The sequence below is a fragment of the Lutjanus erythropterus genome, chromosome 24 (assembly GCF_056507025.1).
Source record: "Lutjanus erythropterus isolate fLutEry1 chromosome 24, fLutEry1.hap2, whole genome shotgun sequence".
NCBI classification, from domain to species: Eukaryota; Metazoa; Chordata; class Actinopteri; order Lutjaniformes; family Lutjanidae; genus Lutjanus; species Lutjanus erythropterus.
In genome coordinates, this window is record NC_139340.1 from 4,081,037 (window position 1) to 4,334,857 (window position 253,821).

The 253,821-nt window shown below is 38.8% G+C and overlaps 4 protein-coding genes across 5 annotated transcripts; 3 read left to right on the forward strand and 1 right to left on the reverse strand.

The window, feature by feature from the left end:
- Nucleotides 1–102,123: 102,123 nt before the first annotated feature.
- On the forward strand, nt 102,124–161,336 carry LOC146304526 (activin receptor type-2A). The gene is made up of 11 exons (XM_084713294.1): nt 102,124–103,051; nt 133,192–133,399; nt 134,727–134,860; nt 138,984–139,138; nt 153,439–153,582; nt 154,385–154,528; nt 157,346–157,491; nt 157,609–157,723; nt 158,726–158,864; nt 158,960–159,090; nt 159,773–161,336. The coding sequence occupies exons 1-11, from the start codon at nt 102,997–102,999 to the stop codon at nt 159,965–159,967; spliced, it is 1,566 nt and encodes a 521-aa protein (XP_084569420.1). The 5' UTR covers nt 102,124–102,996; the 3' UTR covers nt 159,968–161,336.
- Nucleotides 161,337–171,230: 9,894 nt separating this feature from the next.
- On the reverse strand, nt 171,231–176,783 carry orc4 (origin recognition complex, subunit 4). Its single transcript, XM_084713660.1, has 14 exons — nt 176,671–176,783; nt 175,790–175,863; nt 175,606–175,682; nt 174,730–174,820; nt 174,499–174,574; nt 173,597–173,682; nt 173,459–173,507; nt 173,224–173,375; nt 172,872–173,045; nt 172,652–172,738; nt 172,414–172,522; nt 172,222–172,317; nt 171,899–171,966; nt 171,231–171,510 (listed from the first exon to the last, which is right to left on the reverse strand). The coding sequence occupies exons 2-14, from the start codon at nt 175,844–175,846 to the stop codon at nt 171,328–171,330; spliced, it is 1,305 nt and encodes a 434-aa protein (XP_084569786.1). The 5' UTR covers nt 175,847–175,863; nt 176,671–176,783; the 3' UTR covers nt 171,231–171,327.
- A 4,328-nt stretch (nt 176,784–181,111) lies between these two features.
- Nucleotides 181,112–215,887, forward strand: mbd5 (methyl-CpG binding domain protein 5). Of its 2 annotated transcripts, none has more exons than XM_084713838.1 (10): nt 181,112–181,159; nt 190,109–190,741; nt 195,566–195,668; nt 200,249–200,420; nt 201,035–203,428; nt 209,879–210,099; nt 210,709–211,836; nt 213,763–213,836; nt 214,242–214,317; nt 214,412–215,887. In XM_084713838.1, the coding sequence occupies exons 2-10, from the start codon at nt 190,629–190,631 to the stop codon at nt 214,472–214,474; spliced, it is 4,344 nt and encodes a 1,447-aa protein (XP_084569964.1). In that variant the 5' UTR covers nt 181,112–181,159; nt 190,109–190,628; the 3' UTR covers nt 214,475–215,887. The 2 variants fall into 2 exon arrangements, with proteins under 2 accessions (XP_084569964.1, XP_084569963.1); XM_084713837.1 differs by having other exon boundaries at nt 181,120–181,257.
- A 6,910-nt stretch (nt 215,888–222,797) lies between these two features.
- On the forward strand, nt 222,798–252,707 carry LOC146304529 (kinesin heavy chain-like). Its single transcript, XM_084713468.1, is given in 25 exon segments — nt 222,798–223,497; nt 227,858–227,945; nt 228,208–228,281; nt 229,380–229,484; nt 230,324–230,372; nt 230,509–230,564; nt 231,052–231,139; nt 231,488–231,612; nt 231,705–231,809; nt 231,888–232,036; nt 233,927–234,075; nt 236,619–236,800; nt 237,006–237,074; nt 237,193–237,399; nt 237,777–237,929; nt 238,017–238,214; nt 238,403–238,678; nt 238,771–238,880; nt 240,023–240,124; nt 240,215–240,275; nt 250,973–251,044; nt 251,135–251,239; nt 251,382–251,598; nt 251,689–251,797; nt 251,888–252,707. Coding segments are annotated over 24 exon segments (2,952 nt in total). The 5' UTR covers nt 222,798–223,371; the 3' UTR covers nt 251,775–251,797; nt 251,888–252,707.
- The last annotated feature ends 1,114 nt before the right edge of the window (nt 252,708–253,821 follow it).

Below are 253,821 nucleotides of genomic sequence, written 5' to 3' on the forward strand. Positions count from 1 at the left end.
GCACAGAGTGAGCTCTTCTCTGGCTTTTCAAACACACTCTGCTCCGTGTAAGTAACAAAATGTACATAAAAATACATATTCAGTGCCTTTCTATTGGGTCTCAACATTGTATTTACGTGCATATTGTCAAAAAATAGACATCTAACTAAATGCTTCAGGTCGTGTTTAAACCTGTGAGATGAAGCTCAGACTTGAGATGAACTGAACTGGTGCAGAAAAAAACTATACAGATTATACAGTTTGTTGACTAACCAAACCTGGTCAACTGAGACTCTTCTCATCGACTCATGTTTGGATGATTATTATGTTGTAGCCCTAGATTAAACAAATAATCAGCAGATTACTCAGTGAAACAGCAAACTGGTTGTGAACATCAAAACAAGAAGCGGGACGCCAAGAAGCTAAATGTTTGCAAGCATAAACAAACATCAGTGTCAGATTTTCTAAGTACGATGCACAGAGGAGCTGAAAACAGCTCATCAAGATGACTCACAAGTGCTGGGCGGGTCTAATCGTTCACTTCCTGATTAAAATTGCTTCATTGCATGACCATCAAAACTAAATATTGTGCTTTCCAAAGAACAGAATGTCATGTGCATCCATCTCATCCAACAGCAAAGATGTTCTCCTGTTTGAACCAACAGCATGTGCATGTATGTACGTGTGTGTGTGCTTCCAAACGGCTGTGGCCACGCAGGATGGGAGCTGAATCAGGGTGGGGGCGGGGTTAAGAGGTGCGTTAATATAGCTGCAGGGTCCCAACATCTGCAGAGCCTCGGAGCATCCAGCCTGCTCGACCAGCCAGCAGCTGTGGTCGCCTCTGCACGGCCTTTGGGCACTTGTGCATGGGCTTTGGCTTTTTATTTTTTCCTTGTTGTTCTTGCAGCTCCATGTTTCTCCTTCTTAGTATAACTTTGGATGTTCCTGTGTGTGTTTGATTGTGTGTGTTTTTGTCGGGGAAAAGAATAAATAACCAGGGCTCTGCGTCTCGGCTGTGCGATTACGTCTCAGTGCACCGCAGACTGGATGGAAAATCCAAAATAGTCACAAACCTGCGTTCTCACACGAAGTACAGCTGGGGTGTGTCAAAGCCCACAGCACCACTAATGTGATGTTTGACTGCCAAACAATACTGAGCCTACACACACACACACACACACACACACACACACACACACACACACACACACACACACACACACTTCCACACAGGGAATATTGAGTCTCATCTCTCCAAGGAAGGATGATATCACCCACCCTGCTTTTCCACCTTTTCACACACAATTACCAAACAGCAACGGACTCTCTTCGCCTCTTTCTCTGAACTGGAATACGAAAGTCTATAATTATAGCAATCAGCACTTTACAACACCCCAACACACGTTTGCTCACACACTGTGGACATCGATTCACACCCTGAGCCAGGTCGCCTCGGCGTGGAAGATAGGGACTGTCGTGATGGATGGGCGTACGCTTTCCAGGCCGCTGGTCATCATCAGCTTGGCGCTGAGGAACCCCCCATTTCCTGCTTCACACTGACCCCTTCCTGCCCCCATCAGCCACGGGACAAGTCCAGGCATTCAGTCACATGGACGGGGGGGAGGACGGGGTAGGAGGCCAGATCACAGCTCACACACACAGCAGAGTGCAGCAGATTAATGTGTGTAAACACTCCAGGAATTGTCACTTTTCCTGAGGTTACTTAAGCGCAAAGTAAATAAGAATAGTCACAATAATAATACATTTTTATTGGTACAGCAGTTTTTTCACAGCGGAGATAAAGTGCTTAGACAAGCCTAATAATAAATAAGCCCAGACACAAATTAATAACAGGGCTACAGAACAAAAAAGGCTCAGGGTAGGTAAACACTACAGGATGTCTTTGCATTTCCTTGACATAAGCAAACAAAGCCGGCGTTTAAAACATTTATGAGGAACTTACCAAACAAAAAGCCCACAAGGTGTCTGGTACTCAGAGCTGAATATTCATGATATGGAAAAACTGCAGTGAGAAAAATCATGATGCATTCGGATTACCCTACAAAAATCAGAAGAAGGGTATGGCCAGAAATCATGGTGGTATTACAGTGGAAACCGCTTATATCGATCATGGTTACAGTGATAAACAGCTTATAAGGATAATAAAGTTTGGAAAAGAATCATTTTTTTGTACTTCACTCCCATAATACTTTGCCAAATGATCACCTATCTGCTTCTGTCCAGCTACCTGAGGCTGTGGCTGCATGCACAGTGAAATCATGACAGGAAAAACGCACAAGTACATATGACGTTTTTGTTGGTTTGATTACATTTTTTCAATTAAAACACAGTTTTTAGCACCAACTGTTATGCCATTGTTCAACTATAGAGTATTAATTTGTGAAGATATATGCTATCGTATCATGTGTGATACAACGGCCGATAAGCTACTGTGTCATCTCACTGGATAACGCAAGCAGGTGGGAATGGAGGGTAAAAAAAACTACTGGGAGAAATATCATTCTGCCTTTGATGTTCATTCGTATCTTGAAATCGAGGAGCCCCAAATGGAAAACGTCTTCCCATCAAACCTTATGACAAACTGCCAAAAATGAGATGCAGCAACAAAACTACCAGGGCCAGGGGGAAAGAAATCAATTCTCTTATACATGATAAATAACTGGCATTTAGTTTGCTAGCTTGATGCCAACACATAACGGGAATTCCCATTAATGTGCTAAGAAAAATTATCATTGTGATCATAGTAATATTGTGTTAACAAACTATCCATTTTGCGTCACATGCTTCACATAAAACAACGTGCCCATAGTTTTAGGCAAATATAGAATTTCCTTTGCTCCGTGTTAACAAACTAATAGTTTCGGACTTTAAATTGCTAACTTAGTCTGCTACACTCCTGTTTCAACACTCCACACTGACCAACTGTAGCAACCTCAAAGGGTCACAACTCACACTAAAAGTTCCCAAAACTCTAATCTGGCACTAACTTGCTGAGCAGGAACAGCTGAATGTAGCCATTTACTTCAAAAAGTATCTTATTTACTACTGTACTTTGCAGGGTAGCAATGATGTTGCTGAATTAAAGCTGAGAAAGACTGACTGACATGTGATTGGCATTGTTTTTGTTAATATACATCCTCTAGAAGTGTATGATTCGACTTTTCCCAATTGTCGAGTGTTAAAAAAAGCAAAAACCATCTCAGAAAAATCATAAAACCGCATCACATACTTGCAGCAATATTTGTCAAATCTTCACCCAAGTATCATGATAGTATAGTATCAAACCAGGAGATAAGTAAATCGTCCCAGCCCTACAAACTACAGTAAGGTATATTTCATATAGAGCACTACACTGCATTATACAGTAGTGTATTTGAATTATACACAGTACAGTAAATCAGTATCACTAAATAAAGAAGCTGTCTGTTTTGTTACTTTATATTCATAAATATACAAATGTTTTAATTTGGTTGTATTAATTTCACCTGGACAGATGTGAAGATTATAAGAGGTGTCCACTGAGATAACACATGTGTAATATGTGTTAAAAGATTTAAATGTGACTTGATGTTGATTTTTTCTTAAATATTTCTGTTGGATCGGTTATCCTGGCTGTTATTTCCCCCCAGAGATCTTAGCACCACAACACCGGTGTGGCATTTATTACTAATACCCCTGTTATTACTACAGCGTGAACACTATGTGAGTCTCACTCTTATTTGTCTGGTTTTTGAGGGCAGACAAGAAAAATACCATGAGAGAAAAATTATGATATTCATTTCAATTAGGACAATTCTTCCTCGCTGTAATCTATCATAGTCACCGTTCGTTTCCTCTGTAAGATGAAACATGAGCTCTTAACTTCATGTTGTATAATCTTGTGCGGCCTCCAGATGAACCCTGCCCGAAGATAGTAAAAAATGGATGTGAACAGAAAAAGAAAAAAAAAAAACAGAATGAAAGAGGGTCTTAAAAAAGAAGAAAATAAGCTCATTTGGAGCTCATAATCTTTCAAAGTGGATCTTACAGCCACAGATCTACGTAAAGTGAGAAAAAAAAAATATCTGACCACTATTATTTTTTTTTTACTGGGAACTACACTCTTCCATCCTCCCCATCCTTCCATCCAGCCCTCTGCTCAGTGCGAGACATGTAATTTGTGTACATGGCCTCTGGTGTTGTTTTAGGCCGCGCTCCAAAGCCACTCTAAAAAGGTATGTGGCTTTGGCGGGGAGAATAAACAGCCACCTCATTTCATTCTCCCACGTCTCGGACGGTCGTCTCTGCTCCTCTCGACCCTGCCAGCTACGCGATTCCAAAGAAAAGCACACATAAAACACGGCACTTTGGGGAAATCAAGAGGCAGGAGAGGGAGGGAAGGGCTGAATGGCTAAAAAAGGTTACAGCACAGATCCCAGAGTGGCTTAAACAGACCACAACACTGACAAAAAAATGTAGATACATGCCTGCCTGGACGTTTGTTTTCTAAAATGTCTCAGATATGGGCCTAAAACATTTATTCTGCTGTTATTTTGTAGTCATTATCTCAGTCAACAACCTTACAACTCCAACCAGACTAAAAGCACAAAGTGATGCTGCATCGTTCCCATGAGATGCTGCAGATTCACCCTGTTTGCCAGCATTATTTTCTCAAGTCGAGTAACAATTTAAAGAGTGCAATCCAAACAGCAAAATATGCGACCTCCATCCGTAATAAACTTACTTGGCTGCTGTTAGTACAAAGCGTCACAGAGCAGCTGTAATGGTAAACATTACCAAGCTGTATGCAGTTTGCTCAAGTCACTACGATATCTATGTCCTCAAGTTAACAGTTTAAGAGACCTCTTACAGCTGTGAGGGTTTGCAATTGGAGCTCCATGACACAAAGGTGGATTTGCAGATTAATCAGAGCCTGACCTTTGTTGTATTTTTGAGACCCTAACCCTACAAAGAGTATAGAATGTAAATGTTCAAACACATGACAAATATATTGAACAGAGGTAGGTAAGGGAGGGCAATATATCAATATTATATCGATATCTTCATAAGAGACTAGATGCCATCTTCTCAGCTTTATTTTGGTTATCGTTATATCATCATTTGGAATAACTTTTGTCTCTTCCTGGTTTTAAAAGCTGCATGTAATTTTTTAATGATGTAATTTTCTGAACTTCTGGAACAGACTTTTTTTAATGGCTTATTTGTCTTTTTCAGAGCTGCGAATTTTGTACATTTTTTAACTGATAGTTAAAAATGCTAACAATCTATGAATCATTAATAATCAATAAAATATAACAGTCCAGTTACTGTCATGGGTGGCAGACAAAAGCAGCAAATTCTTGCATTTAAGAAGCTGCAATGATGAATTTGGCTGCAGTCTGAGGTGATCTACTGCACAAATTCCATACCTTTTCGTACTCAAAATATGTAAAAAAAAATAAATAAATAAAAAAAAAATTAGGGTCTAGTTTACAGTAAATCGTGAATAGGGCTGCAAATAATGTCCATAAAATGTAAAAAAAAAAAAAAAAAAAAATGCTCATCACAGTTTCCCAAAGTGACGTCTTCAAATTACTTCTTTTGTTCAACCAAGAAATCCAAAACCCGAAGACTCTTTATTTACTGTAATAAATGACATAGAAGAGCAGCAAATCCTTACATTTAAGAAGCTAAAACCTGAAAAATGACTCATTTTCCTGATTAACCAATTAGCTATTGGTCAATAAATTGTCTAGAAAACCACAGAAACCAGAAAATATTCACATTTTAGAAGCTGATACCAGAGATTTTTTTTAATCAAAATAGTTGGCACTTCATTTAATAGCTGACAACTAATCAATGAATTGACTACTCCTTGCAGCTCTAAAGTGCAGGTAACTGAAGCAAAAATTAACTGAGTGGAAAACTGAACAACCCTTAAGATATATTACCTAAAAAGCTATAAAACTGTGCCTCTGAAAATGAGCCTACATGAGCTACTGCTCCACCATCCTGGGCTGTTTTCATTCTGAAGGTGATCCACCTCGACAACAATAAATTAACTCTTGTAGTGACTACCTCTTGTTTGGACAGCGCAGTGGAGACAAGTGACTGTCTGACTAAGTGCAGACTTCAACGAAACTGCAGCTATACCTCTGTTGGCGCCTGAGAGGTGATGAGTGAAGGCCTGACAAATCAGCGCTGACAGGTCCACCTCTACCTGGCCCCTGCCCGCTCCCATCAACGTCGGCGGCGTCTCAGACCTGACGGGTAACGGCCCACGGCGCTGCAGCGAGGTCCGAGATTTCACAGCGAAAATGCCAAACACGATCGACGTGAACGCACAAAGCCCTTCTCCTGTCATGAAGAGGATGTAGAGGTTGCGAGGGGAGGTCGTCCGTGTCTCACCTGGTTAAGAGACGCTTAAGACAGTTGGCAGGCTTGTTGGCGAGACGTTTGTGCACGCGGCGGCAAGTGGAGGAGGTGATACAGCCTGCAGGTTGATGCTGACCTCAGAGGACAAAGATGAGACAGACAAGGATGGGCCTTTTTACCTCAAACAAGAGAGAATCGAGCTGACCCTGGGGCAATAAGTAATGGATATTAGGGTGAAATATTTTAGCTCTTAAATTAAAAATAAGACATCTGAAAGTCATCATTTGATAATATGAGGAACATTATTTCTGGACCACCGCTACAAAAAATACTGTAATGATATTTTAGAAGTGGAACACAACATGTGAAAGCTGAAGATTAATTTGATACGCAGGTCAGCACTTGTTTTCTTTAGGCTGTGATTCAAATTTTAAAAGAGCTTACAACATTATGACTAAAGGATATTATGGCCATTCCCCTGCTCTGCACTCTTAGAAATAAAGGTCCTAACTAGCATGTCACCATAGGAGAACTATTTTAGGGTCCTGGTGAAACCTTTTATAAAGATTCAACTTGAAACCCTTTCAGAGAGTTCTACCTGAAACAAATATTTTATCTTGAGCCATCTGTGAAAGGTTTCACCCAGAACCCCTAATGAGAGGTTGTCCCCTTGTCCCGGGGGGTTCTACTGAGAACCCTTGTATATTCAAAGGGTTTCATTGAGAACACACCCTGGGGCTTCTACCAGGAACCTTTTTCTATTACAAGGATTTTCTCAAGAACTCACCAAGAAGGGTTGCAAAGAGAAGCTTTTTTATATTCCAGGAGTTTTCTTTGGAAAGCACCTCAGGGGGTTCTACTGAGAACCATTTTATATTCCAACTGTTTAGAAGACAGAGTCTTAAAAAGATCCTTTCCTCAAAAAGAGAGTTCTTCAGAAGCAAATGGTTCTTTGTAGAGCCTCAGACCTCCAGGAAGAACTTTTCTGGAACCCTTATTTCTAAGAGTGTTGAAGCATGTTTTAGGTTGACAACATTTAATAAACCAATTTCATGCAAAATGATTTTCTCTTAAAGGATGATTTGGGGAAAGTAAATCTTAATTTTAAAAACCTCACAGAGCAGATAAAACTAAAAATGTATTTATCTGAGTTTCAAGAGAGTTTTGTTGCCACATAATATCATAAAACACCCATAAATTTCAGATTTTCTCTGAAAAAAATATTTTGTTAAAGTAAATCTTCATTTTAAAAGCCTTGAAGGGCAGCTAAATCTAAAAAAAAATATGTATTCATCAGGGTTTTAGAGTTTTGTTGCCATATAATATTGTAACACACCTATAAATTTCTCACACAGGCTTATAAAAGCCTACTGCTCGTCTTAGTCGACAACCATTTTCCCTGGTTTTTCCCTGGTCCCTGATGTATCGTTGACTATACATCATGTGACAGTGAGTCTATTTGTGTCACAGCAGGTTGGGGAAAATGTCAGAAACGAACATGTCTTCAGCTCCTCCACACATCTGCTAAACAAGAGGCAGGAAGCTCCCCTCTCCACAGTGCTGATGACGAGATTCATGCACACAGATTGTACTGAAAGAAATCACATTTTCTCATCAAGATGTTGAAGCTTAAAGTTGGTTTGTTGTCAGTAAAGAAAAGGTTTGCAAGTTGTTTCAAAGCTATTTTAAATTAAATTAATTGTAAACTATTTTGATCATCAATTTATCATTTTGAGTCTTTTTTTTCAGGTTTCTTTACTCCTCTCTGACAGTAAACTGAATATATTTGGGTTGTGGATAAAACAAAACATATGAGGACGTCACCTTGGGCTTGGACTCAACATTTTATGGAATTTTATGCACCAAATAACAAAAACATTAATTGAGAAAATGATTGCCAGTTTGATTGATAATAATTGATTGATAATCATTAGTTCCAGCCCTAGATTGGTTTACTGCACCTTAAGGTGGATTCATACTTGCAAAAAGGACCAGGTGTGTGTCCCTCAGGGCCCCAAAGTAACCTAAGAAGTACTGGAACCTATTGTATCTCTACTTTTTAATAAATTTGTAACAATTTGTCTAGATAGTAGATGTGAGAAGCACTTAATTCCCACATCGTGAGTTGTGTGTCCTCTCTTGAAGCTGCCAGCCACACCGTAAATCAAGAACGCCTCGGGCTGTTCAAACATCAGAAACCACAGTCAAGCACTTTTCTGATAATCAATTAATCCTTTTGAGTCATTTTTTAACATTTCAGCTTCTCAAATGTGAACATTTTCTGGTTTATTTTGTCCTCTGTGACAGTAAACTGAATATCTTGGAGGTTGTGGCCAAACAAGACATTTGTGGACATCACCTGAGGCTTTGAGAGACAGTGAGCATGACTTTTTACCATTTTCTTGCATTTTATGGATCAAATACCCAAAATGATTAATGAAGACAATGATTGTCAGATTAACTGATAACAAAAATAATTTTTAGTTGCAGCCCTAGATTATTTTACTGCACGTTAAGATATGGATTCACACTTGCAAAATATCCCAGGTGTATGTCAGTTTGGGCCCTACAGTAACCTAAGAAGTATTAGCATGACTTACGCTGTTCAAAGAACAGAAACCACACTAAAACACTGTTCTGCGAACTGATTAATTGCTTTGAGTTATTTTTTAAGAAACAAAATTTTCAGGCTTTTTATGGACCAAATAACTAATCAATTAATCAAGAAAATGATCAACACATTAATTGATATTGAAAATAACTATTAGTTGCAGCTATAGATTATTTCACTGCACATTCAGACGTGGATTCATACTTCAGCACTGGTCATTGATAACTGCACTGAAACGGTGCAACATAGATGCGAAAAGGCCCAGGTGTAAGATAGTTAGGTAACCTAAAAGTCATTAGTACCTTTTCTATCACTGTTTGCAACAGAAGTATTATAAATATGTAAGAATTTGTCTAGATAGTAGATGTGAGAAGCACTTAATTCCCATCTTGTGAGTCATGTGTCTTCTCTTGAAGCTGCCAGCCACACCGTAAATCAAGCACGCCTCGTGCTGTTCAAACATCAGAAACCACACTCAAACACGTTTTTTCACCCCGACGTTCGTTATCCAGCCGCGGCAGTAGGAAACAAGGTGTGCAGCCTAATATGAAGATGCAAAGCAATCATGCAACGGCATATGGAAGGAGACGGAAACACTAAAAGCCTTTTATAAACCCCTAACAGATTCAACTCATTGTTCTCCAGATGCCAGTTAACGGAGCCAATTGAGATTTTAAGCATTTCTGAACAACACGAGGTATTTAACACCAGCTTTACACACACACACACACACACACACACACACACACACACACACACACACACACACACCGCTTCACTTATTGTTTTTCCTTTGATGGAATTTTCTTCAAAGCACGCCTCTTAACGTTGGCGGATCATCCGGCTCGGCCCCCTTATTTTCAGATCCCTCTTTTTTTTTTTCAGCTGAACTCCTCATTTGCTTGCCGAGGTGCTTTACCTTTAGGAAAAGAAATATCAGGGTTTATTAACGACGAGATAAAAAAAAAAAAAAAAACAGGAGGATCTCTTAGACTCTCTCTCAGAGTATTCCTCTCCCCGGGAGACTAAACAGAACAAGAAATAACATGAGCGGTATGTATTAATGTATGCCCTTTGATGTCTGGCTTGCAGAGTCCTGTAGCACCATTAACAATTTAACTGAAACATCACATTTGTCAAAACTAAATTGCGCATCTAAGACTGGAGGTTGAGAGAAGACGTACGTGTGTTTCGCAGAGTTGGAGGAGAGCAAAAAGGCCCAATTAGAATTGTTTTTTGAACTGGAGCAGAAAAACCAAAGTGTGTGTGTTGACGTATGTGTGAAAGAGAGAGTGTGTGCTCTGGAAGGCTCACATCATACATTAGCTTAGCTCCCTCTAGTGTACAATTACAGCACTGATGCATTTTCTAAATCAAACCATACAACCACAAACTACAAATGAAAATGCATGTGTATTTATGCATAATGCATCTATAGTAAAACATGTTTTAATTTATATTAAGAAATAAGACAAATGTAGACATGTTTTATTGGTTAGAGACGATTCATGATTACTTTAAACTATTTATATAATATGTTGTTTATACAATTAATAGTATCGAATGTAACAGACTTAAAGATCCATAATACTGCAATAGTGTCTAAAATAAGCAGAATAATGCATGAACTTGAGCATGCCATGTCCATTTTTCATTAATCATGTATCATTAGGAATAGTTCACATACCTTCAGTGATGTGATCTGTGATTTATTTTCTTTGAATTTAAAGTTTATCTACTTCTAATTTATCCTTAGCACTCCACCATATAGTTGTATATTTCTTCAACCAATTCAATCCAATCAATCAACAAGGGAACTACATCATAATCTCATTTTACAACCTTCCTGTAAATGCTAAGTAAATCACCTTGTATCTGTTTATACAGGTGTGCCACTTTGCTGGTTAAAAAAAAGGGCTAGAGAAATCTGAACTCTATTCTCTGTAGATAGTGGTTGAAAAATTCATGTTTTCTGACTGAATTTTAAATTAGGGGTCCACCGATTATCGGACTGTATTGGACCCCATATTCATCATTTTAACTACTGTTGGAATCATTATCTTTTTTTTAACCAGTTCCTGATCAAATAAATTGATTGTTTATGCTCTTTACTGATTAATGTGCAGGTAGTAATAGTGGAACGTATTTCAAATGATTTATAAATGACAAATTTTCTGCTGGGTACCTTTACAGCTGCATAAATCAGTTGTCATCTATTAAATTCATTATAAACTATTTTGATAATCGAATGATCGTTTTGAGATATTTGTTAAAGACAACATGTTGAAATTATCTGATTTCAGTTTGTCAGTGTGAATATTTTTTACTCCTCTACGACAGTGATCAAAATCTTTCACCATTTTGTGACATTTTATAGACCAGAGAAGTTACAGACTGTTACTTAGTTACAGTCTTAACTACCTTTATCTATAATAATGCATCATAATAATGAATGCATTTATATTTTGCATTAATAATCTGAATCTGCAAAGTAATGAAATTGATCTAATACATGTAGTGGAGTAAAAGGTTTATTATTGCATGCAGTAGAAAAAGTACCTCCAAAATTTAGTGGAGTGGAAGTGTAAAGTAGGATTAAATTGAAATACTGGAATACACGAACATGTATATAAAGACTGTACTTTAATATAGTGCTTGAGTAAATGTATTTAGTTGTTTTCCACCACTGAATATTAAAAATTTTTGCACAAAGGTTTTAATGTTTACCATAATTGTTTATTTATTACAAATATCGGATTTTGTATCAGCTCTGAAAAAGCCATATCAGTCAACCCCTATTCTAAATATCTCACTGATGATTAATGCCAGTATTACAGAGCTTTTTTGTTAGATGAAACCCTTAACGAATGTGTTTTCTGTTGCGTGAGAACAAATGTCATCAAACTAGAGGGGGAAACTGTGACTTACATCATTTGTAGCTAGAAATTAAAACCCTTGATGTTAAGGACTGAAGAAAAAGTAAAACTGTCTTAATGGATCAGTTTCTCCAATTGAATTCACAGAAGACACCAAATGTCCAGCCATTAAGCTACTGACTAATGTCTTCTTTAACACAAAACAAAACTGCATTACAACTAGACCAGAAATTTAAACTAAATGACCTCAAATCACAAACCATATCTGAAAATGTGGATCTATGTAAATAAAGAGAGAAAATATTGTCAAAACACAAAGCTGCTTCAAGATTTCAGTCCAGAACATGAAAATATTATCAGGTCTTCATCTTAAATATCAAAAACTGTCAAAATGTACACAGAGGCATGCCAGTAAACATTAAACAAATCTATTCAGCCCTTTCTGCAAACAAAACCCAAAACGCAATCATTAACCAATCACGCTCAAAGGCAAAGTAGCACTTGAATGGGAACACAGGCCGTGTTCAGTGGGTAATATCTGGCAATTAATCACTTGATTAATATGCCCTTAAACACACAAAGTGACAGTGACAAATTCTGTTCGCACGTTTGCGATCCCGAAAACGATAATTGTCCAATGAAAGTCTCATTTGTCAAACGGAGAGAGAGGCAGAGTTTCTAGTTCAGTCCATAATATAACAGTTGTTTTTTTATTTGTAAAACCATTTTGTTTCTTTTTTTGAAAGCAGCTTAAGAGGTATTTTCAGAAGGAAGGAAGGTCAGGTCATAAATGTTTAGTCCGGGGTTGAAACCTCAAGTCAGAGGCATAAGCTGTGTTAGTATACTGAGGGAGCACATAAGAAGGAGGAAATCCTGAGCATCAAGTACTTCGTTTACCCCTGTTGTTTGGTGATTTTTTTAATGCACCAATTTGTTCCTTTCCTCCATCAGTTCAAAGTGGGAATGTTTTCATTCATGCAAAGGAAAACACAGAATTCAGGTGCCAAAATATAGCCTAATGAAATATAATTCAGGACGACCCTCATGCAAGTGATTTGTCAAAATAAAGGTTGAACCTGTCATCCCAATCTCCCTGGAATCTACATGGATGCCTAAGGATAGAGCTGGGCGGCATGGCTTATTTAATAACATCTCCATATTCTCAGGCTATTAAGCAATACATAATATATATCTTGATATACACATTTTCTAAATAAGAACATACTGTAAATCTTCAAATAGTTCAAACAAATCATATGTTACAGGCTATGAGGAATTGCTGAAGAATAAACTAAGCAACAGTATATAAAGTTGTTAAAATTAGCACAACCTTAAACATCTACAGCAGTAAAACGCAACATACACAATAATACAGCAGTAATATTAAACCAAAAACATCAGATATAATAGTAAAACACTGACTGTAGAGCTGGGCAACATGAAGAAAATGAAATGTCGCAACATTTTTGATGAAATTTTTTGATATACAGTGAGAAAGTTTTTGATAAATAATCATTAGTAATGTGGATGTAATGACTAAGTGGGTAAAGACAAACAACAGAACAGTTAGAACCGGAAAATTCAATCACTTTACTGTAATGTGGCCTTAAAGACCAAGAAAAGAAAACACTTCTGTCATATCATAATATAACGATATCCAAAATCTAAGACAATAACTTGTTTGATTTTACAATATTAATAAAACATCAAGATATATTGCCCTGCCTGACCTCACGAGCTGTAATTCCTTGAGAAACCTTACGGTTCATTAATGAAAACGAAGTTGATTTCACAGGGTGACATCTCTAATTTTGGTTTTAGGTAAAATTTAGTTTTGTTAAATTAGGTCTAGAGCAGAATGTTTTTGAAAATCACTTGGTCACTGTTTTCTCACCTGTGTTCATGCAATTTTTGATTGCATCCATGTATCAGGACAATATATGATCTGATCAATAACATTGTCTATTTTTTAGTATAGTGTTTCTTTTCATGATACCTTTACGATGAATGATTTAAAAGACTGCTTGCTACAGATAAAACTACAATTTTCTTTCTCTCTTTAAATAGTGCTATAGCAAGTGAGCACGATTTTAGCCTCAAATGTCCACAAACAGCTCACAACTGGACAACTCAAAAACATAAAGCAGATAAAAACCTGAATAAGAAACACTATTAATAATAGTCTTTGTTGAGCTCATGAATATCCAAATGCAGCACAGTTTCATCATGTTTGTCACAGCCAATGGCATCGCATGACATCACAAAATGTGACAACAGCGACGATCTGTACTAGGCACTGGCTCATGAGATAGACAAGAAAGCAACAGAGAGATGGGTGACTGATATCAGTTTAAAGCGATATTTATTCTGTGCTGCATTGCTCCTTTAAAATATTAACATGTGAACAGGCTGAATTTGTCTGCTGCACGTTTCTGTTCATTATTTTTTCTTCTCATGTCTTTAGCCAACACTGTGGTGACCCACTTCCCTCAAATCCCTTTGTTGTAACATTTACAAAATATTAACATTTAAATGATAAAAAAAATAACCACAAACATCAGCAGCTTAGACTTCTGTTGCAGCAGCAGAAACTGGACACCTCAGTTGGACCTGATGGTGACGTTCAATAAAATCTTAAACAACTTGTTTAATACGAATTGAAAGGAAGGATTTTGGAGCCAGGTGGCAAAAAAAAAAGGCTCTTGAAAAATGAAAACTTCCACTAACTTTCACTAACTTCAAATATTTAAGTTCCTCCAAGTCTACTAATAGATTAATAGGCATTAGAGCTGCAATGTATCTATTATTCAATTAGTTGTCAACCATTAAACAAATCGCCACATATTCTGATATTTTGAGTCATTTTAGAAGAAAAACAATCTCTGATTTCAGCTTCTCAACTGTGAATACTTCCTGGTTTCTTTACACAAAAACACTGATCAACATTTTCAGACAAACAACCAATCCATCGAGATAATAATTGACAGATTAATCAAAAAGGAAAATAACACATTTGGCTTTGGAAGCCAGTGATTAACATTTTTCAACATTTTTGGACATTTTATGAACCAAACAACTAATCAATTACTCGAGAAAATGGCTGAGCTTAATTAAGATTGATTAATTGCCATATTAAAATTGATGGGCAACTATTTTAATATTCGATTAATCGGTTTGAGTCATTTTTAAAGAAAAAGAAGTAAAAATTCTTTGATGTCTGCTTGTTAAATGTGAATATTTTCTGGATTCCTTACTTGTCTGGACTGTGGACAAAACAGGACATTTGAGGATGTCACCTAGGGTTTGTGAAACTAGCTGATCAATAGAGAAAATGTTTTTTATAGATTTATCGATAATGAAAATAATTGTTGGTTTCAGCCCTAACAGATAAATGAAAATAATATATAGTTGGTGCCCTGATACAGATTGTTTCAATATTAAAAACACCTTGCTCATTGCTCAAAAATTCCCTAAGATTAGATTTTTCCTCTGCATAAAAAACAGGCAGAATCTGCACTACAAACAAGCCTGACGCTGGTGTGAAGTGCACCCGTCACCCAGCATATGACAGCATATTGCCACTGTGCTGTGCACAAGCCTTCAGTGTGATGTGTGCAGATGAAGGGCTGCGGCTGAGGGCTCGGCCAGGCGGCGCGGCGGCCCAGAGAGGAGCACTGGGAGCTGGGGGTTGCAGCAGCCGAGCTCCCCTGGTACTCCCCTAATGAGCTCCACTACTGCTTCCAACATGAGCCCTCGCTCCTCCACAACATCACACACTCGCAGACGGAGCAAGCGAGGGAGCAAACACACACACACTCTCTCTGCACAGCTGCAGCATGGAGCAGCAAGGACATTACACACTCAGAGAAAAACATTATGCATGTTAAAACATACAGACACAGGCTGAGGCTAACAAGTATACACACAGTTGTATGTACAGGGATGCAAAAATAGTCTCTCCACTCACACACACACACACACACACCTCACAGCTGTTGCATAGCCCACTCCAATAGAGAGAGAGACAGTAAGTGAGAGCTGCAATATGCATGCATAAACACACTGATAAGTGACACACACACACACACACACACTTGCTACAGTAGCAGCATGGACTGTGAGGGACGGTAACTTAAAGCAGAGGTTCTCAATTTTTTTCTCAGCTAAGGACCCCTTACAAGATAGAAAATATACCATGGACTCCAGCATGTGTGTCCCCTGGAATAGCCTGTTTTTCTACACTTCTACTGAGCTATGTTAGAGCAACACAAGAAAAATGTATTAGAAAGATGTACAGAGAGCCAGTTTACACAATTAATGGGCAAGGCATGCTTGAGTGACGGGACGACTTATATCTATATTTGTCAAGAGTTAAAGATAAACTATGAACTATTTTAGATTTAAAATTAAAATAGTATCTATTGAACTAACTACTTTTGTACAAAAAATATTTTTGAAAAAAAATTAGGACAATTTTAACAAATGAATCTGGAAACTTTTCATTGGCCCCCTGGCAAAGTGCCAGGCCACAGACCATACCTGAGAACCACTGACTTCAAAATTAAAACATTACACACGTCTGAGTGTATAACAGTGTTGTTTTTTTAAACCAAAAATGCCAAAAAAAAATCTACCCTACCAGTTCCACATGCTAAGTGCAGCAGTGCAGTCACCAAGGATGTGGCCAAGTTCAGCAATACAGTGACAACACAGCAAAACATTATCAGCTAATACTATCAGTACCAAGACATGAATACATTTAACTGAAAGAAAATGGTTTACAGCAGCGTAAATCTGCTTAAAATAAAGGTGTTTTCTGCTCTCAATACAGGCCTATTATTTCCTTTTCATATGTGGATTATATGACAAGAACGGAAGAGAGGATATGATATGAGAGAGGATATGATAACTGGAATCAATTATAAAAATGGGATACGAATCACAACTGATACAGCTAAATCACACCCAGTGCACATCTATCTCGTGCATGCGGCTCACCCCACACAGGGCATCTCTAACCATCTCGATGGCCTCCTTATCCACGACAGCGGTGAATAAGACTTCCAACAATTACTAACACTTACAGAGAGATGCCTGATAATGTGTTCCCAAGAAGCAAACAAATTGAATTCGTTTTTATTCCAGTCAAAGAAATCAACTTCCAGTAATTACCCCACGTGGAAAAAAAAACAGAAAGAAAGAAAGAAAGACAGAAAGGAAGAAAGAAAGAGAAAGAAATTTGCAAACTATATCATTTTTTTGCCGACCATTTCAACTAATGATATTGTAATAAGATGCCTCGCAATGGAGAGGGAATGGAAAACGTAATTACATGCATTAGTTTATCTAAGCGCTTGTACCGTCGTAGATCCATCAGTTTTTCAGAGCTCATCTGGAAGCCCATGCATCACTGTCAGGAGCCGTTTGATGGGGGGAAAACGTGTTCATTTGTTAGCCTCGTTTAAAAGATGGCGCCTCAGATTCACTTAGGCCCAGACGGAGCAGAGCGGTTATGACAGCGCCATTACAAAAACACACACAAAAAAGAGAAAAGGTCTGAGACAGACCTCTCTGCGCCTTGGCAACTTCATCAGCTTTTTGCATTAAGGTGATTACAGTCAATGAGAGGAGCCTGAGCAGTGTTGTGTATGTTAATGATGAGATGATGATATGGTAACAGCTGCTTTACCTGGACTGGTGTGCAGCTCAGAGCTGAGAGCAGGAGCTGATACAGCTGCTTTGACTATTGTTTTTTAATAGAGCAGGGTCATAATGTTTCCATCTTTGGCTCGACCTGCTGCTGTTTTTTAGTTTGGAAGTTATGTTCATTGTCTAATATATTAACTTGCTTTGATGTCTTTGTTTATAGACTGCTGCTGCTCATTTTCTTTAGTGTCTTCCTGTGTAGGGCAGCAACTCATCATTATTTTCATCACAGATTAATCTGCCTGATATTTTTTGAATTAACTGATTACTGGTTGGTTTACAAAATGTCAGAAAGTGGTGAAAAAAGCCCAAAATGACATCCTCAAATGTCTTATTTTGTCCATAATCCATAGATATTCAGTTTACTGTCATAGAGGAGTCAAGAAACAAGAAAATATTCACATTGAATGAGGTGAAATCAGAGATTTTGACCATACTCAAACCAATTAATTGATTACCACAATAGTTGGCGATTAATTTAATGATGAATGATTAATAATTGATTATTCAATTAATTGTTGCAGCTCTCCTCCTTCAAACCAAATTTCCTTCTGCTTAAGTCAAGATACCGACACTGCACAAGTTATTATATGGCTTGGGAATTTGGGAAATTTCATTAGTATTTTTAACAATTATCAATTTTTTTTTTCTTCGATACATTAATTGTAAAAAGTGCTACTTTGTCTCTGATGCAGCTGCCTCTGTCTAGCTGTAGTCTTGCTTAATGTCCCGCCCACAGCACTGTCAGACTGTTAATTATGCTACTTTATATACTGCTGGCCTAATTAATAATAATACATAACTAAAGTTATCAAATACATGCAGCTTAGTGGGGTAAATTGTACAATATTTGCCTACAAAATGCAGTGCATTCCAAATTATGACACTAAAAATGTCTTTTTTCCTGAAATGTAAATCAGTTTCAAATATTGAGTACTGGTTGATAATACATTGGTCGATCCCTAGACAGAGTCAGCCAATTGCCACTGACCAAAACAAAACTGTTGGAGAGTACCAGCAACAGGTACGCTGGACCTTTGGCGTCATGTGGTTAACAATGTGAAACAGCTGCAATTTGGTGAGGTTTAGGCACAAAAACTACTTGGTTGGGTTTAGAAAAAGATCATGGTTTGGGTTAGAATAGGTACGTTAAGTTCAGTTATGTATATAACTTCAATTTCTAATTACTAATTTGCCACTGTTTTCTTCTTATACAATCATATTTTACTTTATAGGTTCCTGAAATAAATAATATGCTAATAGTGAAGCACTTGTCAACGTGCATATTTACTATGCACGAGAACTTCCAATCGAAACTATGAAACATAAGACTGTCTATTCCTGCTGTGGCCATTAATGCATGCAGGGGTGCACTCCTAGCACAATACGGACTGCTATGCTGTCCTTCCCATTGAAAGAAAAACATTACAACATTTTCTTTCTTGTCCCAGGCTAAATATTCTATTGTATATATTGAAATATATAGTAATATTAGATTTTTTCAGGCAGCAAGTCATTTTTGACTTTTGGCTTCAGATGTGACACGAACAGCGGTCAACTGAGTGAAAGCCTGGGTGTGGCTGACTCATCCTTCCAGTTTGACCTCCTTCCTACGTATACTTTTTTATACTATGTCACCTGACTTCCTCTTTTACTCCCGTCATAATTACAACAGCCACTAGAGGTCACTGGGTCGAAATAATGCACAGATGACCAATACGAGTTTCGGGTTACGAGCTATCTAATTACTACAGATTTATGCAGAAAATATGAGCTTTCTTGTTATAATCATCATTTTAACCATCACTGGATGTTAAGTGTTTACACTGAAACCGAGAATAATGCAAATAAAAAAGTAGAGTTGCTCTGTTAACATCACTCACAAAATTACCATTAAAAAAACTGTACTTTCACCCCTTCAATATCCGTGGATACCATTTACGCAACTCACCTGACATACAGTAAATGCATGCAAAAGAATATTTATGAACAAAGTGAATGCACTGTTTATTAAATTACATGTGTTGAAGTTCAAAGAATTAGTTGACATTATTAGTAATGTATAAGCTATTACCATGATTTAAAATGTCCAACTATTATTCAATTTAAGAATATTTATAGAGAAAAAAATAGGGGGACATTATGCACTTAATGAGTAATATTTATGTTATGGTCATCGATGGTATTTGATTATGGCTGAAGCTTTAGTGACTGTATTTGATTAATTTAGGTGATGCATCAAAGATGAAGATCCTGTCAGGATTTTCTCCTGTTTTTATAAATTTAAAAAATGCATTCTCAGATGATCTAGCATCAGATCAGAGGTAAGCTGAACTGACTTGATTGTATCAGATTTTTAATAAAAGGTTGATATCAGCCTCACTTTATTAGTCTTAGAACAGTAGTTGAATTCCCTGTGGAGCTCTCTGAACAGAGCAAAGAACTAACACTGTCAAGGTTATGGACTGAATTCCCAAAGGGGCCACTAATACTCAAAAAAGACTCTTTGTACTGTATTAATCATACAATGAAAACCTTGTGTGTATTAAAGCCTGCAGTTGCTTTTGAAAGGTTTTCATCATTCAGAAATGTTCCTCTTTAACAAACACTCATCTAACATTTAAATTTAGAACTTAAATAACATTGCATGAAAGGTTTATGCCCAGCAACAATAAATCTACATAGTATTTTAACTGTAGCACTGTCCACTCATACTACTTCCTCCATGCATGACTCTTGTAGCATTTCTTGTGACCAAAGCAACATGAAAAACTCTCAGAAAACAAAAATTTTGCCATGAGTAATTATGTTTGTGTAATCTTCATAAGAACAGGCTTCCTCATGTTACTGAGTGCTTGAGCCTTAATACTGCCCTTTATGTTTGTCATTTTATTTATGCCTTTTAACATAATACTTTGCATTACTGTACATTTTATTTTATGAATACACATTTTATTACAGTATATTTTATTTTATTGTTATTCTTCATTCTTTTACTATTTCATTTACTGTGCTTTTGGGTTGGAGCATCCCAGCTTAAGTTTTTCACACGATTGTACTTGTATAACCGGGTGACAATAAACAGTCAGTTCAGTTTCAGGCTGCCATCAACACTTTCTTCTCACCTCTAAACTCTTGCACTTGTTCCATACACTTACACATAAATAAACATTAGCAGAATTAGCTTTTTGGTTTTTAAAAGTATCTGATCACCAGTTACCAAGGCCTGAAAGTCCTCTTAAACAGATAAACTTGAATTTTAAACATAGTTTTTTTTTAGCAGTTTGACCCCAAATTACAGTAAACTGCAAATAATTCTGAACAACACTGAATCCTTAGCAAGAAAAGTACAAAATATATGTCATTAGAAATGATTTGCTCTATGCAGCACCGGTCAAGACATCCAGAATGTTCCTCCATGAAAGAAAAATAGTTCAACTACAGGCTACATACTTGAACTTTCCCTCCAGTGTGAGATGCAGGTCACTGGTTTGGCATTTGAAAGGGCATTTTACTCAAATTATCAATCCTACCTACACAATTAGCTTGTTTTTGTGAGCAAAATGCACTTATTTATTAATTGAATAACCCTTAAAAAGCTAAGCGGATGTTCTGTAATTGATGATACAATTAACAAGTCAAGGTTTTCCACTAAATTGTCCTTTTAAAAGTCTGTAACAGACAAAAAAAAAACACCGGCTTATGCTACAGGACACCATTACATTCCTCAGTCACCGTGTCTCAACTCTTAATGGACATTAAACACGGAGCTGAAGAAATACACAAGCACAATTGAGTTAGCGGGCACTTACAGGGGAGAAGCCTTGCCCCATACATTTGCGTAAAAACACATAACTGTCACAAAATTACATGTCATTATTGAGCAGATCGTATGGATTCCACTTATTGTTGCTTAATGGCCTCTTTTTAAAAAAATGTGGTTAGCCCCGGTGTTTAAAGATAATGCCGAGGAGGATACTGCGGTGTCGTCTTGCCCACCCTCCTGTCCTCCCCTCTTTCACTCCCTCCTTTCAGTGAAAGCAAGAATCTGCTTATTCAGTTACATTTCAAACCTCAATTTCCGTTTGCAATCAGCTCGTTAGGGCTGACAGCTTGAAAGGCAGCCATTAATGACACATACACACTGCAGCTCCATGTCCAAGAAAGGCCTGTTTCTACTGCAGCCAGGACAGGATCTGAGTGGAGAGACGACAGCAGCTCAGGAGTAGGGGGAAGACGCCCCCTGCTGGACTTTAGAAGGAAAGCACCAACAGAAAAGAGGATCTTCATCAACAGAAGCTTGGTCTCTCACTGTAACTGAGTAGCTTTTAAGAGTACTCAGTAATTTTGGCATCAGTGTTTATTTATTTCACTACAAGTCATAGAATTTCGACAGAACAGAATTTGTATCTGAGGAAGCAGAGCTTTTAGCAGCAAGCAGTCTGTCACTGAAGAGGAAAACACTGAATCATTTTGTTTACAAAGATTCCACATCAATAAAATCCAGTGTTCTGCACTGTATTGCACTGCATTAGAATCACTTATGACAAACTAATGAAACATCAGTGTTTAAAATAAATTGTGATGCTGAGCAAGAGCATTATGCAGGATTTTCTTTGCCGCTCACAACACTGCGTGAAAAAGATCGGATCAATGTTAATATTTTTACACTATTAGTCAATGTCGAACTTTATGGCTATACCTGGATGTGCTTTTTCTACACTACAGTTTTTAATTTTCCTTCAGGGAACAAATTCTTAAGTAAAAGTCCTTGCAATTATGTAACATGTAATATAAAATGTAACACTTCATTGCTCAGTACTCAAATCAATGATTACTTATTTATTTATTCATTTTATCTTACTTATTCTTACTTATCTCACTCCTTTTTTATGTTAAAGAGTTTGCAGCTGATATGGATTCTTTTTTATCAGTGTCTGAGGTGAGCTTCATCCCCATGCAAAGCCCACAGCACACTATTTCACTGGTTTGTCTTCTCTCGGTTCAGGCTCAGTGTGTTAATTTGATTGAGAGAACAAGAGGCTGCAAATCAATGGGAAAATGTAAAATTATGACAACCTTTGTACATATTAGTTATTTGAAAAGAGTTTTGTACAGAAAGCGAGGAAAAGTCACACATTCTTACATGGTGAAATATTTCAGCAGCAGAGCTGCAACCATCAGTCAATTGGTTGTCAGCTATTAAATTCATCACTTTGAGTCTTTTTTCTTAAATGTCCAAATTCAGCTTTTAAGAGATATTGAGAGAGCATCTGTGGGGGTTTGCTCTTGTTTATAGTAACTACCTCTGATCATCTTGCACTTTGTTTTGTTCTTTGTGTGTGTAACCTTGTGTTTTGAACAGGTCTATTTTGGGACTGTGTCTAAAGACATTATGTTGACCTTTGACCTTTTGATATAAAATGTCATCACCTCATCATTTACTAGACATTTGTGTGAGACTTTGTTAAAATTAGCATATAAATTCTTGAGTTGTGGCCAAAAACATGTTTTGAGAGGTCACAGTGACCTTTGACCTCCAAATTATATTCAGTTCATTTTGCCAAGTTTGAAGAAAACCTGAAAACATGATGCCTCCATCCACAAGTATCATCAGTGCGGCGGCATAAACTCAGTTGCTCAGTTAGTTGCAGCCCTAAAAATCTATTGCAAATGTATTTAATGACATTATCAATCTTTGGGTTTGTGGACAAAACATTTGCAGGTGTCATCTTGGGGGTTGGGAAACAGTAATCAATATGTTAAACAATTTTCTGACATTTTATGGGCCAAACACTAATCAATTAATCAAGAAAATGACAGATCAGATTCATTGATAAAGAAAATAATTGTTAGTTGCAGCCCTGATTATTTTACTGTACCATAAGATGTGGTGTAAGTGATTGAAGTTGATGGCATCTGGTATTTTGTGTGGAAGTTTAGTACCGTTATACTTGACAATTTTCATGCAAATCACAACTACTAGCTGAAATAACACCCCAGCAAAGCCCTTGATAAAGCATTAAGGGCATTGTGAGATAGTAAAACACAGACTAATGAAAATCCTTTAAGGTTAGCAGCTATTTTAATTAGTATAATGGAAACTGTGGGATACATTTTTCCCTGCTTCTAATTATTTTTTTTAGTATTTATCTGCAAAGTACCTGGTGATAAACCTCTCCTTTTGTAAAGACCACATAACGTAAATCTCAACTTAACACACAGGTGATTTTAAAAGCCCATCAGTCTCATAGGAAGAGTGTATATTAACCGAATTTCATCATTTAATTTAAATCCAGTGATTTCAGCCTTCACATTGAGCAACCATATGTGATTGTCCCTTCATCAGAGCAGGTGTAACATTTTATTCCCAAAATGGGAGCTATCTAATTTTGAAATGGAAATCTTTGAGTATTAATTTTTTGGCAGCTTCTGTTGCATGATTCATGAAAGGCCGGTAGAGGGCTAATTGTTCAAATTAATTTGCGTAAACGACTAAGCAAGAGATAACAGAATTACATCTGCACTTCCCTGGCACGGGTTCAACAGTGACGGGCCTCGACAGGCAGCTGCATCAAGACGGCATCCTTGCCAGAAATTAAAAGCCACAAAACATTAATTAATAGACTTTTTGTTACGTTAATCTGCACCAAAAGGTTTAAGGAGAGCAGGGTGGGGGGAGCTGAGTGTTGGGGAACACAGCACAGAAAGTAGGCGGTGTGCATAATTAGAATAAATTAGTTTGATGAAACATTTTGGAAAAAAGGTTTAAAAAAAAAAAAGTGGCTGTGGGTTAAATAAAAATAAAAATCAAGGAGGGAGAGGCACCGGTGTTGGAGTTTTTGACAACTTCATTAATCACCATGTTAATGGAGCCGTTACAGTTAGAGCACATTTGGCCTTCTGTCTGTCTCTGTCTCTTCTCTCTGTCCATGCAAGCAGCCACCGCCGCCTGGCCGACAAACAACCAGGCCGAGCCACGGGACTTCTGGGAGTGCAAAGGCAGAGCCAAAAGGATGTAGGACCATCAATCTCCTGGCCTTCAGCTCCTCCTCCTCCTGTTCGCCCCAAATTGAAGGAGCAGCCCATACTTTGCACTTGTCAATTTGGAGCTTTATCTACATGCTAGAGGCTAATGAGCCATCTCAAACTCTTGATGGCCAGGATGTAAATGATCTTAACTAGCTCTCTGTCTGCTGTCACGAGTTATAGGGCCACGACAGGGAGGAGAAGGGAGGAACTCCATGCGCTGGATCCTCCAACGCTCTTGGATGAGTCACTCTCTTCTGCTAGAAAGGCCATTTTTGAGGGCACAGGAGGAGGAACTGCTTCTCTAATGGTTAGAGGAAAGCCACAAGACTGCCAGGGTATAAAACAGCCAATGCAATGAGTTGTCTTCTACAGTTGTGCATTAAATCAAACAAAAGTCAGCACCACTTTACAGTAAGACTACCCTTATTAACTATTTAAGTGTTTAGAATTAGGTTATTAATTAGGATGTAAACACAGTTTTCATACATTGTTGTGAACTCACTATATAGGTAGATCCAGTAATTGCAACTAATTAATCTTACTCATGAGTTACTAATAGTTATATCTGGCAAAAGTGAGTCTTAGCAGAAAGTATAAAAAGATGCATGCTGAAAATGTTTAGCTATTTGGTGGTCTGAAATCTGCTGATGAGTAAAACATTACAAGGCACTGGTTGCATCCTAACAAATCAATATACTTTATGTTACATTTTCAGGCTTATTTTGTTGGGTTTTTTTGTTTATTTGTGTGGGTTTTTGTTTTCCTTTTTATTTTTTCTTTCTTTTCTTCCTGCAGTCTACAGAAAAGGTTACCTGGTCTCCTAACCATTTTTTTTGTTTTAAAATATACTAACTTACTTACTTACTTACTGAATTCTCTCTCAACATGTTCTAGCCTATACATCCCTCTTTTAGAATGTAAATACTTAGCGTAAAATTTCTAGGATGCATTTTGCTTGAAAAAAGATAATGAGAAGGTTGGAGTGTTATGCCATATAGTCCAGATGTTGCAGACAGCTATTTGTTTCTCTGTAACTGGTGAAACGCTCTCGATTATCCTTTAAATAAAGAATTGAAATATAAGAGAAATAAAATGTCACAGTAAAGAATATTGCCAAAGCCTTACTGTATGAGTCTGGTTCATCAGATGTGCTGAAGCTAACAGGTATAAATGCTGTTGATGGAGAAGACAAAGTAAGCAGTGCCGCTGCGTTTTTATCTAATGTGTTGTAATAGCCTACTAAATTGATTAACTATGAATCATTTATGAAGGTAGCCTTATTGTCGTTCAACATGTTTGGAAAAGTAACATTGCTTAGAGCTGTGCAACATGATATATGTAGTATGTGACAATAGAAAAACAGCGATTTTTTCACATTGCGCTCTCTCGCAGGGGTCCTCAACATTTTTCCAGGCCATTGAACCCTTAGCTTGTACAGAGAGGGAGCAGGGTCCCCCTACTACATATATAGTACTGAGTATTTTTAGTTCTTCTCTCGTTTGTGCTTACGTGTAGCTAAGTCAGGAGTATGGCTAATGTTGGGTGCTAGCATCACCCTCTGCACTGCACTATACTGGACTTTCAATATTTGATACCTTTTTCAATACCAAGGGGAAAACTTGGGCCAGCATTAAGGCTATAACATGACAAAGAGAAACCTTTTAGCAACATTTGGGCCTGTTTTCTCGTTAGATTAGGTATTCAAAATAACTTAATTGTCTAATTAACTAATCTTAGAAGTTAAAAAGTGTCAAATCTGTTGGAGAAAAGACAGAGTATCAAAGTGCAGCTAGTACTGGCATACCACAGAATATGAGTCTTGAAATAATTTAAAATTTTCAGAATTTCTATTTACCCATAAACCAATATTTTTGAGAAGTCTATGTTAGATTACCACATGGGAAGGCCTATTTCTTATTGTTTTTTAAGTATTCTTTGAGTTTACAGAAAATGTGCTTAATGCTGACATTTACCATTATCCAGACATGAATAAACCTATGTGGAGATACGGTTTTGGTCATATTGCACTGCGCTAACATCAATAACTTGTTTTTGTTTGTTTAATCGTGAATTTGAACAACAGAATTCTTTAAATGCAAAAAGGTGCTATATCACTATGAATGAGACTGTTGTCAAGGTCGTTAATTAAGAGGAAAGTGAAAATACTCAGAAACTGGCATCAAGAGCAGCAATGCTGTCAAATAAGTGGGATCTACTGTTATAGAACATTTATTTATAGTTGAAGACATGAGAGGTGTGTACATTCAGGTGACTGTGTGGGCTGCTCACAACAAGATAAACCTACATGTTCCATCACCTCCTATAAGAGCTGAAGGCATGAATCATCATCTACTGCACTTTTAACATCTTGGTCTTTTTCTTTAGCAACATTCCTGCAGTTACACAAGGAGGTAATCTGCAATTTTAAAGCACATTTAAAGAGTACTCTGCAGAGAAAACAAAGTGGTACAGTGACCAAAACTAGCAGCATACCAGCATAAAGTCAGCAATAGAATCAGAGGACAGCAAACAGGAATTCTGAGGATTTGAATTTATTTGAGCAATGCCTCTAATGAAGGCTCAGGCTCACTGAAACTGTGAACAACCTCAGATGAATCAGATGAATCACCTTTTCCAATCAGCCCGAAGAGATACAGTTTCCCCCCTGCAGCGCTTAAAGTCCTGTTTTCTCCCGCCATCATATAGGCAATGTAAACATGCTGCGAGCAGGCCCATTTCTCATCTGCTTCTTTTCCCCCCACCATTTCAAGGGATATTATTACCATAAATTATGGCTGTAACGCGAGGTGGGAGGCAGATAAAAAGTGGATTCTGGGCATCCATTTAGCTCTGGTAAACTTCCCCCGTTGCTGCCAGTTCATGATCACCCATCCAAACGGACTATTTTATGCCCGACTTGTCTGATGCATGAGAAGGAGAGTGCGCCGCCATTTTTTATCCCTTTTCTTCTCTCCTCTCCCTTGAAAGAGAAAATCGATGGGAGGACACGAAGAGGCCATCGGTTATGTTTGCTTTAGCGGGAAACAAGCTTGCGTCTGCACGCAGCACGACTCACCTGGGCCCTGTTCATCTCCGCTCTGCGGAGCCCCTCAGGGCCCTGAATACACCGCCCACACTGGTAGTATCGACTCTACGCCTACACAGAACAGGATCTAACTGTCACAGCAGGTGTGTGTTTTGTAGTATTCTTATTCCTTATCTTTACTGCTGAAATGAGCCATGTGTCCGACAGGCTCACCATCTGTATGCATGAGGCAGGAATCGATAAAAAAACAACACAGGCCCAGCGTCTGTGGACTGACCATGCTAAGATGTTGAGCCATTCTATTCTACTGAGACCTGTAAAACATATTTTTCAACTAGGGATGTTAATGACTAATCATTATTTGCCATTGCTGATTAAAAATGTAATAATCAGTAGTTAATCAATTGTCTAGGAATGGCAGTAATTGTGCCTCATGTTGTTTCATATGGCAGAGCCATTTGTTGAATACGGAAAGTTAAACTTAAAATGAGAAACGAAATGAGAAAAAAAATGAAAATGAGAAAAAGGTGCATCAGTTGTTAGCATTTTCAACTATGAGTTAAGGAAAATGTACAAACATTTGCAATCCTACTATCAGCTGCCATAAGACTTATTTCTATGTTCCAAAATGATCAAAAGGACACACGGCTGACTAGAATAACCAAAATCAAACTTTTTCTTCATATCACTTTTGAAGCTCATCTTTTTAGCCCTAGATTTTATTTGGTGTCTGACATTTTTTTATTTTTCCTCATTTTACTGTCTTGAATTTTACTTCAGCTTTGCTTTTAGCTAAACAGCAGGGCATTTGGGCTCTTATTCCCTCTTTTGTTGCATTTATTATAACATTTTTTATGATTTTATGTATAACACAGTGATTGTCATTCAGTGGGACTTGTACCCCAGAGGGTAACTGTGGCATGTGTTGTACAGTAACTTAACTCATTTCTGTCTATATATCCACTTACTCATCTCAGTCAGCAACACCAGAATACTACAGCTATCAATAAGTCAAGGTCTGTAGATAACAAGTGGCCTTACAGGAAAATGATTGAAAAAGTTAACTTAAAGTAATGACTAAATTGGACTAAAAAGTCCAATGCTCTAATTTCACCTTCTTCGATGTGAATATTTTCTGGTTTAGTCCTCTCTGACTGTAAATTGAATATTGCTGGGCTGTGGACAAAACAAGACAGCTGAAGGCATCTCATTTTCTCACATTTTATAGATCAAATATCCTACTGATTAATTAAGAAAATAATTGATTTATCAACAATGAAAATAATTATTAGTTGCAGCCCTAAACAGAATATTTACAGTTCAAATTGAATTCACACATTAAGAACTTGACAGGTGGAGTCAATGAACCGGTAATTTAGTTGATCTGACAGGGCTCTGGGGGCACATTATAGAAAAATCATTAAGAACCACTTGTATAATACATATTTTTCTTTAAGTTTATGATTAACAATAATCAAATAACACGGCCATCATAATCAGCATCCTGTACAAACAAAAATGTATCTATACATCTTATTTTACCTGCCTTTTTGGAGGTAAGGCCATAAAAACTGTGACTAAATTTCATCACCCATTCTGAACACAGACACCCCACAATTATTGGTGTTTCCAGTTGTTATCTTTGCATAAAGAGCTTCATCTTCTAAAAAAAAGTGTCACTGTCACATCGCTAAGTGAGAACGAAGATGGATTTTATCCATTAAATAGGAAATACTCAAATTTATGAGGCTTTATGATTTTGAATGCAGACTTGAAAGTTTAAATATATAAAATAAAATGTATATGATACTCAAAACTCTGATCAGCTCCTCAAAAACATTAGCTTTGCTCTCTTTAATTTCTTAATCATTTTTTCCTCCGTCTATCCCCCCTCATCACCATTTTTCCACCACTGACATCCAGACAGTTGGTGCTGCCATGTTGCTTACAGCCTCATTTTTCTTCTTCTTCTCTTATTCTGCTAATATATTCAGGCTCTTCTTCTTCTACTGATACATATTCGCTCTTGATTGTGGCTGCCAATTAGCCGGCAAGGCTGTGGCAGTTCATCCATCTGACTTAAAGGTTCCTTGCCACTAATTTTGACGGTCGGGTCAAGTAGCGGAGGGGCCCATTAATTGGAATAATGAAGTCTTCAGTGAGTGATCATCAATGACTTCAGAGTGCTATTAATCCTTTAAAGAAATCATCTCTTTATTTTTAATGTTTAGCTTTATCGTCCAGCCAGCTGCTGCAACATCTCATTTATCCTCAGACTTAATAAACATCATGCATGTATGATTTCTCTTTCTCTCTCTCTGCTTTTTTTTACTCCAGTGTCATTTACTTTAATTTCTCTACTGCATCACTCTCTATACCATTTAATTTGCTCTCATTCCTTGCCTTTTTGCTCTTCTGCCTTTGTTTTTATGCTTTCTTTTTTCCATTTTCTTCTTTATTCCTCTATCCTACTCTTCTCATCTCTCCTTTCTCCAATATCAAAATTTCTCTGCTTCATGATCCTGTCTTTCCTTTCTCTCAACTTTATCCCTCACTCCCTCTTTTTTTTGTCACTCTGCTACAGATGTTAACAGTTAACCACTGAGAATATTTTTGACCAGTTATGCATGTCAGTCTGTAGGTTAATTTGCATACACACAGAGTCCTCAAACAGCTTTTCTTACAGTAGCGAGCAATCTGAGGTTAAAAAATTCAGAAGTTCAGAGAGGAAGCATTTCCTCCAGAGAGACAACAAAGTCAAATGTAACTTGTACAAAGCTACTTTTTTAGTTTTGTAGTGGGACTCACACCAGACTACATTAAAAACAAACACCTCCACAGCCAAAGATCACACTGCTGCTACCTGATACGTGCCAGTCTAAGGCAAAAAAAACCTACTTTAAGCTTTAAGAGAACATTTTGCCAAAAAAAATAAATTCAATGCTTTGACAATCTGTCAAATCAGATATTACTATATAGCCAATAATTATTGGCTAATATATGCCAATAGTGATATAAACAGATCTAGCTGGATAGGCCAAAATTGGCCAATAATTTATCTTCCTTGATATTTATTGTGCATCCTTGTTTAGAAGTCAGTGGATTCAAAGAGCTAGTTAAGTGCCTAACAGAGGTTATGCCACCTAGAGTTAACTTACTGTGACTAAATGTATTAAAAAACATAAAGAAGGAGAAGAATGAGTGGGATGGGTAATGTTAGGATTTTGAAACCGCTACTGCTTGTCAATACCAATACTTGATGATAGTCTTATGGATACTACTTTCCATAATACATAAACTATACTATAAAATGATTCAACAGTCTTCTAACTGGTGTAACTGGGCTTAAGGGCGGTGGTCATCTGAGAACAGTGTGAACTGTGAACAGCTGACCTGGTCAACCTTAAGGGTCAGTCCACCTTAAGTCAGCCTGTGTCAGAGCTAGCTTTCGTATGTTTTACACTTAATGCTGTATAGTCTGTGGCTTTTAAAGCATTATGTAAAATCCACAGCCATCTTTATCCCTCTTTTCCTGCCTCAACCTTTGCTTTTTCTTTCTTTCTCCCCTGCCCTCATCCCTTGTTCCTTCTCTCCTTTTCCACTCCCTCTCTTCTCATCTCCCGCTCCCTGCCATCTTCCCACCTTCCCTCCATATCTCACTCCACTCATGCTGTGCCACTTCAGGTCTATATTTGCTGCTTGACTGGACAGATAGAGGATCTATCTGTGCACAATTTTCCTCCCATTCATCCTGTTGCCAGGCGGCAGACAGCTTTAATAACCAATGTAACAAATAAACTGTGGGGGAATGTGACCAGGTCTTTCGCATGAGCCACAGATGCAACCAAAGAGTCACAGACAATGAGGCAAAACGAACATGCAAGAGTATACAGAGAGGAAGAATATTACAGTAGAGCTGGTCAGCATTAGCTTTTATAAACTTTCCATGGATTTTCTTTTTTTATTCTATATATATTAGGAGTTTTGTCTTATGTTCTACCTGCTGTACAGCACCATCAATGATTAATTCCACTTTGGAAGTTTGTTCAGGTGCTGAGACAAAATCTCTTTTTATACTTAACTAACTGACCTGTGATAAAATTCAACAAATTTGGGGAAACAAATGAAGTTATATTTCCATATTTCCAAGTAATATTTCACAAGAAATTCAATTATTTTTACTTTAATATTTATATTATACTTTTGGATCTGAATTAATCAGAAAAAATCCAGATTTAAGTTTAAAGTTTGTGTTTGTGTAAAACCTGGCATCGCTAGTCTGAAACCTGTTTGTTCATTTTCAATTTCCAAGGAGCTTTATCAACACATGCAGGCCAAAATACCTCTGAACAAAACTGGATAGTCCTACAACCAATCAGAGCATCAAAATGTGCGACACTGCTGTGCTCGGTCCATTTCCAAGCATAGCAAATTATGGCAGCAGCCTTGTCACAAAATTTCTCATTTTGCGGCTTAACAGTACACCGAAATATATTACTGAAAACATTTTAGATGAAAAATGGGACATGTAGTAACACTTTTTGATTCATATTTGATCAGCATTGACTGGCTTTACAATTTTACTGGAGTTTTGAGAGCCTATGTTTGAAAGCATTTCATATCGCTACATGAAGAAAATACCAAATAAAGTAAGACTTATTCACTTGATTTAACTTTTTTTATTCTTTATATAGTTTTTTGACTCCAAAAATGACATATATGACCACTGAAAGTACCAGCAAGTCACATACATGATGTAAGTCAGGTGACACTAAACAGGTGATGAGCCTTATGAAATGTCACAGTTTCATTAGGGTCAGGCACCAAAATTACTCGGTTAAGTTTTGGAAAAGAAAAAGGTTTTGCTTAAAATAAGTACGTTTGTAAGTGATGTCACAGCTGTGGCCTTGAACCTGTAGTCACTTAAAGTTTAAACTGAATAAAAACATATTTATGTGTGCATGCAACATGTTTCTCAGTCTACTGAAGATGCCATGAGCAATTTTAACTCATTCATCCACAAGAGTGACATTTTTACCTTCAACCAAGGTTTGTTTTCTGTTTTCTGTCAGGATGACACAGTGTCTGAAAAACTAATCAATTAATTTGTTTGATTGTGCAACGCCCATGGCATTCATCTCCTTCAAACACAATATTACTTAATCTTTTTGAAGTATCTATTTATTCACCTACAGTATCTATGAATCTTCCCATCAGTCTTTTCATCTATTCATATATCAATCTATGCATGCAGTTATAAGCTGCACTACAGTACGTAGCCATTACTCACAGTGACAGTGAAGAAGTGACTGCCAATAATCCCAACAGTGAATACATGTCAAAGACAACTTACACAGAGCTCACTCTGACACTGCTGGATTTCAGACATGAAAGATGGACTTGATTCACCCCTCTGACAGCAAGTGTAAAGCCTCTGTGCGTTCATGGCGTGGCCCGAGTCAAATTGTTCATTTTACCTCTAATCGTGCCATTTGTCAAAATGCTGCTCAGCCGTGTCAGTAAGTGCAGTTATGCTAACTAGATCCGAGTGAGGTCCCAGAGAGGTCTCACCATCAGTCAGGTTTTGGGTCGATGTTTGACACAGTAGGTACTGATCAAATATTTTCAGTGCCAGTTACAGCTTTAAAAGGTCACAATTTGCATTTACAGAACAAAAATTGTGGTTTGAGGTTCAGTGGTAGACACGCTTTTACCTACAAGACCCTGTAGTTAAAGACAGGAAGTAACCATGGAAACAGGCAGTAAACAAAGAAAACAAGGACGTAACCAAGAAAATATGGAACTTAACAGGGAAACAGGAAGTAAACAAGGAAGTAAACAAGAAAAAGAAGAAGAACTCAAGGAAGGAAAAAAATGAAAGAAAGACATGAGTAAGGAAACAAGGAAGAAAACAAGGAAACAATGACCTAAACAAGGAAACAAGGAAACGAGGAGGGAAACAAGGAAGAAAGAAGGACGTAAACAAACAGGAATGTAATGACAGTAACATTAAAATAATCATTATTGTAGTAACAGTAATGATTATATTAATCAATCTGTTGATCAAAGTCTCCACTAAACCATTAGTTTTTGGTTCATAAAATATCAGAAAATGTTGATCAGTGTTACTCAAACCAATTAATCAATTCTCAAAATAGTAGGCGAGTCATTTAATAACTGATCAATAATCTATTAATTGTGAAAATAATTGGCAGATTAATTGACACTGAAAATAATTGTAAGCAGCAGCCCTAGTGTTTTATAATAAACATTTCTGACAGTTTCCCAAAGTCATCACAGTCTTGCAAAAAAGCACTCCAAGAAACCTGGAGAAACATTTACACTTTTACACAACATCAGGTTTTTGTACCAATCAACAGCTGCTTCTGGTCCCATTTTAACTCAGGTTTCTAAGAAATCATTCACTACAATTCAAAGACGTCACCCAACAGAACTAAGATTTTGATTCAAAACACTGCAGCAGCTGGGTTTTGTGACCATATCCTCCAATCTGGCTTCTTTGAGACAGTACCAACCCACTGCAGGGCACCACAACACAAACACCAGTCAATTTACCCATTTTGCATCCAATTCTCGTGGATGATTATGAGACACATTGCTGCGTTTGATGGAGAGATTAATCTTGCTTTGATAGAAATATGTCAGTTTCTGCAGGCCGTGATGGATGTGATTTATCATTGCGGACAAATCTGTGCCTGAACGTCCCTCCTCCTGACAGCTCTATCGTGGCAAGAATGTCCCAAAATGTCACCTGTTGTACGCCAAGTGACCTTCTAATTTTCTAATTCAATTTCGAGAACTCCCCTCCCCGCGACTCAGCCCATATCATGAACCAGTAATAACAATTACACACCGTGACTGGCTCCAAAACCTGCAATTCCCCCACTTTAAATCAAACCCCAAGTAGTCTTTTATTAGGCTGCCCGGTTAAATCAATCTAAATCTAAGCATAATAACTCTCTAATCAGGTGCTGGGGAGAATAATAGGTTGTCACGCTCGAGGAAAAATAGGCAATCATGGAATGTTTTCTTTAATTAGGCCGGCTAAAGTAGAAGGGCACGGCGGGAGCGCGGGACACATTCATCATAGCCAAGGTGGGAAATTACTTCAATTACTCAGGAAGGGGAGAGTGAACAGAATTACAGAAGTCAGAGAAGCAGAAGAGAGGAGACCGTGATCTGCGAGGAAGTCCAAATGACACCGGGGGCAGAAGAGGCAAGGACGGAGGAGGCAAGGAGTGAAGAAACAAGGGTGGGAGCAGAGAATAAAAGTGGAAAGGAAGCAAAGAAAACTGCCCCATTCCACAGTTCCAGAAGGATGAAAGATCAATTACGTATCTCTTATATTTTGTTTTTATTTATTAGAATCACTGTTCTTTACAATGTCATATTTTATCTTTAATTTGAGGGGGCTTCTGGACTTCACATCAACAAAAAGTCTGGAGTCAATGTCAACTGAGCAAGTGAAAACTTTTTCTGACTTTTCAAAAAGCTTTATTCCTGTGCTGTTTATACAGTACAGCTTCTCAAATGTGACTATTTTCTCTGCTCTTCTTATGACTGGAAACTGAATATCCTTGAATATCTTTATCTTTTTAATAATCTTCTGTCATTTTATGAACTAAATATCTAATTGATCGTTAAAATGATTGACAGAATTAATTAATAATGAAATTATTATTAATAACATTAAAAAAATGTCAGTGAAAGTTTACTGTTTTAGTGTCCTGATGTTATTTTGGACAAGCAATAAAGAGCAAAAAGGGGGAAGATAAAGATTTAAAAGAACAGAAAGACTGAAGTACAGTGCTGTGAAGTGGATAAAAGAGGTGAAGCAAGGCCAAAGGGACTGAAGGAGAGAAATAAGGAAAGAAGGCGAGTGAAACCTCTCAGATTTCCCGATTTGCCAGCTGCCTCTTGCCATGGCTGTAAAACAATCCTCCATCACTCATCCTCAAAATTGGTGCCCTATACCTCGACAACCAACAACTATCCACCACCGCACAGATCCCAGCGTCTGTCAGCTTTCCCAGAATGCAACGAGAGAGTGACTGAGCGAGCCTGGCTGTAATTCCTCCCGAGATGACGAGATAAACGGCCTCTTACTGTAACTGGATCTATTGATTTCGGACGATGCTTTGGCAGGTCGTGGATCCAGTTTGTTCAGTGACTGAAGACACGCCAGCTCGGCTAGCGGCCAGATAAATACAGAGATTATGACTTTTGATAACTGCGACACACGGGCTGGCTGAACGCTCAGCTCAGATGAAGTGGCTGTTGTGATGGTGATGAGGAAAAGCTCTGAGATGGACTGAGGCACTTTCAATCTGCCACTACCCATTTATTAAGTACTTTGACAAATTAACAGCCAAAAGAAATATGTCTCCCTGACTTTTAGAAGGAAGGAAGGAGCTCCAGTACCATTTATAGACAGAAAGTAAGGTGGCTTTTTGTTTTATTGTTTGTTTGTTTTTTTACAAGCCAAAGACAGGCTCTATCAATGGTCTGACTGTAGGGTAAAGGGTCTGTTTATTAAATTTTCCCATTGATAAAAAAGGAAATATTAAAGAATAGAAGCATATGTGAAAAATATTCACAAAAAGATCAAAATCAAACATTTAACTTGCAAAGCAAGGGTATTTTGTTCCACATCTTTTGCTTGCTTTTGTCCACAAATCATTTTAAATGTTTGGAGACATCTCTTGCAGGACCAACAACCAGACACAACAGCTAAATGCATGCTCGTCATGACATACATTGTTACTAAGCTGTGATATATGCATTACTTAAGTAATAGTGACCGCACAACAGAGATAAGTTACAACATATCTAACCACAAAATAGTTGCCTGTCCTTCAGACAACTATTTTAAAATCATTAAATGTCACAGAATTATACTCACTAATGCCACACTGCATCATTTTTTCATTTACTGCAGCCGTTCTGCAACACAATATACCAGCAAAGAGATAATTTACTAATATATTTCAATATTTATCTAGCTTACTGTAATATGCTATGATGCAACGTGGCTCTTGGCAGCCAGAAAGCAAATGCACAGAATCACCTTGGTGCAGAGTCACCTTGGTCACCAACTTCAGAGAGAACTTTGTGACAAACAAGTCACCAACAGTTTGACTGCAACCACAATAAAAAGTAAAATAAAAACAGGAAAAGTTGGAAATTGCTCTGATCATAAAAAGTCTGAATGATGCACACCAGCTATGATATCAAATGTATACCAAATGGTAACCAGTAATTATATAAGTGTCATCAGGTAAGTAATTTACTCCTTTTTATCATCAACCAGCCAAAGAAACAAATTCAGGGTGTGGAGAGCAGGATTGTCATGTTACTTACTTATTCCTCACAAGACTCCGCATACCAGGAGGACTTGACCCATCAGTTCTGTCCATCAACAGCCATGCAGCCCAGTCCTGTGGATGAAAATGTATTACAACAAAGTAAGTTATTCCTGAAGTAAACACTGTTCAATTTATTTATTATTTAGACAAGAGTCTCTATGATCATCTGCCAAAATGGCTGCTACACAATATCTACTCTCACAATGGGATCCACTATTATGTTCAGAACAGATGCTGTATTTTTTACATTTTGATTATTTAATTGACTTTTAAAGAAAAATGTACCCCAAATGACCAACTGACGTTTTTCCAACCCTAAAGATCCAAATTTCCTTCCTTAGTGATCTAACTGTTAGAGGCATTTTTATTCTTTCAAGTAAATCTTATATTTGCAATGTCTTTACTGACTTACTGACTGACTGGATCAAATGTATACAATGAAACAAAAATATTAACGTTGGTTTGGACTTAAACATGCAGCATGTTTTGTTGATGGAGTGGTTAGTGTCTGTTCACATTTTGTCCTGTTGTAGTCTGTGAAAAGCAGATAACGCTGCCAACTCAGTTATTTTCTGATCAGAAACTAGGAAGAAATGCAATGCATTCCCACCAACTACCCACAGTATATAACAATAAAAACAGGCATGAAATAAAAAATGACCACTGTTAAATCTCAGGATGTTTCAGTCCCATCTGTTTAATTTTACAGGTGTTTTATGACCTTTAAAGAAGTCTTTTTCCAGTCCCCAATCATTTCTTTCCATGAATTCTCTGACAGGACTAACATGAGTGAAACCAGTGACTGTTAACGTTGATACCCTTACATTTTCAGTTTATCACCCAGCTTTAACCCCAGACCTCATCCAGAACAGTCCTGGAGGACGAGCTCTGATAGCAGAAGATGGAGAGGCCTCTGTCACTATCACAGCAAGGTGGTAATCAGGCAGGGATCTGTGTTTCACTGAGGCGATCAATACAAGGATTGCAGTGTGTTCACATCTTGCAACTGTGCAGGATTATCAGGTTGGGGCGATCCATCATGACTTGAAAGGTGGTCAATGGCAGAGCAGCCGGAACTAAATAAGTGGAAGAGGTATAATGTAGCTCGTGGCTGAGAAAAGGATCTGGCTACTGGAGAAGTTTGTGTGCCGTTTGTGTGTCACCAGAAAAAAAATACTGGAACAGCCTCTGCAGATTTGGGTTTCTACAGTACTGAGTTTTAACATTGAAAATAAAATAAAAAATAGTGCCATGTATGCAGGACAAGCCAAGCCAAAGAAAATAAAATTATCAGCTTGAAAGTGACATGCAAAAACTCCTTATCAAGTCCTTGAAAGAATGAGGAAAATGCTTTGTATCATTAGAGTGTGGGTACAATATGCACACAAACAATGTTAAACTTCGTACATGTTACCTGCACCCTGACAGTGTTGCCAGATTGGGTGGTTTTCCACCTAATTGGGGGGTTAAAATGGGCTTGGGTGTGTGGACAGGATTTGGGCTGTTTTCTCAATACGTTTTTTAAAAATTACAGTATATGAAAAATACATTCATAAAAAATCAATTGTATTCCTTTGCTATGAAAATAGATACAGAAAAATTATTATTTTTTTTTTTTACAAATGCTGTACACATCAAATTTATTATTTAATGAAGCACAATTTTTTAAGTTGTCATTTGGCGTTGTTTTTTATTATCAAAATAAATATTAATTTTATGCATGCATGCTAGGTTAACTGGTGACTCCAAATTGTCCATAGGTGTGAGTGTGAGTGGTTGTCTGTCTCTTATGTGTCAGCCCTGCGATGAACTGGTGACTTGTCCAGGGTGTACCCCGCCTCTCGCCCCACGTCAACTGGGATAGGCTACAGCCCCCCGTGACCCTTTGGGAATAAGCAGTTACAGAAAATGGACGGATGGATGTTTCCACCACAGCCAATCAGTTCAAGAGAGGGGAGGCTCCTCAACACTCCAAAATCAATGGATGATATGGAAGAAAATTTTAATAGTGTAATGCTAGAATAAAACCTTCAGGGCACTTACAAGGCATAAAATAGTTGCAGAGGAATTACAGTGTATGGAGAAGGAAGAGGCTATCACGAGAGTCAAGCACCACTAGCTGGTGAGGATAGCGGTGCAGAGCTGTCCCCATGCCAGGGACAACTGGTGGGGCTACTGTGGTGAATGTGCACCAAATGAAACATGAGTAGTCCCTGTACTGCAGTGAATTTCAGCAAGGACAATTTCTTTTAGATGAAGATGCTGAATCGATAAAGGAAGGGGCACAAGCATGAGTAACCAAAGCTTTGAGCAACATATGGATAAGAGAGTGCTTGAGACACACTTCAGGATTCTGAATACAAACAGGAAAAAAACAAGTGCAATAGCAATAGTGTTTTCTTAACAACACAGCAATATAAGCGTGAAAATATACAATAAACATTTTTCTATGAGGCCCCTTCAACACTAGATTAGCACATACACTGCCCCAGTTTGTTTCTTGGAAATGCAATCAGAGTTTGCATAATGGGAGTTGGGGAAGTTTAAACTTCAGCCACTCTTCAAATAGGAGCACCCTGAGAGTGGGCCAGCACCAATTTAGAAATATTTGTGTCTCTCTACTGCATAGACAGAGCATCTTTCCAGCAGTGAAATACCCCTGTGAGGACAAAACACCCACACCCATTGTTTTCTGTGTAGGCCCTTATGGCAGCAGTGCTTTGATGCACTTCAACCCACGATGACATGCGTCAGGATGTACCATTATCATATTTCCCAGCCTCGACAGAGTCTCGTCTCTGCAGAAAAACAGCAATTTAAAAGATCAAATCCGTAGCTATCCGTCTTCCTTTCTTGTTCTCTCTCCTTCTCCTTATGCTTCCTTATTTATCTTTCCTGTTGAATCTAAACATTTTTATCCCACCTCCCTCTTCCCTGTCTGTTCCTCACTTCTCTGTCTCCCTCATTCCCTCCCTTCCTTTTTTACCCCCACCATCATCTGTTTTTTTTTAATCTACCTCCCTCTATTCCCTCCCTTGTTTCTGCTTGACTGACCACAGAGCTCCATCATCATTGCAGGGCCAGCCCAATTTTTGTTGTAAAGGCAATAAATCATTTCATCTTTCATCTATTGCTATTGATGAATGACCAATTATTTGTCATCTAATATGCTGAAAAACGATGACCCAGGGAGACGGATCAACTTCTTTTTTTTCCTTCCACCACTGGCTGATGTGACACAGGACAGCAGTGATGGATTGTATCCTTAAACTGTTATTACATGTATAATGTGGCGCTCAAATCTGACATCTCACTTAGTCTCTGTTTCCCCCTTAAACAAACAGATAATGCATCAGTTAAATTATAGAATAACAAAGAGAAGATGATCATTTACAGTCTTGAGATCATGAAATCACTGTAAACAAGGTCATTTCAAGCCCCCTCTATTTCAGTACTCGAGGTTTAATTGCTCCTTTCAGTATTTACAATATTTGTTTAGCAGGATTTAAATCTACAGAAAAACTGTAAGATGCACGGTTTAACCAACACAATACTTGCAGCCTAACGCTGCTTCCTAACCAGAGATGGATTGAATGAGCGGACAACAGATTTAAGGGTGCAAGTAACAATTATTTTCATTTTCGATTTTCCTAGTTGTTTTGTTCATAAAACATTAGTGAAATATTGATCAGCGTCTCCAAAAAAACAAAGATGATGATATTTGAGAAGCTGAAAGGACTGGACTTTTTCTTCTCAAAGAATGACAACAATTAATCAATTATCAAAATAGTTTGCAATTAATTATTAGTTGCAGCTCTCATCAGACTGTTTTGATTTTTCCCAATGAAGATGTCCAAACAGGCGAAGCAATGTGTCACTTTTAAAAAAAAAAAACTGCTTGCCTTGGGTTCCATGTTTGCAGCTCTTTATGCACTTGTTTCACCTCCAACTTCTTTTCATGGTCAAAATCAATACTGACATTTTTAACTTTTCTGGTTCCCCTCCAGTCAGCAGTATACATAGCCAAAAAGAGTCTAGTGGCACGTCATAGTGTGTGTCAATTTATGTTTGCTGATAGTGTCTGGAAGGGAACCCAAGTTTTGTTTAACTCCCATGACATTCTCATGGTTTAATACAGCCTTTAGCTGTGTTTAATAGTCTGTTCTCGTGTCTTTTCATGGCCATGTGACCTGCACAATTATGGTCCCTGTTTGTATCATTAATTTTTGATGCAAATAACTTTCTTTGGTTAAAGGAACACATAGATAATTCTTTCATTACATACATTTGAGAAGAAGTTGTAAATGGTTGACTGTATTTTCAATTTTCCATCAATATGTGTCTGAATTATTGAGGAACTCCTGTGACATTTTGTAATCAACAAAATCACTGTTTTCAGCTCGCGAACTCGGCTGAATAGATCCCACCACCATAATATTTTTTCGACTACAGCTGTGTTTTTCAAGTTTTTGAAGAGTTTGAAATAGAATCCAACAACAGTGACCTTCAGTAACAGACGAAAGTACACTTTTGCAGAGATAGTATGTTAACATTCTTCTGTTTTCATATAGTAGTTAGGTATTTGTTGTGACCATAGCCAAAGCTAGGTAATAATGTAAGCAAGTCTGAGGTTCACCTGATCTTTCTTCTTCTGTGGAGTTGGTTTCTGTGGAGCTGATTGTGCACTGGAGCACGGCCGCAACACATCAGATCTCCACAAGAACAAAACTGCAAAAAGAGAGAGGCAGACACATCAACTTCCATATGAGAAACTCGATCAATTTCCTCCACATCCCATCAATCACTGGACATGTCATGAGTTTTACAGAAAAATATTTCTATTCAGTTTGCAGTTACCATGCAGCTCAAATATCCAACCACTGGAAAATACTACAAAGACAGTACTGTAGAAAATCTTGGCCAACTGAAACAGGGTCACTACATGCAAAAAGCTTTATAAAAGCAAACAGTGTATAGCAGAACAAAAGCCTTCATTTTGTAAAGAAAAAAAATTATATCCAGTTTTTGGCAACAATATCTCTACTTCATTTAAGTGGTGACAAAAAACTGCCATATTTTGTTGATTTGTAAGGTCCTTTTGGACAGAAGCAGCTGTGTTTTCACCGCCATAACCACAAAATATGATGCTTTTCCTATTCTTTATTTTGCTAGTACTTAGATGTACTATTAATTAGTGTTGAATCATGTTAGTATTGCATGCAGAAAACATTTCATTTTTTCTTCCATTTTAATGTTAAAATGACCACAATAATAATAAGATGAATAAGAACAAGAACAAGAATACACAGAGATGTAAATACTTATGAGTGCATTTTTCACTTGCCATTATTATATGTCCATACTTAAACAGCATTTTGCAATTTCAAAACAACAAAATGTGTATGCAGATTGAAACACATTACTTTTACTACAATAACCAACCTTTATAAACGTTTTAGTTGCCTAAACTTCAAGATTACATCACTGTAAATATTATATTGGCTGTTTGTGTGCTTTTTTGGAAATTACGGAAAGGTGCAGACAAGGGAAATAACAAAATATCCAGTAAATATGGACAGCGAGTCCCATGGAAAGGCCAACATACATTAATTTACTTATGTTAACCATATAAACACTCTAGTACAGGTATGGTTTTGCCCTCTCAGATGCTGACAATATGCGGTCTGGTCCATGGTACCTCTGCCATACTTGAGGAAAGTAAGCTAGCGTAGCTAAAATGTAACGGTAGCAAATTTAGGCTATTATCGACTTTGTGTAAAAGTTAAGAACATATTCTGCGTTAAAGTCGTATAAAACTACTCACCAAACTCCAGGTCCTGTTTGTCTCTGACGGCAGGCATCGAGTTAAATTCATGTTTTACTGTAAATAACGCGAATAAATGTTGTCTGTATTATTAGACAGTAGCTAATTGTCCTCTTGGCGCACCTGTGGAGTTTCTGCTACTGCAGTGGTCACGCGACCAACAGGTGGGCTCGCTGCACCGTTTAAAGGGATGGTGCGGATTATTTGATGTGTCGCCACTTAATAAAAAAAAGCCAGCCTTAAAAAATCAAGACAAATTTTTGTAAACGCTATACTAAGAATATTTTCCCTGCTTTAAGTCCATAGGAGAAATCAGTCATTTTACCCTGCAACACACAGGAGTTGCCCTCCCTTGTTCTGTTTGTTTGTTTATTTTGTTTTATGGACTTTGTTGAATCTGGATCTTCCTCTTTCAGAACAGAAAAGACAAACAAGAGCACAAACAAACTAAGAGATCAAGGCAGTAGTACAGATGTTTGGACAGAGTGATATTTGGCTCATAAATAGTTGGTTTCCTGTAAGACAGGGCAAAAGTAGAGCCATGAAAATATAAAAGTGTATGCTATTTTAATATTTTTATTGCTTTACCTTGCTGTCACCCTTTTCTGACAAAAACAGCCAGTATATAAGTCAAATATCTCTCTATCCAAACCAAATACCTGACAAAAGTATAACTATAAATGCACTTAAAGTAGGCTCTCAAAAGTCAAAATACTCTTTCTGCAATAAAATGTTCCTTGTAACTGACAGTGATGGGATGTAAGTGAATTTACTCAAGTACAGCTTCTTAATTTAAACAAATCTGTAATTCTAATTAATTCATGGCTTTGTTAAATACTCAGTTCTGATTGGTCAATAACAGCAATCTAAGGTCTATTACAGCACAGAACAAACCATTGCTATGGATGCAAGTCTGATTGGAGACTCTAGAAGAGCAATAAAAGATCAGGTCATTTTAAAATTAATGTTTTGTGTCAAATTATTGATTTGCTGTAATTGACCAATCAAAACTGAGTATTTAACAAAGTAAAAGTGTAATAGTTTCCTCTGAAATGTAGTAGTAGCAGTATAAAGTAGCAGAAAAAGTAAAGTACCATACTTAGGTACAGTACTTGAGTAAATGTTTCACCACTATAAACAATACTGAGATGGTTGGCTAATCCATCAAAACATAACTAAGTGATTAATTTTTGTCATATAATATTAACTTGAAGCAGACACATATAATTACAAAATTCATAATGATTAAATGTGTTATGTTTTCTTATCTTGTGCCCTGATTTTATCTTTCTTTTTTTTTTAAGTCAGTCTTTTTAAGCTATACTTGAGCACGTTCACCACCAAATTGTTGGTCATATATAATCAGGTCACTAGGTGGCAGTATTTATTAGTATTTATTACCTTACCATTGTTTTGAAATATAGTGTATTTGATGCTATAAGAAAATGTACTCCAGCTGTTATTTTTCCAGAGTTAATCTTAATTGTTGTATCATATTGATGCTACAGTGTCAGTGAGTATTTATTCATTTTCAGTCTCCTTCAGTGTTCTGGTGTAGTTGAACGATTCAGCCACCAGAGGTCAATGTTTAACAAACTATCATATCTCAAATGCAGCACTCCCCTTCACTGAATTATATCAGCTTTGAGATTTTATTACTATTACTAAATACGATGTTTGGGAAAATTAGTAGCTGGAAAACAAGTGCTGTATTAATAAGATTCCTTTTTTTAATTTTAATAAGCCAGTACAACATTCATCCTCTCTTAAGTGTCAAGGTCAACAACAGGCTGTTAAAGTAACTAAATGAGCAGAGGCACATCTGAACAGAAATTAAATGTATTCATTCAGGTTCATATCCAGCCTTCAAGTTTGAACAAAAGAGCGATATTATAAAAAAGGTTCTCAGTAGAACGCCCTGGTTAGGTTCTAGATTAAAAAAAAAAAAAAAAAAAAAAATCCTTTGGAATATAAAAATGTTGTCAGTGGAACTTGGGGTTTCTTGACAATATTTTTGAAATTTAAATTGTGCTCTTGTAAAACACTGGAATATATATATATATATATATATATATATGTATGTATATATATATATATATATGTTCTCTGAAGAACCTCTAATAGCGAGTTCTGGGTGGACCGCTTCACAGATGGTTCTCGGTACAAACCTTTTTAATGGAATCTATTAAAGGAATTAAAGGGGAACCTTTTTAAAGGTTCTGTGAGGAACGATGGGGACAAGCTGAATTACTCTTTTTGGTTCTAGTTAGCATCTTTATTTCTAAGAGTGAAGGATCTTTAAAAAAGCAGAAGCAATGAGTGAAAAGGGTTAAATAAAGAGCTTGTTGGTTACAAATGATCACTAAAAGGTAATAATTTGATGTTCTTGTTGTATCTTGTTCCGATGCTTTGGTCTTTATTGTTCTGAAATGCTGCAGAGTTGCATGTTTCTTCAGACTGTTGCATCTGATGAGAGTCTCACTAACATGGAGATGTAAATGCAGCCTTACAGAGCAGTGCTCTTATTCTCTGAAGTGTTATGAAAAAAAGTGGCTCAGTCCCATTTCATTTGTCAAGGGGCTACTTAAGAATGAAAGATGCCCCCCCGCCCTTTTTTTTTTTTTTTTTTTTTCCCAAGGACGTATGAGCTCATGCTGCCTGGCCGGCTGCCTGGACGAGGAGGAGGAAGAGGAGGAGGAGGAGGAGGAGGAGGAGGAGCCGGATGCATTCATCAGGTACATTACGTCACCACGGGCCAATCCCTTGCTCTGTGACACGAGCTCTCACAGCAGCATGTGTCACACGGTTTAACTTGTGGGAACTGGCTCAGAGTGACACGGGCTGGATCTGACCTCGAGGACAGGGGTCACCGGGTCAAATCGTGTCCGGTTCAAACGTCCAAATGCTCCACTGCGATGTGTGTGACAAGGACAGAGTCTGTCCATGATGTGGAGGTTTGATCTGAACACCATCACTCCTGTCATTACTGTGAGTCTTGTCTTGCCATAGACTGGTAGAAATAAAGGTTCCAAAAGGGTTCTTCCTGAAGGGCTGAGGTTTTACCCAGAACCCTTTGCTACTGACAAACCCTTTGGGTCTGTCAATGGTTCTTTGTAAGGCTAGGGGTTCCATTAAGAACACTTTTCATCCAAAGACCCATTTTTGGAAGAAATAGATGTACAACGCTTTGTCGAAAGTTCTTTGTACCATAACATGAAAAGTTTTTTCTAGAACCCATTGAGTGTGTCCTAGATAAAACCCTTGGAATATGAAAGGTATATTTCTGCGTTGGCAATCTGAATCACTTGCCATCTTACACATGACCCCATGCACGAAAAATGAACATTTTAGGGACAGACCGCATGTGTGAAAGGGGCTTAAGACAAGAAGCATCTTTCCTGTAAAAGTCCAAATTAATTGTACACAAATCAACAAAAACTCACACAGAGGCAGCGTTCCTTCACCATCATCTGTTTTTAAAAGCCATTGAGTATCAAAGTATCTGTTACTGTGGTATTGATCTGCCCAGCAGTGGACACAGAGACTTCTGAGGGTCTGGTGACAGCAGGTGGTGGAAAGCTGATCTGAAAAAATATCACTTTTAAATGTGATTTTCCTCCTCAGGGTGGCAGAACATAGAATCAATAGGGCTGATGGGAAATGTGGTCTTTATTTGAAGAAACAGTGATGACAATATCTAAAAATGATACACAAATCTTGAGGTGACTGGTGCTTCAGGATGCTGTGTGCACACAAGCTGTCAGCCAGAGTGTGTGTGTGTGTGTGTGTGTGTGTGTGTGTGTGTGTGTGTGTGTGTGTGTGTGTGTGTGTGTGTGTGTGTGTGTGTGCACGCGTCCAACATGAACCAAACATTCATCATCGTTCGACCAAGAACCCTTTTTCCAAGGGTTTCATCTTGAACCCTCCCATGCGGTTCTCCCACAAATCCTTTAATACTCCAAGGGTTTCATCTGAAAGTTTTATCAAGAACTCTTTAATATTCCAGAGGTTTAATCGAGAACCCACAAGAACCCTTTTATATTCCAAAGGTTAAATCTAGAACCCACCTAGGGATATCTATTAAAAAAATCTTTTATATTCCAACCATTTGTTCTAGAACCCACTCAGGGGGTTCTACCACAAATCCTACATTTCAGACGTTCCATCTACAAACCACCAAGGGGGATCCAAAAATAGATTTCTTTAAAGGTTTCACCTGCAGCCTTCTAGTCTTCTGAGGGTTCTGCAAGAAAAAGAATCATATTATATTCTACAGGTGAGACAAAAACAAACACAAGAACAAGTAAATAAATTGATTAAGAGGATTTCAGATAAATCTACATATAAAATACCATGTGAAACATGCATAAACACTAACCATGCCTTCAACAATCCTTGAAGAACTCTTTCTTCAAAAAAAAAAAAAAAAAGGTTGTTTGGGAAAGAAGAGTGTCCTTAATGGAACCTTTGACCTGATTTAACGTGACAGAGAGCGTCGATGCTGCTGCACAAACGGCAGCCATGTTGTGTCCTCATTTCACTTCTCCTCCTCTCAGCCAGGAGAAGGTGAACTGGGCATCGCTCACCGCTCATCTGCTACACACACACACACACACACACACACACACACACTGATATGATTAGCATCACTCGCCCTTTAAGAAAGTACATTGTGTTCACGAGAGAGGGAGTCAGAGCCTGGAATTAGAGTCAACCAAATTACTGTCTGTGTGTGTGTGTGTGTGTGTGTGTGTGTGTGCAGTTAAACTGAGCATGTGGCTCAATATCAGCTACAAAACATCTGTATCTGCCCTGTCAAACATTCAGGAATGTGTGAATATCGATGAGATTAAACTTTAATGGTGCCAGAGGAGGATGCAGCAGGGGAATCGAAGGAGGAGGAGGAGCAGAAATCAAGGTTACCTGCAGAGGGAGGCAGTAAAGGTGGAGAAGAATCATAAATACGATGAATAAAAAGGAAAGAGGATAATCCTGCATCCTCAGGTCAATTCTGAGAATAGATTGCAGGATTAGTTGTTGAGTTGATGTATCTCTGTGTGAGACAGTATTGATTGATGAAAGCAATTTATTAAAAATACTATACAGTTGAATTTTATATCTTCACAAGTAATTTGATGAAAACATGATGGCCAAAAGGTGGCGCCCTGTTCTCTGTACCAGTGTTTCTCAACCCTGGTCCTCAGAGCTCACTGCCCTGCATGTTTTAGATGTTTCTCTGCTCCAACACACCTGATTCACATGATCCGGTTGTTATCAGGCTTCTGCAGAGGCTTGATGATCAGCTGTACACACATCCATTTTATTTTTATTCCAGATAACTTAATGCTTTTTCTGCAGCAGAAAGTTTACTTGAACATTGAATTATAGGCCTTTTAAGCTCTTGTTTGGTGCGATTCAAGCACCGAAACACAATATTAGTCACAGCCACACACTCGTAATTAAATATAAAAATCCTGAACACACAGCAGTTTATCTATAAATGTCACAAAAATCTATTTTTATATTCATAAATTTATCTTAATATTAAAATCTAATGACATGCACCTCCTAGAGGGCATTGTGTCTGTTTTTCATCTATAAAACTAAAAATAACTGCAGAGGTCATGTCCGGTGAGATTTTAACAGCTTTTATGGTCTGTAACTACACAAAATTTACACATTGTAGGTTTTGAAGCCTGATTCTGACACATTTTTGCACCAGATATCTTCAAAATTGACAGTTTTAAGCAAAAAAAAAAAGAAAAAAGAAAAAACTAAACTAGAATTAAATCAAAATATATGAGACATTTGGTATTTTTACAACAGTTATTCTTTTTATTCCTGACAGACACTGGTAATGAAAATTTTAAAAAGTCATTTTGGGCACCAAAGTCATCTCCTCTGAGCTTTAACAAACCGGGAAGTTTCCGTTCTACAATGACACTTTTGTTAACACTTTTTGACACTTTTTTGCACTACTTATCTTCAAAATAGAGCATTTAGGCAGACAAATATCCAGTTTAATCAACAATTCATAAAAAATATAACATTTTGGTATTTTTGCAGCATTTTCTGGTAATACATTTAGGCACTTGGGGGTTTTGAAAGCTGAAATCTGATTGTTTTCTGCAGAAAAAAAAATTAAACAAGATATATCATATCTTTGGCATTTTTACAGCAGAACAACATGCTTGCAAGTGTGGATGAGGTTTAAAAAATGTGTTAATAGATATTATGCTTCTTTAATTAAACAAATTAAATATTAAAGGTCATCTTGTAGGTTGAGGCAAAGCCTCTCCAGTGCTACAAAAAAGAGCAAAACAAATATTTAATTGTATAAAAGTGTTACAGATTATTGGATGAAATAATAAAAATCACTGCTGAGCCCTCTGGAGGTGCTGCAGGACTAAATCAATGAAGCATCTGTGATGGGCGGAGCCTAATCGAATAACCCAATGACTTTACATGCCCTCCCCCCACCTCCACCTTCCCTCTGACAGCCGTGCCAGCTTCCTACATAAGACGATCGCTGTGGTTTAATAGCATGAAGCGATACTTAGATCAGATAGCATGTTGGCAGCGGCTCTCTGTGTCTCTCTCTGGCTTTATCAAGCAGCGTGTTTGGAGCGCTGATGACAGCGCTGGCACAGACAGGGAGAGCTGGAAGCTGGCCTCACACCAGCGGTGCTCAGAGTGTGTGTGTGTGTGTGTGTGTGTGTGTGTGTGTGTGTGTGTGTGTGTGTGTGTGTGTGTGTGTGGCGCCTGTGTGGCGTTTGGCTTGAGCTGGAGTTTGAAGCCTGTTGGAATCAGGGAGATATAAGTGCAGATGCCAAATGTGGACATCTAAATGTCCATTTGTGGAGGAACAAAACATGACTGTACCTGAAAGATGCCACCTTTAAATGTTTTCTGCATGCTGTACACTGTAAAACAAAACAAAACAAAACAAAACTCAAGGCAACATACAAATCAAGTTAAAGAGTTAAATGAAAACAATTGCTTTAAGTCAGATGGACACTGTAAAAATAAGAAAGTTAAGAAAACTCAAAATTTCAAGGTATCATTCTGCAATAGATTTAAACTCAATTTAAACTTAAGTTCTGAAAAAGTTTTACCCTGACCTCTGTGAGCTAACTTCAAAAGACATCATCTGTGATAGTATGGTGTTAGTGCCCATGGCATCATGGGTAACAGTCACATCTGTGAAGGCCCCATTAATGCTGAAAGGTACATACAGGATTTGGAGAGACACATGCTGCCATCCCTGCTTATTTCAGCAAGAAAATGCCAAGACACATTGTCCACATGTTCCAACAGTGTGTCTTCATAGTAAAAGAGTTCAGGAAGTAGACTGACCTGCCTGCAGTCCAGACCTGTCTCCTATTGAAATGTGTGGAGCATTATGAAGCACAAAATACAACAACAGAGACCCCGAACTGTTGAGCAACTGAAGTCAAATATCAAGCAAGAATGAGGAAGAATTTCACTTTCCAGACTGCTGATAAAAGAAAAAAAAATATGTACAACAATGGTAAACATGGTCCTGTCCAAACTTTTTTGGAACATGTTGCAGGCAAAGATCTTGAAATTTGTAATTTTTCCCAAGAAAGATTACAAAAGAGCAATTAATTAAAGCTCCTACAATGAACTATCATATTTTGTTGATTTTGTAGGCTCAAAATATAACATCAGAGACAAAATGCCTTAAATAGAAACTGAATAATGTGCTACTTATTGTACATAGCCTGTGAAAATGTGAACATAAAGGCTCATTTTCTTCTTACTTCATAGACAATCTGACCTTGAGCCAGCCATTAAATACATAGAAACAGCCAGTCTTCTCATGGATGGTCTTGTTTTTTTATGTAGGTCATAGAGAGGTATCAGTATTCAATTTAAACTGTTTCATAACTCCATGTAGTAGCTCTAATGTTGCAAAATATTTATGTGCTTGCCCATTTAAGGGTTAATACGACAAATAATTACACTTCCTGCTTTCTTTGACTTTGTCTTTTCAGTCACACTCTGATGTTTTAGGGACATTTTTCACCTCCTGTGGGCGTATCATCAGCACTTGCCAACAACAACCTGAAGGCAGAGGAAGGACAAAGAAGCTGAATGTTCAGGAACATGCTGATCAACAGTCTAAGATTAAATTTAGAGGCTCTAAAGGACATTGGTTACCTCAGAGACATTATCTATGACAGCTCATCAATATGACGGACATGACAGCTGGGGGAGGGAACTGAGAAGGGGGAGGGCGGGACAAACAGCACACTTTTATTACTTATTCAGAAACAAAAAAGGGGCTGCATTCATAAAGCTTCCTCGTACAAAGAGGTGACAAAATTCTAAGAAACTTCTTGTGTAATTATGACATTTTCTAAGAAATTCCCCTTAAAGTTAAGATTAGATCTGGTTAAAAATAGTTATTCATATAATAGTTATTCATTGTGCATGTTAGCCCTTAAGAGCAGTGGAAAAACTAGCAGTTTCTTATCATGTTTTGTCTGCTAGACCTGTGCTTTAGAGGGCATTTTACCACATTTTGTTCTCTAGAAGGGCACTTCAGAGGGCACTTCACCATGTTTTGTCCACTAGAAGGGCTCATTAGGGTGCATTTTATCAGGTTTTGCCCACTAAGGGCACTTCAGAGGGCATTTTACCATGTTTTTTTCTGCTAGAAGTGCACTTTAGAGGGCACTTTATCATGTTTTGTCCACTAGAAGGGCTCTTTAGGAGGCACTATACCACATTTTGCCTACTAAGAGCACTTCAGAGGGCACTTTACCATGTTTTGTCCACTAGAGGGACACTTTAGTGAGCACTTTAGCAAATTTTGCTCCCCAGAAGGTCTCTTTAGAGGGCACTTCACCATGTTTTGTCCACTTGAAGGGCACTTTAGCTTTGTTTTTTCAAGCATGGTCGCCACAGCATAACAACATAACAACACATGAAACCTTGCCTGGGAAAATGTCAACATGGGTTCTTCTGGTCTGACTGCTGTACATCGTTTTACCTGATTTTGAGGCAAATTGATCTTGGGATATGCTGCAAAAACATCCAGTCTTCTCACTCATGGTCACGTTAACTTATATAGGTCATATAGAGGCATTAGTATTAAATTGAGAGTGTTTCATAACCAGTTAAAAACTCCTTGTAGCTGGTTCAAATTAATATGAAGACGAAAATGCAACTCTACACGTAAAGATCTTTCCTTTAATGTGTTTCTTCTGCTGACACAGAAACACTTTAACTGTCTTAAGTCTTTGTCTTTTCTCATATATGCATGTGAAACATGGATTATAAACCCTATTAAGCGTACATGACCATGAATGTCTCCTGGAGCAGTATGGCTGGGGTTATCAGGTTTATGATCACAGATGCAGAAAGAAATGTTTATTTAAGTGCCTGCTGACTGAATATTAGCAGGATTCAGTCTGTTAATGTGTTGCCACTTTGTCAGCCTTTACATATATTATGCAAATTAGCATAATATAGGCTATACTTTGTCTTATGCTGCGTTTTGTATTAGTCAGAGGAACCATTAGAGACAGAGAAAGCTTATTAAATTGATACTTTTTCACGTAATTTATTCATGCAAAACAAAACGGTGCAAAAAGCATAAACCATGCAGAAGACATACAACAATAAATTAACAGCAGTATGCAACCACAGCAAGATAAAAAAAAAAAAAATAATAAAGATAAATGCTAACTTACTAACAAAACACAAAAAAGCACAGCACAAAACAAAACAGCAATATGAATACAATGACCTGAAGAGGAACCAGAAGGAGCACAATAACAAAAAGTCAAAGAGCTAAAACATTATATTTGAATTTTTGTTAAAAAGGTGAAGCCCCACTGAACAGCTGCCATGAAAATAAATTAATATTTGAATTTGGTAAAATATTAGAGTTTTTGTTAAAATGCTGAAACCACTCTGAGTACCTACGCTGACAATAAATCAATATTTGAATTATGTTGAATATTTGAATATTTGTTAGAAAGCTGAAGCCACACTGAATAGCTGCCATGAAAATACAAAAATGTTAGAATAATGTAGAAAATTTGAATGTTTGTTAGAAAGCTGAAAGAAAGAAATCTGAAGAAAGAAAGAATGAAACGTAAAACTGTAACTGCTACAGTTAAAAACTGCATACTGTGAGCGGGAGGACGAAATGCAGAACACAAAGGTGCAAATTTTATTTTTGTGGTGTGAAAAATGAGGCCAGTAGCGTGATGGAAAAAACAGGGATCATCTGCTTTCTTCCAGAAATGGTGGTTCTCGCTTAACGTGGGAGCGAATGGGGCGGCCGTTTGGACTTGTTGTCCTTTTAGATCCTGCTCAGCCCAAACCGTTAGTCCGTTTGCTTTTAAGAGAAAACTTCTAGATGATTTTGAAGACGCTCTCCACTCTGGCGATGACATCACCCACTCCAGCCCTAACAATTCCACGCAATACACACCCATTATAAAGTCTGAGAAGGACTGAAAATTTAATGTTTTTTAAAACTGCTGGTGTAGAAAAACTAAAAGAGATATTGAAAATCTGAATTAGTGACTGAAATTCCATGGCATTGTAAATGTTTGAGAGTTGGAATGGAGTTTCTACGTGAATGTGTGAATTCATGGTGACAGGATGAAGTTGAGTAAGTTTGAAGGATTTTCTCATTGACTTCCATTAAAACCAAGTAAAAAGTAAAAAGTCAGGAAAATGTTGAATATTTTCCAGTTTGAATGGCGTTTCTAGATGAAAGTATGAATCAGTAGTTAACGTTTGAAAAAAGATTTTGATTTTTGAAGATTCCGTAATTCATTTTCAATGGGAAAACTGTCTGGAAAAAAACTGGAATATCTGGGAAAGTATGAATGGTACGGCTTTGAAATGAAATAGCTGGCATGTCCTAATTCATATTAATATTTGGCTTGTATAACATCGATTTCCCATCAGAAAAAGCTGCCTGAAGGCAAGGTAAAGCGGTGGAAATATTCTAAATATAGCACAAACTTGAAAAAATCTGAACAAATCCCTTTAAACTGAACCAAATTCTGACATTAACCGTAAAAACCAAGTCCTTTGAATAGATAAGATTATGACAAATTCCAAAAATGTCCCCATGCTGAAGGTCTAAAACTCTGCATTGGACCTCATAAAGATAGAAGTGCAACATCACACACACAAACACACACATACACACACACACGCACACACTATACCTTTCCCCTGCTGAAGTGTTTTGATCTCAGTAATCAGGTTGGCCAGAGGGAAGGAATCCCACAGCTATATTTATGACCAGCACACACTCACACACACTCACACACACACACACACACACACACTGAGGGCAGCCAGCAGAGTGTGTGTGTAAATAGACTGAGGTATGTGTGTTTCCAAGCAGTTTTCCTCTCACCTTATTTCAACCGCTCACACTGTATCACCGCTCTGCTGCAACGACCTTTGGCCTTTCTGATGAGATTCTCCATGATGGTGTTGTGTGAAGCTAAAAAAAAATCATAAAAAAGAAAAATAACCTGCTCAAAGAGGACAAACAGGCATTCAAAAGCTTATTAAATGGATGTATAAAAGAAAATTGTTATTTCATTCAGTAGAAAAATGTCAAAGTGTGTGTTTACAACTGTCCAGTTCCATGCAGAGATTAACTGCTGGTGTTGTTGTCTTGTGGTCTGTGGGGTGTAATCAGCCCGACCCACTGGCTCGCTGCGAATGCCCCGTGCTTATCGCCATATTTTGCAGTGTATTAAGCCGACCACAGGCGTTTTCACACTGTGGCTTTCCCACGTTTACATGCCCTCACCTGCAGTCTCAGTCTGCCCGTGTCTCCGCTGACATCGGACGGACTTGTTTTGGTCTCAGCTGCTGCTGGAAATTGACTTTCCTTTCCAGTCTAAAAGCATAAGAGGAGTTTATAGAAAATTATGTTTGGATATTTTAGTCCCAAGGTCCAGCTTTAGTCTGAGGTTCTCACTTGGTCTCGACAGCCTTGAGATAGTTCTCATCTTAGTTCCTGGTACAGAAGGTAACAAACATAAATGGTTTCAAAGGAAGCTGACGTCTTTGAAGTTTATGTCCAGTTTGCAGAGTTGAGCACCACAAGACTTGTGCCATTTAGTCCCATTATGCTGAAGAAGAGCAATATCTCCAAAACATATGTAGCTGTGGAAGTCAACCAACCTATTCTGTCAGACATACTGTGCAATTACTGCATAATGCTAAACATAATGTCTTGAAACCACATATGATTGCATGTTAATTTATTCCCTGTAAAATGCAGCTTCACCTCTATTATTAGATTTGAATTATCAGGTGTCATTTCAGGGTCTGAGGACAGAGGGTGTCGTCTGCTGTGCAGATTGTAGAGCTCACTGAGGCCAATTGTGATTTATGATACTGGGCTTTATAAATAAAACTGATCTGACTTGACAGTTTTAGACGACAATGCACACAAGCGAAATTGATATACATGATATATGAATATCTGAAAACCTGTATCTGATATCTCAATTTGATAAATTTACATGTGAGATGTTTTCAGTATTAGGAACTGTATATTTTAGGACAGCAGATTCCATCCTTTTAAACTTGTGTCACCTGAAAATAAAGCAATGTCTACATGTCAGTCATCACAGGTTCAATCAGTCTAAGATAAGATATTCTAATTCTCTGTAAACAAGCAATATAAAGAAGAAAAAATATATTTAAAAAAATAGGATCAAGGGAAATACTGACAATAGGAAATTTAAAAAATAGGAATAGTATAAATTAAAAAAAAAGAAATAATAAGTAAACAAGCACTATATACAGGAGCAAATATATTTAGAAAATAGGATCAGTATAAACAAAAGGATAGGAATAGAATAGGAAATATAAAAAATAGAAATATAATTGAGGAAATATGAAAAAAGAAGAATAAAAGAAACAAAACTAAAGTATAAACAAAAGGAAATATAAATAATAAGAATAATATAAAGAAGAAGAAAATATAAACAATAAGAAATATGTAAAAAACAGGAACAATATAAATAAATGGGACATCTAAACAATAGGAAATATAAAAAAATAGGATCAGATAGCAACATTTGCTTACCCAGTGGCACATTTTTTGCTTCAAACAAGACAATTTGATCATATTATAGAATATTTTCCTTCCTTCTTGTCTGAATGTGTTTGATGGGAAATGTTTTTAATGTATATGAACTCAATAACTTAAAAAATCTTGCTCTTTTACATTCAAACCAGAAAGTATTTACATCCTTGAAAACTTTATTAAGTCTCAATATAGTCTGAACATTTAAAATGAGTTCAACATCCTCTCCCTGTCGCCTCCAACTGTCTGCGATGCCTTGTTTTGTTCGTCAGTACAGGCGCTCACATAATACAGGTCCTCAGGGCAACGCTTCAGGCCGGTTAACAATGTCTCTTTTACTTTTTTAAAACCTGAAGAAGACATCTGCCATAATATTTTCAGCCCCTAACACAATTAGAGCTATATGACTTCGTCTTATACACTGTTGATGTGAATAATCACCTTTATTCTTATGTATTATTCCTCTTGGAGCTCGAACATGAGCACTAAAACATCCAAGGTTATTTCTATCCATCTGTAGGGAGACACTGTTTAAGTTAAATCAACACTGAATGCCCATGTTTTCAATAGAAATACACACAAATTTTTTAAGTTGTCAAAAGATTGAAAGTTATTCAAACAAATAGAGAAGGACAGACAGAAATGAGGTATACTGTAGTGTATAATACTCACAGTGTAAATGTAAGTTACTGTATGAAAAAGCAGATACTTTAAAAGAGTACACATTATTAAGGCAACCCTCCCTGGAGAGATCCATTTAAAAAAAAAAGTATTTAATATTCAAATCTATTTCTTCTTGAAGACAGATTGAGGCCAGCCTGGAGTCTCTGTCATCCTCCGCTCCAAACAAATCATCAGCAGGGGAATAACGATGAGCGCTGTTTCATCTTTGTTATTCTGTTGCCTCTTGCATAATTGACGGATATTAACTTCCCATCAAGCAAGTCTAATTATAATCAATCCTCCAATAAGGCTCACAATTAAGGGAGCAATTTGATTGGTTAAAGTTTAACCCCAGAGCCTAATGAAGACGTGCGCGCAAACAAATTCATCAAGTTGACAATGTGTCAAAGTAAACATCTGGAGACGGAGTTTTGATTCAGGGTTGCTGACAGAGCGGCGTGTTTCTTCATAATGACCTTGACTGCACTCTTCATATTTTACTCATTAACTTCATGCTCTTTGCTGGAGTTTATAATCAGGTTAAAAAATGTATTCCAATACAATTATTGATTACATGTTAAAAAATGTAAGCAACTACCTAATCCAAGTATCACAATATTAAAAGTAATGTAACCTGACGATTATTGTTTATTAATTGTTAGTCCAGATATTAATTCTAATGTTATGCATGAATATCTGGGTAGCTACATTACCAGTTGGCCTGTACTGTATAGCTAAAGTTATTGTTTGGTCTGTGTCACTAACTAGCTGTTGGTCTATGTAGCAAACATTAGAAGCTAATCTGTGTAGCTAACATAAGTGGTTGATCGAGGTTTTTTGTATCCTAATTGTTACATGTAATCCATTACTCCCCAAGCCTGATGTTAAATGTCTTGCTCAAAAGTACCATGGAGGGGCTCCATTAGCAACCTTCCAGACCACTTGCTTTCTGTATTTTCATTCGTAAAGATCGCCCTTTGATGTTTGTAACTATAAATCCTCCTTTCACATTCACTGAGGGACATTTTCTCTCTGACATATATGATAAATAATCCCGCCTTTTGAAGTACATCCTGCATTGTAGCTTGGCAACCCAACGACTGGAGTACCTGTAAATCCTCGCCTCATTGAAACCAGGAGGAATGAAAGACAGTGGCCAGGTTTGATGTCAATGGCTCCCCACTCACTCAATCAATGCCCCGAGCCCAAATGAAAGATGAAAGGCCGGGAGAGAGCGAGAAGCTTTTTTAGCCAACAAAAGGATCCCTGTGCTCTCAGACACTCCAGCAAACATCGATCTGTACCACTGAGCTAACCCCCCCCCCCACCCAACCTCCACAAATGGATCTGATCGAACACACAAACTCAGCTCCGAGCCACATGTTTTATTCATCACTTGGTGCTGATATCCCTCTGTTTGTCACTACTTTAGTTAATGCTTTTATTAGTGGTGGGAAAAAGTTGACTCGTGTTTATGGTGATTGAAGAAATATAAAATCTAAAGCTATTAGCTTTGCTATGATTAAGGCTAATTTTCTCCAATCACTGTAATATATGACACCATAATCTGTGACTTGACTACTAATAATTAATTTGTACAGGGTACAAACACAAAATATTTCATGTTCAAGCTGATTAACTCTATTATTTCAAAAACGTTTGGACAGGAGCAGTCAGTGTTTGGGAATTGAGGACACTATTTACTGAAGTTTTGAACATGAAATTCTTTCTTATTCTTGCTTGATATTCAACTTCAGGTCCTCAACAGTCTGGGGTCTCTGTTGTTGTATTTTGTGCTTCATAATGCACCACACATTTTCAATGGGAGACAGGTCTGGACTGCAGGCAGGTCAGTTTAGTACCTGAACTCTTTTACTACAAAGACATGCTCTTGGAACACATGCACACTGTGTCTTAACATTGTCTCAAAGAAATAAGCTGGGAGGTCTCTGAAAAAGACGTCATCTGGATGGCAGCATATGTGTCTCCAAATCCTGTATATACCTTTCAGCATAATAGGACCTTCACAGATGTGACAGTGACCCACGATGGACTTTTTTGAAAATTGCATGGGCAAACAGTCCAACAGTTAAAGAACGTTTCTCAACATAAAACTGCAGGCTGAAAACCAATACTGAATGACTGTGACTGCATTAAAAACTGCATTAAAGACCCACATGATTGTAAAAAGGATACTACATGGGCTCAGGAACACTTTGGAAAACCGTTGTCAGTAAACACAGTTGGTCTCTGCATCTACAAATGCAAGGTAAGACTCTACCATGCAAAGAGAAAGACATATATCAACAACATCCAGAAACACTGCAGACTTCTCTGAGACCCGAGCTCATCTGAGATGGACTGACGCAAAGTGGAAGAGTGTGCTGTGGTCTGATGAGTCCACATTTCACACTGTTGTCAGAAATCATGGACATCATGTCCTCTGGGATAAAGAGGAAAAGGACCATCCAGATTGTTACCAGCGCTAACTTCATAAGACAGCAGCTGTGATAGTATGGGGGTGTGTTAGTGCCCATGGCATCATGGGTAAATGTCACATCTGTGAAGGCCCCACTAATATAGAAAGGCACATACAGGATTTGGAGCAACATACTGTATGATACCATCCCTGCTTATTTCAGTGAGACAACGCCAAGACACGTTGTGGACGTGTTCCAACAGTGTGTCTTCACAGTTAAAGAGTTCAGGTAGTAGACTGACCTGCCTGCAGTCCAGACCTGTCTCCTATTGAAATGTGTGGTGCATTATGAAGCACAAAATACAACAACAGAGACCCCGAACTGTTGAGGACCTGAAGTTGAATATCAAGCAAGAATAAGAAAGAATTTCATGTTCAAAACTTCACCAAACACTTACTGAGTGTTAATAAAAGAAAAGCTGGTGTATCACAGTGGTAAACATGCTCCTGTACAAACTTGTTTGGAACATGCTGCAGGCATCAAATTCAGAATGAGTGTATATTTACAAAAAACAATAAAGTTAATCAGTTTGAACATTAAATATCTTGTCTTTGTGCTGTGTTTGCAGTCATTGCATTTTCTTGGAACTGGGGTTATAAATTTCCAGAACTAGCAATTTGACAGTCATACCCATTTTAATCTGTGATTGGTTAGCTGTGCAGAGGTAAGAAAAGAGCCAGGGTCTGAGCTTATCTCTCTCTTACATCTGTTTTTCACGCTTTATTTATGTCACTTTTGATGAAATATACAAACTAGTTATTGTAGATGTTGACCACTAGTAGCACCATAGAGCAATGAACAGATCCACACATTGTATCTCATGTTTAACTATCACATGTTATTGCAGACCTAACACACAGACGAGCACAAGAGTGATTCCAGATACAGATAGCAGTAACAGTTATTGGTGGCGGTGTGCCATAAGGTCATAAATAACGTTCAGTCACATCTTAAAATTATTCACTTGTTGTGGAGGAGAGGTCAGGTCCAATATAATTCAGATAGGACTGCCATAAAATCTGTGGCTTTACGTCACTGATGATGTAAGTCATTGGTTGTCAACCTGGGGTCCAGGCCCACCTTAGGGGGGCACCAGAAATCACAGGGGGTCCTCAAGATTTTGTGTGTTCTGAGGTCCACAAAATCAGATTTGCACATGTTGACTGATGTAACTGATCTGATTTTTTAAATAAAGTTCTGTGAGATCAGTGATGATGTCACAGTTCAGATCATGTGACTTACCATATTTGGTTTGCTGGATTCCTATTGGCTGGCTACAAGCTTCTCCTGTGATGTCATGATGATGTCACTGGTCCAGAAGTTTATAAATAGAGGCCAAGAAGATGATATGGACTGAGCTGGTTCTCCAACAGACATGACTGATGTCATCATCTGTGCCCTTCAATAACAGGGCTTTTTTTTTTTTTTTTTTTTTTTTTTGGCATGATCTTAGATTTAAAGGCCTAAAATTTTTAAAAGTCTTAAATACGTAGGGATTTTAGATACAAGCAGTGGAAGACAAAGTACTCAACCCCAGTATCTAAGTCAAAGTACAGATACTCCTGGTCAAATATTACTCAACTACAAGTGAGTAATATTTTGACTAAGTTGCTCAGTCAAAATTTTACTTGAGTTGAAGTAATAGAGTACTTAGTTTTAAAAATACTTAAGTATTCAAAAGTACATGTTTTTAAAAATACTTAAGTATTCAAAAGTACAAATTACAAAGTACATTTTCTAATATCAATACATGCTGTATTGTTTTCATGATGCATTTACAGAAGCTTGTAACTCTCTGAAACCATCTAATGATGCACTGATCTGCTTGTAGAACCACTCTGCTACAGAAAGTCTATAGAAACACCTATAAAAACTTCAGCACAGAAATGCAATAAAAAAAAAAAAGGACAGCTGTTGAAGTAAATGTACTTTGTTACTGTCCACCACTGGCCATAAAAGGTAGAGAAAAAACAAAATAAAAAGATTCCCTGTATGATTAGTGAGGAAGCAAATTTGTCCAACATGTTTGTTAGATTTTAAAGATAAATGCATGTTGGTGCAAAACATTAAATGTCATTAAAATGTGAAGATGAGGTTAAAAAGCCCAAAAAGCTTGTAACTGGACCAAAATGTCTCCAGAAAATTGTAAAAACATCTCAGACTGGCTTACTTTAAAGGTTGGATTTTTCCTTTAATCTTTTTCTGCTCCTGCGTTTCATCATTATTTTTAATGAACTATAAATCTAACAATTGATTCCAAAACAGGTATATAAGTCTGAAGAAGAACTTGGAGCTAAAATGTTTCAGTTTAAAACTGCCATGGACTTAAATTAGATCACTATGAATTCACTATTGACAAGTTCAAGAGTTCAGCTGAGTATCTAAATGCAAATGTGTGACCAGTCCCAAAATTAAAGGTTGAAATGGAAATAAAAAGGGAAACAGAACTGTAATAAACTCGGTGAAATAGGTGAAACAGCCTTGCGGCCCTCCTGTGTCTTCACCAATGAGTACATGGGTGTGCGTGTCGTTGTCCTCCACACCGGCTCGTCAGATAACAAGGTCCTTCCCAGAGGGCAGCGGGACGCGTGGAAATGGAAATGAAAAGTCTGCGGCCGAGAGCTGCAAGGACACACGAGATATGTTTCTCTGCAATGATGCATAACATCCACAGCAGGGACGAAAGAGGAGGCCTGGTTTATAGTCTCCGAGTTTCAGTCTAAATCAACCTATACACTGTAAATACATGGCTTTTAAAGGGACAATATGTAACTTTTTATATAGGTGTTTTTCAGAGTTACAGCAGCATGTTTCACCCTTTCTTGAGAATTGTGACAAATCAAATTTATGGGGTGAAAAAAATGTTTTTAAAAAATTTCTATATGTAATTTAACTTCACGTCTGATTATTAAATCATGTATAATTAAATGAAATTAAGGGAAAGCAAAAACAACGACAGGAAGTAAAACAAAGACACACAAGAAGACATATCAAAATAAAACAGGAAGTGAACTACAAAACCCCAAACCATGACACCTGTAATCATGTTCAGAACATGTAATTTAATATGTGTTATATCTGTCGGCCTCTCTCTCGCTCTGTAAGGGGATGGTACTCCTCTTCCTCACTCAAAACAGAGGAGTGACGGTGAGAGCTGCGTGTAGTCGTCTCACTTCATTCTCCTCCCTTACTATTCCCCTTTATTTATAGTCATTCATCTTCACCAAGTACTCTGAACTTATTATCATATGTTTGTATGTGCTTTTGCTGTATTACTATTGTTTTATAAAGGAAAAACAGCATTTGTACAGTTTTTGAACTGTTGTTAAACTGTATCGGTTGTGTTTTCTGTGTATTTCAGTGTGTTTGGCACCGGTGCTGCACTAACAGAACAGTTTGTTCAGCCGTGGAAACCAACTTATTTATACTCTCCACAAAGTCAGGAATGTCTGTTCAGTATGTGGCTCCTTGCTGCAGCTGTTATCACACAAGAATGATCACGATATCAAAAGGAAGTAAGATGAAGAGTAAAGTGGCTCCTTCAGAAGGAACAAAGAAAGAAAAAAAGGCCAAGAGCTGCAGAAATCAGGCTGAGCTCACCAGGTGTATCGAAGCTCCTGCCCCAATTACCAAAAGTGGATTTCTTGTTTACATGACATTTAAAAAATCAGGTTACTGCAGAAAAATGACAGTGATGAGGTTATTGTAAGCACTGAATGATCCTGAGGATGTATTATTCAGGGGTGTAAGTAACTAATTAGAAATACTCCAAATGCTGTAATTAAGTAGTCTTTTGGGTACTTGTACTTTTACGAGTAGATTGACTGGTCTGCACTTTTATTTGTACTGAAGTATGCATTACTAGATGTAATCTACTTAGTTACTTTTAAAATCACAGTTGAGTACTGAGTACAACTTGAATGAATATCCAGACCTTTCATCTGCATTTTAGTAGCCAATCAGGTGAGCTGAAATGTGGCCAATAAAAACAAAGCTTTGGCAGCACACATTTGGACTAAGGAGGTTAATCATTAATCAATAATTGATTATTTGCCATTACAAATTTAACCAGTTAATGTATGTCTTTGTAATCAATAGACACGGCACTAACTGCACCTCATTTGACACTGTTTTGTCTAAAGTGGCTAAAGTTCCTCTTCAAATGTCAAAAGAAAAAAAAAAAGAAAAGAAAAAATTGAAAATAAGGGGGGAAATGTGTTTTTAAGATAGAAATCTTAGAAGAAGATAAAATATGCAAAAATAAAAATCTAGAATAAAATATAAAAAATAGAAATAAGAGGTGTAAAAATATGTAAACAACAAAAATATACAACGATATATACAGCAGTGGTACATATAATAGTGTAAAACAAGTGTGATAGTCTACCCGTTTTATAATAAGAGTATAGGCTGACTTAAATGCATAGTATAAATCAATAAATGTAGTGGTGATGCCAGTGTAACCTGTGAATTTGCACTGTTGAACTGTTATTATTGCAGTGTCAGAGTATCAAACAGTTGAAATTATTGCACATGTAACCACATTGTTAGGTCAGTATTGCACATATGAAGATAAAAGCCGGAATGCTTCTTCAGCCGCAGGTGTGAGGATTACAAATGGCTGAAATATTCTGTTTCATAGGACTGTGCTTTCAGCTTTGCATGCTACCGCTTTGAATGTCCAGCCACCCACATATTGGTCAAGTTCCCCCTGGCACCAGGAGAGAAGACATCCTGCAGCTATGTGTTGATCTCATAAATCATCCTCTTGGTTCTCTGATTCTCTCGTCTTTGTTCCACGAGGTTGCTCGTTTCAGTCCTGGGATGGTATCAGAAAACTTAAAGTGTGTTTTTTTTTTTTTTTTTTTTACAATCCATCCTGATCTGGAATTAGACCGATGCTGTAAAATGTAAATACAACAGATTCTGTGTTTTTGTGTGTTTGTGTTTGTGTTGTGTTTCTGAGCAGGACAAGGATTAACTGCAGGGCTCATGAGGACATGATTTCCTATCTCATGACAACAAAATTCCCAGTGGGAGAGACATTTTCATCTATTTATGAAGCAAAATCTGTGTTAAAATCAACTATTAACCACTCGCCTCAGTGCAACATGAGAGGAAAACTGCTGCATTGTGCTGTTGTTACTCCGATGATTCACATTATTTGTGCTCACATTTCTAAAATATGACAAGTTACTGCTGTTGCATTTTTTATGAGCTCTATTTGTGTCATTTACTCCCAGGTTTGGAGAGTAATGGATTACATGTAACTGGATTACACCATCTGGAAAAAGAAAAACACTTAGAGCTGTGGTGATTAATCTATTATTAATTGACTGTTGAATTAATCTGTATTTATTTGGTAATCAATTAATCAGTTTGATTCATTTTTTAATTTAAATTCTCTGGTTTCAGCTTCTTAAATTTAAATATTTTCTGGTTTCTTTACTCCTCTCTTGTTTTGTCACGTTGTCCGTCCCAACCCTGCGTACTCCAACAAACTTCCTCAGTCATGACATCACACTTTCATGTGGCCTGAGTCTGGACCTGAGCCTGTGTAACAGCCATTTAGGTGCTTGTTTTCTCTTTGTGTGGCCAAAGTGAAAGCTTACACGGTCTTAAATGCCCTTTAAACCTCATTGTGTGATGTCAAACACATCAACTCTTTAGATGTCAGTGAAAAAAAAGAGACTAGACGCCTTCTGTTCTCCATCGTGTGGAGAAAAAACATCTGCAGATGAGGTGTTATGGCCTCGACAATACCGTTTTGATGTGTTAATCCTATTCTCGGCGGCTCTTTCTCCACAGGCAGCTTATGTACGTTTCCTCGATTAACACCTCCTTCCTATTTTGAGAGCTCAGGGAGTCATTTCATGGTAACCACATTTGCTTAATTACATAAGAGAGACAAAAAGAAGCAGAGAGAGAGAAGTCTGGGCTCACTGCTGCGCCGCTCTTTAGCTCTGAGACGATGCTCCGACTCGGATCCAAACGCAATTAAAGCTGGCCGAGCGCCGAGGGCACTCCAGGCAGATGAGGAGGATTGTTGTGGGGGGCGAAGACGGCGTTCTGGCGCCTGATGGTTCTACCTGCAACCCTCCAACATCCAGACTTTAACATGGAAAATAGGCTGCTAGATCTCATTCATCTGTGGCCTATTTTGTATTGGAGAGCTGCAATTTTCCCGCAACCTGCCTCAACTACCTGTGTTTCAGTTAGTGATTTCCCATGTCTCTCAAAACAAGTGTTTTTTTCTAAAGCTGCATTGGATTTGAGTCTATTTCCTGCTCTTGTGCACAAAGAAATTGACCTCTGTACCTCTTCGTTAACGGATTTCTCCCTGTTGGACTGCTGATTTTATGTGAGGAGTGTAAGAACAACATGTAGTATAGAGTACAGAGTGTCCAGGCTCAAACCTTTTGTAAAAAATCTAAATTTTAAACTTTAAACGGTACTGATAATTTCTAATAAATCTTTTTCAGAATTTGACAACTTTTATCAATGATCTTATGGGAAAACTAGCATGCCATATATATGCATTTTCCACTTTTTGTGTGTCATTTAATGTCTTTAGATCTGATGCATTTTATGACTTTTGGACATGGTGATCTAACAATCGCAGTTTGGTTAGGTTTAGGCACCAAAAAGTTATGTTTAGGATCATGATTTAGGTTAAACTAATAGCCATAGTTTAACATACTAATGTCAGAATGAATCAACGTTGACTTTTGGTTTGACACAAACCACTCTTTATGGGCAAGTACTAGTACTAACAAGTACTATTCATAAAACATGAAAAGCATCAAGAGCATCAAGACAAAATATGAAAGGAACAGAAAGCAATATAAAAAGGAAATCAGACCTGCAGTTTTCTAGGAATTTGTTCCTGGTGGTGCATAAAAACTGAAAGCTGCCTCCATGTTTTGTTTGGAGTAGATCTGTCCCTAAACCTAAACCCTAAAACTGTGTTTATACCATACAAAAAGACTTTCTTTAAAACTTTGCAGGATTGCATCCTGCAGTTGTGGTGGCATTGCAGCAGGTGCTTCACCATCTGTTGCCTGGTGGAGATCCGCACTCTCTTGGGTGACCTCCTCTACTTTTCTCCATGACATTTGCACACACCGACATGCAATCTGCTGTTGCTGAAACATTTTCTGCTCTCAAACTTCACTGGAGATATTCAAAAGTAATGTTACATAATCTACAGTACATTTGGCCACAAAACAAACGTATCCCAACTGGTAAGTGGAGCCAGACATTAAGATTTACCACCACTTGCAATTTTAAAATGATACTGGTGGATTCACAGGGACCTATTAATATTTGTATCCATTTAAAGCACTCTACTTTCATTACATTACTGTTAATATCAGCTTGACAAACACAAAGTTTGACCCTGGTTAACTTTTTCTCTAGACTTATTGTCATCATAAAAATGAAAAATTTAAAGTACTTTTTTGGAGTGTTGGTTCAAGATGGATATTGTTCACAGCAGAACAAAGGTAAAGGTCAAAAAGTGAATCTTTTTGTAGAAGGAACAAGAAAGAAGTTTAAGATTCAAGTCTTTAGGACTTCACAAAGATTTTGTTGCAACCGAGAAGAAGCATCATTAATATTAAAACACATCGAAGGAAGGGTATTCATTTTTAAAACTTTAAAAAAATATATACAAAAACGTCAACAAATAAGAGTAAAAGTACAGAGTTACTGCTACTTCTTCCTCCATCAGTCGGCTCCGTGCTGAGAGCTGCAGCCAGTCAGAAAGACGACTGGATTTCTCAAATACATTATCCTGTCTGCAGGAACACACACACACACACACACACACACACAGTACATACTGCATTCAATTGGTCTTTTACTGGAAGGATTTGCACACACACACATGCACACACATTACACTTAAGTATAATGCATTCACCCTCCCCTTTGACTGGTCTGTGTTGCTCACACACACACGAACACGCTCTTTCTTTTAGACTTGAGATTCAGACACTTTACCTTCCTAAAGTCGACATGGATCAAACTGGATCAAAATTCAGTTCAACTGGCAGTGCTCTGATCAGTAAATTAACTCACATTGTTAAAGAACTTTTGCACAGAGTATGAAATTGGTGAACTTTGCAAAACAAACTCACGCCACGACAGGACGGACAAAACAGAAAGAGCCAGCTTCTCTGGTGAGTGCACACTGTTACAGCCTGGCTCTTGGACTACAACAAAAATAGGGGGCACATGGGTAAACTATATCAAAAGTAATTAATTTACTGTTTAAAAAAGAAGCCCAAAACCATAAAGAAGTAGATGGGAGAGAGTCAGTAATGTAGGGAGTGGGTAAGTGGAGTGTGTGTGGTGTGTCCCATGCTGCTGATAGAGCTTCTCATTAGGTCTGCAGCCCTGAAGAAAAAGCACAACCACAGCTTAGTGAAACAAGCAGAGAAACCAGCAGAGGGGCTGTCACAACACACACACACAACTGATGCATGCTGGATTTAGATTATTTAGCATATTTTCACCGTTTAATGTTGCCATCAGACACTCTTTTCTGATACAAAGCTGAAGTCGAAGAGCAGTGCTCGCAGAGCACTGGAGTTGTTGGTTTACCGCTGCCTCCACCTGTTAGTTTGTTTGTGTTACTGTGTGACTTTGGTGAGTCCAAACTAATGCTTTTAAAAGCCAAAGTCATAAAATGACACAAATTAGGGAACAGATTAAGGCAGCATTAGACCAGCAGCTTCTGTGTTTTGAGAGGTAAAATTACTGATTTTACGAATGGAGTTTGGTTGGTTTTGAAAGAGCAATATTTGGTTTATAAAACATTGGTTTCCCATCAGAAAAGGCTGTCAGACAGCAAGGCAAAGGTGAAAATATTCTAAGTATAGTGTACACTGTGTCTAAAATATGTTTTGCTGCTGACCCTGTCCCATCCTTCACTGGAACTCCTGCTATATCTCCAAACTTCAGCCATGTTGACAGCCATCTACTGTAGGTAATACACTGACTATTGAAAAGTACCTCAAAATAACTTGAACTATGCCTTTAAGGTTAGGGAAAGGTCTTGGTGAGTACAGCTCAGCTTCAACAAACAGAAAGTGACAGGGAGAGAATGAAATTTGCTGCTGCTTATGCACCAAAAAATTGAATTTATTAAACCTGGACTTTTATTTTATGTTTGCTTATTTTAAATCAGATTTTCCCCTCACTTTTAATATTCATGATAAATAAACAGACACATTCCTGAATTATTTAAAATAGGAAATAAACTGCTTACACACATTATAGACTTTATATCCACCCTGCACACACTCTCCTTGTTCTTCTTCTCCTATAAACACACTCACACTTCCCCCGGGTAGTTTCTTCTTGTCTCAGCGGCCGTGTTCATCACTCCTCTGTGCCTGGCTCCAACACACTCTCCACTTCATCACTGTCAGAGCAGAGTCCTTTCTGTATTTGTGTGCTCACCAATGCATATGTGAGCATGCTTTCCTATGTGTTTTCATGTCTGAATATTCCTCTGTTTGTGTTATTTGACCCACAACATCCGCCCAGACACCCAGACACTCCCCTGCCCATTTGATGCAAACATTGACATTAATTTCAATTACCGTTGCCTCCTTTTCGATGTGCCATGTGAGAAATAAATGGAAACAACAACAACAAAAAAACAAAAGCACAGCCGGCGTTTCTTCTTCAAAAGGCCGCTGAGGAAAGCAAATCCCTCCGTACTCGTCCGACGCTCGACTCTTTCTATTTTAGGTCGACTTTAAGTTTTTAATTTGGATTGATTACAGCGGCGTAGGTGTTGCAGCCGCCGAGATAATGAACGCTCTGGGAGAGGGAGAGCTGAAGCATTATTAATGAGACACTTAAAGGTGAAAGAGGGAGAGGAGGAGAGTGGAAAAGAGGCAGATAAATGAAGAGATGGAGAGGGGAGGGGCTTGATATTTGGGGAAAGAGACAGAAAGAAAAACATGGATTTAGCAGCCGAGAAAGAGAAAATCTGAACAGGAGGTGAAAGAGGGAGGAAGGAAAGAAAGAAAGGAGGCCAAAGAGAGGAAGTAGAGGAGTTCAGTGAGGAAATTAAGAGGGTAAGATCAGATGTATGAAGAAAACCAAAAGACAAGAGAAAAAGATGAATACTCTCTACTAAAAGTAAAACTTCCTGACAAAATCCCCCTAGACTTTAATATAAAGTATGTAGTAATGTAAAGAGTGAGTTATTGATTGATGTACAGGTGGCAATGGATGTTGGTCTGTCCACCATTTTGGTCCAGATGACAGTTTAATGCATTTCAAGTTGCATACTTTTTATTTTTACTTTTAGGAGCCTAGATGCTGCAGCTGCTGTTAAAAATTACAGCCCCAATTCCAAAAAAGTTGGGACGTACCTTTTAGCATTAATGAGGCCTTCACAGATGTGTCAATTAGTCAATATTATCGCTGCAAAGTAAAAATGTCGATCTATATCATTATTCTCAAGATATGCCTTTATTTTCAAATTACAAATTACAATTAAAAGAACAATTACAATTAAAAGAAATTTGCAACATATTGCTGGGCGTAGAGGCCTACATGTTCAACACATACACTTGAATATCAGTATTATATTTCAGATCTTCAGTTTTTATAATGTCCTATAGATGCAGGCATCATAACACTAAAAAAACCTTTATTGTCTCTCTGAGTCAGTCATTTAAACAGGGGTTTGTATGGAAACTTGTTGGCATGATTGACTGGAGCCTCGGCCAATCAAACTCTGCTGCTCGCCTCTGTAAAGTCCAGTGAGAGTTTTTGTGGCTGAAGGTTGAAGGAGCTGTGTCACATGAGGTCACAGTCTGAAAGTTAAATCAGAATGAATCCTCCACACGCTGCTGCCTGTTTCACAGTCTGACACCTAATCATCTGTTACTGTATGCTGTTTGACAGGAGAAAGAAAAATGTGACACACAAGTGAGCGTGATGTGACAGAGAAGCCATAATGAATGTAGGACTTTATGTTCTAATGTTCTCTTTACATCTACTGATTTACATACAGAGAACAGAGATGAAAATAGAACATGGCTCAAAGGGTTTACAGTGGTGTGATGGAGGAAGAGACACAAAAACTGAGCACAGGCAGGAAATTAGACAGGGAGCACTTAGAACACTCGAAGAAATAAAGGGGCTAACTAGAACCATAAATGGTTCTTTGGCTTATCCCCATAGGAGAGCTTTTTGGTCCCTGGTAGAACCTTTTATTAAAGTTGCACTTGGAATCATGTCAGACAGCTCTACCTAGAACCCAACATGAAACTATCTGTGAAATGTTTCACCCAGAAAGACCTATGAAAGGTTCTAAAGGAGAACCCATCTGTGGTGTAATGGTTTCACCCAGAACCCTCTCTGGAGGTTCTATCAAGAACATTTTCACATTCTATGGGTGCTAACAAGTAACCACCTATGGAGCTAGCTTTGATATTCCATTATTTTTTAAAATAGAACCCAACAAGAACCTTTTAACATTCCAACTGTATTATCTAGAACCCAACCAAGGTGTTCTACCAAGAACCCTTTCATATTCCAATGGTTCTATCTAGAACTCACCCAGTGGGTTCTACCAAGAACCAAGAACCTTCGTGTTTCAATGGTTTTATCCAGAATGCACCCAGGGTATTCTACTCAGAACCCTTTTATATTCCTGTGGTTTTATAAAGCACCCACCAAGACTTTCTTTAGATTCCAAGGATGTATCTAGAACCCACCCAGGAAGTTCTACAGAGAACTCTTTCAATAATGGTACAAAGAACTCTTGACAAAAGAGTTCCTCAAGGATTTCAGCAATTCTTGAAGAATTCTTTCTTCAAGAAATGGTCACATTTGGATGAAAAGTGTTCTCACTGGAACCCTTATTCTTACAAAGAACCCTCGCTTCAAAAAATGTCAAATGGTTCTGGCCCTCAAGAAGAACCCTTTTGGAACCCTCATTTCAAACAGTGACGAGGAAGAAGAACAGAGACAGAACAGGGACAGAAAGCATATTTGATCATGATATTGATTTGATGAAGTATTTTATTTTTGTGTGAGATAATACTTAACTTTTAGCTTTTTAAGATTGTAATTAAGGATTTGATTTATTTTTTAACAACTGACAGCTTAGATTTTCTTCTTCTTTATCTTTTCCATTATATCAGTGCATTGTTATCAACCTAAAAACAAGGATTGGCTCCTCAAAAGTCGATATTTTGCAGATTAAAGTTTCTCACCCAACAGCGCTGAGAAAAAGAGACTGAAACGGGAGTGGAATGATTTCTGTTGCTGTTTCTAACAACTTTACCTGAGTAAGTTCTGATGCACGGCCAGGCTGTGTGTTCTGGAGAGGCTGCAGACACAGTAGTATTAATAAAAGTGATCCCCACGGTGCTGCAGATGTGTTCCTCATTAGTCTCTGCTCCACTATAGAAAGCCCAAATTGATTATCACTGCAACACCTCCCAAAGTCTGAGGTGTGTGTTTTTGCCGCAGTAGAGAAAAAAAAAAGTCTCCAGACAAAGCCGAAGCAGGAGGCTGAGAATCGATTTTCCCTCTGAGGAGAATCGTACTCGAGGAACCGTTCCCCTCCTCAAGCCAAAAGTCTATCCTCGAGGATGTGAAGAGAGCTTCTGAAGGCTTCAGGGCTTGTTCAAAGGTTCATGGAAGAGCATTGGAGGAGTTCCCCAAGGAACCGTCTTGGGATCCCATCAAGTTCTCACAGTTCTTTGAAGAGCAGCTTTTACTTTTTAGATAAAGTTCAAATCCTGGTTGGGAAAACTGATGAATTTCTAGAAGACATTTCACTGTTAATGCTTGACGATAGCTGAGTTTATGGTTCAGAGAAAAAAATCGAAAAATGAAAACAATTTCATGTTGGTGATGTGTTGGCATACAGACAAAGGCATGGACCAGATTACCAAAAAAATAAAAACCATTACATGTCCATGTAATTTTTTCATAAATTTGTAATGTTAATCTTAGAGTTTTTTCTAGTTTCAAGCAAGCAGTTTAAAAAAATTCAAGCAATTTTAAACAAGAAGAAGAAGAAAAACTGAAAAACTGAGAAAACCCATTTCAGCTGTTTGTATCTGCAATCTCATTCTTTCAGTCATGACCCCCCCTCATGACCACAGACGATTGACTGGTAGATCAAGAGCTTTGCCTTCTGGACTATGTTATGTATTTTCTATGTGGAAAAGAAAACAGTTGTCCATTGCACATGGACATGGACATAATTTCTGGAAACATCCATTGCTTTTTAGTGTTTAAATGTGATCTTTTCACCCTATGAGCACCACAACTATACTGAAACTCACCTTCTTCTGCATTACTGTATTAGTGCATATATATATATATGTGGTAAAAGGTGATTTTTGTGTTCTTGATAATGAAAGTCTAAACTGGAAAATATAAAAGTTATAAACTCTATATTTAAAGTTGCTCATTGCTATTTTCAGTGTAACCCAGTTGAATTTAAGTTATTGCAGCCCGCTGTGAAACTACAGTAACATACGACAGCTGGGATTACCATCGCCAGAGACAGCAAAGAGCAAAAGTGTCTGCGTGTGTGTCAGTGCACCGTGAAAACAGACACACACACATACACACCTGTCAGTGCTTCACCTGATCCTGCAACAAAAACAGCATCTCGAGGGAGCAGCCGCCGTATCCTGAACACCAGCAGCAGCTATATATAAGACCCATCATTTGCATCAGGATACAAGTGTACAACAGCTTCATTCTGGTTGTTTCAGCGCTGACGACAACATCTAGGAACTCAGTAATATTTCTTTTTTTTTTTCCCCCACTTATTTTCGTCACGCCGCTGTCCTTGAAGTCTTCTTTCTCTCCTTTACATCACGTTTCATCAAGTGGACATGCTGCTCCGACACTCTTCACCAACCTGAAAATGAAAAGGTTTTTAAAAAAAAAAAAAAAAAAAAAGCAGCCCCCTTTACATCCCTCTGCATTTTGCCAGCTCCATCCATGACAGGCATTGCATTCAAACCTGACACCCTGGAGGTCTGCGGCCCCCTTGCTATGCACAGCAGGGGTGCCTGACACCTCCGCGAGTGATTGCCGGTGGTCTGTAGTCAGCTGAGGGAGGGTGTCTTATTTCAAAGGCAGAGAAGAGAAAGATTTGTGGAAGCCTTAAAGCCCTAAAGGCAGCCTGGCGCCTCTTATCCTCCATCCTCCAGTCAGAGGAAGCAAAAGCCTCCTGCAGAACCACCCTGCACAGCTATTACTGCACTGGGTGGATGGATGGATGGATTTTCACTAGAACTCCATGGATGCATGGATGGATAGATGGATCAGTGGATGCATAATAGTTAACCAAATGTTGTTGTTGTTGAACAATGCAAATATCTGTGAAAGTTGCCCATAATTATCAGTTGAGTATCTGTCAACAGGTAACCACAATTATCAGTGCTTTCTTCCTTCATCACAGGATCAGTTGTAACAATGTAGTGTTTGGTGGCACTTCCTCCACCTGGAACTGAAATTTTATCACCACCTCCCGAGCTGCGCCGAAGCAGGAAATCACACCCAAAACCAGCGGGAGAGCGGTGTAGACAAAATCAGAACCTGGAGGTAAACAACAGGCAGGTTTGGAAGAGGAGGGCAGGAAGGAGCAGGTTCAGGATAGGACGAGGCAGGAATGGAAGATGTCGCAACACAGACAATCTGGTAACTGACTGGAGCAATTAGGCAGGTATAGGTGCTGATGACTCACAGTCAGGTGACGGGTGAAGGTGAGAAAATATGGCTTTTGTTCAGAATGTAGGCGCATCAGATTCAGCTCTCAGATTGGACCTTTAAGACAGACTTTCTGCATTGTGTTTGCAAGTGGTCAGATCAGATTTCTATGTCCTATCAGCATGGGTTGCTATGGTAATGACAGTGTCAACTTGAATTAGCTTGAGCATTAAATATTTTGTGTTTGCTGTATATTCAATTGAATATAGGTAAAAAAAAAATTAAAGATCATTGCATTTATTTTATTCTATTCATCATTTGGCTCTTCCTCACATTGTAGTTTAACTTCCAGTACCCACAAGTCTCTCTCTTCACCACTTGTAAGCTCGTAGTCACAGTGTTTGTTAATGAATACATCATCTCGCTATTATAAAACACAAAAACTGTCACATTAACTGTGGTTGGACACGCTGTGGAGAAATGTTGATCAGCATGTGTGCTGGCACCTGTCCTGGTGAAATCTGCTCAGATCGGTGCCAGGCAGCATGCTGGAAGTTTTTACACAGTGTTTGTGCTGTCAGGCGCTGAAATCAGCAGCAGAAGCCTTGTAGTATCACACGACTACGCTCACTTGTGCAGGTTTGACTGATTCAGACAAACAGCAGGCCTCTCTCGCATGTTATGTCGCTAACATTTTGGTGCAGGAAAGGAAAGATAGAGATTTCAGCTTTAACTGTAGGCACGGTAAAGTAGATCTAATTAGCAAGAATGTACTCGTACCACCAAGGAAGTCTTGAATTACACAAGCTGATTTTTTGGCAGTGGCTGCTCCACAAGAGAGTCACACATTCTGGGCTCGCTGTGAGCTAAAAGAGACGCTCAAAACTTAATTGTCTGGTGATAATTTCTCTGATTATATAATTCAGGGCTGCATCTTGTGGAATTATTGTCATGCTTTACCCCCACAAAACAGCTCCAGAGTGTGTGGGGCAACCGTGGGAGGAGATATTGATGCAACCACAGAGTTATACACACGCACACACATGCTTTTAACGCTAACAGCGTGCTGGTGAATGTACTGTAGGGTGGTGGGTCAGGCCAGGACAGAGTGTTCCATCTGAGGTGAGATATTATACAACTGATTCACATTCATAAGGCTGAGCAATCCTGCAAGAAAGATGGAGAGGATAGGGCCGGCTTTAGTCTACATTTTTATCACGAAAGGACCAAAACCAACAACAAATGTATCTGTTAAAACGAGTAACAAAGCCTGATATATCTTATTCTTTTGTGCCATGGAGCTCCATTGTTGTCCAAATACCATTAAAAACACATCAGTGAGCCACACTGTTGCACTGAGTGACATGTTCCTTCATCACAACACACCCACACTGTAGTTTATTTTGATTCAATCCAACATACACCATCCTGATGCTGGAAATACTCACTGTAGAGCACCAAACGTGGATTAATCCACCACAGAAAGTAGTCCTCAACTAAAGTACCACTCCATCCTGTGATCATTTATTGATCCCCAGACAGGAAATGTGGGTGTTTTTGACTGACAATAGCTACAAACTACATTTACCACTCTGGATTTAACAATATATCTAATTTTGTGCCTCCATGTAGTTGTTTTATCAATCTTTGTTGTAGTTTTGTGTCTTCTGTTAGTCGTTTTGAGTCTTGTGGTCTATGTGGGGTCGTTTTGTGTCTGCCAGTTGCTGTTTTGCATCTCTTTGTGGTAGTTTTGTGTCTCTCTGTGGTAGTTTTATGTCTCATCGTAGTTGTTTTGCTTCTCTTTGTGGTACATATGAATATCTGCATCATTTTGTGTCTTTGTGGTTCTTTTGTGTCTCTGCATATTTGCTTTGTGTCTCATTGTGTTTTTTTTTGTGTGTCTCTTTGTAACTGTTCTGTATCCCATTATGGTAGTTACTTTTACATCTGTGCTGTTACTTTGTTTGTGGACATTTTGTGTCTGTGTGCTCTGTTTTTGTGTTACTTTGCATTGTAGTTGTCATTTTGTGTCTCATTGTGGTACTTTTGTCTCTCCATATAATCACTATGTTTATCTTTGTCTCTCTAAGTCATTTTGTATTTATTTGTGGTACTTTTGTGTTTCTTTGTAGTCACTAACCAAACCAATTTTGGTAGCTGCTGCACCTCCGATAGTCTGTGTGAAGTGGTCAGCCATGTTGGTCCTGAAAGAAAAAGCTAGAACAACAAGTAAACAGAAGAAATTAGATGAGAAAACAAATAGAAGTAAATAAGGTTTCAAGGGAAGAAAATAAACAGAGAAAGAGTGGAGATAAGAGATAGAAGAGCACATCCACAGAGAGAAAATGAGCCTGAAAGAGGGAAAAATGAGACAGGTTTGCACAGAAAAAGAAATGAGACGGAAGCCTGCATCCATCAACAAAAGAGAAAAATGAGCTTCACAAAGGCAGCAGAAATGTGAGAGAGAGAGACATCCATGAAGAAAGAGCAATAATTAACTGGAAAGAAGAAGAGCAAAGAAAGGGCAGAGAGGTCCTGCATTCATTAAAAAAAGAAAATAGGAAAATAAGATTTAAAGAGCAAAGAGAAAGGAGAGAAAGAGGTCTGCATTTATAAATTATTCACAAAGATGGATATGTGTGGCTGATAGATGGCTTTAAGACACAGGTAAATACTTAAAGAGAGGAAAAAGGAGAAGTTTGCATCCAAAGAAAATGAAAATGGAAAAGAGGAAATGGATTGAAATGGGACTGATGGAGAAATAAGCCACTCTGCACAAGAAAAAAGAGAGGAAAGAGACCTCCTGCATGTAGAATACAGACACTAATAGATTGGTTGTTTCCAGAGAGAAAAAAGAAGACATCGGCATGGAGGATGAAAACAATGGCAAAGTGATTTTTCTGCTCTGTGTTTGCATGTGACCAGTATTATGTTGGGAGTTTACATAAATAATGATTAATCTCCTAATCTCTGTGGAAGGTCAGGACATTATTATGAATCATCTTGATGAAAAGGTCTTAAAACGTTGATGGTAAATGTCAGATTTTGTCCCCCAGATTCAAAGAGCAGCGCTGTGTTTTTGTTTTTAAATGAGAAAATATGAAATTAAACAGTGAAATAAAGCATATCACCATAATGTTCCAGCTTCTGAGAGAATGTCTGGAGGTTGGCAGGAAAATGGTGCTGGAAAAAGACAAATGCATTCGAATTAAAGAAGACTGTTCACAAAACAAGTGCTTCCAAATATCTTTCTGAATACTATTTCATTCAAATGTCGCTGAAAAAAGGTCTAGTGTTGCTAGGTAGGCCTTGAAGAGATCATTTTAAATGTTTTTAATAATTGGTGTTGTGATTATTGGTTGTGTTGTGCACTGAATATGCATGGCCAGAGTCCTGCACAGGTCCAGTTTTGCGGACCACTTTGCACCCACAAAGCTGAGATCTAGAACCAGCCCATTACCCGCAATTATTTCCATGTCAGATCCACACCTGCCTGGAACTGTGAATATAAACCCTGCAACCTGCACACACACACAAACACACACATACAGTCACTCACTTTTGTTCTCAGTTCCTCCTGCAGCTGTCAGTGTGTTTCCATAGTGATGACGCCTACCTTGCGGCTACGAAAAGCTAATATTTTTTAAAACTTTTTGCAAGAAGCAGCCTACTAGCAGTCTCTTAATATATTTAAGACATGAATTAAGGCACAAAAGCCCAAAAAGTTTTTCAAACCATCAAAAGGACAGTGAGAATTACACACAAAAGTATTATTTGGTAATTTATTCCCATGCATGTTTTAATCTTAGTCAGCACTCCTCCGACAACAGCACAGCGTCTTCTCTCGAACTTAGTTTGCTTTGTTCACTCAATGCAAGTGAACCAACCATGTGCATATAAGATAAGATAAGATAAGATAAGATAAGATAAGATAAGATAAGATAAGATAAGCATTATGAGCATGTAGTGAAGTTATCTCATTCTGTTGGATGTTTTATGGCTTCAGTTTTCAGAATTGTGAACAAGTATAGCACAGCATGATTCAAAGAAAGAACAATTTCCAAATGACTGACTGGTTACTGTGCCTCCTGGCTGCCTGTTCTGGTCCTGACTGGCTGGGAGGACCGAGAGTCCAGGGCAGAGCCAGGTCCTGTTGGAGGGATTACACCTCCCAGCTGGCCTGGGAGCAACCGGGTCTCCCTGAGCAGGAGGAGGTAGAAGAAGTGGTTGGGAGGGAAGAGGACATTCGAGCATGAAAACACACTGATGGAACACTTGTTCAGAAATAAACGTGCTAATGACAACCATAAACGGTTTTCTGGCTTGTCTCAGGAGGAGAACCCCTTTTTCGTTTTTGGTTCCCCCTCTGGGGGTTTTATCCAGACTCTTTCCACTTTCTAAAGGTGCTAACAAGAGCCCACCTAGGTGGTTCCACCAAGAACCATTTTATATTCCAAGGGTTTTATTTAGGACTCACTCTGGGGGTTCTACTTAGAACCCTTTTATATTATGGTCCAATGAACCCTCCTTTACATATTCTAAAGGAGCTAACAAGAACCCACCCAGGAAGTTCCACCAAGAACTTTTTAATGTTATCATAAAAAAGAAGCCTGTGGGAACCAGCGAAAGAACCCTTTTGGAACCCTTATTTCTCCGAGTGGAGGATAGATGGAGAGTTTAACAGGTTCAGGTCTTGTTGTAAGGCATGCTGGGAAATATAGGAAATCACTAACTGAATTAAACGTTCAGAAGGTGAAGAAAATAAATGACATCACACACCGATGATAAATCACAAAGGAGATTGTCCTTGATGTTCGTGTTAAATGCGCTTCAAAAGCTTCTTCTCTCGCTTTTTCAGCTGCCTTCATTTTTCAATGCAGGAAGACGGACATCAAACATTTAGACGAAGAAGAAGAATGAAAACAAATGACTTATTATGCTGCTGACAGCTGGATTTTCAGTATTATGAGCAGACACTTTTTCACATGAATGCATGAAGCTTTTATTTCACAAATTAAAAGAAATATACCTACAACTTTACAGATTAGTGGACACTATTAGAGAATAATGATCCATGAAAAGGTCTGAACTGATAACATGAAAGCAGACTTACGTCAGTGTGAAAATGAGCTGCATCAAGAGATGGGAAAGAAAGAAAAGTGCATTGTGTAATATCACCACATATGATTCATGTAGTATTTCTGTCAGCTCTTGGCGTGATGCATCACATCCTCTGCTTTATATTCTGCAGAAGACATCCATCTCATTTCTCAATCCTCAACCTTGAAGGAGGAGGAGAGGATGGATGCCGAGGCCCTCGGCTGCCTGCATGTAGCCGCATCTGAACTGCAAATAAATATAAATCTGTTTATTCAGATTTACAAAACGTTTACTGTTGATTCTGGATTCATAACATGAGCATCATTTTTTATACATCTTTAAAACCTACTTCTGTCAATAGGTGACAGGGGAATAATGATAGTTTATTCTTAACATTCCTGCCAGAGGAATAAAATCCATCAGAGTCATCATTTCCAGGAAATTAATGGTAAATGTTATTGATGTTATGCACTATTACCTGCAAATACCTATTATGTTAATGGTACTTTGTTTTCAGTGTCCTGTCTTGATTGTTTTATTGATTGTTGGAGTCGTCTGCTTTTATAGGGTCGTCGTGCCGTTGGCAGGACAGTGACTACTATGTGATGATGCCAAAAACTCAAAGTACAATAACGCCAACTTGGTGAAAAGTCCATGAAACAATATTTATCGTGATATTCAAAAACAAAGAAAAGTGACAGCTTGAAAAATGGGATTTATTAAATGATAAATCTGGCGTATATGGCATTTTTTTGTTTGGATATAATACATTTTTGGTGGTTCTACTTTCTTTCTTTAATAAGCCAACTAGTTAATGAACACATCCGTTAGCTACTGTTAGTGAACTCAACTGTTAGCCACTGTTAGCGAAAACTGCCATTTTCATCAGCTGCTAATAAGTTAGCTACTACTACAGATGGAAAAGTGAAAGTTAGGACAGCTTCATGGTTATCCTAAAGTTAGGAGAGTTTATAAAAGTTTTGGAAAGTAAGGATGCTTGTGTAATACACATTTCCTGTCTCCAGTTAGGACAACTGTTCATTTGTAATGGCTCTTTTTTCCCTAAATCAGGTCCTAACCCTAATTACCATGGTTACTGAACTGTACATAGCTTTCAAAGTTGGTGTAACTGTTCTTGTCCACAGCATTGACTTCATGCAAATCACGCGTATACTTTGGCACAAGAAATACCTTAAAAAGTTACATTGCAGCAATGGCTAACTACTAAAAATACAAAGAAGTCAGCTAAAAAGTCAGTAACCATTTACATAAGAATTGCATAAGAGTTTCCTTAGGTTCTGTGATTGGCTAAAAGAGTTTGAGCAACTGGTAGATGCAGAATAATAACCCGTTTCAATTAAATAATGGATCTTGGAGGATGGCAGCTCTTCAGGGAACAATCACTCACATGGTAAAGAAGATTACACGTGCAAGCACAGTACAATCACTAATATTTTCAGGGGTATCATGTACCAGAGCTTTCACACCTCCACACAAGATGGCCAGGCTCGTAAGGGAGGACGAGGAGGAGGAAGAGGAAGCTGCACTCTTCCTCCTTTCGGTAGCGCCGAGGCGAGGAGCAGATGGTGCGAGAGATTGGAAACATCGTCTGGAGTCGGACAACCCTGGGCTAATGGCAAGCTGTGCTGGCAGCGCTGCGTGAGTGTGTGAGGGGTTGGAATTGTCTTACTGTGCATTCATTACTGTGTGTCTGTGTGTGCGCACATGTGGGAAGTTCAGACTCAGATTTCACTACGTTTATGTGTGTGTAACACTTAAAAGTTCGTTTGTGGTTGTGACACTAATGAAGACATAAAAAGGGATGCGAGGCAAGAGCGTTTGAGTCATTATTCCTGCAAAAATCATCCTTAAACTGTGTTGAAGCACCAAAAACCTGCATTAATCATAATTTGGTGGATTCAGAACAAGCATTTAAAGTGTCAGCATGTGCGACGGTAAACAAGCCAAAGGAAGTAAACAGGAGTAAACAAGAGGTGGTTTATGTGTCACCATTAAACTCTCCTCCTGTGATGTATCCTCGCAGCCTCTCTCGATGAAGCAAGAAGTAACTTCAATAGAGCCAATTTGTTGCACACGTTCATCCCTCCCCCTCTGCTCCGCCTCGCCTGTTTCTGAGGGAACGCGGATCCCACCGCCGCTGCAACTCTAAAACACACACACAAGTTCAGCTGAGGTTATCACAACAGGGCCGGTAAACACCTGAAGGCTCCCGTCGAAAAAAACCAGTGGGCAGTTTTTAGAGGCGTAAACCTTCACTTTAATCCAGGATTTTCATTATTGTTTTCAGCAGCTTTTAGATCACTATGGAGCCCAGACCAAACCACATGATATTAGCTGGATAATGGCTCTGTGCAGCAGAAAATATAACAAAATATCTTGGTTTTCCAGTGCAACCCAGAATCACAAAAGTTTGTGAAATAGTCATGTTTGCATGATAAGGCTAAACAATTTTAAAGATATTGCAATTGTGATATGATCATTTTTACATCATTCTTCTTATTTTGATTGAAAAACGTGTTAAAATGACTATGGTGTGATTTTTCTGCAGGAATTTGTACCAAATGAAGACGTTTTTAAGTCTGTAGAGTCTGATTTGTAGGACAGGACATCTCTGCCTCATGACATTAAATCATTTAAAGTATTATGACACATATTGCACCTATTGTGAGTTTGATAAAATTTTGATTAATTGTACAGCAGACTGTTTGTACCGTCCCCAAAGTTTGTGACATGTGGCTTAGGTTAAAATAACTACTTCCTTAAAGGAGGGGGCATTTGTTGTCATGGTTACTATAATAAACATGATTAAAAATGGTTAAGGTTAATTAACAATTGTGCTCATGCTTCACTGACTGTTGGCTGGAAACAACTACATCATATTTCTGGTGATCATCCCAACCTCTGTCCAACTTGGACTTTAGCTGCATGTCCACCGAGCAGTTCAGTTCAGTGCAGTTCGATGGTTATTTCGCATTTTCACTGATAAATGATAAATGATTAGATTGTTTTTCTTGACGCCATGACTGTTGACATTCCTGAGCGTGGCAGTCTGTTCTTGGCCACGATTGTCCAATCACCTTTGCACGTTGAGCAAGTTGTGATAAGACAGTAACAACTTGTCTGGCATGTCAGGAATTTAGAGGAAAAAGTACCCGAAAAACAATATCAGGTCATGTTCAAGTGGCAACGCCCTCTAGTGGCCATATAACTCATGACAGGAGCAAAGGACGAACTTGTTCGAGGGTGTAGGTGGATGGATGAGTCAACAAAATACCTGACTTTAACTTCGTTGTTTCCCATGTCCGACTGACTTTGTTCCGTGACCTTAACCAAATGTTTATATTGTAACCATGACAACAAAGGTCCTCCTTAACATAGTAGTGATTTCAACCCAAACTAAACTTAACCACGAGGTTTTTGTGCCTAAGCCAAGCCAAACTGTAACCAAAGCTTTGCCAAGTCATAAAACAATTTTTCCATGCACAAACATGTTATGTTGTTCGGTTTGGAGGACTTGTTGTCATTTTAAGGCACCATGATCACCTTATTTCACATTGCAAATATTTTGAAAAAACATAAATTCATCTCATCTGATCCCATCATTACAGACACGGTTGTTGTTTTAAGTGATGCGCTTCTTTTTGGGATTGTCCTCTGAACAAAATGAAAGCATCTGTGGTCTTATCAAATGCCTTGAAAGACCTTTTTTGACATTTGTTATGATTAATGACCTGTTGCGTAAAGATGCAAATGTAGTGTGACATTGGGATTTCTTTTAATCATAAACATAATTTCCATGATGATCTTTGACCATGACAAAGTAGTTTTAGGTGCCTAACAGACCCAAAGCATAGATGGGGCAGATAAGAAATTGCACATGTAAATCAATGTGTTGTTTCTTCCTCATTTAAGCCCTCGGAGGCGACAACAGTTTGTTGAGCAGCAACTGTTCTGTTGGTGCCAACACAAAGTGAATTGTGAACAGCTGCAAACCTAATACATTATTCCTTTTAAAGGAATTTATGCAGACACAACATCTGAACATGAAGATACATTTTAGAGACAAACAGATGTGTCAGACAGGATGTGCATCAATATGTATGTTTGCTAAGTTGTATATCACCTTCACACTCACATTTAATGGTGGCACTCATTCTCCTTTATCTGACATATCCGAAAAGCATATTTAAGTTTACTGTCATACTGTGTCTCAGGATTGTCACCTTTAAGTGAAGTAGACTGAAGCATCTTAAACGTTTGAGGTTATCTGGTTTAAGGAGGGACAAATTGAATCTGTTGCACTTTGATGCAATTTGATGCCTGCAAAATGCTCCAAAAAAGTTTGGACAGGATCATGTTTGCCTCTGTGATGCATCACCTTTTCTTTTCGTCAGTTTTTACTAAGATGTCACGCTGTTGGAACATGTGTACAATGTTTCTTGGCTTTGTCTTGCTGAAATAAGTAGGGACATCTCTAAAAAAGACATCTGGATTGCAGCATATGTCGCTCCTAAACCTGTATGTACCTTCCAGCATTAATGGGGTCTTCACAAATGTGATAGTTACCCATGATGCTATGGGCACTAACACACCCCAATACCATCACAGATGCTATCTTTTGAAGTTAGCTCTGGTAACTTGTCACAGTCATGCACAAAGCACATTCATACATCATCCATGATTACCTGTAGTTATGAGCTAAACTGTGATGGCAAAATACTAAGCAGAAGTAAAATGAAGAGACTAAAAATACATGCTTCAAAGAAGCTGCAATCATGACTCCAAACGGGAACTACTACGAAGAGAAGTGCAGATCAGGAGGAGATTATTTGAAGCTGCTGTGCTGAAAATGAAGTGGATGACAGTGAACTTGTTCTTGCGCTAGTTGTTACTTATGAAGCAGAAGTGAACTGTCCACAGCACCTGCTACCACCAAGTCACACAAAGGAGAGAACTTGGAGGGCTCAGTATTTTCTGAGGTGGCACACGATATAAAAAGTTTGAGGAGCACTGCTTTATACCACGATGTAGGGTTTTAATGCAGTCATGGTCATTCAGTGTTGGTTTTCAGTCTTGCTTCTTATGTGAGATTTATCTTGAGTCTCTGAGTCTTTTAATGATATTAAGGATTGTAGATGGCGAAATATCTAAATTCCTGCATTTTTGTGTTTAGAAACGTTCTGAAACTCTTTTTGTTTGCAGTTTTGCAGTTCACCTCACACCATCCATGCTTGTGAACATCTGAGTCTTTGATGATGCCCCTTGAATACCCAATCATGGTGCTGTCTGTGTTTTATACAGGTGTTTTTTGAGCTTTCCACAGTTTTCCCAGTCTTTTGTTGCTCCAGTACCAAGTTTTTTGGAACATGTTGCAGGTATCATATTCAGAAAGAGTCTATATTTACAAAAAAAAAAAAGTTTGAACATTAGATATCTTGTCTTTGTACTGTATTCAACTGACTACAAGTCAAAAATGATATGCAAATCATTGCATATGGAATTGGGGTTGTGCTTGTGACTTGGAAAATAACAACTTGGTCCCATCTCTGCTGCATTGTACGGTCTGAATGTATTAATACTGTGTTAAATTTCTATGAGCTTGGCTTTGCTGAACCACTTCAAACCTGCAAAACTGGCTGAACCTAAAGCTATAAAGTAGTCCAAACAGATAGAATAAACAGCAGGTGTTTGAGATAACACGTTTCCACTCCAACACAACAACCTGCACCACGTACACCAGTGGAAATGTGGGACTGAATGAATGAGTGCGGGCAACCACACTCTGAAAACTATGGATCTACTGGCATCTAAAACAAGGTAAACAGCTGATGGTTCTTTGATTAAAAACAGAAATATTTCTGGATGTAAGACATGAATAATTCTGATCATCATTACTGTATATTTTTTATTTCATGAGGCTCAGAAATAAGTGTGTAAGAAAGGATGTTTCCTGAACTGTCTTTGCTAAATCACCTCAAAGGTTCCTTGAATCTTTTTAGCTTAATAGTGTGTGGCCCGTTGCAGGAAATGCCAGGGCAGCTGGGAGATCCTGTGGAGATAAGTGGCGCCAAAGGCTGATGTCATTGCCTACCAAGACCAAGAGAAGCCCTCCCTTTTTCCCTTCACCTACTCCACTCTGACAGAAAAACGGCTGGCGAGGAGTTTGGTTCCAAAACAAGGTGAAGCTGCTCCACCCAAACACAACAAGATCTTTCTGGATATGCAGTCGAGTGAAAGCTGCAGACTTTCACTCACGCACTTTACTTTTTTACACTTGAAATGTTGCTCACTGAGCATTTTAATGCCTCATAAAACAAAGAAAAATAACTGACTCTATGCAAACTACTCCTTTTTCCATTGTCAGCTAATCCCAAGATTCCTTTTCAGATTAATTAATTAATCCTCCAGTCTGTAAATCATTTAAAAATAGTGACATAAATGCATAATAACTGAAGGCAGCCTCTTCAAATTTCTGACCAACAGTCCTAAACCCAAAGGAATTCTATTTAAAATGATGAAAAAGGAGAAATTCTTCGTTAACTTAAAGCTCCAGTGTGTAAGAGGGATTTATTGGCAGAATAAATCAGTAAATTGTCTCCTTTCCTGTTCCCTGTACTTAGGTATACTATGTGCTAGACTTGTAAAGTAAAAAAACAAAAAAGAAAAGAACAAATAGAATAAATATACATCTTTTTTAGTTAAAAAGGGGGGAAGGTTGCTGGTTGACCTGTAAAAGTGACATCACGTAATGTGGTTTTCTTTTCAACATAGACGAGTGTAGCACGTAGCATTTCTAAGTGCAGGAAGCAGGAAAGGAGAAAGTTGACTGATGGTACCGAGTTTGCTCAACTGTTATTGGATCACAGACTGAAAAGGGGTCCATAAAACTCGAAAGGCTTCATCTGGAGCCAGTGATTGGTTTGTCCATTCTCTGCAACTGTAGAAACATGGCAGTGCAACACGATGGACCCCATGGAAGAGGACCCACATCCTCTGTAGACATAAAGGTGTCATTCTAAGGTAACAGAACCACAAAGATTCTTATTTTCAGCTTGTTATACACAAATAAAAATACTTTTGGATAATGTATTCCATTTCTGCCATATTCTTCAACACTAGATCTTAACAAGTATTAACAAAACACTAGCTGCAGTAATTAACTAGCTACTGATTGATTTAGATTAGTAAGCTAGTTAGCAGAGAGGGGCAGTTCTTCAATTAAACGTATTTAAAAATGCATATTTAATTTCTTTTGAGTGTTTTATAATTTTTATTTTGCTTGGCAGAGAAAATTATGCAGCTTATGACAAAGTACTTTAAGAGTTTTTTAATAACTACAAATGTATAATTTGATGTGCTGTTTTATTCTCAAGACAAGTGGGTAGGACTTAGGAAGGATCAATAGTGTGTGTTGTTTGTGTGTGTGTGTGATCTGTATTGCAAATTTATGCATTCCCGTCAGTGTATGATTTTATCTCAAGCTTTTGATGTTCACGTTTGGGTGGGGTTGGTGATGGACTTTAATCTCAGTTCGTCACTGCTGACTTTGCTATTTAGGATCAAAATAAGTGCATAAAAGCATATCATGATGCAGGGTAGATGTTTACTGCTATTTTTCTGTTATTTAACTGACAACAGAATTCAAACAAGTTGTTACTGGTATTCCCAGCATGACAGCATTTCTTATTTTGGGGTGTTTATTGAGAGAAAATTCTGATCTTCCCTTTTGGACTCAGAAACAAACACAGGTCTGTGTAGAGTGTGTTTTTCTTATGATTAACAGTCCACCACTCCAAGGATAGATATGTAAATGTCAGTGTATATAGTAATACAGGTGAGGTGCATGTGTATGCAGGGGCCATGTTATTGCTTGTGTTAACTCCCACATGGGGCCCCAGTGCATTGTGGGAGTGGGGGTGGCAGAGCGCAGCCATCTGCTGCAGGATAACAGCAATGTTTTATCCAGGGAGAGAATGATGGAGGGAGACAGAGATTGAGAAAAAAAAAGGAAAGGAGAGAGACAGAAGATTTTTTGTTGATGCAAAAATTATGCAATAACTGGAATCGAACATGCATCTTTTAAGCAAATATGGAAATTTCAGGCACAAGCAGACAAATAATTCAATTCATTATTATCAGAGTTTAAAACAGCTTTGAAGGGCTTGTATAATAAAGAATAAAACCAAAGAATTTGAGTCCACAGCATGGGCAGCAGAGGGATCTGGCATAAAAACGCATGATCGTCTGGCAACGAAGTTGAATTTGTCATGACTTTTGCTGCAATGCAATGCATCATCTGTCAACTCACTGCACGCTCAGTTTACTGATGACAAGCATTTCAGTTATATCAGAGCAGGAAATTGCACGACACCCAGTTTTCACAGCAGACAAGCTGACGTATAGATTTGGGAAGGATCGTCTGTCTTAACTGACACATACAGCTGAGTATCGTCAGCGTAACAGTGGTTTGATCAGTAACTGTGTATAATTTGGCCAAATGGTGACATGTATAAAGAGAAGAGTATAGGACCAAGGACAGTACCCTGAGGAACACCATATTTCACCTCTGGTAGGACTTAAATCAAGCAAGGTCTCCTAGATCTGGCTGATCTGACAAAATGTGCTGACAAAATCTTGGATCTGGGGGCTTTTTTCAAGCTGGTGACAGTTGTAGCCAGGGGCATTAAGTTCCACACGATATCTCAAGAATGCCTTGAGGGGATTTCTTCCAACTTGGCACGAATGACCACTTGAGCTTAAGGGTGAACTGATTAGATTTAGAAGGACAGAGGTCAAGGTCACAGTGACCTCATATTCATTCCACTCTCATGAATGCAATATCTCAGGAATGCATGGCGGAAATGTCTTGAAAAAGGTTTCTATAAACATCCAGCTGGACTGAAGGAACTAATTAGATTGTGTTGGTCAAAGGTCACTGGGACCTCTCAAAACATATTTTGGCCATAAGTCAAGAATTCATATGCTAATTATGACGAAATCAATCAAAATGTTGGTGATTACAAAAGAGTTACATCCAAATATGCTCTGCACTATTATACTTTGTTTCATGTCTCAGTGGAAAGAGCAAAAGCAACAGAGTGAAGCCAATGCCTTAGATTTTCAGAGCAAACTGCAAAATTATAGCTTTGGGTCTGAGATTTTGCAGAACCATTTGAGTTCAGATGGCTTTTTGACTTCGATAAAAGCACTAAATTCAACATGTCCTCATACCTAATTGCCAGTGATTCCCAAAGTGACGTTTGATCTACGACATAAACACATAGTTAATGGTGTGAAATGGTTGCAGCCACCAAAATTACTTCATTATGTTTAGGAAAAGGTCCTTGTTTGGGTTAAAATATAATATCTTCAGTAACTAAATACTTTAAATAACTAAACTTTGACTTTTGGTTTCTGATGGGACACAAACCCCAAACGAGCTACGCGGCTGTTTTACTGGTGAGGACAGGCCGACCAACATTTCCATTACCCACCAAAAATTCATTTTGGAAAGATCCTTTTCATTTTTAATTCCATGGTTTGCAGACTTCAGAATGTGCTTATAATTTCTAAGATTATAAAAGAAAAAAGGAAAAGAAAAAAGAGACAAACAGAGAGGGACATGGAGACAGACGGACAGAAAAAGAGCAAGAGACATGAAAACAAAACAGAGAGAGTGACAGATGAGGTCCTTGGCAGAGCTTCGTACAGCTGTTGAGGGCCGTCACCCTGTTCAGAAAGGACAGAACTATTATCTACGACTGTACACACACACACATAAACACACACACTTACTGCAGGGATTAAGGCAGCGACGACACTTTGAATAGGCCTCCGTCCCGTCTCATTGGACATAAACAGGAGGCAGTAATTCATCCCCTTTTAGTCGTGTAAACATGTGTCCACTGAGGTTCTCAGGACAAGTGGGTGTGAAGTCCAGGCTGATGACCAACTCCCTGGGACACTACGACTACACAAACACACACACACACACACACACACACACACACACACTGCATGGCCAGAAGTATGTGGACACCCATACATGTCATTCCAAAGACATGGGCATCAATCTGCTGCTATAAAAGCCTCCAGTCTTCTGGTTTCAGTCTCTCCACCAGATTTTGTTGAGATCATTTACTTTCTTTCTTCAGATAAACTTGAATTGTTGAATTTTAGAAACCCCCAAAACATTTGTATTTCAAACCTTATTTGTCATTATTGTTATTATTATTGGGTGCTTGATTTTTTTTTTTATATACATATATAAAACATTATTTGCTGGTGAAACTTTTTGAGTTTTTACAATGTTTTGTACCTGAGCTTTAAGTTTTGAACCCAACTCAAAGTTCTAAAACTTGAACCCTAAAAAGTTTTGTCGATCTTTAATACTGAGTTGAGATAATTAACTTTTTTCTTGGTTGCAGTGAGATATGAACCATATTTGTCATGACTTGAATGTCTGAAAATTAAAGGGTTTTTGCACTTTTGCATCAATTAGTTCACTCACAGATTTTTTTTAAACACAATTTGGATTTCTAAAACTCAAAGATTCAAGTTCAGAGAAAAAAGTAAATTATCTTATGAAGTAAAAGATAGTAGTTGGTAAAACTTTTTTAAAACTTAAGAGTTCCAGTTTGACTCAAAACTCAAAAAAACTATTGCACTAAGTTGTCTTAAATTTTCTTAATTTTTTTTTTTTTTAAATGCATAAAACACTGATGAAACTGGAACTGGTCTTTGTCTCTCACATTTGTCTTAAACAATGAGAAACAAGTACAAAACACTACTGTAAACATGTTGACCACAGAAAGGGGTCTCAAGACAACGCGGTCTCTAATCGTGGCAGCGTCACGTCACATCATCCAGTTTTAGAAAATGCTGCTGTGGCAGAGACCAAAAATAAGCAAACTTTCAGTTGGACCAGACGGGTCATTTATCCTCATCATGATTTCATGGTCTGAACTTGTGTGATCATGTGAACAAGAAAAACATTAGCTAACAACTTTGGCTGTCACAGGAGACTGTACTTCCACGGAAGAGAAATTAAAATGAAATCAAATATTGCTCAGGATGGCAGTCAGTTGGAACATTTTGACACATAATCAGATATTTAATAACTGACATCACTTCGTCTGGGTATGAGGGTTGATTAACATTCGCCACCGGATTCTACGCAGTCATAGTTTTATTTAGATGTTAACATCAACATGCTAACATGCTTGCAATGACAGTGCTGACATACTGATGTGAGGTATAAGGTTGAACAGGGTCAACATCTTACTTTAGCATGCTAGCATGCTAACATATGCAAATGAGCTGTAAAAAAGTGTGAAAAAGTTGAGAAAACTTAAAATGTCAAGGGAATGGACTGCAATACATTTTTCAGTTGTGAGCTCAACTCAAATTCTTAAGTTCTGAAAAAGTTTTACAAATTACTAATTTTTTGTTGAGATAACTTACTTTTCTCCTTTAGATAAACTTAAAAGAAACTCAAAATGTATTAAAAAATGTTGAGTAAATTGTGAAAGTGAAAGTAAATGTTTAACTTTTAACATTTTCAATTAAAACTATGTAATTTTTCAGGCACTAAAAGAGACAAATCAGGTTCACAGCTCACTGTGACCAATTATGTTTTTTTTTTTATTCTTAAACTCAAAGATTCAAGTTTATCTAAAGAAGAAAAGTAAATTGTCTCAACTAAAGATGACTTTAAGGTTTATTTTAAAACTTAGGATTTTGAGTTGGGCTCAAAACTCAAAAGTCTATTGAAGTGTGTTGCCTTGAAATTTTAAGTTGTCTCAACTATTTTTTTACAGTGTAGTCTGAGGCTGATAGGAATGCAGGTATTTGGACATAAATAAAAATATTGGACAAATTCTGACCTAACCAGTGCGGTTACATACATAAAAGAAGTTTGGTCCTTTTAGGTATAAAGATAATCATATAATCTAACTAAAATAAAGTAAAACTTTTTCACAGCACATGTTTTGACTTGTCAAACACAGGTGTACCTAATATCTAACTGCTGCTTTGCTTTGCATTAACGGCTGGAGCAGAGCCACTGTTAATGTCAGCAGTTCCACCTGTGATTCTCCTGCTGTAATAAGTCAACATGGCTGCTGTGAAAAAACGGTTTTCATCTGAGCCTCCAATGGAAAACAGGTGAAAAAGCAGGTGATGCCCTTCAAGGATTGTCAACACAGCAGGTCTATGTCTTATTAATATTATTTCAGAAAAATTAAACTTCTCATTTAATTTATTGTAATTCAGACAGATAACAAAATCTAACACTTAACTTCAGGTCATTTGTTATTGTGACATGGTACTATTGTATTTTTGTCTCTTTGTGGTACTTTTGTATCTTCTCATAGCCAGGTTGTGTCTCTTTGTGGTAGTTTTGTGTTTCCTTGCATTTGTTCTGTGTCTCCTAATGGTTGCTTCGTGTCTCCTCAGAGTCGTTCTTTGTATCTTTGTGGTAATTTTGTGTGTGCTCATAATACTTTTGTACCCCTTAGTGGTAGTTTTGCACCTCTTTGTGGTACTATTGCAGCTCAGTGTGGTTGTTACTGTGTTGTGTACTTTTGTGTCTCTTTGTCATGCTGTTGTGTGTCTTTGTGATAGTTTCATTCTCTTTGTGGTAGTTTTGTGTCTCATTGTGGTACCATTGTGTCTCCTTGAAGCAGTTTCATGTGTCTTTGTGATACTTTTGTGTTTCCTCATAGCCATTTTGTGTGTGTGTGACTGTGTTACATGTCTTTGTGGTCTTTTTGTGTGTCTTTGTAGTTGTTTGATTGACTTTAAATAGATGTTCTGGTCCAGGGGCCCCTGACACCTCAGGCCTGTGCCCAGAAGGCATAAGCATCATTAACAGATCACAAAACCACTGAAAGCAGAGATCACCTTTATTTTAAAAAAATTGAATCATCAGACATTTATCAAATAAATTACACTGAATATCATTTTATTAATTATGCCACTGCCTCTCAAAAAGTCTTGAAGCCTCTTTAATTTTTAAGTGATGTAATTATTTTATGATTGTCTGGATTTCATTTTAATGAAGTGGTCAAACACTGATTCAGTGTCCTCTGCACTCTTTCACTTCAATCAAGAAATCTGCTTAGAATTGCAATTCCACTCTAAAAGGCTGTTTTGGATGCATGCTGCCTGCACAGTTGCCTTCCTAAACGTTGGCAACAACTCGTCTATAAAGGTTTTGGGGTATTGAGTTACATTCCCCAAATATCGCGCTCTCATTGTACGATTGCATAAGACTCACGTCATGCTTGGAGCATGGGCCGCCTCAGCTTTAACGTGGTGTTATTTCCAAACTAGCCAGGTCATGCCGACATGTATTTTTGGGCCGCTGCGTATTAAATTTAGAGCTGTCAGCGCCGTGTCACCCCCAAGAGGAAAATAAAGAGGAGAATTTCAGCAGAGGTGGTTAAGTTCATTGGTGTTGGACTGCCAGGATCCCTAACCTCAAAACATCAAAGTCCAGGGCTGCTGCTGCTGCTGATGACACTGAAACATAATCCAGAAGGAAATTCTGCAAATCTGACTGCAAACAAGTGTTTAGCTGGTAGAAACGGGAGAAAAAACAAGAAGATGTACGGTATTCATCTAACAGCTCGGCAAAGGTCAAGATTTGCATATAAATGCAGCAGCGGCAGGCCTTGATATGAGTGCATCCAGCATTGAGCTCCGAATGGAGTTAATGAAAAGCATTTGATGCCGGAGCTTTAAGCCTCGCAATAAGTTTGTCCTTCGTTGAGTTTATACGATACAATGTGCATCTCTGCAGCGTGCGTCATCATCTGGTCAGATTCAATACGTCCATTTGGGGCAGAAATATTCACTCCGACACAGCATATATTGTTTATCTGACCTTCATTCAAGCACAGAAGGTTGCATGCTCTTTTTTCAATGCCCACCTGCCTCACATACACTCTGAGAAATAAGGGTTCCAAAAGGGTTCTTCTAACTGGCATTATTTGCTTCTGAAGAACCCTCTTTGGGAGATTTTTTTTTCTAAGATGAAGGGTTCTATTAAGTACCCTTTTCATTAAAAGAACCCTTTTTGGGTTCTTCAAGGATTGTTGAAATCCTTCAAGAACTCTTTCGTCAAGGGTTCTTCATACCATGATATAAAGGGGTTCTTTGTAGAATCCCCTGGGTAGGTTCTTGTTCTATACCATTGGAATATAAAAGGATTTGCAGGAGAAATCCCTTATAAGAAGGGTTGTTGAAAGGGTTCTCTGTACCATAATTTAAAATGGTTCTTGGTAGAACCCCCTGGGGGTGCCCCAGAAAACAAAACCTTGGAATATAGAAGGGTTTGTGGTAGAACCCCTAACGTGGGTTCTCGAAAAAAAAAACTTGAAATATAAAAGTCTTCTCTGTAGAACCCACTGGCTAGGTTCTACATAGTGGTACCTTTGGGATGCACAAGAACTCTCAGTAGAAGCCCCAGGGTGAGTTCTAGATAAAACCCTTGGAATGTAAAAAGGTTCTCTGTACAACCCTCTGAATGGGTTCTGGATAAATCCCTTGGAATATGACATTTTTTACAGTAGAACCCCTTGGAATTGTTCTAGATAAAACCCTTAGCATATAGAAAGGTTCACAATAGAACCTCCTGAGTGGGTTCTAGGTAAATGCTATTGAATATAAAAGTTAGAACTCTCCTTGGATGGGTTCTTGTTAGCACCCTTAGAAGGTGGAAAGGTTCTGGATAGAACCCCCAGAGACAGTTCTGGGTGTAAGAGGTGAAGGTTCTTGGTATTAACCCTCTTGGTAGGTTTTACACAGAATTCTAGGAAAGGATTCCAAGTGTCGTCTTTATAAATGGTTCTCCCAGGAAACAAAAAAGGTTGTTGTTCTCCCATGCGAACAATCCTATAAGAACCCTTTCTGATTCTAGTTCTCACCTTCATTCCTATCAGCGTTCTGTACAGATATATGTGTGGTGACATACTGGTAACCAGTGGAGCTGCTCTCCTCCGCTGTGCTGTGATTTTCTGTTTTCAGACTGAACCCGTCAACCTCTCAGCTCAGAATCGGCCTTCGCTCTGCTGCTGACAGCTCTCGCATGTCTCGGTGTAAAAACAGGAGCTGTTGCAGGCACGCTGGGGGATTAAGAAGACAGAGATACCTGCCTGTATGACATAAGTGTGAGCTGTCGTCAACCATTGTAACTGCAGATTTAGCGTGTTCTTTCCTTCTTCGGCTCATTCCTGACCTTGAAACCTTAAAAAGCCTTTCTTCTCGGCTCCATCCGTTCTGCTGCTGCTGTGGAGATACGTGGTTTACAGGCAGCGGCTCCAGCGATGAAGGCTCATTTTTAACTCGCTAATGCCTCCTCTTCTGTGGTTTTGCTGCATGGGTTCGTGCGAGGACAAGGCAGGCAGCTGGGTGCCAGATGAGAACGGTAATTAGGCCGGTATCCACCGGGCTTTGGTTACAGGTGCAGATCTGCCTGCAGGGATGAACAAAGCTGTCAATGGAAAAGATCATTCATGCTGAAACAACAGAAAGGAGGGAGGGGGAGGTTGGCTGGCTCCTGCTACACAGAGCCAGAGCCAAGACAAGATAAATCGCTCTGAGTGGCATCGCGACAAGCCGAAAGCAGGCGTATAAATCATTTTCCTGGGCGCTTTAAGAGCAAAAGGAGAGGCTCTGATTTGAACTGGAGAGACTCCGACACCTGCTACGCTGCCCAGCCGCTGAGCTACCTGCTGATAGTATTGTTTTTAATCACATGTGGTAAATTAGACAAGAGGGGCTTTTCATGCGAGCACAATGCAGAAATAATGTCAAATCGCTCCCTCGCTGGGTTTTAAAGTGATACTGAGGAATCTCAAAAAGGATTTAAACAGTTTTGGCCCACGAGCAGGCTGCTGGTTCGATACTGGCCCGCTGCCTGGTGAAGTGCACGCTGTAGGAAATGTTACTTCACTCTCTCTTTAATGTGACTTAGAGTCTATTTTTGCTCATGCGCTTGGCTGCATAGTTCCTCTGCAGTTTCTATGTGTGCAAAACGTCTCAATCTCAGTGGTTAAAGGAGCGATATGTAACAACGGCATGTCTAAAAATGAGTACAGCAGTCCAGAAAGTGAGTTGGAGCCACAGACTGTATATGTAACAGCTTTAAATCCTGTTTAATGTACGAGCAAGTTGTTTCCACCCCCCACCCCCCCCACCCCCCCCCCACCCCTCCTCCCCCGACTTGAGGAAGCTCAGGCAGGCTGCAGGAGCACTGCTGTTTATAACTGTCAACTGTCCATCAATGGAAAGTTAAGCCTGAAAACAAAGGGCAGCTACTCTGAAAATACACACACGCCTGCCAAACTCCATTATTATTTTGCTCAATTTAACTGTTATAAACATACAATGCTTTTAAAGATTATTAATGATTTCTTTCGACATTAATAGACATGAACTCATTCAGCAAACATTCAGCATTAATTTTGAAATTAACATGAAATGGGCAAACTGAAAATGCACACTCTGGAGTTGGAGTTTAGTGACTGTTTGTCTCAACACCTGCCAAACTCCATTAACATTTTGCTCAGTTTAACTGTTATAAACACCTACTCCTTCTAAAGATTAATAATAATTTTTTACAACTGATAAACTAAACACTAAATCCTTTGGCAAACATTCGGCAGTAACAAAGTTCGAGTTAAGTGACTGTCTGTCTTACTGCCTATCAAACTCCATTAACATATTGCTCATTTTAATTGTTCGAAACATCTACTCTCTCTATATATAATATCTAAAATATTATTAACGACTTCTTATCACTCACAAACAGACATTAACTCATTCAGCAGATATTTGGCATTAATTTCATCAGTCATTTCAGTTATAATCAAAAATTTCAAAGGAGTGTAGCGCTGTAGCACTCTTGACAGAGTATTTCAATTTAGCAGGTTTCCTTGATAACGTGTCATGATCATTTTATGATACACCAATCCCTGACCTGTAAATGATACACAAAAAAATTATATACCAAACAAAATAATCAACCATAAGTCTTATCATGATTATCATCATTATTATCATTATTAATATTATTATTATTATAACTATTATTACTGCCAATTGTCTGTCAGTGCAAAGTTAAGTTTGTTATCCTGCAAACAAAAGCTCACTGGACACTCTGAAGTTCAAGTTCAGTGATTGCCTGTCACACTGCCTGCCAAACTCCATTAACATTTTGTTCAATTTAACCGTTACAAACATCTGCTCCTTCTAGAAGATTACTAATGTTTTTTTAAGAATTGTTAAACAGTCATTTACTCATTTGACCAACATTCGGCATTAATTTGAACCGTAATTAACGTGAAACAGGTAAATGGATACAGTTATTCGGTCATTGTAGCGCTGTAGGGAGTGTAAAGTATTGACTTGTGTTCATACTTCTCCTGGTCTGTTCTTCCCAAATCTCTCTGCAGCAGCATACAAGAATATGTAGACAACAGTGTGCTTCCAACTTTGTGTCAGCAGTTTGGAAAAAGGCCTTTTTCCTGCTTGAACATGTCGACTGAGCAAAGCCAGGTCCGCAAAGAAAAGGTTTTTGCAGTTTGCTGTGTGTAAGAACCTGACTGGCCTGCACTTAAATCCCATCCAACACCTTTGCGATGAACTGGAACGCCGACTGTGAACCAGACCTTATCAGCCAACATCTGTGTTGGACCTCACTGGTGTCTGAGTGAGCAAATCTCTGCAGCCAGGCTCCAACCAGCCTGAAGCCAGAAAAGTCGAGGCCTCTGTAACAGCAGATAAATGGTTCTGGAGCAACATGTTTCACTAACGATGTCATGATGTTCTGATCGCACAGTGGAGAACATTTGTACGACACTGCGACAAGGTAGAAAAGTTAAACAAATAAACATTTTGCCTCACCTTCCACTTCCAAGAGTACGGAGGTTGCAAAACTCTTGAACACAACACACCACTCTTAGAAATAAGGGTTCCAAGAGGGTTCTTCCTGAAGGGCTGAGGTTCTACCAAGAACCACTTGCTTCTGAAGAACCCTTGTCACTGAGGTCTCAATGAAGAACCCTTTTCATCCAAATAACCCTTACTGGAAAAAGAGTTCTTCTGAGATTGTTGAAATCTTTGAGAACTCTTTTGTCAAGGGTTCTTTGTACCATAATATAAACGGGTTCTCGGTACAATGCTCTGGGTGAGCTCTAGATGAAACCCTTGGAATATAAAAAGGTTTTTAGTTGAACTCGCTTGGTGGGTTCTAGATAAAACCCATGGAAGATAAAAAGGTTCTTCATAGAATTCCCTGAGCGGGCTTCGTTATGGAAGAAAGAGTTCAAGGATTGTCAAAATCCTTGAAGAACTCTTGGTCAATGGTTTTTTGTAACATTGTATAAAAAAGGTTCTCAGTTGAACCCCCTGACTGTGGTCTAGACAAAACTCTTGGAATATGTAAAGGTTCGTAGTTGAACCCCTTAGATGAGTTCCAAATAAACCTCTTGAAATATAAAAAGGTTCTCAGTAGAACCCCTTGGTTGGGTTCAAGATAAAATCCTTTGGAATATTAAAAGGTTCCTGCTATTATGCCAATAAAGCCTACTGATTTTAATGTCTTGTATAACACCTATAGGGGGTTTCTTTCTGAATCTTGTGTACTTTCCTACAATTTCATTAAAGTTAAAAGTTATCTTAGAATGTATGTAGAATTTCTAACGAGTTTTATTTGTACAAAAACAAAAAAACATATGACCTTTTGAAAATGACCTTTTTCAGATGTTACAGTAGCCGAGGACCTGAGGTTTGTATGAGCAGCTGCATCCTTCCATCCATCATTCATGTACGCTTCTTGAAGTGTCCACTTGCCCTTGGTGTTGTCCTGCAGTCCTCTTTGTCACACACACCACGTCCACCCTCAAACTATTAACATTTCCATGCGTGTGCTTGCAGGTTTAGATGTATTTACATCCTTTGTTGCTCTGCAATGCACTCTGCGAGCAACCTGCTTTTTGTTAAAAGCACTTTGTCGATAAATTTGACTTCCCTCGACACTCAATACTGAGTCCATTAAGCCGCAGAGCCATGGGGCTACTCTGCGCGCGAGGGCCACTGGTTCCAGTAAGGTATATCTGCTGAGCTCTCATTAGCAAGCATCATCATACGTAATTCTGGCACGTGTAATGCCATTAGAGGGGATTTGGCATCTGATAGTTGAGTAATGGGATTAGCTGGGCGGTAAATCTCCAGGACCAGAACTGTAGGTCTTCCCCACTCAAAGGAAGACAGATAGATAGACACACAACCCAACCCGCCCTTTCCACATGAGCGTAATGCAAGTCATCCCTTCGTCATGGCTGAATGCTTACTAATGTGTTCCTTTCATTTCACACAGCTCGCTTTGTTAAAGAAAGCGTAATATCGTTTGAATACAGGGTCTCTCTCCTGGAAGACATTCATGGTGTTGGACTCGGTTGTTCACATGAAAAGATACAAAAGAATGAAATAATAGAGCTGGAGACATTTCAAACCCTCACCTCCTCGCAGCTGGCCAATCACGGCATGGAGGGGATGTGAATGTCGGATCGCTGGTTTCTGAAAGCTACAGAAACTAGGGCTCAAAATGTGCCTAAATGGAACAGTTGATTGCTGCAGCTTTTTTAAAGAACTAAACTTTTATCATCTTGATCCTTTTTAAGACCTTGTTAACTGCTAGCTATTTAGAACCAGGCTGTTTGGCTAATCAGGACCAGGTGTTTTGGGGCCGCATATTTAGCAAATTTGACAAGACTATTTAACTATTTGGGGCCAAGCTATTTGGCAATATGGGGCTAGACTATTTAGTGACTTGGGACCAGGCTATTTACCAGTTGGAACCAGATTATTTATCAGGCTATTTAGCTATTGTGGACCAGGCTATTTATTTATTTGGAACAAGACTATTTAGTTATTTGGGACCAAACTGTTTAGCTAATTGGAATAAGGGTATTTATTTATGTGGGACCACACCATTTAGCTGGACCAGGCTATTAAGCTCAGGGGACCACGGTTTTATTACTGTGATTCTGGTGTTGTGTCTGTTTGTCTGGCATGTCTTTCATTGTTTATTACAAGGTTACAAAGTTTGTACAATTTCAAACAATTCCACCCACAGGGGGCGCTATAGTAACAGTAAATCATGAAATTTTGTACAATTCTGCTGTCTTAAAAGAGGTGAAACTTGGTACACAGCTTCTCCATAAGCATGTACACAACATATTAAAGTATGGCACCAATAGCGCCACCTTAGGGCAGTTAATAAAATATCATAATATCCCTTGAATGCGTTAATCAATTACCACTGGGTTTTGGTGGTATCTTCAGATATGTCGGGTTTTATTATGTTGTTTTGCACGACATCAAAACTCATCTTTGAACTGAGGTCACAGAAGGCCAACGTTTGTCTCAGAAGAGCTGGGCTTCTGACCTTTTTTCTCTCTGAAAAATAGCAAGAATTTCTTTCCATTTTACAAACAGAAGATGTCCTCAGAAAAGTCCTTATTCAAGACAGTGAATACCTGAGCCTTCATCACTGCAGTTGTCAGGGTGTCAGTGACCTTGGAGCAAACTTACAAGGAGACAAACTGTGAGCGAAGACATGAAAACGCATCACGGAGGGTCAACACGGCCAGAGGAAGACGGAGGTCTGTCTGTGTACTTTGCTAACAGTACGGTCCTGGAATTAAGATCATGTTTAATTTAATTTGAATGATTACAGCAGTGTCTTCTCACCTGCAGACAGGCGACATGCTGCAAACCAGATCCCAGAGACAGATTCATTACAGAGAAGACGGCGCACTTTCTCTATGTTTGGAAAAATATAAATATAAATCTCTTGAGAAATTATTTCAATAAGCATTTACTGACTTTCACTTGACTTGTACTGGACATCAAGCAATATTAGTTTTAAGTTTCTTTCTCTCACATTAATAAAGAATTTGTCATAGTATTGATTTTTTAATTTAAGTAATTTGCATACATTTTTCCTTAGTATGATACATATGATACACACACAGGTGCAACACAACCTCAATATTTGTATACATTTATTTTATATGTTAAATGTTAAAATGTGTTCAAATCCTGTAGGTGAAGTTTGGTGACTGTGCAACGAAACCAAGAGTTCGTGCAGGGTTCACCCTAAATTCCTGTAATTTGATTAGTTAATTATTAGTGACGCACGACAAAGGAAACTAACAATGAAGTTCAATCTAATTACACAGTTATTTGGTGACCATGTGGAGCCAGATTTAAGATTCAGATTCATCCATGTTTCCAAACATTTTTGAGTGACGAATGTTTGTGATGAAAGTTCAGAATTGTTGCCAGGGGAATAACGTCTACAGGAACTGAACTCCTCACCCGGGCCTGTGTTGGTGCCTCCAGCTCTGACCATTAAGCCATGTACAGGAGGAAGAGCGTGTGTTTTGCTGAAGATGAAAGCCAACGCTCCAATATAGAACAGGTGACTCAGCTTCCAGCTTGGCAGAGAAATCCCCTGAGACCTTTGACCTCCTAATCGTTTAGCAGCGCTTATGGTTGGAGATCTGCTCCAGGCTATTAGAGAGATTAGTGTCACGCAGATTTGGGAGTGGGCCAAGCCTATATCTGTACTTCATGGTATTCTCAACATTTATTACTGAGCACCCAACCCATGTTGAAACCTGATATGTGACTGTATAGTAGCTCAAACTGCAGCATGAGGCTATATGTAGGTGCAATATGTGTTGACCTACATAGGGTGACAGGCTATATGTAATGAGGATGCTGTTGATTTAAAATAGGATGTGTTTTATGGTTTTAACCTCATGAAACATTTCTATAATTAGCTGTGGATCTCCTATTTAGCGTTTCTTTACATTTTTTTTTGTGTTTTTTAACAGAAAAATACACATATTCTCACTAATAATGAATGATATGCTGCTGACGAAAATACACCTACAATTTTCTTTTCTCTGCAGATACACATGATGAGAACACTGCAAACATTGTTTTCGGTTATTTTTTATTTCGAAAAGATGACTCTCTGACTCTGCCCGCCCCTCTTTTCTTGCAGCGACGCGCGCCGGAGTCGAAAACGAGCAGCCTTCCCGAATTAAAAACAATCCCCAGCTCGTAAAGCACGTTCATCAAGTTGGCTAAAGTCGATCAGGTTGACAGCAGGAAATGGAAGATTCTCCCTTCAAAATTAAAGTAAAGAAAAGCGTAACAAAACATTGGAAATACAAATCTGGAAACACAAAACACAGCGAACTGAATAAAGTAATATTTGCTTTTGGTGTTTATTTTACTCATGAAAAAACATTAATTAAATGCCCATAATTTAAAATTTTAAGTTTATAAGATAAAGTTTATCTTATCTTATCTTATCTTATCTTATCTTATCTTATCTTATCTTATCTTATCTTATCTTATCTTAATTTAATGCAAAATAAGATACCTAGTACCATCGCCAAATTAACCTGTTAGTGGTCTTTTCACCATTTCAGGAGACCCCAGAATGTGGGGATGAGCCCCTATTCCAAACTAAAATGTAATTATACTATAATTCCATTAATGACAGACAGAAAAATTGATTTTGACACAGGGCCCCACCATTAAAACAATACAAGTTGAGAACAATAAAAATAATTACAAAATAAAATAAAATAAAATAAATCCAGCCTTCCTTAATTTTTGCATATCTGCATTTGTATATATGGACAATGGCCAGTAACAGTTGTATTAATCTCAAACAAAACAACATCAACATCATGTTACAGCTCATAAATTTCTTTAACTCTTTTTTTTTTCTTTTTCATGGTTTTCAATTGTTCCATTATCTTGTCATAACAAAGCTCGATTTTAGTGGGTCAATTATTTTGTTATTGTGAGTTATGGTATGACAACTAAATAACTGAGAGAAAAACTTCGTTATCTTGAAATAACAAAATTACAGTATAACATTATGATCTTGAGATAATAGCATTTTAAAAATATTGTAAGACCAGCCATTCTCGGTTTCTGTGATTAAATGCAATAATAATAATAATAATAATAATAATAATAATAATAATAATAATAATAATAATAATAATGATAAAGCTTTCTAGTCTGACATTTTTATTTTGAAATCCTTCACTGGAAGTTTATTATAAGAGAGTGGCTGCCTTGACGCTAGTCAGTGACGCCATCTTGAAATTGTCCCGACTAGAGGAGGCGAGGAGGAGACGGACTTGGGAAAACCAGCTCGTCCTAAACTCGATAGCAGCATTAGCTACACGGATTAACGGCAGCTTGAGACGTTATTGCTCTCATATGATAGTATTTCCACTTGTTCGTTCGAGTCATTTCGACGGAGGAAGGCGGTTTGGCACACTTTGGAGCGGACTAACACACGGGAGGGAGCCTCGTAATCGGAGCGGACGGAGCTGTGGTTGTGGCCGGGCAGCCCCGCCGGACTGTCGGACGAAAAACTGAGGCTTCCACGCGGAATATAACAACAGCAATACGCGTTTTAAACCTCCAGTTTTTATGATAGGAGGTTGGAAATGCTCATTTTAACGACGTTTTAAAGCTATGCGACGGAGCTTGTCGGGGAGAAGTTTGATTGGAGAGCGGAGTGCGCTTGATTTGCAGTCCGATGGATGTGAGCCCTGCCCGGCTGTGGCTCGGCTCTCCGCTCCGGTGCTGTGAAAATAACAGGTTAAAGCGCAGGTGAACGCGTCTGTTCATAACAATGCTGCAGACCTGGCAAGTGCATGACAGCCCCGGCTTGAATGCCAACAAGTCGCCCTCCATTGCTTGTCTGTAAACCTGGAAATACCTCCTCTTCTTCATCACCCCCCTCCTCTTCCTCCCTTCTTATTTTTGGACTAGTAAGGCTGGCATTACCTGGGATATTTTGGATTTAGGCTCATTTAAAATGTCCTTTTTGCAGAGACAGTGCTCTTTGGAGCTGCAAGACATTTAATTTGACTCATTCATTCTGAGATTTTTTTTTTTTTGGGATTTTTTTGTTGTTTTTTTATTCTCTTTCCAGTCAGAGGATCAGATTCGGATGGAAAATGGGAGACGCCACCAAACTGGCCTTCGCCGTTTTCCTCATCTCCTGCTCTTCAGGTGGGTGTGGAGGGAGGGAGGGAGGGAGGGGGGCTTATATGCATAGCTTATTGTCAGCTGTGCAGAATTCAATGCAATGCTTATTGTTACCTCCGCAGAGTGCAATGCATAGCTGGTTGTTATGTGTGGAGAATGCGGTGCAATGCAACCCTGTGGGAAGAGAAGAGGGGGGGACATTCCGCCTCATTACTGGTGCCCTTTCTGTGCGTCCTCCATGTGTGGATGTGCAGTGTGCATGTTGCAGATGTCAATAGTGAGCCCAAGATGGGGCCTGAGGACCTTTAAGGGGTCCATGAGGAGCTCCAAGTAGGACATAACATCTCAAATTAGACTTTATAAGTTTAATTTTTGTAGGAAAATGGTGATTGGGACTGTACTCACTGCTACCTCCCAACATGCAGTATAGACAGTTATGTCATCACTAGTCAGATCTCTTTTCTGATATGAAGAGTGGAAAAAATCAATGAGATAAAAAGTCCACAATATTTATTACAATGTAAATAAACACAGAGAAAAGTCCAATTTTGTCCACATAAAATGTGTTTTTCCCTTTTTCTAAATGTGCTTATGCTTTAATACAATAAATTTAATACAATAAATTGAAAGTAAACAGCCAAGACCTAAACCTGTGTAAAATAGTCTTTACCAATGAATGCTTGAATGGATGTGTATTGTTGCAGAGTCAATAGTGAGCCCAAGATGGGGCCTGGGGACCCTTACGGGATCCTTTAGGGGCTCCTGGTGGGACATAACTGTACAAATTATTATTATTATTATTATTATTATTATTTTAAGCTGAATTTTATTGGGAGAATAGAAAGGTTAATATGGGACTGAATGAGGATGACTGCTTTAGTCTTCACTGTTACCTGTCAACTTGCAATATAGATAGTTATGTTAAATCTAAAATTAAATGGGGCTAATATGAAGAAGAAAATCAGTTATGATCTAAAGCTCAAACTGAGAGTGCTGTTAGACTAATAACTAGGGATGTAACTATACAAAAAAACTCAACACACAACAGCACCTCAATTAAAAGTCAATGGCTGGTGTTACAATATGTATAGTGATATTAAAAAACAAAGAAAATTGACAAAATGGAAAAAAACATCCCTTATTAAATAACAAATCTGATGTGTGATTTATGAGCATTTTATTTTGTAGAAATCTGTTTCCATTGATCTGAAAGTGCCCCCACTTTCCTTTTTTAATAAAGTAAAGGAAAAGTAGCTAGGCATGACCTAAACATACAAAAAGTTGGCATCTATTGTCTTTGGTTTTGTAGGGATCTGTATCATACATGTTGTAGATGCCAACTGTGAGCCCAAGATGAGTCCTGGGGACTCTGATGGGGTCCTTGAGGGGTCCATGGTGGGACATACCCCTTCAAATGAGTGTTTTCTTTAATAATTTCAATAGAAGAATAGGAATGATAATATGGGACTGAACGAGGACAGCTGTTTTTGTCCTCACTGTTACCTCTCAACTTGCAGTACAGACAGTTATGTAGTAACTAAAGTCAAATCTAAGTTCACAGCATTTATCACAATATTAAAAACCAAAAGAAATATTCAAATTTGAACATTACATATGCATTAAATCTGATGCATAAATGTTTTCTATTTTAACTTAAAGCACTTCTGTTTTCTTAATTTTAATAAAATAAAATAATGGTAGCCAGCCATGATGTGAACATATGAAAGAAATTGGCATGAAATGTCTTTGGCAATGAATGTGTGTATTATACATGTACAATTGCAAAACAAAATATATATTTTTATAAAATAAGATAATCAAATAATAAAATAAACCCTTTAATAGCATGGCATTGAGACATTTTTCTATTATACAATAACCACCAATGTATTCAAAAATGCCTTAAAGGCATTTAATTCAACGATGTCATTGCTATTAAAAATGCAGATGAATGATATGCATGTATTTTGGCTCAAAAGGTTACAGCCACTTTGATTCAGATATAAGTAGGTGGGCAAACTAGGCGTAGGTGGGTTTAACACTTTACAGCATGTTCAGGCAGTATTATAGCACTGAAATTGTCAAACTTGATGGCAGTGAAGCAATTTTCAGCCTCCATGCTGGTCTACATTTTTCATGTGTCCTCATATGCCAGGGGTGGATGCACAGTGAATGCCAACAGGGTCAGTGAGGTGACGAAAAGGAGAGCATACTTTCCTTTATCTGCTCCGGCAGAGCGTGTTGGTTACATGGATGTGGGTGGACTTAGACGTAATTTCTTCTTGTGTGATCTGGAGATCAGCTTGTACAGCTTTGAAACACCAAAAGGCATTTTCAGCATGCTTTTATCATACCATCATCATCATACTCTACGTTTCTACGATTCTTCAATGGATGGTGTTCACAGAAATGGGTTCTGTTTTTCTTAGATAGAAAGATAGAAAATATAACAAACTGGAGACCTTCTCATGTATGTTGCATTATTTGACATAGCCATTTTTTTTACGCTTCTCCTCGCAAACCAAAAGAGAAATGTGTACAAGGGATATTATACCAATACTGTGTAAACATAGAATACCCATAACATGCATGCACAAACATGAAAAGAGTGTGCTTCACTCTTAGTGCATACAAATGTGCATAAAATGTGGAATCTGATTATTTGAAATAATATACAATAAAAGATATAAAAATACGGCGCATAAAATATAAAAAGAGCTATAATAGGCCTAGTGTGGGACTCAAATATGATGACATATGATCAAATTGTTTGTATAACTATATAATGATGCTAAAATGCTAAAAGTCTAACCATAAAATAAGTGCAGCCTGTAATGAGGCCTCATGTAAAATAAATAAATAAATAAATTTAATCAAATGGAGTGAAATCAAATAGTAAATATTTTGACACTAAATTTAGGGATAGATTTACCATTTTGACAAAGCAACATATTCCTATGGGATGGTGGTTAATCATACTGTCATAAGAGTAGCCTTTAATAAACAGGGCAGTGTGTAACAAGTGTAACAATAAGTTGTCAGTGTGGCAGTAAATGTACAGTACAGCTTACAGTGTGTCAGTTAATAAACACTGCAGCTTCTCAAGGCCAGGAAAAGTCTCATCTGTTGTTTCCCAACAGCTGGTAAATTGAAGGGGCTTAACTCCAAAGTAAGCTGAGTAGGAAAGGCTAATGTTAAGCTAACACTAGCGTTGTATCTTTACAACAGGTGCTCTAGTGCGATCATATCCCTTTCAGAAGCTTTGTAATCCAGCCTTGAACTGCAACATCTTTTTTGGAGGCATGTAAAATAAACCCAAAAGTATAACTCCAACACCAGACGCCTTCAGTAAAATCTGAATGATCCCTCTAAAACTGTACCTAGTGATGTGTTCTGAAATGAGCCAGTGAAGCCTAAATGCCACTGCAGAGGCGAAACATCATACCTGAAGTTGCTGTCTTTGCATGACAGAAAGATGACATGCTAAACCAGTGCTTTGAACATCCATGTTTTTCCATGCTCACAAGAACAACCTTTGCATACAGCAATAGTTACACTCTGTTGTTTTGATTGTGATTGACAGGAGGCGGAGCCCAACCTAACCACAGAGGCTGTATGGGTTGAAAGATTTGTTTGTAAAGGGGAACAAAAGTCGGATCTGGAGGCAGGATTTTTTTGTCCTGTTGTTGTGCATAAGCAGAAATTGGATTACTGGATAAGTGCCTTAATATTAAGCAGAGACTTTCTTTTGACTTAAATTGTTGTTGCCTATTGTTTGCATGCTTGTGCAACTGGTTTTGGAGGTAAATAGCAGTTAATGACCTGGTTTATAAAATATCCAGTGTATCCATATATAAGCTGTTAAGAGAAGGTTAAATACATTGTGAAATCGTAGTGGAATTGTCCTTTTGCAGTGAGCCCTGGGGTGCTTTTGAGCATTTGAGCAGAAATTAAAAGGCTTCTCAAATACGGTAATAGTTGGGGTTAGTTAGAGTGTAAGCCAGGTGCCGTCTGCATCGCACAGTGCAGCAGATGATTATTCCACTCGCTCATTACTGTCTGAAGTGGGGAAATGAATGGTTCCTACTTGAAGTGGAATAATAATCCTTTATGAAATCCAAGTTGAATTGGCACAGCTCAAGACGACACCAAGAAAACCTCTGATAAGGGCAGGGCACTTAGCCCAGAGTGGTTTTATTTGATGAGGCCTATTGCAACACGCCAAAAAAGCCAAGATAACATTGACATTTTTATTCAAAGACTACAAAATACAGAGGACCCTGTCTGTAAAAACTGCAGTTGTTTGGCAACAACTACAGCAGTACCATCTTTTTTATTTAGTACAAATTAAATTCTAATGTTGGGTTAAGGTTAAAGAAGGAATGAAGCAATGGGGCTCCATAACAGCAATGAGTAAGTCCAGCAATCAAAGGCTCATTTTCAATTTGCGGTGATCTGCAAGCAAGCTTAAATATAGGCCAAGTAGGTCGCTAAAAATCATTGCCAACAATTGTGATTAATTTAATTTTTGTTTCAAGCCAAAATGCAAAAAAAATACTGGTTTCAGTGCCTCAAACTTATAATATGTAATATTTCCATAGTAAGTTGTGTATGGACATAAAATATTCAAACCTCATTCAAACACAGATAAATCTGTAAATTTATTCAAGGTAATGGTGCGTTTCATTTTGTTGTCTGTTGCTATAAGTTGCAGGGGAACATGGGATACTTCAGAGACTGAGAACGGAAGTCAGCAAAAGTCATTAAATGTAACATGAATAAAACTTTAATACATCACCTTGGAGGCAGTTAACTATCAGAGAGGAGTAAAAAAAAATTAAAAAGTATTCAAAATAATTGGCGATTAAAGTAAAAGTCGATAAATTGTTGCAGCTCTACTTATGATTGTTGCTTTCACTATTTCCTGACATTGTGGACATCAAAAAATAATTTAATTGACTAAGTATTTGGCAGATTAATCCAGAATAATTTGTCACCTGCCACCTCTAAATATTAATTAATTTAAGAAACCCAGCAAGTGTTCAGTGTAGTGTTTCTTAAGCATTAGCTACATGCACTTTATTGGATTCCATTTACTTGCTTCTTTCTGGATATTTCTGAAAATTCAAGGTTGCCTAAATAAGCTAAAATCAGACAGACCTTGCTGCTGTAATGTGGTATTATTTTGGAAGAGAAGGTGTCCATGTTCATAAAAGAGAAGCAGAAATGTGATATTTGACCTGGTTTACTGTTGCATTCAGCAGCTGCCCAGTGTTTTGATCCACGCTGGCATGTCGAAAGCGCTGCTGTAACACATGGAGGGTCAAGGTTGTTGGCCAAAGTCTTGATGTGACAGGGTAGTAAATGGGCTTCTTGTGTAGCTTTTTGCAACTTTCGGGTTTGAAAAAACCTCCTCTGCTGAACTGCAGAGCGACATTTTACTTCCAAGGAACTGATAATGTGACTTCGCAGCAGCAGCAGGCGGATGGATGTTGAACTCGGGTCATCATCTGTTTGAAAGGCGACCTCTGCCTTAGATCTCATGCGAGCTTGAACTGCAAATTGGTAAATATTTACTGTGCTGCCTCGAAAGTTGGGCCACGTTCAGATCCAGATGTCAGATTTAATGTGAGTATGAGTTGAAGGCTGCGAGAAACTTTGTGGTGATTAAAAATTAGACATGTAGTGAAGATTTTTTTTTAGCCCTGATGCTTCCAATTTGGTGTCAGAAATTGTAGAAGTGTGCCAACACATGTCAGCAGACCAGATGATAAATAAACAGCCAATTACGCAAACTAAAAGCAAGCAAGTATTTCTAGGAACAGCAATATTTGCCTGTCATATGACCGTTTGACCCGATAACCATCACATTTTTTTCTAATGAGTTAATAAGTATAAACGCCTCTAAGCAAGCAACAAGACTGTGTTCTGTTTCTCCTTTTCTCCTGCCATGATATAAATGCAATTTAAGCCATCAACCACTGGCTATAAAGATCATTCTCCTGCATAAAAGTAGTGTTTTTAATCCCCCCTTGTTGCCGACAGCTGTGGCAGGACGCATTATGTTTTTAGGTTGCCCGTCCCATTCTGGTGAACGCAATATCTAAAAAAAAGAGTATTTCCTTTAAATTGGTACAGATGACTATCTGGACTGAAGGATGGCCTGATTAGATTTTGGTCCTCAAAGGTCAAAGTTTAACATCACGAGAACCAAAAGTCCCTCCGTTCCACTTGAATAAACCTGATATGTCGCGTTTCAAACTTCGTACACGTCTACTTGGACTCAAGCCAATTAGATTTTGGTGATCAAAGGTCCAAGTAACTAACAGTTATTTCCATTGCCAATTAATCTGGACATCAATTTGATTTGATTAAGTGATCAGTTGTTTGGTCAATACAATGTGAGAAAATGGCGAAAAATGTCAATTAGTGTGTTTCCTAAAGCCCAAGATGACATTCTCAAATGTTTTGTTTTGTCCACATCTCAAATATATTCAGTTTATTGTTATAAAGGAATAAGGAAATGAGAAAATATTCACATTTAAGTGGCTGGAATCAGAGAAATTGACTTCTTTTTCTTCAGAAATTACTCAAACTGATTAATTGATTATTAACATAGTTGCTGATTAATTTAATAAGCAAGTAATCATGCAGGTCCAATGAACTGATGAGAATTTGGAAGTCAAAGGTCACTTTGACTTCATGAAACATGAAGAATTCATACACTGATTATGACAAAATTTCGCACAGATGTCTAATAGGATAAAACGATGAGACGATGACATTTAAAATCCAAAAGGTCAAAGGTCAACTTCACTGTGACATCATGTTCAGCTCTCTGTCAGTCCTCTGTCCTGTAAAAATAGTCTCTAATTGAAGGCAGCATGTTTCTCACTGAAGTCACATCCTTCCTTCAGAGTCTTAACTACATGTATTACACACACATTGATGTAAACTGGAAGTTGTCTGGTTGGTGGGGGTAATTTGGGGGAAAATGGCTGTTTAGATTTCTGCCTGTATCCTCCGCTGGGGCTGATAGATGTCTGAAGTCAAGTCTCCTGCTCTGCCTTCACATTTGGCCTCCTTTTTTGTACACTGCAGCAGTTTCACACAGACATTGATCCTCTTGCACACCAGTGTAAGGTTACATCAATATGGCGAGGATGAAGCAGCTCTGGGTTTTAAAAAAAATCCACAGCAGCACAACAGATCTGATGATTCAGTTTCAGCTCTGCTACACATCAAACTAAACTCGAAACGGTATCTGAACTCAGTCAATCATCAGACTGTGTTCTGTCCCATTGAACTGGGGAAAACTAACATTTACCAGCTGTATTAACTGGCCGAATTGGTTGGCTTCCCTGGCAGAAGATTAAGCCTCTCTGTCACCAAACGATCTCAAGCGGCTGAAGTGTTTTTGAAGCCGAATGTCTCTCAGCTTGGCTTTTTACAGTCAACCCTGACCTTTGACCTCCCTGCAGAGGTTTGAAAGAGAGAGCGTTCCCTCTGGCATGCAGTTAATTATCAGATCACTTCCTTGAAACTGTGTTTTATTATTTCCACACATAATGTTGGGACTCTGCTCTGGAGGGCTTCTCACCTCAAAATGTTAAATACCTTGTAGACATTGAAATATATACAAGTGCAGGATATAAAAAGACCTTTAACATTAGGGCCGTAACTAACAAGTCTTTTCATTATTGATTTCTATGTTTATGTGTTTCTTCCTGTAGTCAATTAGTCATTTGAGTACAGTTCAGACAAGGTGAAGATGTTGCCTTTGGCGTCACTTGGCAAACGACACCCCCTCCCAGACACGATTAATCATTAGAAGTTTTTTCTAGAAAACACTGAGAAGAAGAAGAAATTAAATTCAGTTATGAAAAATCTGCAATAAAGACAAGCTGTGCTGTAACAAACTGTCCTAATAGCTGACTAAAACTAATGTTTACACTGGCTGGCTAAGTTGATTATTGACTTTATTATTTATTTACTTAAAAACCATGACAAATGCACTGAACTGATAGTTAAATCAAAGAGTGGAGAGCAAGAAAAACTGTCCACTTGTGAAGATTGTTGCCAGCTCTTTTTTATGGTTTGGCTTGAAAAGCTGCTCTTCTTTCTGTATTTTCTCTACATGCCTTGCAAAACATAAATACATCTAACTGGGGCTGCAAGTAACTATTATTTTTGTCATCAATTAGAAGATAAATTTTGAAAATAATCAGCAGATTAGTTTATAAAATGTGATAACATTTTGAAACATAATTACATTTTCCTGAAGGCTAAAGTGACGTCTTCATATTGCTTATTTTGTCCACTTTTGACCAACCAACTGTCCTAAACCAAAATACTTTTCATTTACTATCATACCTGACATTGAAAAGCGGAACATATGGACATTTAAGAAGTTGGAAACAACAAATGACATTTTTTTTTCACAAAAAGTAAAATAAGTCAAGTACAGATATCACCTCAAGTAAAGTAACAAATTATTTGTACTTAATTAGGTCTCATCTCTTGTAAAACAAGTAGGAAATGTGGCCTAAATTGAACAAAAACAGGGTTATTTGATCCACACACGGTTTTTAATTCGTCATTTTCATCATTCATCATTTTAAACCATTTCAACTGTGACTCAACCATTCTTCCTGCCTATGCTGTACCCTTCTGCTGCAGTGTTTTTGGGTGTTTCCTCGAGTGGCCGGGGGCCGGCTACCAGCCCTGTCCCATTTTTCCCCTCCTATCTGTTTCTAATATGTTCTCTTGCATTATGCATTAGGTTCCAAAAGCACAGGTGTATTTGTTAAGGCCAGATGTAACCTCGATTTCCCATCGGGCCCAACTAGTCAGCCTGCCTCCTTCCAGGGCCGTGTATCATTCTGTGCTTTAACATCATAAAAACAAGCACCAGTTCGTGGTGGAGGAGGTAAAATGGTGACCAGAAACAGCATGTTGGCAGATTCGGCTGGGGAAATTATGACCCTCCACCAGTCAGAGTGCTGGTTAAATTTAGAGCATGGCCAGGTGTTGTGTGCTCTCTGCACGCTGAAAGCAACACGGTTGGATATTATCCGCACTTTGGTGATGCAAGATAAACTTTGTGTATATGTACATGCATGCAGATTAGATTTTTACTTTCAAGAAATTGCATTTTTTACGTGTTAAAGTAGCATGTTTAAGGTGGAAGGACTTTGTAGCGCACCATCGACCATCCTCTTTTTTTTTCACAAACATAGGCTGTGCTGATGACAGATCAACTCCAGTCAACTTACTGTCTGTCTGTTTGGGATGTAACGAGACTGTCTCTTTATTATCCATGAATCTATTGATCACTTCTTGATTAATTGTGCGGAAATTGCTGTTTTAATGCAATTTAAGTGCTGTTTTTAAGGTGAAAGTCAGTAATGATCTACATAAAAGGGACTTGGGAGATGACAGTCAACCCCAACAACAGTCAGAATAACTTTAAAGAGGTCTTAAAATGTCTTAAATTGAACTTGTTGTCAACTTGAAAGGAAAACCAGAAGAGCAGATGACCTCTAGAAAGTGTGGTATAATGATTAATTCTCTGCTTGTTTACGTCATGGCCACGTTTCACTGAACTACGCTGAAAATAAATGGACTTCTTCATCGTGTGTGTCATGTGTAAAATGCAGCCAGATGACCTTTTTTAAAAATTACACAATAATGTTTGATCAGGTTTCGAAAGCCCAGGGCCTCTTAAAACACACTCACCACATAAGTGACTATCTAAACTTTCACTACAATTAAGAATCATCAAAACATCATAATTGCCACTGAGGGGATTTTCTCCAGCAGCTGCGATTTGTTTCAACCTGCTCCTGGTATCATTGGGCTGAGTGTTGCCACACAGGACAATATACTGGAAAAGCACCACGAAGGTTAAGTAATTAGAGGAAATCATTTGAAAGCCGGTGTACTTTTCTGAGGCTGACACACACATCTGATGTAGTAAATCTTAGATACTCCACAGACAGGTCAAAGCAAATGCAAAGGGATTATTTGCAAATGCTGCAAGGCTCTGAGTCTTTTTATAACAGCAGTGTAGAGGCAGTGAAGGGACTAAAATAACATACATATTTAATTCAGCTTTCACCTCCTTTGAGGAAGCAGAGGTGTAGGCTTGGAAGAAGAAGACAGAGGAAGACAGTTTGAGCTGCACTGTCCCTGGCTAGAATTATGATCCTGATTACTCTGCTCAGAATTGTAATCACGGTCATTAATCACATGATAATCAGACTCTATTATTGTTCAGAGCATTATTCTTTTGCCCTTTTTGCATCTAAATAGTCCGATGGGTGTAAATGAAAACAAATGATGCTTAAAAAAACACTTAGAGGTCCAGTAATTGGTCCAATATTGAGCGAGACAGGTTCAAATTGTTATAAGCTTCTGACAACATTATGGAAATGATCTTGACAGATAGACGTATTTGTTACAGAGTAAGATCATTTTTGTTTAGCCAGAAACATATGATTTATCCCTCTTGCCAAAGCCACTGCACTCCATTTACAGAAACAGTCATTTTCTCCTCGTAAACCACACTTCATTCAAACTCGACAGAAACAAAATAAGAGCACATTCACGACTTTGTTTAGTGTGGTTGAAGCGAACCCTGGAGCGTTAACCTGTTCATTGCACACTAACAAGACGTTCAGTGTTTCCCCTACCTTAATGCCCCCTTGATAGAAACCATCTAATTTATTATTAACCATTTTTATGCACTAGTTTTTAAAAGCTTCCAACTCAGGTGTCTGCGACTTTAACTCTCAAAAGAGCCATTTTGGGCCCAAAAAAAGAAATAAAAATCCCTCTGGAGCAACAATTATTTCTATATTTTTCTTGGAGTCTTCCATAAGTAGTCTGGGGAGGCTCCAGACTAGCCACTGGCAAAATTCAAAGTGGCAAAACTCGAAGTGAAGGCAATGAGGAACATTTTAGTTGAGGAAATATTAAAATCTTTTTTTTAATATGGTGTATAAGCAAAACATTTTGACAATTGGGGCATTTAAAAATAGCTTTAGACCTACAACAATGTTGACAGTGTTAAAAAAGTACTTATTAATGCCCGTATAATTTGATGAAAACATTTTCTTTTGGGCTGCTTCATAATGAAAGCTTTCAAATAACAACAGGAGAAAAACTTACTGAACTTTTAGGTGTAAACCCGCCTTAAAAGAAGAAAAAGTCTTGGTTTGTCTTTGCACTGTTCCAAAAATATGTGAAAATATATATAATATACACAGTTTCTCCTCTTGCTCCTCATCTGATATTTTCACATTTAACTTAATTAAATCATTAACTTTAATTTAACTGGATTAAGGGTTTATTTCAAGCTAACCAGAGCTGGTGATTGTTGGAACATTGTAAAGACGACCCTAGACAGTTTTTGTGAGTTTTATTTTGCTTGTGTGTTTCATGATGATAAAATTGCTGTTTCTGGTTAAACAAAAAGGATGTTGCTCTTGAACAAAAAGGTTCCTCTCTGTAGGGATCCTTTCCATAATGATGTCAAACGCTTACAATAACAATCTGAGCCTGTCAGTGGCAAAACAGGCACTTTTTGCAGCCTGCTTCACAGCGATCTCACTCAATACTGGACACATTTCAAAATTGTTGTCCACATTAGTCACTTAGAACAAACACTCATAACAACACTGCAAAAATAGGGTCCAGGATGAAAAATAGCAAAGTTACCCTTTAAGTATCCAGTTCTCTGTGATCTGTGAGTGTACCTGATTAATTGTGTAGTCATAGGAGGCAGCTGGGTCAGAGGGGCCGGCGAGAGGCCACCAAGTCCAATCCTGTAACCAAAAGGTCAAATGTTGGACATCCGCTACAGGCATTCATGCTGTCAGCGCGTCCTTGAGCAGAACCCGACCTGCTCAGCTTATTGTAAGTCATGCCGGATGAGAGCATCAGCTAAAAGCCTAAAATGTAAATGCGGAGCGAGAGCACCTCCATAATGGGAAGTCGATGAATTGCCCCTGTAACCATTACTGACTTAAATTAAAACAAATGAGAGGGAAGATGGTAAGTTCAGGGTTGAAAAAAAACATCATCACCTTTAGTAGGAAGCCTGTGTTTTTTGAGATATTTGACGATGAACTTGCTCAAAAATTTAAATATACTTTAATCACTTTTTGGATCAAACTCTTCATATATACAGGACTATTTTATCTTAGTCTAGACCACTTGATGTGTTGGTACCCCAGAGAACGGTCCAGAATGGTCCTTTACTGTAATTAATGCATCCTGCAGATGTTGCTTTATGTGCTTGGGAGAGTTTCAGTCTAGACAGGCTGGCTGCTCAGACGGAGAGGCCCTGCTTTGATCCTTGATTAAAAACTGCGAGCTGTACATTCATCATGCTCTTGTTTCAGGCTCTCTCAAGGGTCCTCGCCTGCTTTACGCTCCCTCCTTCCTCCTCCTCCTCCTCCTCCTCCTCTTCGTCTTCGTCCCATCTCTTGCCAAGATTCCTCACTGTCGTGAAGGTCGCTCTAACCTCTTATCACCAAAACCACTAAAGGGTAATGGTGTCTCGGGGACTCAGCGGGCCGGGGTGAACGCTGTTCGCTCATGATATTGCGGGTTCATCGTCATGCCATTATTGTTGTTGTCACTATGTGTGACTGGCTAATAAACCTCAAATGTCATTTAAGATACATTGAGCTGCAGACGTATACTGCAAAAACATCAACAGGTCTTTGGTCTGACATTTATTCTCCTGTCATCAACAAAAATAACAATCGCAATATTATCAAAATCACAGTCCTTTTGAAAAGAAATTCTCTGATTGCAGCTTCTCAAATGTGAATATTTTCTGTTTTCTTTACTCCTCTATGACAGTTAACTGAATTAGAGCTGCGATTAATCAATCAATTAGTTGATTATTAATCGACTGTAAGCATTTGGCAACTATTTGAGCAGTCGTTTAATCATTTTGAGGTTTTTGGGTTTTTTTTTTTTTTTTTTTTAACAAAATGTCCAAATTGTCTGATTTCAGCTTTTTAAAGTGTGACTCTAAATTGAATACCTTAAAATATCAATTTTCTGAAATTTTATTGACAGACAACTAATTGATTGATCAAGAAAATAATTGTCAGGCTAATCTATTATGGAATTATTTGTTAGCTTTAGCCCTAAAATGAATATGAATGAATATTTTTGAGTTGTGGGCAAAACAGGGAGGACGTCATCTTGGGCTTTTGGAAACGGTGATTAACATTTTCTGTACCAAACAACTAAGTGATCAATCAAGAAGAGGATCAACAGATTAATAAATGTTGAAAATAATTGTTAGTTACAGCCCTAAAATCAGTGCAAAATTACAACAGGATTGTCTACTGAAGACTGGAATAATAAAACAGAGAATATGTATGTGGAGGTCACTGCTCAGAGCGACAGAAAGACCTCTGATTGGCAGTGTTGATGCTAAGCTTGAATGCCACGAAAAGAAAAAAAAGCACATCTATAATTGGAAAGAGCAGTTGTGCGATCGTATATAAAAATAGATTCTGCAAGAAATCGCTGCAGTTGTTTTCGAGAAGCAAATAGATCACTGCAATTTACAGAATCAGATGTGTTGGATTTTTGGTTAAAATCACACCTAAACTTTGCCACCTTCATCAGTAGGCACCAGGAGTACTAGTCAGTTAAATTAGCGAGCCGGCAACAAGTGCTGTTTGCTGTTTTTGTAGAAAAGAAGGAATCAGGTTGTTGTGTTGGTGAAGGCTTACAGTATGGGGAAAAACTTGATAGCTACAGGAGGCCACCAACATGGAATATTTGATGGCCACAGAGTCAAGTTTTATAGCCATCAGGCCATTGTTAATGTCAAACTCTGCATGTTGCAGGATGTTTTACTAGTCGCCCACAAGTGATGTCAGCTAATACCCTTGATTCCTTCTTTTTTGGCCAAGCTTTTAGCTCTTGTTGCTCAAACCACCATCTGAATTACCATTGAGGTGAAGAGTGGACCTGTTCAGTCTTGAAACTCTTAATGGTTGACAGGTTTCCCTGCCTGAGAAGTATTGATGGGAAAGAGTTTTGAAATCTCAGCAGTGCTCTGAGTCATCATTGGTATTGATAAACAGACCTATAAACCCTGCAGATACATTCTGGCTATTCTCTGCATCAGGGGAGTCACATTCTTCTCTTACTGCACCTGTAATATAATCTCAATTAAAAATACACAAGTGTTGGTGTTTTATTTTGGCCGTTAGGGGCCTCGTGACCAGTCTGCGTCATTAGTTTACACTAAATATAAAGACGAGCCAGGAGTCAGCGGGGTCATCTGATGACTGGATGGGTGGATGAAAGAGGAGGGGGATTTATTGACTCCCAACGTTTATTGGTTTGTCTTGTACAAATGCGAAGCTGGCGAGTGCAAACAGTGGGCATAATTGAACAGCAGACAACATGTCTTAGAGGGGCCACGTGAGATGAGTCAGAATGGGGCGGCGCATCGGTTACACACATCAGCCAGCAGCAGCAGCCTGTGATCCAGTCGGTGCGGGCTAACCTTGACCACACTGGAGTGTATTTCTGTACACTTTTAGACTTTCTCCTCTTTTGGTTTTCAAGTGAAAGCAAAGCCGCGGAAGGTGAACACGATATCATATTTTGATTACACTGGCGGTAATGGTATTTGCAAGATGAACTGTGATACTGCTTTTTTAAAGGTTTTATTGTAAGTCTGCATTACCTTGTGATAGATACTTGAGGCACATTCAATAGCTTTACAGCAGTGGATTATGGGAAATATCTCACTAAACTGGACTGGACTCACAAAGGACCAGTCTCCTCTTATATATAATAGCTTGTCTGCTAGTCTTCTCTCCGTGCCTCCCCCTCTCCCTCGCTCCTATCCTTCCTCCCCCGCCATTCTTCACTCATTGATTGCTTGTTTTATAAAAATGAATTGAAATGCTCGTGCTACAGGCTTCGGTGATATTGCAATATCACTGCAAACTCAATACACGGTTCAGCTTTAAGCCCAAGTGGCACTTAACACACCCTTCAAATAAATCCAAACAATTCAAGCACAGTGGGGACAAGGCAGGGGAGGCGGAGTGGGGGGGTTGTAGATCCTTCAACAGCACCCTGTGAGAGATAACGAGGAGTTTTAAATTGCTCGTCCTGTAAAGAATGTACGGTATGCGGTGGCCAAGGGGGCACGGGCCTACGCTGGTATGTGCTCCTTGTGCAAACGGCGATCCACGGCGAGAGAGACCCGGCCTCCGCTCTCCTCCTGACCCGTCCGGCAAGCGGCTCCATCAGCGCTAATTGAGGCGGAGACCAATGAGCGTTTGTCGCCCGGGCATACCAGCGGGGATTAAAGGGATTGGATTCAGTTGCTGAGTGCTGTGGTTTTTAATGCCCCCACCCCCTTCACCACCAGCATGTGCCCTCCTCCTGCCCGTGGAAAGAGTGCAGTCTTTGTGACCAGCTCGCCCAAGCCAAGCCGACCACCCCTGCCATGTCACGACACCATCTGATTGAGCACTAATGTAGCCCATGCAGCTCTGTGAAATTACTGTCTACTGTAAAATAGTGTCTCTATGCACAGACGAGACTGTTACCTCTCTATTCATTCGGCTGCAGCAACAAGATTACCTCTCCTGCAGGAGAGGATATCACATTAATGTAATTCTAAAACTTTTCCACTAAAACAGAGGTGGCACAAAAGTAAACACATTCTTTACCCAGGTAAAAATACAGATACTTGTGTAAAAAGGCTCTGGTATATGTAGAAGTACTGATTCAACTTCTGTACTCAAGTAAAAGTGTAAAAGTATAGGCTCTGTAATGTACTCAGAGGTTAAAGGTAAAACGTAACCATCTGACTCTTTCAAGCTCAACTTTTCTCTCTGGTCGAGTCTCCCTCTCTCATCTCTTTTATCTCCTCAACTTTTACGCCATTGTGTCCTTTTTGTCTTCATACATCTTTTATGTTGTTTTTGTCTTATAACGTCTTGTTCCATCTTTTTTTGCCTTGTTGCGTCTTTTACTTGTTTTTCGTTGTTACATCTTTTTGTCATTTCTTCTGTGTTTTCATCTTGTTGTGTCTTTTTAACTTTTCTTACATGTTTTTTGTCTTGTTACATCGTTGTCTTTTTTTGTTGTGTTTTGTCTTTCGCATTGTTTTTGTTGTTACATCCATTTTGTCTTGTTAAATCTTTTACTTTGTCTTGTCATCTCTTTTCACCTTTTTACGTCTTTTATGTTGTTCTTGTCTCCTTATATCTTTTTTGTTCTCTTGCATCTTCTACATAGCTTTCGTATTGTTCCATCTGTTTTTTGGTCCATCTTTTAAGTCAAATCTGAGGAGTAGAAACACAGATATTTGTGTTAAAATGTAGGGACTTGAAACTCATGTGTCTCTGGATCCATCAGTACTCTTATCTTTCCCTCCATATGTCCTCTATAATCATTTTCATGATTATTACCATCAAACACTTCACATCACAGAAACACTGATGAAGCCCCAGGGCTAACTTCGAACCAGAATCTGTGCAGTGTGGCCTGAGAATCCGCCGCCAGCTCTAAAACAGTATACAGTATACTGTGCTGTACAGTCAGGTGGTAATCTCGCCGTGGGGCAGTGGTCTCCCATGTCGGCCCTGGTGCATAATGCCTGTGATAGTCAAACAGCTATAAATGGTGTAAAAAAAATCTTTATCCAAGCCGGCCAGGAGCTGCCCTAAAGGCAAGTGGTGGGATGCATCTCTAACTGCTAGAGCCCACATTTTCAAGTCGGGGAGAAAGGATTGATGGCAGAGGTGCAAAAAGAATGTGGATCAGCAGCCACTCCCACAGGAATTTCATTTCTTCCTCCCTTTCAAGTTTTTGATCACTCTTGTCCTCAATAGTGTTATCTGTTAAAACATCTATTTGCCAAATCCTGCAGGACAAAGACAGAGACACATGTAGCTTCAAGGAACAGTCATTTTTTTCTATTTTAGATTTGTCACGATACCACAGTTTAGGGCTGCAGCTCTTGAGTAGTTTAGTAATCGAGTATTTTACCAGTTATTCTGTCAATTAATAAGTAATGTGGATATAATGACTGTGTGACTGAGCTTGAACAGTCAGAAAATTACATCACTTCACTGTAATACAGCCTTTAAAATCAGGAAAAGACAACACTTATGCTATATATATCATGATATCATGGTTTTAGGCAGGGCAAATAAAGACTGAACTGAACTGAGGTCTTGAATGAGCACTTAAAAAATTATTTTTAAAGCTTTGGTGCCTATGATACAATAATTAACAGATATTGTATTAGTTTAAACACACTGTATCAAAAAATATTGAAGTATGAATACTTTTGATGCCCTTTAGAAGAAGAGTACAGCACAGGCCTTAAATTTCAGCTCGATTTGTTTGTGGCTGTAGCCCAATCCAGACCTGACAGCTTATAAAATTATGCTGCCTGAACCCAACTTGACCCTGAAGCCATGTCAGATCTTTCAATTTCCCTTCCTCCATATCTCTCTGACACACACACACACACACACACACACACACACACACACACACACACACGCACACACGCACACACAGTAAACTTGACTGCCTCTTCTTCTGCACAACATGACAGAACTAGTGCAGAATATTTGCAAGATATGTGCAAGACCTTTTTTTTTTTTTTTTACAGACATCATCACTGCTTTTATTCAATGGGTGCAGCAAGGTGTTAGCACTACTATGATTAGAAGTTTTCTGCTAAATGTATTCTGTTATTCATGCATGCCAAAGCTGTATTTAGTCTTGTCCTGAGTCAGATATGTGGGGGAGGAGTGTCAAATTGCATCAGTAGCAACAACAAGCATTGCTGACGAGCCAAGAGGCCAACTCTGCAGCCGGCGTTTTGACCTATGGCCTCAACCTAACTTCTTTATTCAACGCTATTCAAAAATCATCACTCACATTTGTTTTTTAGAGCCTCTCGCACATATTCCCACACAAGCCAGCGCCCCTACCAGCCATACATCACCTCAAATCTATTTCATCTCTGCCCGGACGCAGATGATAAGTTGATCCTTAGAACAAATTCCATCATAACGAACAATCCCCGCTCCTGGCAGGCACACAAAAAAAGCCTTGATGAATGAGTTGTTTACCTACTTCGGTGCACGCAGCGCCGAGTGCAGGCCTGGCCCGCCAAAATGCCACTTCATTATGAGTGTACAGAGCAGAGTGCAGCACAGCCTGCCCCTGTGACCAGCCACACAGAGGAAATTGGATATTAGTTCCTGTGTTCCTCAGCCGTTGTCGGGCAAAAAACATGTCTGATGGACAATTCTTCAGTCTAAAATGTCACATTTTAATGCCATTAGTGACAATAATGACCTCACCAGTTCCATTTTCCTTCTTTTTACATTTTTATGCATCTGTCATTTTTTTAACGAAAAAAATCACAGATTTCAGCTTTTTAACAGTGAATATATTCTGTTTTATTCACTCCTCTCTGACAGTAAACTGAATATCTTTGGTTTGTGGACAAAACAAGACATTTAAGGACGTCATCTTTGACTTTGTTGAATGTTTTTCATTAATTGGTATTTGTTGGGTTTCTTTCAAAATGTAATATTTTCCCTTTATGTTAATTTATTGTCACAATTGCTCCATTCTTTGCGCCTTCTATGGGTTATGCATCAAAATACCACCCACTGGCATTTAATTGAAACTGATTATGTATTTGTCAGACCCTGATGAAGATGCAGAGTCGATACGTCTAGGTCCGTTTGTTTGTCTTTGCTTGAAGAATAACTTTATCGTGCCACTTCACTAGAGAATGGAGTGCCTTAGTGTTTTTTCCCGTGGTTGTATGCATAACTCAAGTAAGACTTCCTAGATTTTGTCCTTTTGTAGGTAGCACCAGTTAGTGTACTTCCTCTTTAGCTACAGATGTTTTCTCAAACATAAAGCATTGTTGGCTAAGGGTTTGAAATGGGAAAAGAAAGCTCAATGTCACATATGGTCTGAAAAATCTAAGGAGAGGGCTGGAATTTTTAAATATAAAATGTGTAGGAACCCTGGCATCTCAGGAGCTGAGTGGTGCTTCTGAGCTGCTCGACCCAGAGATCACCTGTCAGAGAAACCAGAAACATGGAGGCATTACTTCCTAAGAAAAAAGCTATCAGTGTGTTCGGAACAGCAAATTGAAAAGCTTTCTTGAACATGGCATAGGTTGAATCATAGTGGTGTTAATACAGCTGGCAGTGGATGCAAGCCAAGTATACATATATTTATGTAAAGATATATGATTTGTGTTCAAAACTGTGAGGCTAATGGAGCCTCTTTGGCAGGTGTTATTATTTCTCTCCTTATACAGTCAGTATTTTCCCTTCCTGCCACACAAGCTGAAGGATTCCTAAATTAATCAGACACTTTATCTGTTTCAGCAGCTTTAGTTTTTGGAGTAGAGAGAACAAAACCCCCGGGCGTTGGCTGGCCACCTGCCAAAGTGCCTGCGTCGAAATTTCTCTAACATTTGGCAGGTGGTTGGTGGTCATTTCCCACCCAGCATGCACCTCACTGGCCTGGCCACAGATCACACCAGAAGCGTCTCTGCTGCGCGGCTTCCACCTTGTAGCCCTCTCGCTTTCCTAATAAAGAGACATGTGCTAGTTCATAGGATCTGATGCAGCTCTCCCTGGTGATTTTTGTTTCCTCTTTGGAGGTCTGGCTTATACTCTAGATGGAGTGCATGTCATCTGAGTAAGAAAGTGAATTTCTGCTATTACTCAGCTCTTCTTATGAAAGGAAATGCTTCGAGGAGAAATAATGGAAACAACCAATAATACAGTGAACTTCTGAAACCCAAACTTTGTATCTTGGGATTTTGAAGTAATCTTTAAAAGGAAAGTTTTCAGTTCTTTGAGTGACATAATATGATAAAATGTTCTTTGGAAATGCATCTCTTGCTATATTATTAAATAATTTTCATCTGTCAGGACTTAAGGCCATGTTCAGATCAACATTAGCACTCATTCTACGCTTTACCTCACATTGGTTGAGATGGAAAATAACTCCAAATAACTCCTGCAAGCTTCACACTGACAATTTGGCCTTTTTCAAAACTTGATTTTTGCTTCATTTTACACACACAAAAAAAGGTTCAGCTACTTATTATTTTTACAATGCTGGCTTGTATTACAAGATGCTTGTTGTGGGGATGTAAATAAAAAACTGGAACTTGTTCAAAATTGTCAGATCATTTGAAATCATATGACTCCAAGCTTATCAATTCCTTTTATCAATGCACATAACAAATCAATGGCATGAAACTGTCTATGCTGCTGGAAACTTGATACAATAAATAGTCATGGCAGAGAGGAAGAAATGGTCTAAAGTGTGGCTTAATTTAATGAAGAGATGACAACAGTCCTGTGGGAATGTCTTAAAAATGATTTCATGTCAGGGTGGAATCAGCAACATGCTGAAACAGCTTCATGCAACATGGGATTAAATTAGGGTTGCAAATTTTGTGCATTTTCCTTAACTGATCATTGCAAATGCTAATAATTGATTAATTATAAAAAGGTCTGCACAATATGGTAAAGAAAATGGTGATTATTTTGACTGAAATTGAGATTACAGTATGCGATATGGTTATTATATGATGATTATTTTTGCATTACTATATATTTTACTGAAAACTTTCTTTTAAAATTATGATGATGTGACCTTTGTTGGAGTTTGTACCAAAGAAACATGTTTTCTTTCATCTGAAGGACAAGATTTTCAAGCCAGGGCGTCTGTGCAGCACGACAATACTTCATTATAATGTTCTTTCTTCCTGCATGTTTTTCCTTTTTAAAAATAGTGTCACTTGGTTCTGGTTGTGCAGTTTGTAATTGCATTTGGCCATATTGCAGTTTTGATAATATTTGATGGTATGATTAATTGTGCAGCACTGATCATAAATAATAAGTTATAAAGCCGGCATCAATGACGGCATCAGTGCCAATAAAATCTTATCATTTCGGATGCCTAGCTAGATGCAGTCCCCTTTTACGCTACTCACAAAAACAATAACTCTCAAATAGAAAAGTATGAGATTTTTTATTTTATGTTAACATCAACAGGTTACAGTCAATGACAGATTTTACAGAAAGAAACGCCAATAATATTACCAAATAGGAATGTATAAACACAAAACCATGGGAATGGCCATGGAACCCTGCTGTTGTCATTCACTGAACAGTCAGGTTCTGAGTTCATCATAAAAGGACTTTATTTAACTTTATTAAACTGGAAAAAGTTCCTCTCTTAAATAAAAGCTGAGAGCTTTAAGACCCACACACACTTTAACAATAAAATGCATCTCTAAGTGTAGAAGAGGAGGATTAACAGTTTTAATGGATTTGAAGGAATATTTGAGGGATTATCTATACCAAGAATGCCAGTGGCCAATAACTTCATCGATTTCTTTTTGGACATTCAAGTGAATATGAGCCTTCTGTAATATTCTACTTACTTGCAAGAAAAAATCATTTGAACGACTCCTGAAAAACTCCCATATTCTGCTAATTTGAATGTGCCTAACTATGATTTAGTTAATTATCTGCCATTGTCGAACATTTAAGCTCTCTGTGCTTTAATATTTTGAAGATGTCGTGTCTATCAAAGCAGCCACAGTGCATCTAACTATCAAAGAGGAGCGTTTAAACCTCTGCGTCCTGCTCTCTGTGTCAGGGTCTCTGCTGTAACTCTCCGATTCAGGTCCTCTGAATTGCCTCTACCTAACGTGACCTCATGGCCGCCTTACAAAAGATTGGATTTTCAGAGCCGGCTGCAGATAATCAGTCATCTCCTCCAGTCGCAGCATCTCTGCCAAGTTCACAATCTTTTTCATCTTCATATTACACTGTCTCTCGTGCATCTCATCCACTGTTTGCCATCTAATTGTTCTTTGAAAAATCCCCTCTTAATTGCCTCATCTGATCGTCCTGTGGTTGCAGGAATATCTTGCACCCTCGCAGTTTCTTGTTTCTTGCGGGTCCCGGTGAGAACCGGGAGCTTAACCGCTGTGGGAGAAGAGCATCGGCTAAATGCCCGAAATGTAAAAATTTAAAATGTCAGAGCGAATTTTCAGAGCCACCAGGCAGCCAGCGAGGGGTGAGAAGCGGTTTTTCAGAAAGCCCCAGTGGATTGAGAAGTGGGTCGGGTGTTTAGACGTTGTGCAGGGGAGGCATTGCAGAAATGTCCGCAGCTAAAGTAGGTCGCGGTTAACCTTGATAAATCTCTTGTATGACTGGAAGAGAGAAAGGAGCCTCTATAAAATGCCTTTTCTTTTCACGAGAAGAAAGGAAACTGTGTAGTGGGGAAAAAAACATGCATTCTGTTCGGTGCTGCAGGGATTTGATTGATTGTGGTACTATTGAAAGGCATTGGTTCTATACTTAAAGAGAAAATATTCATCTTGATAATATTATGGACAGACAAAGCTTCTTTTTAAGGGGGTGAGTGATTAAATGTGACAAAAACTCAAAGAACTAATTTCAAAGACATTATTCAGTGATAGAAAAGAATTTACCTGAATTTGCCTGTTAGCATTAGGGCTGCAATTATTCAATTATTTTCATTGTCGGTAATAATCTGTTGATTATTTTCTTGATTAATTGATTAATTCAGCATGTCACAATTGTTGTACGTCCATGTGCTCCACATGTTTGGACCTTTTTTTTCAAGTTTTTCCTGTAATGATTATTTTCAGTTAATCTGTCAGCCATTTTTCCCCCTTAATCAGTTAGTTGTTTGGTCCATAAAATGTCAGAAAATGGTGAAAACTGTTCGACAGTGTTTACCAGAATCCAAGATGACGTCCTCAAATGTCTTGTTTTGTCCATAACCAAAACATATTCAGTTTATAGTCAGAGAGGAATACAGAAACCAGAAAATTTTCACATTTCAGAAGCTGGAATCAGAGAATTTTGAGTTTTTTAATCAAAAAATGATTAAGCAGTGATCAAAATCCATGGCAATTGATTAACAAACATTTTGGAAATTGCTTATATTTCTTATGTATCATTTATATTTGCAAATAAATGTAATTAGAGTGTCAGTAGTAATTATTTTTAAAGTTTTTTTCTGGTGGGACATGATTTGTCCCAGTTTTCAAGAAAGGGTTGACCTTGCGTTCACACAATCGGCCATTATTATCAATTAAGTAGACGTGTGTGTGGACTAAATAGCAGGGCACTTCCTTAGACTGTTATTTTCCCTCCTTCTTTTGTTGCTTCTCCTCCTTTGTTTCTTTGTTTTGACACCATGTGACATTTTCCTTTAGCATGTAATGAATTAGGTGCATGTTTCTCGCATCATTCGGAAGCAAACGACCTTGCATCAAGAGAACGCACCCATAAGCGCCCAATGCTGCATTTCTTTCTCTCCAGCAAACCTTATTACGGAAAACATAGTGAGCCTGTGCCACTCATGTTTGACATTTCCATGCGTGAAATATGTTTCAGAGACAAAGAGGCTTCTCTCTTTATTGCCTGGATGTGTGCTTGTGGGTGGAAGCCCTATTGTATGTCCTTGCACAATCGCTCGTGTAGGCTCTGCACTCAGCGACATTATCCGCTTTAGTGAACTCTGAGCTACGACTTAGTCAGAAGATTGATTTCTCTGCTTTATATCCTTCATATCCGCCATACTGCCGGGCAGCTCCTGCCCACCTTTGGCACACGGCGCTATAGGCAGCCGGCCTGTACTGTCACCTCATTTCAGAGCCGTGATTGATTTGAGCTCTCAGAGGCTGTATGTACAACGGAGCCCTGTATTTGCAGTTCACATGGCTCGCAGCTCTTTCTCACACTGCGTAATACCTGAATGGAGGCGTTATCAATGGAGCAGTTGAGGTGTTGCGGCTCGCCTTGGCTGGAGAACAAACACGACCGGTCTTTTGTCCTGCTTTTTAAATTTGAGTACTGTCATATTTAGAAATACATCAATGTACCGTCCATTTACATAAGGTAAAGTTTGTTTTAGTCCGTATATTTCATATGTATACACTGTGAGCCTTTGACTCAGAGGGAGGAGCTCAGTTTAGGCCACTGTAGAACTTTGTTCCTACCCATTTTTAGCATTTATTTAGCATTGATATATGGGTTCTTTAAAAAACAGATTGATTCTGTGCTTTGCCCAAACAATTATGAGTATCATATCATATATCATAGCATAAAATATATTCATATATTAATATTACTTTTATATGAATATTAAACTAATAATAAACTCATCTTTCCTGTCAGTGCAGGGGATTAAACAATGCATATGTCTCTAACCAAAGCTGCAACTTAAATAATTATCTGATTGCCAGAAATCAACTACTCGTATAAAATTGTTTCTGTTTCCAGCATCTTAAATATAAATATTTTTTGGGTTCTTGACTCTTCCATGACAGTGAATTGAGTATCTTTTACTTTGAGATTTTAGGATATCATCGAGGGCTTTGGAAAACACTGATAGGCATTTCTGACATTTTATAGACCTAACAATGAATTGATTAATCAAGAAAATAACCATCAATAAAGATAAGATCATTTATAGTGACCTTCTGTGGTCTAAAATCTCCTAATAAGTCAGCAGGTTTCTACATGTATTAGGGACGAGCTGAAGTCTGAAAATCTGTATTATCCAGTATTTATGGTTTGTTTTTTGTAACTTTCTGTTAGTTTTATTTATCCTCCATCTGTTCTCTAGCAACACAGATACACAGTGTTTGTTTCACCTGCTTTCTGTGTCCTGCACACTCATTATTATGACTCGCGTGTAATGAAGTTGATACAGGAACTCAGGCTTCTCCCTCTGCTGCATTCATTGTAAATCACTCCGAGTAAAATGGAAATGCGTATGCCAAGCACCTCGATGCAGCGTCCGTGGGGATCAGCGCTAGCATGGCTAATGCTGTTACACCAGAAGTGGCTAATGAGCTAACCTTCCGCTTTACCTCCGCATACCTCTCCATAATTATCGCCTTCAGCTCCCATGAGGGCGCGTGAAGGGAACGATGCATTCATCCCCATCCAGGAAGAATAGAAACCAGGCGCCATACAATGGACACTTAAACTGCTGAAGGGCCTGATGGAGTAGATAAACTTAGCAAACACTGTCAGGCAGGGATTTAGAAACAAAGTCGTAGCAGCGGTGTCACACCAGAGTAGGTTATCTGAGGACGGGGTCTTCCTGGAAAAAAAACCTGTCTCCTTATCTTTTGTTCCCGTAAGGTGGTCTGTGGTTGGAAAATATTGGCATTCGTCAGCGGTCTCAGCAAAACATCTTTGTTTTCTCAACTTTCACATGTGGTTGGAACTCTGCTGGAGGCAAACAACACTCCAGAGGCATGATGGGATATCAGAGGGCACTGGCACTTGATATCAATACAGTATTGTTAGCATTGTTTTCTTATTGGTGTGAAAATTGAGATGCACTGATCAACTTCCATACAGTTCAGATTCAGATGTCTGAATTTGGGGATCTGCCGATTACAGCTGCAGCGATTAATCGATGAATTGATTGTTAAGTTAATCACCAACTATTTTGATGAGAAATTAATCGGTTTGAGAAATTCTTTCAGGAAAAAAAAGTCTAAATTCTCTGATTTCAGCTTCTTAAATGTGAATATTTCCAAGTTTCTTTACTCCTCTCTGGCAGTAAACTGAATATCTTTGGGTTGTGAACAAACGAGACACTTGAGGACGTTGTCTTCCACCTTTTTCTCACATTTTATGGACCAAACAACTCGTCAATTAATAGAGAAAATGATCACACAGACATCTGATTTTACAGTTGACACTGACACTTACAGTTTGAATCACTTTTGATTTTAAAAAATGTACAAATTCTCTTATTTCAGCTGCCTCAGTTTGAATATTTTATGTTTTCTTCAGGCTGTGGTACAGGGAGTAAAGAACTAATCAAATTTTTTATAAAAATTGTATAATGACCAATTAAATTTTCGCAGGAAGCACAATATTTGTTAAAGGTGAAATTTGTGTTAAAATTCTACCACCATAAATTGAATATTTTCAGGCTATACATCATATTCTACAGCCTTGAGAAAACATCAAACATGTTTGATTCAGATCCCTGCAAAAATCACACCATAATCATTTTAATTAGACCCAGATGGATATGGGATTTGTGATGCCGACGCTAATACTGATTTCCGTGGGGAATAATTGAGAATCTTTCGATGAAAATGACAAGACTGATGCAGAAACAATCATTCCTATTCAATATATCTCACATAAATATTAGCAATTTAGAAATTGTAATTGCATATACACCACACACCCAGTACACACCCAGTACACACCCACGCACCCGCTTCTTGACACCCAATCTCTGCTGCTGATTTGATTGTCTTGCTCTAGGGCGTCTTGGCAGTAGTTTGTGACAGAAAAAAAAACAAAAGTAAATTTTCCTCGGTTTGCTTTTTGCATTTTCTTTGCTTTCTCACTCTTGTTTGGCTTTGTGTCAGTGTCGTCAATGTGTTTTTTATTTAAATAAACACAATGTAAAGTTAAAAACAAGTCTAGAAAGTGTTTGCAATAAAGGCACGTCCACAGAGTGTGTAGGAGGCAGTGAAATTAAGACCACATGAACCACATGTTAGATGATGTCATCTCCCCTGCGGAGTCATTTATGCTCATATGCACGTTTGGGCAAACTCTCATTTTTTCCACGAGCAGATATAATACACCATTATGTTTCTATTTACTCGTGTTTATCTTTGCTCCCATGTCTACATGCTGTTTGGTCCATATGTGTTTCTTTTTTTGTATATATTCACATGTGTTTCTATGGAAATACACCAGAGCTGCAATGATAAAACTATTTTGACAATCAGTTAATCACTTCAAGTCAAAATTCTCTGATTACAGCCTCTTAAATTGGAATATTTTTTTATTTCTTTTCTCCTTCATGATGATAAAGTGTATCTGATCATTTTTCACTATTTTCCATCTTATAAGCCAAACACCTACTTGATTAATTGAAAAATTTAATATAATCGTTAGTTGCAGCTCTAAAATACTTGTGCAAGAGTTACTTCTGTATTTTCAACATACTGTACGCTTGCTTGGACTCTGCTCCATCAGGCCAGACTTACTTTTCTCTTCTCCGTCTTTTGCTTCGACCATGTGAGCTCGATCACGCAGGCAACAGCTCCCAGTTGCACCTGTTGCTGTAAAATAGTTTGGGGCTTCATGGGGAATGGAACTGACAAGAGAAAATGCCGTTAAGAGGCAGAGTGACCTCGCCTGCCGGTGAAGTCGCCACTCTCCTCCTCTCACTTCCATCTGCAGCTGTTAATGCTGTCGAGAAGAGACGCACGACACTTCCAGGGCCCCGGCTGGCATTAACTGGCTTTACTTAAGCAGCCATTTTATTGAAAAATACATGATCTTCCTAAAGGTAACCTCCGTTATGCAAGCTAAGCCTTAATTTCTGGAAGCAGCTGTGACGGGAGACATGGCCAGAGTGAACAGGACATGTCTTCTCTCTCTCTGACAGAGGAGATTGGATAATGATCACGTAGATATTCTCTGTTTGTTGTTAAATTACAGAGCGCTCTTGAGACTTTAAAAGCAACAATGAACAAAAGTGGATCAGGTCAAGAGTGCAAATTCTTGTGAGCAGGGAGATTTTTTTTTTTAGTTTTTTTTTAAAGGAAATAAAACTGGTGTATTAACTGGCATAACAATCTTCAAATGTTTTTATCTGTCTGGCCAAAAATAAGCGGTCAAAGTTCTAGTTCAGAAAACAGCATTCTCTGCCTCTCTTCTTTTTTTTAAACGACTCACTTGATTAAAGATGCCTGATTCATTTCGTTAGCCCGAAATGGCATTTTACTTGCCCCGGCCAATCCTTGTTGTTGAGCCTTGCCATAAATAGATGCACAGTAGATACCAAACCTCAGTAATGACACATCGCACACAACTAGAGATGTACCGATACCATCGTTTTGTCCATCCTGATACTGAACTTTGTGATACGGTCATCATGATTTAAGAGAAGTTGTAGAACTGATGAATGAGTGTCATCCTTCAAAAATGAAGGATCAGGATAATTGCTCCTTCCATCTGATTTACAGAAAAAACTGCTTATTTAATCACACTCTTTACTGCAGTGAAAGCATGATTTACTTTGGGCACACGCAGAACAAATATAGCAAAAGTGTGTCTTTATTTTGCGTCAGATGTGCTGGAATTACTTTCTTCCTACTAGTGTTGGGTTTTTCAAATGTGGTTTTGGTTGCTATGAGCTCCACAAGCCAAGTTTCATTTAGTCCAATTATATTGGAGAGAAGGCAGAGATCATTATGGCTGATATCTCCAAAACACTGCAACTCACACCAAAACAATCTAGATGGATAAACAGATCCACAGCTAAGAGGAAAAATATGTATTTTTGATTCGGGAGTGAGATGTCCCTATTACACCGCCGATATGGGTGTTTTCTGAGCATCTTCCAGCGAAGTACAGCTGAGTCAGATGCTTCTCAGCTTGAGGAGCACACATTTCCAGAGAACCAAAGGAGAAAAACACACAACCTTTAATTGTGCAAACAGACGTTTCAACACTACTGTGCCTTCATCAGAGTCAAAGTGGACAAAGACATGAGGCAAACAACACAATGTCAACCTAGACCAGGTGTCCAAATTGTCACTGGATGATTGGTTGAAGGAGTTTCACATTTTAACACTCCAGACCCCAAAAAGAACAAGACAGACACGCATTACAGATCATGAACCTCAGTGTATTCAGAGAAAAATACATCATTTACATGTTTAATTAACATGTTGATCAGTTAGGCCTGCATGCGCTGACAGCAGTGCGTGCAAACTTGACTTACATCAGCAGCCAGAGGAAGTTCATAACCACTTGAACACTAATGATGCTCTGCCATGCACTTTCCATTTCACACAAAACTCATATTTTTACATAAGAGAGGAGCACATTGGCTGTAATTCTGTGTGAAAAGAGAAAAAATATAACCTTGATAAATAGTGGAATCACAAAAGTCCTTTCAAATGTGGCTTCCTGGGTCAAGAACTGAAATTACTTGTGGCACTGAGCGCTACACAATGCATCCGGATGACTGCGAGTCAACATTGATATTTTAGGACTGTAAAAACCTATTTATTGTACCTTGAGGAGCAGTAGTAGAATGATTCATAGGAAGCAGTCCTGGTTTTCTGTGTGTCGTTTGGTTTTTGCAGCAGCAGGAAGCAAGCGAACGGAGGCCGACTATCTTCAGTCTTGTCAGCAGTCTAAACTGGACTAACTCCCTGACAGGTGATGAGAGGCGGCAGCAGCAACGCTAAACTGACAAGCTGTCATGCAGTATTTTCCCCTGGATATCTGTTTGTGAAAAGCTGCTGCCTGCATTCATCCGCAGGAAATCAGAGTCTCCTTTATTTTGGCGGGGGAGGGAAGTCGATTGGCTCGCTTCTGTTTGTGTGTGTGAACAAGAGTTTGGTTTCACTGCTTTGCTCCATAACCTTATTTTCTCAGTCATGCCTGGCTGTTTTTTTATTGTTCATCCTAGAAAAGCTTTCATTTTTCATTGGTGTATTGACTGTCAGGCACTTGGGAACTCTGACAAAAAAAGAACTTCTGCACAGACAGAAGTGAATTTTATTATCACTAAATGTTTTACGACTTCACTCTGTCTCATACTTTGAGGCTGTAAAGACGTGTCCTTTCACCGGTTATTGATTCAAAACTAAATTATATTTTTTCGTCAGTGATAGTCGAGGAAAATAACTTGCATGTCTCAGCCACAGTGGCTTGTAAATCCCATAATTCAAAAGTTGCTTCAACACATTTTTTATGATTTACTTAGCAAAACATTTCATTTTATCTCCTCCAGTAAAAGTAAAGAACACATGGACGCTTCACATTCAAAGAAAAACCTTTCTCACTTGTTTTTAGTCAGAACTGGACTGTTTTATTTATTTATTATTATTTTTTTTACATATTATGAAGTTGCTTTTTAATTTAAATTCCAGGGACTGACCTGCAAATACTCTTTTGCATCCCCCAGGAAAAGCCAAGAATGCGTGGACGCTGTTGTAATTGCTTCACATTAAATAATGTCCTCTCTGTCCTCTCCAGGTGCCATCCTGGGACGCTCGGAGACGCAGGAGTGCGCCTACTACAACTCCAGCTGGGAGAAGGAGCGCACCAACCGCAGCGGCATCGAGCCCTGCTATGGCGAGAAAGACAAGCGGCGGCACTGCTTCGCCACGTGGAAAAACGTCTCCGGCACCATCGAGGTCGTCAAGCAGGGCTGCTGGCTGGACGACGTCAACTGCTACGACAGGTACGCAGGAAACATCAGAAAATACGGGCCACCAGATGAGAAAACCACCAGAGTCAGTCTATCAACAGGATTATTAATGCAGCCCAAAACTGCTCGTGTTTAAAGAAACTCAAAAGTCAAACATTTTGCCCTCACATATTATTAAAAGCCAGTTGAAAAAACTAAATCCTGGTTTAGAAAATATCATTATGCCTTGTATTGCAGAATCATTTACTGAAGTTAGCTAGCTCATGCCTGTCCTGTCTCCTAATACCACATACAGTAATTCCTGCTGGCTGTATGACTGGCGAAAGGCTGTGTCTTGGCAAGAATCTGGCGGTTTGATGCGTATCAAGATACAGGGGTTATGATTCGTTATATTGGGATTTATTGCAATACTGTAAGTGAGATGATATATGGTATGCCAATGTATTCATCCACTCCTCGAGCACAAACAAACCTTTAAGTTTTAATTATTTTTCAAGCCCTTACGAAAAGGCTATACATTCATTTTTGGCAGAAAACAGCAACACATGTTTCAAACAGGACAAAGACACTCAAAAACACCTAGAGCACTTTTTTCCCTCATCTGAATGACCTGCACAAGGCCACATTTTTAATTACCACAGAGCAGGGAAATATAAATTACTTTATGAACCTCCACTGAAAAATGGATTCAGCCTGATGCCCGCATCCAAGCCCGGAACAGTAAACAGATATTAATAGACGCTATTATTATAGTTTCTTCCCTGCTAGAACATCAACCTGGCATCCGATGCTGGTTTGAGCCGGTTCTGCTTGTGTTTTCCTTTGATTCCCGGGCGATAAAGTTGCTGTAAATTCTGCAGCCCGAACAGTTTGGGTACCTCTGCTCAGACGGCGCCGCCTCGCCTCCCTGGAGAGGCCAGAGCAAGTCGAGGGCGGCTGCCACTTCCTTTGGCTTTTATCTGATGACTGTGTGAGTGTGAAAGAGAGAGAGAGAGAGAGAGAGTGTGTGATTGTTAGTGTGCATGTGTGTTTGTTTGCATGCAAGTGTATTGGCGTGTGTAGGAGTTATTTTATAAATGTTTTTCTTTCACATCTTCTGCGGCGGAGATGAGTGTGTGTTTGTGTGCATGCTTTTTAGAAAACATCATGTCTCCTGCAGTGAGTGCGTACAGATGATTGTGTGTGTGTGTGTGTGTGTGTGTGTGTGTGTGTGTGTGTGTGTGTGTGTGTGTGTGTGTGTGCGCACTACTTGCACTTAAAAAATTAAATTGCCTCCATGTCCTTTGCGGTGTGCAGAGAGGAGAGATTTTTGTGTGTGTGTGTGTGTTGTTTCTAATTTCCACCTCCGTGTCCTCTGCAGTAATGAGTGTGTGGAGAGGAAGGAGAGTCCTGACGTTTTCTTCTGCTGCTGTGAGGGGAACATGTGCAACGAGAGGTTCCTGTACGCCCCTGAAGCGCCTTCGCAGGGCGACCCGCTACATTCAACTGCCTACAGTATGTACAGTCCAACAAGTACGCACACACACGGCCGTATTTCACTGAAAATGACAGTCACAGTGTTGAATTTTTATGTGTTGCAACCACACTTAAAGTTGATTCCCTTTGGTTTTTAGGCTTACATCTCGGTTTCAGGTGAACCTGGAGGTTAGAAAATGCTAAATTTTTAAAGCTACTGGAAGAAAAGTTCATAATTTGTTGATTTTGGAGGCCTCTTCAGACAAAAGTGGGAGTTTCCACCATAATAACCACAAAATATGTCTATGTATGTTATTTCTGTGTTATTTTAACTGACTATCTTACAACTCACTGAAAATGTAAACACAGGCTTGCTTCATCTGATTACAAGGAGAATCCTACTCAGTGGCAGGCATTAAAGGGATAGTTCATGCTGATTGAAGATCGGGTTTAGCTTTCTAGTCCACAAAACTGCTGGATTTTCAAAGGAAAACAGTGTTGCACAATCTCCCGAACAATAGAAGTGAATGGTGGCCAGTTTTCAAATGGAAACGACCAGAAAAACCATATAACGCCTCCATACTGCTCGTCTGATGTAATCCAAATCTCCTAAAGCCCTGACATGCCATGCACTTGCACATGCACACCGTCACACCACCCACACCCAGTTCAAATGGTGTGTACATGAATTTGGCTCCAAGCTAAGGATCTAAAATAAAGATTCAGACAAAAAACATGCTGTAAATGTCAAGTCAACTTGGCATGTTGGGGCTTTAGGAGACCTGGACCACCAGACGAGCACTGCGTGCTACTACGAGCATTATGTGGCTTTTTTCCCTGGTTGCTTTTTCCATTTTTTTTTTACTTTAATTGTTAGATTTCGTAATGCTGTTTTCTTGTGAAACTCCAGCAGTTTCTTGTGGGCTGAAGAGCCTAAACCCGACTTTCAGATGGCAAGTTGAGCAGATAATGACTGAATTTCCATTTTTGGGTGAACTGTCACCGGGTCAGATTTTCCTTGAAATCACATGAAACAATTCACAATTTCCCTGACAAAGTTACAGTGAGTAATACTATAGTCAGTTAAAAAGAAGAAGGAGGAGATATTTCGTAATAGAGTCTTATCTTTGGTCAATTTTAGGCCATAAAATGTCTCGAATACAATTTTGACAAGTCTTAAAAACTGATTGGATTATAAAATAAACTTTTAGAAAGTTGCTTTACTTCAGTCTCACTTTTAGATGTGTTTTTGGGAAAAGACTGTTGATCACACTGAGAAAACTATAAAATGAAACCTACACTGGACTAATGACCAGTGTGGAAAGGACAAAACGTCTTACATTATGTGATTTAGGCAGATTCCATTAAGAATTGATATTTAATTAGTAAGATATTTAAGATATTTTTTTACAAGTATGAACATGAAATAGGTCTTGTATTACATCCATAATGGTAAGACCTTTAAAAGGTCTTAACTTGTTGAAACCAGCAGAAGCCCTGATATGTAATTTTTTTTCCTCCCATCTGAAAACACTGACAACATCCAGGCTTTTACTTTGAAGAGACAGTCCTCCACCGAGGGTGTGTGATGTAAGCTACTTGTGCTCTGGATATTTGCCAGCTACTGAGCTTCCAGGTGTTACAGTCCTCAGAAATATTTGAGGAAGGATAATGAAAGTAACAAAAGACATGAAAAGACATGTGCTTCATTTGGTGCAGCTGGAGTTGAAATCTTCTCGCCTGGACAAAATGAACTGCTTTTACTGTTATTACTTTTGTGGCTCGGACTGAATCGCTTCAGTACTATTGAATATCGAAAAATGCCTTGTCATGCGATACCAAACTTCAGTAACTAAGGAGTAAATCCCCCAAGTTGTCACTGTTCCTCCACACTAATCAAAACCACAGCACTCGACAACAGGGGTGCAACAGTTATTTTCAGTTGATTTTTATTTTCGATTAATTTATTAATGTTCAAAAATGATGAGAAATGTTGATCAGTGTTTATTAAAGCTGAAGATGACATCCTCAGATGTCTTGTTCTTCTTTGTTGTAAAGCACTTTGAGCTGCATATTTGTTGTATGAAGTGTGTAAATGTGTAAAAATGTTGTGCTTAAATCCATATCTGGACCAAAATTGTAAGCATGAAGCCTTGTTGCTGCTGTGTTAGCATTTCAGTATAATGTATTACACCCAAAGCACTGGACCTACTATCAATCCAAATAATTTATTCGAGTTAACTCAGTGCCTGCTGTCACTCAATATCTAGTGAATGCCAGGCACAAAAAGTTGCAAACAAAACAGCTAAAAATAAAGCAACAGATGAGACAATACAGAGGGCTGATGACTAAAGTGAGAGGACTAAAATAAGCTGACAACAGAGACAATTAGGAAATGAGTTATTTACCACAGAATGTGCAGTAATGGTTGTTTTTCAGAGGGAGTAACAAAGCTTATCTGCAGGGGAGGGTGCTTATGACTTTTTCAAATGCAAAAATATGTCACTACCTTGACCTGCACGTAATACTTTTTGCTCACTCATCAACCAGTGGCAGCTGTGGCGTCCTTGCACTCATCACTTTAGAGCTAAATTTTCCAACAGGCCAGTCTGTCTCTTTGTATTCCTTTTAAATGTGACTCTGTGAAACCTGCAGACACCCTGTAGAGAAAAACTTTTCACCATCTCTTTGACAAACGCCCTGAGACTCCCATGATGCAGCTGGTGCAGCCCCACCGGCCCCCTACCCGTTCTATCCCCTTCTTTTATTTATTTGTTTTTTTCACCCCGAGGACAGTAGTGGCGGTTGGCGTCCGAGCGCCGGCGCTTTGACAGCGCTGCCGAATCAGACTGTCACACCTTGTGATGGGAGGACAGGCTGAGCCAGCAGGCGTCACCCAGCGACTCTCGCAGGGGTCGGACACAGTTCAGAGCTCCGTTATTTTTGGCAGGCGGATTACGTTATGTCACGAGATGGATTTGCTAATCCTGCTGCGTGTGTGTGGTTTGTGTATGTGTGTGTGCGTACATTGATATGATCCCTAAGCACAGTGGCAGTAAGCTGAAAGCAGGGTTAGTGCTGCACTTAGAGATGATGTAGCACAATGTCAGGCCAATCAGGCTTCCTGTTTTCTTTCCTCTCTGCTTTCTCCTTGAAAATAACTGTAATTTTTGATACAACCCCAACTCCAAAAAAGTTCAGACATTGTGTGAAACAGAAGCAAACTGTTTATCACTTAGTAGCATTTATGGGTTTGATTTTCATCGAGTTGAAATGTTATGCCTGGTCACAAACTTTGATTTTCCCTGCACATAAAAACACTGTTAAGAGCTTCAGACGCAGAGAGGTTTTGCCATTTTACATATAATGTGTACAAAATCTTTTTGTCTGATTCTATTTAAATTAAAAGAAAATTAGAGAGTTCAGTACTTAGATTTCTGATTCCCAAAAAGTTGGGATGCTGTGTAAAATGTAAATAAAAAGAGAATACAATGATTTGCAAAAACTTCTACTGAATACAGTACAAAGACAAAGACATGAGAAGTTGAACCTGATAAACTCGACTGCAACATGTTCCAAAAAAGACAGTTTCATAAGCAGTTAAAAAAAACTCCTTGCAGTTCGTTTGTTTTCAAGGTTAGCAGTATGCTTGAATTTAAATAAACTCTGAAAATACCTCTGTTGATGCCTTACTGTGGAAATTAGTGAGCATTAAATAATCATAAGCAAATTTAACATCAACAGCTGGTAAAATAAACAAAGTGACAATATACATCGATTACTGTGGGTAATGTAAAGGAAATTGTACTTATATTTATAGTAATTTAGATGTGAGTATCATGGTTTAGGTTTAGCTACTAATGATTATTTTCATTAGATTCAGAATCATTAGTCATAATGAGTGTATATTTACAAAAAAAAGTTTATCAGTTTTAATATTAAATGTATTGTCTTTGAAGCGGATGTAGTTGAATAAAAGACAAAAGATTTTTGCGACTCATTGCATTCCGTTTTTATTTACGTTTATCACAATGTTCCAACGTTTATGGAATTGGGGTTGAATGTCATTGCTTTATTTTTGCTTCTATGAAGATAAAATAAGCCAATTAAAAAGCCTCATCTTGTTCATTTTTCTTTCTCTTTCCACTCTCTCTGCCTACAGCCACCTCCAACCCATTTTCCCAGAAGCCCCAGCTCTTCAGCACTCTACTTTACTCCCTGGTCCCCATCATCGGCCTGGCCGCCGTCGTCCTCTTCTCCTTCTGGATGTGGCGGCATCACAAACTGGCCTACCCAGCCGCCCTCGTCCCCACACACGTAAGTCTTTATAATCAGAGTGTGAAAATGAGAACTTTTTGTGTGTGTGTGTGTGTTTGGTACGTTGCTGCAGAGCATTTCCAGAGGTCACCTGTCAATCAAACCGTGTGGCAGAGACGCCGGTGTCCTCTTTCTTCGAAGTTGCTGTGGGATGCAGTTAGAGTTTCTCTTTTTGTCTGATCAGCTGGGGCGTCCCACTTCATCTGTTAATTGCAAACAAAGGGGAAATGTAAAACGCATCCATTTCTGTGTGGCAAATGATTTTTTCCCTGCTGTCAATGAAAACACAAAAACTTAATCAGAGGTGGGAAGTAACGAATACTATGTTACTGCGCTTAAGAAGCATTTTCATGTTTCTGTACTATAGCTAAATATTTATTTTTCTGACAACTTTTTACTTTAGCTCCCTAAGTTTTAACACAAACATCTGTTCTTTCTACTCCTTATATTCTCAAAAAAGGGGTTGTTACTTTATTTTTTGGTCAAAACATGAATTCACCACCCAAGCACCATATATTAGGGTTATCAACAGGTGGAACGTGATTCTAAAGTTAACACTTTATTTTAAGATGCTTGTAAGAAGCATTATTTAATAGGTAACTAGGCAAAGATGCTTATTAACATTAATATGTGTTAATAATACTGTATCAGTGTTAATAATAGCATAATAAACATTAATTGTAAGATTATTAGATTACTTAACTATTATTGAATTGTTAAACCTTTCCTAAGTTTTTGTTGTTGCTTTACTAAGAGTTCTTCATACTTAATTATGCATTTATTGAGAGTTAACTGTGTATTTTGGGATTTACCAAATCTTGAAAGCATGAACAATGCCTATTAAGGTTATTTAATCCTTTATTATGGACTTGTTAACGGTTAATCATGTCTTTATTATCCTCTTATAAGGACCTTAGTACATTTTAAGTAATGCTTTCTGCAAGCACCTTACTATAAAGTGTTAACTTACAGAATCATTTCTGCACCGCTGCTATTAAAGTAATGTTACACCATGCATCATTTAATGTTATTTGGCCGTTTAATTTTTTCTGTTTACATAAACAGACATGTCTGAGTGAGAAATATTTATTTTCCTTGCACCACACCGATGCAAAAATATGTTTGACAGTGATTATGATTGAATAAAATATTGATATGTTTTTTGGGTAATCGATGAAATAAAAAATAATGTGTAGAGTAATTTGATAAATTAGGTGCTAGAAGTTATAATTGTTATATTGTTTTAAAAAGTGATTGTTGGGTCCAGTCCTAATTTGATGAGAATTATATATATTTTGTTTTCTTCTTCTTTTTTGCATTGTTGTGCACCACCTTCCAAACATTAAAATATATTTCAACCTAAATGGACGGGACAGTAACACATAGAAAAGACGATTCTTTGGTGTATCCATCAGTGCGTATCTTGCACAACAGACATAACAAGACAAAAACAACCTAAAAGATGCAGCAACATGAAACAGACAGAGAGGAGAAAAGGTGAGGTTCAGCTGGTAGAAATGTCTTTCAGAGGACTACTCTTTACTTTTTTTTTTCAGTTTTGTTGGTATTTCTTCGCTGCATGAGTCAATGCTCATTAGTTGCTCCTGTAAAAAGAAAACCCTTGTTTTGTTTGAAGTTTGCAGCATGAAACAGTAAAGACACTGCGTTCTGCCTTCTCTATTTAACCAACCTTCAACTTCACCGCTGATCTAGTTTCTCAGTGGGCTGAAACAGCCTTGGCCTTTCCTGCCCCGTGCAGCAGAGGGACAGAGCTACGGTCAGCCAGAACAGACACACTGTGCGGAGAGTTTGCGTTGGTATAATTGCTTTTTTCAGTTTCTTCTTTCAAAGTTGTACAGAAGGATAAGAGGAGTCCTGGTTCTGTCCATTTTCTCCTTCCTCGAGTCTCTTTCTGAGCAAACACTTCTCAGATTTGCTTTTAATGCACCAGAATCGAGCATCAGGAGATGACTGTAATTGGGGCGCTTCATTTTATGTCAGTTAGGCTTGTAATTGCACAAAAGTGCTCAAATGAATCTTTAAAATCTTTACATTTTAAGTGCACATTGTGCCGCTCAGGTTAGAATAATTGTTGGTAAAATAGTGTTTTGACCCACATATGATTGTGTCCTCGTTCACCTTTCATTGCTCCTCGCTTATTCACACAACCGTTTCTTCTTCTCATACAGGGTTCTTACAAAAGGTTGAAAAGTTTGGAAAGTGTTTCATTTTAACACTTATGTTTTCAAGGTTAAGAATGTGCTTGAATTTGAGTATGCCCCTTGATGCTTGCTTTTCAATATAATCTGGTTTCTCATTTAGTCACATTCACTCATGTAAATCTTTAAATATTAGAATGAAATGACCCTGTTGGCATACTTGTCAGCCGTTACTAGATAACTCGTCTGTTGATCCTTTACTCTGGAAGTTAGCAAGCATTAAATTAGGGCTTATTGATTAATCTGCCAATTATTTCCGTGATTAACTTATTAATAGTTTATTCCAGAAGTTGCTACCTTTAATCTTTTTTTGGCCAAAAAATAACCAAAAATTCTGCCAGGAGCCACAGCTATTAAATTCTCTATTTTCCTCACAGGCTTTTTTTTTCTTTTTGGATTTTGCATCCATAGCCAACTTAAAATTTTGAGGAAAAGGCACTGCGCTGTAAATGCAAGCTGACACGCAAATTACTTTCTGAAATATTAAAATATTTTTTATCCGGTATGGAGGCTGCACATTTTTGCGTTTGGAGAGTGTAAGAATCAGGATAAATCAAAATTAAAATGTAAAAAGTTCCATATATTTTTGTTAAAGCCACAGGGAGAAGGTACCTTAAAAGTGCTTTTCCTATTCTGACACGCTTTCTTCATCGCTGCTTACTTCTGCACTTTTGATGATTTTGTACGGCTGAGAATAAGGCTGTTTTTTTGTTTTTTTTCCTCGATTCATTTATTTTTTTGTGTTTCTGAGGTGATTTTAACCCAACAGTTGCAGCAGCAGAGCTATGTTTTTTTTCTTCAGACACGCACCGGTTACCATAAGTCTGCAGGATTCTTCAGATTCTTGAAATTGAAAGCTCATTCCAATCGTTTGTCGATTTAATTATGAAACTGCAACACCTCTAAGCCCTATACTGAAGATTTAAAATTAATGACTTCTGTTTTCATTAGCGTCTTACACAGTGTCCAACTTGTAGTTGTAAAATGAACACAGACAAATGCATATATATATATATATATGTATGTGATGTGATGATACAGGCCTCAAGAGTTTTAGGTTTAGGTACCTTGAAAGTGCTTTTCCTATTCTGACATGTTTTTTCCAGCGCAGCTTTGTTCTATACTTTTGATGATTTTCATGTCTCCGCCTGAATCGGTCGGTTTCATCACCTTTTAAACATTCCCCAAATCTCCTTTCTTGTTCGGCTGAGAATGAGGTTGTTTTTTTTCCCCTGATTCATTTATGTTTTTATGATTCTGAGGCGGTTTTAACCCGACAGCAGCAGCAGCAGAGCTATATTCTCTGCTGCTCAGCAGCAGGGGAAAAAGAAAACCCATGCAGAGCCTCCACCATATGGAAGAGGAGTCAGGGGCCTCTGCATTATTGATGAGGCTTTATATAGGCAAACAAAACTAAACACAGAGACGCTCGCAGCTCTGCCTCAGAGGATGGTGGTGGTGGGTGGGTGGGTGGGGAGTGCGGGGGAGGGAGTGAAGAGAGACATGCTATTCTCTCAACTTAGTTATTGTATTTGCACAGCGCTAAAGCAGAGCAGGGAAGAGATAAAAAGACAGTGACACAATACAATCAGGAGACGAATATGCTAATGTGGCGTGGAAAAACAACAACTGCTAAGAGGCTTATGAAACGTCGTACCTGGAAAACAGATAAATGAATAAATAAACAACATAAAACAAAACAAGATCATGACCGAAGACAAAGAGTGGATCAGATAACTAATGATGACACAGTGGAAAAAAACAAACAGCTAAAATATTCATAAAATCACGAGGGGAAGAAAATGAAATAGCCAGGATGGAACAAATGAAGTCATGCCGGATGTGTATAATCGTGTGTGTGCGTATGTGTATCAGTGCATGAATGAGTAGGTGTACAAGGACAGGAGAGGGAAAGGAGGTCACTCGTACAGGAATGTGTTTTAAAGTCGGCTCGTATGCTTTTCTGGAAGGAGCTGATGCAGTAAAACCTTGGAGGAGGCTAAAACAAACGCAATCTGATGCACATAAAATTGTTCAGGCGGCCATAGCTCGTTTTGTAATTGATTAAATCGGGTTTTTCAATATAGAAGATGGAGGAAGCCAATCAAGAGGAGAGAGATGGATGCAGTAGGAGGGGAGATGTAGAGGGATTTCTATCTATCTGTTTTTTTCAGTTGTTGTTGTTGAAGAATGTGTTTTTGTGTTGCACCACAGGCTGTATTAAAAAAAAAAAAAAGCAGAGGTTACTCCAACAATCACTCAAACAGCTCACTCTCGCAAAGTCACCGAGGACAGCTTCTGGCAGTTCTTGCACTGCTGAGAGTAAAAAACACACCGCAAACCCCCCGTCTCCCCCCGTCTCTTCAGGTTACCGAACAAGGCCGTGCAAACATCTGCCTGATGAAATCACATATATTTTTATATATAAGAAAGCATATCAGGACTTTCTCTGGACAAAAAGACATCTGCCCACTGTTAAAACTGACTTACGGCATGAAATCAGAAGTAATCCCACACTGAAGTATGAGTGGTAATCGATCTTCTCATCTAACTCTTGGCGAGAAAACAAACAAGTATGTTTCACAAACTGTGCTTGTATGAGGCACTTATCCAGCGCCTGGAGTACAGGTGTAGGAAGCTAGCAAACACATTTTAGCCACTTAGGAAAGGTCCACCCTAAAAAACATCTACATAAGTTTAAGTGTGTTCTATATTTAGAATATTTTCACTGTTTGACTCGTCAGACAGACTTTTCTGGCAGGAATCTTAAGTTATATTGCTGTTTCCAAAGCCACCAAACTCCATTGGCAAAAACAATAATTTTATCTCACAGAACATGGGAGTTGCTGGTCTGCCGCTGCCTGGATCGGTTAGTTTGTTTGAGTTATTGTGCGACTCTAATGAATCCAAATTAACCCTTTAAAACACCAAAGTCACACAATAAGACAAACTAACTAACGCAGCATAAAGCAGCTGTAGATGAGCAACTCCCATGTTCTGTGCGGTAAAATTACTGATTTTCCTAATGGATTTTGGTTGGTTTGGAGAGAGTGATCTTTGGCTTATTTAGCAGCAGTTTGCCATCAGAAAATTCTGTTTAACAGCACGGTAAAGTGGTGAAAATATTCTAAATACTTAAGACTTGACATTAGTAAAGTTGTCTTCATTTAAGTTTTGCTTTTAAGTGTGTTTTGGGGAAAAAATTATGTTGCTCACACTGGAGGAAGTACAAAGCCAAACTTACAGGAAAACAGTAACCACGACAACTATTACTCTTGTGTACACACAGTTCTGTGTCATCATGTTCAATTAAATTTTGTTATTCTGGGACTCTTTTTTTAAGTGTCTAAAATTTGTTTTGCTGCTGTCCCAAACTGGAGGCGTGTTGACCGTTACCTACTGTACGTAATGCACTGACTATGGATAAAATAATATAGATATAGTTCCCCTTCAAAAAACCTGAACTATCCCTTTAAGTCATCGTCAATGCAAGTATTGTCCCAAGGCACTTAGCTCTTTGCAATGCACTGCTAAAATGCTTGAAACTGAAATGAATTTGAATAATTTGTCTGTATTTCTAAAGAGGCATCAGTTGCACAACAGCGTGTGTCATCATGTTTCATATCAACTTTCAGCCACGTGATGCAACTTCAAAAACTGAAGATATTTTATAGATTTAGTCCAAAAAAGGCCCCAGTTAAGTAGAGAGTAATGTCATTTATGCTTCATCATTCTTGTTTCTATACTGTACTGCATTCATCAGCGCATAATGCTCTGTACTTACTCATGTATTTTTAATGTGACAGTAACAAATTGCCCTCACCTGTTGCTGGATAGATTTTAAAGCAGCCTGAGTGTATGGGGAGTCATTATAGTAGTTCATCATCGGTGTTGGAGGTGATAAACCATTTTTTCCCCCATCCACGTGCCAGCAACAATGCTACGTCTTTTAAAATGGGTCAAGCTCTGCATCACACTGCCCGCATTTAATCTAAATCTCTAATTAAAAGGAATGTGATTAGATCGTAAACAAGCAGCTGCGGTCTGGACGGAGCAACAGACAAAGACGTAACATAAACACAGTGCAGATTTTTGATTGATTTCCTTCACTTCTATTCATAGTTTTTCTTTATGTTTTCATTATATTATGGCGCTGAACCTTGGATTTCTTAATGCAGGTTGTTTTGGCATTGTGGAAATTATCTGAAGGACTGTGAAATTCAAACAACATAAAGATAAATACTTATACATAATTACAAATGTAAATTTAGAAACATACAAATAAAACAGTCACTGCCAGTCTTGCACATTTTCTCAGTTGAATTCAGTCACATCTTTCTGTGCAGAGGAGTTTGTAGACATTTAATGAAGAAAGACCTCGAGTTTCTGCCATTATTTTCTTTTCAGCAAGGTAATGACACATGCAGTCTTCATGATGCAGTAGTAATTGTTCCCACTTAATGATCATTAATGGATTCATTATCACGGCTCTGTTCTCTAATTACACGACAAATAAAGAAAGAAAACCAACCCAGTGCAAAGAGCCCCTGCTGTACTTTCACATGTAGTTGTCAGCTTTACATTTGGCCAGGCTGGAGGTGAGTGGAGTTCATAAAATAGAAGATGGATTTATCACATGAAAAAGGCATGTTTGAATTTCTTGCACACATACTTGCTCTACATCCCTTTTAAAAAAAGCGGAAAAGCTTGAAAAGCAGAAAATTACATGCAGCAAAGTCACTTTATTGCTCACTGTCATTATGTTATAATTGTGGTCCATCATGGACTGCATATTTGCCACCAAGCCTCCATTATTCACACCACAGCGCGAAGTGGAGGCAAACTGGAATTGATTCTGTCTGAGTACACAGACCCACAGCTTTCACACGGAGAGGCCTGGAGCACTTAAACATAAGTCTGGCCATTTTTCGACCTGGACCCTATTTTCTTATCTCTATCCATCTCACAGATTGATTCTGACCAAAATCTCATCAATTGCTTTATTATGGAGCTACTTACATCTTGTTTGTCTGGGTGCAGCTTTCCAAAGGACTCCTAAAGTGCCAGTGGACAAATATCCTGAAAATCCAACCAGGCCTTTTTCAACATTTTGCTTACTCTAAATATGATTTTGGCACATTTTTAAATTAGTGTTTTTCTGTAAAACTGCAGCTGTTATTCACATGTGAAATGCAAATTAAATCTGTTCATTATAGAGCAAACTGTGAGCAGATTGAAAAATACCTTTTTTTTGGTGTTTGAGTTTGTTTGTTTTTTACATTCAGTGCTATGCTTTAAATCGCCTCTGTGACTGATTTTAATTTGCTTTCTTCAACTGACATTCATTTGTCTTCCATATGGCTGTGTATCAAACTTAAAAACTTTTTCAGTATCGACCAAAATGTACCGAAACCACTTTCCACTTATTCAGTGTTCCTTAGATAAAATAATACATTGCTAATTTGCAAGCGTGCTATGTTCCCAGGGTCCCATGTTCCCTATATTCTATGTTTTCATTGTCTATGCTAACCCCTGTGCTATATAGAGCAGGGGAACATGCAAACCCGGCAACATAGGACCTTGGGAACATTAGACCCTGGCATCATAAGACCCTGGCTTGGGAGAACACGTGTAGAGCTGGTGAACATAGGACCCTCAGAACAAAGGGCCTTAGGACCATAGGAATTTTAATACATAGAGCCTTAGGAACATAGGACCTTAGGTACATAGGACCTTGGGAACATGGGACAGCACATGTAGAGTTTAGGAACATAGGGCCCTGAGAACTTAAAATCCTGGCCTGGGAGAGCACATATGTAAAGATAGGGAACAGAGGACCTTAGGTACATAAGACTTTGAGAATATAAGACCTTGGGAACATAAGACTGTGGGCTGCGAGAGCACATATGTAAAACTGGGGAGCATATGGCCTTGGGAACACTGGATCATTGACAGGGAGAGAACATGTAGAACTGGGAAGGTCCTGGTATGGGAGAACACATAATCTATACTTGGGGAGCATTTGATCTTGGGGACATAGGGTCTTGGGAACATAGTACCCTAGGATGGGAGAGCACATATGTAGAGCTGGGGAACATAAGACCTTGGGTTGGGAGAACACATAATGTGTCCTTAAGAAACATGGGACCCTAGAAACACAGGGCCTTGGCAACATAGGACCCTGGAACAGGACCGCACGTATTAGAGCTGGGGAATGTAGGAACTTAAAAACATAGGGACCTGGGTACATAGGAATAACTCTGCCAGTCTTACATCATTTTATTTAGATGAACTTCTTGTCTGGTTCTTTGTGTTTTAAATATCCCCTTTGGATTTGCAGAGAAAACTTCTCTATATTTCTCAAAGTACAATATCAAAAAATGTCTTGTTTTGGTCTTGGTACTGAAAAGCCAAAACATTTCCCAGCCCTTGTTGGGAACGAGATATTTTTCATGTCTGATTTGATACAGTCTGAGCTCTGCGTTAATCTCCTCAGCTGAGGGACTTTCCTTCCTTCCTCGTCTTTTTGTGGGTACTTTGGAACAGTCTCATGCATCTGTTGTCAGGGTGCTGCTGCATTTATGTTTGTTTGGTTCCACTGTGATCTCGGAGCATTTTATTTTCCTTTTACATATTCTTCAATCCATTTTTAGTTGCTCTGCTTTAAGTTCCTAAAATGTACCATCTTGCCTTTGGTGCCATGCTTATTAACACCTTCTCTAATCCATGTGGGATTACGAACACCATCGACAGACCATCATGTGTCCCAAACTGTAGCTTTGGAAGCCCTGGTCTGGAGAACGAGGGGGAACAAAAGGTCTCTCAGGGACGAGTCATCATCTCCTACCTTTTATCTGCCTCTATATCATCCACTAACTGACAGAAAATAATTTCTCTGTTTGCTTCTTATGTTCCTTTTCAACAAGCACGCCTTTCACATTATGGTGGAGGTAAGAGCAGTTCAATTGAAGTTGAAACACTATTAGTTTCTCCCCCGTTTTTTGGGTTCAGAGCTTGGTATGAATTCTCCACCTCAATCCCAGACCACCATTTTGTTCTTCTCTTTGTTTTTTCGACAGCATCTTGTTTACTCGGTTCGTAGCACATTTCTGTCTGTTGTTTTTTTTTTTTTTGTTCTGCCTGGGTTTTATTGCATGGATGGATTTCTTTTGTGCTCCCTGCTGAAAATGTATTGTGCATGGTGGAAAGTAGCCAAAATGGCTCCGAATGCAGCCCCCTTTTTTTTGTATGACTGTCCACCTGTAATGTTTATGTAACGTATTGTGTGTGATGTGACCCAGTTTCCAGAATGGTATCTGCTTAGACCTATGGCTCACCATGTTTTCCCGTGCGGAGAGACAGAGCAGAAAAGTATTTGGAACTGAAACTGCAGTATGCTTTTCCATCTTAAAAGCAGACTGAGGACGAGTGCAGATACATTTTGCATAAGTAGGAGAATTGCCACTTACCTGGAACATTTTTCAAGTCAGAGAGTGTAAATTACTTAAGTACAAGAGGAGCATAAGCCTTGGCAAATGTACTTTGGCTCAGAATTTATCACAGTGGAGTAGAAGTGTGGCTGCAGACATCACTGAAAATCCTCATGTAAAATAGAGTAGGTAGCTCAGTAAATGTAACCCAAATTCTGGCTTAAGGCTCATACATGCTAAACATTAGATACAGATACAGAGGAAGCCTTCTGTCTGTGTTCATTTCATCCACATTTCCGCACGTTTTCTGAAACTTGGGGATAAACACAAGTAAACAAAAAGCAGTACCACTGGAAATCATGGGGGTAGTGTAGCAGTAGTTCAAGTCAGGCGTGACCACAGGCCAACAAGGAAGAAGTTTTAAAAATCCGGAAGTTTTGGAAATGAAATTTGTTGTCAATAATTTTCCGTCCACACCTCACAACTTGTTTAATGGCTGCACAGACCACCGCCATGTGCAACTCTCCCTCCGCTTTTGCTTCTTTCTCAAGAGGTTTGTTAATTCAACCTCCTTCAGTAGTCGGTAACACAGCCTCTGATTGGCCGACAGAATCAACCCAAGGCATCTTGGGATGGATGAGAGCAGCCGCACGTCGCTTCCTTTAATCGTGCCGTATTTTGGGTAAACATAAGTGCTGTCAAAGTGCCCACACCAAAAGACGCAGCAATTTAAAAGCTGGATTACAAAGCTTCTGAAAGGGACACAATCACACCAAACCCACATTGTAAAGGTGCAACACTAGTGTTAGTATTAGCTTAATGTGAGCCTTTCTTGGCTTACTTAGGAGCTAATCCCTTAGCTGCAGCATTTATCAAGTGACACACTGTAACCTGAACTATACATTTACTCCCACACTGACAACTTCCTTTATTAGTTTAAGTGTCTGTTCCACTTTGAGCGGCACCTGCTCAGTCACTGTGGTAAGAAAAAGTTTGTTGGTAGCAGAAACTTTAGACTCTTCTTCTTCTTTTGGGCAAATGTTGAGTGATGCCCTCTAGTGGAAGCATTGCTTGACATCCATGCTAACATGGAGGACGAATAAAAGTATGTTGGCAGTGACTGTTTCATCGTTTGAAACAGACGTATCCATTTTTGTATATGAAGAGTGCATAAAGTTTCTTGGTTGGCTCTTTTTAAGGTCATGTCAACAACATTTTGTTTTTGATATAACCTCAAGTTTTATGGTCATATCAACAACAAGATATGACCTTAAGATATCAGTTTTGAAGCCTTAGGTCTAGAATAAGTGGCTATTGTACTTTTATGTCAAAAAATCAACCTTGGCATTTTGATTCTGTTATGCCTATGTATACTTAATCAGCACCCAAACCCAGGACAAGCCAAACCAAACCTAAAGGACCTGTTCTGATGTAATAGATGAAGGTGTAACCTGATTAGGCCATGGGAGACGGTTGAGGGTTGGGAAGAACGGCGTGAAGCAGCAGATTCTGTTTTCCTGTTTCCTGTGGTCTGCTGACTAAGTGTAATGCGCCCCCGTTTGAGGCCACGGCGCCCTGTGATCGGACAAGGGATCCGGTGACTCCCAAGGGAGGCCTGGCCGGGCCGGGCCGCCTCGTCAGGCCAAAAGCCCGGAAGACAGACAAGAGTTTCCAGAAACAATGCAGACACAAAGAAAGAAAAGAGTCCTGCACTAACTTGTTTACTGCATGGATGGTTAACTATCTAAATGGTCATTGAAATGTGATATCAGGCGAAAAAAAAAAAAAAAATCCAGAAGTTTCACGTCATTGAAATTTCCACAGAGTAAGTCTCATATATACAACACAGTGTTGTAAACAGATGTAGGCAAACATTTCTGTAAAGCTATATGTAGCAAGATGTGTTTTTTTAAAGGTGTTTTTTCAAGTTGTCAACTTGGGACTGTTTGGGTCGCTCTGTAATCCAACCTCAGAGCCATTGTGGGTTATTTTCCCCGCCATTTGGCTGGCATTCGGTGTGAAAGCTGTGTGTAGAGACAGCAGGTCTGCCTCGCAGCTCTGTGATAGTGGGAAAAACCTTTAAGTAAACACACCAGTTCCCACTCAAATCTTCCATTACCCCTTGAACTACAAGGCAGGGAGTGAAAGACACGGACTTTCTGCTCCATATTTCAATAAAGGCAACGAGAAAATTGTTTGTCCTCTATTTTTACAAAGTGCGAAATGCTACTACATTAAAGTGAGCTATACTACTGTAACCAAGAGTGAGTTGGACTGGATGAAACCTTAGCATCCCTGGGGAGAAACTGGTTAATTTTGGAAGCAAATAATGCTCTAAATATTAGGTATTAACAAGGCTAAGAGTCTGAAGTCACCCCTCTGGCTCTGTGAGAATATACAGCATGTGGACACAGCTGTGCCATGAGCTAAATGCTAACGTGCAGATGTTTATTGGCTATAATGTTTACTGTCTTATTAGTAGGAGGATTCTCGTAAGTATTGCGACTCTTTTTTTTTCTTTTTTTTTTACAGTTCATGAATTGTTGTTTTTTTTTATATATCAAAATAACTAGTGCTTGATCTGTTAGCTCAATGGTTACACATAATGGGAATTCCCACTGGCACGCTAATGGATATTAGCATCATGGTAGCTGTGATGTTATCAGGAGAACAAAGAGATAATGATGAGAATGATGTAGATGTGGACTCAAAACAAGCTGAACTGAATGTTGAACAATCAAATTGACATTGTGCCTAAAATGAAATGAGATACGTTCAGTTTGACTGTGACAACTGAGCAGAAACAGAGTTCAGAGTAATTTAGACTGAAAATTTGGAGAAACAGAAACTCCTCTCTGTTGAATGCCTACCATTGATAATGCATTAAACATGAAGACAGATTTTTAGTACTCTGTAAACTGATTTATTTTTTTATCTTAGTAGAACCAGACAAAAAGATTTACATTAATTTAAGTGTAAAATGGTGAAGACACATTTTCAGTCAAACAGTAGTATCTTCTTTTTTGTGCACTGAAGACCAAAGATCATGACCTGGCATAACATTTCAAACTGATAAAAATCAAACCCATAAATGCTACTGAATGATATACAGTTTGCTTCTGCAGCCACAATAATCTTGTCAGGACAGGCGGTAAAAGCTGCAGCCACTTCTCCTTGTTTTACTACCCGTGCAGTTAAATGATTTTTGGCTTGGCCCTGTAGCACCGCTTTGGCTCATTTTTCACAGCAGGAAGGCTCGGATATCACTAATATTTGTCTTTTAAGAACAGTTGGGTGCCAAAATGTACCTTTTTACTCCTCACACAACAACCAAAGGGAAGTCACTGGCGTGAGTGTTTCTATCTTGTCACAAACTGAGGGCATTTTATGGGAAGTTAGAAAAACAAAGCTTGGATTGACAAGCGCTTTTGATATATTGTCACGCTGCCTGAGTGGTTCCTGTGGGCCTCAGGGTCTTGAAACTTGCTCCAGCTTATCAAGCACCTTGTAAGCCTTCAGTTCAAGTAAAAACATGAACATCGACAGTGTTGCAGGGGGAGAGCTCTTTCTGTTTTTTTTACTGACAGCAACAGCAATACACAGGCATGGAGGTAAAGACGAGATTTTGCAGTGGCATATCTGGTTTCATCAAAGGCCATCAGTCATGTGCTAGACTTTCTCCTCTACCTTTTATCCTTTTGGAAATGTGACTCCCTCGTTGCATGCTTCTTTTTAACCTTCTCTCTCTGTGGCTCTCTGCGCTCGCTGTCCTTCTCTGTGAAGTCACATGTGAAAGTGATCAGCTTTAATCCCGATCACCAGCTGTGTTTAACCTACTTTAGATTTGGAACACTTGGCTTCCTTTCTTTCACTTTTGTTTATACGGGATTAGCATGAACACACCAGCGCACGCATGAGGTTTGACCTGCTGCAGGTTTGACACGACAGCTCCCTAATGTTTTCATCATTTAACCATTTTCATCACATTCCTTCATGTCATGATCAAGGTTTCCAGATCTTTCCCCCTTACCCCGCTTTGTTCCTCTGCAGCTTGTTGGATTCAAACTGGCAACCTTCCAGTTACAGTCCTGCTTCTGTAAACCCAAGCAAGTGCAGCCCTGAGGGGTTTAATTGAATTTAAAATGAATTAATCCAAACCCTGCTTGGTATGCTGCGTCCTCACTGCCAAAAAACTTCACAGTAATAATAATACTGAACTTAAACATGCAGCAGACTTTCCAAACTGCTTCAACAATCAAATAAAGCAAACAACAGATCCATAAAATAAAGAAAGCAAGTTAAAAATGAAAAAAGAATGAGGCACCACAGCATAAAAGAAGAAGAAGAAAAAGGCAAAAAAAAAAAAACAGTACACTGGCAAAAAGACTTATAGGAGAGCATCATCACATAAAAGCGAGTCTATAAATGTAATTTGTAAGATGTGATTTAAGATGTGAAGATGATAGTGATTCTGCTGGCCTAAGCTCCTCAGGCACGTTGTTGCTGAGCCAAAAGCCCGGTCACCTTCAGTGTAAGCCAATGCTATTTTAATGCTCTACAAAAAAAGAATAAAGAATAACACTGTCCTCTCTGTCTCTTTTTTTTCTTTCTCTTTCCTCTGCCCTCTCTCTCCCTCTCTTTCTCTGTGCAGGATCCCGGGCCCTCGCCCCCGTCCCCCGTTTTGGGACACAAACCGCTGCAGCTGATTGAGGTGAAAGCCAGGGGGCGCTTTGGATGTGTGTGGAAGGCGCAGCTGCTGAACGAATACGTGGCCGTGAAGATCTTCCCAATCCAGGTACTAATACTAGACCAGCTATTCAAAAACTTAAGAAATAAATATGAAAATCTTCTGCAGCCGACCCACACCTTTAATCACAGCTCTGATCAACACACAAGACTGATCGTAACCAATATGGTAACAAATCAGATTATTTATTATTACTTCTCTTGTACATGTGCATGCGTTGTGTTCACCACAGTTTCATACTAACAAAGGGAATTTCCACTGATGAATCATGATATAAAGTCTCTCAAAGTGTATGGTTCAACAAAACAAAATGCTTGGCTAAAAACAAGGCTTGCCTAATTTATAGGCCACGACGACCACAGAGAAGTTTTATTTCATCTTGATGCAGAGCATCTGCAGAGTAATTTCGTCCCCAATATGCTATGATCCACTAAAGTTGGTCGTGATATCAGATGAAAAATCTCTGTTTTTGTTACCTTTGCCATCTGTATCCTCACAGCTGGAGCAAAAGATACCTCATTGGCCACCGCTGTATGTCACCGCTATACATCAAAATATTGGAGAGGGGAGGAACTGATTTTCATGAAATTTTGTTTCTTATAATCGTGAGAAATTAAACATGATAATGATGATTTACATCATCCACAGAGCAGATTGCCCATACATGATTCAGCCACAGACTAGGTTTCCTCGTTCCAATACTTATTTCACACTTAATGTTATATTTAATCATTTCTAACACTAATTGTCACAACCTGGCTTCTGTAAGCTATATTTGATATCTATGTTGATTGTGTGTGGCTCTGATAATAGCGATAACATCTGTATCCGTCTCTCTGCTCTCGTCCAGGACAAGCTGTCTTGGCAGAACGAGTATGAGATCTACAGCGTGAGCGGCATGAAGCACGACAACATCCTCCACTTCATCGGCGTGGAGAAGAGGAACAACAACCTGGACCTGGAGCTGTGGCTCATCACCGCCTACCACGACAAGGTACAGTATTCTGACCAGGATGGAGTTCTATACCACCAGCAAACTGCCAGATTTATTCTTTTATTTATTGATTCATTCTTTGTTTTATAACATGAAGTATGTGTGCTGAAGGTTTTTGATTCCTCCTGCATCCTCTTCACCTAAACAGTACATGTGAGTCAGGCTAATTCACTGACTTGAAAAAGTCTAAAATTTGATTAAATAAGCTTCTAAACTTGGTTTAAACCTGCTAAACTACGGTAGCTTTAACTCAACACTTCTGCAACTGACAGAGACATTAGACAGGTACACTGTGAACTAAGGAAGTCTGGGGAAATGCCTACTTATAGGAAGTGTACATAAAGACCTTAGAAAGTTTGTGAGAGAGCTGACATGGACTTGGTGATTGCACATTGTTTACCGTGCGTGTAAACAAATTCTCTGGTTTCCCGCCTGATATATTTTCTACTACTAACCAGGTTGTTTGTGTGGCAGCTGTTTGTGTTTGTGTGGCAGCTAAACATTGAAAAAGGGGGAAAAACATGCATAAAACCTCCACATTGTATTGATTCTCTTTGGTGCCTTAAGAGCTAATCCATAATTACAATATACTTCACGCTGTTTTTTCTTTTTAAAGCCTTGTTTATCCAGAGAAGGTGGACTCGAGCTTTGTTAGCCCCGCCGCGCTTCAATCACCCTCTCAACCACAGTCTTTGGAGCATTCGGGGCTTTTAAGTGCCTCTGTGTTTTGAGGGTCATTACCGACGAAGTGGGGAGTGACTGTGGTACGCTTGACTTGCTTGAATTTCCCAGCTAGGCAACGAATTTGAATCAGTGCTTAAAGAAACCGTCTCTGCGTGAATAAAAGGTTGAAAAATTAAAGGTTGTGATGGGTGTGGCGGTGAGCCTTGAACCCGATAATACAACTCTAAGTAAGCCACTTAACTCACAAGTGCTACTTTTGATTTGTAGAAGCTCTCCAAGTAGAAATAACATTGATGAGATTTGTTTTGAAAGGAGTTTTAGGAAAGGTCATCCTACCAGTAATATATCAGAAACACTGTTTAGTGCCTTGTCAGGCATGCACTGTAATTATTTTGTAAGCACAAGACTGTAGAGGAAACTTTAGCTGACAAAAAGCTCTTCCTTCCTGCCATTTTTTCAGAGCAGGTGTCAAAGTCAGTTTGGGCTGAAGCTCGGCTTGTGTAACACAGCTGGAACACTGATTGCAGAGTTCAGCGTCTCCCTGACAGCTGATTTATTCCTCCATGTTTGAAGCATCTGAGCAGCTTCATGCCTTGAGATGTGCAGCATCCGTAGCATGTAGCGGCTTGCTGTGAGGATATAAGCACCTCCGAAACTCCCTGGATTTGAATCTTTTTCAGCAGTTACCTCATATAACCCCACTTCAAAAAATCCAAACTGCCCCTTAATGAACATCTCTACAGGGGAAATTGCCTTATCTGCCCCTCGCTTATTCTCAATGTAACAGAAATGAACACAACACTGAAAAAACTGAACTAACTGAGGTGTAAGCACACATTGGAAAGCATTTATCCAAAAGCAGGCTGATTGAACTGATCACATCCTTTCTCCATCTGTTGGAGCTGCCTGCCCTCTAGTGGTCCTTCCACCAACTACATCTGTCTTTGGTCCCACCAGAAGTGACCTTGTATAATATTGACATACATTATGTAAGAACAAAGATGTTGCGTAAAGGATGAAAGATGGAACAGATGCAGCTTGAGCATTACAGTTGCCATAAATTTCTGCTTCAGAGCCAATTCTATTTTTCTTTACAGCGATATTTAATATAAATGTCCTCAGATGTGACCAGAATCTAAGGATGCTCAACATGCATACAAAGACAGAATTTCCTGGCAGCTGTCAGCTGATGAAAGATGTGTCCCTGCAGAGTAAAATAGCACAGAAACCTTCTGGAAATTTAAGCTGATAAAGAGCTCAGCAAGCTTCCTCTTGATAAATGGAGATTAAAGAACAAGGATCAAACAGCACAATAACAAGGAGATAAATTAACAGCTTTAATCAGAGCTCTGTTATTCACCGTGAACAATAAATGTGCAGGATGTTGGCTAAATGACAGAGGTGACCAACGGATTTGACTGTGGTCTGGATTATAAACTTTATTTATCACTGAAATATCAACCTCTCATAGTCATAAATTCAAATATTGAATTGTTCAATCAAGCAAAAGTCTGATTGCTGCAACCATTGCTATAAAGAAATTCTTTTATTGCTGGCGAGTCCCTTGTGAAATACAATACTACCCACAAGCTTTAGTGAATTTCCATCCATTAGGGACATTGCTGTTACCATGGAAACCAATCCAGCCATCACCATACTCTTATTAAGTGTTATTTATTCTCGCATGATTGTCGAGTCACTTTCTTCACATCAGCCACATTTCTACATGTGTTCAGCAGGTCTTTTCTCTGGGGGAATAAACAAACTATTGAATTATATTCAATAAATATAGAAAATTATTGAGGGAGTTTGGTGTTGGCATGTTATTTTGCTGTAAAAATAAACAAATTGTGAAATATATTTAATAAAAGCAGCAAATTATTCATTTTGTGTTGGCATCTCATATATTATACAGATAATTATTTACTTTCTTTATAGTCAAGAGAAGGCAGACATCTCTGCAGCTCACACCAATTTAAATTAATAAATAGTACAGCAGGTAAGAGAAAAAAAATGTGTATTTTTGATTGTGGGGTGAAATGTCCCTTTAAAGCCTACCAGCATTTTTGAAAATGTCTCTATAGAAAATGGCTCTGAACCTCCGATGTCTCTTTTCTCTCCGTGTTCACCCAGGGCTCGCTGACAGACTATCTGAAGGCTAATGTGGTGTCGTGGAACGAGCTCTGCCACATCGCTCAGACAGCAGCCCGCGGCCTCGCCTACCTCCACGAAGACATCCCGGGACACAAGGACGGACACAAGCCCTCCATCGCTCACAGGTACGAGAATATCTGTGAATTTATCAGCTTTTATCGAGACAAGCTTGGATTCTGGCTGCAGGAGTTCTCCACTCTGTTAGACTGACTATACTTTCCTCGTTTCTTTTTCTGTTCCAGGGACATTAAGAGTAAGAATGTGCTGCTGAAGAATAACCTGACAGCCTGTATAGCTGACTTCGGCCTTGCCCTGCAGTTTGAAGCAGGAAAATCAGCAGGAGACACACATGGACAGGTACAGTTTACAGTTAAAGGTTAAAATATTAATGGAAAAATCCCCACAACTGCAGCATAATTTCTTAATGTCCTAATCTACCTTATATTATCCGTCTAGTAATAAGATGATGGTGCAATTTGAAGCCAAAACAGATAAATTATGTAAATTGAACTCCTTTACCAGCCTTGGACTTCACTCGATGCCTTTATATGAGCAAAGTTTTGTTTCAAGAAGACAAAAAAACACTATAATGTGTTCAGTTAAGTTAACTGAGTGCCAGTGTCACTTAGAGTGATTCTCATTGTTGGAAAAAAAACTTTCAAAAGAGATCAAAACCATTTATGTACTCCAAATGACTCAAGCTCAGCTTTCATTTTACTTTGGGTGTACCTGTGATGGGGGTTTTCAGTTTATTTTGCATACATTTACAGGACAGGAAAGAGGTTTTTAATTTTAATGGTGTTTGACTGGATACAGTAGAGACCTATGTACTGTAGGGAATGTTACTGAGTCACCATTATTAATATTGATGAGTGAAAATGCCTCACAGCGCCTATGGGTGGCAGTGCGGGCAAACAATGTAGTAAAGGAGATCTGTTCCCTTTCTTTCACAGGCCTCAAAGATGTGGAAAATACTGTTAAATAGTTGAAAACATCTGAGGGTGATAACAAATTTATCATTCCCAGTTTATCAGTTTACAGATCCCCGAATGAATCTCATCTGTCTTGTTTCTGTTTTGAGTCAAAGAGCCAAAAAATATTCAAATAAAAGCAGAGTTGTGTGCTTTTTATTTGAATATTAAAAAAATAAAACTGGCTGAAATCCTGTCATTTGAACTGATTCACTGTTTTGGTTTGATGTATCTGCCAGCTAAGCAACAACACCCCTCGATGACAGGCATCACTTTTCGCCGTCTCAGCCCATCTGTGAGCTGCGTCATGACTTTCCTCTTCCTCACTGCAGCTGCTTCATTTTCTCCCTCTGTCCTCATGGTGACCTTTCACCTCTTCACCCTGTAGGTGGGAACGCGGCGCTACATGGCTCCTGAAGTCCTGGAGGGCGCCATCAACTTCCAGCGCGACTCCTTCCTGCGCATCGACATGTATGCATTCGGCCTCGTGCTCTGGGAGCTCGCGGCGAGGTGCACCGCCGCTGACGGTGAGTCTGATGCATCAACGGCGTGTCCAGGTGCGTGCTTTGTGACGTTTCTCCAAACTGACTTTAATTCTGGACGTGTGGTTGTGCGTTTGCAGGCCCAGTGGATGAGTACATGCTCCCGTTTGAGGAGGAGGTGGGTCAACATCCGTCTCTGGAGGACATGCAGGAGGTCGTCGTTCATAAGAAGCTGAGGCCCTGCCTGCGAGACTGCTGGCAGAAACACACGGTGAGCAACGAGGAGAGTGTTTTTCTAAAGAGGTTGGGCCTCATTACAGAAAAAAATCTGTTTTCATTTTCATTATCAATTAATCTGCCTATTATTTTCATAATTGATCGTTAAAAAAAAAATGTGAAAATGCTTATCCTAATTTCCCTGAGCCTAAAAAGTGATGTTTTCAAACTGCTTCTTTTGTCCAACCAACAGTCCAAAACCCAAAGACTCTTCATTTACTCCAGTCAGACTGGAGTCAGCTGACCACTCCACTTCCATCACAGTTAGTTAATTTTTGAGACTCGGTTTGTATTGATATTGATGCAAGAAGAATCAGATGAGTCCTCCTCTTCCTTCTCACTCTGAAGGCACCAACTCTCACCTAAACTTCCCAACATGTGTGAACACATCTGACACAGACAGTTTCTTAATGTGTGCTGCGTGTGTGAAAGGGCACGGTCGGACGATGTCTCGACTTGATTCTCAGTGTATGCTCCAGAGTGGATATGTAAAAAAACGGCTTCTGACTGTGTTTAAATCTGATGTAAGCAGTTCCTGAGAAGTTCAGGATTGCAATGCAAGCATGGAGGGGGCTAGAGACTAAATAATGTTCTAGTTTTGCGAATTCTGAGCATCTTTGGAAAATATTGCACAATTTAAATCTCAAACCAACTAACTCTGATCCCCGCTCTCTCAGGGTCTGGCCATGCTGTGTGAAACCATCGAGGACTGCTGGGACCACGAGGCTGAGGCTCGCCTGTCCGCCGGCTGCGTGGAGGAGCGCATCGGCCAGATGCAGCGCCAAGCCCCCATCATCGGCCCGGAGGAGATCGTCACTGTCGTCACCATGGTGACCAACGTGGACCTCCCGCCCAAGGAGTCCAGTTTATGATCGGCCGGCCGACCGACACCGCATGAGCTCGCAGCGGAAACACGGATCAACACAAGGGGATGAGCAGCCGACCCTGGTTGGTTGGCGTTTGCCGTAGTGTTTGTTTTTTCCTTCCTTTTTTCTTTTCCGTTTTTATCTTGTTTTGTTTTGTTTTTTTTGTTCTTTTAAGTGCGGGCCGCTACTCGCGTTCAGGAAACACCCTGCGCCCACCTCACCACATCAGTTGATATCCACCTCATTTTGATATGTGTGCCTGAGGATTTAAAACATTTTAAAACGGTCGAAAACTCTCTTTTCATCCCGCAAAAACGATTCAGGATATTAACGACGAGTGATTAGTGCTGACATGCTGGGACACTTTTATCATGTATTGTTTTTGTATACATACACTCACATATACAGGAGGTTCGACCTGTCCTGTTCTGCTCGGTTTTCTACAGAGAGAAGAAGAAGATCCGACGGAGAAATTTCACAGAACTCTCAGTGCATTTTAGTGTAAAAAAGTTTAAAAAAAAGAAAAAAGACGAGCACCTGGCTCTGGATACATTTGCTGTTTTCTCTCGTGTGCGTTTTTTTGAAGAAACGACTATCGTTCTGCCAATAAGCAACGGCTTCTGAATGTTTATAGTGTAATGCTGCTGTACATAGTGTATTATGGACCCAGACAAACTTGGTAATCAAGCTTATTTTAAAGGGGTGAGGGGGAAGGGGGGAGGGGGGTCCATTTTCAAGCATTACGACGATAAAAACCATAAACCTCCTTCAACCAGGTATACCTCACTTCAGATGGACACAGTTTAAATTAGTCCCTCTCCCTGTTCACAGTCATAGCTCACACTTTTCCACCAACCTTGGCTCTTTGACATCCAAACAACCTGCTGTCCGCCGTGACACTCATGGGTAATGTAGTCAGCAAAGCCTCGATTATACATGGCCATACATACACAAGTGTTTCTCCCTTTTTCCTCCCCTTTTTTTTTTTAATCAGTCTCATGTTTAGTTTTGACTTTTGACTGAATAACTTACTCCTTTTTGTTAGTTTTGTTCATGTTCTTCAGTTAAATGGGAAAAAATAAGATTACCCCCATGATGAAGTTGTCGTTTAAAGTGATTTTTCCGTTTTTGGTTTGCCGTGTCAGTTGTCAACGGTGTAATAAAAATAATATCTATCACTGACAAGCCTAATTTTTGGCCGTGAGATCTGGATATACAGTATATGTATTTATATCTCTCTGGATTAGCGCTGGGTACCAACTAAAGATACCTTTTGATGGTATTAAAACGCTTCAAAAAGCATCAAACTCTTCTTGTTCTATCAGTTATATTTGGTCTGATTCGATTTAACAAAATAAATCCAACTCCACATTGAGGTATCAGATTTGAAGTGCGGTTTTTAAGGAGGTACCCAGCCCTACTTTGGATTTATTACCTGTATTTAGCTGAGCCAGCTTGCTTTTGATTTGATTGCACACATCTTTTCTTTTTTTGGATTACTATCAAGAGTTTTCTGCTCTCTTTTGATACACCTCAGGAATCTTTGCTACTCACCACCTCCTCCTCCTCCTCCTCCTCACAATCCTCCACCCCTTCCTCCTCATCCTCACCTGTCTCGGACTGGAATACCTCCTCTCTCGCTGTTTCTTACGCTTCCTCTCGCTCTCATTCTTGCCTCGTCTTGACTTATGGGCGTTTAGCCGTGCTGTTGTGCTCAAAAACTGTTGTTTTTTTGAACTGGTCCAGATTTAATCTTAACACTAAGCCCTTTCATCTCTTCTGTCTCTAGAACCAGTCAAAACTTGGTCAGTAAGTTAGCAGGATTTTCCAGTCCCTTTAGAACAGGGATCTCAACTGGCCCGCGACATGAAAATATAATAATATAATCCGGTTCACAAAATTTGTTTATTTTATTCCCTTTTCTACTTGTTTCATACCAATTCAAACTACCCTTTGAATACAATTGAAATTTAAACAATTATTTTTAAAAAATAAAAATGGATGTAATTCTGAAAGATTACATGATGTCATTCGTTTGATATTATATGTCCAGAAAAGTGTTCATTTATTGGCAAACTGGTGGCAGAGCGAATAAGCAAATCAAGAAATGACATTTATAATTATTTACATCGCTGCTGACAATGTCGTCCCCCAATGAGATCTATAATACCAAAAGTGGCCCTAAGCCAATTTGAGTTTGAGACCCATTAAAGGAGACATATGCTCAGTTTTTTGGGTTCATATTTTTAATTGGGTGGTCTTAAAGCATAAGTTTAGAGGTTTTAATATTTTTCTTATACTGGCCTCTGAAACACCATGTTAAGCTCCTGCCCCACATCCTGCTCTAATTGGTCATATTTTTGAGATATTTTGTATAATATGTGACCAAATCCATCTTGTCTGGCCTTAACCTCGAAAGCTAACTTTCCACCCAAAGCCTCCAGAACTTCACGAACCAGGAACTTTTCTTCAAGGATCTAAAAGGCTCCTTCAGCCTGTTGTTGTCTGTGTTTACACTGCAGTCTAAGGATCTGCGATGAAAAAGCATCTTTTTTGGGGGCATCATTATTTTTGCGACACTGCAACAGCAGTAAGTGTACGAGGTTTGTCAACGGCCCATCTGTCGTTGGCTTTCTTCTGTTAGTCCATGCTGATGTGTCGAAGCAGATTGGGCAAAAAACTGATTTGGGACAACAGATTTTTATAATTAATGGCTGAAATAAAATGCTGCAATCCCCAATCCAAAGTTCCCGTACTTTTTGAAAGTACTACCCCCCGACCAAGGACTTTGTGGGGGTAAAATAATGACCACTGAACTTCATTTAGACCCTGGTCCTTGCAGTGGAAATGGTGGAAAGTTCCTAGTCCCTGTGGAAAGTTCCTGTGGTGGAAACACTGTTTTAGTTTGTCAGTTTATCAAATGTACAACCTGTTCTAAGATGAACAGATTCAAGATTTTTCCCAAAATAAGTGGGTGTTGGGAAAAGAGGAAAAACTGCCAGTGTGTCTTCACACAGAGCTGAATTTAATGTTTTTGAAATCCTGCTGACACTAACCAAACGACCACACGACTTAACCACGTTTAGACGAGCTGAGGCGAGGCATCTCTCTTTCTCTTTCGTCCTGGTGCCATCTCTACGTATCCATATTAGTTACTCTTGTAGATGTCAGGCAAAACGGATGTATCTGTCATTGTCGTGAAGGCGGCAATGACATTTTTGAGTCTTTATTTCCTCTGAGGGACATTGAACACTGGTGCCGGCAGACCTGCAGTCTCTCCTCAAGCTTTGGGAAGGTTTCACAGGACGCAGTTTAAAATCAAGCTTTTTTTTTTAATCAAGTTTTGCAGTTGGAAATACTTAAAACATAAAGAAACTTCTTTCTACCAAACCATTTCACATTCAGGGCAATACATAATTATGCTTTCTGTATAACATGCCTAGCAAAGACTGTACTGTAGTGCTCAAGCCCACAACAATTTTTCCTTCCAGATACCAAGTCTGATACCTGAACTTTGTGTATCAGCCAGTATTGCTGTCATTGTTGCTAGAAAGTACCAGGGTGCTCCCCATCCCAGTATTTTGAGCCATGTTAGAGGCATTTTCAATACTGCTGCCAGCATCAGAACAACCCTAGAAATAAGAGATAAATAAGGAGTAAAATACTAAAACATAAAAGTGATTAGTGATCATTTCTCGACAAGGGAGTCAAAGCAAATCCTGCTGTTCTGCACAGCAAACAGTCGAGTCTAAAATTGAGCAAAATGTTTGTTGTGAGCACTCTTGCATATTTTAACTAGTTTTTTTCATAATTTTTCCCAATTACTGACCTTACAAGGCCATTTTTCCACCAAATAATCCAGGAACTAGAAGAACTAAAGGGTAAAGGATCAGAAACTGTTCCTTGAGAAAGTTTGCATTTGCTTTCCTGCTGCATCTCTAAAACAGTGAAGATTAGGTTAATCAGGAGGAAGTGACAGAAGAACAAGTTGGAGATAATATTTAATCAGTACTGCAACAACACCGCAAACCTGAAGGAAGTTGAAGCCATCATCTTGTTATTTACATATTGTAGCACGAGTACGATATTTGCATCGATATCGCTTCCTTTTGCTGCTGCTGTTTTTCGATTAACTGCTATTCAAAAACAGCCATTCTCCAAGATCCTCACGAAGCTTAAAACAGTCAGGGACGATCAGTACTGCAAAACCCCAGCAGCCCTTCAATAAGTACTACCTCACTCGCAGGGATCTCTTTGGGGTAGAAAGTATGGCAAATAAACCAAAACCATCACCAGATTTCTCCAGTGGAAAAAGAGATGGGTTAGAATTAAAAGTTCCAGTTTCTTGGAGTAACCTCTAATTTCTTCCCATAAGTTTGAGATAACCGACAGAGGCAAAATAAAGCTAAAAAAGACAGACGTTTCCTCATTTTTGCCAGTTCTGGGAGTTTTTTTCCACTACTGTATGAGACTGAACAACAGTATAAGGTTGTGTCTTGAAGGGGATCCTTGAAAGGTTTTTTGAGATTAATCATTTTAACCCAAACTAGATCTTTTCCTTACCCTAACAAGGTGTTTTCCATGCCTAATTTTCAAAAGAAAGCCAAACAAAGAAAGATGTAGACATCTCACAAGAGTTTTGCAAAGTATGGGTTCCCTTCTCGACATGACCACAGCAGAAGGCTTCTTTTTCAAGGTTCATTGTGCAGGATTTAGTGGCATCTAGTGGTGAAGCTGCAAATTGCAACCAACTGAACAAAAATTGCCTCACCCTCGCAATGTTTTCCTTGTCTGTTCTGGGCTAGTTTAGAAGCTGTTAGGAATGTAAAGCAAAAATACCAGTGTTACTCTTTTTGTCCCCAAGTTTGCATCCTCAAAAGCAAAACTTGCCCACCAGTATTTCTGCAGCCAAGTGAATTTTTAAAAACTGCCTCCAAATGTTGGTTGGTTACCTGCCAAAGTGGCTGGTAGAGTCGACAAACCTACCAGCCACAGCAAAAAAAACAAACAAAAAAACGTGCCAGCGTCTGGTTGGCGGTCACATCCCAGTACTGTAGGTAGACGTTGTCGACGATGTTCAGTGTTTGACGGCTTGAGTTTAAACTGCAAAACTTGAGAAACCGACCCAAACCGACAAATACCATTCAGGGATTCAGTACTATGCTTTTCTAAGTTCTCGCGAGTTATATGCAACCAGTGCCGCAAACTACCCTACACTTCTGTAGGATCAGCTGCAGGAGTGACTTTCAATATACACACACACAAATAACTTGTAGCATTTTAATTTTTTTTTTTAATCCGTGACCTTGCATATTGATATGTTGTATTTATTTTTTAATTTACAGGCCTGAGGTTTTGGGGATCAGAGCTCAGGTGCAACTCGGAATAACGTTGTAAGAGTTGGCACGATTTGTGGTTGTTGTTCGGGGGGGTTGGGGGTGGGTGTTTGGTTGTAATTCAGGAAATACTTTCATTAATTCAAAAAGAAAAAGATATAAACTGTAACATGCTTCTTTCTATTCAGTCTATGGACAAAACGACCGAGAATGAATGTTCTTCAGACTCCTGGATTCCAGTATTGTGTGTTCTTTGATGGATTGAGCCCGGCCCTGTGTAACTTTTAGAGGGCTTTGCGTTGGGCTGGTTTCGTGTGATTGTGCCCTGTCGCTGTAGAAACTGGTAAAGCTGACACACTCTGAGGTCCATTCATACACCTCTTGGTTTGACCGTTAACCTCCTGAAGATGTGAACCTGCTCTAAGGGCAATGAATTTGGCAGGATGACCATGTGGAAACAGAACAGGAAAAAAAAAAAGACAATGAAGGCAAATTTTGTCTTTTATTTGATAGCTGATTATGAAGCTCCCAAAGAACAGTCCTCTTGTACCAAAAAACATTGGATTCTAGCCTTTCCGTTGCTTTGGCCCGTCTTCAAATCTTGATGCAGTGCCTAAATTTCCAAGACAACACACTATACGTTCCAGGTTTTAACCAAAACAACCCAGTACCAAGTAGTATCAAAACTGAGTTAGTAACTGAATTACTCTATAGTAAAAGTAACTAGTTACCAGGGAAAGTAACTATTTCCGTTACTTTAAAAAGAAGTTGTTGTATGTCAAAGAATTTGAAAAATGCTCTGCCATCATATCCCTCTGCATCTGTTTTGCGTGTGTGTTTGCCGCACGCGCTGTTCCGGTTTGTGTGTGAAAACACCGGCTCTGATTGGCTTACCATGACACATGACTCTAACCCTCAGCCAATCACAATCACTTCTATCGCATCTGTCCAGGGGGTGCATTCAGGTAGCCTCGTCCCCCTCCTCCTCCTGTCAGCCTCAAAGCGTCTGCCGTCCTCAAGATGGAAGCAGCATTCTTGCTGGCTGACAGTGGGGGATGGGAACGAGGCTAGCATTCAGGTGTAGCAAACACAGAAACGTTAGCAAGCTTTGGAAAGCATTGTCTAATTGAATGAGCGGGGACAAACAGCCTGGAGTCATAAGAAGTACGTGCGCTATTCTCGAACCTGAACGCACCCCAAGTCTTGGATGACAAATAAACAGAGCAGAGTAGACTCGCTACGGCTGGTAGTTTCTTCAATTTATTCACAGTAAGTAACGCACCGCTTTTGACCGTCAGTAACGGTAATAATTAGTTAGATTACCCCGTTAGTGAAAAAATAACGCCATTACGTAACGGCGTTATTTATAACGGCGTTATTCCCAACACTGGTCCACTGCTGCAGCAGTTACAACCCATAAAGACCGTGGTGTGGTGACACTAAGCATATTTGACAGGTTTGGCAGTTCAGATGGGGAAATGCCACTGAATAACTGATTAATATAATAATATAATATATATATATAATATATACATATATAATAATTAATAACTGATTGTTATCACTATAAAGGCTCATGTATGCCCCCTTTACATACAAAACCATCACTGCTGACGTACTTCCATGTGTCCTTTTCATTGGCAAGGATGTTGAGCAGTACATCCACTAGAAGACACCACTCAGAGTCAAAAGTTAAGTCAAAGAAGAAGAAGAATCGAAAGTTTCTGACAACAAACATGACGACACTGGAGGGGGTTGTACCTCTTGAGAAAGAGGCAAAAGCGACGGCAGCTTTGTAAAATAATTGACGACCAACATCATTTCCAGCACGTTTAGATTTTTAAAATTTCTTCATTGTATGCTGTGGTCATGTCTAGCTTGAACGATTGGCTACCCTGCTACACATCCCCCACTACAACTACCAGTGGTGCTGCTCCATTTCGTCCATCCGTAAGCTGTTAGAAAAATGCAAAAATGTTGATGAACACGATGATGATAACGTTTAGCATCCAGTCCTTAAGAGGACTGGTAAAAGCTACTCTGAGGAAGAGGAAGAGTAAAACGTTTGTTGGAGGAGGTTGTAATAATATACCTCTTGAGAAAAAAGCAAAAGGTGGGCAGTGTGGTCACTGGCAGAGTATTTTTTTTCATTAACTAACTGATGACTGTCATTTCCAATACTTTTTGGTTTTGAACTAATGGCTGTACTGCTACACTGCACTGTATCTAACATTTAGCATAAATGAGCCTCAAGGAGACATGGCATTGGTACTGGTATCCTCATTTTTTTAAATGATTACATTTAGATAAATTCATCTGAGCCTGCATCCAGATGTGAACACCTCAAACACTTGGTTAAGGCGAGACAATCTTGTCAACCATTTTGTCAATCACTTTTCTTCCCCTCAGGTCTTGACTATCTTAGCAAACCAATTCTGACTCAGTTATGGTCTTAAGAATGGTCCAGTTTAAAGTCATTTAAAAGTGTATGAATGGGTTTTCCTCAGCATGCGGGCTTTACGGTCTTCTATCTCGACTTCCTCCAGCCCAGCACCTCACATTGCTGTGCATATAAACTACCAGTGAAACATTTGTGTCTTGTTGCCCCCACTATTTTAAGCAGTCTAGGCTCTGTACAGACATGAGAACATAAATACCTGTATCAACTATATACTCTGAGCTGAATCTTTATAAGTGCGTGTTGAACTTCAGTGTTTCCTCTACATTCATTTATATTTTTCTTGTGTTTTGACGTCGGCAGCAGGGCTCGGCCCGGCTGCATAAAAATTGTCCTTCACTATGCGAAAAATAACTTGAGCTTTGTGTAAGCTAAAAGCTAGAGGCTCATTGGAGTACTTTGTAAGAAACCCAAGGAAGCACTTAAGGAAATGATGAACATTAAGCCCAAGGCGTTCCTCAGGGCGCCTGTTCGGTTCCCCTGACGGTTGCATTTTGAAGAACCCCTGAAGCTCTTTAAGAGCAGTTGCAATACTCCCATATGTGACAATGCAATCACCCACTACAGGTATTTCATTCCAGCATCTTGATCTCCTGCTTTTTCCCACTTGTTGGTAAGAATTTTAGAGGAAACATTGAACTCCAATGACCTCGCCGCCAAGACCGTCTTGGCAGCAGGATAAGTCTGGTTGCCAGGCTTGAAATTTCTACTAAAAAAAAAAACAAAAACACTACAAGCATTTTTTGACCCCACATTTCTCGAGGCTCTCGAGTTGCAGCGCTGATCAGGATCCGCCAACGCCGCCTCTAATGGTAGTGATGCTCACAAGGTTTCTGGTTTTCAAGGCTGGGAGAAGCTGATCATTTAAGTGGGTTGTATTTAAAAAAAAAGAAGATGAAATAGTCTTGTTTCTTTACTCCTGATACATGTGACTGTAAGTTTTATGTTACTGACAAAAAATGTGAAAAAAAGGAAAAGAAAGCAAGGTCTGTAATTTCAAACTGGACTAGTAGAACAAAAGCATCCCGCTAGAGAGTTTTTACCAGCTGCAGGGGTTCTCAGCTTGACCTCTGACCTTTGACCTCCCAGTGAAGGGACATGGGAGGATTAGAGAAACAGAGAATTCCCTTCGAAAAGTATTAAAAATCTTCAGAAACCCTGGATACATTATGACAGAGGAGGCAACATTGATCCCTGATCAGCACTGCGACTCTTGGCTAATGGTTTTTATCAGCTGAAGTGATCCACGTGATGTAAATAAATGTGTTTTTAGATTGTGACCCCTGATGTTTTTCTTTCTTTCACTGACACAATCACATGTCTGTTTGTCTGATAACTGCAGTTACGTGCCCTTTATTTGACAGGTTTCCCATTTCACTGGAAGTTTCCCAAAAAGTCCAAGTAAATATTCAGTAATCATTTCTTTATTATTTGAAATGTTGTTGTTCTTACATGTTAAATTCCTTAGCTGCTGACTGGGGCTGCAACAGTATGAGACTTCCACCATATGATAACTAAAGATATTTCATTATCAGTTACAGTGACTCTTAATGTAACCAGTAATGAAAAATATTATACTGTGTACCAGCTAAAAGACTCTCTAGGTTAGGCTAGCAATTAAAAAATATGAAGGACCTGTAAAGTGTTCCCAGGAGAATAAGCTACTTCACAGAATAATGTTTTACATCCAAAACAAACACTGACTTAATGAAATATCAAAAATGGAGTTTAAGTTAAAGATGTTTCTTTCCAGATACCAGTATTTTCAAAAATGGTGATGGTGAATCATAATTATGAGATAAAAAAAATTATAATTACAAAGTAAAAAGTTGAAATCATTAGATAAAACTTTGTACTTGAGATAAAAAGTCATAATTATTAGGTAAGTCAAAATTGTGAGACAGAATGTCACAATTATGAGATAGGGTCATAATTATGGGCTGAAAAGTAGAAATTATGAGATTAAAAGTCCTTATGAGAAATAAAGTCAAAGGTATGAGATAAAACATCAAAATTATTAGACTAAATTATAATTGTGACATTAAAAGTAGAATTTGCGATAGAAAGTAGAATTCTGCATCTATGAATCTGCTCTTCCTGTCCGGGTTAATGTTGACTGCAGCCTTCCACCAGTAGATGGCAGCATTCAGCAGATAAAGTCATGACACCAGTTTGGTCCCTGTTTTCAAACTCCAGCACATTTCAGTGTTTTTCAGAGATATTTGAGCTTAAGTTGGACAAAATAAGACTTTTAAAGACATTATTAATACCACAGAAATTGCCATTTGATATCTGTTTCATAATCAAACTGGATCAAGTGTGAGAATACAATGAATGATATATCACATTTGTTCAGGACGTCTCAGCAGTTTATAACAGTAATGCTGAATTGTATAATTAATTGAATGATTGGAACCTGGACCCAGAGGTAAGCAAAACATTTAAAACCTTTGTGATTAAAACCTAACACTTTTTCATTCCTTTAAGAACTTTTTTTTCTTTTTTTTTGCTTAGGAAAATTAATTTGGTTCTTTTTAAGGATCTGCAGAAATCCTGTTCCACTCACAGTCTTATCATTTTAAAAGAATATCCAATTTATTGTATCAAAATCACTATTCCTTTGAAAACTTTATTCAAACTATTTTGATAACCCATTAATCACTTCAGTAATTTTTCGAGCAAAAATGTCAAACATTTGCTGAGTCACTTTGGGCATTTTTCACAATTTTTTAACATTTTCTACAATAAATAAGAGAAAATAATAAGTAGATTAATTAATAATGAAAACAATAGCTGGCTACTGCCCAACATTTTATGAATAAAATGAAGTAGAAACCACCTGCTGAAGGTTTGAAATAACTGTGTTTTATACTAATGTTTGATTGAAAGTCGACCATCTGTTCTGCAAAATCTGAGTAGGAAGTGTCCATTAGTGCCTGAGCTGAGCTGGAAATGACGCAGCAAATTCTTTGTCATGACAGTGCAGAAAAATGTGAATTATATCACCATGTCCGAAAGCTTAAAAGATTTCTCTTTCACCTCAACAGTTCCAGACCACAGCCATACAGCTTACTCAATTAATCGATCAGTTGATTGAAATAAATCAAAATAAACAATTTGAAAATGTCACTTAGAACTCTGGGACATTATTGAGAATTTTTCACACTTTTTAATATTTTACAGACTAAACAATTAATTCAATTTAATTTATTTAGAAAAATTCATCCTGATGACAAGCCAACATTCAACTTTCAAAATGCATTTCAGCTACAGGGGACACCTTTAATAAAAACTTGTAGATATAAAAAGACATCTTAATTTCTGTAAGTTAATATCTTTACATTTCAAATGTAGATTTTTTTGGGGGGGGGGGGGTTTGGGGGATTCTGGGGATGAAATGCATGACAAAATACAAAGAAAATACAAACTGCACAATTTATTTTTATTTCCTGGTCATTTACAGTAACAAGCTTTCAAAAAGCCTCAGAAACTTCTTCCTCGTGTGGTGGTTTTCTTTCAGTGTTGGAGCAGAAAACACAGCCAATCAAACGTCCACATGAAGTCCAAAGGTCCTATCCGAACGCCGACATGGCCCACTGCTTGACGTCAGTGGGGCATTGTGGGTATTTCTGCAGGGCCTCCATGATCTGACTGTGGTCCAGCATGAGTCTCATGAGCCGGTACTCCCTCTGAGTTTTGGCCAATGACGTGTCGACCGGCCGGATCAACTCCAGCTGCTGCAGGTGCTCGAAGGCCTGAGGACGAACGAGAGGACAAGTCAGTGTTTTGAGTCAGTAAAAGAATCAGTCAGGTCTTTAAATTAGCCCAAACATGGTTCTCTCACTCAACCAAACTCCATAGGCAAAATCAGTGATTTTACCTCACAGAAAACAGGAGTTGCTGGTCTATTGCTGCCTCGAGTGGTTTGTTCGTTTGTGTCACTGTGTGACTTCTGTGTTTTAAAAGGATAGTTCAGAATCACCAAAGTCACACAATAACACAAACAAGCAAACACATCGAGGCAGCGTAGACCAGCAACTCCTGTGGTCTTCAAGGTAAAATTACTGATTTTGCCAGTGGTGTTTGGTTGGATTTGAATGACTGATATTTAAAGGCCTATCCCTTTGAACACTTCATACAGACCTTCATGATGACCGGCTGCTCAAAGTTGTACATGGAGTTTGACTTCCTCTGCAGGAACTTCTTAAACTCTAAAAACATGAAAAATTAACCAATCATATACAAGATAAATGACACACCGGCTGATATCTGATTGTTTTCATTTGCGCTGAACTCTTATTTCCCTGGTGGATTCATTTTATTGTTTTTCTGTCATTTGGAGCTTCCTTTACAAGCTCTTTGGGTTTTCCTTTTTAAATTGCATCCACATTCACTTTCCCACAGCTCCTCTGGGTGTTTTAGTTTTAATCTCCAGTTTTCTGTGTTTTTCTGACAGGCGGTCGTACCGTTGTGGACCATCTGCAGGTTGAACGGCTCCCCCTCGTACACGTCGTTGAGGTGTTTCATGGCGATGATCAGGCACAGCTCCAAGACGGACAAACCTGAAGGAAAGAAAACACAAACATAAACGGATTTGAACTTAGTGGAGAATTTCAAGTTTGAAAAACATTTTTCTCTCTTTAGATTTTAGGTTTTACCGTGCAGCATGTTGGCCTTGGCGTCTGTGAAACAGAATCTGCTGGACTCCAGCAGGTCTGCAGGTCTGATCACAGGTTTGGATACGGACACACGGCTCACACACAACATCTGGAAACAAAGTGACAGAACTTTAGGACACAACATCTGGAAAAGAGTGATGGAGAACTCAGAGGAAACTAGGAGAGGAGGAAAGAGGAGAGATTAGGATGAAACAGAGTAGGAGTTAGTGTGTCGTACCAGCAGCATGTGCAGTGAGCGGAAGTCTTTGCTGGAGTTGAAGTGTCTCATTAGAACTTCCTCGACTGATTTGTCTTCACACAGAGTCTGAACAGAGACAACAAACACAACATGAAACGTGATTAATGATAAGTAGGGCGCCTCCTCCAGGACAGGACACATCAGAGTACTACTTTTAATTCCTCATCTCTTCACTTGGAGTTACTCTCGCGATGTTCACCTTCACGCTGGTGTTCCAGTCCTGAGCGAACTTGTCGTCAGGGAAGTGGTCCGGCAGGCTGAGCTGAGTCTGGACTCGCTCCAGGTACTGAGGGAATGTCTGGTTGCTCAGAAGGTGGATCTGACGGTGAGAGAACCGCGACTTCACCCGTTTCTCCAACAGCTCCAGAACATCCTGGAAGGAAATGAAACCACAGCAAAAATGTTGTTTATTAAAGGGATAGTTCAGAATTTTTAGAGTAGATTTTTGCATTTTTTGCATTTTGTTCTAAATATAGTATACACTTAAACTAATGTTGATTTAGGAAAAACCAGCAGTTTTATCTCGACAGGTTGAGACGATCGAGGCTCACCAGTCTGCAGGTGATGCCGACCACAGCGATGGGAGCCTGAGCCGACTGGGAGACGTCAAACAGGTTGTAGAGCAGTGTCTGGTTCTTATGGTGGGCGAACAGGTCGAACTCATCCAGGATGAACAACACAGGGCGACTGCTGCTGCGATCACCTGGAGTTAAAAACAGAAAATCATTCATCATGTCAAACAATAAAACACACATTCATGGCCTCACATTTTGAGGATTTTCTAACCTTTCTTCAAAGCTTCCAGCAAGAACGCCAGATTCTCTGCAAAACTTCCCTGAATGAAACAGAAGCAGGTAGTTTTGAAACTGTTTAATTGCATCATTAATGATAAAACTGTTCATAAAACTGTTCTCTAACACTTACAAACACTTTGTCACCGACAGCGTTTTCCAGGTGGAGCTGCCGCGTTATTTCCTTCAATGCTATTCTGTCATCAGTCTGCAGGAGACCTGCAGCAAAACAGGAAAGAAATTCATCTCATCATCTGCACTTAGAGATACTTATAACAACAAAAATAACAGATTCACACAGTTTTACTGATACTTTTTACTGGATCATCTTTTGGTTCCTGTTTGAATCCTGGTGGAACAGAAGTGTCATAGAAAAGAATACATCTGAAAAAGAACTATACAGAGAAATGAATAAAAGTGAAATGAAATGAATAAATTAGTGTGGAAATATGAAGACAAATAAGAAATAAGAAAATGTATTATATATATTATATTATACAATAAATATATTATATTTATTTTATATAAATTATGATATTTGTTCTGATATTTTTAGATTTTTATGCCATTTATTTATTTTTATCCCTTTATTTTCCCCTTATTATTATCATCCCTTATTTATGTTTCTATATCTTTCTCTTCATATTTCCACATTTTTGTATTTATTTATTTTACAGATTCTTTTTTTCAGGAGGAGAGATATCTTCTGTGTATATGTATTATCTATGTATTAATAAATATTTATTTATGTGTTTATTTTTTGAATTATTTATTGTGTACAAAAGGTACTTTTTTTGTCATTTATTTATTTTTATCCCCTTTTCTTTATTACTTTTCTCTTATTTATGCTTTTATTTATATCACCATTTTTAGTTACTTTTTTTTATATTATATTATATATTTATTATATATATATTTATTTATTACTTTTCATGGCTGCCTACCATAGAGGAATATTCTCTGTAGCCGTGGGAAAGAACTAAATATTTAGGTTTTTAAATTAAAATAGCATGAGGTTTGGTGAGGATCTTGTACCATTGAGGTGAACCTGCAGCATGTTTTTCTGCACTTCTTTCTCCTCCAGCAGGTCTCTCAACACACACTTGAGCAGCTGCAGACACAAAAACACAAACACCATCAGACAATATAACCCTCACAGGATTTAAAACACACTTCAACACAATTCATCATCTTCTCAACCTTTATTATTATTTTTTTTTACCCATAAGCCCACTTTAAGCGCGTGTTCCTGCTGCTGAGGCTCACCATTGTTTTTCCTGCTCCCCTCGGACCGACGATTAGCACCGAGTTACTCTCCCCGTGGATGGCCGTCCGTCTCAGAAGCCCCAGGATGTGTCTGAAAGTACAGTTGTTTGACTACAATACCCATAATGCTCCTGAGGCTGTGTAAAATAGTAAGTTCTATAGTTAAAAGAAACATTTCCCTGCAGTAACAGCTCCATCTAATGAGTGTAAATGTTTAATCCTCAGTGTTGGAGGTGGATTTTCAACACCTGGGATGCTCGTGTTGTGTTCAAGTCAGCTGGGAACTGGAGATTTTCCAGCCTCCAAACTGGGACAGTGCTGTCAGCCAGGTACGACTGAACTGGGTCACAGAAGCTCACACTAAGTCCCCGATCGTCTCTTCATTACTGATGACAGTCCTACTACGGTTTCGGTTTAGGGATTATGTGCATCTTTGACCCCTTTTAGAACACCTTATCCATCTCTAAATACGATTTCTTCACAGTAAAAATGTAATTTTCTAACATCTTTAATTTCTTTTTTCTCTTTGCTTGACTAATGCTGGGGGACCTGTAAAAGTGACGTACATACAGTACAGTATGGTTGTTGGTTGGTCAGACAAACTACCCAAAGAGGACAACTTTTTTCAATTAAATGAGAAAATAACTTGCAGGTTCACTAGTTGCAGCTCTCATCTAAGCATGTTGCCCCACCCCCCCTTAAACAGCTTTTCTAACAGGCATAACAATACATGATCATCAATTTGAAATCAAATTTTCTGAACCACATCAATGAAAGTATTTAAGTTGAACCAAAACAATAGTAAAAGTCACCTCAACACGCCTGAAGATAAAAAAGTTTTAGACTTCTAAACCAGCATGGATGAAATAAACCTACTTGTGTTGAGCCTCCACTCCCTCCGGCCTGTCGGGGAGCTGCTGACGGCAAAATCGGCCCCTTAAAATCTCCTGAACCTGAAAATAAGCATGAACAAAGACATTACAGTGACACATCATGCAGTAATACAAATTATTATCTGTTTGCAAACCAGTTGCTTGTATAAATGTAAATAAATACAAACCTGTGTGATACATTCTCCTACTGGCAAATGAGCATCTTTGATTTTCCTCTTACTCATGGTGCTGTGGCTCTGAACTGGAAAACATGTGGTTCACTGGTTAAAATAAAATGACAGTGACAGTTGTGGTACTTCTAAAGACCCTGAATGACAGCCCAAAAACATAAAAACTACTTCAGTGTGATTTTACAGTTAGTAGCATTACTTCCTGCCCATCATGAGCAGCTACAATTCTGTATTTAATATCTTGTAGATGTAAAACCTTAAGAAACTGCAGTTATTTGTCCATTTAATGCACAAACATATTGTTGTAGACAGCCTTAACCCTGATAACTGACTTTGTTTTGACGTTTACGCCAAAGTCCACTGCAGCAATCAGCAAAACGCAATAATCTCGCTTTATGACGTGTGAAACAATGTTGAAACATTAAATAAGGAGCATAATAAATGAGAATAAACCGACATTCAATTCGGCATATAGTTGATGCAAAAATAAACCTCTATATGACTACGATTTTGACTTTAAAATTCGCCTTGCAGGTTAAGTTTACAACATAATAAAATCCATGAAGCCTGAGTGGATGGGATTTATGCCGAATCATAAAATGGCACGTAATCATTCAAAAGTCGTCGGAGGTCATATTCAAAATTGTGTTGATGTTTACAGGAGAGCAAGGAACCACTAATCTGACATATTTTAAGAATGGAGTTTGGTGCCACTTTCTCTCCACGCTGAAGTGAACGTCACCGGGGCTCGTGAGCAGCTACAGAAGCAAACTAGCGGTATGTTTTGTCTCAGCGACGTAAGATTACTTAGATTATGTAGTTAAACTGGTGTTAGTTTGTCAAGTCATGTATACATGTCACAAAATAACAAGTAATACCTGGAGAAAGCAGGAATTCATCCGCTGAGAGGGCTCAATCTTCGCGGGAATACTTCTCTGCCAGGAGTGACGACTTCCTGCTTTGACTGATTTACCGGCTCTGATTGGCTGAGGCTCAGACTAGAACAGGACGGAATAGAAATGCACGGTCACATACAGAATGTGGCATCTAATCACAATAACTCATATAACTCACATAATAATAATAACAATAACAACAACAACAACAACAACAACAACAACAACAATAATAATAATAATAATAATAATAATAATAATAATAATAATAATAATAATAATAATAAGAAGAAGAAGAAGAAGAAGAAGAAGAAGAATTTAATAGCTGATATTTGTGAGCGTGTTTAAGCTGTTACACACTTATATCACAGAAAGTAAATGGAAATTTAAAATTATGTTTCTCCTCTTTAAAACATAAGTTGTATATATACTTATATTGTATAAACAATATAATTACAGATATTTAAAAAACGTAATAATAAATGAATACTTTTAGGAAAAGAAAAGGCATACTTTATTTTTAAGTCATTTTTTTTAATAATAAAAAAGTTCAAAATTCTCTGATTTCAGCTTCTTAAATGTGAATATTTTCTGGTTTCTTTACTCCTCTCTGATGGTAAACTGAATGTTTTTGAGTTGAGGACAAAACGATACCAGCAGTGCAGCACTGGTTTTCTTTTGAGACTAAAATGTAAAGAAATGTTCTTTTCTCACAGGTCTGCATGACAGAAGAAGGAGAACGTCATCTTTTACATTTTTCAACTTTTTCTGATACTTCATGGACCAAACAACTAATCGATTAATTGAGATTAATCACAGATTAAATTAATTGTTAGTTGCAGCTCTAAAAACACAATACTAGGCTGAACAATTTCATTCTATATTTTCTATTGAGGTAATCCAAAAGTAATGGAAAGTAATCAAGTTACATTACTTTAACATTGTGATACTTGGATAACTGGCTACATTTTTTTTAACAGGTAATCAGTAACTGTATCAGAATACATTGTTAAAGTAATCCTACAAATACCATATTTACCAATTATAAGCAAATACATTGTGTAAATAAATTAAATAGTACCCAGGTTTATAATCAAATAATTCACTATAGTATAATATTTTCTTTATTGTTGAGTTTTATACTTTTTTCAGACAAATAAACTCTAGGTAGGACTCATTACTGCTCATAATAGAGAAAACATCTGGGTAATTCTGACAAAATTTGGATCATGTTGACTCTGATTGCTCTAACAGAAGCAATTATATGTAATTAGAAATGCAATTTTTTTAAACTTTGTGAAGCCATAACTGCCACTACAGCTCTGATTTTGATAAAATTATGTTGATGTGAATGTCTCGCGGCAGGCTGCCTGCACAACAACATCTTCTCCTCGTTCACAGTGATGATGAAGCTCTGGAGACACTTAAACACTTCCTGCATGTGGCTTTTTTGGTCGACTGTCAATAAAAAAAAAAAGGCACCAGATCTCTCACAAATCGTCTCCTGGCCTCCGCTCACATTTTGCCTGTCACATTATTCTAAAATACAACTCTCTGCTCTCACATTCAGCTCTGTGTTTTCCCTTAAAAATACATGAAGTGCTCCTTTTTACAGCAGCCGTACACTGAATTAATTTAACGTCTCCTCAGGTTTGACCTTCAGACAAAACTCAGGCATTTGCGCCCTGAGCTGCATCTTCTTTTCACTTCATTTCCCTTCCCTTTTGAGCTTTTATGACCTCTATTATCCAGGGAAATTATCTCTTTTTGTATTTGCAGATTTTGATTCAAACAACAACAGACTGATCGTTCCTGCTGTCTTTTGTTCAATAATTCAGCTTGAAAGGGTATTATGTAGTATTTCTCTGTCTTTTTAAATCAAAGAATATAAGAATTGTAGTTTTTTTGTGAGTGTGTCCTTAACCAGGAGGTGAAACAGCCGGTGTAAAAAGTTTTTAATGTGGAACCTTTCAATTAAGGTAATTAATTAACATTACAACTATTTGCAGCCTAATAGTATAATGATTTTGTTAACACAATATTCCTCATTTATATGACATAACACCGCCAAGCTATTAGCAAAATTAACTCTTTTACTTAATGGGCGTTTTGTTAATGAGTTTTACTACAATGAGTATTACAGAACATTATGGGGTAAAATTTCAGTTTTTAAACTTTCTATTGTACTTCAGTATGATGTTTATATGAGCCTGTTGCGTGGTTTTGCATGTATTTTGCATGTATTACCTACAGTAGTTGGTGGTAACAAACTGTATTTTAGTAACCTAAAAAAATCTGTATCAGTTTCTGTGTACACTATATTTAGAATATTTTCACCACTTTACCTTGCTGTCAGACTTTTCCAACAGGAAACTGCTGTTATATATCCCAAATATGACTCCCCAAACTAACCAAATTCCACTTGAGAAATCAATAATTTTACATTGTAGAACATGGAAACTGTTGGTCTGCCACTGCCTTGATTTCTTAGCTTGTTTGTGTTATTGTGGGACTTTGGTGAATGAAAAGGGTTAGTTCAGATTCACCTAAGTCACACAATAACACAAACAAACTAACAGATAAGGCAGCAGTAGAACAGCAACTCCTCTGTTCTGCAATGTAAAATTACTGATTTTGCCAGTGGAGTTTGGTTGGTTCAGGTACAGCATGACAGCAGGGTAAAGTGATTAAAAAAATAGTTACAATAGAGCATGCACTTAAACTGATATTGACCTTTTTAGGTGGGCCTTTTCTTTTTTTAGAAAAGCTTATTGCTACATTACATGCTGGTGCTTCTCTTTGCTTCTCCAAACTAGGGGCGTGTCGACTGCTATCTTCTGCAGGTTGTACATGTATCTGGATTTCTTCTGTCATGCAGACCCGTGAGAAAAGAACATTTCTTTACATTTCAGTCTCAAAAGAAAACCAGTGCTGCACTGCTGGTATGTGTCATTTGTTGTTTTGATCTCTCACTACACATCCGTCAGCCAGCAGCCCACTCATCTGTGAGACAAAAACTCCAGATACACTAAACCAACTCATTACTGAGACATTTTTAGTTTTGGGGTTGGATGTGAGTTTAGATTCACACAAAGAGTAGATTTTGATGATCTTTGATGATGATTACACAAAAAATAATCAGGCAATAAATAATAAGTAATTATTTCAAGTTTATCATTAGTATTAATTTGAAAGGTTTTAATTCAAATGCTCCCTCCCAGGCTGTTTTGCCCTGAAAGAAAAAATGTTCATCTGTAAATGCTGTTTATTACACACCTTTGTTAAATACTTTATTCTGATTGGTCAATTATAGCACAAAACAGACCATTGCTGTGAATAACAGACTGCTGCTATGGACCTTGTTCTGATCATAGACTCTGAAAAAGCAATAAAATCTATTTTAAAATTAATATTTTGTGTAAATTCAGTTTTTTAGTAAGTAATTTTGTAATAAGTAACATAATCTGCAGTCAGTGAACAGCTTTAGAATCAGAATCAGGTTTGTTGTTTGTATAGCTTGTTACTTGTATTGGTCTGTTTGAATGACTGAGTTTTTTGTTCTTAATGTATGCATTTATTGTGGAAGTTGTATTTTGTGCTGTCTTTTGTGTCTTTTGTTGTTGTTTTGTGTAATTTAAAGGCCCATCTATGGACAAACATTGAAAATTAACATGGAAAAAACTCAAATTTCTTTTAAAAAAAGAGAAGATTATGATTAGTTACAGGTTTTTCATGTTGCTTTACATTAGACATGTAAAAGCACAGTCTATTTCTGTGATTTGATCGATATTTTGCATATTTGTAAAATACAGGAGAAATCTGTAAAATAAATAGAAAAAATCCATAAAATTAGATTTTTTACAGACTACATGACAATGAAAAGACATACATAAATGAAAAGTTTTAACTGTTTGTAGAAAAGGAGAAAAGCTTCACATATTATTCAACTTCCTTCAAGAAAACAACAAAATGAAAAATGTTGCCAATATAGTGATTTGTTCTTAAATACAATTTCTCTATTGTTGGACCAGACTTTCTTATGGAATTCAGATTTGGAGTTTGTCTACATTATAATTACAACTCAAAATAAAGCTTTGGCCAAAAACCTTGATTTTAGGTCTAAATATGGAACTTATTTCCTGACAGGGATATGACAAAAATGAAATAATTCTTTATTTTGGACAGCTGGAGCTTCCTTGCAGACCCTCAGAACCCACTGTGAGAACCATTACAGAGAACTACAGCTCTGTGTAAGTCATCCAAGACATAAATCTAGACATTCTCGGATCTTTCAATAATTTTATTCTTAACTTTTACCCATGTAGAGCTCATGTATCTGAGCTCTGGAGGTAACCATCACCTCTCCCATCTGCTGGCTGCTCCTGCCTGCCTGCCGCGCATGCGCAGTGCGGCTCTCCATCATTTCCAATATCCCAGTGTAGGAGAACCAGCAGAGGCAGAGAACTAATGGGTAGGCTTCTTATTCTTATTTTTCCAAAGGTCAGAAATGCACTGTTGCTCGCCTGTCTCACTGTTTCAGCACCAGTGTGCACTCGCTGGGATGCCCGGGTAAGAGCGGCCTGTTTACGGCTTGATTTGACGCAGACAGAAACGTTAGTGCCTGAAAAGCGTCTTCTTCTTCTTCTTCGCTCTCTCTCTGCAAACGCAACGGCTGTTAGCTAGCATGCTAAGCTAACCCGTGCTAACTCGGCCTGGCCCTGGCCTTGCCTGGCTCGAAACCTAAACGCGGGCCCTAGCTGCTTTTTACTTCGACAATTTAAGGTCGGAATCTGGGCTGGGGGGTCCTCAACGTGTGCGAGCCCGGCTACGGCTCGCTATTTACATGCTAAAACGTTATTAGCGCAGCCGAGCTCGCCCTCTAATTCATTTTCGTTACAACAAGCTAGCTGGCTAGCTAACTAACGGTAGCTAGACAGCTGACGCTTGGCATGCTAACCCCCAGTCCATTTGTAGAAGGGAACCGCTGATTTGTGGGAACTCTCGCGAGATACGTACGTGTTGTTTCTTCATCGTGCAAAGTAATGCAATGTAAAATCCGACAACGCTGTTGTTACGATCTAGATATGTTTAGTTACAAGAAACATTTAACTGAGGTTGGAGAAAGATGATAGTTTGGGTTTAATTGATCACTCTCGCGAGATCTTCCGCGCGTCTGGGGTTCCCTTCTAGACTTGTGCAGCTAGTTCAGCTGCTGTGTCCAATGCATCAAAAAGCACAGTCAGACAGGACTGATCTGGCTTGTTGACACGGTCACTTTTTAACGCCGAGGCCCACAGACGATCCTCCTGCGATAAATTGAACAACCTTGAACACCACACGACTGTTTTTTAATAAAGCAACACTTGGCACAGTTGATAGATAGGCAGTCTGGCTAATGTTCACCAAGCTAATTGGCTATTATCTAATATTTAGGCACCCGTGGTTGCTTTGGTGATGTACACAAGAGGTTGTCATGTTGTTCAGTGTTATGAAAAAAGGTCTTGTCATGCAGCAGTTAACTTTGGAGGTTGCTGCAGGACAATATGGCTAATTTACCCCTAAAGCTAGCCTTAGCCAACTCCATGGGGTTACAGCAAGATTTAAAGGGACAGTTCACCACAGAATCAAAAATACACATTGTTTCCCCTACTTATAATGTATTTAATCCATTAAGATAGTTCTGGTGTGAGTTTCTGAGTTTTGGAGATATTGGGCCTCATGCAAGAACTACTGGTATGAACAGATCTGTTCTTGATGATGGTTTACCCAAAAACGAAAATTCAGTCATTACCTACACAACCTCATGCCGACTGAAGGTCAGATTTAGTTTTTTAGACACAGCGCTGTACAATCTCCCAAAGTTAGTGTATGGCAAAACAAAACAAAACATAAAATGCCTCTGTACTGCTCATCTGACATAATGCAAGTCTCCTAAAGCCCCAACATGCCATTGACTTCAGATAGTCTGAATGCGCACGTGAACTTGACTCCAAGCGAAGAATCTACAATGAAGATTAATGCCAAAAACATAATGGAAATTATGTCTTCTAAGTCAGCTTGGTGTGTTGGTGCTTTCGGAGACTAGGATTACAACAGAAAACTGGTTACCATTCACTTAAGTTGTTTGGGAGATTCTGCAACACTGTTTTTCTGTGAAACTCCGGTAGTGTTTTATGGACAAAAAAACAAAACCCGACCTTCAATTGCCATGAGCGTTACTAGATAATGACTGAATTTTCATGTTTGGGTGAACTTTCCCTTGAAGTGGTGTGTACGAGTGATTTAGGAGATACGAACACTATTTACGAGGTCCAGGCCTGTCAGAGTTGTTCAGTTTGTCTGCTGTTATCCAAACCAAAGAAAATACACTTCGTGCTTATGTTGCCTTCATCCTGTTTGACTGCATTTCAAATTATAAGTGTAAATTTCCACATAAAACCTCTCCTCATTGATTTGATGATGTGTTATTACCTGCTGTCAGGTGTATTGGCCTCACATGCAGGTTTATTTAGTCTCTGTCCATTGGAACATCCTCGCTTATTCTGTCCTCTGTCTCCGTGGTGGCACAACTATGGCAAGACTTTTTTTTCGTCTTTGAAGCCATTTTCATATCAAGACGTTTTTAGACACGCAATTGTTATATATTGTTCCTTTAAACTCCTGCTTCCATTCACCCCTAAATGTGTGTTGGCATTTTGTTTTGTTTTTTCCATAGTCTGCATTTTGTGTTTCTGGCTCTTCTGTAAGGATCATGTAAGGAATATGAGTAGGCTTAGTAAACCCAGACTTTAGCAGACTTTAGTGTATACACTAGCATATTGTAGGATGTTGAACTAAAAGGCCAGTGCAAAGAAATCAAGATGTTTGTGAACTGTAAAGGTCTTTTCTCACGACCATGCAGTAACTCGCAACCTCCGGGCATTTCATTGAGGGGGAAAGGCAGAGGGACAGTGGGTTGGCAGCACTAGGTGTAAGAAGTGGTTGTCGCTAGAGGTGGATGGTATAAACAGTATATAAAGTACAGTTGTATGAATTTGCCATACTGTATGAAAATTGTCTATTCCATTGTACTGTGCTGACTAGTAGAGCCCTCAATTTGCTTGACAGAAAAGTGTGTATGAGACAACAAACAGAAAAAGATCATCTACAAATTATGTTGGATGGCAGTGGTTACAAAGGGTGGTAATAACTGATATTATTATTCCAGTTTTGCACATAAAAATGTTCTTAAAATACCTCTGTCCTATGTGAAATATGCCCTAGTAATGAGATTACAGTAATAGCTGCTATGCAGTTTCCATACCAATGCTAAAACCCTTCAGAAGCATTTAGATATAGATTTTAAGAAAGACAAATATACTGTGATATATACTGTTATGGTCCGCACTGCTAATTGTACCGTGATATAGCCTAAATTTTAGGCCATACTGCAAATGTTGTTCTGTCACTTAAAGTTCAGGGTCGGTGCTGACCTTCTAGTTGTACCTGCTTGGCACTGGCCGATCAAATAGAAGAGTGAAAGCATCACAGGTATGAAAGAAGCGATCATGCTGGAGCTGACAGTGCTAGCCACGTACAAGAAAAAAATAATACATTCTACTTGAACATCAAACTGCGAAACCAAGGATTGAAGCCTATTTCCCCAGGCAGTTATTTACATGATGGAGCCATTCTTGTTTTTTTTCTTGTAAACATGTTCATATGGAGATTTGCTTTTCGGGGGAATGCTCTTGCAGGTAAGCCGGTTGACGTGGTTAGAGCACAGCGGTGTGAGAGCTTCTTATTGTTTTGTTGGCGAAGGCTCGCAGTATGTTGATTAAAATTTGGCCGCCACAGGGGGCCACCTACGAAGCCTTGAGCACCACAAACCAAGTGCCATCTAGTCCCCTAATATTCTAAAGAAGACAGACATCTCTATGGCTGATATTTCTAAAAAAAACTCTAAAACAAACTTAATTTTGAGGTGAACCATCTCTTCATATGCTAGGTTGAGAATCAGTGTACATAATCTAGCTAGTTACTATTGGTTCAGGGTAAAGAGACCAGGACATGGTGCTTTACCATTATGATGTTACACAGTTTGTGTTCTTACGCCTTCTTTTTTATCATGCTTTGCAAACATGCTCTACATGCTTTTTGCAGGTAACCTGAATTTCTACCTATTCTGTTATTTGACATCACTTAACAGACCCAGTTCAATTAGCTATAAATGCATTTTTAAGGAACCCATGACAAGTGTGTCTCTAAAAATCTGCCATTTAAATGCACCAAGCGCTCAGATGTGGTATTATTAGACCATAAACATGCCATGGAGGACTGCCTAGTTGAGATAAATCAATATGAAAGTTTCAGATTTAATTACCAAAATAATCAGGATTACTGAGTATCATCGTGGTATTGTTAAAATGTGCTGAAACTTTTCAAAAAGCACTGATTCACACGCTGAAATCATTTCACCAAGATTTATATTGAAAATCTCTCAGCAATTTTAAATGGCATCATGTCCTTTGGAATGTCAGTGACTCAAGTCAAACCCTGAAAAAAGAAAAGGGACTGATTGCTCTATATACTCAACTGTGGATGAACAATGTGTTGAATGCTCTTGGAAAACGGGAAACAGGATAGTGAAAGAAAGACAAGCCAGATTCCAAAAAATGAATAGTAGCTACAAGAAAGGAAGAGATTAAAAGCCTTAATATGTTAAACATTTTATAGAAGTTGCAGCCCTAGATTAAACATGACAGTTAACTTCAGTCTTTCTTTTTATTTGATAACTGCTAATAAAATAAATAATTTGTATGGGGAAAGTAAAAATTGACTTCGGATTTCTGACCCACTTGCACATCCACGCAAGTGAAAAAAACCCCCTGATTTGCCCAGAATTTGGACCGTTTTTCTTTAAAAAATGACTCAAAATGATTAATCGATAATCACAGTAGTTGCTGATTAATTTAATAGTCAATTAGTTTATTAATTGTTGCAGCTCTATATGTTCATTTAATTGTGCTGTTATTTGCACTAATGTTTCCTCAGCTGGATGAATTTGTTGAATGCTTCAGAGGCGCTGAACACAAACATATTAGGAAGATGTGGTGCACAACCACAATATCATCGTCCATAACAATTTTTCACAGTGGAAGTCATCATATGCCCATCCCAAATCTGCATGTATCATCCCCATGTTGAGTGTGTGACAAATGAACCAGACCTTAAATCACATTGAGACATTCAGAGTCAACAACTGAGATTGCGTTCCCTTAATTTTTGTTGGTCTTATCACTTCTAATTAGCTTTATTAATTTTTCTTTCAGCAAAGAATTAAGACTTGTGGTTTGTGAAAATTTAGTAATGATGCAATAGCTGGAAAACCGTTGTGATTTCCCACAGTCATCTTCATCTGAATCATAAGTTGGTGGGTAAAGTTTACCAGCTGCTGCACCAGCTAGTAGATAAAAAATGTTTACTTGTCCTGGTCAGGATGAGTCAGGGCAGTTAGAAGTGATCGTGGGTTGGATAAACCATCGTGACCAGACATAAAGCTCCCATAATCACGAGAAGAGCTTTTAGGATGCTTTAATTAGCTTTACAATACCAAAATATCATAATATGGACCATTTTAATGATACAAGAACACAAGAGAAAGAAAACTGCTTCTTGACCCATGTAATGAAATGCACACAAGCTACTTTGTCGGATCATATTCTTTAAAATTTGGACACAGGGATAGAACATTTTCATTTACATAAGCTGCCATCCTTAATGGACCGCAAATTCAGTTACTCAACCTTTGGCTGTGGTTCCACTTGTCATTTTGATGCGAATTCTTATCTAAAACATTTTTTTTCTTTCTCTTTTTTCTGAGACCGCATTGCTGGAAGTCTCTTGTATTTATGTCTTTTTCTATATTAACTTTTTCCCGGAGTCCTCTTCTTGTTCCATACTGCTTGTATGAAGTTAGCAGCTGGATTGAGTCCAGACTGTGTAGAATTCCCATCACACGCAAGGCGGTTTTGTGCCAAAACTTGTTCTTTTCTTTCACAAAAAATGTTTCCACTATTTATTTGTGAGGAAAGATCATATGAATTTTTGTTGATTGTTTTGACTTTTCAACTTTGACTTTTTCAAATAGGTCAGATTTACCTTCCCAAGGTGCCACAAAATGTGTGACAAATGTGTGAAATGTGCAGTCAAATCACAGACATCGGTGACTCTGCAGTGACATTGTCAGACTCTCCTTGTCATTTATTGAGGGCATTCTTCCCTGAAATCAGTTGTGATGGCAAAACAGTAATTACAACAACACACAGAGGACATTTTATTTCAGGATTAAATTCAGGATCATTTCTAAATCAGGTTTATGGCTGTCTATCACCTCTAGAGTCACAGGTATCTTCAGGCTTTGGCACCAAAATGCTACAGAAGTACTGGAATCGCGGTCAGCACTGCACAGTAATTGACTACATTTCACTTCTTTTTTATTACAGCAGTAATTTCAGAATGTCTGAAATTACTATATCTCCTCTAAATGCTGTTATACTGCTTGGGCACAAACTCGTACATGATCCATTCCTGCGTTGCATTGTGTGATAGTGATATGCACTCATCAAACTTGATGCATTTGGATTGCTTTGGATTGATTTGGATTTGCTATTAATAGTAGTTTTTAGGGCTGAACAGTCTTGGAAAAATTGTGATTATTTTTGACTGATATTGCAATGGCGATGTGATTTTGTGCTATTTAATTTAGACTAGCCTAAAAGTAAGAAAACAACCAGAAAACAAGTCAAAATTCAGCACAATGTATTAATCGATAAGGTTAAACATTGTCTGCAAAAATGTTGCATGTATTTAGAGCCATTTTAAGCCCCCAGACACATCATGATAACCAAATGATATGTTCAATCTTTGTTATAATGGTGTCTTCTTTGAAGTGTTGTTTTGGGAAAAAAAAACAAAAAACATAAGAATTGCTGATTCTGCCTTTCCAACTCAATTGCAGAAATTGGAAGCTCATTTCGATCAGTTTTCTTTTTGATATTGAAATTGTGTACTGGCATAATTGATTTATAGGAGAAAAAGCAAGCAACTAAAGCTGACAAATCACAGTTCCTGTGTCCTGCACGTGGGTTATCTGTAGCTGCCATAGCTCTGAGATGTAGCTATTCTGTATAGGAGTCAGACTTCAATCAAGGTTTAGCTACAGCAGATCATGTGTGTGGTACCAAAACTATGCTGCAACCTGTTAATGCACAGCTAAAAATGCCCTTAAAAATGCACCTTAGGATGTTTCCAGTGCTGTAATAATTAAATTCACACTGCATTTGTTTTTTTTATGTCCCTGCAATGTCCTGAGTTCGACCCCCTCTGTGCTCTTCTCTGTCCTTTCTCCCTGTCTGTCTGTCTCCTTCTTGTTACAGTGAACAATAAATGCGAAAAGGCCAAAAAGTAATCTTAAAGAAGATCAGCCTGCAGCGAAAGGTTTTACAGATTAGCAGGTACCTCGTGTAATTTGGACGTGGTCGTTCTTGAGAAGTCAGGAAATGGTGGGGAGAGATCAGGGCCAGAAGCTGAGATTTAAATTTGTGCTTTCACGTCAGCAAAGTGGCAGATTTAAAGGGTGTTACTTTCCTAAAGGTTAAGATGAAAACATTTTGGCTAAGGCACCTATGTAATTTTAAATCAAAATGTCTTTGGTTTGAATCTGGTCCAGGACTTTTGCTGCACATTACTCCTTGTCACGAGCATTTTGAAGGAAAGTGAACGACAGAAACCTTAAAAAATGGAGGTTCAACACTTGTTACAGCTGGAAACATCCTCAAACAGGAACTCTTGTTGGAAAAATAATTAATATTTCCCTCGAATGTGAACACAACAATAGAACTTATATTTTCTCTATTACCTCTGCATTTTCCAAACAGGGAGTTCAGGGAAATGAGATTGTAACGATGTGGTTGTTTCTCTGATAGGATGCAACGCACCTCTCCTGAGATGATGAGGGGAGACTGTTGCTGCTGTGTATTTCCAGATAAACAGCATACGTTTAGCTGCTGCTTCATTTTTTATTGTGCCACGGGTAGCGCTACCCTCCTTTACCTCTTTTCCTCTGTGGTGGTGTCACTGGGTTCGGTCTCAGCAGCTCACAGGGCAGTTATGAGTCAGCAGCACCGGCGGCTGAGAGAGGAGGCTTTGCATGGAGCTCCATCACTCACATACTGAATTCAGCTCGATTTACCAGCTTTGAAGGGCTTTGAGATGAGAGGAAAGCGGCACATATTAATGTGTAAAAATTTCATGGATTTTGTTGTCTATCCACTGCATTATTATTAATGATGCAATATTTTTTCATGACACAATTATGATGGCTTAATTGCTTATAAGAAGTTTCATTTTAAAACAGTAGCTTTGTACAATGAGATAAGAAGCCTTTTCAGTATCGTACGCAGTGACACCCTGAGCTGATCTGCAAGATCAGTACTTGGAGAGATTAAATTGATCAGTGTTGGCTATATAAAACCTGCTCTGGTCCTGATCTTTTAGTATATTGTAAAACATTGCCAAAAAGCACTCCATGGCACTCAAAATAGTAGAAGCTAGGGACGCATGATAATATTAGTACGGTCATCGGAATCGACCGATAAAGGCTTTAAAGTGGCACATCAGTATCTGCCTGAAATGAACATTTCTGCCAAAAAGATGACACCTTAATTATGGGCATGTGACTTGAGTGTCTACAGAAAAAAAAACTGTCAGCAGTAGTTTTCTTATTTTGGAATATTTTAGGCTTAATAACATGTTAATTTAATTACAGGACAGACTTGATGCTCCCTGCAATTACGTGGAAAAAAAAAATGCACATCTATCGGTGTTGGGTGTTGCCCAAAATAAGTCGAAACACAGCGGAAATCCAATATTGTGTATATGCAGAATGTGTAAACCTGTTTGAGATCATAAATGGGGTTGGTAAACATGAGAAAGCAGCATGGAGGTCATTATAATAGTGTTTTCTCACACATTTTTCTGTTTTTTAAAAACTGCGGCTCCTGCTTTGCCACTTGGCCATATTGTAATTTAACTTCAGTAATGTCATTCTTGATTGAATTATTGAATTTGCCAATCCTTTTCTCATTTGACTAATTCTGTTGATCAACTCTACTCATGATGATTGTGATAAATTCAGTTATTGTAGTAAAACATTTTTTAAAAAGCTTTCTTACAATAATTTTGCATTTTGCCTTTTAATAAGACAATGGAACTAATTTGTTGTAAATGAAAACACTGGTGACAAAAATTGAAGGGGCTTTTATACCAATTATGCCTTACATTCCCAGAGCAGATTAAATTAGAGACTTTTACTCATGCAATGAAAATAGATTGCATTGACCATTAATTTATGTCCATTCTCTCTGTTCTGTCCACACAGGAACCATGGGAATACCACTACCCAACTGTGTTTGGGAACCAATATGTTGAAAACACTCAACTTGTCCGACTGAGGGACTGTATCCTGGGCGGCAAAAGACAAATGGTAAAGGATTAATAATAAAAGACTTTCCTGTGAAAGCACAGCGCGCACCAACTTCTGATTTCACTTCTTCAGCGAGCATCTTCCTGAGTCGAATGGCTCTGAATGACAAGATGCTGTAATGGAAGTCCATGCACCATTCAGCGCCATAGCCATGAAGCAGCTCAAAGGGTAGGGTCTGCTGTGAGCTCGCCTCACCCTACCCGACCACCCACCCACCCACCACCCCATCAGCTCCACCTGAGAGCAGAGTCCCCCCGTTCAAGCATAATCCTGTAGCTCTTACCCGTCTCCGCAAACCCTCCCACCACCTCCTCCACCACGGCTTTGGAAGACGAACATGACATGCATTGCGAAGACACTGGTTGATGTCTGATAAATATACCTCTGAGGTGTCGAGCGTAAAACCAGTGGAGCAATGAATGGCGGAAAGGACTGTGAGGCGGGAGATGAGAGGCAGGCCGTCCCTGTCCAGGTCCCCATTGGCTGGCAGCGTAAGGCGGAGCACAGTGGCGGGGTCGTATACATAAGGTAAGAAAAATTCCTCAAAGAAGAAGAAAAAACTGAGGTTGAATAAAGGACGACCAGTTGAGCATGGCACTGTATTCACTTTGATTAATAGGTTACCATATTGTGTATGGCTACTATTGATAATTCGTTTCATTATCAATGTCCAAAAAGTGGGAAAAAGGCCCTTTCTAGAGCATATGGGGATGCCTTCAAATTGCTTTTTCTGTCTGCCAGACAACCAAATAAATTTAACTTAGCATGATATGACACAAAAAAGCAGCAAATTGTCACAGTAAAAAAGCTGGAATCAGAATTTTTATGATTTCTGCTTGAAAAATAAATGATTAATGGGTTCACTTCTAATATTTTGACCAGTTGTGGGCACTTGTTGAGACTGTAAGGTTTTGACAGAAAATTGGGAAACTGGACAACTTTTTGGTCTTTTTTTTTATGTATTTTGACGAAAAATGGTAATACAGTATCTGAATACACCTTTCTGGACTGACATGATTATGTCACAGTGCTAACTGGAGGCAAAACAAATGAAAAACCGTAAGCAAACTCAGAATATTAAGCCACATAGTAGAGCTGAAACAGTCTCTTCTCATGTTGCTAGATGCCAGAATCGAAATAATGAAGGCTCAAAATTTAAGTTTTATCACATACCAGCAGCCACCACCAGTCAGTAAAAAAAAAAAACAACAAACGTCAAAAGGGGAATACTGTCACACTTATCTTCCTTATTAGGCAGAAGAATACAACTGATCATGCTCTGAATTCAAGTTTCTCTCTTTTACTGAACCAAGATGAGCTTTAATCACCTCTTAAACTCATTGTAAAACCGACTTCATTTATACTCATCAGACAAAAGCAAAATAAAACTCACCAATAACCAGTCAGACGTTTCACTGTTCAAGCAATCACCAACTCTGGAGTGGTTGAAATAAATTCTTCATTTACCGCATTAGATGTGAAAACAATACGGTTCTACAAGTTGTCCCTCTGAACGGCACTAAATTAGGAAAATAAAATAACAAAAATCACCCTTAAAAAATGGCAATGTAATCAGCCAATCACCACACTGTAGAATCCATCCATCCATCCATCCGTTCAGTGAGAGTTGTACAGGTCAGCCAGTCTGCTCCCATTGGTTAATGTGAACTTTTACAAGTAACATTGTTGGTCCTGGAGAGTGAGTGACCCTACATATTCAGTTATTTGTAGTGTCAATCACATGTTACTCCGTTGCACAATGTGTTTGAAATCAGAGCTGTCACACACGACAAGTCAGGAACACATCCTCTGATTGGACGACAGACTCAAAACAAGGCATCATGAGGTTGCCAGTGGATGGCCAACAAAAACAACAACTGTTTTCAACATGGAAAAATGGATAAATCATCACAGAAGACATTCAGTGTTGGATTTATCATTATGGATTTATTTTGCCACCAAAAAGACACTTCAGTTCAAAGGCTGGAATACAAAGCTTCTGAAAGAGATGATCGCACCGGAGCTGACAGTGTAGGCACAAAGGTACTGCTATTGTTGGCCTTTCCTGCTCAGCTTTCTTTGAGGCTAACCCCCTACACTGTACATTCACTACCACACTGACAACTTACTGATAACCTTTTCCTCTGCTCAGCTAGCAGCACCATAATTCTGCTACTCACTCTCCCTCACTATCTCAAACACACACGCTTCGTACACACATTACACTCTGCCTTATTCATTAACCCTGAAGATCCCAGTAGATTTCTAAAATGTTGCAACAGTTTGCAAACAACAATATTTTTATTTATTAATCCTCTATTTAACCAGGTAAGGTTGAAATGGACTGTCTTTTTGAATGATGACCTGGCCAAGAAGGCAGCAAAGTTAGATGCTGAGTGCACATCTATTGCATAAAACTCCCACAAAAATACTCCCGTCCCATTTTAATCCCGGAAGAATGACTCCCAGCTTGTCCCATTCCTGCCATTCCCGTCAGTCCACAGACTACGCACGACATGCACTGGTCAGGCGGCTGCAACCAGCCAGCTACCAGGGCAGACAAGGGATGTGTAAAAAAACACTAGAACAGCTATGATTATGTTACAAACAAAGAAAATAGTTTATTCATAGTGCTGCATATGTTTATACAAAAACTGACCTATTGTTGTTATGATTCCCATCCCAACTGCTCATTAACTTTTCTTCCTGTGCCATCCCACTCACATGATCAACAGTGAAACTAGTGAAATTAATCATCAACTACTTTGATGATCAATTAAACATTTGAGTCTTTTTTTTTTTAAGAAAAAATATCCAAATTCTCTTGTTTCAGCTTCTCAAATGTAAATATTTTCTGTCTTTCTTACTTTTCTCTGACAATAAACTGATTATCTTTGGGTTGTGCACAACAAATCATGAAAAAACATGACATTTTAGGACCCAACCTTGGACTTTGGGAGACACTATTTGACATTTTCACCATTTTTTGACATTCTATGGACAAACAACCTATCAGTTAATCAAAAAAACAATCAACACATAATAGTAATTGTTGGTTGCAGCCCTTTCCACATTCTGGGGAATGAGAGATGTCAGCCTCAGATCTGTAGTGCATAACATGGCCAAATGTAGACGATTTAAATTGCAGAAATCATATCATTAATATCTGATCTCTTGGTGTCAGTCCTTCAGAATCAAAGAGCACCCAATGGGGTTGTTTACTGTCCACACATGATGGGAGTTTCTCTAATTAATTGGCTCTGCAGCAGGTGAACAGAAGCATGGTGACTTTTTGATGATGTTACTTCTTCCTTCTGTATGGAGTCATGGTTATTCCCTCTGCTGCTCTTTTGAAGCTGCAGTGTATTAGCTGTAAAATTCTACTCTGGGAGGTTTCTGGTAACAATCCCCTGACACAGGTAACCTACTGCCCACATTTTGCTTGAATGAGAAAATAACTGAATTCTTGTAGATTTTGAATGTGACTGGCAAATTACACCCATCGCCCCCTTTAAGAAACCACTTCTTAAAGCCATTTGTTATTTTTAAAAAATCCGCTCAGCTCGTTCAACAGGGACTTGGACTAATGACTTGGATCCTTCACCAGTCATCGTGTCACTTAGACTGGAAGTTGGTGTCCTTCCCGGCATTTGAACACCGGCACGTGTATTTACCAGCCACAATGAACTAAAGCAGTTGGCTGGTGTCAGGTTTATTTTGGGTGTTGGAAAGAATCCTGTCTACTTCTGTGACCGTGGCCTGATACTGTCACTGCACGCTTGTATTTGCTCATGTTCTTTTACATTGAAAGTGTGCATCTGCTTCAGAGATGTGCGACTGGAGATCCTTACAGGAGATACTTTAATGGCAGCTTTGACCGATGATTCAGCCGCTGGTTGTTTTGTAAATTTATCAGTGTATAAGTTTGATAGTATTTTTAGGATTTCCTTAACTTCTTCAGGCACAAAACTCCCTCTCATTTCTCATGTGTTAAAAGTGCTTTACTGCAGCTGTGACATCTGATCATGTGCCTAATGTTTACTTTTAGTCCTCGATTTTGCTGCCTTTATTAGCCATGTGTCCATCAACATATTTTTATGTGTGTTTTAAGACTTGCATTAGAAAAGGTTGATGGAAACAGCCTGCTTAGAAACAAAATGTCAAGTTCACAGTTTTCATGCTTGCTTGCGGTAGTTTTTGCCTTGAGGAAGAGTTAATGCATGTAATTACACAGTCCCTCCAGGATTTTGTGGGTTTTACTTGGATTGTTGTGACCTTAAATGCCTGATTTCAACTTTTCTTAAAAAATGTGATGCTTGTTGCAATGTTTTTTGGCTTTTTTTGCAGTTGTAGGAGCAAGTTAAAATCACACAAAAATGATTTTTAGTGAATTATATTCAAAAAAGCAAAGGCACATTGTTACATGAGAATAAAACCTCACTCTCTTCTTAGTGCTCTAAGTAACCTTACCACAAAAGATCAGGATTACAAAAACTCTTTAACAAAATATGCTTTATTTTAGAATTTGTCATTTGTATTCCACAAAGAAGCAAAGTCTGTTTGGAGCTCAAACTCAGTCAAAATGGCGCAAAGTTGTAAAAAATGAAAGTGCACAGAGCATCAATAAATGTCAGTAAAAATGATAAACCTTGTGTCAGTACCTGTGACAAAATGAAAACACTAAAAAATAATAAATAAAACACTGAGTCAAAGACAGACATGTCTTTTATACGGTTGTGTTGGTGTTGGGCAAAAGGACAGTTTTGGGCTCAAGTAAATTGTTTTTTTCACTTTCTTAAAAAACATTTTATAAACAATTAATCATGAAAATTATCGGCTTATTAATTGATAATTAAAAATAATTGCTATAAATGCCAATATGATCCAGGCTCCTCCTTCCCCATATGCACTTTTTAAATTGTTTTTAATCACATGGATATAAGAATCCCACGTTGGTGTAGCATTGCGGAGTGGAAGGATTTTGCTGTTTGATTTCATGGTTGCAAGCCTGTAAAACCTGTAGCAGAACCTGCCTCAAGGAGCTGCTAACCCACCTAAAAAATCATTTGTGTGTCTGTCAGTGTAGCATTTCAGTGAGCAGTGGTTTCTTTTCTTCTTCTGAGTCAGGAATAAATTTGCAGTGGGAGATCTGTACCTTTATAATATTTTCAGCATAAAACCACGCAGTTAAATGCAGAATATACGATTGTTTTTCAGGAGCTTTAGTCCAAAAATATTAAATTATATGCAAAAAACCTGTTTCAAACAATGCAAATGAGTGCTGCAGCATGAAATATTATAGAAAGGGTGTTTGTGGTCTCCTCTCCTAACGTTGTTGTTTTCTGTGTGCAGTCCCAGTGGCTCGTTGCTGTCCAGCTTGGAGCAGGTGAAGACCTACCTGCTGACAGATGGAACCTGCAAATGCGGCCTGGAGTGCCCACTCATCCTCCACAAGGTAATTTTTTGTCCTGATTGGTTTAAACCGCAGCAGTCGGGCAGAGATTTTTTACAGCTGCCTCTTAACTGAAGGTGAAGATGGAAGTCCCAATCTACAAATGAAAATGCTGAAAAAAAAATTACAGCTAAACAAGGGATTTCAAATTGTTCATCAATCCTTGTATTAGCAGGTGGTGCTTGTGATTATTGTTTTTATAACAAGCTGTATTTGTCAGCTGATGACTATGAGGTAAGAAGTGAATAAAAAGGAAAGGAAGTGAAGCACTTGTCATCTCAAGCGTGTGGCAGCAGATGACATCAAACAGGATTTTGGTTTAGTTTGAGGAATCGTGTGTCTGATCCCGTCCCTGCTGTTTGGAGACGCATGTTGAAATGAAGTGAAACAATTCAAGATTTATTTATTTCTCTATAGCACATTTCCTCATAGTTTCAGGAGAAGTGAAAGCCAATGCCTTCTTTATTGTCCAGGGTTTTTTGACCACTCATTGTATCATTGAATTTCAATCAGTCCCATATGATCGATTGATCTATTAAAGGGGTAGTTCAGATGTTTTGAAGTGGGGTTGTATGAGGTAAATTACCCACTCAGTTCCCAAGCTTGGAGAAGCAGCACGGAAGCCGAGTGATGTGCTGCTGCGGACAAGGGCAGCAGCAAAACGTATTTTAACCACCTAAAAAAAATCTATATTAGTTTAAAGTTCCTATGTAACGGCCAGCTTATTGCTTATGTGCTGCTTCTGAAAAAAGCAGGGAGGCACTTGTTGCTGACATTGGTTGGCGTTTACAGTAGGGATGTTCCTGAGAACTGATTTCCCTGTCGACTCCATGGTCTTTTTAATGTAGACTAGTCTAACAGTAAGAAAACACTGGGAAAGCAGTTCAAATTGAGAACACTTTATTAATAGATAATGTTAAACACTGTCAAAAAAAAAATAATACGTGTGTTAAGAGCCATTTGAAGCTGCCTGTCAGTCTACAATCGACAAATCGTATTTTTAATGCTGCTGAAAGATGTGACATTTTGTGCTGTGCAATAGGAACATTGCACATGAACCTACAAGGTTGGGGAGATGTGCTGCCATCTGATGGGCATGTGGCCCCGATTAGTGGCAGGCAGCTGCATAACAGCTTAGCGGCAACAGTAATCTGGTATTGTACATGAATAAAATATTGATAAATACTTTAACTGACTAGTATTTCTGGTGTCGAGAAGCGAAGGTGGCAGTGTTTAATCTTGTCGTTGACTAATTTCTCACATCCCTAGTTTACAGAAGACAGTTGCACTTTGCCCCCCAACTGCGCCACTATGGGGATCCATGCATGTAATGCTAGGACATAGCGCAGTCTTGTTATCTGACTCTTTCCACGCTCAGAGTGAACATGTCTGGACCAGGACTGAACGCTGCCTCCAAGACCAACAGAGGCCAGTTCGCCAACAGGGAATAGGCTTAAGTACCGAGCAGCTTAGCTGTTGGAGGACATCAGAGGAGAAAATAAAATATTTCCTCCCTAAAATATGATCCAGTTTCACTCAAATCAGTGAATAAAGTTATGGAGTTGTGCCTTTGTACAGTGATAACCCCAGTAACACTCCCCTCTTGTGGAGCGTTACGGTAAATGGATATATTTTCTCTTCTGTGCTCCGCTGCATTGTAAGTGTGAAAGTGTTTTATTGAATGAAAATCTATTTACGCCCCTGAGTACTGGATGAGTCATCCACAGTTTCAAACTATGAAATATCATCAAAAATACCTGAGAATACATAGAAAACTATTTTACTGTAAATTTCGGGCCACATACTGGTGTATTAGTGACGTATAGACTAAAGCATATGTAATAAAAACACATTGATTTTGACTTCATGAGAACTTTGTGTACACTATATTTCTACTACTTCACCTTGCCATCAGGCAGACTTTTCCAATAACTTTGGAACCAACCAAACCAAACTTAACTTGCAAAAAACAGGAGTTGCCGGTCTAGTGTTGCCATGATCTGTTACTTCGTTTGTGTCAATGTGTTACTTCTGAGTTTTAAAGAAATCATTAGAGATTCACCTAAGTCACACAAAAACAGACCAAACTAACAGATCATCGCAGCAGTAGACCAGCAACTCCCGTGATCTGTGAAGTAAAATTACTGATTTTGCCAAAGGGAATTTGGTTTGTTTGGAGCAAGCAATATAGGGCTTATATAACTGTCAGAAAGCAGACTATATTGTAAATATAGTTCACTTGAACTGATATTGAGTTTTCTATTAGATGGGCCTTTTTTTAGGTAATAAGTTTAATAAGTTTTACTTTTAAAATGCCCTGACCACAGCAGGAGGTAATACACTTACTGTAGATAAATACCTCACACAACCCCACTTCAAATAATCCCTTTAAGTATTAAGTGAACACAAGTAGGAAAAAAATCACTTGACATTCCATAAGCCTCATACAATTTTAAGGCTAATTAATTTTAAACGTTTGATTACTTTTACAATAATTAAATGCTATTTGACAGTTTGTTCCATTTGTTAATTGCTTATAAAAATTGACTGGCGTCTGGAGCAGATGTTGTGACTCAGGAACTTTTCCCACTTCTCACAGATTTGCTGCAAGTCACTGAGAATGAGTGTTTGCTAAATAGCTCTTCAGAGTACATGATATTTTAATTCAGAGCAGACAATCAGTTCTTGACGTGCCCTGGCCTCAATATAGGACACATTACTTGTTTTGACATTCGTTACTGCGGTGAGGAAGGGGGGAAAGGGATGGAGGGAGGAAGTAAACAATGTCTGTGAGGAGGAAACTGTGCCACACCAGTCAAACCAAGGTGAAAACAACTTCTGACAGGCTATTGCTAAAGTGATGCTTTTGTTTTTGTTGAGATGGTCTTTTGATTATCAAAAAGTCACCCCTGTCAGCTTGAAAGGTAGCTTTAAAAAGTTTGTATGTTTGTCCTTCACGGAGTACGGTGGCTGCGGTCAGCTTGAATCAATGTCAGTTACAATTGTGGCCAGTTTTCATGATGGAAAACTGTATAAAACTGTCCAGAGAAAGCTCCTGCAGCATAATCCACCTCTCCACTCCCGTTCCATATGCTCAGCCTGCATGGAATGAATTCAAGCTGACCACTTCCTCCCGCTGATCTCTGTGAAGGACCGAACTACAAATGTCGGGGTGTTGCGAGGCGTCCACTGTATCACATTACATGCGGTAATCCGACCGATTATCCTTCTTGAAGCTAAATTTGTCCCCAACACACCATGTCTGTCGGAACAGGCTGATGTCGTCTCGCCTGGGAAAATGTTGACTTCTCCACTTTATTATTTATGTTTAGATAAAGCAGATGTAAACCCCTCAAACCAAAACATTCTCCTCACTCCGTTTTTCCACGTCCCCCTTAAATTGTCTCCTCTCAGCAGAAAATGATAACAAAAATGTCATGGTTTGAAACAGTTATTGATTTGACCCTGTTGTTCCCTACATATGTTCCACATTCTGTAACACTAAAGTGTAAACTAAGATTAGAGGTGCAACAATTAGTCCATTAATTGATTAGTTGTCAGATATTAAATTAATTACCAACTATTTTGACGTTTTTTTTAAGAAAACAGTCAATTGCCCAATCTTTTAAAATGAAAATGTAAAAATTGTTTGATTTGAGCTTCTTTTTGATTGTTTTATTTATGAAAAGTGTCAAAATTCTCTGATTTCAGCATCTTAAATGTGAATATTTTTCGGTTTCTTTACTCCTCTCTGACAGAGTAAACTGAGTATTTTATATGGGTAATATATATATGGGTTGTGGACAAAACAAGATATTTGAGGACATCACTTGGGAAATGCTGATCAACATTTGTCACCATTTTCTGATATTTAACAGATTTAACAGCCAATTAAGTAATCATAAATTGATCGACAGATTAATTGACAATAAACATAATCGCTAGTTGTAGTCCTAATGAAGATTTGATTCTTTTCTAATTCATTCTGAGATGTTCTGCCCATATAAAAATGATGGGATGTGACTCTAAGGTGCACAGGATCACCTCTGTCTCTTACATTTATCTGCAAATTTCAACTGTTTCCATCTTTCCTCATGTATTTTAATCATCCAAATGGATCATTTAAACAGTATCTTCTTATATCATTAAAGATTGTGAAAATCAAAATTACATATTTTTTTCTCTGGCTACGGGTGCTGTTTATCCATCCAAATAGTTTTGGTGTGAGTTACAGAGTTTTGGAGATATTGGCTGTAAAGATTTTTTATTTAAATAAAAATGATTTGGGCTTGAACTGTCCCTTTTTAAGGATATTTATGTGTTGATGTAGTCATGGTTTTAAAAACAAAATTGAACCTAAGGCAATTTTACTGTCCCTTGTCTTTCTTCTCTCTTGCTCCTACTTTCACTATGAAATAGATATTGTTTTTAAAAATTTCCATGTGAGCCCACATTAAATGCATTTCTCCTCAGCTGCTTATTATTCATGCAACATTTAATTCTTGTAGGAGCATCACCTGTTTGACCAAAAGTTAAAAAACACTTGCATGGGCAGCTGTGAATTTATCTATCTTTTTCCTCAGGTGTTCAACTTCGACCCAGGGGCAGCCGTCAAGCAGAGGACGGCGGAGGATGTGAAAGCAGATGAAGATGTCACCAAACTCTGCATTCACAAGAGGAAGCTTCTGGCTGTGGCCACACTGCACAAGAGCATGGAGACGCACCCACCTCTGACGCTCACCAGTCCAGGGGGAGGTACGAGTACATGTCAGTCCAGATGTTTTACTCAAAAATCCTGTGGATTTTTGCTGCTTGTACTCTGTACAACCTTAAGCTCTGTTTTTTATATTTTTCCTCTTAAAATAATACCACGCACCATAAGTTTGCACATGGTACAAGCAGTAAAAATGAACAGGATTAGATAAAAAGTTAAAACACATAAAACATAAAATGGATAAAACAAAACACTGGTCATAAGGAAATAACAGATAATGTTGAATAGGATAAAGCAAAATTGAATAAAAACAATAAAATAAAATGAATAAAATCAACCATTCTTCAATCAAAAGCCAGGCTGAAGAGGTAGCTGACCTCAGATCCTCAGTCAGACTGCGAAGCTGCATCACCACAGGTTTTAGTCCTGCACTTTGGAACAAGTAAAAGACTGGAGCCTGAGGATCTGAGGGACTGTACTGGTTCATACACTGTTAGCATTTGAGGCAGATATGCCAGTGCAAGACCATTAGGTGCTTAAAAAACAAGTAAAAGAATTTTAGAATCAATGCGGAAACTGACAGTCAACCACTGTAAGGACTTTAAAGGACTTGTTTGTATTGATTTAACTGAAATGTTCTTTGTTTGGTCTCAAGGTACGTCATCTGTGGTCACTGCGCATTCCACAACTCAACAAGCAATAAGGACTAAACCCCACGATGGCCTGCCCAACGCTGTCGGCCCAGACTGCAAGATTCCCTTCAAGATGATGATGGCAGCTGGACAGCAGCAGCAGCAGAGGCTGTACCCACCCCAGGAGATGGGTGGAGCCCAGCAGCCAGAGCTCTACTCTGGGTACCCCAGGCCCCAGAGGCTGGGCAGTGGGGAGCCGGGCCCCAAATCCCCTTACCGGGTTGGGTACGGAGGCATGCTGAGCCCACCTCCCTCCAGTGCTAAGCTGTATGGAGATGGCTCACAGTCTCCCAGTGCAGACACTCTCGGCAGCCCTGAGGGCTTTCCAAGGACCAATCCTTGTGGGTTTCCAGGAGCTGGCAGTCCCGGCTCAGCCTCCATCCACGGGAACACTAGGACGCCTCTTTCCCCACCCAGTGTTATGCTCCATGGCTCCCCTGTGGGCCAGCCATCCTGCGCCATGACAGGGAGGACTAGCACGCCCCTCTCTCCGACGGCCACTGCCAAAAGCCCTGTCATGAACATGAACATGCCCCGGGGGAACTTCCCTCCTGGTATAGATATGCCCCGTGCAGCATTTCACCATAAAACACAGCCCCCTGTGCACCCTGTACCGCCTCCTCCATCCATACCACCACCCTGTGCCCTTCAAAAAAGGCAGTTGACCTCTGAAAAAGATCCCTTAGGCATCCTGGACCCCATCCCCAACAAGCCAGTCAGCCAGCCCCCCACAAATGCCCCCAATCCCTCTAACTTCCAGCCTAACATCCACTCTCAGGTACCAATGATGAATGTAAACATCCCCCCTCCCGCCATCGTCCCCTTGCCAAGCAACTTACCTTTACCCACAGTGAAGCCTGGGCCTGTGGGGCATGGTGGCCATGTTCAAAGGACTCAACAGGGTGGTCCAGCTTCCTCCATGTCCCCCTCCCCTGTCACCTCCCCTGTCCACATGGCTGGGCCTGCCATCAGCAGAATGGAGGCCTCCCCTCATCGCTCGCGCTCGTCCTCCACCTCCTCTGACCACGGGAACTTTGCAATGCCCTCGGGGCACCAGGCCCCATGTGGCACCATGAAGGTCCCTCCTCGCTCTCCCAGGTCGGCCATGGGGTCTCCCAGGCCAGCCATGCCCTCCAGCCCCTCCACCAACAAAACTGACCCGCTCCACCAGTACAAAGACCCCCAGCTGCTGCCCGGGATGGGAAACTCGATCGGTTCCCAGCAGCAGCACAGCAACCCCATGTACTCGCCCACCTCTTCCTCCTCGTCATCCTCCTCTCTGGCGACCCCCAGCGCTTCCCAGAAGGGCCACCCAGGACTCCTGGGGATGCCCCTCAATCAGATCCTCAACCAACAGAACGCCGCTTCCTTCCCCGCCAGCAGTCTCTTGTCAGCCGCAGCCAAAGCACAGCTAGCAAATCAAAACAAACTCAGCGCTGCTGGCAACAGCACTGCTGGCATGGCTGGTGGTGCTGTTGGGATGGCAGGCATGGGGGCAGGTGGAGGAGGTAACGGAGGAGGAGGCGGTGGGCACCCCGGCTCTATGAGCGGCCCTCGAGGCATGGAAGGACACAGCACTTTAAACCCAATGCTCCCGCCAAACTCCACCATGCTGCTCAACACTCCGGAGGGCCAGAGCGGCCGGGCGGCGCTCAGAGACAAGCTCATGGCCCAGCAGAGGGACCCCATGCGTAAACGGAGGCAGTCTTCAGGCAGCGCCGCCGTAAACCATGACAATAGCAACAACATGGTCTACAACATGCTCAACAAACGAGGCATGGGAGGGCCACACATGCCAGGGCCCAGTGCCACAGAGCAGCTGCGGAAAGTGGGCCGACTTGGAAACCTACCCCCAAACACCTCCATGGCTCAGCTCCTCCAGTCCATGAGCTGCCAGAGCTCCCACAACCTGGCCGGGAGCAGCCATCGTGGGCCTGGACCCCAAGGAGCTGCACAGCTGCATTACAACGACAGCACAGGGATGGTCCCAGGTGGCCCTCAGCAGAACCTCCTGGCTCAGCAGAGGCTGCGGGGTCCAGGAGACGCCATGCAGCACTGCCAGAACATGGACGCCTCTGGGGGCCACCTGAGCTCTCGTCCAGGCCAGTTCCCCGACATGATGGCCCAGATGCAGGCCTCCTCCATGAGTAACTGTGGGCCCATGGGTCCCGGAGGTGGACCGGTGGGTCCTGATGGCATGCCACTGGTACGCCCCAACACTAACCCCCCACCGCTGTCCCACCCGGGCCCTCACCCCTCACAGCAGAACCTCCTTCACGGTATGGGGCGGACTAACATGGTGGTGATGCCACATGGAGGTGGTGATGGAGGCTGTACGCAGAACATCTCTGATACAGGTGAGACATCAGCACCACACTACATCAGTTCTGACAGGGTTTGAGACAAAGGTGGCAAAGGCTGGAGAACATGTGTGGCTGTGCACCTAAGTGAAAATACTCACAAAAGTTCATAATCTGAGAAGAAAGTGCTGCATGACCCCAGCTGATGTGACGTGCTCCTTCGTGAGGCAGGTAAAAGTACAAAAACACAAGATCCAAGTTTTGCTTTATATAGAGACAGACAATTTTATCCTGTGGTTGTCTGCCATAGGTAAAAAACTAAGGCACTCTGTCTTCTGGTGAGATGAAACTATAAATTTATTCTTCAAACAAAGACTAAATTAATTACATGTAAGCAATCAAAATAGGTCTTCTTCATGAGATCAACCTAGTATACGTACGGGCAAAGTTTTCAACAAAGGCACTGGTCAGTAATATGAAGGCAGCCTGCCTTCGACTGCCAGGGAAACTACTTGAAAACTGTAGATTACCAGACTACCAGCTGCTTTAGAATAATGAAAATATTATATATATATAATAATGAAATACATCTTCACCCCTCTTACTCACTCAAATTAGTTTGTCAAACTAAAACTACCTTCAGAAATAGTTCAACTATATCCAAACTACATCACAGGAAGTTATCACAGTCTGAATTTGGTCTTATGTTGTCACATGGAGTTATAACTGAACTGACACTGAGTAAAGTGTAGGTGTGTTTGATTTATGGACCAGGGCAGGCCAGTCCTCACTTAGACAACCCCATGGTGTGTTCTAAGAGGAGGATAGGGAGCATATGTTGAGGTGCACAAACCACAGATGATTTTAATCAGATAGCAGATGATGAGCTGTGGTATTATGTCATATTTTTTTAACAAAAAATGTTATTATAATACATAGGTAGTTTATCATGAAACTACATGACCCAGAGTAGTTAACTAATGTAATTATGTCCTATGTAGATGGGGTTAAGATGCGGTGTAAAATGCTGTCACTATAAACATAAATATCAGTCATCTTATCAGGAAATTAGGATGAATTACCTTTTAGCAAAATTACCTTAACCATCATTTTATGATGTATAGTGCTGATTTGGTAATGTGTTTGATTTTCAATAGTTTACTCACTGTATGTACATAAATTGCTAAATGCTTCAATTTTGAGGCATTTATATCTTGAACATAACAATAAAATCTGTTATTATTTAATTTAGGGAAATTGAATTATTGTCTCCATTTCTGACATTTGCGGTTCATGGCTAAAATAATTCCAGTTATTTTAATAATGAGAGCTTGACAGTGATTACAGTGGAGATATAAAAAGCTAAACCCTACTAGCGCTTGGCAGCTACTTTAATAATCCCGCTAGTTCTATTTACAAAAATCCTGAAAATAATAATAATTATGAGGTGACATTTCAAGACATCTGACGCGACACAAACTGAGCGACAACAGTCCACAGTGACCTCCCTGTGGCTGTGTGATGGTGTTGATATCCTGTGCAGCTAATGAGTGTACGTCCCCCTCCCTTCCTTGTGATAAGCTAATGGTTGGATGAAGATGTGGTTTCTATGGTTATGAGTGAACTAAAACCAAAGGATTTAGGTGATAGGCCCCGAGCCTAGACAGTCGGGCTCCTCCAGTATCTCTGAGCTAATGAGCAGGCCCCTCATCTTTGGAAGCTCGGCTAATTGTCAGTCAGCCAGTGTTTCTCTTTGTTTTATTTGTATGCTAGCATCAGTCAATGGTGTAAGAAGATGGAAATGGGATCTGGATCACGCTTTAAGGGAAACAGCCCAGATAGGGCGCTCTAAAGAGCTTCTCCCAGCTAGCTGGTCGCTATAGTAACGATAGACCCTGAATAGAGACCAGAGTGAAGCCTTTGATGAGGGTTTAGGCCTGTGTGTGTGTTTGAATGACTGTGTGTGCATGTCTGTGACTACTTGTGCATTACAGTGTGTGTGCTTCTGTTTATTTGTGTGCATGTGAATGACTTTGTGTGTGACTGTATGTTTTTTTTTTTGTGTGAGTGTGTGTGTGTGTGTGTGTGTGTTTGTGCGCGTTCATGTTAGCGTTTGTTTTGAAAGCACTGAAAAGGCCTAGATCTTGTTTTTTTGCCTGCTGTGGGACTGGGCTATGAGTTTATGTATTCATTGTGCGTCTGTGTGTCCTCGTATGGTTTATAATGGAGATATCACCAAGGTCTGCTGCAGGCCACCTGTTCTTATCACCAGGTGCCCTGTTATTCTGTATTTTTCCTCCGTCAAGTCATTGAAATTCAGGTGGTCCTCTGCGGGTCAGGAGGTAGCCTATGAGGTTTGTCACTAGTCCTGTAGGGATGGAAGGAAAACAGTTGTTATGAACTGCAGTTTTGACATTTACAATGTTGATATCCTCATAGTCACTCCAGAAACAGTAATTTAACCAGCATATTTGAAGCATGTAGTTTTTTTTCTGTGTGCAAAGTGGATGTTGATGTCTGACTAGAGACAATCAAGTTTTTGAGCCTCAATGCTTGTGACAGCGGTGGCCAGAGGCATCATGTTTTCTGGTTGTTACTTTCTTGTGAACGCCTTGTAAATTTCTTCAAATTTGGCATAAACATCCAACACTCAAAGATTAACTGATTAGATTTTGGTGGTCAAAGGTCAAAGTCACTGTGACCTCACATCCAGCCCTATTCTTGCAAATGTGATATCTCAGGCACACGTGTACAGAATTTCTTCAGATTCAGCACAAATGTCCACTTGGACTCAAAGATGAACTGTTAAGATTTTGGTGGTCAAACTTAAATGTTGACCCATGTCCATCCCATTCTGATGAATGCAATATTTCAGGAATACGTGGATGGAATTTCTTCATATTTTGTGCAAAGGTCCACTTTTATTCAAGGATGAACTAATTGGATTTTGTAGGTCAAGGATTTAGGTCACTGTGGTCTCATGCCCATCCCATTTTTGTGAATGCAATAGCTCAAGAACACCTTGGTGAAATTTCTTCAAATGTTGCACAAACATCCACTTGAACTCGTGGATGAACTGAATAGATTTTGGTGGTCAAAGTTAACTGTGGCCTTGTGTCTGTCCCATTTTTGTGAATGCAGTATTTCAGGAGAATTTGTACGGATCTGCTTGGGAAACACCTGTGATGTAAAACTAAAAACATGCATTAACAGAATAATGTCACACTGGTCACCTGCTTACTTTTAATCCAAGCTGTGGCCTTAATTTAGACTTTTATTTTAAAGAATGAAAGAAAGCTTGATGTGGCTGAAGCTGTTTGTAGCCATGGCAAGTTATATAATTTCTCATGATAATTGAACCAACATGCAGGAACGTCTGACTCAACACCATATGGAGTTTAACTCTGCAACCTGTTGCCTCCTCCTGTTGCTGATTCCTGTTATTATTATTCATGGGTTTCGTCTATTTTTCTAACAAATTTTACCAGCTAATTCCTTTTGAGCCTTGGACCTTGTTACTGCTAAACTGACAATATTGGCCTGGTTGTGGTTGAGACAAACATGTGGGCCCTGTTGTGTGTTGATAATCTGATAAGTGTTTGTCACTTTCAAGTTGAAACACCAACCATCTGCTTCTTACAATCTCACAGTTGTGAAGATTGCCCACTTGTCTCCATTTCATATGAGCTTATTGCTTGTCTTTTTCCAGCATGACTTCGGACACAAAGTGAAGCTTAAAGCAACCATGCAGAGTTATCAATGACTATATTTACATGCAGTATCATTTTCCACTGAACAGGTTGTAAGGCTGGTTGTTGAGCTACACAAAAGAAAAGTCCATATTTCTGGTTGGAAGGAGAAACACGCCTTTTTTTAAACATCACAAAAGTCTTTTTGGATATGCACAAATATCACAACACCAGCCTTTTCAAGAAGGTAGTTGAACAAATGAAAGAGGGAGGCTGTGTTTGCTCAGGCAAACAAGTCCGGCACTGGTGACAAACTTTGGAAACAAAAATCTTTTTAATACTGAGAAGCAAAATGGCCTCATCCATTCCATTTTTCCATAATCGGGGGATGCAAGGCTGCATGTAAACAGGAAAAAAGTAATATTGATTTAAATTTGCTATGTAAACACAACTTTCTTTTTTAAATAAAACAAAAAAAACAGAATATTTTGAGCATCGTATTTGAAATACGATACAGCGATTGTAGACTGTGATTAACAGCTTTAAATGGCTCTTAATACACACAATATTTTTCTCGGGCAGTGTTTAGCATTATTTCTTAATAAAATGTGCTCAGTTTAAATGCTTTCTGAGTGTTTTCTTACTGTTTGACTAGTCAACTAATCAAAATAAAATTTTGCATTTAATCTACAGGGAAATTGGTATATGTGTGTGTGTGTGTGTGTGTGTGTGTGTGTGTGTGTGTGTGTGTGTGTGTGTGTGTGTGTGTGTGTGTAAGAAGAATTAGAAGCCCCTGTCATCAAAATATTGTTCTGCAGTGCCTCTAGTGGTCCAGAACTTATCAATGTTTCTGAAAAGAAAAAAGAAACCCAATGGTAATCTCATAGCCTTGCACCACTGTCAAGGGGCCCTGGTGACACAAGCACATAAGCACTCACAGACTCCTGGGATAACAGAATATTCTGTCACCAAATGGCAGATGTTATGCCTCTGTAGATTTTCACATACTTGAAGCTAATTTGGATGACATGTTGGAGATCTTAAGAGCACTGAAAGCTCTTTGAAAGTGGCCTCGTCAGTGGCTTTTTAGCATTAGCCTCCAACCATCTGTTTCTAGACAGCTAGCGAGCTCCCCCTCCACTTCTGCCATCAACAAATACCCCAAAGTTCATTGTAAACCCCCCCCCCAGACCTCCTGCCACCCAGCTGACCGCCCCCCCATCCCCCAGCAGGCTAAAATCACACCACCCGACCCTCGTAACCCCCCTTCATCCACCCGCCCGACTCCCCCAACAAGCTTCCTGGCAGTGGACAGCACCACCAATCATCACTCGGTTCCCATGGCAACCTCCCCCGGCAACAGCCGTCACTATATCATAGCAGTAGCGGAGGATGTGGGGTGGACGGGGGAGGGGGCTGGCCGAGTCGCGGCTCTCAGTGTTGGAGAGGAGAGAGGAGGGGAAGAAAGAAAAGAGGAGAGAGAGAAAAAAATGGAAAGCACACACAGCTGCCCTTCAGCTACGTAGCATCGCACCAGCTGCTCCAGTCGCCACTCATACACACACACACACACACACACACACAGCGTTAGGCCTCGGAGATTCTGTACTCGCTCTGGCTTTGTCTGCATAACATTGCTGCTGGGCTTTCTCTTCATTCATTGATACATCTGTGGCCTTGATATATGTTGTTCATGTTCTGTCCTTGTGCGCTTTGCTAACAGGTCTGTCTGCACCGCATCTGTCAGCATGTCCGTCTGTTAGTTTTAAATGTGCAACAGATTGTTAATGTGCAACTTTTTCTTCAGATCATAAAGTCTCTGAGATATACTTGGCCAGCTTTGACATTCGTTTTCTGGTAAAAACAGTAATATAAATTCCACTTAATTGCTCTACAGAGAGGAGTATTGTACAGACTTCTGGTACTGGAGAAAAATACAATGATATCAGTTTAGAGAATTATCATAACTGTTGTAAAATGTGTCTCTGAAAGTTGTAATTGTTGAATATTGCATTCACATTCTGGGAAGTAGATTCTGGCAAAAACTTGGGTCCAGATAGTTTACTATAGTATCCCATGTATTGAATTCATTGGAGCTATACAGCCAAATAGATCTGCTTCCACACAATCTTTCTAAAATTTTTGCATTTTTAATTTGGGAATGTGCATAATTAGTCAACAGAATATGGTACAAAGACAAGGGATTTAAGAAAATATTGGAAATATGGTGTATCCACTGTCGCCAGATTGGTCATTGTACAAAATCTGCCCAGAATGATGAAAAACTGCCCAAATATTATGAATTCATTAACAACAGCAATAACATTGTGATTCATCGCAATTTTTCAATATGACATAATATTGAAATAGCAATTTAAGTATTCACAAGTGGAAAAAATAGATTACGAGGTACGATGCAACTGTAAAATATTTTCCTTTTCTACCCTCTGCCTTTTAAAATAAAGGAAAAAATAAAGGGACAGCTCAAATAAGAAAAGGAATAGATTTGATCTAAATTGGTCAACTGCAGCAAGACTTGAGAGTATGCTAAATTAAATTGTACCCTCTACATCCTAACGCATGAAGATGGAGAAAGAAGTCCAAGCAATCCCATGCTGTCAAAAAGCCAAACAAATAATGCTGCTGTAATGTTGCAAGAAGTTTCTGTTATAATGGAAGTACAGAATTGATAACCAAAGTTCCCTTCTCATCAGAATGAATAAAAATTATTAATTATATATTCTGATACTGTATCGTGATGTTATGATACACGCAAAGATTCATTTGACTCATATTTTATGTCCCATTGGTTTTGCAGGAAACCCGTCATCCCTCGGCTGTGGTATGGGCGGCCTGCAGCCACACGTCAACGCCGGCGGAGGCCAGATGTACCAGCAGCAGGTCCACCAGGGCATGCAGCAGGGCGTGGCCTCCCACCCAGCCTACCAGGGACAGCAGCACTTCTCTGACAACCCACCGTACACAGACAACAACAACACCAACGCCGGCTCCATGGCCTGCCTCTACCAGAACTACCAGGTGACAGGATGATATTCTGATCGCTGATGTTTTTCTGTAAAACACCATTTCTGCCAGCGAAATAAAAAAAATATCCCATTATGGTTTTATCTTACAGTCACAACTTTTTATCTCAAAGTTCCAACTTTTAACTCAAAATTTTTGCTTTGTATCTTAAGGTTGACTTTTTATCTTATGGTTGTTATCACATAATTTAAACTTTTCTTATCTTACAATTGACTTTTTATTCACATTCTCTCATATTTGATTTTGTGGCAATTGACTTAATTGACTTATTTCATAATTATGACTTTTGAATGCATAATTTACTTTTTTTCTCATAATTATGACTTTTGAACCCATAATTTCAATGTCTTTTTTAAATCTCATAGTTCCTATATCTTATATAAGATATATATCATCTCATAATTGACTCTTTAATCTCATCATTTCAGCTTCTATCTCTATATTTATGACTTTTTATCTCATGATTTTGATGTTTTTCTGTCATAGTTATGACTTAACATGGGGATATTTATTTTTTTTTACTTGAGGAAATGGGCTTCCACACATTTCAAATACATTTTTCAGAAACATTTTTCGTCATGTTCTGACCTTCTCTTCCTACAGCCGGGGATGTTGTCACATCCACAGTTCGGGGAGGGGCAGCAGCCCCAGGGTGACGGGCTTCCAGCGGGCTCTGACAGGGGCCCTGGTGGAGGCCCGGAGTCGGTGGACGCCATCTACAGAGCCGTGGTGGACGCCGCCAGCAAGGGCATGCACGTGACGATAACCACCACAGTGAGCGGGACCACACAGGCGAGTCCGGTCCCCGCCCTCAGCGCCATGAGTGCCTTCACTGCTTCAATAGGGGAGCCTGTCAACCTCCCTAAAGCAGTTAGCACAGTTCTGCACGGCCACCAGGAGGGGGAGGCGTTATCGCAGCAGGCCAGGCCACGGCAAGCGAGGCTGGGGCGAGGTCAGAAGAACATGGATCCAGGGAAGAGCACTCCTGAAAGCCACGAGACCGCCAATGACTACTTCCGCTCTCCTGGACGTGGCACTCCCAGGGGGCAGTGGGACGGGGAGGCGCAACACGGGGGAGGCTTCGACGCTCACAGCAACAACAGCGCCTGGGGTGGCGAGGAGTTTCTGGAGTGCTCCACCCAAGTAAGGAGTAGTCCGTGCATGGAGCGACCCGCCAGCCTGGCCCCTGCACCGCCCTGCCCCACTGAGGGGTCCAACGACCACGGCCTGGCCATGGCGCACGATAAGGCCTTCCTCGACGACAGCTACCGCTTCAACAACTGCAACCGGACACCTGCCAACTACAAGGAGCGTCTGGAGCAAACGGTGGAGCGCTGCGCCCACATCAACGGCGCCACTCCTCACTTTAACACCCGCGGTTACGGGGAGGTCCTGGGCCCCCCACGGCAGGAGCTGACGGGGGACGACCAGTCGCCCAGCTCCTCCACCAGCCTGGAGGGGCCACTGGCCACAGCCAAAGACTACAGCCACTACAACGGCCACTTCAACGGCATGGCGCCCAGCCCCTCGGACACAAAGAGCCTGAGCAGCGAGGAGGATCTTCGGCAGCCGGACTCGCCCTCCTCAGAGCTGCTGCACTACCGCTCCAGGACCTTCAACATGGGAGAGCTGGTGTGGGGCCAGCTGAAGGGCTTCCCGCCCTGGCCTGCCAAGCTGGCCGGGGACGAACAAGTGCACAGCGCTGCTATGCAGCTGCGGGAGCAGGCCAAGGTGAGAGACCCGTCTGTGACCACCTGTCAGTATTTTACCAGCCAACTTGGATTTTCACACAAGATGAGACTGCAGCGAGTGGTACAGTAGAGTTAGACTCACCACACAGGAATGTTCTCTATAAAGACAGAGTGGAAATTTGTAGAGTCTGGTGCACTGTCCATTTTGACAAGATTTTAAAATTTAGTGAAAATTGTAGTTAGGTAAAGTCACATTTTAGTCCTTTGATTTTGTTTTAGTCCAGATTTAGCCAGTGTTAAGTTTTAATTTTCTCATTTCACACAGTTGAGAAATGATGATGTTGTAATAATTGATTTTGCTGAAAGGTATTTATCCTGGCTGTAAAAATTCCAATTAGAAGTAACCATACCTTGAACTGTGTTTAGTCACACAGGTTGAGAATGTGTTATTGACACACACTTTTACATCATATAGAAATTACTCATTATTGGTTATCAGACACTGATCATGTTTATTACCTGATAAAACTACATGTAGTACTGAGGTCTTTTGCTCAATTTGATGTGATGTGTCACTCAGTTGAACTCTATTGACAGATTTTGTGGAAAGTTGATCATATTTTATGGAGGAAATATTTTCTGTTTTTCTCTCCAATGTCCTCCAACTGCTCTGCCTCAACTCTCTGTGGTTTATAGAGTTTCTTGATGGACAAAGTTTTAGTTGTTGTTTAGCCAGTAATTGTTAGTTAGCTCCATGCCTCTGGCTGCACTGGAAGCTCAAACATCAGTCAGAGTGTACAGCTAACTAGCAGTAGCAGTCAGCTACATTAACAACAAGTAAAAATACCTGTCCATCAGAAACTGATCACAGAGAGCTGGGCAGCAGAAGGACATTGAAGGGAAAACAGCAAATATAAAACTCTTGTACAACTGAAAAGTGCTTTATGAGCGAGCTGCGCCTTGAGCAAATGACTATATAAATAAATCCCTACATGCCAACGTCTGCTGGTCACAGCAAAGTTGTTGAAAGTAGAAAAAAACCCTTATATGGTGCCTTTAGAGCAGTCTGAAGCCTGAACATTTTGCTCACAGGAATTACTTTTACATATGTATACCTCATGATTTGAAACTTTGGCCACATTTAATGTAAACATCCAACATTGTAACATTATACATGTGTCAGAAAATAAGAAAAAGCATAGTAGGTCCCCTTTAAATTTAACATGTTAACAGAGAAATGCACTGCACCGTGAAACCATACATAATTTTTATTCTCACATTAAATTTAGTCCCAAAAGGGAATTAACATACATATTATGGAATCAGTCACTGTACATAACTGTTATTTACCTTGGCAGACACTGCAGGACAGTGACTTTCCACTTTAACCCACAGGTCGTTTCTCCTCTTTCTTATCTATCTTCCCATCTAAAAGGCTGCTGAGGCACATACTTTTTAAAGTAGCTAGGTTTGTTAGTTCTTTGAGGTGGTTGATAATTCTAATATAACTTAAGTTTTCTGACTGACAATTTCACCTTTTCTTTTTTTTTTTTTTCTCATTTATGTCATCACAATTTAGTCATGAAATTAAAGGACATCAACAAAGTTAACACTGGTCTTGTGTTTTCCAGTCTAAGATTGATGCTTGCCAGAAAGTCAAGGAGACAGAATAAGTTGTATTTAATTGTAACTGTAAGTTTTCCTCTGATGTAAACTTGTTATTGCAGCACTGAGAAGTCAGAAGGAAACAAGCTTTTTGTCCACTGTCCATTGTGGCAGATGGATTCAAAACTGCTCCACTCACATCATTTTACCTGCCAAATCAGGATTTCAGAATAGAAGAGGTCCTACAGCTGATGTCTGCCAAATTAACTGGTAGACAGAACAGCAAATTCAACATGATTTTCTCAATCTGCTACCAAACAGCCCTGAATGTACTGAGATGTTTTCTCTTGTATGCACACAGGTAGAGCCAGAGAAGCTAAAAACACTAACTCACGACTTAGAGGCACTTGACCGAGCTGCCAAAAGAGGCCTGAAGTAAGTAAACCTGTCCACCGTGTTGTTGGTGCAGTAAATAAGATGATGACAGGTCTGTGATTTATGCAGTATTTTGAATATGCTGAAAGACAGATTGCAACTTATATCTGAGTCAGATGTTTACATGGTTTTAGTCTGGCTCTTTTTTTCCTTCATTGTAAGTCACAACCTTAGTTACTGCTGCTAAGCTTTCCAGTTTAGCGTGGCGCACGGACAGTGGATTTGAAATTTGTGGTAATTCTTGCAACCATTAACCTGGTGATGTGTTGTGGTTTTCTGAGTAATGGTGCATGTAAACATAGTCAGTGTCGTGGTCCCTGTAGCAACCAAATGTCCGAGAGCAAACAAGCAGTTCAATCCATATCTGACTGTTTAAATGTAAATAATATAAATGTCGTCCAACAGACAGGGGAAACTGAATAATCACTTGGAAGCTGCTATCCACGAGGCCATGAGTGAGCTGGATAAGATGTCGGGCACAGTGAGTGTTTACGTCCTTTTCTCCTCATGAAGTGTTGCTTCAACTCCGTCATCCTGTCACTCGTCACCATAATGTCTCTGTCTGTCTCCATCAGATCCCGTCGAGGGATCGTCAGGTGAAGCTCCCCAAGCCTAAGAGGAGGAAGATATCCAGATAACATTGAATGTGTCGGCCAGAGAACGTCCTCAAAGCCTTTCGGAGACTTCGTCCGTTCAGCCTTGATGCGATCTGAGCTCTCTAACAGGTGCTACACATGGACTTTCAGTGGTACATCGATGTTCCATGATATATCAACTTGACTTAATGACTGACCACAGAAGGTGCTGGAAATTCCAATCACCAATACAGTTTTAACTGTAGAAACAAAAAAAAAACAGAAAAAATAGAGAAAAACATCAAAAACGGTTGCAATTTGTCTACAGCTCACTGAATTAACTATTTTTTTTTAGTATAAGATAGTAAAACAAACAAAAAAAAAAGCTACAAGCATTACCTTACATATTTAAGAAAAATAGACAGTCCAAATATTTCTGATACATTTTCAATATGTATATAGATAATCCTGAAATTTCATGCTATTAAGAATTGTATGTAAATATTGTACAATGTCATGTACAAGCATACCTAATGCACATTTTATCTTTTATTGTACAAAAACAAAGCAGAAGTGTACCAATGTCTTGGTTTCTATTCAGAAATGCGGTTGCATACGGCCGCATGCATAGGATAAATAAGAATACAGCCTAAAGCTTTTATATGATGAACTGTAAGACGTGCTGTTTTTTTCTTTTTGTTTTCTTTTTGTAAGGGAACAGCAGTGGAACAGGCATGAGTTTATGAGTTCTCCATTACGAAAGTCACTTCACACCAGTCAAGTGTTTATTTGTATTGGAACAAAAAAGATTTAAAAAAAAAAACAACAAAAAAAAACCCAGAATGAACTTTACCAGCAGAAAGTGTTCAATGTTCCCCAAAGCATGGTGGGAAATAATAACGACTGACCGGCCGGACGAGTGTTGGTAAACTTTCATCTGCTCCACCAGGAGAATCGTGATATCTGGAGATTCAGTGTCGGGATAAAAACGTTTGATGAGCAGGTGATATTTTTTTTGAGGGTTTACCGATCATCGTAACTGGCAGACAAAAGGAAGTTGGTTACCTGCCGATTTCAGAAGGAAAAATCCACCTTTTTACACCGTTTAGTGGCATTTTGTGTTCTTTTTCAGGAGTTTTGTTTAAAAAAAAAAAAGTAATAATAATTTGCATTTTTGTGTGAACTAGATGTTATGGATTTCCAGGATTTCTACAACAGGGAAAATTTGACACAACACTGAGTGCATGAAATCTTAGATTTTTATTAAAAGATAAATATAACGAGGCTGTAACATGACGAGAAACGCTTCTTTTCGAAACATTAAATTTTTCGTGGTAGATGAGGTTTTAAAACATAACTAAATGATCTAATTTACTAATCTTATGAATTAAGTAAGCTTAATATTGTCATATTGTCAGAGAAAGCTTAGTTAGTGCCTCTTTATTGACATTGTGGAAAATTAGTATTTAAACCATTTCACATGTTCAGTATCAATAAATCAATATACTCAGACTTTTTAACTCCCAGCGAAGGTTCAGGAGGACCTGACAGAAAGAAATGAAGCAAGTATTTTGATAATCAATTAATTGTTTGTAATGTTTCAAGCAAAAACAAATATGTAATATTCTCAAATGTGAAAATTTGCAGCATTTTTCTGTTTTATAAACATTTTTTTTTTGCCATTTCAAAGACTAAATCCATCAAAAAATAATCACCTGATTAAAGGAGCAGTATGTAACAACTCCACATTCAGAAATGAGCCCTGCAGTCCAAATAGCGAGTTGGAGCCATAAACTGTATATTAAATAAGTTGAAATCCTATTTAATACACAATTTATGGTTGAAACAAGTCCTTTCTCCACGCCGCCTCCTCCACAGACACGAGGTCAGGGAGGCTGACAATAACAAGCTATGATGAGTCTTCCACTGCAAGCTGATCAGCTGTTCATAACTGTCAGCTGTCTGTCAATGTAAAGTTAAGCCTGAAAACAAAAGTTCGATGGAATACACTACAGCTGCAACACCAACTCTTTTATGTGAACACACTCATAACTAGATTGGGAAAACCTGCATTGACTGAAATTGAAAACGGCCATCGAGTGACTGCTTCGAGCGATTGCGTTTTGTTATGTTCAGTGAAGCCAGATAACGAAAAGATATCCTGGGTATGTTGAATTTATTTTGTAGTATGGGCTCCTGGTTACTGTAACTACAACTAACGATTATCTTCATTAATCAATTAGCTGTTTGTTTCATAAAATCTCTTAAACAGTGAGAAATGTTTATAAAAGCCCAAGATAATGTCTTCAAATGTCCATTACACAAAGACTGATGCTGTAAGAAAAGAAATCTAATTCTTTCCAAAGTCTTTTTTTTTTAAAACTGACTCAAAACAGATATTAAAATAGGTGCAAATCAATTAAAGAATCATTGCAGCTCTACAAGTCAGTCAGATTTCAATGTATCTCATTAACATGATGTAAGAAAAATGCTTATATCCTGTGTGTGTAAACGTACCCTTGTTTATTAAGCTCCTCTCTCGAAAAGCCTTTGGCTTGTGGCTGCAATGCATTCTGGTCTGTTTCCTGCTCTTTTGGGTGTGCAATTTGTTGCCAGTGCTTCATTTATGATGGATTTCCCCTTTTTTAATATTATTGAACATCAGTACAAATTGATGTTTTTAAAATAAAGCCCCACTCTTAGAAAGTCTAGATGACCACTTGTGGTACAAAAATTGTTGTGTAGCTGGAAATCCTGCAACTTGACATAGCTTCATGTTGACATTTGGAAAGTAGACCCTGAATGCAACACAAAATCAACACTTTGAGTGTTTTTTGGTGGATTTTTCCTTCGTCTTCAACCAATAATCCAGGCTGCATTGATGAATTCTGTCATTTGGTTGTTGTGATTATGTTCTTGTGCTCGTTTGTACAGTGATACTTTTCCATGACTGTAGTCGTTTCTTGCCACAACGATAGCTTTAGGTAGAGTAACCAACCTCAGAGGCAGAGTCTAGATTATCATGAGGAACACTAACTCCAGAGCGGTGGAAGCATTTCTCACATTAGAGGCCTTGTGTTTATTTTTTGTTTGTTTTTTGTTTCGCTTATTGATGTAAATTATTTATGTACAGTACTCCATATTTATTTTAAGCTTTACAAATATGCTAGATGGCAATAATACTACCAAGAGTTGAGAACTCAAGCCTTATATGTGTATATGTATGTTTTTTTGTTTGTTTTTTAACAGTGAATAGATCATGTATTCAGAGTCCATTACAAAGGTCATGTTCCCTTTTTATTTAAGAAGTGAGCATTACAGATAACACTTTTTTTTTACAGCAAGGCTTTCTGATCTGTTTTTGTTACACATTGTGTCGTGGATTTCTTAGTTAAAGGAGAAAAATGTCATTACGTCTGCCGACGAGACCACACTATTTATGAATATGCACATCTGAGAAGGCAGACAGCGTTTATGTTGGTAATAAATGCAGTTCTAACACTACTAGCTATCAAAACCATCACTTGATCAGTCTTAAAATTTGACAGTATTGGGAACTCTGGATCAACACACACACACTCACACACACAGACACACACAGCTGCTCCTCCAGATCAAAACAACCTGAATCACTACAGATTTATCAAGTGCAATATAACAACTGATGGCAAAGATCAACAGCTCAGAAACACTGCATCTCTTTGTTTGAAAACTTTTCTTTTTGTATAAACCTTCAACAACTTGGACTGTAACTTGACTGTTTTCAAAGTGTCTCTGTGGAGCGTAACGCTGCCACGCCACATGAAGAAAAACATCTGTGTCATCTTAAATGGTGGAAAGTTTGTTTCAATGTTTTTCGTCTTATAACAAGATATTTAAACCTCATTACAATATACAAACTCATCATGTTTTCTTTTTATAACATTATACTTCTTTTTATAATGTGTAAGGTTTGTTATGTTTTCACCTTACAGCATTATATAAGGTATTTTTACATTATTACAACATACAAACATCTTACGTTATACCAATTTTGTTCTAATTTTAACTTTCATTATCACAATGTAGCAATTGGCATGTTATAATTCAAAACTGGTTAACAGTATTCTGTTTATCTTGGTAAAATGTAAAAAGTTTCATGTTATAATGGTAAAACTTATTGTTGCAACATAAAATGTTTCATGTTTGAATGTGATGACGTAAATTTTTCACATTTTAACATGATATAATGTGCCGTTATAAAATGTAAGTTACCACTTTACACCATTATAAGTGATCTTTTTATGTGTTTTCATGTTAGAATAATATGTTTTTATGTTATCACAGCATACAAACTTCATGTTATAACACTTTATCTAACAGTAAGTGATCACATAACACATAACTTTTCATTTTATAATAATATAAATAGTTTATTTTTATGATGAGTAATGTTTGTATGTTACAATAATGTGAAAGCATCTTGTTTTTACAAACTTTTTATCTAAACATGATGATGATGTTTTTCTTTTTCTGGCGTTGCAGCAGTTCGTTGCTCCTCTGACGTGCTCAGCTTCATCTTATTTCCAGATGTCCTCACTAACCTGAGAGCCATGAAGTAGTAATTTATTTGTAGCTTTACCTTTTTTTTATGTTCACACAACTGAACAACAACACAGGCTCAAATTTCATTTTCCTTATGTACTTCACCTTTATCAAAATATCTGATGCACACATGAAAACGCCACAAATTACTTGAACTTTTCAGTCAGAGAAAACCCAGTAATACACTACTTTATCACTCAGTAAAACACAAAAACACAACTATTAAAACATATCTAAAAAGTACTGACAAGGAGTCCCACAATAATTCCCTGGTTTTATCTTTGACAAGGAGCCTGAAACTATGAAGCCAAGTAAACAATTACAACATCTTATTTTGTTCATGTGTACACACTTTTAACAACCTGAAACTTCAGTTGTACTGTATTTTCTAATGAGATCTCACTTATTACAGAACATTTTTCTTTCTTTTTTGCCGTGTGCACACAGAGAAACTCAAACATTTTGACAAAGCGCTGAATTTGTAGCAAAAATATCAGTATTTAAAGGTGAATATTGTGCATTTCCAAAAGATTTCAAGCAAAGTGTCTGCTTAAAAGCATAAAACTCTTGTTAAAAATGTTCAAAATGTCTGTATTTTTCAGTGTGCACACTTTTAAGAACCTCAAATTTGAGTTTTTACTGTAATCTGTGGCGAGGAAATCCTCTGGCCATTTTCAAAATGTGACGTTCGGTGTCAAGAACACATGAGCTCTTTTGGTAAAGTTCATTCTGCCTCCTCCACCTCCTCTTCCCTCTTTTTCTCCCCCCTCTCCTATTTTTTGTGCAATGACATGCAGGAACCCGGTGTCATGTTGGGAACCCATGTGTTATTATGGATCTGTTCTATCAGTTTCATGTTCTTTGTGGTCAAGAGTTCAAAGCATTTTCTGTGTTTGAGACAGTCTGTGCAGTCTATTTTTTCCTCCTCGCGCCTGTGATTGTGTGTGTGTGTGTGTGTGTGTGTGTGTGTGTGTGTGTGTGTGTGTGTGTGTGTGTGTGTGTGTGTGTGTGTGTGTGTGTTGAGGTGTGAGTGTGATTTTTATTTTCTCTTTGAATCTCCTCCTCTTCCACCCTTTCGTTGTCAGTATTTTATTTTTTCAACTTGTAATTAAGTATATATTTTCTCACTAATATATACTTTACAAAAAATAGACTCGCGTGAAGTATGATGTGCACTTGATTGCTCTTTGTTTTGTTTTTTTCTTTTTTGCATTAATGTGGGCTAGGGATAGTTTGTCAGAGTCCATTATTTTGAGATTGTTTGGACTTTTTTTAATGGTTTGATGTAAGCAGCATTTTTTTTGTAAATATTGTGAAACATTACAGGTCATGCAGTGATGTAACATTTTGAACAATGTTGCACAGATGTTTAAGATATTAAAAACATGGTCACTCTTACTTGAATAACCTGCTGTCTGATGTGTATTTCTGCTCCCTGTTTATTGTTTCCTGATTATGGTTCTTATTTTATTATCATACATACATTTTAAAAGCTGTTTAATTCAGTTAAAATCTGGTTAATTAATTCTTAACTGAAGTCTGGATCATTTGAAAGGCAGTGTTTCTTGTTGCACACTGACCTCTAGTGGACAAACAGGAGAACACATCTTTAATATGTTAACCTGAAAGACTGATTCAGCACACTTCATCTGGGAATATGGAGAATAAAATAAAAAGGATGAGATTATGTTGGAAATGTGGCATTAAATCAAACCAATAGATATTTAATAAACAAATGACTGGATCTATTGATGATCTTGATGCCTGTCAACCAAAATGTCTCAAATCCAGAATATTCAAGGCATAAAATTGGTTTGTCCACCAAAAATGTACCTGTAGATCCTCAAAAACGAGTCTAAACTCCTGTACTAAAGAGTTTTATTAGCATGGGAAACATGTTTATATTGCCAAAGCAAGTTTTAAATTTATATAATATTTACTTCAATGCATTTTGCACATTTGCTCCTTTAGACTCACTTTTTTCATGTTTTAATCATGTACATAAACAGAAGAATTGTGACTTTGGTAGCAATATATTGGCCCACAGGTTTGGGGAGTAATGGGTTACATGTAACAAGATGACATAATCTGGATACAAAAGGTAACTATTCCATTGCAGTTACAGATTTAAAAAAATGTAATCAAAGTACTGATACATATAGTAAAAATTGAGATTATTGGTAGGATTACAATTTAAAAATTAAGAATGATATGCTACCATGCACAGTGCACACAGCTACTAATTCATTGTCATGAAAAAATGGCTCACTGGGTGGAAATATTTGTCTTTAAACCAATCAATAAATTACAATCAAAGGAAGGAACTGCTGGTCAAACTAATATATCAAACAAATAACATAAAACAGTGCTGCAATGATTAATCTATTAATGGACTAATAAATGATCATTATTACTCATTTAAAAAGTGAAAATTCAGTGATTTCAGCTTCTTAAATATTTTCTGGTTTCTTTCCTCCTCTCTGACAGTAAACTGAATATTTTTGGGTTGTGAGCAGTGGTGGAAAGAATACTGAAAATCTAGTGAAATTCAAGTACTATTACATTGCTAAAATATTACTCAATTACAAGTAAAAGTACTAGTGTTAGAAAAATACTTAAGTACAAAATATTTGTCAAAAAAAATAAATAAATACTCAGAGTATTAGCTACTTTTAACCGATGTCACCATCACCTCTCCAGATTAGGGCTCTAAATGTTCTGTATTTTGCTTTAACAATAGTTAAAACACTAATAATCAATTAATAATTAATAACTGATATGATACAAAACAAGTGTTTTTCCCTCACTTTGATTGGCTGTTTTTTTCTCTCATTCCAAGTTTTTATTTTCTTATTCAGCAAATGTCTCCAGCAGACTAAACAAAGCTGGATGAGATGCAGTTGCCACGACGATTGATGAAATATCCATGAATACATTTTTAACTGGTTAAATTCTTAATGAAAAATCAATTAAAGATCAGTCATTAAATATATTTTTTTTGTTTTGTTTTGTTTATTGTCCATATGTTCTGGTTTTCATTGGCTTTTTTGCTATCAAATCACTTTATTGGCTACAAAAATGCAGATATAAGGTCTGGATGTTAATTTAAATTTTATTCAGTACTCAACTGATTTTAAAAATAACTAAGTAGATTACATAATTAATTACTTCAACCCCTGGTTGTGAGTAAAACAGGACATGAGGACATCATCGTGGACTGATGGTTGATCTCTGTAGTCAGTGATTGATCTGTGTTGGTAACGTGAGTAGATTTTCTGTGTAATAACATTTGTTGCACTGGACATATTTCAAAATGGAAATCCTGCTAATGATCCCCATTTTCACTAAATGTAACTGTAATCTGATTACATCTTTTTCTGTAACTGCAGTAGAACACAGTTACTTTTTATTTGTGTCCTAGGTAATCCCTTTACATGTAATCTGTTACTCCACAAGCCTCACAACAGGTAAAAGGAAAAATGTTTTATTGATTTTTGGGGTGAACTGTCCCTTTAAGGATGCCGCTACATGGTTTGATCTATAATAATACCTCATAGTTTCATCATAGTTTATTTCTATATTTCATTTTGCATCGATTATCTGGATGTGATCAATAAAAATGCAGCAGGCCAGAGGAAAAGGTAAGTATTGATTTCTGAGATGTAATCAATAATCATACTTTCTGAAGATTTATAGCTCTTCATAACAAATGATTGCAGTTTTTGTGTGCGCGTTCACGTGAGCCCATCAGTGATGGTGGTGCTGTTAATGCAGGGCACGGGAGCGCGCCGCAGCATCGCACCGGTGACGCGCCTGTGTTTCCAGTCAGGACGATGCGGCGGCTGTCTGTGCGCATCCTCCCCGGGCTGTCCCTCTGCAGAGCGGCCTGCTCCCCCCGAGGCTGCCCCCTCCGGTAACAGACACAGACGCGCACCAGTCTGTCAGTCAGTCAGTCAAACACCTCCTGCCTGCCTGCCTGCCTGCCTGCAGAGAGTGTCGGTGTCTCCGCTGCAGAGGGAGGAGGAGGAGGAGGCCTGAGAGCTCCGCACCGGGACGCAGCGCTGCGGTGGACATGGCGCAGCCGAGGAAACCCGCACATCCCCGGGTTGGATGAAGGACGCGCCGGTGAGGAAGACAAGAAACCCGATGTTTTCATCTTCTGGTGGCCAAAAATGATCTGACTCTGTTTTCAGAGAATCCTGAACTCTCTCTTGGCCCGGGACGCACGGATCAACCATCAAGGCCCCGCTGGAAGGTCCCTGAGCCTCAGTTTGGGCACCACCCTGCCTCAAACAGACTGATACTCGCCTCTTGTTTGTTTCTTTATTTGTTTATTATTTATTTGGGTGGCGTAAACAGCCCCAGCAACAGCAGACATGATGGATGCGTCGGAGTGCGGGGTGAGGGTGATGTGTCGCTTCAGGCCGCTGAACGAGGCCGAAATCACCCGAGGAGACAAATACATCCCCAAATTTAAAGAGGACGACACGGTGGTCATCTCGGTGAGTCTGTCCTCTCTGTTGTTGTTGTTGTTGTTGTTGTGATGTTGTTTACGTGTCTGTGTGGAGCTGAAAACACAAACACTGCAGCGTTTTCAGAGGCAGAAAGTCACCTGGAGCTCTGCAGGAGGGCTGGTGCCAAGTGCGCAGTCAGACTGTGGTCCTGCACGAGATCACAGAACAACATCACAGCAGGATAACTATTTAATATTCATCATTTAATAGTCTGTAATAGTCTTTTGCGTTTATATAGAATCTGACAGGATATTAAAGAGAAAGTATTCACCATAAAGACCGTATAAGTCCACACACACACACACACACACACACTGTGAGTCTGCAGGAACTTTCATTCTGCCTCTGTAGATTTCTGGATCACTATAATGATATAAAGGCTGATGTTATATGTCATAAATCTACTGTCAGTCAGTGCAGACAAATTTTTATTAATGCACATTTAAAAACAGAACCTAATACCACAAGTCAAAACTCTGCAAAACATGTTTTAACAAAATACTGTTAAATCCTAAGAATTAGGCATCCTTAAGATTTTATTTAATATATTTCAGTACAGTTACTAAACTAATCCAAGTATCATAATATTAAAGTAATGTAACTTGATCACTTTCTGTTACTTTTGGATTACTTCAGTGTAAGATATTGTGACAACTGGTCAGTTATTTTCTCAATAAATCGCTTAGTTCTTTGGTCCAAATGTCAGAAAATGGTGAAAATGTTGATCAAAGTTCAAGATGACGTCCTCAAATGTCTTGTTTACTGTCAGAGAGGAGTGAAGAAACCAGAAAATGTTCACATTTAAGAAGCTGAAATCAGAGAATTTTGACTTATTTTCAATTAGAAATTACTCAAAACAATTAATCGATTAATTAATCCTGGCACAGTCTTGTTTGGGCCTATTTTTCAAGCCTTTCCTGTGATGATTATTGTCGCTATCAATTTGATCCGTCTACCATTTTCTCCATTAATTTGTTAGTTATCTGGTCCATAAAATGACAAAATTATTTTAAAAATGTCCTCAAATGTCTTGTTTTGTCCACAACTCAAAGATATTCAGTTTGCAGACAGACAGGAGTCAAAAAAACAGAAAATATTCACATTTAATAACCTGAACTCAGAGAATTATGACTTTTTCCTTTAAAAAAAAGACTCAAAATGATTAAGTGAATGATAAAATAGATTCTGATTAATTTAATAGTCCATTAATAATAGATTAATCATTGCAGCACCAAGTGTTTTATGTTTGTTGTTTGATCTATTAGTTTGTTCAGCTGTTCCTTCCTTTGTTGAGTGCAATGTATTGATTTATTGATTGGTTTAAAGACAAACATTTCCACCCAGTGAAGCATTTTTTCATTAGAGGTCATGATAATGAATTAGCAGCTGTGTGTGCACTGTGGATGGTTATCATTCTTAATTTTAAAATTGTAATCCTGCTAATGTTCCCCATCTTTATTAAATGCATCAGTAATCTGATTACATCTTTTTTCTGTAACTGTAATGGAATACAGTTACCTTTTTCTATAATGGATTGGCAAGTGGGTCAGAAATCAACCTGCCCAAAGTCAGTTTTTACTTGCCCCTGTGCCAGTTGTTAGTGATAATGTCCACCTTAGTTTCTCAAAGTCTTTAAATGTCTTTTTTTGTAAATCCCAGAATCCAAAGATATTCAGTCTATTATGATAATGCATTGAGAAAAGCATCAAATCTCCATATTTAGTGCTATTTTTGCATTAAAAATTACTTAAATGATTCATTCAGTGCCCTGAAACAACTTCTGTAGTGGTATGGTGCTGTATAAATAAAAACCACTTAAATACTTTCATCTTTTATATTTATTACAACCAAAAATATCATAGTAATGTTATACTGTTACTATAGGACAGAAACAGGTTTGTGATGCTCAGCTGTGATGCATATAAACTTTTTGTGAAAAGGGGACAGAAGCTTAAAAATCTTAAATCTTTAAAATCTTTAACAGTCGTATAATTTGGAGGTCAGATGTCAAAGGTTACGTTCACTCTGACTCACCGTTAGTAAAAAGTGCTGATTCAGAAGGACGCAGGAAGATCAATACTGTGTTAATCCACAGATACAAGGGTAACAAATTCTGTAATGGAGCCTGTACAAAAAGTTATGTTTCATTCTCTCTTCAATAACCCCTCAAGTAGTTTCTTACTTTGTTGTTTTTTCTTTTATAAGGATACTTTGGATGATTTGAAGTTAAGTTGTATGAGGTATTTATCCACAGTCACAGTAAGATGGCGGTCGACACGCCTTCAGTTTGGAGAAGCAGCAGGAGTAAAACATATTTTAGACACCTAACTCTACATTTTGGTACTGACCCTGTCCACAGCCGTATGTGGATAAGAACCTCATGTAACCACACTTCAAATAATAATAAAATATCCCTTTAAGATAGATTTTCCTAGAGAATTTGTACAATTTGCACCCAAGAACTCTTAGATATAGTGTTTTTCCACCTGACATTGAACACAGCAAATATAGTTTAGCCTAAAATATCATCATCAATTAATCTGCTGAGTATTTTCATGATTAATTGATTAATAATTTAGTCTATAAAAATGGTGAGCTGCTAAGAAAACTAGTCGCCAACGATCAATTGATTGTTTCGGCTGTTTGTCAAGCACAAATGCCAAAAAAAATTGCTGGTTGCAGCTTCTTAAATGTGATGATTTTGCTGCGTTTGGACTGCTGGTTGGACAAAAGAAGCAATTGGATGACATCTTTATGGGCTGTGGGACATTGTGATGTTTATTTTTCACCTTTTTTTTTAACATTTTAAGTGATTAATTGATTCAAGGTGTAAATAATTGGCAGTGCATTCGATAATGAAAATAACTGTTGGTTGCAGCCCTCATGAAAAATGCTCCTCACAGTTTCCCAGAGCGCAAACTTATCTTCAAATTGCTTCTTTTGTCAATCCGAAATCAAAATACTCTTCATTTACTGTCTTAAATGACAAAGAAAGGCAGCAAATCCTCACATTTAAGAAGCTGGAACCAGCAAACATTTGACATTTTTGCTCGAAAAACAAATTTTCTTGCAGTCATCCAACTGTTGCAGTTCTAAAGCAGATCAGAAGTTAAGTCTGTCAACATGAAGTGTAAAATATACTTTAGAGCGAGGAGTTTAAAGCAGCTCTCCACCAGCAGCCCTGCACATCCTGCATCATTCACTGAGCTACATTATCGCTCAGAAACACAAACTGCTCGTCACCGCCTTGTGCCATCAATCAAACAGCAGAAACACATTACCGAGGCCGTACACTCGGGTTTGTTCGTGTCAGTGGTTTCTCTGCTTTATCTCGGGGGTTCAGAGGCAGTGAGAGTGCTGCTGTCGCTGCCTCCAAGTGCTGAGAGCTGCTTTTCACAGCGATGAGGCTGTTCCCCCCCTGGGAGACAGAGTCAGTATGTTGGACAAGGGCAGGAGCAGTGATGGATGGTCAGAGCGGAAGATGCTGGAAGCTACCGGAGCGTTTACAGCTTTTCCAATTTTAAAACACCACAGTGAGAGAAACAAGCATCTTGGTTGTGAGGTTGATCAATAGTTTCTTATCTTGACAGGTTCAGAACTGCTGTTACAGTTTCAGGAGGAGAAATTAGAGCTTCTCTGCAGAGTCATCATGAGTGGACCAACTAGGCTAACTGACTTTTTTAGCTTGCTATCAAACAATATAAGGTTTTGTGAACCTTTTTAGCAAACAATATCATGTTTTGTTAACTTTTTAGCTATCTAGCAAACACTGAAACATTTTAAAACTTTTTAGCTTTCTACCAAAAAATGTAATGTTTTGTTCATATTTAATTAGCTACCCAACAATGCACGTTTTTGTTGACTTTTAAGATAGCTACTAAATAATGCAATATTTGGTGAATAATTAATTTTCCACCAAACAGTGTATCAGTTTGTTAACTTTTTAGCATGCTACCAATTATGTTGTTACACAACAGAGTTTGTTGAAGAGAGTTTAACCGCAATCATGGCCCTTCTTGGCTTCCGTACATTTTCACAAGTGGACGTTTGGTAGAAAAGTGGCATTTTCTCAACTGTAGTGCAGAGGTTTGCCCCATTCTGCTGTTTCGCAGTATGTGTGAGACACGCCTGAAACGAGAGAAACTGCTTTGGGAAGAGGTGGAGTTATGTTACCGTTCTGGCATGCTGTTTTCTTGTGTTTAACTGAAATAAATCCTGGTGTGAAGCAAAGATAATAAAAATGATGTGAAGATAAGATCTCTTGCCAAGCTGCCGTTTGATGTTTTGCAATCCACTGTCATTGTTCTGCTGTCATGAACTGATGTGTTCTGTGTTGGTTTTGAAACAGAGTAAACCCTACGTGTTCGACCGTGTGCTGCCTCCCAACACGTCACAGGAACAAGTGTACGACCAGTGTGCCAAACAGATCGTTAAAGGTATGAAACCTGCTGGAGGGAACGTGATGAATCATTGTTCTTATGTAACTGTGATCTATTGCATATCTGCACTGTACACACTCTTAATCTGTTCTCTGTTTCTGTTTATACTCTTTTTTTTTTATTCTGTTCTATTTTGACTCAGTCATGTGACCTGATACCCACAGTCTTAGACCAACTGCATATTTATTTTTCCCTTTTTTTACCCTCAGTAATATTGTAGTAATCATCAGGTCACTAAAGTGTTTTTGTGTCGTTGCAGATGTACTCGGCGGTTATAATGGGACCATCTTCGCCTACGGACAGACGTCCTCTGGGAAGACACACACCATGGAGGTGAGATACTCCTTCAGCCCAGCATGTCTCTGACTTTCTACTGTCAATCGATGAACTGATCGATAAATCCCAGTGTGTAAGGACCGTCGGTGACCTTTATTTTGCGCTCTGGGATTAGAGCGCAGCAAGCATTGTGTAACAGACTTACCACAAACTCTAAATCCGGTCAAGTTCATTTGAGGAATCAAAAGCCTGATAACGGAGAGCGACTTCTACCAGGAAGGTTCGGTTCCTGCAAACAAACAAATTAACTGTGTTTCAGGGGCTGTTTGAATAATTTTTGTAGTAGATTTTAAATGGAAAAAGTAGAATTCTTGGCAACAGCGTTCAAAAGAGATCACAATCCAGCATCATTACTTCAGCCAGTAGATTAATCCAGCGAGACAAGCAGCCTAAAGCTTCTTTTTAATTCTCTGATCTGATCTGTGAGACTGTGATGAAAATCCTCTGTTTGTCTCTTTTACATTTATTTTTAATTCCAACTTTGAAGCCTGATTATCCTCTTTTGAATTGAGCTTCTAAAATAAAAAAAAAGAATCTCAACTTTGGCCTTGAGGAGTTGAGACTTGATCTGCTGACTTGAAACTTCACTTTGACTTGATTGAATGACTTGAGACTTGACTTTAACCTAATTTGATGACCTGAGACTTGACTTGGACCTGTTTAATGACGTCGATGAAGTCTTGACAAGGGCTTGAGTTGATGGTTCTTGACTTGGCTTAGACTTAAATTCGAGGACTTGAGACTTGACTGTGTCTAGATTTGAGATTTGACTTGAACTTGATTCAAGGTACTGAGACTTAAATTAGATTTGATTCAAGGACTTGGAACTTGACTTGAAATTGATTCAGAGACTTCAAACTCAATTTGATGACCTATTTGACTTATTCTGGAGACTTGACTTAAGACATGATTTGATTATTTGAGACTTCACTTGGACTTAATTTGAGGACTTGACACATGATTTGATGACTTGGACTTGATAATACTGTCTTTACATTAAATTTTAACTCCACCTTTGAATTCTGATGATCCTCTTTAAACTGAGCTGAACATTATAAAGCATTATAACATCAATATGTCTGTTGTTGTTTCCAGGGCAAACTGCACGACCCCCAGCTGATGGGGATCATCCCTCGCATCGCCCGCGACATCTTCGACCACATCTACTCCATGGATGAGAACCTCGAGTTTCACATCAAGGTAAAGAACAAACACGTTCTTCACGGCACAAACCATAGAAAATAAAACATTAAAGGTGCAGTCAGTAGAATTTTGCCTGAACTGTTTGTATCTGACATCCTGATTCAAGACAGATTTTTCTGACATTAAACTGCTGTTATATTAGCCAGATGTATCTCTCTCCAAAGCCACCAAACTCCATTGACAAAATCTGTCATTTTAACTTGCAGAACGTTGTTGCTGCTCATCTACCTCTACCCCGATCTGTTAGTTTGTTTGTGTTATTATGTGACTTTGGTGTTTTAAAAGATTAATTTGGGTTTACCAAAGTCACCCATTAACACAAAGAAACTAACCAATCAAGGCAGCGGTAGACCAGCAACTCCTGTGTTCTGCAAGGTTAAATTACTGTTTTAATGAATGGAGTTTGGTTGTTTTGGAGAGAGTGATATTTGACTCATATAACAGCAGTTTCCTGTCAGACAGCCTTTACTTAAATTAGCTTTTTAATGCAGGACTTTTACTTGTAAATGGGCTCTTTCTCAGTCTGGTATTAGTGCTTTTACATAAATAAAGGATCTAAATATTTCGAAGACCACTGTAGGCCACTAACTGATTTATTGTAGGCCCCATTGGACAAAATGAACATTTTATTTTATTCTTTTTTAATCACATTTAATGCTTCACTGGCTTTAGAGAAACATACTGGACATAAATCCACTGTTTACTTTTTCCCATTAAATTATCTGCATTCCAAGAAACTGATATTAACTGATAGTTAATATAAAAAAAATAATTTTTGTGTCTTAATAATTATAACAGGAAAAAAAGTAGTAGACATTAAAAATTTCTCTTTTCAGGTTTCTTATTTTGAAATCTACTTGGACAAGATCAGAGACCTGCTGGACGGTAAGTGAGACTATTTATCTCAAATTTTTAAGGTCAATTTAAGTGATAATTGGAGTATTTTTCATGATGACTGTTTTATTAAAAGTCCTTTGTTCAAGAATCAGCATGTGACTGGTGATCTTTGTTCTGTCTGAAGTGTCGAAGACGAACCTCGCTGTGCATGAAGACAAAAACAGAGTGCCCTACGTCAAGGTTGGTAAACTGAGCAGGACACTGACATAAATGTACATTGTCTTTGATATCCAATCAGCCATATTAAAGATTCAGAACATTTTTAAAATGGAATATCTGTACAAATAATCAGAAATCCCTTCCTGTAATGGCATCACTATGATCTAATTGTGGCTTTCATTCATCACATTTTATTTATTATAGACTGTGGACAAACGGGAAATATGATAATACAGATAACAAAACAATGTTACTCTTTTCATGGTACTGCAGATGATCAAGCACTTCTAAAAGGAAGAAATAAAACTTTATTTCACGTACAAATGAAAAGTTGAATTCATAAGAAATAACACTTTAAGTACTTGCTGCTACAGACTCACTTGACCAACAAACTCACAGTGGATAATGTTCAATAAAATTAGCAAAATGTATGTTTTTTTTTGTATAAGACGCAATATTGAGTCAGTTTGTTAACTTTCTGACTGGCGTGTTTGTGTTTGTGTGTCAGGGTTGTACTGAGCGTTTTGTGTCCAGTCCAGAGGAAGTGATGGACGTCATCGATGAGGGCAAAGCCAATCGGCACGTGGCAGTGACAAGTATGTATCTTTATATGTGTGCAATATTTTAACATCTTGAAATATTGGATAATGTGGCCTTTTTAAGTTTCGAACAATTTAAATTAAACTGTCTGTAGTTGCAAACAACTCTTAGATGTCTGAAATAAGGCAATAGGCTTAAACAAGTCACAGTTTATTTCCATAAACCTCCTCATAATCTAATTTTCCATACTTTATTTCATGTAAAATCCTCACAATGGTCACTAGTAAGTACAGCTGTCAGAAAAATGTAGTTGAGTAAAAAGTACAATATTTCCCTCTGAGGTTTAATGAAACACAAATTGCTGTAGACTAGTTTTAATTCAGTATTTTTCCTTCATCTTCTAGACATGAATGAGCACAGCTCTCGCAGCCACAGCATCTTCCTCATCAACATCAAGCAGGAAAACATCGAGACGGAGAAGAAGCTGTCGGGGAAGCTCTACCTGGTCGACCTGGCGGGCAGCGAGAAGGTCGCTCTGAGTTAATATGAATTATTCATAATAATATTAATGACATTATTAATAAATGATGAAGTTGATGTGAAGTCTTTCTGCGTGAACAGGTCAGTAAGACGGGAGCAGAGGGAGCCGTGCTGGACGAGGCGAAGAACATCAATAAATCTCTGTCAGCGCTGGGGAACGTCATCTCCGCTCTGGCTGAGGGAACAGTAAGTCACTCACTCTCTGTCTCAGGAGATGTGAAGGATTTAAATCGAGTGTGTGACTGTGATACGTTGGTTTTTCAGAAAACCCACGTGCCATACAGAGACAGTAAGATGACTCGGATCCTGCAGGACTCTCTGGGAGGAAACTGTCGCACCACCATCATCATCTGCTGCTCGCCGTCCGTCTACAACGAGGCAGAGACCAAGTCCACGCTCATGTTTGGACAGAGGTACCGACAACTTGTTCTTTCAAAGAGAAGTCTCAGTTACACACAGTGCTGGTCAAAGTTGAGGGTTTAACTCCTCCTTGAAGTCAAAATGATGAGCAAGGCACCGTCAGCTTCTCCTTACAGATTGTACATTAATGAGTTTTTAATTGAAACAGACACAAGATAACACTGAGGTGTGTGTGAGTGTGTGTGTGTGAAGCTGAGTGGTGACTCATTAGGACTTCAGCTGACGTCAGCACTGAAATCTAACAACCAGATGGCTTTGAGTTTCCCACTGTGCATCTGGGTCTATTTCTATTTATAGATCCCTGTGATGAAACCCTCCACACCTCGATTGGTTTTTGATGTGGCACCGCAGTCCAGACTCGTGATGCCTTCGCATTTTTGGTCTTCTAAAACTAAGACTAATCCATAAAATCCTGTCTTTTCTCTTATCCCTTTTTGTTATTATTAATGAAATGTATGAGCAGTTTGTAACATCTGCACAGAGAAGAATCCAGCTGTAAAAAAATGTCTCCACTGAGTCTCGAAGCACAGGGTCAAAGTTTAAACTTCTTATGTAACAAATGAAGTAGCATCAGTGACGGAGAGACGACTGATGAGCGATTACTGTGCAGCCATCTGCCCTCTGCTGAAGAGACACTGAAAGAAAATGAATAGTTTCAATCAGAAATGAGTTTTACACCATTAGAGAAAAGATTTTGTCCCCCTGGTAGAAAACAACATGTCAGACTCACACGGTTTATGTCTTTTTAAAGTGGACAGTCCACTGCAACAGCCCAGAGAATATTATAGAATCAAAATCTTATGAGTGTGTCAGTGTGATTAGTTAGTTCATTCATTCATTCATTGTTACCGTTAAATTTGTTGTTGTAATTCTTCTAAAAACATCTTAAATGCAACAGCAAGAGAAAGATAAGTGAATTTTAGCACCACAGAAAGCTAAAAACTGTTGACACAATATTGAAGTTTGAAGAATTTGTCGACCAAAGTATTTTGACGGCTATATTGTGGGTTTTTTTCACTATATTATTATAATTGCAGTATCTGTGGCTACTTTTGGGGCATTTTTGATGTAATTGTATGCAGATGTTTGCTTACCAAAGTTAAAATAAATAGATAAAAAATTAATTTGAGTGCTGCTGGGACCTAATTAGCATAAAAGAGGGGAAATGTTAACTTTTGGCTACTCTGTAGTCCTTAACAAAACACTGAATTGTTTGCTCGCGAATTAAAAGTAAACTAAAAAATTATACTATTTGCTAGCTCGCTAAAAAGTTAACAAAAAGTCATATTGTTTAGTAGCTAGTTAGAAAGTTAACCAAATGTTATAATATTTGCTAGCTGGCTAACCAACTAGCTTCTTAAGGGTAATCAATCCTTTATTATGAACTTATTAACAATTAATTTTGATTTTGGGGTTACTGGATCTAAAGCGTGCACAATGCTTATTAAGGATAATTAAATCTTTATTATTTGCTTATGAACAGCTAATTATGCATTACAAGAGTAATCTAAATAGGCAGTGTTCACACGTTAGATGTGGTACCCCCAAAATGCATAGTTAACTGTTAAGAAGTGCAAAATAAGATTAATTAACCTTAATAAGCACTGTTCACACTTTATATCTGGTACCCTCTAAATGCATAGTTAACTATTAACAAATGCATGATAAAGGACTAATTAAGCTTAGAGTTTAACATGCTCAGAAATGTTTATTATGCAAACACTTATTTAGTCTTATTAATACATATTAATGTTAATAAGCATCTTGTTGGGGCCATATTAACCATTACCTAACACTTATTACAGGCACCTTAGTATGAAGTGTGACCAACAGACTTATAACATCCAAACAAACTTCACTCTGTACTGTCTTCATCTGTTCAGAGCGAAGACCATCAAGAACACGGTGTCGGTGAACCTGGAGCTGACGGCTGAGGAGTGGAAGAAGAAATACGAGAAGGAGAAGGAGAAGAACAAGAGCCTGAAAAACATCATCCAGAGGCTGGAGGCCGAACTCAACCGCTGGAGGAACGGTGAGATAAAACGACACGGTTAAAGCAAAAAAACATATCAAAACTGAAGAAAATTATTAAGGGCTGAGGTTATACCTAGACCTAGGTTATACCTCAATAAAACCTTTTATATTTTGAGGGTTTTATCGAGAACCCCTGAGGGAGTTCTACTAGGAACCCTTTAATATTTCAAAGGGTTCTGGGAAGAACCCCGTATTTGGGCTCTATGTGAAACCCTTCAAAAAAAGGTGAAAGATGAAAAAGGTTCTCTGAGAATCCCTGGGTTGGTTGTTGGCACCATTGAAAGGCGGGAAGGCTCTTGACAGAACCCCAGAGAGGGTTCTGGGTGGAACCATTACATTATAGAAAGGTTCTCTGTCGAAAATCTCACAGGGGGTTTTGTGGGAAATCTTTCACATGGTTTTAGGTATAATCCTTTATGTTGGCTGCAAGGTGGAACCTTTGTAAAAGATTCTACCTGGAACCAGAAAGGGTTTTCCTATGGGAACAAGCAGAAGAACCCTTTATGCTTCTAGTTAGCACCCTTATTTCTCAGAGTGTTGGTTAAAGAATGAGTCATGATTGTGCAGCTGTATCATCCTGCAGACATGAAATCAATTAAAGTCTAATTGTTCCTTTAACATTGTGTAACTGTAGATGAATCACTTCACAGTGTTTACATGTGTTTACATTATATTGAAAGACACTATCAAGGGCATTACACTGTGTTGTTCTGTTTCTACTCCACTCTATCATCTCTCCTCTGAGACTGCAGTCTCTCCTCCTCAGCATCCTCGCCCTTTTCTCCATCTCTGTTGCCTGGTAACCACTCAGACCACACCTCTCCGTCTCTCTCTGTCCATTGTTTTTTTAATCTTTTAATTCCCTGCGGATGCTGATAACACTCCCCCTCCTTAGCAACAAATCAGCTCAGCTGCAGCCTCTGAAGCCTACGCTCCTCACACACACACACACACACACACACACACACACACACACACACACACACACACACACACACACACACACACACACACGGACACACACACACGGACACAGTGATGCTGATGCAGTGTTTCTGACATGAGTCAGCCTCTGGCTCCATGCCGAGCCATTTAAACAGAGCAGCTCTTCACCTTTTCAGTCTGTCCTCTTCTTCGCCGTCTCATTCGCTGATGGCTTTCATCTCAGCTGAACCAAACCTCAATTAAAAAGTCAATAATAATGACAGCATCAGTTCTTTTATGCACTGAAGTCATGCTGATGCTGACAGGCTGTGCACACACACACTCTTAGTTCTGTTTTACCACCAGACGACTGTTCTGTGAATACACTGGATATTTATGTATCTAAATGCATCTGGATGTCAGCGTGGTGTCTGTGCACGTCAGAGAGCAAATTTTAATATATTACTATGTTCACAGCTGAACTTAGAGTTGAAGATGGCAACGCCCATCTTAACCTGAAGGAAACGGAGTCAAGTTTAAAAATGTGGAGCTGAGTCAAACAAGATGAGTCCAGAAATGTCCTAATATGGACACCGTACAGAGGACAAACCTTTTTTTTAAGTGAGGTAACAACATGGCCGTCCCTCTGCATTCTTCTAGAAATAAATTTACTAACTAGAATAAAGGATGGAGAACCTTTTGTAGTTCCAGGTCGAGCCATTTGTAAAGGTTCCATTTGTAACATTATCAGAGAGTTCTACCCTAGAGCCCAACATAAAGGGTTATACTTAGAACCATATATAAAAGGTTTTACCCAGAACCACCTTTGAGAGGTTTTAAAGGAGAACCTGTATATGGTGCAGTGGTTCCACCCAGAATCCTCCCTGGGGGTTCTATCTAGAATCATTCCACCCTCTGGGTGCTAACAAGAACCCAAGCAGGGCGTTTTACCCAGAACCACCTTATATTTCAAGGATTTCAACTACAAGTCACCCAAGTGGTTCTACCAAGACCCCTTTTAAAATTCAACGGTTTTGTCTAAAACCTACCAAGGGGGTTCTAACAAGAACCCTTTTATATTCTGAGGGTTTTATCTAGAACCAACTCAGGGGCAGTCTACCAAGAACTCCTTTATATAGTTTAGGGTTTATCGAGAACTCACCCAAGTGTTCCTAGTCAGAAACCTTTTATATTACAATGGTTTTATATAAAACCCACCTTGGGGGTTCTACTGAGAACCCTTTCATATTATGGTTCAAAGGACCCTTGACAAAAGAGTTCTTGAAGGATTCAACAACTCTTTCTTCCAAAAAGAGTTCTTAATGAAATCCTTAGTCTGACAAAGAAACCTTCATGAAGCCTTTCTTCAAAAATGGGTTCAGGACTTCTGGGTAGAACTTTATTCCTTCTGCAAGAACCTTTTTGGAACCCTTATTTCTAAAAGTGTGCGCCACCTTCAGGTCAGATTTTGCTCTCATTTTCATCCATGCAACAACACAACAAATGTTTATCTGCTATGATACACTGTAACTGGACATAACAATATAAAAATATAAATATGACCTGATGACACAACAGACCACTTTTGGATGAATAACAGATGTGTCCACGTTCCAGGGGAGGACGTTCCTGAGGATGAGCAGCTGAGCTCTAAAGATCAGAAGAACGTTGAGCCATACGACAACACTCCCATCATCGACAACCTGCTGCCGGCCGGAGGAGGCGTCTCAGTCGGCGGTGAGGAGCGGAGCAAATATGAGGAGGACATTAGCAACCTGTACAAACAGCTGGACGACAAGGTGAGACTCCACACCTTCATCATCATATTTATTATCATCATAAATCTAAACTGCACTTTGGTTGATTGGTTGGTGAATAACAGTAAAATTTGACCTTGTTTTATCATGAAAACATTTTAACTCTGATTGATTATTATTACTTGATGTTACTTTCAAACTTTACTTTACTCATAACCGACTTAATTAAATCTTTAAATTCCTGCAGGATGATGAGATTAACCAGCACAGTCAGCTGGCAGAGAAACTGAAGGAGCAGATGTTGGATCAGGAGGAGGTTTGTTTTGTTTTGTCCCTCTGCATGAATGCATCTGAGTTTATGTTGATATCAATGTGTGTACATCTCTATGTGCACATTTGTTCATGTATTTATCGACACCATATGTCCGTGTTAGCTGCTGGCGTCGACGCGGCGCGACTATGAGAAGATCCAGGAGGAGCTCTGCCGGCTGCAGACGGAGAACGAGCTGGCCAAGGAGGAGGTGAAGGAGGTGCTGCAGGCGCTGGAGGAGCTGGCTGTCAACTACGACCACAAGAGCCAAGAGGTGCAGGAGAGAGACCAGGCCAACCTGCAGCTGACGGAGGAGCTGCAGCACAAGGCAGTGAGTGAACTGCACAGACACCACTGACACTATGATGTCATCCAATCGTGGAATAATCCATTAACTATAAAATGTGTTAATGTCATAACATCAAATGTTGCACATGTAAAAAAAAAATTAACCAAGCTAACGTTAGCTAGCTAACAGACCACTATGTTAGCTACAAGATCAGTTAATGTCATTAACCTCAAAGATTAACGTGATGTTAACATAATGTTTTCTGATAGCATGAAAAGTTTTGAAAGCTTTGTAGAGATATGTGGTTCCTGCATGACAGCGATGCTACAAACATGGTGATCTTAGAGAACATGATGCATTGCTGTAGATTAAACTACCCAACTGTACACTGTATAAAGAAGCCGAATGGGTGTGTGCAGGCGTTGCTGTCGGCGGTTCAGAGGGAGCTCAACCAGCTGCAGGAGCTGAACGGCCTTCAGAGGAAGAGAGCAGCAGAAGTTCTCAACCTGCTGCTGAGAGATCTCAGCGACATCGGCGCCATCATCGGCACGAGTGACGTGAAGACCACAGCGGTGAGGACAGACGCACGCACATATATACACATGCACACAGTCACATGTGATCTTTCACACTCTCATCCTCTTCCTCCTCCTCCTCAGTCCTCAGAGACGAAGGGGAACGGCTCAGCGGTGGAGGAGGAGTTCACCGTCGCTCGTCTCTACATCAGCAAGATGAAGTCCGAGGTCAAGTCTCTGGTGAACCGCAGCAAACAGCTGGAGAGCGCTCAGGCCGACGCCCACCGCAAGATCCAGGCCAATGAGAAGGAGCTGGCATCCTGTCAGCTGCTCATCTCCCAGGTAACCATCACCTCGGTAACATGGTTAATATCAGCATTTGGTCTAACTAGAACAAAAAAGGTTTTTGCACGTTTTGAAAGGTGAATACTAATTTTAATATTCTTATACTGAAGCTGCTGATAATGAATACTTCAATCTAATCTAACTTTTCTCTTGCTGCGTTCGTGGGAAACCATCTGTGTGTGCAGCATCAGGCCAAAATCAAATCTCTGACCGACTACATGCAGAACATGGAGCAGAAGAAGAGGCAGCTGGAGGAGAGTCAGGACGCTCTGACCGAGGAACTCGCCAAACTGCAGGCTCAGGGTCCGTCACACACCGTCTAAAGCTCCACAATCTCTGATAAAAAGATCCATATGTCAAATATTGTTCTTTGTTGGTTCCCAGAGAAAAGACACGAGGTGTCCAGGGAGGAGAAGGAGAAGGAGGACATCAGCAGACTGGATGGAGACGAGGACATCAAGGTGAGGAGACGTGGACCTGAAAATCACCAGCAGCTAGAAACTGCAGCAGTCACATGATGATCAGAGATTGTTTCTTTGTCTCTGTTCTCCAGAAAACACTGGAGGAGCAGCTGGAGAACCACAGGGAGGCTCATCAGAAGCAGCTCAGCCGCCTCCGAGACGAGATCGAAGACAAGCAGAGGATGCTGGACGAGCTCACAGAGTAAGGACACATCAGGGAGAACACACAAAATACTGATGACGCACAAGAACAGCAGGTCCACATTTACCAAACAGCTCTGGAAAAAACACTTAAATGCTTTTTTTCATGACAAATCAAGGTTACAGGTTTACTTTTTCTTTCATATTAAAATACTTTTGGTGGATTGTTTGCCTTCGAGCAGCAAAACAAACAAAAATTATAATCTGAAGCTATTTGGAGCTTGTTTTGTGCTTAAGATTAACATTTAAAAGGGTTAAAAACCTGGTACTTCTCAGGCTTGTTAAGATATTTATCTGGCACTGTACCATTTTTTATTGATAGTAGTGGAATAGGGCTGCACAATTAATCAAATATTAATCTCCATTATGATTTTGATCAACTAAGATATTGACAAAAATATAAACAAAATATAAAAGTAAGTTATTTGTACATGAATGTATATATAGTTTGTTGTATAACAGAACTACCTGTTTTAATTCATGCAAGGTTTTAATACATCTTCCATGAAAACTGATGCAAAATTTCATGAGAATATAAACTCATTCTGTGAAAAATTTTTTGACAAATGCTGAGTGCAGAGCGTGTGCAGAATAATATTTAAAAATGGTGAAATCCAGTGTCATCCATCTTCGGGTTTCACAAGCGTTCCATTCAGTCCGGAGGATTTTCTTACACAGGGTTCAGGATTTAACTTGAGCCTGATTTCCACTCGAGTACATTTTCAAAGAGCGGCTGCTGAGGAGGAGGAGGAAGAAGCTCAGAGAACACGAGTGTGTGAAGCGAAGCTCAGTGAATAAAGCTGCTGCATCAGAGTCATTAACTTGTGGGTTCAAAGTCCGTTTCCACTCTTGGGATTTTAAGATCAGCCAGAGACGGACTTTTAGGACCTCTGAGAATTAGTTCAGTAGGTTAAGAAGCTCCTTTTAAATGTTTTCAAGTCCTGCTTTGACTTTAAACTAACAGAGGAGCAACAGAGTGTCTGGAGGTCAGTGAGTACAGAGGACGAAAAAATACAGAAAACTGATGTAAGTAAATGAAATATAGAAATAAACTGAATCAGTTTTAAGAGAAAAACAAAGACTGAGAACAAGATGGACTCAAACCAAACAGAACAAATTATTCCTCTTGTCTTCCTGTCACAGTCTGAACCAGGGTCTGTTACTGGAGCAGGAGAGACTCATGTCGGACTACGACAAACTGAAGGCTGAGGAGCAAGAAAAAGACGCAAAGCTACAGAAGCTCATGTAGGTACCAGTTATTGATGAGTATCTGATGCAGAACCGTCTGGTGTTTGGTGACTGTTGGTGTAATATGTTCGACTGTTTTGTGTCCAGACTGCTGAATGAACAGAGGGAGCAGGCCAGAGAGGACCTGAAGGGCCTCGAGGAGACTGTGGTGAGTTTCTCTGACTGAAATTTACTCCCATATCAGAGTTATTATACTTTTGTTTTTGTTTTTTTATGTGTTTTTATTTCATTTTTCATTTTTGTTTTCAATTCATTTTCATGTTAATTTCCAGAGTGGGTTTGCTTGCCTCATTTTAATTTTTTATCACACAAGAATCTTTGGTTTTAGTTTAGGTTTTGTTCTTATTGTCATTATTATTATTATTGTTCATTCACTGTCATGTAAACATCTCAGTCTCAATAAACAGATGTATCAGTGCCTCCTCATGTTTGTTGTGTTGAAAAAAATGACAGACACTAAAAGTAAAGACTGTATGTTTTTATTTGATTTATTTTAGTTTAGTTTTAGTTAATTTCAGTAAGTTTTGATACTTTTTTTCCTGTTTTTCCTTCCCGATACGGATTCTGATACTTAACTTTTGCGTATCAGGTGATAAAGAGTACTGATGTGTTAGCAGTATGTTAAAATATATATGTCATCATCTTTTTTAATACTACTAATACATACCTGTATGGATGGGATGTGATCATTAACATCTCTGCATGGTCTCTGTAATGTGAAGAATAAATACAGAGACGAACCAAAACTATTCAAGCTTCAGGTTTAGCTCAGTAAGATAAGCTGTGGATAGATGATTATCAAAAGGAATGAATCAAGTCTAGCATGAAAATCACCTTTTTTTTAAAATCTAGTCTGTTAATTTTGAAAAGAAATCTAGCCAACTCTGAGAAAAGTCTTTGTGTATTTAAAGGCCAACAGCCAGATGAAAGACTGAAAAGGTTTCATAAATAAGAAACACAAAGTTTGTCAAACTGTCAAGATGAAACAGTCAAATCTCCAAGAAACAGGATACAAATATCTCTGGACTAATAGCTCAGTGTGATGAGCATCTGTCCTCATGTTGTGAGGTTGTGGGTTCAAACCATCAGTCATTCTTTGACTTTTGAAGGCTGTTTACTAGAGCAAAGACTCATAACCTCTAAGAGAGGAAGCTCAAGTATCTGAGGAAATGGCTCACACTGTAAGAGTGTTGCATGGAGGGTTTGAGATTGTGGGTTCAAATCTTTGGGTACATCAGTCAGTTTTGAAGGCTGATATTCAAAATAAAGTGTGAAAAAACTCTAAGAAACAGAGTATAAGTCAGCCCATTAGCTCAGAAAGTTAGACTCCTCTGTGGAAGTTTTGACCATTGCTTAATGATCAGCTGATCATCAAGCTTCTGCAGAAGCCTGATAACAACCTGATCATGTGAATGAGGTGTGTTGGAGCAGAGAAACATCTAAAACATGCAACATGTAAAACATGAGTGAGCTCTGAGGACTAGGACTGAGAAACACTGGCTTAGAGTGTTGAAGCACTGCCAGTGTTTTAATGTTATGGGATCCATCTATCAGTGATTCTTTTAGTTTTCAAGGCTGCTGTCAAAAACAAAGACCCCTAAGACAGAAAGTCTCTCTGTCTGAGGAAATAGCTCACTCTGTTAGAGTGCTGTTTCTTGGAAAAGTTGAGGTTGTAGTTTCAAATCTCACTTGTCTCACTTACTTTTAAAAGTTGGTGTCCAAAATAAAGAGTGAAAAGCTCTCAAATACTGTGTTTAAAGTCCATCTGTTAGTTCAGAAAGGTAGAAAAGCTTCAAGAGACAGCAGTTGTCTGTCTGAGTCAATAGCTTGGGCTGATAGAGAACTCTCCTGAAGTTTTGAGGTTGTGGTTTCAAGCCTTATGAGACACAGTGAATTTTAAAGTCCAAGTATACAACACTTCAACACTGTATCATGACTGTACTCAAACGTAAAGATGCAACAAAGTTTTTTTTTTTTTAAAAGTGTTAAGAAGGACCAACACAGATCACATTAAGATTTGTTGTTCTTCGGATGACATCGTGCCAGCAGCATAAACATGTACAAATTGTATGTTGTGCTTCTGTTTATCGTATTATATCTGTAAAATATATACGATAGTAATCCTCATGCATTAAGGAAAGGGGGGCTGAAGTCGCAGAAGGGGGAATTGAACTGGAAACCTCACGACAACAAACCCAGGAAGGAAACCACTACACTAATCCAACCGCGCCACCCACCCCCGCATTTTTTTTTTTTCTTAAATGTCAGAAACTTGGTGAACTCGGCAGACTCTTGCTGACGTGAGACCGACATGGCTGTGCTACACTTGGTAGACGTGGTAGACTTGGTGCACCAACTACACCTGCACACTTATGAACACCAGCCATGTCACTACCACGTCAGCAGGGGGCAGCACAGTCTCCACCACTTGGACTGGCCTATTTTTCACACTTTATTTTGATCCTTTCTACGGAGCCCCTCTGGTGACATTGGATGAAAAAAATAATAATACGTGGCCACGCATTATTTTTTTTTTCATCCTCCAATCTCCCAATCTTCAGACACTGAACTCTGGAGTCTAACCACCAGACTACTGCAACTGCACCTCCCACTCCCTCAGCCACAATTTCCTCAACTGTGATAGGCCAGTCCAAGTGGTGGAGACTGTGCTGCCCCCTGCTGACGTAGTGGTGACATGGCTGGTGTTCAGAAGTGTGCAAGTGTAGTTGGTGCACCAAGTCTACCAAGTGTAGCACAGCCATGTCGGTCTCACGTCAGCAAGAGTCTGCCGAGTTCACCAAGTTTCTGACATTTAAGGAAAAAAAAAAATGCGGGGGTGGGTGGCGCGGTTGGATTAGTGTAGTGGTTTCCTTCCTGGGTTTGTTGTCATGAGGTTTCCAGTTCAATTCCCCCCTTCTGCGACTTCAGCCCCCCTTTCCTTAATGCATTAAGATTACTATTACATATATTTTAGAGGTATAATATGATAAACAGAGGCACAACATACAATTTTTACATGTTTATGCTGCTGGCACGATGTCATCCGAAGAACAACAAATCTTAATGTGATCTGTGTTGCTCCTTCTTGACACTTTTTTTCTTCTTTTCTTTTTTTTTTTTAAACTTTGTTGGATCTTTACGTTTGGTTACAGTCATGGTACAGTGTTGTTCAGCCCTGGTCCTCAGAGCTCACTGCCCTGCATGTTTTAGATGTTTCTCTGCTCCAACACACCTGATTCCAATGATCAGGTTGATGATGAGCTGATCATTTGAATGAGGTGTGTTGGAGCAGAGAAACATCTAAAACATGCAACATGAAAAACATGAGTGAGCTCTGAGGACCAGGGCTGAAAAACACTGTACCATGACTGTACTCAAATGTAAAGATGCAACAAAGTTTAAAAAAAAAAAAAAGTGTTAAGAAGGAGCAACACAGATCACATTAAGATTTGTTGTTCTTCCGATGACATCGTGCCAGCAGCGTAAACATGTACAAATTGTATGTTGTGCTTCTGTTTATCGTATTATATCTGTAAAATATATACGATAGTAATCCTAATGCTTTAAGGAAAGGGGGGCTTAAGTTGCAGAAGGGGGGAATTGAACTGGAAACCTCATGACAACAAACCCAGGAAGGAAACCACTACACTAATCCAACCGCGCCACCCACCCCCGCATTTTTTTTTTTTCTTAAATGTCAGAAACTTGGTGAACTCGGCAGACTCTTGCTTGACGTGAGACCGACATGGCTGTGCTACACTTGGTAGACGTGGTAGACTTGGTGCACCAACTAGACCTGCACACTTCTGAACACCAGCCATGTCACCACTACGTCAGCAGGGGGCAGCACAGTCTCCACCACTTGGACTGGCCTATCACAGTTGAGGAAATTGTGGCTGAGGGAGTGGGAGGTGCAGTTGCAGTAGTCTGGTGGTTAGACTCCAGAGTTCAGTGTCTGAAGATTGGAAGATTGGAGGATGAAAAAAAAAAATAATGCGTGGCCACGTATTATTATTTTTTTCATCCAATGTCACCAGAGGGGCTCCGTAGGAAGGATCAAAATAAAGTGTGAAAAATAGGCCAGTCCAAGTGGTGGACACTGTGCTGCCCCCTGCTGACGTGGTAGTGACATGGCTGGTGTTCATAAGTGTGCAGGTGTAGTTGGTGCACCAAGTCTACCACGTCTACCAAGTGTAGCACAGCCATGTCGGTCTCACGTCAGCAAGAGTCTGCCGAGTTCACCAAGTTTCTGACATTTAAGAAAAAAAAAAAATGCGGGGGTGGGTGGCGCGGTTGGATTAGTGTAGTGGTTTCCTTCCTGGGTTTGTTGTCGTGAGGTTTCCAGTTCAATTCCCCCTTCTGCGACTTCAGCCCCCCTTTCCTTAATGCATGAGGATTACTATCGTATATATTTTACAGATATAATACGATAAACAGAAGCACAACATACAATTTGTACATGTTTATGCTGCTGGCACGATGTCATCCGAAGAACAACAAATCTTAATGTGATCTGTGTTGGTCATTCTTAACACTTTAAAAAAAAAAAAAACTTTGTTGCATCTTTACGTTTGGGTACAGTCATGGTACAGTGTTGAAGTTTTGTATACTTGGACTTTAAAATTCACTGTGTCTCATAAGGCTTGAAACTACAACCTTAAAACTTCAGGAGAGTTCTCTATCAGCCCAAGCTATTGACTCAGACAGAGAACTCTTATTGATCACTTTTATGACATTTTTGTTTATTTTTTACACTTGAAATAACTGAGATTGTCTACCTATGTGACCTAGCTAAGGTCTTCTCCATGTTTATGAAGCCCACACATGATATTACCTTGAAAAAAGAATTGTCCTGAGGTATAGCTCAGTGAGATAAGCAGCTCATGTGGTTGACATGGCTAATACATGAGGTGGAAGGATCAAATCCAAGTCCTCCCGTCAGGTTTTCAGTTTTCGCTCCAGTAATATGAACTATAAATGGAACAAGAAACTAACAAAAGCCAGACTTCAGGTGTAGCTCAGTGAGATAAGCTCCTGACACATGCTGACTGGAGGTGATGGGATCAAATCCAGTTCATTCTTTAATAAGAATTTTCCCCCTTTTCTGCTCAAAAATGTAAAGAAATGCAGGAAAAAAACAAAACCTCCATCAACCAATGAATAGCTCAATGGGTATACATTTGGACTGGGAGACAAGAGTTAGAGTGTTCAAGACCTGGCTTTTCTATGTTTTCTCCTCAGTCAAGTAAAATACAAGTACAACTATGTGCGGGGGCCCAACTTTAGGAACAGCTCAATGGGATAAGTCACTGACAGATTAAAGATCTGAAACTGTCGGTTCAAGTCCCAATTAGTAAAGAAACACAAGTGTTCTTTTGTCAAGTTGAACCAAAAGGTGTTACAAAGTCATTGATCTGAATAATGTCACATACAAGTTCAAACAGTCCATCCAATCAGAGACAAGGAAGTATAAAGTATCCAATCAGAAACAGGGAGGTAGAAAGCATCCAATCAGGGTAAAGTGGGCGGATATATTGAAAAATGGTTCACCGGTAGGCGTCGTGGCGCTACATGTTTAGACATTCAACTCTCCCCCAAAACTTCAGCTGGGTGGAGTTGTTTTCTGTATGACCCCCCAGGTCCAGGTCCCTGGGGGGTGGAGGAGGGATTTGTGCTCCAGGTGCCGGGGTATGACGGGCATCGACCCGGGTCTGCCACACTGTGACAGGTGCTTTGCAAAGCCCGTACGAAGCCGCTGCTCCACCGACCCCCTTCGCACTCAGAGCTCCTCTCTGACAGCTTTTCAGAGGACGGCTGAGGGCGAGTGGCCTGCAAAACACAAGACCAAAGACAGAGATCAATCATTCAACTTCAGTGCTAAATCTTAAAAACTTTTCAATTATTACTTAATGTGTTTAGTTTTTTTTTTTTAAAGGAACAGTTCCCCCTAAAATCATTTTTTTTTTTTCTCTAGCCTATAGTGCAATTTATCCATATTTATGGTTTTGTTGCCAGATGCTGACTTTTAGAGATATCAGCCGTAGAGATGTCTGACTTCTCTCTAATAAATTGGCCCAGTTGCTCAAATTAATCTACACATCCTGTTGTGAGCAGCTCCATATAGGAGCTCCTTTTTTTCTGCAGTAGAATCTACCAGAACCAGAAGAATCTCCTGCATAAAAATGCTCACAACAAGGTGTATAACCAGGACAAGATTTTTGGAAAAAGAGACGCTGGTTTGAATTTTTCAGATGTATTTTTTTTGGCGGTTTAAGCACCACAAGTCAACTGGCACTTAGTTCTATTATACTAGAGAGAAGGCAGATATCTGCAGAACTCCGCAACTCAAATATTCCTTGCTGAGAATTTAAAATATGATTTCAATATTTACTCACTTCCATCACCATTAAAACCAGCAGATGAATAAACATCTTACCTCTGAGAAGAGATGGTCTCTGAGTCTCCATCGAGGCCACATATCTACAAGTGTGAGACAAATAAAAGGGAGAGTTCAGATTTTTTGAAGTGGGGTTGTTTCAGGGCACAGTGTACACTATATTTCATAATATTTTCACAGCTCTACCTTGCTGTCAGACAGACATATGTAACTATATATATAACTATGTAAGCCAAATATAAGTCTCTCCAAAAGGAACCAAACTCTAGAAGGAAAAACAGTAATTTTACTTGTCAGAACACAGGAGTTGCTGGTCTACTGCTGCCTCGATCTGTTAGTTTGTGTTACTGTGTGACTGTGGTGTTTTGAAAGTGTAGTTCAGATTCACCAAAGTCACACAATAGCACAAACAAATTAAGAGATTGAGGCAGCAGTAGTCCAGCAACACCTGTGGTCAAGGAGGTAAAATTGCTGTTTTTGCCAATTGAGTTTGGTTGGTTTGGAGAGAGTGATATCTGGCCTTTATAAAAGTGGTTTTCTGTCAGAAAAGGCTGTCTGTCACCAAGATAAAGTGGTGAAAATATTCTAAATATAGCGCACACACACACGTATATAAATACATACATATATATATATACACACACACGGAACAAAACTGACAGTAAAAAATAATCAAATAATAATAATTAATTTTAATTTTGATGATATTTATAGTTGTATTTATAGTCAGCATTAACACTGAGCTAACCTAAAGACTCTCCCACAGTTGAGAGTCTTGTTGCTGATGGTGTCCACAACATTGAAGACACTGGTGATGGTACGCTGACACAGACGAGTTCTTAAGTGGGCTCCCTCTTTCCTTTATGTTTTGTTAATTAACCCACGACGTCTCTGAGGGGCTCAACAGTGAACTCAACAGAGTCACTCTCCTCTGTGTCATCCTGGCCTGTTCCTTTGGGCCCAGCAGGGGTCTTGGCTCTTCATCCAGAGCCACTGGCTGCTTCTCTCTGCTGCCTCAGACAGAGATTTAATACTTGAACACTCTGGCCTCTGATTCCCAGGACTCTAAGCAACCTGGCTGCAAAAAAGAAAAAAGGTGACTGTTGACATTCAAACTTTTATGAAAGTGTGTTTTTAGGAAACACTAAATTACATTGTTTGGTTTTCTAACAATTACTGGAATAACAGTAAGACTTTGTGGCCGACTGCACGACATTTAAAAAGATTTTTAAAAATAACAGCTGCTGGCTAATTATAGTTTAAGACTCTGAACTGAATAAAGACACACTACTTCTCTCCAACGATCCTGTCAGAGTGGTGGAATAATTCAATCAATCAGCCATTAATCTATAAATAATCAGCCACTGAATATGTTGTTCCAGGAGCAATTAAAGATCTTAGAGAGGAAAGAATGTGATTTTGTTCTTTGGCGTTGATGCACATTCATACAGGCTTTTAATGGCCAAAACTAAATATATAAACTATATCAATAATTATAAATGTTACATTTATTTGTCTATTTATTTGTATAATTTATATAGTTATACATTTAATCATCTACATATTAATGTATTTGTGTTCACTTACTCATACATTTTACTTTTATTTATTTATTTATTTATACATACTTTTATTTATCCATAGTCTAACTTGCTGCAGCAAAATAAATACATTTGTCAACTTCATCCATCAAAAAATAAAAGTAGACAAATGTGTGAATAAAATTACAAGTTAATACATTAAGTAATATAAAATATATATGATATACAAATGTGTAAATAAATAAATACACAAATAAGTTTAATAGTCCTAGAGTTCATTTAATTTTTGATTTATTTATTTTTGATGACCAATGAACATTAAATTACATAATTATTTAAGACGTATTATTTTTTATTTTATTTATTTAAGCATTTTATTATGTTATTATGTAAATTTAGGTTCAGCTCTCACTCAGACCTTTCCAATATTACTAATTTATGCACAGTGTGATCTACATTTCTGATTTCTATCTGCCCACACAGCATGTTGCTGTAGAAAAGGCGCCCTCCGGTGGCTCGTTTTGTTTGAACTCGTCTCATTAAACCTTCACAGTGAAGCCAGAGGGAAAGAGTGAGAAACACAAACCCACAAGTTATTCAGACTGCTGTTTACTGTTGTGTGCTTGAAGCTGTTAAATATCTCCTATAATGTCATATATAATATCTAATGTGACAGATTATGTCAAAGCATTTAGTTTGAATTTTTGAGCAAAATGTTTTTGACATATTTTACATGAGAACTAGGCTTTAGGACTCGGGGGTTAAGGGAGCTTAGGGTTTAGAACTATGGCTGTACAATTAATATTTATTTAGCTATTATATTATTGAAATTGCAATACGGCCAAGTGTAATATCTAATTTTTTTGATAATGGTAAAATGTGTGACAAAAAGATTTTTGTTTGGTACCGACCCTGACAAATGTCACAACATCATGATTTCAATCATTTTTTCACTGAAAATGAAAACTGTGATGCAAAAATCATTGCAATATATCACAATGTTTGTCACAATAATAGGGATATGTTTTTTTTTAACTGCATCATGCAGCCCTAGTCTGAACTGTACTTTGTTTCTGTTGTTATATGCCAGTTAGACCTGATTAGGTCAGAGTGAGGGCTGTCATAATATAGCCAGAATAATTCATGATAATGATATTATTAGATATCTAGGGAAAATTGGGGAATAAAATAATTCTCTCAAATTCATCTTTAACTTTGTTTATGATGCATTTTGCCCCAATTTGGCAAATTAGACAAACCACAAAAAACAAGTGTGTGGAGGTGGAGAAATAGTCTGTAACCATAACTATGAAAACTTATCATTTTAAATAAAAACCTATTTATTTATTTAAGTATACTGACTGATGTACATATTTATATTTATTTATATATTTATTGCCTCATTTAGTTGTTTCAGAATTTATTTCACATATGTATTTGTTAACCTTTAATTTATTAATTTCTTTAATTAATGTTGACTAAAATGGCATCCAATTACACATAATCCATTTAACTACAAATTAAATTCGTTCCTTGAACTCTATTTTGGGTGGTCGTGTCTACATGGTTTTTTGATTGTTTGTTTTGTTTTTGTTTTGTTTTGTTGTGACGTATTTTCATCACATTGTTGTCACAACATAAAACCTAATTATAGTATGTCCAAAATATATGATAAAGTAACTACGCCTACAAATCTCGCGAGGATTCTGCAAACCTGGCGTTCCCATGGAGACACGACTTTGTGTCTGTACGTGCTTACGCACAGGTGACGATGATTTCCTCAGACCATAACATGAATAAAACTACAACAGATCGATATAAAACAACGTGTTTCCTCTCGCAATAATGTTTAATATTCACCCCTATGTCATCCGGGTGATTTTGACCACTGAACCGCTTGTTTATTCGCCCCGAACAGTAAATGTAGCGACTGTGCAGACGTTAGCATCGCTGTTAGCTAGCTAGCAGATGCAGCGACGTGGTGTTTGTTGTGTTTGTGCGTCCGTTCAGCCTCTGGCTGATTTCATAACTCACCACAAACTTCACTTCTTTATCTTGTTTACCACCAGTGTCCCTCCTTGTAGCTCTCGTCCTCCACACACACGTCTTCATGTAGCGCGAATTCACCGCTCAGGCCGAAATGTTTGCAGCTGCCGCGGGCGTCTGCACATCAGTCCACTGACCTGAGCATAGTTTACAGTAGCGGCCCTGGGTTTCTTCCATACTGGGCTGTCATTGTCACACTACAGTCATGTCATCACAGAGGGAATAATAAAGTTTCACAAATTAAATCAAACAGACAACACTAGTTTGTGCAGTGACTCAATTGTGCAATACATATATATTTTTTTATTTACATCACATATTCTATATATTCTAGAATGCTGCACATTTTTCTAGATAATTGTAATAATTTGTACATTCCTTTTTTTTATTTCATATGCTATTTTTTCTATAAATTTAGTGCTGTAATATGTTGGTAGAATAAGGCATGTTTTACATACTTATTTTTGCTTTATTATTTTGTTATATATTGGAGTAGAATGCACTTTTTTTTAAACATATTTCTTGTTTTCTATTTTCTTCTGATTTCTATATGCTTTTGTATTTGTCCATTCTTGAATGGGAGCATCTGTAATACAACCAGTTTCCCCCTGGGGATCAGTGAAGTGTTACTGGTAAAACAGCAATAATTACATGGAAGCTTGCTACTGTCAGTTTAAATGTTATTCTTGGAATAATCTTATATACATATATATATATATATATATGTATATATATATATATATATATATATATATATATATATATATATATATATATATATATATATATATATATACATATACATATATATATATACATATATATATACATATCATCATCATGTTCCTCTTGTTCTCTCAGGCCAAAGAGCTGCAGACTCTGCACAACCTGCGCAAACTCTTCGTCCAGGACCTCACAACGCGGGTCAAGAAGGTACAGCACCTTCCTCTGCTAGAGAACGCACATGACTGGTCGTTTAGTGTCATTTTGTTCTGACATTGAACCTGTGTTCTGTGTTTTCAGAGTGCAGAACTCGACTGTGAGGAGGGACTCGGCAACGTGGCCCAGAAGCAAAAGATCTCCTTCCTGGAGAACAACTTGGAGCAGCTCACCAAGGTCCACAAGCAGGTAAAGTCACCAAACCATCCACTGTAGGTAATACACTGACTATGGATAAGCAGCTCATACAGCCCTACTTCAAATAATCCTGACTCTCCTAAGTACAGTACTTGAGTAGTTGTACTTAGTTACTTTTCTCGAATATCCTTAGCTGGTTCGGGACAATGCAGACCTTCGCTGTGAGCTGCCCAAGCTGGAGAAGCGTCTGCGTGCCACGGCAGAGCGAGTCAAAGCTCTGGAGAATGCCCTGAAGGAGGCCAAGGAGAACGCCATGAGGGACCGCAAGCGCTACCAGCAGGAGGTGGACCGCATCAAAGAGGCTGTCCGGGCCAAGAACATGGCCAGGAGGGGTTACTCTGCACAGATTGGTGAGCTCACAGTCAGGTCCACTAGACATGGAGGGAAGGGAAAATAAAATTTACTGAACAACTGTTTTTTTTTTCTTCTTTGTGCCTCAGCAAAGCCCATCCGGCCGGGCCACCATCCACTGTCGTCCCCCATCAGCAGCTCCATTAGGACCGGAGGCGTCTACAGCCACAACTAAAACCACAACCGCAAGTTAGCCCTGTGAGTACACTGAAGAAAAATGGATGAATGAATTTATGGTACAGTTATATGTGATGAAGGTGGCTGATGAAGCTTCACTTCTTCCTGCAGACAGACCATAAACAACTCGACGCATGCCCACCGCCCCACCTGGAACCACAAGCCCCGCCCCTCCCATTGGAGCACCAATGGGAGGCCATCACGACAGACTGTCACCGCTCAGAGAAGCAACATCCAATCATTCAGAGTGTATATACTGATATGAAATGTAAACATATTTAATTTGCTGAATGTAGATATCAGAGGCCTCACTTAGAAAATGTTTTGCTTTATGTTCTAAATTATGGTTGTAGGGAAAACTGACCAGTTAAAACCAATTTTCTGTAATTCTCCTGGTTCATTTGTATTCATAAATATAATTAATAGAATAAATAAAGCATAACATTTATAAATGAGGCCCTGAGTTTCTTTCTGATGGATGAAGACACAAGTTAGAAATGTAGAGATTTGTTTCTGATATATGATTACGACTATAAGTTTGTACAGCTTTCCAAAGCTTGAGGAGCCCGGCAGAAAAAGCAGACCTGTAGTTTTATGATTTAATCTTAAACCAGCATTCATTAATTTAAAGCAACATTTGGGGAAACACGCTTATTCTCCTTTTTTGCTATATCAGTTTAAGTATGTTATATTTAGAATATTTTCACAGCTTAACCTTGCCATTAGACAGTCTTTTCTGATGAGGAACTGCTGTTGTATGAAGCCAAATATCACTCTCTCCAAAACCACCACACTCCATTGGCAAAATCACTAATTTTACCTCACAGAATCACATGAGGTGCTGGTTTACCACTACCTCAATCTCTTAGTTATTTAGTATTATTGTGTGACTTCGGTGAATCTGAACAAATCCTGTAAAACACCAAAGTCATACAACAGTATGAACAAACTAACTGATTGAGGCAGCAGTTGATCAGTAACCCTCATACTATGTGACGTAAAATGAGTGATTTTGCCAATGGAGTCTGGTTGGTTTGGAGAGAGTGATATTTTGCTTATAAAATGGTGCTTTTTTTTTATCCAAAAGGGCTGTCGGCAAGGTAATGATATTCTGAATATAGTGTACACTTAAAAAAAAAAGAAAAAAGAAAATCTGAACTATCACTTTAATGCTAAGCTAAGCTAACCAGCTGCCAGCTGTGGCTTCATATTTAACATACAGACATGAGAATGGTGTCAATCTTCTTATCTAACTCTTGGCAGAAAGGCGATTGGGAGTATTTCCCTAAATGTAAAATTGTTCCTTTACAAATTCCATGCTTTTCGGGGGGGTGGGTGGGATTAACAGACAATGCCATTGCAGCTAAAAGCCTTTTAGTTTCTCACCTCGATAAAGTTGAAACTCTAGAGTTAGAGTTGAGGTTAGAGCCACTTTGTGCAGATAAAGACACACTAAGACAAAACTTGTTAAATTACCAATGGGATTGTTGTTTTTTTTTTACCCTCGCTGAATGCCCCAGGTTGCATTTCTGTACTAATATGTTGTGTCGTCTTTGAAGTTGTCACTTTTTGCCCATTTTCCCAGTTACCGTTACCTCTTTCGTCCCCTTACAGGTGACAATCATTAAAAAAACAAGCATGACAAAGCTTCATAAAGCTTCAAAAAGAATGTCAATGTCCTTCAAAAAGCCAAAAAAGGTTTGTTCAATGACCATAGATGTAATCATGTTTCAAGAAAAGGACATTTGATTTTTTTCCCCATGTTATAGTTGCAGTTGTAGGACGCTGCTGTAAAGTCAAATCGATTTGTGTATCGTACTGTTGTCCTGCAGGGACACTGACCAGCCAATCAGGCGTTCCCAGGACTCAGAACACTACTACAGTCTGGTTTGTTATGACAGCATAGAAGGCTTCAGCAAAAGGTCGTAATCAGCCAATCAGAGACCTTAAAACATGGAGGTTATGACTGAACAATAGATTCCCCTAAAAAAAGAGGAACATTTGAAATTAATTAAATCCTGAACAATCCTAAAAATGGTTTTCTC

What these genes read in the sequence shown, in the direction of transcription:
- LOC146304526 (XM_084713294.1), top strand. Translation starts at nt 102,997, where the DNA reads ATGGGAGACGCCACCAAACTGGCCTTCGCCGTTTTCCTCATCTCCTGC. An exon ending in GCTACATTCAACTGCCTACA is followed by an intron (nt 134,861 to 138,983) that starts GTATGTACAGTC and finishes CTCTGCCTACAG; the next exon opens with CCACCTCCAACCCATTTTCC. An exon ending in ACTGCTGGCAGAAACACACG is followed by an intron (nt 159,091 to 159,772) that starts GTGAGCAACGAG and finishes CCGCTCTCTCAG; the next exon opens with GGTCTGGCCATGCTGTGTGA.
- orc4 (XM_084713660.1), bottom strand. Translation starts at nt 175,846, where the DNA reads ATGAGTAAGAGGAAAATCAAAGATGCTCATTTGCCAGTAGGAGAATGT. An exon ending in GGGGAGCAGGAAAAACAATG is followed by an intron (nt 174,575 to 174,729) that starts GTGAGCCTCAGC and finishes TTGTGTCTGCAG; the next exon opens with CTGCTCAAGTGTGTGTTGAG. An exon ending in GCTCACTGCACATGCTGCTG is followed by an intron (nt 172,523 to 172,651) that starts GTACGACACACT and finishes CTTTGTTTCCAG; the next exon opens with ATGTTGTGTGTGAGCCGTGT.
- mbd5 (XM_084713838.1), top strand. Translation starts at nt 190,629, where the DNA reads ATGAATGGCGGAAAGGACTGTGAGGCGGGAGATGAGAGGCAGGCCGTC. An exon ending in GCCCACTCATCCTCCACAAG is followed by an intron (nt 195,669 to 200,248) that starts GTAATTTTTTGT and finishes CTTTTTCCTCAG; the next exon opens with GTGTTCAACTTCGACCCAGG. An exon ending in AGCTGCGGGAGCAGGCCAAG is followed by an intron (nt 211,837 to 213,762) that starts GTGAGAGACCCG and finishes GTATGCACACAG; the next exon opens with GTAGAGCCAGAGAAGCTAAA.